Source organism: Emys orbicularis, chromosome 7 (genome assembly GCF_028017835.1).
Source record: "Emys orbicularis isolate rEmyOrb1 chromosome 7, rEmyOrb1.hap1, whole genome shotgun sequence".
NCBI lineage: Eukaryota > Metazoa > Chordata > Testudines > Emydidae > Emys > Emys orbicularis.
In genome coordinates this window covers 19,026,085-19,249,302 of record NC_088689.1, presented here as the reverse complement: position 1 = coordinate 19,249,302, position 223,218 = coordinate 19,026,085, and the positions used below count along the sequence as shown (strand labels likewise).

At 41.2% G+C, this 223,218-nt stretch overlaps 2 protein-coding genes across 2 annotated transcripts; both read right to left on the bottom strand.

Annotated features, from left to right (window-relative positions):
- Nucleotides 1–26,814: 26,814 nt before the first annotated feature.
- BTBD16 (BTB domain containing 16) lies at nt 26,815–70,683 on the bottom strand. Its single transcript, XM_065407589.1, has 17 exons — nt 70,568–70,683; nt 69,837–69,903; nt 67,521–67,680; nt 63,763–63,883; nt 63,573–63,649; nt 63,276–63,419; nt 62,519–62,644; nt 60,556–60,670; nt 53,100–53,169; nt 52,341–52,471; nt 50,163–50,282; nt 35,000–35,091; nt 34,041–34,123; nt 32,825–32,902; nt 31,620–31,718; nt 29,345–29,533; nt 26,815–26,883 (listed from the first exon to the last, which is right to left on the bottom strand). Exons 1-17 carry the CDS (start codon nt 70,681–70,683, stop codon nt 26,815–26,817), a joined length of 1,857 nt encoding a protein of 618 aa, XP_065263661.1.
- Nucleotides 70,684–79,689: 9,006 nt separating this feature from the next.
- On the bottom strand, nt 79,690–143,040 carry TACC2 (transforming acidic coiled-coil containing protein 2). Its single transcript, XM_065407844.1, has 17 exons — nt 142,922–143,040; nt 141,611–141,774; nt 125,954–127,274; nt 118,285–118,345; nt 115,570–115,777; nt 111,167–111,228; nt 110,136–110,251; nt 108,574–108,745; nt 106,965–107,105; nt 105,904–105,993; nt 94,246–94,389; nt 93,159–93,235; nt 89,878–89,921; nt 83,176–83,336; nt 82,434–82,540; nt 80,713–80,833; nt 79,690–79,755 (listed from the first exon to the last, which is right to left on the bottom strand). The coding sequence occupies exons 1-17, from the start codon at nt 143,038–143,040 to the stop codon at nt 79,690–79,692; spliced, it is 3,174 nt and encodes a 1,057-aa protein (XP_065263916.1).
- Nucleotides 143,041–223,218: the final 80,178 nt, after the last annotated feature.

Below are 223,218 nucleotides of genomic sequence, written 5' to 3'. Positions count from 1 at the left end.
AGCACACACACACAAGAAATCACTGGATACTAACACTGGAATAATGGTGACTCTTCATGTGAAGACACATCAGCCATATTACTAGTATTGGATGATGGTATCACAATGCTCAGGTGGTCAGTATTACCAACTTTAGGAGTTCAAAAATCATGAGTCGTATCCCAAAATCATCAGATTGGCTTAAAAATCATGAGATTTTACAGATATTTTTAAAAAAATTATTTGTCTTCTGGTTTATGGGCATTTGGTAACTTTTTTGGGCTTTCCTCTGCAACCATGATGACTATAACCTTTCCTTCTTTAAAATGAAACCTGAGATGGTCATAAATTACCTGATTTCAGGAGCCAGGGCTTTAAGAAAAACATATACTATCACAAGACTCATGATCAAATCATGAGAGTTGGCATCACTCAATATTATAATTAACATTTATGTTGCCAGATCACCTAGAGGCCTCAACAAGGTTGAGGCTCCATTATGATAGACACTGTTCAAATATGTAGTAAATGACAATGCCCACTACAAAAGTTTTACAATCTAAAAAACTGCAGAAATGCTAGTTTCCTGGAGATCTCCCTGCCTCACCATATTAATTCATATGGAGGGAGAGAATTAGGAAATATTGACATGGTTTCAGATCTTACCACAGGTTCTTTCACAGTATGTTTAACAGCAAATTCCAATTGTAATACTTAGCATTAATATAACACTTTTTATCTTTAAAGCATTGCATGATATAAACATCCATTCATCCTCAAGACAATCAGGTGAAGCATCTATGTGCAATAATGGTGTGACACATTAGTGGTGATAAAAATATGCTTCTTAATTCCAGGCCACAGTCACATGATAAAAGGCACCAATAGTTACAGTAAATATATTATTAACCTCATTTTCTAGATGGGGAGCTGAGGCAGAGAATTTTCAGGAGCCAGGGTCAGAGACAAGATCACAGAGTCAATTCAGGTCTGATCCAAAGCCTACTGCAGTCAATGGAAAGACTCTCATTGACTTCAATGGGCTTTGAGTCAGACCTTATCAGAGTCACTGTTAGAATGCAGGAGCTCTTGGCTCTCAGAACTATGCTCAGACCACCATACTTCTTTCCCTGTTTTTGGCAGCCCTGTGATTTGTTCCCTTTTCATCCTGGACTGACATAATCAAATTCAACAAAAATAACAGGAGTACTTGTGGCACCTTAGAGACTAACAAATTTAAATAATCAAATTCAAGTTATTTTGACTTAATAGTCCAGTCATATTTAATAATCCCATTTTACAAAGTAATTTACCATTTACTGTAAAATTACTCTCCCCTAGTACTAAAAAATCTACTAGCAAAAAATATGGAGTGTGGCATACACTATATGAAATTTGGGGTTCCAATCTGGCAATTGATTCCATGTATGCCAACTCCTATGCTTATATGGAACCACTGACTTAAATTACTTCAAAATTGACTACAAATTTACTTCAAAGGAGTCCATCTATATGAAGTCAATTGCAGGATGGGTGCCCATATTATGTGCCTTTGTGAAATCTACTCTAATTTTATATCATATTAATTTACTGGCTACACACTATACAGCATCAGATAGTACAGTCATCCATACAAATACACCTTGTTTCAATAGTCTCTCTGCTATTGTTTTCATTGACAATAAAACTGATTTTTTCCCAGTGTCAATGACTGAAGAGCTCTTATTTTTCATGAATATAATGGGAGGAGCCAGTAATTAAGAAATGAACAGTCTGATCACATGCAAGTGTCTCTCTCTCGCTCTAATACAGAAGGCTTATAAATTCAGACCTTACAACAAAGCTTTTGGAAGCCACTAGACGCCAGTGACCAATAACAGTTTCCAATAATGATGTTTAACTAGTTTTAATGATAATCTGCTTCCGCTCTAAACACAATCATTTCTACTGAAATATTTAATGTAGTCCAAAGTAGTAATAAAGAAAAGCTTTTCCTAGCTTAGAGCAGTGACATCTCTAAAAATAGAATGCATTTGAACTCAGTCCTTGCATGTAAATACATCTTTGTTCCAGGCTGGCATTTAATAACTGTACTTTACAGTGAAACAAAAGCTATAATCAGAGTACAACAATGAAAGCTGAAGTCAGCTCTCTGAACAATGCATTACAATTCCCATGGCAACTTTTTCCTATCAAATCCTTGATAGGTCACACAATTTGCAGCTGTGTGAGCCAGAAGCCTTTCAAAATGAACTCCATTCACAATTATTCATACATTTTAAAATGATTTTTAGTTACCAGTATTTTACTGAAGTTAATATAAGGCAATCAACAGTACAGTAGCAGGGGGGGCGGGAAACAGACCCCCAATTCAGCATCACTTGTGCACACAAAATTGCCTGGGGAATATTGGTCATGCAAAGAGTACGGGATGTGGCCCACAGTTGCACTGTGAGCAGAATGAGGCAGGGGTCCTGTGGAAAAAACAATATGTGACCATGTCACAAAAAAGTGTTTAATTATGCTTATACACAAAGGGACAGAATTAAAATTGCACAAAGAGTCTAAATTCTGGCATTTCTTAACTTTCAACTGCTTGATCTTGCATTCTAAACAACATTCTTTTAACATAGCTCTTTTGTATATACTTTTTTTTTAAAAAGGAAAAGAGTAAAAACAAATTCTGATATGTAAAACTTTAACAATCCCCACTTTATGAATCACCAGTAGAGTCTGAACCCTGAACCTTCAGCACTACAGCAACTGGAGCTACAGGATTCACATTAGCTGGCAGCATGAGAAGACTGTTAACCCCTGGGGATGGGCAGTGTCGGGCTTACAATGGCGCCACTGGCGCCATGGAGCCGGGCCCATGCTCAGAAGGGGGCCCTGGCCTGCTGTGCTTGCACTGTGCCCTAAGACCCCACCAGCCCACTGGCTCCCACCCCCTCCGCTCACCACTTGCTTTTCTCAGCCTGCCCATTGGCCAGCTGAGGGCTCCTCTCCACCCCGTGACCCCACCCATCGGCTTCTCTCTGCCTCCTGGCCGGACCCCAGTGCACCTCTGGCTCCTGGCAGTCTCTGCTTCCCACCACCTGTGAGGCCCCACCTGTCTCCCTGGAGCCGAGCTGCCTGGGACTGGTGCAGAAGCCTGGCAAGTCTCTGCCAGTTGGGGAGGGGGGCGTGGGAACTTGCCTGGGACCCTCCAGGCAAGTGGGTCCTGAGGGAGCCTGGCCGAGGCAGGCCCTGGCTTGGCTGATCACACCACTCCCGAGGGGCCGGAGTGATTCCCTGCTCTGGGACCTGCCCTGACTGCACTGGCGGCTCAGCCCGGCAGACACAGTCGCCTACCAGAGGGCCGGTGAGTGCGGCCGGGAGGCGGGGAGTGGGTCTCTGGAGGGGCTGAAGTGTGGGTGCTGGGCTGTGAGGGGGCGGGGAAGATCTCTCTGTGTTGGGGCACTAGGGAGTGGGGGTTCTGTGTGGAGTACTGGGCAGCTGTGGTGGGGCTGTGGGCAGAGGGGCGCTGGGCAGGGGTGGTGGTGTGCAGAGTGCTGTGCATCTGTGGCAGGGTCTGGGGGGGTTCTGGCCATAGGGAATCAGGGGGGTGTTCCAGTGTTGGGGAGTGGGGATGTGTGGGACAGCATGCGCCCACCCCCGAGGGGAAAGGGCATGCTGGCAGCACAGGGCCGGGCGGACCATTGTGCGTCTGGCAACTGCCGGTTTGTAAATAGTGCCCTCACACTGGGCTGGGTGGAGCGGGGCCACCCCTGCCATGCCATGCCCTTGGACGGCCCCTGGTTCTGGAGATCGCCCCCCATCCCCCCCATGCCATGCTCTATTGCCCCATGGGGGACCACAAATATGTTTGGCACTGGGCCCACAAAAGGTTAATTCTTCCCTGGGATGGGGAAAGGGAAGGGGAAGAAGGGCGAATGGACTACTAGGACTATAGGCTGGGTCTGTGGGCAGCCTAGACCATCTCTTTCTCCACCCTTCCCAGGAGGTGGCAGGATCTCCTTCTACATGTGATGCCCTCAGAGGAGGAGACAGGCCACTGTGGCCGTTTGCGGAGTCCAGGGGCTAGTTAGTGGGGGAACCAGGCCCTGCTCTCCCTTCCTTCCTCATATAGGCTCTCTTCTCCTGGGGTTCCCAATGTAATGCAGGCTGTATCATTTCTTCTTTTTCTTTCTTTTCCTCTTTGAAGTCATTTTGTATTGTAATAATACTTTATTTAAATTTTTCAAACCTTTCTTCAGATAAATTCTGCAGTATTTCTAAGTTTGCTGTAATTCTCTCCATAGCTCTTAGCCATTTTACATTTAGGAAACACATAGGGGTTAGCTAGAGTATTGAAATACATTAATTGGCAGTCGTGTCTACAATGTCTGAATTTATACTAATCTCAAATTGGGAACATAAAAATAGTGGCCTTTTTTGAAAATGTGGGCCTGAGTGAAACCCATGGAAGTAGAATCCCTATAGGATTGGATCAGAAATGTTATAGCTAATTACTCTGGTTTGGAATTTGGCCCATTCAATGCAGAAAAATGAAGTATTCACACAACACCTGATCCTTTGAGCCTCAGAAAACTCACAGATTTTAAAAGGAGTTGGGAGGTATTGAGCCCAGGCTCACAATATTTATGAGTCCTTTTAACTTCACTCTCTTTTTTGCCCTAATGGTTGTGACGGATAAGAAGAGACCAAGAGGAACAAAGGCAAGATTTTCTTCCCCCACAAATTACACACAGTGCAGGTGGGCACAACAGGGTCTCTGCACACTGAACCATTAAAGTATCAATCTTTCCTCTCAAAGACCACCCTCTGTGTATAGAAACTTAAATATAGTCATCTCTAACCCTCTATTTAAAGCAAGTTTTCCTTTCAGTAACAGACTGTTGATTGTTCCAGTTTTCCAGTATTGTACTGTAGGCTACTGGTTCACGATTATTAAAGTTTCAGCTGAACTCACTGAAATATTTTGGCTTATATTAGAGGCCAGTATTTTCATCATTCTTTCCTATGAAGTGTAGAAATTAGCAAGCCAAAAATATATATTGGTGTCAAGGCAAAGATGTAGGGTCATTTTTTTTATACTGAAAGTGAATCTCACACATGGATGCTTGCCCATCCTTCTGCTTCACCAGGTATGTATGCCAACAAAGACTCTTTATTTAGGAAGGGTGGAAACTTTTTTTCTGCTAAGTATCTATCGTTTTCCCACTCTGTACCTCCCAGAACTTTTCTGGGCCAAATTCTGAACTTCCTTATGACATTGACTTCAGTCCAGAATGTGGCTCCGATCCCTGTGTTCTCCAGTGGAATTATAAGACAGGCCCTTATTTTTCTCTACAGATGTTACTATTTATAGCTTTCAAAAGCCGGTACGTATTCCCAGAGTAGTCCTTGAGTTCATGGTAAAATGCTGACAGACCTCTTTTGTAGTCATCCTTTATGCAGAAATTGTTCATGAATCTTGTCATTGCGATGGGAAAGGGAGTCTTTACATATAATCTTATCAAGGTTCCTATTACTAAAAATAAAATCTGTACTTACTAATAATGCTTGCATAGTGACTGTCAAGCCAATGTGCATCTGCAGATGACAGCAAATTGCATGACTGAGAAATAGGTGAATGTGATTGAAGCATGAACATTATAACAGCCCTTCTCGCATGTTTTTCTCTTATTTAGGTTTTTTAAGTTCATGTTTCTGACTTCTTTTGAGTTGCTTTTACACCTTTTTGTAGTCTTTCACTGCTACTTGCCTATTGTTCAGGATGTTCTATTAGTCTTTAAAGTGCCACAATGATGGATGCATAGCAATTCAATACCCATGTATAACGGGTCAGCTTAGCGCAGTTGTTTGTTTGGCTTGGGCGGAGGGTTGCCATGTAATAGCAGGTTTGCCCATTCTATTTTTTTTAAACAATTATGTATCCTTGAGTTATTTCATCATATTTATGTCAGTGCATTTGTGCTTACAGGCTTTCATTCTACACAGAGCGATTCCTTGTAGAGAAGGAATGTTGTCTCTGTAATCCCAGCCCTGTTAACAAGGGAGGGCAAAGTGCCTTAAAGGACCATATTCTGGCTGTTAGTAGTTAGGTTAAAGTACTAGACTTGGGAGAGGAACTGCTGTTCAAGTCCAGGCATGTGTCATTTTCGTGGTATTTTAAATAGGAAGATCTGCTTAACTCTTACCTTTGTGCTTTCTACCATTTCACGAGGACATTGTTAATGAGAGAGGAGAAATGATAGATTTTAAAAACATTTTGTTTAAGGGGCTGATTTTGATCTCATACCTGTTTTACACCTGTGTAATTCCATTTACTGCAATGGAGTGAAATTATTGCTGATTTACAAGTGAGATCATAATCATATCCTATGGGTAAGATTTCGACCTCTGCTACAACCACTTTACACTGCATAAAAGGGCTAAAATGTAAAAGGGCTCCAAAAACCCTGAATCCTCCTGAGAGAAGGGACCCTGTTGCAAAGACTGTTGCAAGACCTCACATGGGGAGGTGGGGATGTGACAATCAGGGTCCCGACACCGCAAAGGGAGAACAGGGAGTTTGAACCCCTAAGAATAAGCATTGAATCAACTGATTGTATACTGTGTGTATAATGTGTTATTGAGTAAGGTCTTTATGAAAGCTTGTAATGTTTTAAACTTAAAAATCACACACACACACATATAAATATATATTCAATCGTTATGAATGTATGTATTTGTGTATAAGAGAACTGTGCTCAAAACTTTGACTCCACCTCATAGCAGGGCAGTGAGTGATCAGACAGGGAGAGACACCCCCCACAAGCCAGATATTTACACAAAACCAAACTCAGGTAATGATCCATTGTACAACACAGGAAAAGACAATGATGGGCCATTAAAGTTAATGGAAAGACACTGAGAGAATTGGGGATTTCCCCACTTTGAGTATCTTTAGAGACTGAAGGAAAAAAAACAACCTACAAACATTTTTAAAATGGAAGGGATTTGAAGTGAAAGGCATCCAGAAACTGAGGGACAGCCTGTAGAGTCGGGAAGCTGTCTGCAAAATTCTAGATCCCTCTGGAAAACTGTTCAAAGGCAATAGGTAACTTGTATTAGGGCTTGTCCACACTTACATTTTATAGCGCTCTAACTTGCTGGCTCAGGGAGGAGAAAAATCACCCCCCTGAGCGCAGCAAGTCCAAGCGCTTTAAAACGCTAGTGTAGACAGGCGCGGCTCCCAGCGCTCGGAGCTAATCCCCTCGTGAGCTCTCCCAGCGCTCACGCACGACCACACTCGCACTTCAAAGCGCTGCCGCGGGAGCATTCCTGTGGCAGCGCTTTGAAGTTTCCAGTGTAGACATACCCTTAGAAAAGGGTGTAAAGCCTGAGTTTGCGTCTTTATGCTTATTTTCTGTGTAACTTGTACACGTTTGCTCTCCCTTACTATTTCATCTTTGAGTCTGTGGGGGTTTTTTGTAAATAAACCTCTTGTTTATTTTTACCCCAAGCAGGTCTCTATTGTGCCAAGTGTGTGGAGTGTGGGGACCAAAGTAAGCTGGTATCAGGGGGGCTGGTTTCACATCTCTGAGGGTGATGAACCAGAGGGGAAAAGTCTGAGTGTCTGGAAGTTAAGAACTCAGGAGGGACAGATTTGGGGAGACTTGGGACTGGAAGGTCTGTTGGCATCACCCTGCAAGTGGTAACTAGGCATGGAGGAAGCCAGGATGAGACCTTGAGCTTGTGGGCAGACTCCTGGTATAACGGATTTGAGCCATGATAGCAGCACAGCATTGTGGTACTCCAAGGTTACAGGGCAAGCAGTGACAGAACCCCTTACTGGTGTGGGTGATCCCCAAATTGTCAGAGGGTGGTGTCCCAGCTGGAAGGGAGGAGTAGGGACAAGGTTACCACATGCAGTGCTCTGGAGAAGCACTACCACAAAGAGGGCAGCGTGAGGAGGCTGTAGTAACTTAGGGCAGGTCTACACTTAAAATGCTGCAGTGGCCCAGCTGCACCAGCGTAGCTGTGCCATTATAATGCTTCAGCGAAGACATGACCTACGCTGACAGGAGGGCTTCTCCCGTTGACATAGGCCTGGTCTACACTACGAGTTTAGTTCGAATTTAGCAGCGTTAAATCGAATTAACCCTGCACCCGTCCACACAATGAAGCCATTTACTTCGACATAAAGGGCTCTTAAAATTGATTTCTGTACTCCTCCCCGACAAGGGGAGTAGCGCCGAAATCGACATTGCCATTTTGAATTAGGGTTAGTGTGGCCGCAATTCGACGGTATTGGCCTCCGGGAGCTATCCCACAGTGCACCATTGTGACCGCTCTGGACAGCAATCTGAACTCGGATGCACTGGCCAGATAGACAGGAAAAGCCCCGCGAACTTTTGAATTTCATTTCCTGTTTGCCCAGCATGGAGCGCTGATCAGCACAGGTGACCATGCAGAGCTCATCAGCACAGCCAGAATCAAAAAAGAGCTCCAGCATGGACCGTATGGGAGATACTGAATCTGATCTCTGTATGGGGAGATGAATCTGTTCTATCAGAACTCCGTTCCAAAAGACGAAATGCCAAAACATTTGAAAAAAATCTCCAAGGCCATGATGGACAGAGGCCACGACAGGGACTCAACACAGTGCTGCGTGAAACTTAAGGAGCTGAGACAAGCGTACCAGAAAGCCAAAGAATCAAATGGACGCTCATGGAGGGAGGAGCAACTGACGACTGTAGCTATCCCACAGTTCCCACACTCTCCGAAAACCATTTGAATTCTGGGTTGAACTCCCAATGCCTGAAGGAAACATTGTCGCGGGTGGTTCAGGGTATATGTCGTAAGGCCCCTATCCTCCCCCCCCCCCCCCATGAAAGCAAAGGGGAAAAAAATCGTTTCTCGCCTTTTTTCACTGTCACCGTATGTCTACTGGATGCTGCTGGCAGACGCGGTGCTGCAGCGCTACACAGCAGCATCCCCTTGCTTTGCCTTGCGGATGGCAGACGGTGCAGTATGACTGGTAACGGTCATAGTCGTCCCGTGGGTGCTCCTGGCTGGCCTTGGTGAGGTCGGTCGGGGGCGCCTGGACAAAAAGGGGAATGACTCCAGGTCATTCTCTTCTTTAAGTTTTGTGTAATGGAGATTCAGTCCTGCCTGGAATATCATGCCAGCTGGAGGTTTCTGCCTCAGGCTGCTCTCCCAGTTGACAGCACCACGCGGTTGCACCTACCCCAGCCTACCCCTTGCTCCCAGGGCTCACAATCAGATACTTAGACCTCTACATTTTGCTGCAAATAAAAAAATTAAGCTGCCGTTTAGAACTGTCCCCCAACATACATATCCTGGGACATTTTGTATTTTACCAGTGTCAACCAAAGGCCCCCACACAAATGGAGATTCAGTTCTGCCTGTGCTTCTATCCTCGTGCTTATCACAGATTCCCATTTTCAGCTACAGGCTGAGCAAGTGCAGAATGGTGGTTCACTCGACTTCGCTGTAAGCCAGCCACCCTCCCCTCCCCTCCCCCCTTTGATCTCTGCTTGCAGAGGCAATAAAGTCAGTGTTGTTTCAAATTCATGCATTCTTTATTACTTCATCACACAAATGGGGGGATAACTGCCAAGGTAGCCCGGGAGGGGTGGGGAAGGAGGGAAGCAATGGGTGGGGTTGTTGTAGGGGCACTCCCTAGAACGGCATGTAGCTCATCATTTCTGCGGGATGTCTGGGGCTCTGACCCAGAGCGGCCGTTTGCCTCTCTGGTTCTTTAGTAGGCTTGCCTGATATTCTAGGCAGGACTGACTCTCCATTAGACAAAACTTAAAGAAGAGAATGACCTGGGGAGTCATTCCCATTTTTGTCCAGGCGCCCTCGACCGACCTCACCGAGGCCGGCCAGGAGCATCCATGACAGCAGCAGACGGTACAGTATGACTGGTAACCATCTTTGCCAACTTGCAAAGCAGCAGACGGTACAGTATGGCTGGTAACCGTCTTTGCTAAATTGCAAAGGCAAGGGGATGCTGCTGTGTAGCGCTGCAGTACCACGTCTGTCAGCAGCATCCAGTAGACATACGGTGACAGTGAAAAAAGGCTGAATGGGCTCCACGGTTGCCGTGCTATGGCGTCTGCCCAGGCAATCCTGGGAAAAGGGCGCGAAATGATTGTCTGCCGTTGCTTTCACGGAGGGAGGATTGACTGACGACATTTACCCATAACTACCCGCAACAAATTTTTGGCCCCATCAGGCATTGGGATCTCAACCCAGAATTCCAATGGGCGGGGGAGACTGCGGGAACTATGGGATAGCTATGGGATAGCTACCCACAGTGCAACGCTCCGGAAGTCGACGCTAGCCTCGGTACATGGACGCACACCATCGAATTAATGTGCTTAGTGTGGCCACATGCACTCGACTTTATACAATTGGTTGCCAAAAATCAAATTCTGTAAATTCGGAGTAAATCCCGTAGTGTAGGCATACCCATAGATACTCCACCTCTGCGAGAGGCAGTAGCTATGTCGACAGCAGAAGCCCTCCCATCAACATAGCAGTGTTTACAATGCAGGTTAGGTCAGTCTAACTGCGTCACTCGGGGTGGGGATTTTTACACCCCTGCGCTACATAGTTATACCAACTAATTTGCTGCTTCAGCCATATATTTCACTTTAATACAATTTGCTCTAAATTAAATTTAAAATTGATATTTTAAAAGTTATGAAAAATCTCCTATAGACCAAAGAGATCCAACATTAACATCACTGGGAAACTCCTTCTCAAATACACTTTAATACACATCCAGTATCTGGGGAATGAAGTGGAAATGTAGAAAATAATCCCCAAATACCATGCTTATTAACCTTTCTAACTCCATTTTCATGATTGGCTAGGTAACTTTATCCCATAGCAGAAGCTGAACAACTTTGCATGTACGTAGAAATAAAGAACTATGAACAAAACATCCCTTCACTGATATTAAGAAATTATTTTGCAGCAGACAAAACATTATTGTTAAAACTAGCCATTATATTACAGTGGAAATTAGGGAAGGAATCAGGCCAATGAATTACTAAGTATACAACAGAGTGCATTCACTGAAATCCTTTGATTCTGGGTCCAATCCTGCAAAGCATTTGGCCCTATTCAACAAAGAATTTAAATACATGCATTACTTTAAGCACAAGAGTATTTCCATTGAAGTCAATGGGGCTACCTAAGTGCTTAAGTTATGTACTGTGCTAAATCAGGGCCTCTATGCCGAGAAAGCCTTCAATGCATGCAGTCAGCTTGTGGAATCAGGATCAGGCCCTGTATGAACTTCTCCTAGATTGTTTTGCTTACTGTTACAATTTATCAGAACTGTTTTCACAAACAAAAGCTTGTTTGCCTTAAAAATCCCCCATCAATTTCCAACGATTTGTTGAAATCTTCAATTCAGATATATTGAAACCTACCTCAAAAATGGCTTGTTATGACCCCTTCACACTTTCCATATAATTACGTCTCCTTGAAAATGCATCCAGCAGCAGTATTTATAGAAAAGAAATTGTTACCAAGTTACTAATTGTTTTTATTGTGTTTAGTTTTGTATTCAATCCTGCTCCCATTGATTCCAGTAGAAATGTTTGGCCATTGATTTCAATGGGAGTAGGTAGGAGCTTGAGCTATTATACGTTTATATTTGCTTTTGCTTATGCTCTTCCAAAAAGCATAAGGGTCATTCTAAAACTGATAGTTAACAGCACTCTTCCTTAGGCTCAAAAGAAGGGGTGTGTTTTTGAAGTAGTAGGACCAGTGTGCTAGTCAGTGCTCTGCAGATGTCTGTGGTTTGAGAGGAGGTGGTATCTCCATACTTGCAACTAAGGTTTCATTATGAAGCTAATTTTGATCCCCTTTGTAACACTCAGAAGAAAAATCCTCATGCAGTCACATTTTTAGACACTGTCAGTACAATGTTATGGCAAAGTATTTGTAATGGCTGTTCCTTGTGACTAATGCTGTATTCTTACTTTAATAGGAAAAGTGAATAACAATAGCAATTTCTAGTAAAATTGTGTATGCATGTAAGCTTGTATTTGAGACCAATCAGTATGTTGTCATTTTCTCACTAGATGCTGATACCAACCTGGGGTTCAGTCAAGGCTCCTTTCCTTTCCTCTTTCCTACTTACAATCTTTTCCCTAGAGGCCATTTGAGTGTCTAGTCTTATTTGAATCTTTTCTTTTGCTTATAGTCAAAAAGAGCCCTTTACATGCTTTATTTCCCCCTGCAAATATTTCTCTTAAAGATATTTTCCTCATTCCTATGTGCACGTAATTTAAACTGAAAAATATCTGGGTCCTTCTCCAGTAACTACCAAACTACATTCCTAGCTTTCTTCCTGTGGTTTGCTTGATACAATATTTATTCTTTTAAAAGAACAAACAAGCTACCCTCTTTTCTGTTTTAGCCAAGAGTCATCCTGGCTAACAGCTGGGAAAATTCTCTTTAAAGACTATTTTTGATACAAAGTTTGAAAATCTTTTCTTGGTCAAGGGTTATGCCCCTCTACTTCCAACATTTGAAAGATGAAGGTTTATTCTCTGCTTGAATGAAGGGCGTATTCTGTGCTGAAATATATGCAAGTTGCCCAGAGATTTTTCAGGTAGTTTTCTTATAATTGTTGCAGCCACTTGCTCAACTTAGAGTGTTGTTTTATCTTTTATTGTTATTACATTCAGCAGTAAAATGTCTAAGTGAAAGTCAACACTTAATGCTTGAATGGTCTTATGGCTAAGATTCAGTCTCGACATGTGGATTAAATTCCTGGCTCTGCCACAGACACCTCATGTGGCCTTGGGCAGGCCACATCACCTATCTGTGCCTCACTTTCATCAGCTGTAAAATGGATTAATGATACATACCTACCTTTGTGAAAGGCGTTGAGATTTACAGATGAAAAAGTGCTATATGATTGCAAAGAATAATTAATAGTGACTACTACAAAAATGAGATTTTCTACTAGAAAAAGAATGTTTATTAAAATGAAATATACAGTATATGATATACACTGCAGTGAAACTGACTCTGAGACTTGGAGTCGTTCTGATATCTTTTTTCACCAGGGAGCCAGGAGGGAGATCCTGATTGAGCATGACAGCTGGAGTGAGATTCCATGTGGCACCAATAAGAGGCATAATACAGAACTCAGAGCCCAGAAGGAGGACAGGTAAGGCAGCTTTTAGCCACGTGTGTGCTCTCTGATCCTGGACTGCTCTGAGGGCTGGAGAGGTCCCCAACCGAACTTACAAAGCTCTGCTACTGCCCCATCCCCAACACACTCTCCTGCCCGCATCCCACCACCGATGCTAGGGCTTGGTAGGGGGTCCTCTGGAGGTAGCCTGTTATCCAAACTTCCCAGCCAGAACTGGGGCTTTTTAGGCTCTTTCACATCACTCTGGCCCTATTACACAGAGTAAAGAGGCTGCAGCGGGGATGAGAATCTTACCTCTGGTTCTTTCACTCTGATTTGTACTCTATATAGAAAGCTGCAAGTCAAGCCATTCCATGATAGTTTTGTCTAACACACACTGTGCATGTAGGCCTATACCTATGAATATAAATAACAGACAGAGCGGAGAGGAGGAAACTGCATATAAGGCATCACTGCATGCTCCAATGCTATAAATTTAAACAATCTATATTCCGAGCAGGAGAAAGCTTTTATGTCACATTTTCTATCCTGGTGACTGCTAGATTGAATGCTGATACTGTATTTGCAGATGGTTTTAGTAAAAATGAAGAGAAACTGTATCCGTTCAACGGTATCAGTTCATCCCAAATTAGGGGTAAAAATCTCATCATGTAAGAAATAATCCAAATTATGGCCATCCTCTTTTTGAGTGGGAGAGGAGTTCTTTAACAAGAAGGGGTGACTTGATGTATGCGGACATGGACAGTAGTGTGACCTGGCATTTCATACAAGTGTCAGCATCTAATATGGCGGGGCGGTGAGATGCCAGTGAAGGCTTAGTCTTGTCATTGTGCACAAATCTGAGGGAACATTATCCTAATTAGAGCTCAAGTGGGAGTCTTTCCATTGATGTTAATGGGAGTTGGGCAGACCCTTGGGCTTTCTTATATGGGCCTGTATTAGTCCTGCTTAAGAAGTGGCACATTAAAGTTTGCAAGTGAAGTGCTAGTTTGGTTTCCTTCACCAGTGTAATCAAGGACTTTGCAGGGGAGGGGAAAAAATCAGCATTTTTGTTTCATTTGGGAAGCAGGGAGTTTTTCTGGTTTAAAATTGGTGAGCCCTGAGAAAGTTGTTAAATTGGATTGTTTTCTGTTGGACTCCCTATTACCCTGAAAAGGGTGGAATTAAATTGTGACCGGGCTGGAGGGCTAAATTAAGGGAGGGTGAACAACCAGAGGCCCAAAGTGGATGTCATCATGAGGTGCTAGCTGGGGCAAGAACTGCTACACCATATCCAGCCATGAGTTGGTGCTCCAGGGGCAACACCACTCTTTTACAAGGTGATATGATGCAATGGTAAAAAAAATGCTGGTGACCAGTTTACCCTAATGCTCCTGGTGCTGTAGCAATAGTGGGAGAATTTCACAAGTAGTTCATTATAGATACAGCCATAGCATAGTCAATTTAGTGATGCTTTTCTGGCTTTTTTATTATTTATTACTCCTATCATTACAGAGCCAACAAAATCCTGGGAGAGGCAGCTGGAGTCTACTGTGACTTGTGTGCCATCACTGATATTTAAATTCTGAATGCAGAATCTGTTTTTCTTCTGAGTGGTGAGGCATGAACCAGAAAAGACACAGCTTAATGTTTAGAGCCCAGGTTGAGTTTACAAGCAGGACAGAAAAAACTAAAAATATGGCATTTTTTCCTAAATAGAACAGGTTTGATCTGGAATTAAGGAAATTAAAAATAACAGTGATATTACAGATTGATTAAGTCACTTTCCAGACTATACCTGCACTTTCAGAAGCTCATTACATTACATTCCTCACTGATCATACAAAAAAATATGGGGCCAGGTCTTAAGCTGATGTAAATCAATGTTGCTCCATTGGTTTTAATGGCACTAAATCAATTTATACAAGATGAGGATGTTGCCTATGATTTGTGGTTTATCAGTACAGGAAGTATATACACCTCTTTGAAGTAAATTACCAGTTATCAAATCTATACAAAACATAGTTATAATAAGATATAATAATGTTACAATGGCTGAGAAACCCTGCTATTCAGAGACTATGAAATTTACAGCTATAGATTATAATACTTCGCATTTAATGCCTTTCATATGAGAACATCAATGCCTTTCATAAGGGGCTCATTCCCTAAAACAAAGCTAAGACCTACTTGTTGTCAGCTTCTTATTCATTATTTTTGTTGTGATAGTGCCTAGGAGCCCCAGTTATGGACCATAGTGCTAGGTACTGTACAAACACAGAACAAAGAGTTGGTTTCTAACCCAAAGACCTTACAATCTAGGCATAAGACAAGAGACAACAGATGGCTACAGATAGATACACAGGGGAACACAAAAAACCAATATACAGGGGAACACAAGAAAACAATAAGACATGATACACAGTGATCTGATCATACCAGCTGCTAACCATTGTTGGTTTTTGTGGGCATCACAGCAAAAGGAGCTTTTCAAGAAGAGACTTGAAGGGGGATAATGAGGTAACTTTGCAGATGTAGCCTTCCCTGGTTACCATTAAATTCTAACTGAATTTTTAGGCAAATATGGATAAGGAAGCATCTTAGAAAGTTACTCACAACAATGAATTAATGTCACATATACATTTTTTAAGGGCTGCTGAGACCAGCTTCATCGCAGGCCTTTGTGGTATATCAAAATGCACCAGGTTTTGTAAGGCAGAAATCTGATTTTGTTGGGGCCTGTTAGAATACCAATTGAAGTTAACAGAGCTTTTTCATTGCCTTCACTGGGCTTTGTATTAATCTCTTGTTCCCCTGGTATCTAGGTCACAACGGTCCCAAAAGTCACAGTAAAATTGACTGTACAGTTTTACTATGCTAAGAGCCTTTACAGATTCCCAGTGTGATTCTGTGGTTGCTGACTGGTCTATAAAAGATATCTTACCTTTTTTTTATAAATGTGATTGAGTGCGGTTCAGACAGGGATAATGAAGAAATGACTGAATCTATCAATCCTATTTTTGTCATGGTGACAGAAAATAGAAATGACTCATGCTTTCACTCATCATTTGGCAGGCTCATCACACTCTGCAGCAAAGTTTAATAGTATTGTGTAGTGGCTTGGGCCAGGTTTCTGACTGGGAATATGGGCTGGGGCAGCTCTGCGGCATCCTGTCTCAGTTTTCTCTTTTGGAATCCTCAATAACCCACAAAAGGCTTTCACAAGTTCAATAACAATAGCCCTTCTTGGGGTCTGGTTTATTAACAACTCATTAACAAATGAGTCTTCTGCCGCTGCCTCAAGTTGGGCACCTCCCTGAGGGTCTTGTCTGTCTTCTGGTTTCCAAGTTGGACACAGTTTTTCAGCCCTTCCCAAGTTTGGTTCAGTCTTTCCCCTTAACCCATCATGGGATCCTTTAGGTCACTCCTGCTCTCTTCTGAGCAGCCACTCACACACCTTACTAGCTGGAGTCTTCCATAGGCCTCTGTCTGCCTTGTGGTCTCCTCTCAAGCCAGCACCCTACTGCTGGACTGCCTTCCTCCAATGATGTGTATCAGGGTGGGGCTAATGGAACAAGGCTGACTGGCACAAGGCCTCTGGTCCTTAAAGGTGCATGCCACCCTGATACAGTTATGCTAATAAATTCATTATTCTGGCTTTAGAGAAGCAGTATGAGACTTAACAATCATCCCAGACTACTAAATAAGGGACTGATTCTACAGTCATTTGACTCAAGAGTTTTGCTAGCATAGGAACTGCAGGATTGAGTCTGTCATAGTATATGGAATTAAATGCCATCTTAAACAGGAAGTGTTTATTAAATAAAACAACTACAAACTCAGACACAATCAGACTTCCCACCCCACTGGAGTTCCAGTTTTGTCTCCCTTGTTTACAGAGGACTACACCCTCAATGCAGCATGCAGAGACAGAGCAGCCGAATAATATTCTACAAATAAGCATATCATTGGAGTGTCTTATGAAAGATTCTGTGGCACTTGGAGGCAGCTGATGAGGAGTGGGTGGCTTTAATCACAGAGGCAGGGTTTCTGGCACTTTGATACGAGCATGGTATTGGAGGCAGTAGGAGGAATGTTCCAGATACTCGAGTCCAAAGACCTTTAGCAACTGAAGCACCTACAGTGCTTGCTTCAGCCGTGGTAAGTCTGGTTAGCTACCAGGGACTGTGTCAAAGAAGTTTGGTATCATGGCATGCTGAAGACTCCATGAAAAACTGCTGTTACAATTATAGTGCAGTTACAGTGCTATGTAATGCAATTCTGGTACAGTTACAGTGCAATGTACAATTATAGTACAATGTTACAGTACAAACAATGTTATAATGCAAATTACTACTACTGAGCATGCAAATTAGATAAGCCATGCTGAAGGTTGGTTAGACTCTGTGCATAAATATATTAAACTTATCAAGCAAAGGCAGTAAATCCAGATGCACATGTGGTTATGCATTTGCACAAGTATTATTGTATGTCATATTTGAAAATATGCATTTCCTGGATAATATTATATAATATGGGCTGTTGATTAATCGCCGTTAACTCATGCAATTAATTTAAAAAAAATTAATCATGATTAATCGCAGTTTTAATTGCACTGTTAAACAATACCAATTGAAATTTATTAAATATTTTGGATACTTTTCTACATTTTCATATATATTGTATTCTGTGTTGTAATTGAAATCAAAGTGTATATTATTTTTATTACAAATATTTGCACTGTAAAAATGATAAATAGTATTTTTCAGTCACCTCATACAAGTACCCTAGTGCAATCTCTTTGTTGTGAAAGTGCAACTTACAAATGTAGATTTTGTTGTTGTTACATAACTGCACTCAAAAACAAAACAATTATCGCAATTAATCACAGTTTTAATCGCACTGTTAAACAATAGAATACCAATTGAAATTTATTAAAAATGTTTTTCTACATTTTCAAATATATTGATTTAAATTACAACACAGAATACAAAGTGTACAGTGCTCACTTTATATTACTTTTGATTACAAATATTTCCATTGTAAAAATGATAAACAAAATAAATAGTATTTTTCAATTCACCTCAAACAAGTACTGTAGTGCAATGTCTTTGTCGTGAAAGTGCAACTTACAAACGTAGATTTTTTTGTTACAGAACTTCACTCAAAAAGAAAACAACGAAAATCTTTAGAGCCTACAAGTCCACTCAGTCCTACTTCTTGTTCAGCCAATCGCTGGGCTTGTCTACACCACGCAGCTTGTAGCAACACAGCCTTGTCACTAAAAATGAGTGTGTGTAAATGCTTTGTCGGTACTTTGTCGGCACTTTTGCAGACAAAATACTTCCAGCCCCATGAGCGGCATTAGCTTTGTTGGCAGGAGAGTGCTCCTGCCAACAAAGCCGCATTCACACTGCCACTTGTGTCGGCAAAACTTTTGTCTTTTGCCGGGGGGGCTTTTTTAAATACCCATGCAAGACAAACTTTTTGTCAACAACTTCACAGTGTAGACGTACCCGCTAAGACAAACAAGTTTGTTTACGTTTACAGGAGATAATGCTGGCCTCTTCTTATTTACAGTGTCACCAGCCACGGTGAGAAAGTGAGAACAGGCGTTCACATGGGATTTTTGAGCTGGCATTGCAAGCTATTTACCTGCCAGATATGCTAAACGTTCGTATGCCCTTTCATGTTTCGGCCACCATTCCAGAGGACATTATGATTCCATGCTGATGATGCTTATTAAAAAAACTAATGCGTTAATTAAATTTGTGACTGAACTCCTTGGGGGAGAATTGTATGTCTCCAGCTCTGTTTTACCCCCATTCTGCCATATATTTCATGTTATAGCCGTCTCAGATGATGACTCAGCACACTGTTGTTCATTTTAAGAACACTTTCACTGCAGGTGTGGAGCATGCTTTCAGAAGTCTTAAAAGAGCAATACTCCGATGAGGAAACTACAGAACCCGAACCACCAAAAAAGAAAATCAACTTTCTGTTGGTGGCATCTGACTCAGATGATGAAAATGAACATACGTCAGTCCGCTCTGCTTTAGATTGTTATCGAGCAGAACCTGTCGTCAGCATGGACGCATGTCCTCTGGAATGGTGGTTGAAGCGTGAAGGGACATATGAAACTTTAGCACATCTGGCATGTAAATATCTTGCGACGCCGGCTACAACAGTGCCATGAGAACACCTGTTCTCACTTTCAGGTGACATTTTGAACAAGAAGCCGGCAGCATTACCTCCTGCAAATATAAACAAACTTGTTTGTCTGAACGATCGGCTGAACAAGAAATAAGACTGAATGGACTTGTAGGCTCTAAAGTTTTACATTGTTTTATTTTTGAATGCAGTTATTTTTTTGTACATAATTCTACATTTGTAAGTTCAACTTTCATGATAAAGAGATTGCACTACAGTACTTGTATTAGGTAAACTGAAAAATACTATTTCTTTTGTTTTTTTTATAGTGCAAATACTTGTAATCAAAAATAAATATAAAGTGAGCACTGTACACTTTGTATTCTATTTTGTAATTGAAATCAATATATTTGAAAATGTAGAACAAATCCAAAAATATTTAAATAAATGGTATTCTATTATTGTTTAACAGTGCAGTTAATCGTGATTATTTTTTTAATTGCATGATTAATCGCAATTAATTTTTTTAATTGCTTGACAGCCCTATATATAATCATACCACAAATTACCCAGGAATTTATAGATATAATCAAATACTTCCCCAAACAACTCCAAGTGAAACTTTACAGCCTCATCCCCCAGGGACCTTCTACACCCTTCCCAAGATACACAAACAAGGGAACCCAGGCAGACCCACCATATTTGGTCATCACATTCTTACTGAAGGAACAGCAAGACTCAGGAAAACTATCCTCAAACCACTCATCACACAAAGGGCCAGCTTCCTCCAGGACACAACCTGCTTCCTCCAAAAACTCTGCAACATTAACAACCTCCCTCTGAACACCATCCTTGCCACAATCATTGTCACCACTCAATGCACCAACATCACTCACAACAACGTCGCCACCTACCTCAAATATCTACAAGACAGTGGACAACATTCAGATATCTATCCCAAACACAATTGCCCAACTCATCCATTTCATCCTCAACCATAGGAATTTTACATTCCACAACAAACACTTTGTCCAAACCATGGGAACAGCCATGGGTACTAGGATGGCCCCCTATATGCCTCCTCATGGGCCGCATTGAGGAAGAATTTCTGGACAAATATACCATGAAACCAATGATATATCTGTAATACATCAATGATATTTTCATCCTCTGAACAGACAACATAAACTCCCTCACAGATTTCCACCAACACTTCAGCAACCACCACCCATCCATCAAACACTCTCTAGAACACTCCCACACCAGCATCAACTTCTTGGACACCATCATTCACGTCAACAATGGAATCCTATAGATAACCATATACAAGAAACCCACTGATCACCACACTTACCTTCACAGATATATTATCCACACCCACACACAGCCATATCACAGAATATGCTCTGAGGTGACAGTCCGGGATACACACCTTAACACACTTAAAACCATCTTCACCAAACAAGGACACTCCACCACAGAAGTAGATTGCACCATGGAACAGGCCACCAAAATACCCCAAGAGAACCTGCTTCAATACAGGAAAAGAAAACCCCTCCAACCCCACACCCCCAGTTGTCACCTTCCACCCACTGGAACCCATATAGGCTATCATTAAACAATTACAACCTATACTTGATGGGGACCACATCCTGAAATAAATATTTCCTTAATCTTCTCTTCTGGTCTTCAAACAACCCCCCAATCTTGTCGAGCTCACTGTCCAAAGTAAACTCTCCACAGACTGGGACACACCAACTCAAAGCAGCACCAGACCTTGCCAGAACGGTTGCAAAACCTGCAGACATATCTCCACTGCTATGATGATCAATATCACCCCCCAATACACCTTTCAAGATCCAAAGGTTCCACACATGCCTAACACAACATGTGGTGTACCTCACCCAGTGCACTAAATGTCCCAGTAACAATTATGTGGGTGAAACCAGATAATCATTACACTTGAATGAACTTACACAGAAAAATGATAAAAGACAAAAACACCATCTCACCCATGGTCAAACACTTTTCACAAAGCAATCACTCCATATGTGACCTCTCTGCCTCGTCCTCAAAGGAAACCTGTACAACAGCTTCAAAAGATGAGCATGGGAGTTTAAATTCATAATTTTACTAGACACTAAAAATCATGGACATAAAGACAATGGGTTTATGGCTTATTACAATAATCTGTATCCCACTGACCACCCTTTTTAGTCCTCTGACTGCCAGATGCTGTGACTGGATGACAGGAGAAGGATCACATGATAATTGCCCTGTTCTGTTCATTCCCTTTAAAGCATCTGACATTGGCCACTGTCAGAAGACAGGATACGGGGCTAGATGGACCACCCGTTTGACCCACTACGCACATTCTTATACTCTTAGGTGTTAACTGGCCACCTCATCTTGAATGGTCTCTTACAATATGTGTTAACTACTTATTCCACCTTGTACTTAGCTGTGACAATCTGAGTACTTCTCCCAGACCTGAAGAAGAGCTCTGAGTAAGCTTGAAAGCTTGTCTCTCTCACCAACAGAAGTTGGTCCAGTAAAAGATATTACCTCACCCACCTCTAAGATGAGTCATGACCTAAAATGGAACAAAGAAGGCATTGAAAGGCAACATTGCAGAACTACAAGGTCTTATTATTAATCATTAATAATAATTTCTTCAATGCCACGAGATAAAGAGAAAAGTTCCTGGCAATAAAAGCTACCAAACTACAAGTAACTGAAATCTCAGCATAACTAAGGGTATGTCTATACTGCAATTAAAAATCTGAAGCTAACTTGAGGTCACAGGCAGTGCTTAATTTGTAATGAAAAAGGTGCCGAGGCTCAAGCAATTAGGTGTCAGAGCACAAGCAATTTTTTTACATTACAATTTTTTATAGCCCCAGAGATGCTTGGGCTCAGCCCTGGCAAGTCCTGGCACAAATTAAGCATTGGTCACAGGGCTTGGGCTGAGGAACTGTTTAACTGCGGTATAGACATTCGGGCTTGAGCTGCAGCCCAAACTTGGGGACTCTCCCACCTCACAGGGTCTTACAGCCCGGGCTCCAGCCCAAGCCCAAACATCTACACCACAATTAAACAGCCCCTTAGCCCAAGCTCCTTAGCTTGAGTCAGCTGGCATGGGCCAGCCACAGGCTTTTAATCGCAGACATACCCTAATGGTGGCAGAATCAGACCCTAGGGTTAAGAAGGCATTACTGTGTCTAGTGAACTATTTAGGTTAATAGGGAAGGAATAACAGAAAAATATTGAAATAGTGACAATGGTTACGAACGTCATAAATACACAGAAGACTTTTTGAGTGTTAGGGAGGTCAAGGGTGTCTGAAGGGAATAAAGAAACTGAGCAGGCAAGTGCAAAGCAGATGGGGGAAGAGACGGGAGTAGCTGAGCAGACGGATGTGGGAAAGATGTAAAAAGAAGAGAGATTAGTGGTGGGGGTGGGCGGGTGAGTATCCAAAAATATAAGAGAAAACAAAAGGAAAGGATTAGGTATCATTTTGGAAGAACGTGATGATGCTGAAATTGTACCTTTGCAAATATATATATGGCAGATTTTTTTTCTTGAAATGATTAAAGACCAAAGTATGTCATCCCTATCTCCCACACACTCAAATGCTTCCCCCCCCCAAGGTCTAGGAAAAGATCAAGAAAACAGCACGTATTTCTTCTGTGTGATTCAAGTTTGTTTTCCTTCACTTGGCTGACGGATATTTTTCCACTAGACTTTGCAAAGACCTGGCTTGGGTGTTCCACTGTTTGTTTACAAATACAAAAATATCTCTGACATCTGTCTGCATTCTCTCAGTAACTACATCATATTTCCTACAATTTCCCACAATCACATGCTGACCCTTGCCATAAACTTAGTATAGTTGCATTTGCTGAAACACCCTTAGCTTTACTTTTCTTTTTAAACATCACAGCTAATGCAAACTGGTGGCTTAACTAACTCAGAGCAGCTAGAATGGATCCCCTAGGGACTGGTCCACTGTCTGGGGATTGGTGGAATACATTACACAGTGGCTCCACTCTATCTGTCTCCTAACAACTCCCCAAGCCTCTCTCCTGCAACATGGGAAGAGCTGAATCCGTGGTGACCTAATAGGGAAGCTTTCAAGTTAATTTTTGCTACTTCAGTAGCACAAAGTGAATTTGGAGGGGAGAGGCTCTGGCCTTGTAATTTTTTTTTAATTAATTGTGGATTTTTTGTAAAGAAATTACAATATTGTCCAGGGTGTTCGCTGGACTCCACTGATATGCACATTCAACCTTAACTCTCCTTTAATGAAGATTTTTGTTTACGAGTATGTGGAAAAAGATCAGCGTGTATGCCCAGCCGTCTCCCAGCTCTCCACATCCCCGCTGCAGACCCTATTTTCCAAATACAAATGCTTCTTGATTTGTATTTTAGCTCATTAGGCAATTCTTTAGGATAAAGGGGAACATAAAGAAACTATAATGGATAAAATACTGGATCACAATGGAAGAAAGCACTTGAGTAACAAGATGATTCATTAAAATGAGCCAATGTTTATATTTCACTATTTGATAACTAAACAAAGATTTATTGTAGAGTTCTTAGAAAAAGTTTAGACCGAAAGACACAGCCATCTGGTAACTGGGTATACTTTTACAGAAGGGACTGCAAAAATATAAGCAACAAGGAGTCTGGTGGCACCTTAAAGACTAACAGATTTATTTGGGCATAAGCTTTTGTGGGTAAAAACCTCACTTCTTCAGATGCATCTGAAGTGAGGTTTTTACCCACGAAAGCTTATGCCCAAATAAATCTGTTAGTCTTTAAGGTGCCACCAGACTCCTTGTTGTTTTTGTAGATACAGACTAACACGGCTACCCCCTGATACTTGACAAAAATATAAGATAGCTGAAATATTTATATATATTTTTTGATTTTGTGTAGGGAGAAAATACAAAAAACAGGCAGTTCCATGTGTATTAGCCAACATAAAATAAACCTCATGCTGTAGAATTGTGGAGATGGTCTTAAAAAGAATGTTTTCCTGCCTCCATAATTGCAAGAAAATTGTATTTTATGTAGTGAAAATCATGAGAGTAAATGTATTTACAGGAATGCAACTCTGACCGGAATTACAAATGAAGTGACTTAATCAGAAATACACAGTGATCTATTCATAGCTGTTTCGAGATGCCAAGAACTTTGCAGATGCCATTGGGTCACATTGTATAAAGAGGCGGATTATAATGGGGACAGTGTGTGTGAGAATCAAACAAAACTCCTCAGAGATGTATTTTCTGACAAATAAGCAACATTATTCTCCCCTGGCATGATTTCATAATTGTTAGCACTCTCTTGTTTTTTTATACAGACTTGGGCTAGTTGTCTGATCACAGGATGGGGCATGAAGGAATCCTTGGGGTAAGATTCTGTGCTGCACCTCTGAGTTGCACAATACAGATCTTGCCTTTTAGGGGGAGAGGGATAAGGTGGCGTTAAGCCACCGTTACCACCCTCCTGATCCTGGGCTTCTCAAAGGCCTGTAGAAGCCCACAGTGTAATTTAGCCCTGGTGCCCTATATAAATGATGGGATCCCTAAGGGTAGCAATGCTGTCTGGATTTTCCACAGCCTTACAACTCTCATAGCTTCTGTTCCAGGGGAATCATCTCCCTGCTGGAAGTGAGGCTTTTAGAGCCCCTCTGGGCCTTTTAGCTAGAGGAAAGAGGCTGGAGCAGGAGTGAGGATCTCATCCATAGTTTTGAATCCCAGTTCAGGTACTGACTACTACTGTGGCTTAGGTACTGTATGTAACATTTTTGCCTGTATTTTATCTATGAATGTGTACAATAATACTGTAACCTGTTTCTGCTACTGGTTCTGTTCCACCAGTGGGATTCAGAGATGGAAGTGCTAGTGTAGAATAGCCACCCGTGTTTTAAGTGCCTTGTCACCTTACCATTCTCAGCTCTATGTGGCACAGTGCTTAAAACACCAGCAGATCTTAGTACCTTGTCTACACTAATGCTCCCATTGTTGTTACTATTGTTGGAGCTGAACTGCTGGTCACCACAGTAGGAAAGGTTAGGAAAAGCTTTGTGGTGTAAACAATGGTTGAGTGAGTCAGTGACAGAGCCAGGAGTAATACCTGAGAGTCAGTAGGTTGAATATGGAGTGACTCCACTGATGTTCATGAGAGCAGAATTGGCTTACTGTCTTCAAGTCCCTGACTTGTTCATGAGACTACAGCACCTGTTGTTTTACTGTATATAAATAACCTGAAAACCAAGTCACTACTGCTACATAAAGCATCTTGAATGTATATTCTCATCAAGAGGTATGTTAAAACAGACTGGTGTGGGAGAGAAGAAAAACTCTCTAATGGACAATGCTGGAAACATCCTATCAAAACATGTAGTTTAGACTCAACTTGTGGATTTAATAAGGTTAGATGAGATCCATTACATTTGATTTTAGCTGACTAAAGACCAAGGTTGAGATTCTGGGCTGCACCTGCCCAGAGGAGGGGGTGGAGTAAGCTTTAAGCCAACCTTGTGACCTGATACCGGGCTGTTTTGGCGGCTGGAAAGGCTCATGACATATCCTAGATTGCTCTGGGTACCTTTCTGAATTCTGGCAGCCGCTCCAGGCTGCTCTACCGCCCACAGTGTGTGCTGCAGCACCCCAGCTCCACCCCAGTCCTGTACAGAGGCTTACAAGGATACAGGGCTTTACGTTGCTCCAGCCAGCCCTTTTACATGGCATAAGGGTGCCAGAGTGGGGATGGGGGGGGGGGGGTGTGATATCCTGGCACTATTGAAGTCAGTGACAAAATTCCCATTGACTTCAACAAAGCCAGGTTTTCAGCCAATATATTGTATTTTGTCCAGTATGAATGGAGTTGGTAAAATGATTGGGTGGTACTCTTATTTCTAGCTCACAAAAGCTAATGAAAACTGTGCACTAGACTGCAAGCAACAACATTGTTGCACCCAGGGATATGACTAAGGATTAGGCGGTGATATAGAGCACAGAAGTGGTATGTAGAAATTGTAGCGATTAATTGGTACTATCTTAGTCTCATTCATGGTTTGCAGAAGCAACAGCTTTTTCATATAGTTGCAGCCAACTTGGAAAGTATTATTCAATAATGGAAAGCTAGAAATACACCATGGAGCTGTGGGAAAACCCAGGTCTGAACACCCCCAAACTTTCTGTTTGAAGTCTAGAGCTAGATTTTGTAATTTGAGTCCATGTCTAATAAAATAGAAATTGCCAATTTGCAGTTATAATTTATGGAGAACAGAAACAGGCAGTTGATTGAATTTAATCCTGAAATGAGCATGACACAAGGAAAGGTTGCAGTTTATTTTCATACTATGACAAATGTGGTTAGTTGGCTAAGCAGCCTGTACCCTTAAAGTACACGATTCGCCTCTGCTGATAATATCAAGTGCTGAAATCAGTTCTTCAGGCGAAAGAAAACTCTAGAGCTTATTTTCTTTTAGCAAATCAAGATGATGGAAAAAGAAGAGCATATGTCACATAGACTGGAATTGATGGTATTCGTGCTTTCAAGACCTACACCCAAAACCAAACCAAAATTAACATTGGAGTATTTATCTAACACCATAATTAGTTAACTACAAAATGACTCATGTTTAGTGCTTGTTTCAGCAGAAAAATTGCAAAACTATTTCTTTGAATTTCTACTGAGGAGGCAGTTTCCCTTTAAATGAGTAAGGGGTAAATCTGGTCACTGTGCTTTCTTGGGAGGGGCAAAGAATGTATTATCTGTACCTGGAATCTGGGTTTTGAAGGCAGAGTGAACAGATACTTTTGTTTTCTGAATAAAAAGCAAAAAGTCATGACATAGAAGCCTGAAGATGAACCTTAAATGTTTTTTAAATGACTTTTTGCTAAAGGGAGCTCTAGAATCTAAACATGGAACAACCTATTCCCATGTTTTCACAGGAACGTGGTATTCTGCACGTGGAGTATAATCTGTACTAATACCAGGGCCGGCACCAGGCACCAGCCGAGCAAGCTCGTGCTTGGGGTGGCAGATTCCAAGGGGCGGCATTCCAGCCGCCCATTTTTTTTTCTTTTTTTTTTTGGTTTGCAGCTCTGGCCGCCCTGTAGGGGGTAGCGGCGTGGAGGAGGGGAGCACCCTGCAGCAAACTCGGCAGGGCAGCCCGCGTCCTTCCCTCCCAGCTGACCGGAGCGGCACAGAGCCCCCCTGGCAGGCAGCACGGCGGGAGGGGCCGCGTGGCGAGTGCCCCGCTGAAGCCCTGGCTGCCCCCCTTCTCTCTCTCCCCCCTGCTCCCTCTCCCTCCCCCCCCGCTAGACCGGGCGCGCACTCCGCTGCACGTCTGCAGCACAGGGAGTCCTCCTGCACCCTGGCTCCGGCCGCCCTGCAGGGTTTTTTTGTTTTGTTTTCTGCTTTGCCGCTCCGGCCACCCAGTGGGTTTTTTGAGTGTGTGTGTGTGTGCGTGTGTGTGTGTGTGTGCTTTGCCGCTCCGGCCGCCCCGCAGGTGTTTTTTTGTGTGTGTGTGTGTGTGCACGCTTTGCCGCTCTGGCCGCCCCGCAGGTTTTTTTGCTTGGGGCGGCAAAAAAGCCAGAGCCGGCCCTGACTAATACCACTATAAATGTATTTGTCTACTTTGTCTAGTGGTTCGTTAACAGGACTAGGAGTCTGAACATGAGGGTTTCATTCGCCTCTGTCGCTAACCACATCTGTGACCTCAAGCAAGTCATTTAAACTGGCTATGCCTCAATCTGTAAAATGAGGTATTAACCTACCTTATAGGGGGGCTGTGGATTAATTAATGTTTATAAAGCATGTTATATAAACACAAAGTACACCTCTACCCCAATATAATGCTGTCCTCGGGAGCCAAAAAATCTTACCGCGTTATAGGTGAAACTGCATTATATCGAACTTGCTTTGATCCGCCGGAGTGTGCAGCCCCGCCCCCCCTGGAGCTCTGCTTTACCGCGTTATAGCTGAATTCGTGTTATATCAGGGTAGAGGTGTATTAGCATAAATTCTGATTTCAGTTACATCCACAACCTGGTTGCTCATGTGTAACACAACATAATTTGGCCAATTTCCTTTTGTGAATGGCTTTGGTTTAACCTGCATTTGAAGTAAGATTAAGGAAAGAAATACACTCACCATTTTAAACATTTGATTCGCATAGACTGTTACTACTGCTTGAGTGATTTATTTTGCTGGGTTAACCAGTTAAAAATTTCCATTAGGCCTCACCTCTGCCTGATGCATTTCACTTCTGAGAGGGGCAGAGCTCCCTCCATTTCCAATCATTTCAGTGGGAGTTGAGGGAAGTCAACACTTCCCAGAATCAGACCCTGGATAAAACCATTTTTTATGGGGCGACTTGAGTTAAGGACTGGATTGCTAGAAATACTGGCATTGATGACCGGAACATTTAAACTTTAAGAAGATTATGCTGATACCATATTAACCAACTGTAGTTTTGCAAATACTATGCAACCATTAGGAAGCCCCAAGTTAGTTAATTGTGTTACCTAGATTGCCAAGGATAAATGGAAAAGGATGAAGAAATAAATATGCCAAAAGGGAACGCAAGTCAGCAGTCTATATGAGGCAACTGTTTAAACAAACTGCTAGACACTGGTGGTGACGTCTAAGAGGTACTTGCAGACAGAACCTTGCGTGTTCCTATCAATGGCAAAGTGTTCCACTTTGGGCACAAATGCCATTATGTTTGTCATCGGTATTTAATAATGTAAAATCAGAATGGGAGGTTTTCCATTGACTGCAATGGACTTTGGATCAGGTCCAGTGTTTCTAAAGCATTTGTCAGCATTTCATATTTTGGAATTCACACACATTTCTATTGGGTTTTTCAGTCTTGTGTATCACTCTGAAATAGTATCATGTCAATGTCTGAGCTTTTTGATTGTGAGGAATGTTTGTTTTACATGGATGCTATATCAACTTTTAGAAATAGCAAGACTACGCATGGCAGAGTTTATATTTTTTAAAAATACTTACTTGGCTTTTGCAGGATGGTTTGGTAACGCCAAACTTTTGGGTAAGTTGATCAGTACTGAATTCCCTCCATTTCCCGTCCATCAGGCACTGTGCTTTTATTTCATATTTAACTTCTCGCTCCTGCCTAAGGCTGACAGGGCTATGTTCAGCAGTAAAAAAAGATAAAGCTGGGTCTGTTTGTTTGACTCTCTGAAAAGACATTACATCCAAGTCAGTTAAAAATCTGAAATATGCAATATAATGGTAATCACATTTGTTTATTAGAGAACCAACTCAAATATACATCCATTCCACTTTTGGGTATTTGAGATTTAAATCTTCAGGATCACAGCAAGTACTCATCTAAGCAGGATCTGACCAGGTCATTACTTGGGAGACCTCCAAGAAGATCTGTTTCTAGAGGCTGAATGGAACTATATTGGTGAGTAAATAGATGACATTCTTCTTCCTGATTCTGTATTGAACAAATGGCCCTCAGGAGATGCTGTCTTCTTGATGAGATGTAAAACCAAGCTCTGGTTATTAATGTTTCTATGACACTTTCAATAGGAGTGGAGAATACCTCATGAGCCAAATTCTTGGTAATTACCCTTGCTTGCCTAAAACTGGTTTAGTAATTTCAAATGGACAAGGCATTCTTCAGTTCTTGACCTGAGGGCCTGTACTCTGTCAGATTCTTATGCACTATTAAACAACTGACATGTTTCAGTGATGACTGAAATGATTTCTCTGTATATAGGACCTGGTACTACAGTCTTTCCTGTGTCTAAACTTCTTTTGAAAACACTAGGAATTTGTCTTGAGTAAGGACTCCTGGTTTGGACCTATAGTTTCTAAAGCGCTTTGTAATCCTTCTGGATGAAAGGCACTCTGGTCCAAACTAAGAGTTGTGTAAATGAATGAGACTTCACTGATGTCAGTGGTGTTTCAGTTACTTATGCCAGGTTTGAGTTTGGTCCTACGAAAAGTCATTAAATTTGCATGCAAAAAAAGAAAATAAACAATGGGCTCAATTCTGTACTATAATTTGGCCCCCTTTGTCTTGGTTTAGTGGCAAAAAGGGATGGGAAAATTGCTGGATCTCCCCAGCTCAAGGAAGTCCCCACCTAGTATAGCACAAGTGTAGCTGTTTCCTTTGTCGCCTGTTCTAGCAGCTCCCAGTATCTGGCTAGAGGAGGAATGGGAGGGGGCACGACCAGAGTGTTACTACATTCACTTCTCAGTGTACCTTTTTCATTTCTAATCACGGGCCTGACCCTGCAAACATAGAACTCCTGTTTACTTTGGTGGGAATTTTATAGGATCATGCCCTATATCACCTGGAAGCAATGGGAGTTTCTCATGCAGAAGACTTGCAGGATTAGGTCCTCTGTACTGCACCCACAATATTTACAAACATCAAACTTAGCAATATGTTCTAGGACTTATTTGAACAGGAAATTGTTACTGACCACGTTAATTTTGCTAAACAAACTAAACCACCACATTGATGATTCAAATCTATAATAAGCCACAAAACATAAAGGGAACCGAGCACTTTAAAATGGCTAGGAGAGAAGTTCTCACTTTGGCATTTAACTGACATTTAATTAAAACCAGACTCTTACAGGGAATGAAGAATTAAAATGGTAACAGGTACACTATGAAACACTTTTCAATCAGCATCTCATTATGCAATTTGCTACCAGTATTAGCGTTTTCCAAAAGACTATGCTGAGCATTACCTGCCCTTTAGGAGAAAAAGGATTAGAATAAAGTACCAGATTATATCCATTCTACTATGCCCTGTTGAAGATACCATACAAAGAACATGTGAGATGACATGTTTTATTAGGCAGGAGACACTGCTGATATTTCATGTAGATTGTCAGCTACTAGTGTTCTCAAAACTGGGCTAGGAAAATCACTTGAGAATAAACTGTTTATGGATTTTCCAGTATTTCCTGATTATTGATTGACACCTTAAAAGAGTGAATATTTTTGTTTGTGGTATTTTAGTATTCCCACTTCTGGTTCTAGTTAAAATCATCATGTGCAGAGACACGTGAATACTGGTAATCATTTTGCAGTCAGAAGGAAGAAAACTCATTAAGATGCTTGTACTATCCCACACCCTCACACTACATTTGTTTGCCTTTATTCTCAACCTTATTACCTTAAAGCAAGGTCAGAATTTACATAATACAACAGAATAAACACATAATAAACAATAAACATAATAATCAGATAAATAATAAACAGAATTCACATAAGGCATGTGGTGCTTTTATCTTACTTGAATGTAAAAGCTGTATGCTGAAGCTTCATGTCTGATTGCTTTTATCTCAAAGAAGAATCCATAAATGGAAATTATTTCTTCATGATATCTTGGCTCCTAAAGGACAATTAAAAAGGAAAAACTCTATCCAAAGTAATCTCAAAAATATGTGGGCAGAAATCACAAATCTATTATTAGGAAAAATCTGTCTCGTTTTGCTTGTCATGTAAAAGAAAAAATACAGTCACTGTGAAATTATATTTAAACTAATGGAAAGCTATAAGGAGCGCGATGAAAATCAAATACGGACATGAAAAATTATAATGGTCTAGGTCCACAAGTGTTGTAAGGGGGAGTTTAAGGCAGGGGAAACTTTTAGGTTCAGGGGAATGTCTCTTGGAAGTTTGGGGTCTGTGTCTTATTGTTCTTTGCTTCTATGTGCTCATCAAATTCAAAGGTGTCTCCAATATGTATGGAGATGGGATACATATTGGGAAGGAGGAGCATTAGGAGTTTAGCCTGGAAGGGTAGAGCAGGAAGGAAGGCCTTCAGTTGTGCCTGATTACATATAATGAGTTGTCTATTCATCCAGAGTGGAATTCACCACAGTGCAGAGGGCCAGCACAAGGCCAATGCATTACTTAAGCCTTACCTAAGCCCTCAGAATTGTAAGTGAGACATTTAACCCCACAAAACAGATGCAGCACAGGCAGTGCCAGTGCAAGCTTCTTCCAGCATGTGTCTCAGTCTGAGAGTGATGTTCAGGTCCATTCAGTCACTGGCTACTTCAGAGACAATTATGACACTAGCCTATTTGGAATTGGACTGCAACTGCTATAAATTAGATAGATAACTGTCAATTTACATAGGGTTTGATCCAATGCCTATTGAAGTCAACTCATTCCCAGCTCACCCTCTGCCCTTTTCAAGGTCCATGAATACAATGAAAAATAGGATTTGGAATTAATATACATATTCTAGCATTTCTACTTTGTCTCATTTATTTAAAATATTTTTCTTTATCCTAACAAAGAAACTAACTAGACTAACAAATGTAGCTCATCTTACTTGATTTGTTTTCCCATTTAAAACAGATTACAGATCTGAAAACAGCTGCCATTTTTACAATAAAAAGTATGTGAGTAAAAATACTGGTATCCACTGAGAAGCACACCAAAGCCTAAAGGCTCCCAACATACAGTTTTGATTTCTTTGTTACATACCTGTTTAAGCAGCAGACCAAATCTCACAGCTTGCATGGAAAAATCTTTCTGCAATGTCATGTCACCACCATTCTCCAGCTGAAGGGAAAGGAAAATATGCCACATTTGATGAAGTCCATTGATTCAATATATTATATAAAAGAAGCACAAAGCTAGGCTCAAAGAACTTATGACTGTTTCTGCTGCTTTCTCAGTGAGGCAATCTTCATAGGAATGAGTATTCTATATATAAATTGACAATGTATGGTAGACTGTACAGTTGTACCACTTCCTAGTGGTTTGGAACAACTAAGCAATTAGTGACACTGAACCCAATTCTCCACTGTTTTGCATCTTATGTAGTCATTTACACCTGTGCCAAGTGGCTGTAAAGTGAGTGTAAATTGTTACCAAATCAGAATAATAGCATTTTACACCTACTACACAGGTATAAAAAACTACACCAGGTGCAAGACAATGGAGAATCAGGACCATAATATAAAAAAGATCTTTTTAATGAAGCCGAGTATATTTATGTTGTGGAAAGTTATGGTAAAATGTTCTGATTCAAGTTTCTATTTCAGTATTTTCTGTTAGAAGTAGCATTAACTCCCCTACACATTTTTCCCTTCTCAGAAAGTATGTGTTTGAGATATGCAGCTGCTGACCTGGGCAGCCAATTGCAACAAAACTCCTAAGGGAGCAGGAATCAGTGCAGACTAGTGGCACATCCTCAGTAATGGTCCAAGTTCTATGCAGCTGTGCTCTGTCTTCCTCTTCCCATTTTGCAAGGCCATTGACTTCAATGGGAGATGTACCTGCTTATACCATGTATGAATTTGTCCCCATCTGCTTATATGGAAAAAAACCCACCAATAGCAAAACAATAGAAGTGTCTAAGAAGTTGTTAATGGAAACAGACTCTCTCAGAAAGCACAACTGGGTGTTTGTGGATGACAGCATAAAAAACATCATATTATCCACTAGCATATCTTAAGCTCAGAAGCAAAGATTGCCAAAGCAAAGCAATTTAACATAGGAAAAATTAGACTACAGGTTTTTTTAAGCCAGGGATCATCTGTTATTCTGTTTGTACATTACCTGGCTGACACAATGAGGCCCATATCCTGACTGGGGCCTTGAGGCACTCCCTCAGAACAAAATATAAGATAACGTCTGAGCTCCAATGAATATATATAAACACTTTCAGTTTTTGAACAATGTAGAAGCCACTCACTGCATGGTAATGGTTGGACAGAATCTGTGTCAGCCATGGCAGCGGGAGGAAGTTAATCTGTCGTAAATCCTCCAGATGCTTACCTTTGGGATTTGGGGGGAAAGTTCGATAAATAAAATTGTATTATTAAAAGGAATTAAAGCAGACATATTACAGAGAACAGTTATGGCAATGTGGGAGGATCCAAACATAGAAGTCCACTAAAAATTCATCACCCAGCCTCACTTCAGACTCCCCACGTAATTCACGGAAGGGTTGTTGTGCAAATCATCCACAAAAGGAGCTAGGGAGTGGCATTCTGGGGATGGTCTCAGTGGTCAGGGTCAGGGTGCACATGTTCGTGTGCAGACTGCCACTTGCATATTAATAACTCCTGCTTGCATCCAATTGTGCATTTTTTTTCATAGCCCTATCCTGTGGTAGGATTAGTTCACCCGGGGTGTATAAGGCTATGAAATTGGCACATATTAACATGGTCAGCTCCAGGGATTTGGGTGCACCTCTAGATAAAATTCAATAAAATGGTACGGAAACAAAAAGGTTAGACTAGATTTGTATAAAATATATACCCCACAGGTAAGTATTGACATTGATTTGGAAGGTTGCTGGGCTCTGAAGATCCCCTATTCACTAGTCCTTCGCCCGTAGGGTGTACATTTCAAGGGCCAATATTTTTCATATATTTCAGAGAAATCTAATTTTAAACACTGAAATATTGATTCCTACAAGTGAACCAAAGTTTTCACTTTTAACTTTCACTACGCATTCTGCGTGTGTGCAAAAGCAGTGTGCCTATGTAAGCTAGATAGACAGTTGCATAATTAGTTGATATGGGCATGCTCACCTGTGTGCATAAATTGGGCTTTTGCACACACTGAATTTTTGTGAGTGTAATTTCAAATGCTAGTTTGAAAGTGTGAGCCAATGCTTCTTAGGTCACAAACACACTATAAACTTACTTGAAGTTATTCCATGTAAACGAAGGGATTGAAAAACAGTTCTATATCTCTGTCCTGCTTCCCTTTCCAGAAAGGAACATCTCTTGGATAAACTAAAAACAAAACGAAGTAGCAGAAAACTTAACTTAACCCAAAATGATTTCATATCCACATTCTAAATTTCGCTATTTAGGTTTGGTTTTGTGTATGTATCTCTCAACATACTGTACTAGCTTTCAGCTGGACTGTATTTGACCCATTCACAAGGCTTCTTTTATAGCACAGGAATTAAAAAGTACTGATTTAATTTCATATCCTGTCACTGTTTTTTTTAAAGTAAAATTGACTTCTTGGAAGTTGTGCTCATGTACTGATGGTAGGATTTGGATACACATGGTCACCAAATTCCACACATTTAAAGTAAAAAATCCAACAACTCACATAGTGAGTCTGCTTTTAAAAATGTGCTTCAAATGACTATTGCCTCTCAAAAGGAGATGAAAACATTATCATGCAAGTTTCTCAGAACTCATTTGGAAACAGGCTGTCACTTACTAAAGGCAGATCAAGGCAGGACCAGCCCGAGACGCTCAGATTATTTTTCCATGAGTCAAGAGTTGCACTCAAAACAAAAATTTCCCTGCCTATACCAAGCCCATGTTGTTGCACTAAGCTCTTACCAGCAACACTGTTGTCAACCTCCTTGCTATAGAAAAAAATGACAAATGGTTTGGACAGTTTTTAAAATTTGATTCAGTCTCTCTCTCTTCTTTATTTATCCCTCATTTCTGAAGCCAGGTGCTCTTAATATCATGAGTTCAGCTGTACAGAGATTGGAAGGTGAGGAAAATGATAACTAATATATGTAAAACTTCTCTAAAAATGACCTAAAATAGCTTGACTGAGCATGTGACCATCACAGATGTGATGAACTGGGAAAGTGGTTGCATTACTTTCTAGGAGTATGTGTGACTTAGTTTCCCTGTTCAGTTATGTATTGTTGCCTGCCCAAATGCAGAGAGTTTAATCAAAGGAGGCCATACATGGGCTGTTGAGGGACCAAGCAGGAGAGGTAAAACAACAATACAGATAAGTCAGCATCATGTACACAACTTCAAAGGAGATAACAATGGCTGGGCCATCAGCTGTGGGGGAGAAGTTACCTAGCCGGCTCTGTCCAGGCTAGGATGTTTTACTCTTCCCAAGGCTTAGCCTGGAATCAAAGGAGACTCAAAAGATCCCAAAACCCTGACTGGCAGAAAGGGAGGGGGGAAATGGTCAGAGATGCTGACCAGGACGCGTCTGTGAAAAAGCTGACAGGCTGGGAGGACTCACTGAGGGTATGTCTACACTGCACATGAAGCCCAGGCTGTGGCTCAGGTTTGAGCCCAAGCCCCGCTTCTGTGTAGGCACAAATCAGTCTGACAGGTCAGCAAGCACTCATGACCTGGGTTCTAGGACCCTGCTTGGGGGGCGTCGCAACCCAACTCCTGTTGTGACCTAAGTGCAAACCCTGTCATTTTGCAATGTGGACGCAGCTCAAGCCACAGCCCCAAGTTAAAAAGTCTGCACAGTGCAACATAGACTTATTAGCATGGCTGTGGGAAGCAATTGTAAAGCTAAGTTTACAATGCAGTGTGGGCACTCACTTGCAGGCTTGGAAACATTGAGTCCACGTGCCTGGGTCCCACAGACCTAGCTTTACAATGCAATGTAGACATACCCTGGAGAGACAGAAGGAGAAGCCTGCAAGCAGTGTAGGCTGTTTCTTGCAACTCAGAGATGGGGAAAAAGACAGACCGGCCTGAGCTACAAATGGAGGTTAAATTTAGATAAGGGAATACCATGGTAGGTTTTTGTTGTTTTAAATCTACTTCTCCAAGCTTTGTGTACCTTTTAGGCCATAAAAATCACACTTTGTTCTGATGAAGCTGTTTCTGACTCACTGCAAACACATACTGTCACAAGCTCCCAGAGAGAAACCATGGTAGGGTCCAACCCCAGTTGGACCTGCTGAATTAGTCACAGTTAGCACTGGGAGCAAGAAGGGTTATAACCTGGAGACACAGACAGAGAGTGGTTGGATTGTAGGATCTTGCCCCAAAGAGAAGTGGCGTCATGGGCCTGCCACTTGAAAGGGGCACACTTGGGGGATGGGAAGAGGGTCTCAGTGGAGCAGCCTACCCAGAGACTGTGACACTATCATTTTTCTTGTTTATGAGCAGCAACATTTGGGAAAACAGCCCAATCCCCATGTAGGGTGACCAAATGTCCCGATTTTATAGGGACAATCCCGATTTTTGGGTCTTTTTCTTATATAGGCACCTATTACCCCCCACCCCCGTCCCAATTTTTCACACTTGCTGTCTGGTCACCCTATCCCCATGATGGCTTTTTTTTTTTTTTTTTTTTTTTGATTGCCCGTAAGATTGCTCTAGGGCACATTCATTACAATATTGAAAGTCACAATTTTCTAAGTGACTTAAAAACTCTGTTTGCAAATGAAACTTCTTGGGGCCAATGCTGGCCCCCGCTGCAGCCCCTATTAACCACTCTGAGGGCACAGAAGGACCATTAATCAGTCTCAAGGGGCTGAGGGAGGATTCCCTCAGCACAGGAGCAGCACAGACCCAACGTAAATGGCCCTGCACTGTCCTCTTCACAACCCCCAGTGTTGTGCTGAGAGCCACAGGAGAGAGAGAGAGATATAATGTCTAACAACTTATGTTATGTAATGATTAATAGGAATTAGGCACTTCAAGATAAATTCCTTGCCAAGCTGGAAGAATACAGTCCTATGCAGACTGTATCCTAAACAAAGCTGCCAAGTGTTCACTAATTTACTCACATCACTTAGATGGTATTTGATAAGACAAAATGCCTTTTCCCCTATGTTTCCTTTTATGAGTTGTTGCAGTTGCAAACAGTGTCCTTCAGACCTGCAGTTGCATTCTTTGCAATGCTGAAGGTTAGACTGCTGAAGCAAATCAACATCTGGCAAGGGGGAAAGGCTCTTTCTTATGTAATTCACATTTCCATAGATTGCTCTCCATTGACATATTTGACAGCAGTCTAACCTTCAGCATTGCAAAGAATGCAACTGCAGGGGAAGGATTCTCCTTTCTGCTATAACTCCTTAAACTGTGTGGCAGCATAAGGGGTCCAGAAAAGCCCTGGATTCCATTTGGGAAGAATAACTGTAGGTTTATTTACTAGGCCTCCTCCACACACCGCAGGGCCAAGAGGAGGTGTGGCCAGGGGTACTGGAACAATTTTTATAGTGGGGGTGCTGAGAGCCATTGAACCAAACTCTAAATCCAGTATATAATGGAAACCACTTCTAGCCAGGTGTGCTGCAGCCTTAGTTCCAGCACCTATGGGCCCGGCGATAAATGCTGCTACATTGATTCTGGCCACTGGCAGTATGGTTTGGGCTGCCTAACCTACTGTGGAGACAAAAGGGGTCAAGCTTAGGGAAAACGAGCAGAAGAATCTGCCAATTAAAGCAAACTCCCTTCCCGCGCCTGGAATGGAACCCAAGATTCCTGAGTCTCACCATTGCTTTGCTGTCAGCAAATATCTATAAAACTCACTGGCAAAGTGTCCTATTCTGCTCTAGTTGTAGTTCATATGCAGGATGACAACCTACTACTGGTATCAGTTACTCCATTAGCTCAAGTAGCAGAGGTCAGTGTGGTAGATCTAAAGGTTCCAACCATGCTGATGAACCATGTGGGGGTCAATATGATGCCACATGATGGAATTTCTGGGGGGATTATCAGGTTGCTTAAAAAAATTATGAAATTACACACAAAAACCTATGTTAAAAGATTGTTAGCATTGCAAAGTGAAGCACTCAAAAGTTAGGAAATGCCAGGATTAAGGTTGCCTGTGCAACCTTAATCTGGCCCCTTGTGAATATGCATTCAGATACAGTCATTAATCACATGATCATATACTTTTTTTTTCTACAGGACTCCTGACTCATTCAGTGCATAGGATGAACCTGCTTTGGAACGAATAATGGTTGTGTAATAAAGGAGACTGTAGGACCCCTTCATCATTGGTTGGAGAAGTTGGATATTGTGTTGTGAATCAGGCAGGGGACTGCAGGAAGAAAAGGGATAATCTCATGCTTAAAGAAGTTGACTGTTGTCCTGGAGAAATGGATGTATCCTACCTCTGTCTAGGCAAGTCGGTTACACCAAACTTTTCACTTTTTTGAGTACCTTACTTGATATTCTAGGACTTGATTTGCAGAAGTCCTGACCACTCACAACGGCAACTGAAGTAAATGGAAGCTATGTTTTGAACATATAAATGGTTATAAAATGCAGAGTAATCTGAAAAGCCCATGAGGAATAAAGCCCATGACGAAGTTAATCATTCTGTTTTCAGCACACGATTTGGATAGTGTGCAGTAAATAAAGCCTGGGGCCACACAGTAAACAATGCAGATAAAGCAAAAAAATTGTATACTTGATCACTAAGAGAGGACCATCCATTCTGTGCATTGAATGAGGCATGGGCCTTGTGGAAAATATAGTATGTGATCTTGTAATTAAAGACTGTCATATTGCATAAGGGGGTGAAATTGAGATGGAAGACAACTTTAATTCTTTCATTTCCTAACTCGAGTGCTTGACTTTAAAACAACATTAAGTACTCCTGGGCTAAGTTCCCTGTACGCTGCGCGGCCATGCAGCAGCCTATTTAGCACCGTGCGGGTGCTAAGGGAACCCGTCTGGGGACCTGCCATGCCTGGGGGAGGGACACCCCTCTCCCCAACCTAGCCCAGCCCCCAACCTGCTGCGGCCGGGTGGCATGGACCCAGCCATGGCCGGGGCGCCCGGACCCAGGGGCGGCTTGGCCCAGCCCAGGCCCAGGCACGGCCAGGGTGGCCCAGCCTGGCCCAGACCCAGGCATGGCTGGGGTGGGGTGGCCCGGCCTGGCCCCAGGCGTGTCAGGGGCCTCACACCCTGGCCTGGACCCCACTGCAACGGGGCACCCCTCCCCCTGCCCGAACTCAGCTCCCCTAACCCCGTAGTGCAGAATTCCCCCAGGAGTAATAAGGTTACAATAGGGGTTTTTTTGTGTGTAATATAATATCTAAAGCATCCAGTGCTGCATTTATAGCAAACCTGCTTATAATCAACAATTGGCTTTACGAAAGGAAACCAAATGTGAAAATTCTGTATTTTTCCCAGTTTTCACAGGGGACAGAAAGTCAGAGTAGAGCAGCAAATGTATATGCGTTTATATATATTACTAATGCTCTGAAAAGGAAGTGGAAGGTCATAAGGCTTTGTTCAGGAGTGAGGCAGAGAAGTCAGATTTCATTTCCTGAAAAATCACTTGCACAAGCTATATATAGTTTTGCTCCTAAAGCATGGTTGAATAGTTTATAATTTTACAGTATATTCTAGAGCTGGGTGAAATATCTGATGCAAAATGTAAAAGATGTAAAATGGGCTTGCTTTTGATTTAATGAAGCTCCCTTACCCACGTAGAGCAGATCCTCAGAGTAGCTGAGCTGTGCTCAGCACAGCATCTGGGGGTGGGGAACAACGGTCATTTAAAGTTACCCCTGCAATCTCCCATTTGAGGGGATGCAGCCTCAGGACTGGTTCTCACTTATGCTGGCTGTTAGTAACACCTAAGCGTCTTGTGCTGTGGGGATAACCCCTAACATGTCCTCCATATTGAGGGGGTGGTGGAGGACCAACTATGCTGCACCCTGGGGAATTCCTGGCTGTCATATTAGGGCACAAAAATTATTGAAATTGGGCACAAAATATTTTGCATTATCTGATTATCAGCAAAATATACACAGTGAATTTGAAATGTGAGTTTTGAACTGGAATTATGCACGTGGCTGAAGTCACAAGGTATTCCTTCTATTTTCTGATTGGCTGAGTCATCCCATGTGCTGAGAAGCCCATTTCGATTTTTCTCAGCAGGAGGGGCTGCAATTTGTGTGTTTTTGACATACTAGTGAGAAAAAACGAGCATGTTTTCCGTAGGCCTGAACAGTGAGGTCACAAAGTCTTGTGGGGCATGTCTGTATCCCAAAACTTCTTCAGTTGGCTGCAGTAGTAGGGAGAAGCTCTGTGCTGTTTCCTGCTGTAACCCTTGGTGGCAGACCACTTATTTCCTCTCCACCAAAGCCCATTGTGGAGTGAGGGGCAGCAGACCTAAGACACAGAAGAGACCCTGCTATCTGCTAAAATCACCAGAGATGGAAGAAGGTAAGAAGGCAACACAAAGTAAGAAAACAGGAGCTGAGTTGTGAAGGGATGGGGGAAGGGTGCTAAAATGCTGGCATAGAATCATAGAAGATTAGGGTTGGAAGAGACCTTAGGAGGTCATCTAGTCCAACCCCCTGCTCAAAGCAGGACTGACCCCAACTAAATCATCCCAGCCAGGGCTTTGTTAAGCCGGGCCTTAACAACCTCTAAGGATGGAGATTCCATGACCTCCCTAGGTAACCCATTCCAGTGCTTCACCACCCTCCTAGTGAAATAGTTTTTCCTAATATCCAACCTAGACCTCCCCCATTGAAACTTGAGACCATTGCTCCTTGTTCTGCTATCTGCCACCACTTTGAACAGCCTAGCTCCATCCTCTTTGGAACCCCCCTTCAGGTAGTTGAAGGCTGCTATCAAATCCCCCCTCACTCTTCTCTTCTGCAGACTAAATAAGCCCAGTTCCCTCAGCCTCTCCTCGTAAGTCATGTGCCCCAGCCCCCTAATCATTTTTGTTGCCCTCCGCTGGACTCTCTCCAATTTGTCCACATCCTTTTTGTAGTGGGGGGACCAAAACTGGATGCAGTACTCCAGATGTGGCCTCACTAGTGCTGAATAGAGGGGAATAATCACTTCCCTCGATCTGCCGGCAATGCTCCTACTAATGCAGCCCAATATGCCGTTAGCCTTCTTGGCAACAAGGGCACACTGCTGACTCATATCCAGCTTCTCGTCCACTGTAATCCCAAAGTCCTTTTCTGCAGAACTGCCGCTTAGCCAGTCAGTCCCCAGCCTGTAGCAGTGTATGGGATTCTTCTATCCTAAGTGCAGGACTCTGCACTTGTCCTTGCTGAACTTCATCAGATTTCTTTTGGCCCAATCCTCCAATTTGTCTAGGTCACTCTGGACCCTATCCCTACCCTCCAGCGTATCTTCCTCTCCCCTCAGCTTAGAGTCATCCGCAGACTTGCTGAGGGTGCAATCCATCCCATCATCCAGATCATTAATGAAAATGTTGAACAAAACCGGCCCCAGGACCGACCCCTGGGGCACTCCGCTTGATATCGGCTGCCAACTAGACATTGAGCCGTTGATCACTACCCATTGAGCCTGACAATCTAGCCAGCTTTCTATCCACCTTATAGTCCATTCATCCAATAAATACTTTTTTAATTTGCTGGCAAGCATACTGTGGGAGACCATATCAAAAGCTTTGTTAAAGTCAAGATATATCACGTCCACCACTTTCCTCATATCCACAGAGCCAGTTATCTCATCATAGAAGGCAATCAGGTTGGTCAGGCATGACTTGCCCTTGGTGAATCCATGTTGACTGTTCCTGATCACCTTCCTCTCCTCCAACTGCTTCAAAATGGATTCCTTGAGGACCTGCTCCATGATTTTTCCGGGGACTGAGGTGAGGCTGACCGGTCTGTAGTTCCCCGGATTCTCCTTCTTCCCTTTTTTAAAGATGGGCACTAAATTTGCCTTTTTCCAATTGTCCAAGTCCTCCCCCAATCGCTAGGTGTTTTCAAAGATAATGACCAATGGCTCTGCAATCACAGCCAACTCCCTCAGCACCCGCAGATGCATTAGATCCGGATCCATGGACTTGTGCATGTCCAGCTTTTCTAAATAGTCCTTAACCTGTTCTTTCACCACTGAGGGCTGTTCACCTCCTCCCCATATTGTGCTGCCCAGTGCAGCAGTCTGGGAGCTGACCTTGTCTGAGAAGACCAAGGCAAAAAAAGCATTGAGAACTTCAGCTTTTTCCACATCATCTGTCACTAGGTTGCCTCCCCCATTCAGTAAGGGTCCCACACTTTCCATGACCACCTTCTTGTTGCTAACATACCTGTAGAAACCCTTCTTGTTACCCTTCACATCTCTTGCTAGCTGCAACTCCAATTGTGCTTTGGCCACCCCTGCATGCTCAAGCAATATTTTTGATACTCCTCCCTAGTCACCTGTTCAAGTTTCTACTTCTTGTAAGCTTCCTTTTTGTGTTTAAGCTCACCGAAGATTTCTCTGTTAAGCCAAGCTGGTCGCCTGCCAGCTTTGCTATTCTTTCTGCACATCAGGATGGTTTGTTCCTACACCATCAATAAGGTTTCTTTAAAATACAGCCAGCTCTCCTGGACTCCTTTCCCCCTCATATTAGCCTCCCAAGGGATCCTGCCCATCAGTTCCCTGAGGGAATCAAAGTCTGCTTTTCTGAAGTCCAAGGTCCATAGTCTGCTGCTCTCCTTTCCTCCTTTTGTCAGGATCCTGAACTCGACCATTTCATGGTCACTGCTGCCCAGGTTGCCACCCACTTCTACTTCTCCTACCAATTCTTCCCTGTTTGTGAGCAGCAGGTCAAGAGGAGCACGGCCCCTAGTTGGTTCTTCCAGCACCTGCACCAGGAAGTTGTCCCCAACACTCTCCAAAAACTTCCTGGATTGTCTGTGCACTGCTGTATTGCTCTCCCAGCAGATGTCAGGGTGATTGAAGTCCCCCATGAGAACCAGGGCCTGTGATCTGGAAACTTCTGTTAGTTGTCTGAAGAAAGCCTCGTCTAACTCATCCTCCTGGCCTGGTGGTCTATAGCAGATGCCCACCACAACATCACCCTTGTTGCTCTCGCCTCTAAACTTAACCCAAAGACACTCAACAGGCTTTTCTCCAGCTTCATACTGGAGCTCTGAGCAATCATACCGTTCCCTTACATACAGTGCAACTCCTCCACCTTTTCTCCCCCGCCTGTCCTTCCTGAACAGTTTATACCCTGCATGACAGTGCTCCAGTCATGTGAGTTACCCCACCAAGTCTCTGTTATTCCAATCACATCATAGTTCCTTGACTGTGCCAGGACTTCCAGTTCTTCCTGCTTGTTTCCCAGACTTCTTGCATTCGTGTACAGGCACCTACGATAACTAGCCGATTGCCTTATTTTCTCAGTATGAATCAGGAGGCCTGTGTGCTAACAATTGGTAAATGGTCAGTGGTGACCACTGTGCATATGTGCAAGTGACCATTGAAACAGCTTTGGGGAGGAAACTTGGGGAGAAAAAAAGTAACTATACAGGTGTAAAATATTTTTTCTTTCTTGCCAACAATGTATAACCAGCTCTGTTCTTGGTTTCAAAAGTATGAAGTGTTGGGTGTACTGGGCTTTTCACATCCTCATATTACAAAGGGAAAAATAAAAACTACCCCAAAGCCTCAAAAGAAAACTAAACCAAATAGTGAAAATTTTCACTAAAAAATGCATGACTTCAGCAGTCTTAATCAATCTTAACTTCCTCTCACGGAGATAAAGCTTGTTCTTTACAGGTGCTCTGATACTATGGTGATGGACATCCCAGAAATATTTTAGATAGATGGATGGGAGTTTTGTCATTCCTTTCAATGGGATCAAGATTGTACCCTTAAGGTTTGATTCTCCACTACATCGTACCATAAATAGGCAGTTGTGCACATGCCTAGTTGCTGTAAAGTGAACATTAAAACTTTCCCCTACTGATGTGAACTAGTTCTACATCTCTAAGGAGAGTCTCCCGTTGTTCAAAGTACTTGCAGTCCCACTTGCTGAGAGCCAAAGCACAAGTTCCAAAAAAGACATGGCCTACCTAAAACTGGGTGTTAGTAGACATAGTTCTTATACTAATTGCACATACCCTATAGCTGACCCCAAGCATTCAAAAATCATGAGTCAGGCCCCCAAACTCTTGAGATTGTCTTCAAAATCAGGAGAGTTAACAAAAATAATTTGGGAGTTCTTTGTATTTACCTTCGGTTTTCTGAGCCTTAGGGTACACTTGGTTCAGGTTTTCAGGCTCTTCTCTGTAATCATGAGGGCTAAAAAACTTAACTTTCTCTCTCTTTTTTTTTTTTTTTTTTTTTAAGAATGAGATTCTCACATCACTTGCCTTTAGGAGCTAGGGCTTTAACCACATATCAAATATTGTGAGATGTACAATAAATTTGTGAGACCTAGCAACAACAGATATATATTGCTAAATCCTGCCCTATGTTGTGTATCCTCTTCCTTCCTTGTCTATGTGCGCAATAGCACAGCAAAGATAAATCCTCTACCCTTCTCTTGAAAACAAAGCTTGCAATTACCAGCGTGGCCTCAGAGGACTGAATCAGAAATTCCAACTGTAATTTAAAAATATATATATATCTTCAAACCCAGTTTATGATGGGAAGTATTATTTCATCTTTTGAACTTATAGGATGACTGGGATAAAAACATTGTTCAAATTTCCCTTTCCTCAAGAGGAAGCATTTTTTAATGACAATTTTAGTTTTTCCTTTTTTGTATGTAAAAACACCCCAAACCACTGTTGCATATAATTTAATTCTGGGAAATTGACTTCTCTCTTTCCCTCCTTACCGCCCACCCCGAGGTGACTGCTGCCATGAGAGAGACTTTTTGGGCTCAGATGTGTCATGCATCCTGCAGTAATTAATAAAATCACTGGCTTTTTCCTAAACATCTGGCAAGGAGTCCTTGCACAGGTTAAGAGCTGTCTACACTTATTCTAGTTCAAAATTAATAAATCTGAAGGATTTAAAAAGCTATCCATCATTTTCTAATTTGTTTTTATTGGCTAAAGTGCTAGAGCGAGTTCTATCCAAACAAATTTGGCGGAAGCATCTGTTTCATAATAGAATAAAATGTCAACATCTCATTTTAGAAAATGACTTTCAAGTGGTGTAGACAACACATTCAGGATTGGATTCTGATCTCACTTTCACTGGCATAAATACAAAGTATGATCCATTGGTTCTATCTATGGAGTTACTCCTGATTTATACGACAGTAAATGAGATTGGCACAAGGCTCTTAGTTTTATCCACTGTGTTGTTTCCCCTACTGTACCTGTTGTGGTGCTCACTGTACCCATAGATTGAACACATGGGGATAGATCCTTAGCTGGTGTAGCAGCATATAAATCAATGGAGGTACACTGATTTACTCTAGATTAAGTGCTAGCTCTTCAAGCCAAAGATGCTTTAATATATGGAGACAGGAATATTCAATATGATGTTTAAACTTTGTTTTGATCATTGTTAAGGCTCTTCTTCAACTGTCCAGTGAGCAGTGCTGCCTCGCCTGTTTTTGTGGTCTCAGTCACACAAACACACCTTCTGTTTCTTTTCCACTACATGCACCTTTAATCCTCTGTTTCCCAACAGGACAGGACATAGCACAGGTATACATCAGCAGGAGCCTTCCATACATCTTCTCTCCTCCACCCAAGCTAACGCTCTGAGCTTCTCCTTACTTCCTATTCCTCCCAATTACATAGGGCTAATCTTCACTGTGGACTAAATCGGTGCCACTGCAGTGGCATCGATTTAGCAGGTCTGGTGAAGACGTGATAAGTCAATGGGAGAGCACTCTCCTGTCAACTTAATTAATCCACCTCAAGGAGAGGCAGAAGCTAAGTCAATGGGAGAGCGTCTCCCATCCACATAGCGCGGTGTATACACCACTTTAAATCGCTTTAAATTTACATAACATAACAAGCGTAACTTACATCGTCGTACAGCATTAGTGTAGACAAGGCCATACGCTCCCCTTTACTGAGCTAATTGTCTCATTAGCCCAGCAGTTACCACCAAGTTACCACTAGAAACAATTGATTGGCTTCAATTAAGTCTGCAGCCTTCTCTGTGCTGCAGCAACTTGAGTGCCCGGGGTGCTACAGCTAGCATAGTACTGTCACAATAATACATGTCGAACATGGGCCTGATTTTAAAACCAGCATTCCATTTTGCACTTGTATCTAATTAAGGGTAGAAATTCATGGATGAAATTAATTGCGGGAGTAAATGATAGTAGTTGGATAAGTACCTCCTGATCTGAATACATATCAGGAGACATCTGAGAGACATCATTTTTTCTTGCAATCAACTCTGCTCGTGATTCTGCAGTTATTTGTGGGTGCAAAATGGGGGTGGGTGGGTCAGTGTTATATATCAGGTCCCAGCCTAACCCGGGCTGCCCTGAACAGATGGGGAACAGTTGTGGAAACTATAATGCTGATCCTGTAAAGAGATGCACATCATAACTTCATAGAGTTCCACTGACTTCAGTGGAAGTTTATATTTACATAGGATGTGGTGAACTGGGACCTATATAAATATGTGCGTAACAATGTCTAGAATATCTGTACCTACCACTATCAATGGAAACTATAATAAAGCACCTTCCAATTACTACAGTAAATACCCCCTAAAAACCATGGCTAATGTGAAAGGTTTTACATATTGCTCTTCTCGTCTGCTATTCTTAGCCTTTTTTTTTTTTTTGGCCCGTGCATGTTTTTCCACTGTCTTGTGATATAAGTCTCCTTGTTGCTTCTTGGTTTTTGACTCCTGTTGTTGCATCAGGGTTTGGTTGCAAAGTCTGGCCACATTTGATCTCCCTGCGATCTGGAACTTGTTTTTTTTATTAGAACCTGACTCTGACAGCCCTTAGTGCCAGTACTGTTGTATGTGCATTATTTGATGTTAAAACTATAATAAATACATCATGTTCTCTCTCAAAATGTCAGATATCAATATGCTATGTCAGATCATAGCATAAAAATCCAAATGCATAAAGAATGCTATGATGAGACAGTGATTTAAATTCAAAATATACATTTAAATCCACTCAGAATACAGTTTGAGCATGAAATTAATCAAATAAATAGGCCTGATAAAATGTAAAATTATGCTCAAAGTAAAACATATGTATATATTAATGTATGTGACATAACAGAGAAAACTCTTAGCTTATTAAAAACTTCAGATTTAGCACCTTGAGTCACTTTAATCATGCATTACCCACTAATTTCTACACAGACACATCTCAGGTCAAACTAGTAAATAATGAAATCATCCACAATTTCAGCTCATTTCCTATCTCTCACTGCAAAAATGTTGATTCCAGGCATGGGAATACAACTCTGAGCCAAAGAGTAATTACTTTATGGTGTTCATGACTCATAGGAAATAATGTCTCATGAGGATCATCTTAAAAAAGAATCCTTAAGTACACTGGTTTTAAACAAGAACACAAGCAAACTAAGGAAAAAGGGTCAGGTTCTGCCCTATGCTTGTGGCCCTCACAGAATCCTCCTGTCCTAGAGGGGTTCACCACCCAGCACTGAATTGACATAATGGCTCTATACCAGACCCCCATGGAGTTTTTGATGCAGGAGGCATATCAAAGGTGGCCCAGGAGATAGGAGAGGAAGGGACATGTAGCTAGAACACACTGTGCTCCAGCTAATGGCCTCTTGAGGGCCAACACAGGCCAGAGCAAGGAGAAGCCCAGTTCAGAATTCAGGAGGCCTTCCCAGACCACTTCCTACCTTGCCCTGTCTTGGACCTTTGCCTCGGTCTCTTACCCGGCTCACAGTCTATCAACTCTGCTCTCTCTATTCCTTTTCCACCAGCTCACTTCAGGGCTTCTTAGCAGGTTCTGCTATCCAGATGGTTCTGCTGGAGGAGTTTTCTCCAAATCCCTCTCATGCACTGCCTGACTCAGTAGGAATCTTCCTGCTCCCTGCAGTCCTCTCCACCAGCAGGCAAAGTCCTAGGCAGACTCACTTCTTCCCTGTTTTTTCCCCAACTGCCTTAAGCTCCCCGTTTCAGACTTACCTTCCTTCAGGGATCCTCTATCTGCCCTTAGTTCAGCTCAGCTCCGTGACTCTGGCCAGCCTTCTCTCACTGAGTGAGAGCCAGGCACCTGCTCTCCTCCCTGGTAAGGGCCCAGCGGAGCCAGGCTCAGCCTTCTTAACTCCTCCCTCCAAACTTGACACCTACTGCTGGTGCAGCGGGGAGAGACTGATTGCGACCACAGGTTCCCCTTAACCTCTTCAGGCCCTGTGTGGGGTTAGTACACATCATCAAACCCTCCCAACAGAAGTGTGTGGCGAAGAGATCTACTGGATAGGACACAGAATGGGGAATCAGGAGATAAGTATATCTCTGTTGCTATCCATGGCTTGTGTGACCACAGGGAAATCTCCCCCTGTATCAGTTTTCTCATTTATAAAATGGGAATAATGCTACTTACCCTTCTATAAAGTGCTTTGAGATCTCTACATGAAAAATGCTAATAATTATACTACATGCTGCCTGCCCTCCCTTGAAAGTCAATCTTTCAAGGGAGGGCACAGCTACTCCTGCTAGCCCCTAACACCAGCAGGGGTGAATCTAGATCCATTAATGATATTCAGTCAAAACACCAATTCAGCAAACCACAATGGTGGAAATAAACAGAGTTCCAATTTAGCTTCTAGCAGCAGAGCCACTGACAGATTGATTTCAACCGATTTAGTTATGTATGTTTACAGCCTGTAAGTAAGTGTCACATCAGGGTTTATTACAATTGAGTTCTGATGGCAAAGAACATAAAAGCCTGGGTACGAGGACCAAAATGTTAATGTGTGGCAGTTCATTCTTTAATACTAACTGCAGACTATTATACTTCATTATGAGTAGGATGTATTTAAAGAACATGTAGAGTGCCAATTACATTCCAATGCATGTTCATAATTACACTGCTTCTGTTTTCTAAATATTATTATTTAGAATTATTACTATTGTAGCATTTATTACTTTTATAGCACCCCAAATATGATTTAAGTTACATTGTAATTAATTTTGGATCTTGAGATAATTTGCCTGTACAAGACTAGTACAGTACCATGTTTGTGATACTATGCCAAGTAAAGTGCATGTATGTACTATAATTACCATATGAGAAACAAAGTTCTATCATTTTTTGCCCCAACATTTAAAGATTAATTGAAAATATGCATTCTGCAATGGATTCTTATTTAAGGACTAATTCCAGGAGGCACAGGAAGTTATATTACAAAGTAATGTTTGTGTTCCACCATAATGTTGATTGAAAGGACTTCGTTTTACTCAGATATTCACTCTGTTACCTGCTAAAGTACATTAGGATTGTTTCATGAGATGGTATTATCTGAACCCTGGGGTTTAGCTGTAGGTAGGTCCAACAAAGAGTTGTTTTCAGGAGGTGGAATTCATTGAATGTAAACAACCTGCCAGGAAGAAATGATATATGAACAACAGGTTGGTATGGATTGCTTGTATTGTCATCTAAGGAAAAGAATAAATGCCAGAGATTACTTAAAATTACAATTGAAGAGCATGAGGAACGGATTTATAGATTAGGTTTCTAGAGATATTTGGAAAATAACAATACTTCACATTTAAACTGAATTTTGCAGCATAAGAATTACTGTAGATCAGTCTAATGACCTATCTGCTCCCAGTATGAGATAGTAGTCAGTGCCCGAAGCATCAAGGTAAGGCATCAGACTTAAATACTTCACTTACTGTTGGATGACATTCAACCTGGTGCAATGGGTCCATTACAGTTAAGCCTAAAGTCATCTTTCACATCTTGTCTACCAGTGGGAGGGGGTCTCCCCTCTAGTTCCATATTGTTAGTGTGAAAGATGGTGATGGGGCCAGGCTGACTGACTGGCCATAATGCCATCAGGCAGAAGGGTTACACTATTCCAGCCTATCAAACTCACACATTTCTCGCAGGCTAAGAAAACAGAATTTGCCCTTAGCATGCTTCCCCTCTGTAAAGCTGACTTCCTCAGGCCATATGAAAGAAAAGTGAATTTCATTCTTTGTGTGACAGTATTATATAATGGAGTAAGGTGATTGTTGGGCAGCGGGGGGGAGGGACAGAGAAAAATTCCTTCCTTATCCCAGTATTCTGAGTTGTCCTTTTTATTCTAGAATTAAATCGCCCTAGAGCACAAGTGGGCACAAAATACCTGAGTTCCAGTTCAATGCACAGCTCAGTCAGACCCGCCTATTAAAATCAAATACCTATCACGTTATACTATTCACAACTGTATCCTTCCAGTTATTAGGAAATTGTTACTTTCCTGAATTATTAAGACATGTTTTCCTCCATGAAAGCAATTAGTTTCTATTTTATGCATAAAGTGCCTGTGCATTAGGGAGGGGCAGGGTGTGGTGGCAGATGATTTGAGCATTAGAAGGAAAAAAGAAATAGCTGGCTTTGTGAGGAGTCATAGCGTGAGAACTACAAAGTAACTTGCCTACTGGGCATAAGAGTATGAGATCTGATAAGGAGGACTGACAACTTGGAAGAGAGTGTAGAGAATGAGCTGCAGTTGTGGTGTGTGTTAGCACCAGAGATGTAGGGAAATATAGGAGAGAGGTCTTGGAAGCTAAAGCGAGACTGGTAAGTATTGTAGGAGGAGTAAGGCTACGTATTCTGTATTTCATACACAGCACTAACTATGCATCTGGAATCCAGGTATTACAGAAAGGAGAGTTCCAAGTTACAGGGAAAGGAGAATCTTTGATTCATCATGCCACTTTCATTATAACATGAACCTAGGGACACCAAGCAGTGGAGTGATATCTTCTCATTTCACATACATAGAGCACCAAACCATCATTAGATATCCTGCGGACAGATACATGCCAGGAGATGGAAAGCTCTTTATCACATAAACCGACACTAATTTGTCCCCTATGATGAGTAGACTATGGCATTATTTGCTTATTTTTAATTGTAAAATCATTAGATTTTATTCCTCACTTCTCTTCATAATAGCAATTACCAGGTGGGATTTTGGTCCAGAGAAACATCACACAAGGGAAATATGCCCATCTACATAAGACAGAGGAGTTCTTAGGAGCAAAGAGTTTAGCACGCCAGACTGTTCATATTCTGAACCTTTTTGCCAATCCACATGTTGTTTTGAAACGAAACTAATATTAACCTCACCAGAAGTTTTCTGTTTTACGGCCATCATAATTTTTTCTCTGACAAACACCACTACATAGCAGATATTATGTGTAACAACACAGTATTTCCAAGCCTGCAAGAATGCTTTTAAATCTGAAGGGAAGTCTTAGTTATCAACTTGAACTGCATGCTCAATAGGTATTTTCCTTTACAGGTTAGGGCAACAAAGTAATATTTATTAGAAAGGTTCACTGAGTACTTGATTCATTGTGGACAGGTATTCATTGTGGGGTGTGCATAGGGAGTAAAGAATATTTGCATGGCCAGAAAGCAATGAACGGCACATCAGTCTGACCTGGGAGATCTGAGCACTTTCTGTAGCAGTTCTTGTGGCAGTTTCCGTAGATGGATCTGAGAACTAAGCTGAGGAACAAGGTTCACCTCTAACCACCTTTCGCAGTCTGTTACCAGTGTTTCCTGTTTGTACTGATTAAGAAACACCAAAAGAGAGAATAGAAAGAAATGTATAAACCCTGGGTACCACCTGGTGGTCAAAACTGGTAGTATTCAAGCTCATACACAGAGCTAACCAAAGGATTGGGATAAAATACAGTTTTTCACTGACATGTTAAATCTTCAACTATACGTCTGTATATCACCATGCATTCAATTAATGTTATCTTACACTTTTTTTTTTACCATATTGCTCATAATTATTAGGATCTGTCCTGTTTCAAATTGTTTTAAAAGTTCAAAAGCCAAAGAAAAATCATCCTTTTGGGAAAAAATTCCATAGCCCAGATCATGTTGTTCATTGGACTATTAAAATATTAATTAGTTGGTGAACTATTCAACATTAACATTTAGATCCAACAACCTAAACTAGGTGTTCTATTTCATATCATAATTCCCACAGACTGTTGATAGCGATGTAATGTATTATACATGTAAATAAATACCCAATATGGTGTTACAAACAAGTCAGCATACCTGAAAGAATTTACTACTAGGAATCTAGAACCTTTAAGACCGTTTGAACTTTCTGTGGAGGTCTGAGATATAACTTGAAGCAACCTTGCTACTCAAGTGAACTTCAATAGCATTTCTAGCTCACCTTGCAAGCAGCACAGTAATAGCTACAGACATTGGCTGAGCAAATTCCACTCTTCATAATAGACACACACCTAGCACAAAGAAATAACTAGTTTTAAAAGCAAAATATAAAATATTACAGCATTAAAAAAACAGGAGAGTATGGTTTACTGGTTAAAGCACTGACCAGGAAAAATACACTCCAGTTACTCCTGATTGGGCCACTAAGTTGGACTGTAACATTAGAGGACTTACTTAACCTTTCTGTGCCTTGGTTTAATCATCTTACCCATCAGTTTATCATACTTTCCTATCATCCTTAACAGAAATAATGTATATGGTAAATTTAAACAGCTCTTTGCAAAACAAGTCAGAACTCGTAATGTAAGACAGACAGGAAGTTGCACACAAGACATGATATGGACAACTGTTCAGGGAAAGGCGAGCTAGGAGAGACCGTTTGTAAAATGAAGGAAGAAAGGATTCTTGGGAAAATTGGCTTAGTGAACTGAAGCGAGAAACTGTTCCAAGCACAGGAAGGGCTGCATGATAGAAGGCACAAGGCCAAGAATGCACTGTCATTTTGGATAGACTGGAATGAGGAGAGGGAAGAGAAGAAAGGAGAAGGTTACAATAGTGAAGACTAGAGGTGAGCAAAGCATTAATAAAGGTTTTTAAGATCGGGGACAGAGAGAAGAGGAGATTTTGGTGAAACTGAGGGGGAAGGAGTGACACAACTTAGCAAGGAAGGGGAGGGATAGCTCAGTGGTTTAAGCATTGGCCTGCTAAACCCAGGGTTGTGAGTTTAATCCTTGAGGGGGGCCACTTAGGGAGCTGGGGTAAAATCAGTACTTGGTCCTGCTAATGAAGGCAGGGGGCTGGACTCGATGACCTTTCAGGGTCCCTTCCAGTTCTATGAGATAGGTATATCTCCATATATTTTTTATTTTAAGGAACTGCACATGGGGAAAGGAAGAGTCAAAGGATGTACTAGAGTTGTGATCTGAGCTACAATGATGATAGTGGAGTCATCAGTTGTTACAGAGAAGGATGCAGAGCAGTGGGTTAAGGAGGAAAAGGGAGAAGTTATTTTGGAAAGACTGAGTTGGAGACATAGTATATAGAATATATGTAAAGTGCTTTAATAAGTACCCATTTTACAAAGTAGTTTTACATGCATAAGACTAAGTCCGGATCCCAATGAAATCACTCTAAAAATTCCAGTTGATTTCTGTGTCACCGGGATTTATATCAGGTAGAAAAATGCATTTGCAGTATATTAATAACCTAAATTGTTCTGTTTGGTTGGGCAATCAGAGTTCATCACTGGTAGTGTGTGTATGTCTCTAAGTATGTCCTCACTGCAAGTGAAGGTTTAGTTTTAATCTAGCTAGCACAGGTAATAATAGCGGACACATGGTGGCATGGGCTTCAGCACTGGCTAGCAATCAGAGTAAAAGCCCCCTGGATATGTATTAATGCAGTTAGTACATGCTGAAGCCCATGCCACATGAGACTGAAGCGAGCACATTTATGCCTATCTATTAAATTGCAGTGACATACGCACACACACTCTACCAGTGATGGACTGTAATTGACCCAACCGAACAGAACACTCAGAATCCAACACTGGTAGTGTGTGAATGTCTCTGCGGATATTATACTAGTGTAAATGGCAGATTCTGTGTAACCTGAAGTCTTTAAATCATGATTTGAGGACTTCAGTAACTGAGTCAGAGGTTATGGGTCTATTACAAGAGTGAGTGGATGAGGATCTGTGGCCTGCAATGTGCAAGAGGTCAGACCAGATGATCATGATGGTCCCTTGTGACCTTAGAGTCTATAAGTCTATGAGGCATATCCGTGCTAGCTTTGATCTAATATGACTTTTACTCTAGTTGCTAGCCTGTGCTAAAGCCCATGCCACCATGTGTACATTACTGTTATTACCTGTGCTAGCTACATTAAAGCTAACATGTGTATGCCTATCCATGCTACAATCACACCTTCACTTGCAGTGAAGACATACCCACAGAGAGGGGCTGTGATTGGTCCAACCAAACACAACAATGAGAGTCCATCACTGGTAGTGTGCGTACATCTCTGAGGATACATCTTCACTGCAAGTGAAGGTGTGATTATAGCACAGGTAGGCATACCCCGCTAGCTGTAATCTAGCTATCCTGGGAAACAATAGTAATGTACATGTGGTCGGGTCTCAGCATGTACTAGCCACTTAAGTACATACCAAGGCTAACATGTAGTATGCCTATCCATGTTACAATCACACCTTCACTTGCAGTATAGACATACCCTGTGTGCTTGTAAGCATATTTTTCTCTCAGAGGAATAACTGATTCTTGTTTTTCACTTGTAAATATTCATCTCAACATAAAAGTGCCTCCAGTATTTCTCCCAATAAGCTTCCCCTTTCTATTTCTTTAGCGAACTTATGGCAGTTATGATCTACATTAATAATCCTAAAAGAAAGATTTCAGAAAGTAGTCACCCCCTCAGCATCTATTTCCGGACTGCCATTTGTGGGTCTGCCTTGTCCCCTCAAGGGATCAAAGCTAAATGCTACTGAATGCTGAAATCAGTGGGACTTTAGGATGCTCAACAATTCATAAAATTGGGCATCAGTTGAGTGACTTTGATATATTATTTTAAATATTAGTGTCCATCATCTCCTTTTTGTTGTACTTCTAGAATTCTGCCTCTAGCTCAGACATCTCAGGGCAAATGTTAGGGTGAACAGAGGTAGAAGAGAGGTATTAATTATCTCCTTTTCGTTTTCGTCTGTGAGAAATAAGGTTATCTATTCATAGCTCCTGAGATCAAGTGCCCTTTGCCAAGAACTTCTCACTTGGCCAACTCAAGAAAAAATATTCAATTGTAAAAACATTTTCCAGTGAAATAACAAACCAATGGATGACTCACTTCATGTCTGTTGGCAGATCAAGGGTGTTGTTTTGTGCTTCCCGTGGGTGACAACCACATATTTTTCCATCCTCTCCCCCTAAGGATGCTCATGCAAGGCCCATGTGCCAAGAGACTAAAAATATAGCCACTGAGAAGTAAAATAAACAGTTTGTAGAAAGTGAAGAATCCCCTAGCTATGACCTGAGCTGCAACAAGAGCTGTACCAGGGGAAAGAATTGTGCCCAGGCCTGGAAGGTGTCCAGTCTGAGAAAAACTTACTGAAGCATCTCTGAGGGTGAGATTATCTGTATTTAGTTTGATTAGGCATAGATTTGCGCATTTTATTTTATTTTGCTTGGTGACTTACTTTGTTCTGTCTGTTACTACTTGGAACCACTTAAATCCTACTGTCTGTATTTAATAAAATCACTTTTTATTTAGTAATTTACTCAGAGTGTGTATTAATACCTGAGGGAGCAAACAACTGTGCATATCTCTCTATCAGTGTTATAGAGGGCGAACAATTTATGAGTTTGCCCTGCATAAGCTTTATGCAGGGTAAAACGGATTTATCTGGGTTTAGACCCCATTAGGAGTTGGGCATCTGAGTGCTAAAGACAAGCACACCTCTGTGAGCTGTTTTCAGGTAAACTTGCAGCTTTGGGACAAGTGATTCAGACCCTGGGTCTGTGTCTGGAGCAGACTGGAGTGTCTCGTTCAGCAAGACAGGGTGCTGGAGTTCTGAGCTGGCAGGGAAAACAGAAGCAGGGGTAGTCTTGGCACATCAGGTGGCAGCTCCCAAGGGGGTTTCTGTGATCCAACCCGTCACCCACAGACAACCCGCCAACCTTAAGCATATTCTCACCAGCAACCACGCACCGCACCATAACAACTCTAACTCAGGAACCAACCCATGCAACAAACCTCGATGCCAACTCTGCCCACATATCTACACCAGCAACACCATCACAGGACCTAACCAGATCAGCTACAACATCACCGGCTCATTCACCTGCATGTCCACCAATGTTATATATGCCATCATGTGCCAGCAATGCCCCTCTGCTATGTACATTGGCCAAACTGGACAGTCACTACGCAAGAGGATAAATGGACACAAGTCAGATATCAGGAATGGCAATATACAAAAACCTGTAGGAGAACACTTCAACCTCCCTGGCCACACAATAGCAGATGTAAAGGTAGCCATCTTACAGCAAAAAAACTTCAGGACCAGACTCCAAAGAGAAACTGCTGAGCTCCAGTTCATTTGCAAATTTGACACCATCAGATCAGGATTAAACAAAGACTGTGAATGGCTATCCAACTACAGAAGCAGTTTCTCCTCCCTTGGTGTTCACACCTCAACTGCTAGCAGAGCACCTCACCCTCCCTGATTGAACTAACCTCGTTATCTCCATACTGATTTATACCTGCCTCTGGAGATTTCCATTACTTGCATCTGAAGAAGTGAGGTTCTTACCCACGAAAGCTTATGCTCCCAATACTTCTGTTAGTCTTAAAGGTGCCACAGGACCCTCTGTTGCAGTTTGTAGAAAGTGGGCTACAAGCAGCGCAAAACACCCTTATGCCAGCAGGCTCATTGGCAACAGTAAACAGCAGTTTTATAGTCTGCTATACAGAAGTGCTAGTGTAATTCAACTAGCATTATAAGTTGAATCTTAAGTAAAACCCATAGGGAAACTAATAGCAAACATACATGCATGATAGCAACGAACTGTGGCCCTGTCTATTCTATGCTAGCTACAACCATGTGTAAATGCTAACATGGACTAGCATGTTTAACCTGAATAGTGTGGACAAGTATAAGAACAGTGTAGCCCAACTGTGCTACAAATATATCATTCTTAGGTAGCCTAGACTACAGTTTTACAAAATGGCTACCACCATTTCAGCTACACACACAAAAAGAAAGACAAGCAAACATGGTTAAATTCTTAATCTAACTATTGGTTGCAAAGAATAAGAATTACAATAAACTGAAGATTTATCTAAGTAATTGGTTACATGATTTAGGGCCTGATGCAGAGTCTATTGAAATCAATAAATCTTTCCACTGATGTCACTGGGCTTTGGATCAGGTCCTTAAAGAACATCTTCCTTTTGGGGGGTAGATACAACTAATAGAAAAGACTGAGGAGAGGCAGGGGATTTTCATTTGTTATTTAAGAAACTTTCACACTGGTCAAGAAGTCTCCAATGTTTGGACACAAGAATATTGGGTTCATGTTAGTCATGGATATGAAGTGCCAAGAGGGAAAAACACTGTTACGGTATTTTTCATGTTTTCTATTAATTTTTTATTCTACTCATTCCTGTGGCAAGGTTTTGATGCTTTACTGATGCAATAGAACCTACTCAGTTGTCACCCTGATATCATCCGTGTAGCTCTTTATTGGGGACTATTGCTAGGGAACAGTTCCAGCACGAAATATTTCAAGGGTTCTGAACAATGAGTGTACGAATGACTGATGCAGCTGTTGCTGCCTGCAAGCCTAGTCTCTCTGGTTGAGAGGTATAAATTGTTTTTTGCTGGCATAAATGCCCTGCTGTGTTATTCTTTGTATGCTGCTTCCCCTGCTATAAACAAGATGATTTTACCTTTCTGGGAGTTTTAATTTGTTGTTTTGCATACTGCTATTTTAAAAGCAATTCATAAACTCATAAGAGTGAGATAGCACAGTGCATGCCCATCAGTCTCTGCTAATCAGAATGCTTACCCTAACCCAGCATTTCTCAAAGGCGGCCACCATGGCTGTATGCAGTCACCAGGGGCTTTTCTTGTGGCCATAGCCTCCTGAGTGGTGATTGGGGTGAGGGGGTGGCGGGAAGCAGTAGCCCCTCCCCTGGGGCCGCCAGCGGGGGTTGGTCCCTGCCTCTTCTGGAGCCACAAACACTGTAAGAGCAGGTGGCCAGTGTGAGTTCCCCATCTTCCTGGGGTGGTGAGGCTTGGGCTTTGGGCTTGAGCCCTGGGGTGGTGGGTGGCAGGCTCTGGCCATGCGGCGGCGGGCTTCATCCCCCAGCCACGGGGCTTTGGGCTCTGGCCCCGGGCTCATTCCCCCCACCTCACCTCCAGGCTCCGCTGCCTCCTCCAGCCCCCAGCCGTGCAGCAGGACCCCAGGATCCAGCCCCAGACTCACCTTCCACCTCGCCCCGAGCCCTGCTACCTCTTCCAGCCCCCAATCCAGTCCCACATTGCCCCTGGCCCTCCTTATCCACCGCCCCATCCAGGGGTTTAATTTGTCCCCCAGCTTGCTGGGGATGAGTAAGTCTGCTGTGAAAAGTGACATTAACACATATACAAATATCACTTTTCACAGTAGCAGACTTACTAGCTAGCAAATTTTTTTTTAAAATCAACCAAAAAAACCAAAACATGCAAAGCACATTATTTGTGTTTTTATTCTGTTTAGGTCCAGTAAAGATTAGAGATGACTGTACATTATTTTTATAATTGAGTCTGCAAAAAACCCCTACATAATTAAATTACAATGATTTGGACCTGGATACATGCATATGTATTTGTTTTTCCTGAAATTAATTATTTTAGGAAAAATTGCCAGAGTGGCCACCAGCAAGAGTTGGTGGCTGCACTTTGAGGCCGCCAAAAAATGTGTTGTGAGAACCCCTGCTAGCACATTTCTGATTCTACTGACATGTGCCAATTACAGTTACAGCAAGAGGATTTATTTGCTGTATTTTATTGTTAAGCCACTACACGGCCAAAGTTCTTCCCTACACATTGAGAAGAGTCTAGGACTTGACCCTCTAGTGGAGCAAAGAGTTATATTAGAAATAAAGCTCACAGGTTTTTAAATGCAAGGTACATAGGTACAGGTGAATAAACGGATTATGAGAGAACTAAAGCAATATGGTAGAATAGGAGCACTAAATATATTTGGGGGAGTTTTCTCTCTTTATCAAAGTGCAAAAGGGAAGATAGCTGAGCTGAGTGTGATGAACTCCCTCAGAGACTCTGGTGCTTCTTGGGGTTTTCAGGAGGAAGAGGACACAGAACACAATGTGACATCTAATGAGATGCTGTGAACTACCTGCCCTGACAAAGAGCTGCCAGCCACTGTATACAGAAGAGTTCTCAATAGCTATAGGATCAGCTGTTCTACACTTAATCTATCACAGCTATCCATGTACTAATCCAGCCATGTCAGAAAGAAGTGGCCATTTATTTTCTCTTTATAAAATTACCAAATATTTAGGGCTAGCCAAGCATTCCTCTTCTGCTCCCAAGATTCAGCCACTTTCTGATGCAGATTTGTGTACATTTGTGTATGTTAACAGTCTGGTAGCAAGGCTGCTGGGAGAGTGTATATTATAGGTGTTGTGTTGCAAATAACCCATGTGCTACAGGCAGCAGATGCAATGATCCTATAAATCACAATCATCTAGGGCAACTATGCCTAGAACCCTAATCCTTCAGTTCCAAAAGCACAGGCCTCTTCCACTTGACGTAAAGAAAAAAAAAATCACACAGCATCACACAACCAGCATCTTAAAGTGGCACAAAGTTTACTTACTTCTGGAAGAGACTAGGGAACTGCAGCACTGATGCAGCTGCCAGGACTCCCAAAACATCACCCTCTTCCACCTCTGGTTCAGTACTGTATAAATTCTTGAGTGCTATAGCAAAGGCTTCACAATGCAATATACAAAGAAACAAACAAAAAAACCTTCAGCATTAGGTTGTGCTTTCCCTTAAAATGGGTTGGCTGCAGCACAAAGTATACGGAGCATCTCCTGTTCAGCGTTGATAGTAAATTATTAGCTGAGACCACATGGTGGGGGAAAGTCCTAGTGTAGACAAAGCCTTACTGTTAGCTTCATGCTCCGTTCAGTTAATGCTCAGAGACTAACCCTGGGCTTGCAAACACAACCTAAGAATCTGGCAGTGCCCAGAAGACACCCCCTGAATGGTGAAAAGTCCCAGAAACACCAGTGTCGAGACCATTAGAGGAAGATACTGAAAAAAAGTCCTTTGAATTTTTCAGCAAATAAATGTCATAATCCGGCTGCCCTTCCTGAGAGGGGTGTTTTGCATGGTTTCCTCACATGACTGCAAATAAGTGAGATCTAGGCTATAATATAAGAATAGGCTGCCCTATGATAAAATTAACTCCTGTGCATTGGGCTAGTACAAACCTATGTCCTGCTTAAATGGCATTTAAGTGGTGGATTGTCCCTATGCTGGCCCTCTGCACAGGGGTGAGTTTGACTGCTAGCATATAAAATGCCACTCCCACTCCATGGCTCAACAGGGAGGATGTCTGATCTGACTGGCAGGGGATAGACAAGCCCTGGGGTCCTGAAAGGAGGAGGAGAAGGGGCTGCTCCAGAGTCTCTCCCCCCCCCCCCCCGCAACCAGAATGCACATGGAGATTGTGTCTGGGCAGGGAGTGGAGCAAGGGAGGCACAGAGATTTCTCCACCTCTCCCAGTCACATATTGGCTAGATGGAGGGTGGGAAGTGAAGAGTTGGTTGTCTCTCCTAGCCTACACTTCATTTGCTCTATATGAAGTCCACAGGACATATAGCAGCAATTCTGCTATGGTTGCTGCCCTGTCCTCTCTGCCCTATAATGGAGGTGTAGTTTGAACTGCATTTCCAAGATGTAGGCTGACTGATCACCAGGTTTAGGATTGGGCAGGAGTTTTCCCCTCAGGGTATGATGGGCAAAGGTGCAGATGAGGTTTTTTTTGCCTTCCTTGCAGCTTCCCAGAGGCCTGGTTTTAGGTTAATAAGGGGTAAGGACTGGAATTTAGAAGTTGTGTATGTATAAATGGAGTTTGTAGTTGTGTTGCAACTTGTGGCCAGTATACAGTGTAAGTAAGAGGCTCAAAGGGGCCAGTTCCCAGAGGTAAACAGGAGTGAGAGAGCCAGAATATGGTTGATGAACACTATTCGCCTCAAGGCAGAATGGGAGACTGTACGTCTTCTTATACTGAGGTCACTTCATGTGCATCCTCATTCCTGCTCATGGGAGGAGGGGTGAGAGGATTTTGAGGTGGGCAGAATCCCAGCAGTTAGTCTGAAGGGGACCAACCTTGAATTTTGGTTAATTGAAATTAGGCCATTTAACACTCTACTGGACCCAAGTAACTGCCTGGCATGTGCGGGAGGGAGGTTAGCCCATCCCTGTTCCCTGTTCCCCCATTAAAGTTAAAATTGATAAAGGTGTTTTCTGCCACTTTAAATTCTATCCCTGTGTCTGCGTTCCATTCTCATATGTGTCCTGATCAATGGGCCAAATGTCAGCATCAGAAATCTCCCTAAAAACAAACATTATAACAAAATAACAAATGCTTCTTTATATTGACATTTCAGAAGTGTCCGAATAATAAATCTGTCTAGGTTTTATTTTTGTCCCCCATAGAGCACAAAGACTTAATTTGATGTAGGAATGTCGTGGATGCAGTGAAATATCCAGTTTGCATTTGTGGTGATAGTCACTATCTAAAAGACAATTTGCCATCTCTACATTACCAATTCTAGTGACTTCTGGGTCCTGAACATCCAATGAAATGGTGATCTTTTTCATTTTTGACTTCTCTTTGCCAAGTGCCTTAGTTTTCTGAGCAGCCGGGTTGGACTGTTTATTGTGTTTGCCCTCTGCCAAGAAACAAGTTTGGATATACATGAAGATTTCATACGAGACTTGTGGTATTGTATTCACAGTACACATTCCAGAATACTTTGCTACTCAACTCACTTTGGCAGCCAATAAATAATTCATGCTTAGGTGTAATACACAAAGAATGAGACATTTCCTCCCCAGCAGAACTGGCACCCTTCTTTGGCAATCTCAACAGAGAAGCCACCAGAACATGGAAACTGAGCTGTCTTCCTGGCAGTTTGGCAGTAGTCCTTCCAAAATCAGGTTAAGGAGGTATTGGCCATAAGCTGTACAATGTTTCCATTGATTTCAGTGGACTATGGGTTAGGTCCCATGTTCTTATTGCCAGGCAGAACAGACTAGGAAAAGCTATCATGAGTCTGTGTCCATTCATTTCTCTCCTGTAGAGAAATTAACCCAGAAGTCCAACCCCTAAGGAGCACTCAGAAGTCAGGACAGATCCATGTAACAAACTGTATTGACTGATAACTGGACATTCTCCTTGAAAGAACCAAACCTTAATTATAGGAGATTAAAACCAACTTGATTTCCTATTAATCTTCTCCTCTCCGAGACGACAACACCACAAGACTTCTCAATTTTTTCATTAGGCACTACTAAGAATACCTTTTTTGCTTTTGTGCTGGCTTTCCAAATCATTTATGTTCATTGGCTCTACTGCAGAAATTAAAAGCTGTGACAGCGTCTTGGATTTAAATAAATAGATACGATGAAGCTCCCATAAGAAGCCCAGGCACTCCAAGGCCACATCTAAAGAGACAGAATAGTTGGGTAATTAGAACACTTGGGTTAAAATTCAGATTCTGATCCCAGTTACACCAGTGAGAATGTGGAGTAACTCCATGGAGCATTTTGTATTCAGATCATTATTTCTGTGACAGTATTCATCTGAGATGACCTCACCTGGTTCCATATCTTCTGTCATCTTCTGCGTGTGGGAAAAGATGACTTCATTTGTGTAGGCTTGATTGGAGTGTACCCTCAAAGAAGAGAAGTTGAGGCAAAACCAACATTAAATACATTTATACTTATTCATCCTCTTAATTGTTTTTTTGTGTGGCTAGAATAAAAAGATGTAAGAAACATTTGTTACCTCTCCAGCTCATTGCCCTTCTGAGATTGTGGCAATAAAGATGACGAATGGCCTTGTGTTTCAAATTCTAGATTCGATGTCTGAATCTTTGGTTCATCAGACAGGGAGACAGGTTTGTCAGCTGAAGAATTAAGGAAAGCACATTTCCTTATTATTGACTCAATGTATGTTGGTTAGGAAAATCCCAGGCAATGTCAGTTTAGCAAAACAATACTTTTTTTTCACTCAGGAAAAATAGTTGGATTGATCACGTTGTCATTTAAGAACTCAAAGGGTTGAGTTCTTGATTCACAATTACAGGCTCTTTACAATTTTCACATCATTCACAGAGGAAAATAATACTTTACTATATTGTCAGAATTCAAATACAACGTGATTAGGGCTCCTACGTGCTATGGTAATACAAATAATAAATAATAAAATACAGAAAAATAAAGAGCACCTATCTGCAGTAAAGCAAGAAAAGACTGACAGAGGGAGTTCTTGGGGTGAGGATGGCTAAGGCACGAGTATGGGTAGTTGAGTTCAATTCCCAGCTCTGCTATACATGTCCTTGGCTGATCTTAGGCAAATCACTTAGGCCTTGATTCAGCAAAGCATTTAAAACCCATCTTAATTTTAAGCCCAGGATTAAAGCCCATTGACTTCAATGGGATTTAAAAATGTATCTAAAGTGAAGGACATGCATAAGTGCATTGTTAAATAGGACTTTGCATTGCCTAAGAGCTTTGCCAAACTGGAGTGTAAATCTATTCTTGCCTCAGTTTCCCCATAATGAAATGGGAATAGTGATCTAATTAACTGGTCATAGGGCACAGTTGTAAAACTGAAAAAAAAATCTGTGGAAAAAAAACCCCATAAAAAATCTTGTGTTTTTCATTAGAAATTCAAACGTTTTGAAATTTCCCAACCAGCTCTAGTAGGTATACAGGTTTCAGAGTAGCAGCCGTGTTAGTCTGTATCCGCAAAAAGAACAGGAGTACTTGTGGCACCTTAGAGACTAACAAATTTATTTGAGCATAAGCTTTCGTGGGCTACAGTCCACTTCTTCGGATGCATAGAATGGAACATATATTGAGGAGGTATATATACACATACAGAGAGCATGAAAAGGTGGGAGTTGTCTTACCAACTCTGAGAGGCCCAAGTTGGTAAGACAACTCCCACCTTTTCATGCTCTCTGTATGTGTATATATATATCTCCTCAATATATGTTCCATTCTATGCATCCGAAGAAGTGGGCTGTAGCCCGCGAAAGCTTATGCTCAAATAAATTTGTTAGTCTCTAAGGTGCCACAAGTACTCCTGTTCTTTTTAGTAGGTATACAGTTGCCCTCTGCTGGATAGAATCAGAACTGCTAATAACTCTAACAGCTGTCAGAGTTTCTTTTATCTCAGAAGCCTGGAGCCTGTGATTATGGGGCAGGAAGATGAGCGTTCTATTCCTGTTTCCACTGTATAGTTCCAATTAGTGATACTGTGAAGGAGAGTGGCAACTGTGAAGTTTTAGGCAGCTGCAGCTTTGCCACCAGTCTTGCTCAACCTCAAAGGTGTATTGTGTGGCTAAGTTCATTGCTATGTAAAGCATTGTACAATGCAAAGTACTATTTACCACTGTATTTTTAGATAACTAAATCCTCTCTGCGTTGAATGACTTATAGCTGAAAACCCATGTCTCTGATGCGAATTGTACCTGTAGTTTTAGTTTTGCCAGGGATTAGGCCTTTTTGTGGACCTACGGGTTAATAGAGGCTTCACCTAAATGCACTGATAATCTTTTAGGAAAGGACCCTTAAAAGATTTGTTCAAACACATGGCAATGTGATGAAAGACAGCTGTGACTAGGGTTGGTATAGTGGTTCAGATGCCAACACAGATCTCCATCTCACAAAAAAAAAAAAAATTCACCCAGAACTGGAACCTCTATGAGGTTCTGAGGTGCTCAGCCAACGCACCACCCAAAGCTCCCTCTTGACTGGGGGTCCACTCCCTTGTTCTGCAGCAGCAAAACCAGAAATGCTTTGCTGGGCTCTTTTGCTGCTGTCGAGTCTGTGAATGCTCCCGAAGGCCGTTGTTAGATCTGTCCACCATCTCATGTCTTTGCTCCTAAATATTTTAATGTTTAAAGGGACAGCAGCAGCATTTCTCTGTCTTATTGCCAACGCCACAGATTCAAAAATCAAGTCCGTTCCAAAAAGAATGACTGGCTTTTTTTTAAGAAAGATTTTTAAAAAATAAATAAATTTGGGGGTTTTTTCCCTTTGATTTCTGGTTTTTACAGTACACTAGGTCACATTTTCAAGCTCTTCCTTGCAACCACAAGAGTTAGAAACTTATTTTTTTTAATAATAATAAATAGAGATATCCTGTCTCCTAGAACTGGAAGGGACCTTGAAAGGTCATTGAGTCCAGCCCCCTGCCTTCATTAGCAGGACCAAGTACTAATTTTGCCCCAGATCCCTAAGTGGCCCCCTCAAGGATTGAACTCACAACTCTAGGTTTAGCAGGCCAATGCTCAAACTACTGAGCTATCCTATACAGTAGCACCTTACTTAATGGTGTAATTATGTTCCTGAAAAATGTGACTTTAAGTGAAATGATGTTAAGCAAATCCAATTTCCCCATAAGAATTAATGTAAATAGGGGGGGGTTAGGTTCAAGGGAAATTTTTTTCACCAGACAAAAGACTATATTATATATATATGTATACACAGTATAAGTTTTAAACAAACAATTTAATACTGTTCACAGCAATGTTGATTGTGAAGCTTGGTTGAGATGGTGAAGTCAGAGGGTGGAATATTTCCCAGGGAATGCCTTACTGCTAGATGATGAACTAGAACTCAGCTGAGCCCGCAATGGTTAACACACTGTTGTTAATGTAGCCTCACACTCTACAAGGCAGCACAAATGGAGGGAGGGGAGACAGCATGGCAGGGGGAGACAGAGACACACACCCTGTGTGTGTGAGAGAGATGTGCATTGCCCCTTTAAGTACGCTGACCCCACTCTAAGTACATTGCCTTTTTAAGTAGATCAGGATGTTGAGACAGCAGCTGCCTGCAAGCTCCCTCCGTCCTGAGCCCTCCCTGCTCTATAGAGATGGGGTAAGCAGATGGCAGGAGCACCTGATATTAGTCCCTCTCTCTCCCCTCCCTCCCTCCCTCCCTCCCTCGGCCGCACAGCAAGGAGGAGGCTCCCGGGAGCAGCTCCAAGGCAGAGGGATGGAGAAGCACATGGTAGTGAGGGGAGGGACAGCTGAACTGCCTGCAATTGATAACCTGCTGGGCAGCTGCCACACAGGAAACAGAATGGGAGGGTAAGCAAGCCATCTGCCTCCAGAAGAACAAGCCCTACAGAGATTGGGGAGGGAAATGTGCACCAGCTGGTATGTCAAAGACATTATGCCTATTGCGCAGCTCTAGCAGTAGGTTTACTGGCCAATCCTGAACATCCAAAGAAGGAGAAGGGATCTATTGGCTGGTTCCAAACATCTAGCAGGGGAAGTAACAGCCATCTACTCATCCCTAGAATAACAGACTAGATCTGAAGGTGGTGGTTGGTCAGATGGATTTTCCCCAAGTAGCAAGGGGCACCCAGTTGCCGTGGGTTTTAGATGGGAGGGGGGGGACGACTCTAAGTTTAAATCCAAACTTACCCAAAGTTCAGGAGTGTTTGGAGTGGAGATTTTCTTGTGGGTGCATTTCTACTTAAAATGTATGAGAAATAGCAAATCATGCTTTCTGCTGTCTCCCTACCTGTCATTATCCTCTTCAGGGTCTGGTTGAGGCAGACTCTGAAAGCCTTATTGGCTTGTGCAGTTCCTAAGAGATCACAGCTTAGGCCGTAAGGGAACTGCCAGCGATTGGTGAATCCAGCTTGTATGCGGAAGTAACGTTGTCTCAAGGGCAATGGAGCCTTAAACAAACATATTGATAAATCTTTGTAATATGTGTTTCTCAGGGTCTGGGTTTCTACACCAAGAGTGTTCTTGGAGCACAGAAGTGAGCACTCTATCAAGTCAAATCTACAATGTGTACACCAGTCATCACTTCTCAGAATGGAGGTGGGTGAAAACCAGAATTATGTAGCAACTCCTCTTCCCTGACCTACAGGTTTGGGAGATCTGATCAGATAGGACCCACATATACCACACTAGTCTTGGTTTTACTAAGCCAATACCCATCTGAAAAAGTTATGCAAAATACAAAGCACGCCAGGTATTGCCCACCTTACTTAAGAGTCTTTCTCTGACTTCTAAACTCAGTACTTATCCCAATCAAAATTCCACTACGGGCATTGACATTCACTTGGCTTCATATCAAAATCATGAAAAAATGCATATTTCATTTAGTTACTGTGTGAAACAATAAATTGGCCATGGGACACTGGTAATGTATGTGAATCTTTTGATATGCTTAGGCTGAATTCTGAGTTTATAACAAAACCTGAAACTAGAGGCCTTTTCAACGTCATAACAGAAATTTACCATTGCTCCAGTTACTGCCACACTTATATACTTGCACCATTCTACTATCCTGCTTTCTCGGAGGTAAACAGGAATTTTATACAAGTATGATAGAAAGAGCAAAATATTGGTGAGAAGCGTTGATTGGGTCTGAAAAGAAAATTTTGCCCTTAGTACAAACATGTATATGCTTATATGAGAATTATTCCAAGATTTTCTCTAAGATGGCTGTGCCTTTTTCAATGTTTGATTTATGCTGTTTAGAGGTGTATTTATTTAACTGTTAGTGATCATAATGAAATAATTTGGTAGGCTGGTAAATTATTTTGTACATCACTGGATGGAAGGTTGGATTTGTGGGCACTTGAGGGTGCATTGGGCCCACAAGCAGACAGTGGAGTGACAGGTGGGTTGCAGCTGGGCTTCGGGGACAAAGCTGTCTGTCTTTGATGGTATGGAAAGAGGAACATGTTGTGGGGGATACTTACATCCATCGAATGTACTGATTATTCCTTTAGAGAAGAATGATCTTTCTTGAGGCTTGCACCGGGGTGAATTTGAGAGTCAGGGTTTAGCAGGAATGTCGGTTGGATGTGGGCCAGTGGTGTCAGATATAAAGGGGGTTTGGTTTGAAATGCTTGCAAGGCAGCTAGGACAGGGAGCTGCCAAGTCTGCTTACATGGATCAAGACTGGAGAAGTGAACCAGGACATTGCTACAGTCTTACTGGACACAGGTGATGCAATCGTTGCATGCAGGAAAATCAGGTACAATGGTCTTGAGCACTACAGGGAAACTGGGCACATTTATCAAACACTGGGGCCAATTTGTGGTTAGGAGAACTTAGAGATTGGATTGATGGAAGGCAGCTACCAGGCACTGGGTTGAGGAATACGCCAAGCTAATTGCTGGCATCCCAATGACTGTGCAGGTGAGATACTCAAGGGTGTTCCCAGAGACAAGCATGGATGAGAGACCCTGGAGATGACCGGTGGACTCTGTTAGCCTGGAGGAAGAAAGAGAGCCCTTAAGTTTTCATAGACTGAGGTGCTGTCATTCCTCCTCACAGAGAGGATCCAAAGGTGGGCTGAATTGTAGGGGTTGGGTAGAATATATATTTAGTAAGAGGCCATTTAAAAGGTCATAGGGTAGTTTAGACCTCCCTATTGAAGTTAAAGCATAATAAAATGGTGGCTTTCTGCATTAAAACCCACCCATGCACCATTTCTGCATCTGCACATCAATGGCACTTTGAATCTCATCATTAACTTCACAACCCCAAAAAGCTGGAGTGACATTTGCAGTCTCTGCCACCTAATTATCCTGCGTCACAATGGATTTGCCTTTAAGAACTGAATTCAATTACTACAGTTCTAGGGTGTCTACTAGTTGTTTTCAGGAGTATGTGTAACTCCCATTAGCATTACTGGTAGTTATCCTCATATGTATGCTATCAATGAGAGAATAGATCACAGTCTACAGTGCTTATAGCTACTAAAATCAATAATTGTCATATGTTTGGGAGTGACAGTTTAGAGATTCTTATGCTATTTAGAAGTTTTAACTCTAATAAGACACAGGCATCAATCTGAAGATATTATACCTACCTTGGGTATTTTCTTTTCACTTGGGGAAAGTCCTCCCGGGGCTGCAAAAGGGGCTGAGAGCAAATAGCTGAGACGTAAAGGAACACGGTTAAAATGTCAAGAAAATGCATTCTCTGCAAAGGTTCTGCTCATGTCAGTAAAGCATGAGACCAAAACTACATTTTAAAAATTCATACAGTTCCTCCCATTCTCTCTACTAGAAAAGGATCAAATTCTACCCTTTGATTTGGGTGCACAATTCCCAGTGAAGTTAATGGGAAATGCACTGCCATTTTCTGAAGACAGAATTTGACCATTTTGCATTTAAAATCCATGGGCCCTGGAGTGCTCAGCACCTTCAAAAGTCAGATCGTAGAGGTCTCAAATTGAAGCACAACGAATTAGTGAGCACATTTGAAAAGCCGGCCTTAACCTTGTGCCTTGGTTTCCACATCTATACAATGGGGATATTTTCCTCTCATGGGGGTTTTTTGAGGCTAAATTCAGTAATGGCTGCAGAGCCCTAGGAGCACCGTGGGTAGGAGGACAATGCAAGTATGTGAGGCATCAGAAGGGAGTTTTCCTGCAGCATGCATGGATCAGCTGCATAGTGTTACAGGAATCATTGTTAAAAACAAAAGTCAATTCTGTGAGATGGGACTTGGTCTCTATTATTAGACAAGGAATCATCATTCAGCAGGAAATCTCACTGCTCCTTTCAAATATATCTGAAAACATTAACTCATACTTACCAATCTGCTGGTTTAGTATCTAGTGAAGGAATCTTGGGAACAAAAGTAGTCAGCTGTGCCAACTCTAGTGATTTCCGAATGGAGACTAAACCAGCAGTAGTCTTTAAGTTAGCCATGATGAATGCTGTTAATAATGGTAAAGTTTCTTATGTATTGCTGGTCTTAAACACAGCTGGGTAGGGTTGGGGACTAGCTGCAGAAGGCTCACAGCCCCCTTCCCCTGTCATCCACTGCCTTGGATTTCTTCTAGACAGGCTACTGCATCATGTTTCCATGGAAGACACGAGACACAGTCTGTATGGGGACACAAGGGACCATTCTGGTGGTCATCAGATGCAGACAGTTTGTTACTATGACAAGTTCTTCCTATTATGACATCATGAAATCCTTGAAGAAATGATGTATAAAGCATCCTGCAGCTACATTGTAGTAGAAAACCCCCATCTGATGATTCCCCATTGACAACTAGTATTTGAGGTGTCATTTAGCCAGTTCTTAATCCATTTAACATGTGGTTTTTTTATATTATATAGACTCAACTTTTAAAATCAAATTGCCTTATAAAAGTCGATGTATAGCACCTCAATGCAATTATCTTTTATCAATCAAACTTGTAATCTCAAAGAATGCAATCAGGTTTGACAAGACTGTTTTCCATAAAACTGTGCCGAGTGGCATTAATTATATTCCTACCCTTTACTTCCTTATTAATTGAATCATTTCTCAACTTTTCCATTATTTTGTCTGGGACTGATAGTTACGTGTACCTGTGCATTGCATCAGAAGAACCATGCTAGCTACATCCATGTGTAAATGCTATTACAGGTCTGTTGCATCTTACGCGCATTTAACATGCGCGATTTCAGCTTTACGCGGTTGGCAAAAACAAAAAACAAAACAAAAAAAAGAGAAAAATAACAATTTAAATACTGTTCCTGTAGTGCGGGCGATTCTGCCTGCCATTACACTCAATGTAATTTTGACTATACGCGATTTTCGCTTTACGCGCTGACTGCGGAACGTAACCCCAGCGTAAGATGCGACAGACCTGTACAGCTAACATAGCTCTAGCATAGTTACTGTGAATAGTGTGGACAGAAATAAGAACCAGGGTGGCTCAGCTGTGCTACAGACTAATCCTCCCTCGATAGCCTGAAGTACATTTTTACAAAATGGCCCATACACTAGTATTATGGATCACAACTGGGAAGCAGCACGTCTATGTCATGTAAAGTTGCTGGATGGGTTGTCAACTGTAGGGCCTGAACCTAAAACCCTATGGATCGAAAAGTATAACTCTCTACTGCATGAACAAAAAGACCGAGTTCTTAGCTTAAAGCCAGTAGCACAGTCCAAAGCCGTTATGTAGTCCAGCAACTAAAAGAGACAAAGAGGCAGCATGGGTTACACACACACACGTTTTTATTTCATTCGCTACCAAACAATGGTTTGAAATTGAATCTTCATGTGGAAAATGTTCACGTAAAAGAAATTGAACTGCAGTATACGTTCCGTTCCCAAATCCCTGCCTGGCAATTTAGATATGCACCATCATTAACATCCACAGTCTATTTTTAAGTACTCCCCTTTAATATAGATATTAAAAGTCAGAAGTCTCCACAGTTTCTTATTCCACATCAAGAACTAGAGACTAATCCTGAAGCTTGCTTGCAGTTGCAGGAAAATTTAGGGATGAAGCAAAGTCAATATAGATGTATAAATTCATAAAGGTGTGTTTGTCCCACAGATTAGACCACAATTTTAAGCCTTTTTTAAAAATAACACACATTTTAGAAAGACTTAATAGTAATAGATATTTCCTGATTTACCTTTTTCAAATTTTTATTTGGATTGAAATGTTCTACTGCAGCCTTGAATCAAAAGATTTCAGTATTGAGCCAGTCTGAGTGCCTGAAACTTTTTAGAAAATGACTGTAATCAAAGGGAAACTAACTTACAGAGAAAGGGAGTGAAAGCTGTAGGGTTTGTCTGTTAAGCAAGGATTTGATTGGGGTTTGCCATTCTTACAGATGGTTACATTCTGGGAATCCGTGTCCCAGAAACACCATTCCAGAGTATGGGTTCTTTTCACTGGGAGGTGGACATAACCTGCCCACCTACTCCTCCCCTACTCACTGTGTTCTGAATGGAGATCAATTTTATATGGATTTTGGGACTCTTCTTCCCACCACCAACTCAGTCAATGTTTATATCTAAAATCTGTTTAAGACGTCTCCTCACTCCACAGACATCATCCATCATTTATTTATTTATTTATATAGATTGTCCATTTAATCACAACAGAGTTTCACCATCTATGAAGAGACTGGGAGAATGAGGAAGCCCAGTCTCTGCTTCTTGTGACCAAAGGAGATGAACAAAGGAGATCTGGGGTATGTCTACACTGCAAAAATAAATAAATAAAAAAATAAAAAAATAAAAAAGACCTGCAGCATCAAGTCTGAGTCTGGGTCAACTGACTAAAAATAGTAGTGTAGATATTTGGGCTCTGGCTGTAGCCCATGGTCTGAAACCTGGTGAGGGGGGTGGATCTCAGAGCCCACGCTCCAGCCCAACGCTGAATGTCTACACTGCTATTTTTAGCCCCATAGTATGAGCCCCGCAAGATGAAGTCTGATGACTTGAACTCTGAAACTCACTGCCATGGGTCTTTTTCACAGTGTAGACGAACCCTCAGTTCCATTTTGGTCTACTAATATAACAGGTAGAGATAAATGAGTGAGTCCACATGAACCCACCTAGCCACTCCCACCTCCCAGGGAGGAGCCATAGATCTCCAAGGTAATGAAGGTCAGAGGCTAAGAGTAAAAACAAACCAAATTATTGTTCCAACTGATCCACTGATTCCATCTTTGGACTCTCACTGCCCGGAAAGCAAGAATCGATTCCCATAATCAGCCCCCATCCCATTCATCCCCATGGCCTTTCAACATTTTGGGAGGAAGAATTAGCATCCCCAACAGTCAGAAATGGGTAGACAAACTTGACCCTAGCTGAGGAAAAAACTGGATGAAGTCCCTTATGTTTTACTTTCCATAGGGCCCCCAGAAATAGCCTAAGACCAGCCCAGCACATAGAAGTTTTAGAATACTTCCCTGCCCATTCCCCCCCATTTTCTCTGGATGGCAAATATTGACTTCTAGTGTCTGGTCTCACTGTGTTCTGAATGGAGATCAATTTTATATGGATTTTGGGACTCTTCTTCCCACCACCAACTCAGTCAATGTTTATATCTAAAATCTGTTTAAGACGTCTCCTCACTCCACAGACATCATCCATCATTTATTTATTTATTTATATAGATACACAGGTTTAACATATATATTTAATTTCCAGTATTACAAAATATTAAGTGTTACATGTATATAAAGGAAAATATGGTCCTTTAATGCTGAATAGTAGCAACTGAAGGAACTATCAGGTAGATCCAGCTTGGTTAAAGGGCCTTCTCCAAATGCTAGCTTCAGCTGTGGGGTGAAAGGCAGCATGTATCTGAAGAATTAACAATCTCCCCTTTGTCCTCTTTTGTGCAATTTTTACAACTAACCAATACATTTTTTCCCCTTTACCATATTCAAAGAATATATCCTGTTAAGCAATGTAATCAGTAGGGATTCTCTCAAGACATCTTAGCAGAGGAAGTGATTGGCAATCCCAATTTAAAGATGCAGTTTTGTTAACTAGGAAACATTATTAGACACTGCACAAATGTTATTCTCTCATTAAAGTAAAAGTATGTAGTGTATAAAGACATTACTTCTGACTATAGCTTCACTACTACAGAACTATCCCAAAATAAAGACAATAAATATTTAGCAGAATATAACAGTTTCAAGGAGCTGGATCAAAGTAATTCAAGCTAACAATAACATAAAAAACCCCCCTGCTGATTTGCTAAATACCCTTTTATACATATTAGATTACGTTTGTGTGAATAGTCTTAGTAAATACTCTCAGCTGAGTTCCTTTGTGTTGCTGCAATCTTATTATTATTTCATATTTCTATTACTGTAGCTTCCAGAAGCCCTAGTCATGGAGCAGGAGTCCATTGCGCAAGGTGCTGTAAAAACACAGAACACTGTCTCCGCACCAAAGAGCTTACAATCTAAGTATAAGACAAAAAACAACAGATAGGATACCGACAGATGGGAGAGTACAAGGAAACAATTAGGTAACATTGGTCAGCATGATCAGCAATACTTTCAAAGCAGATCAGAGTTACACTGTATCCTGAAGGTATAGCAGTGTCAGCAATTTTATGTAAAGCAGCAATTACGTCAAATGGATTTTACAGTCATCCTAAATAAAACGAAGGGAGTTTTGTAGATGTCTGCAGACGCCTAATAAATAAAGTATTGTCTTGCAATGATTTTCAACAAATTTCTGAACAAACAAAACTGGAAATCTAGTGAATTTTAAATTTTATTAAAACAACAAGGAGTCTGGTGGCACCTTAAAGACTAACAGATTTATTTGGGCATAAGCTTTCGTGGGTAAAAAACCTCACTTCTTCAGATGAGGTTTTTACCCACGAAAGCTTATGCCCAAATAAATCTGTTAGTCTTTAAGGTGCCACCAGACTCCTTGTTGTTTTTGTAGATACAGACTAACACGGCTACCCCCTGATACTTAAATTTTATTGTGAGTACAGTTGCAATTTGTCTTGTGAGTTCCAGAAACACAAAGACCAATTTTTTTCAATGATTTTGTAAAGTTAGATCTCTAAATCCATATTAAAAATATACCCTTGTTTAACTATAGCTATTGGACTTGAAACAGGAATTAACTCAGCAAAGTCCTATGGCCTGTGTTATGCAGATGGTCAGACCAGAAGATTACAATGGTCCCTTCTGGCCTTTAAAAGCTATGAATATTAAGCACCTACATAAGTAGGTTGATATTCAGAGGTGCCGTGCATCTGCTACTTCCGTATAAATTAACGGCAGCCATGGTGCTCAGTACCTCTGCAAGTCACACCACTAATATTAGGAGCTCACGTTTGAAATTTTTGGTCCGTATGTATAACAACTGATACTATCAGAAATACTATGAGGGCCTGATCATTTTCCCACAGCAGACAATGGCAACAAGGTTGGACTGTCATTGCTCACTCTCAACTTTGAGAGAAATGACACTGATCTACTATGCTATGAGAATATTTGATGAAAGTACTAATAAGGAAGCATATTATAAAAATATTATATTATTAAAATGTACACAGGATGGATAGATTAGATATTTAGGTTGCTATGGCGCACGCAATAGTTGAACTACTACTACTGCCTGCTGTTTATATAGTGCCTTTCATCTTGAAGGATCCCAAAGTGCTTTATGCTTTACTGTACAAGCAAACTAACACACAAATTATTATAGTCTTGCTCCTGTTCCCATTGAAGCCAATGAGAGGAGAATCAGGCTCTATATACAGGGATCACTCCACACACTATTAAAATACATACATTTAGGACAGGAAGCAAAGAATACTATATCCAATTAAAATCGCAGAGGCCATTTAGATAAGCAGCATGTCATTACTCAAGATATAATTTGGCTAGGATACTGGGATTAACTCCACTATCCTTAAATCTAGTGATAGAGTAAGTTGATCTTTTGGAAAGAAGCCCACCAGTTGAAAACCATTTTGCAGATTAGTTTTTGCTGTTTCATAGCAAGGTTCTCAGATTGTAACCTTGGTCTACAGAAAATATCCGTAATGTAGAATCTTTACATACATTGTCCCCCCCGCCCCGACTTTGTTTTGAATGATTAATGTTAGCGATGATGAACATTCTTTGAAGGATTGTTAGATACATTATAGTTGATTAGATTTTTCAATTACTTCTTTTTGAACATTTCAGTTTGTTTTTTAATTTACTTATGCCAACAATTCAAAAGCATGTCAAACAAGTAAATCTGTCTTTACCATGCTACAAGGCTGCTACTTGCAGCTAAGGTGGTGGTTGTTTTTTTTCCTAGGTATAATATCACATTCATGTATAAAAGTTCTGTAATAATGTGTATGGTTCCATTGGAACATTATATATTATCCCTAGAAGCTCCTTAGGCTAAAGAGGGGGCAGGAGAGGGAGGTTGCTTACACTGTGACTTAATCTTTATCCGCCACTGTACATTTCCCCTGAGCCTCCATCTTTTCATGCCAGACTTAACTACTCCCTTTCAGATATTTCTAACCTCCACTAATTGTTGTATTATATGTGAGCAACATTCTTAGGCCTGGTTAGTCATTTATTCTAAAAAGGCAGCCTTGTAGCGTTGCTTTACTGGGGTTTTGTTGCGTTTTTCACTTCAAGTTAAACAGCAGATGCCACAACACTGCAGAGACAAGGAGCGATAAGTGGCTTAAGGAGATGGTGTTTCTTGAACCCAGGCTTTTGGCATTACAGTTGTTTGAATAACAACAGTGAACGCTCACTCCAGGTGCTTTGGATCCATCCCTTCTTGCCCGTTCACAGAATGATTTGAATGAACAGGACTTCATAACACCACCTACAACAGAGCCACATTTAATCCAAAACGTATCAAGAGGTTCAAGTTTGCCTACTTGTTTCACTGTCTTAGTAACATGAATCTAAACATCCAGTGATCAAACATAATGAAGAGATAAGCATCATAAGAAGCAATCATTCTGATGCTATGGCATTCTTCTAAGTATGAGTTTATAAGCATAAATTAATTAATTCCAACACTTGTTATTTTATCTCATCTACAATACTGCACATCTACATGGTGCATTATTATACAGCATTAATAAGAAGAATTTAATAGCTACCTATATTACTATTTGTCACATTTCTGCTAATCCATACATGATAAGAATTAAGATTTATTAACAGAACTTAAAAAAAAAGAACTTGTTTAACTACTTATATTTTCTCATCATCTCACGACTAGCCTCTTCTACCGAATTGGTAATTTAATTCTCACAGGTATCTCTTGACAGAAATTAATACATTTGATACTTTTTTATTACAATTTTGTAACTACTTACTTGCTTGTCCTCTGATGACTGCACATGCATCTGAGAGCCCTGGACATTGCTGAGTGCCTTGTCTGTTACATTCTTCATCACTAGAACCGGCACAAGTATAACATTGCAGTGCTTCACCTGCCATTAAGAAAAATTACTTTATATAGGTATCGCTCCTGAGCTTCTTAAGATATTTTAAAAGCAACTGTTCAATTTCTTGGTTTTATTTCTATCTGAAGCAAACACTGAAAATGGCTAATTTAGTTACACTGAACTTTTAACTTACAGTGTGTCTAAGGATTTTTCAAAATCCAGTTAAGTTTTATTTCTCAGATTTGGATCTCGAGGTTGCTTTTAAAGGCATACAATCCATACATTGCTTTGGTTTTGGTATTTTGCACGTAATAAGACATCTAAGATTATTTAACGTACTGTAATTGGCATCACACCTTTTTGTACAGTTAGGAAACGAATTCCACTAAAACTAACCGAAAGTATAACATGTATTTTTTTCATCGCTGTCTTCTTCAGTTTACAGTACTGTGAATAGAATACACACCCCAGATCTATACACCTACCTGTCACTATGATACCAGGGCTAATTTTCTCCCAAAGTATCCATTCATTTGAAATATTAAGACTCATTCCTCCCAGTGCTGATCCATAGTATAAACTGTACGGTAGTTTTAAAGGTAAGCATGAATTTGATAAGCACTTTAAACAACTGAATTAAAACGTGCAAAAACAAGGTGCTCTCGCTGTCCACTGGGAAACATGCATTAAAAATCTATTAGTATAAAGATTGTATTTTACAAGAATTGTGTTAGATAAAATTCTGCTCTGTTATCCACATAAACAAACTAATTTTATAGCACACAAAACCAATGGAAAACCAAGACTGGAAAAGATTAATGACAAAGATGCTGCACTCTTTGCATGTGTCTGATATCAGAGACCATAAACAGAATTGACTGAAATTACTTACTTTTGATTACAAAAAGCAAGCTGAGAAGAACCAGGCTGAAGATTGTCTTCATCATGGATATCCAAGAGATGTACCATTAGACAAAGAAAGCAGTTTGTCTGTCATTAAAGTCCTAATGCTTGTCTTACATACCTAATCCTCTATAGAGGATGACTTAGAGGATGAAGAGGTGTGCAGAATGCTACTTATCTGGCTTATTCTGGTTATACTTCTAACCAGATGTACTTGTCCATTTCCATAGGGCAAATTCTTAAAGTAATATCAGGAAGAAAATGTATTCACTACTTACCCTAAATATACTTAAGAGAAGCCATCTCATAAAAATGGATCCTGCAACATGTTACTCATATGAGTAGTCCCATTACACACCTGTGAAGGTGCTTTGCTGGGTCAGGATCGGAGTGCTCAGCACCTTGTAGGATTACGGCCATGTGAACATGTCTATCGGACTCAAATCTGCAAATACTTATGTACCTGAGTAACTTTACTCTTGTGAGCAGTCCCATTAAATACAATGGCACTGCTCATGTGAGTAAAGTTACTCATATGTATATTACTTGAGCAGAAATGGCATTTCCCCTTACCACGTTTCTGGCATTACATGTAGAGAAAGCACCAAGTAAATAAAATCATGCTTATTTTCAAGTTTCAACGAAAAAATTTATTTACAATAGAGAATTTTATTTGAGACATGCATTTTTTTTCATTTTTCATTTTATTTTACAAATCAGCAAATGCAGATCAAGTTTACACTCCTTAAGGCAAGAGTCCCCATGCAAGTAATACATGTTTATATTAAATCCAAAAGACATCCAACATGGGAACTCATGTACGAAGGGAAGGCTAGGATAAGCAACTTGTAATTTATTAGAGAACTTGACCATCTCCCTGATACAGGAACTTTGAGATCAACTTGCTATGAAATATACTATGAAAATGCAAATGATAGCAAGAAATTCTGATAGTCATCTTAGTACTGCATACAATTAAATCAACTTTATTTAGAAAGAAAATACAGTAGTGCATACGAAAAAGTGAAAATACAACCTGTCCACATCAATATATGGACATCAGTGTGCCAATGGTCATATTGCACTCAATATTGAAGTCCAGAAATTTGGTTAAAAGTTAGCTTTTCCCCATTTTGGCAATCAGTTCATCACAAATCTTCGTTAATTCTTCTATCTCTTTATTCTAAAAAACAAACAAAACAAATTAATAGTGCAAAAATATCTTTTAAAATATAAACATTTAAACAAATATAAACATAAGGCATCTTTTGCATTTATTATTATGTGATTTTAGGAAAAAAATCTTTTTCACCACAAATAACAAAAGAAAGATAGAAATGGATAGTACTGCAATCAATGCAGCAGTGTCAATTAGCGGGTCTGGTGAAGACATGCTAAATCGATGGGAGAATGCTCTCACATCCATTTGTATACTCCAGCTCCCTGAGAAGCGTAAGGGAAGTCCTCGGGAGAGTGTCTCCCGTCGACACAGCGCAGTGAAGATACTGCAGTAAATGGATCTTACTACGTCGACTTCAGTTACGTTATTCATGTAACTGAAGTAGCGTAACATAGATTGATTTACTGTGGTAGTGTAGACCAGCCTTCGGCCTCTGTTACCTCCCTATCCCCATATGGTCTGGCAACACTGCCAAAGCACGGTTCTTCTCTGAAAAGTAGCTAGGGGTCCTAGCTGACAGACAGCTAATAACTGTGACGCTGCTAGTTCTGTAAATCCCAATAAATATGCGTGACTTAAAAAAAAAGATAAAAGCTGGTGCAAGTACATGATTTAAAAACAAAGGAAATGACAAACAAATAAAAGAATCAACATTCTAAAAATTAACCACAATTCCTGTGCACTAAAAAACCTTTCAGTGAAACGGAAACAGATATAGCTTAATCAAAGACTAACAGGAAAACAATTTGTAAGTCAGCATATAACACAAGGCATGCATGTATGATACACACAATTTTCTTTCTCTGATTTAGCCTGCAAATGATGATGATCATCATCATGATGGGATCATTCTGTGATTCTAAATTTGGTCAGACAGGTTAACTGCATTACTTTAGAGCAACTGATGCTGGCAAACTGCCTCACTGTAACTGAGTTTTAGTACAGAAATGCTTAAATTACCTTTTGTTCCAGTGTTCTTTCCAATGCATCCACTTTCAGCTGCTCTTTACGGAGACTGGCCTGATACGCTGCTTGTTCTTGTTGAGCCTTGCCTCGGACTTGTGCAATTTCAGCATTGGCTCTACAGAAATACAGGGTGCTCTGGTGAATGTTAATTCTTGCAAAGGAAAGGACTAAGGCTAACAACAACTAAAATAGATGTGGCGGATGAATGTGGATGGGCCGTTGCTGGGCCCCACTTTGAATGTGCCCTTGAAACTTTACAGCCACCTTTCACTGAGATAATAAGATATTTCTGTTTCATTACTCCGGGCCTCCCTTGAATAGAGACTGTGAAGCTCTTTTTATCAACTGTTTCATCCTGAGTTAACTGTTCTAATGCCACAAAACTGATTTCACTTGAAGCTCTTTATAAGCCTCTGACCATGACCACCTCTGATTTCCATGGACTAGATGAAGCTGGGAGAGCATTGGAGAAGTGAACCCAAATGTCACTTCATTTTTAACATAGGTCAATTTGGGTGTTAACATGTCACTTCATTTTTAACATAGGTCAATTTGGGTGTTAACATTTTGGAAATATCTCTTGTGTGTCTTAGTTCAGATAATTATCATAAGACTTAAACATAAGTGGGCACTAGGAACTTGGCTACACTTGCGAGTTACAGTGCATTAAAGGAGCCCCGGGTGCCCTAGCTCACTACCCGTCCACACTGGCAAGGCACGTAAAGCGCTCTGACTCCACGGCTAGAGCGCTCCTGGTACTCCATCTCAGCGAGTAGAATAACGTTTGATGCACCCCCGCTGGAGTGCCCCGGCGTCAGTGTGAATGAGGTGTTGCATCACTGCGCTCTGATCAGCCTCCGGAAACGTCCCATAATCCCCTTAAGTCAAGTGGCCACTCTTGTCATTGTTTTGAATATGCCCTTTGAAAGCTCTGTTTGACAGCCAGCATGCTTATCTGCTCCGAGACAAAGCAACCATACTGTGGAATGCTGGGGGGGAGGGGGGGAAGGTCTGCTGCTGTCTGAATTTACAAGACAGCATGCTGACATGCTCTCAGCCCCCCAAAAACCCACTCTCTCTCCCCTGACATACACACAACACACTCCCTGTCACACTCACCCCACCCCCCTCATTTGAAAAGCACGTTGCAGTCACTTGCATGCTGGGATAGCTCCCACAATGCACTGCTCTCTGTGGTCGTTGCAAGAGCTGCTAATGTGGCCATGCCAGTGCGCTGTCAGCTGTCAGTGTGGACAGACTACAGCGCTTTCCCTACTGCGCTCTATGAAGGCTGGTTTAACTCAAAGCGCTCTACATCTGCAAGTGTAGCCATGCCCTTACTTGATCTTACCAAACTAGCAAAGAAACCCTCTGAAGCTGTCTGTCTTAGGAGGAGGCCCTTCATGTAGTCCATTTCATAGAGCACCATTGTAGTTTACCAACTAGTTTTGCCTTGTTCTCGGTGATCAGTTAGTATAGTGTTGGTGATTAGTGCTCACTTGTGGCCATGGATTTGCCCCCCTCCTCACAGAAAAATAAATAAAGAAAAGCTATTGGTGATTTATTAGCCCAGGCCCTCCCCATCTCAGATGAACATGTACTCAGTAAGGTAAAATATAGGCATACAGTGCTGCAAGTCATAAAATATTAGGCCTGTCTATTGAGGATGTTCCTATAATCTAAACACCTGAAAAGGTAAACACTCAAGCAATTACCTGTCCAGTTTTTCTTCAGCATGAACTTTGAGTGCTTGGTACCTCTGCTCCTCTTTCTTTACTCGTGATAAATACTCCTGGGCACATTTCTTTAACACTTCTTCATTCTTAAATGAGCAGATTGAAGTGTCAATGGCATATCAGTAAACAAGGTGACAGTTTTCAGTCTGTGCTGGTGAAATTACAGGATTTAAACTCCTGTAGCAATATATTGCTACACACACACACACGTCATCTGAGGCAATATTTTATGAGCCAAAAGGTTACAATACTGCACTTCGTATGTTGTACTTGAGTGAAATTATTTGTTTTACAGGTTTGGGACCCCCACTGCCCTGTACAAACTTATAAGAAGACATGGTCCTCAATCAGAAGAACTTATAGGTGGAATGCCAACAATGCTAGCTATGTGTAAGCCATCTCTTAATAAATAGATAATTCAAATCACCATGAACACAATATATAGTGCAGTTGCTGTGTAGCATATACAAAGTTGTTCTTCAATAATACTTTAATACTTCTGGAGCTATTCCCTCATAATCAAGCATAAACACATACATACATACATACATCTCCCCGCCCCCCGCATTACAATCTAATGTCAATTTGTAACTTGGACAAAAGACGCAAAACAATGACCGTAGCTAAAAGTAAGTAATATTTGTATATACCTACAAGAGAGTTTCTTTAGTTTTTTGGAAGGTGGAGAGTTTAAACTGCACTATCTTTAACTTTGACTTACTTTCCGAAATCCCTCCAGAACCTCTTTCATTTTTTCGTATCTCCTAAAAAGGTCTGCCAGTGATTTCTCCACAGAGTTCAGGTCTGCCAAAGCTTGTTCCTTCTCCACTATTAGCTGCTGGACAGTATGATGGGAGACAGATTTCTCTCTCTGTTCATCCTCTGTAAAAAAGCAAGAGTATAGAATGGGTTATGTTAAGAACACTGAATGACTATCACCTGTAGCTTTTATGATACTCTGCTGTATAGCTTGTATTAATAGTGAAGTGTTTGTATTGGATCCAGAAAAGGCATTATACAGAGGCATAATCCTATGCTCAGTATAATTTCTCTAGTTACAGTAGATTTTATTTTTTGATGTGAGAAACAAATGTGATCATATCTTGACGCTGATGATTTATATAACTTTGAACTCAGTTCATTAAAGAAAGAGAGGTTGGATTCTCCCTTTTTGCACCAAAGAGGAGCTAACCGTAAGTAAGTTAAATTTCTGCACAATATTGATATGTGGCATACATTTTTTGTAATGCTCAATCTCAATGCCTCCTGGCATAGTGATTAATCCAATACAAACTGCTGGCTTCATTTAATTACTCTTGAGAAATTAGGCCTTCAGTTTATGTAGAATTGAGATATGATTTTGCTGTGTATTGTAGGCCAATGCAAGTCAGGAAACTTGGCACCAGATTTATATTTTCTAAGTTCAGCTCTATGATAAACATAGGAGTCAAGTACAACAGCATCTTTTTTGATCTTCTCATCTCTGTAACTTCAAAACCAGGAATGAAGTCAGGGAAGAGCCTGATTCTATACAAAATATTCCACCACTCTTTTCTCCAGGTGATGACTCAAGAGATAAACTGGCACCTCTTCGCAAATATAGAAAGGAAGCTCTGATATTCTGTTTATTAAAATGCTTCACTTTTCATACCACAAGCTATGATTCCAACGTTCCATATTTCAAAGTCCATTATGAATAGTTACACATTGTAAAGAAAACACAACTGTGAAAGATAATTTTATACTGTTTTCTTAAATCTGTTATGGAAGTTTAGATGAGGTAACAAGTTCTCTTGCAACTTTCCAACGTGTTTTTTACACAAACCATTTAGCCCTATTGTGTTCTGGAACAGAATTCAATTTTTAATTTAAATTGAGGCTGTAGTTTGAAATTAACTTTTTGAAGTGCAGTTCAACTCGGAAACGTGACGACATAGAAATGGCACTCTCATACTCAGATCATCTGCTCCTCCTGGGTATTCAGAGGTTTCTACTGCTTATTTTGTTAGCCCTGCTGAGCCAATGCAGTTGAGAGAAAATGAGCTGGTTTTCCATCTTGTCCATCAACTGAAAATGGTTTTCAAAGTTCCAATCAGTACATTTGTGCAAACTCACTGACAGCACTGGCATTAAACAAGTGTGGCTGAGGGCATAATTTGGCCTGCAAACTTTTTTTTATTACGGGTGATGTATGAGATGCAAAACCAGAGTGGTTCTCATGGTGAGTGAGCTAGCGTGGGAACTAAAATAACATTCTTTCACTTGTAAACTGTACACATCTGATAAGGAGAAACCATTGAGAAACACTAAACTCCACAATACCATGTCACTTTTCAGAGTTTCCCTTTAATAATATTTTAGAAAACACGGTTAAGAAATTCTAAGTACTTGTTTCAACTGTGATCTCTAAAAGAAATGCTGTGAATATCTATAGACACAAGGGAATAAAGGGAGAACCATTTCCATTTTTCATCCCTCATTTATCTTCCTAGTCTTCTCAGGGGTCTTCTGCTGAAGTCCCATCATAATGATAGTTTTTATTTCTGTTTTGTTTTTTTAAGGATCACATGCCACTTAAGGCCCTGATCCTGAAACAGATTTGCAGGTACAGGCCCATTTTCCTGCACCAAATCTCACCTCCTTATGATTCCATGCGGGAATAAGTGTCCATATGTGTGGGACTGTTTGCAGGATCGAACCCTTAATGTACACTCAAGAAAACAAAATTTTGCCTTTTTCAGTGTCAGCAATTACACTGAATTGCTGACACTGAAATACATAATCCCTATGATATTTCAGTGACTTCCTTCTCCTTCTGTTTCTAGGGCAATCTGCACTGTAAAGAATTCACCACAAAATCCTAGTTAGACAATTATAAATATTTATAGACAAGCTTATATAATTCCTTAATTAAAATGGCTTCCACATCACTTGAACATACTGTTCACAATTCACAAATAAGAAAATCCTCCTTTATACTTAAAAATGATATTTTTATTGAAAGAACCAGAGAAAAACAGATACTAGCAAAAGAAAGATATTACCCAATATCTTTCAAACCTATTTTCAATCTGTTAATATTTGCATTATTTAATGGGGATGAGGCAAATACAAAGAATAAAAGCAAAAAAAAAAAAAAAAAAAAGCAATATGTCAAAGTTGGTGAAAAGCATTACTTACCAGGTTTGCCTGTTTATTTGTTTTGCAAGCAAATAGCAAGAAGCAAAAAAAATGGAAGCAAAATAGAAAATCAGGGAATTTGTTAGGAAAGCAGAAATAAATTAATGCTCAACAACCTGTAATGCAGAAAGCATAACATTCTTTTGTTTTTATAATGAGATTTTAAAAAAACATCTTTTAACTTTGAAATATATGAATATGTTTTTGGAGAGAAAAATTACAAATACATTTCCATTGCAATGGTGAAAAGTAACCACAAAATGGACCTTTCGGGAAAAAAAATATAGATGAATATGATGCTCACGAAAGCAAAGGACCATTGGTGAAATGCATCCTTCTACAAAGGGCCAGGACAAGTTACCACATAAGTATTGCCGAGTGGTGAATTTTATAATGGAGAATTGACTTGAGCCCAACACAGTGAAAACAAGGGCAGTGTAAGCTTTCTTACACAGTTCAGCTGATGCACCCCCATTCCTGATCTGCAACACTATTACTAGTCCACTCTATGAGCCTCTCATGAACAGAGCATGCTAAGAGTGTGTGTATGTGTGTGTGCGTGCACGCGCATGTATACAAACATGCAATAGATGCTGAGGCAAACTGGAATTAATTTAATGAAAAAGGAAGCAAAGACATAAATGCAAAAAGCACTAGTTGGGTATGGAGCTATGTATTGACAGCTACAGTGCTCTCACCCACACAATACAGATGACGGAATGGAACTTCTTGGATGAGTTAAATAGAGCAATATTTGTCCCTACATGTATAAACTAGCAAATTTAGGATCTGCTCCCGTTGATGTCAATGGTAAAATCCCCATTAATGGGTTATATATAGAGACAAGACATTCTAGAAAAGCTCTATTAGGACCTATTGACCTAATTGAATATTCCTTCAAAGGGATTAGAGAAATAGGTTCAGTTGTAATTAAGTCGACTTCTAGTAGATGGCTTTATAAAGAGATCAGAAGGGTTCAGTCATAAATAGAAACAATTCAGGTGAGTGTACTCATGTTGAAGTACACTATTTTCCTTATTTTGTTTTATCATTAAGGCAGCATTGCTTGCAACAACAATGCACACCTGGCTTTTCACGAGTACAGGTATAGTATATTGCCAATCAGCTTTTTTTCTACACGCTAAATGACCCTATTCCTTATTCAATTACGTGAGCTCATCTTTATCCAAAATTAATAACATAATTTAGAGCCATGCTTCTAAATACCTGCTACAGATCCTGTTTTGACACAATTAGACACCATTTAACAAGCATCATCAACTTGTATGAATTCAAAGTATAAGGATCTTACTGTTTGCTCTGTGATCAGAGACCAGAAATTTTAATTATTCTTCATTTGTTGGAAATAATGATAAAGAAAACAGCTGCAGTTCCTTAGAATTTACTCCACGGTGACACTATTTCACTGACAGCAATTTGCATTCACCAAACATTACATGATATAAAATTGATAGTGTGTCAGTGAAAGGAGCTCAGGCCTCCTAGTCATGGGTGCCTTAACAGGCTAGTTATAAAATAAATAGATAGGAGCAGCTTTGACTGAGATGTACAGCTATTAAATTATATTTTATTTATAAATTTCAAACACTGAATGCTCACCTTCAGGCAAAGGCTAAACGTGCTAACAACATAGTAAGCTGCAATCTGAAAAATTGTGTGTGCAGTTTAAAGTAAGTCATCTGTAATGGGCACCCATTTGCTACGACCTACAGCGTCCCTTTTTTATAAAATTCCTGTGCTGTACATTCTTGCATCATTAATTTATATAATAATAATAATATAATTGTTATTATTATTACCACCATGCTGCTAGGAGCCATAGTCACAGACCAAGGTCCCTTTGTACAGCTCCAAGCACTAACTGAACAAAAATTATGTCACACTGAAATTACTGTGTAAGTGGAAATAAGTAGTCCCCTCCAACAGGTAGAAAATAAAGTGCTCTAAATAGCTTAAAAGTAGAACTTGAAATATTAGTCACTGAAAAAGAATATTTTGATGGTTAACTATTCAAACTGGCTTGGAAGAAAAGGACAGCTGTAGTATCTGACCAAATGTATGGCCAGGTGAGATTGAAGAACTTTCTAAGTTCCTGTTGTGGCAGTTCATTTCTGTGTGGAGGCTGAATACAGACTTAAGTACTGGAACGTAAAAAATGGAAATATATCCTCAGTCTCCCTGGCTATGTGCTGCAAAACCCTAAAAAGAAGACCTGTCTGGGATACTGGATGAAAACATTTGACACAGGGAAAAGCCAACTCAGTCCTGGGATATATGACTCTTGGACATGAAACACAGGAAGCAATTTCAGATTGTATAAGAAATCAGCAAAGTCACATTCTGAAGACTCTAGGGCCTGATTCTCCACAGCACTGAGCCAGTTTTATGCTGTTGCATCTCTACCAACTTCACTGGAGACACACCAGCATAAATCTAGTGTAAAATAGTGAAGAATTCAGCCCAATGTGTTTTCTGCTATTATAAAATGTGCATTACAAATGGCAGGGCACCAGGTAAAGACAATCCAAATTAAATGGGGATTTAAAGCACTTAAATTCGAAAGGGTAAGAGAAGTTAGGTCAGCATTCCCTGAAGAGGAGTTTAAGACCTTATTCTGAAGTCACTTATGCAATGCTTATTTACATTTTTCACATGAATGGCGAGAGACGCACAATGCTGCAGTGAATGAAATCAGTGATCTGCAGGGGAGGGAATGTATCTCCCTAAGGTTCTACTATTTACATGAAAAGAAGTTGAGATCTGTCGGTGCAAAAATAGTCAAATTATTAATCATTATTATTATTGTTGTTATTTTGCTTTGGGCAAAAACAAGCAAGTCTGTTATAATTCACTGGTTTAAATGAAATATGTTTAACTCATGTTCTGAGCTTCTTACTCACTTACTCCTTCCACAACATCCAGCCCATAGATCTATGCAGTATATGTGGGGAAGTGCCAACATTATGAACATATTACTCTAATTTTAGCGATATTAATGTAGAAGAAATGATAAAAATAACCAAAACATTTGGTGTCATGCAGTACGATACATAAAAAATGGAAAGTGCCAGTTTCAACAGAGGGTAATGCAATGACATTTATAAGTGTCAATGATAATACTCTAGTAGATGTTATGAAAACTTTTCTCATTATCAGTCTATTTGTAAGATAGAGGCACATACACATTACATGCCACACATATAGAGCTTTACTGGGTACTTCCCATGACCATTCTCTGCTATAAATAATGTTATATTGTAAAGAACAGCAGAAATCCTCTGAGCACATTACAATACAACTGCTTTCCCCTCTCTTTGATGAAGTCATTAGTCTGAGCTGACCTCCCTTCTGAAGCTCACATTCCAAAAGAAATAGATATAAGTTTATCTCCGATTGGCCTACCTTTCCTGGCCCTCGGAGACAAAGCTCCAAATGAAGCATCCTGCTGGACACAACACTAGCCACTCTGCCCCGCCTCGCAAGCTGAGAACCTTCTATAACAAGAAAGCCAGAATCTGAAGATAATAAGGGTTAGGAGGTCCTCCAAAGAAGGCTTTTTAAAACAGGGCCTTTTGAGCTAGGCCTAAAATGCCAGCAGAGTCCAGGAGTCTTGCAATTTCTGTTTTTGAGAAACTTTGTAAGTAATCTTTTATTTGCAAGACATTTTGTGAATAGATATTTCCCAGCTTTTCTAGGGGTAGATCCTCTCATAATTTATATTTCAAAAGCCCCTTAACTTCAGTAAGTCACTCAGGGTTTGGCCCCTAGTGATCTCTGATCTGGGAGTGGAGTTAATTCACGTTTTTGCTGGGATAAATGTACCTACAAAAAATGGCCTCTGCTGTGTGAAGAACCAAGTTTTGGTACTGGTAGTTAAGAAAAAAGTTGTATGTCTGATAAGAGTAAGTTAAATGACACAAATGCCTTTCTGCGAGAGATATTCTTGAATCTCAGCCAAAATAGTTGGGCATTCTGGACATGTTTTCTATGGAATAGCTTGCTTTTGGTGAGAAATCTGGGACAATCTTGAACGCTTCAGATTATAGTTTCTGCTTAAACTAGCAGCACATAATTCTACCCTCAGATGTATACACAATTCCCATGAATGTCAATAGGAGTTCAACAGGTGTATCCAAGGTCAGAATTAGGCCTCCAGCCATAAACATATTTCTGTGCTCTCTTCAGAGTCTACAAAAGCATATTTCATAGCAGTAACACCTACCTATCATCTGAGCAATCGTCTTCTCATATTCTGAAACTATTTTCCTATAAAAGAAATGAAAAGAAAAGCTGTGTTTGCAAATGTTATAGTTGCTAATTGCTTACTTGAATAACAAGGCTATTAAATAGCTGCACTTATATCATGGCAAAATGCAATACAGATCCACTTCACGCACACTTAGAAGCCATATAATCTCTTGTACTATTTTGTTTGAGGCTCTTGCATTATTATTGACTCTATGAAACAAAAATAACCGAGCAATAAATTCAATACAACCAAGCAGTTCAAATGCTGATTCTAATTTTTTAATTTGCCATTTGAATATAAAAGGAAGAGAGGAGAATTTGATTTTGTACAGCATCTTCTATTCACAATAATCCTAAAGTACTTTACCAACCATGAATTATATCAAGGGTCATATTTTCATTTAGGATCTGGAGCCATGGGCAGTTTGATTAATGTCGGGGCGGGGGGGGGAGGGGGGAGGAAGGGAAACGGGACACAATTTTCTTCCTTTTTTTCCTCTCTCTCTTTTGATTGGCTTGTGTTTATTTTTACTTTAAACTTCACAGGAAAGTTAGGTTGGTTAGGAAAAAGTTGAGAGGCCCTCATTTTAAAGATAGCTACCCAATCCTACACACGTCAAATACAAAGTAAGGGACATTCATTCAGTTCTTAAGACTGAAAAAATCTCACAAAATAGCCAATCATGCAGCACATGATTGCCCTAATTTTGTGCAATTTCTGTAAAACAACCAGCAAAATGATACTTTTATGCTTAGTCCATATTTTAAATAATACAGTCACATCCTGCTTTGAATTTTCTTCTTGAAAAGAGGTTAACCAAAATAAGCAGATTAAAAGTGATTTGAAAAGCTGATCCATTCCTTCCCAAAGCCAAATCAAGCTAATGAAATGAGACTAGCCATCGCTGTTCTTTGAATGATGAGCCACATTTGACTGTCTATCAAAACAAAATAACCATGTGTTTAGTTCACCTGAAATGCGTATTCAAAATATCCCTTCTACATTTTTTTGTTTGTGTTCTGTAAAGTTTATTTTAATTGCTGCATTTTGGGAAAGTGTATTGCAAATAGGGTTGTGTTCTGGGGTGGGAGAAAGCTCAAGTCCAGAAGTTGATAATAAATGGGGAAGTGATGGGATAACCCCCCAAAATACAAATGAGTTATTTATAATATACAAAGTGAAACCCAAGTTAAAAGTGACTCCAGCAATTAATGTAAAGTCCACCCTTAATGAACACTGTACTTAGTCTCATTGGCCCAATGTTGCCCCTATTAGCCCCAGTCCTGTCGAGGGGTCAGAAAAGCATGACCCTTACTCAGCTGGGAAGTCATGTTGACCTCAGTGAGACTCCACATTCAAATAATGATCCAGGTTTGTAGAGCTCTTTGCAGGACTGGAACCAGGAAATGCACCGTCACGTGCTGTGCTATTTGTGGAAAAGTAGGGCAGAGCTTTGGCAAGAACTGCACAGCTCTGTAGCATCCACCTGGGGATTTGCTCAGAGTTGCTGAGGCTGCTCTCAAAGCATGAATTTTGCTGTAAAAAGGCAATTTAAATTCAAAAACAAAGTTAGCTGTAGGGATTTTCCGTTGAAAGGAAGGGCTCTATAAGCATCCACAGAAGAGTTCAATAGCTACAGTAGGAAAAATTTTAGAGACACATCATGTCTTTAACAGCTCTGTTTATCCTAGGAAGTTACATGGTGTTAGAACAGGAACCTGAGGAGTTATGGCATCAAACTTGTTGTTAAACACTATGTGCTAACACAATGTAATTTCCCAGTCTAGACTAGCCCATACAAGTTAGAAATAGAAAGACAGGAGACCATCCTGTCCATTTCTTTGCCACTGTAGGACTGTTTGCTACAGCAAATGTTCTAGTGTTTTGCCCTGTCTAGATTTAAAAGTTCAAGGTGAACCTTGTGAGACTATTTCACGACCTCAGAAGATCTAATGTCAAAAAAACATTTTCCTAATATTCAGTCCACATTTTGCAGTACACAATTAGCTCTCCAATTCTATCCACTATTATGTTATTATCCTTGATCCAGGCATACAACCCTCCTTGATAGCAGCAGGAGTTGTACATATAGATCAGCATTTGAAATGACCCTTACATTTTGGCTTTAAAATGCTTGTTTAAGCAATGTCTTTGCAAGAAAAGTTTTTAAGAACCCCCCTCCCCCCTCCTGTAAAGCCTCAGATGTGGTTGTGGTAGTTTGCTCCTTAGAGGAGTGACTAAAAAAATAGGCCTGAAATAGGGCTCTTATTTACAAGATAAACATTTAAAAATACATGAAAAAAATTAAAAACCTTAAAGACCCTCTATAATATCTGTTATCAGGTTTCTTTTCCTATTAATCATATTCTCAGGCCCAGTTTGGTGAGACAGACCAGCTCATCCTGTGTCTCACTTGGTCATGTACAACCTATTTATGCAATGATACCAATAATAAGGAAAACAGTCATTTGGTACACATCTGGTACCAAGACCAAAATTTCAGCAAAGGGGAAAAACAATACTGATCCTTTGAGCAATACCACTCAATATATCAAAATACAGTGTCTTTCAGAGAGAAGCTACAGTTCACCATCACCCTTTGGAATGGTAGAAATAGACCCAAAAAACAAAATCAAGCTGATCTTCCTTCTATGTACAACTTTAAAATGACCTCAAGAGTTGGGTGAATACTGCCAAAAACTTCTTTGCCAATAGTCACTTGGATGTGTAAATGAATCTGCTTTGCCTGTACTGTTCGTGCTCTTTTTGTGTTCACCTTCTGCAAACATTCATGCAATTGAATTTTACTGACACAAATGTTATTAAATTTACCGGTGTGACTATTCCTACAAAAAGTGCAGGTGCATACATTCAGCCAGAGAACAGAAACAATACCATGTTATCTATCTGACTAATGACAACTAAACAACATAGCCTGAACAGGGGAAAGTTTACCCCTGGGCAGAGAACCAGCCTAAGATCAAATGCACCAACTCCTCTTAACTCTCACTATTTTGAGGATTTTATGCGGTTAAAGTGGTGATTTGGCCTTATGTTTATCTGAACAGTGGTAAATTTCACCAGTAGTGAATAGCAAAAACTAGCAGAAAATGATTTAGGATCAATCCAAAGTGTGTAGTCCAGAAAAAATACTGAAAAATTTCTAATAACTAGTACATTTGTGCAAATCCCAGTTTGTTTGTGGATATTCATAAGCAGAAAGATTAATTTAATCTTATCAATGACTGCCTCACCTCATCTCCATCACTTCCCTTCGGCTTTCTTCATATTTGTCTTTCCACTCAGATACTTCTCTTTCTTTGGCCACAGTCTATACAGAGGAAGGGAAACAGGTTGTAAGAAAATTAGGTAAATCCAAGGAATTCATTAAGACAGCTAGGTAGCTATATACTAGAACTAAATTATATTTTAATGGGTTATACAACTGCTTTTTAAATTTAATATTCAATGCTGATACTAGAGAAAGGCCTGCGCTGCAGATTTCATATCTAGATTTGGATCCAAATCTATACACCCCCAAGGAATTTTTCCATTTCAAAACATAAGGCCTGCATTCAGACGTGTGTATGTGGAACCCAACTCAAACTTCCCCAAACTTTTTTGAGAGGTGGTAAATCCTGTGTTTAAATTTATGCTCCTCCCTAATTACACGTAGATACTTTTACAGAGCTATTCTATTCCTCTGTAGAAGGAGTGTCCTTATATCGGATTCCACAAGGGACCAAATCTTTAAATTCTTGAGTAATGCTTCAGGATCTGTCCTGAAGGAACATTCTACTCTCGTGCATGTATGTCTGAACTGAGTAACCATGGAATCATAATATCCATAACCTACATTCCTCCTTGTCCCTCCCCCTCCTGGTATATGTTATATCCACACAGTCTGTGCTTTTCTAACATTAGATTGTATCATCTTTTCAGGCAGGGACCAGTCTTTCATATTTTCTGTGAAGCACCATGAGGCACTATAAAATAATAAAAAGTAGAAGCCTTATAACATTTGTTTTAAAAAGATAAACCAATATTCCATTGCTCAAGTTGTATAGGTAACTGCACGGTGTTATGTAAAATAAATAATACACATTTTCCATATACTGGGTCTGATTCTCATCTACACCAAGCAAATAAAACCTACTTCCATTTTAAGTCCCTTTTACACTGCCAGAGCAGTGTAAAGGGGCCTTACTGTATATAAGAACCAGGCCCACAGTTTTCAGTACAGACTATGTCTAGTTCAGGTGAATTGCTTTTGAGAAAACTAGGAAGAAGTAAACTACCAACAGAAGAAACTTCTTATTTCCAGAGACTATAAAAAGTTACCTCCTGTCTGGCAATTCGTAGTGCAGAATCCAAATCATCTTGCTGGTAGAGCAGATCTGTGGTATTTTCTGCCTCAGAAGTGCTGATTCGGGAGTATAGAGTACTTTTAGAGATGGAAACATCTGCTGGGATAGCAGGCTCTTTCTGTATTTAAAAAAAGAAAAAGAAATTTACCATTGATTATGGATTTACTAATAGTTCAGCTGGCCTTTTAATGGGAAAAATGAAACAATGAGGAAATGTGACCTTACAATGAATGGAAAACATTAGAGTGCCAATCTGTTAATATTTACCACTTCGTTCTTATACAGAAAACAATAAAGATAATGCTGGGAAATCTAAAATTTTGAAGCCATGAGTTAGATCTTCTCAAAACTATTCTATACCTGAAAAAAATGAAATATCCAACAGTAAGAACATTTGAGTGAAGAAAACAAGAAAAAACTAGAAGCAGTCATCACTGAAGGGGAATCAGTTTCAGTAAAACAATATTTAAAATGTCAGAAAAAGGTAAGCTAACAGATATTATACCTCATACTAGTTCTGACCAGCCAATGTACTCTATCTACTGTAAATCATATTTTTTAGATGGTATTAGGGTACTTCAATATAGGTGGGTGCTACTGCTCCACCTGTATAAAATGTGTGAGTGCTATATGAGAAGATTAATAAATTAAGTTGAGTTTTATTTCTAAAGGGCCAGTCTTACTCATCCTACTTGCATGATTCAGATCCAGTCAACAGGACCACTTGAGTGAGTAAGGCAAACACAGTTTGGCCCAAAGGTGCAAATAAAATGAGAAATGGGGAAAATATTTAAAAACCAGCTAAGCAAAATTTATATGCATTATCTTGCAAATAATATAATAAGCCTAAACAATGCAAGATACAAGACATTCAGGGCTAGCCACAGAAAAAAATGAGAAAGATTAAAAAAGAGAATTAGGAGGGTGCTAAAAAATAAATAATCACTCTTTTAAGAAACAACAAGGAGTCTGGTGGCACCTTAAAGACTAACAGATTTATTTGGGCATAAGCTTTCGTGGGTAAAAACCTCACTTCTTCGGATGCATCCGAAGAAGTGAGGTTTTTACCCACGAAAGCTTATGCCCAAATAAATCTGTTAGTCTTTAAGGTGCCACCAGACTCCTTGTTGTTTTTGTAGATACAGACTAACACGGCTACCCCCTGATACTTGACACCATGTTTTAAGAAAAACATGTGGAGGGTGAAAATTGCACAAGAACGGTGTCATATGTGGAACAAGAGGACGGTGAAAGCGTATTTTTTTGGACTCAGAGAAGATTACAGAAATGGGGTTCAATGTTCACAAGCACTCACATGGCCCACATTACTGTACTATCTCAGCATCACACCAACATTAATTAGTGTAGCCTCACAATACCTTAGTAAGGGAAGGAAGTACTATCACCTTCACTTTACAGATGGGGCAATGAGGCACTAGAGATTGATGGCCAGGTTCTCCATTACTATGTATCTCAGCTAGTCATTTACACTAGTGCAAAGTCAGTATAAACAACCATTCAGACATACTAATGTACATGACTACATAAAGTGCAGGGTAATGGAAAATCAGGCCCTACAGGACTTGTGCAAGGTCACATGGGAAGCCCATGGCAATGCTGCACATTGAGCCCAAGTCTCCTGATTCCCAGTCCATTGTTTTAACTAAAATGTAATACCCTTGTTTAAAAGGGTAAAACCCTTATTTAGAAAGGTCCAGGAAACTAAAGACCTACAAGTTCTAACAAGTCTCAAATATGCATATGAAAAATGTTTTAGCTTTGTTCAAATCTAATTTAATGGGTAGCTGGGTTTAAATTACCTTTAAGCACTATTAAAAAAACAAACAAACCAAGAACCCTCCTCCCCCCTCCCGTCTCCTGTAGCAAGTGGATGGGACTTTGCAGTAAAGGGAACTCCAGTAAGATATACAAAATCCGTAAGAAAAAAGAGAACTGATGCTCATAAGAATTTTTTTGAGCTGTCACATATAATACTAGGAATAACAGGACAAACTTCTGTTAAAGAAAGGTCAAGTCTCAAGGAACTTTAGCTTAACTCTTTACTCACAGGACAGCTAACATAGTAAGTAAAAAACTAAAGGTGGCAATAGAAGCAACTTGCTTTATCTAGTATGGAGCCATGCAGACCAAACAAAGTTTAATGGATAGGACTGAAGATGTTGACATTCAGTTAGTAGTATACATGCAAGTACCTACAAAAACACTGCATGTGACAGCCTTTGGATTCTGTGCCTTGAATTTGGCTTCTTTAGGATTTGCCTTTACTGTTATGACTTTGTTTCAGGTATTAATAGTGCTTTTGGGGTTTGTTAGTATTTCATTGTTTATATCAAAGTTGTATTTGATCCTATATGTTCAAAGCAAAGTACAAATATCAGGCCAGATCCTGCTTACTTTATCCAATAAATTAAATGGCTCACTAAAGTTAGCAGTATTTGGCCTATTATCTAATCCTCAAAACATCCCTGTCAAACAGGGGAGTATTATTCTGATATTTACCAATTAGGACACAGGGAGAGATTAAATAACTTGCCCAAAGACACCTAGTGAGTCTACAGGACCGTCAGGATTAGAACTCAGAACTTTCCAATTTCTAGCCCTGTGCTAATCCCACCATCCCATGCTGACTTGGCATCATGTGTTAGTTCATCCATAAATTTATGAAGCTGTTTCCTCACTTTAAAATTTTATATTGAATAATTCAAATATAATCTGTTTCTAAGTGTATATCTCTCTCTCTATTACGGTTGTTTCATTTTTAATATTAGAACATACAGTTTATCATTTTCTTTTATTTATATAAATTTACAGACATTTCTATGGTGCTTATTACAGTTGTTTTCTATTTATTAGGGTCAGGTGAAAAATTTACAGCAAATAAAGAGTTCAATAATTTTTTCTTATATTACTGTTCCAGAATGATCCCAAAGCAGAATGCAATTTTCTCTTATTATTCTAAATTATTTGCTGTGTTGTGTCCACTAGTAATATCGGCTCTGTACCTCCTTTGTTGCAAGTACTGAAACTCAAACTGCATTAGACTAGATTTGACACAAGTGATATGGCATGTCCCTGTTCTGACTGGATGAGTGTACTCTTACTATCATGTTTCTGCTCTGAATATTCATTTTTCTGAGTTTTAAGTTTGTTTTCCATGATTATATAATATTTGTCCAGATTCATTCTCCCAGCAAACATTTCCAGCAGTTAACTTGTTTGCCAGAAGATTAATGGAAAGCAAAATCAACAAGTTACAGAAATACACTAAAAAATTATTTAAGAAACTGAATGAACATCTGAACAATCTTTTACCCAGCTCTGCTATTCATAGGGTGAAGGATAGCTCAGTGGTTTGAGCATTGGCCTGCTAAACCCAAGGGTGTGAGTTCAATCCTTGAGGGGGCCATTTAGGGATCTAGGGCAAAAATCTGTTTGGGGATTGGTCCTGTTTTTTGAACAGGGGTTTGGACTAGATGACCTTCTGAGGTCTCTTCCAACCCTGATATTCTATGATAGTGGTATCATGTATTATGTTCATCAACACTAACAGCATACACATTACAATGGAAACATTCTCAGGGAGAGAGAATTTACAGCCAACTGGTCAGTAATGTTTATGACCAGCATATAGGAGCCAGGGAGGAAGGGAAACAAGTCACATTAACAAAACTAAAAGCTACAATTAGAAAGGAACAAGGAGTTACAGCATTAACATTTCTAACAATCGAACACTGCTTTTCTTTGTTGAAAAGCAGTATTTCATATGGTAACGTCCACCTTTGCTTTATATGTTCTTGATGCACTTGACAGCTTTGTCAAAGAGAGAAAACAATATTAAATTGCAGAAACTCAGACTTCAGATCAACAATTTCCCCAGATGCTCAGCTACAGTCTTGGATATCTGAAAAAATCCATGAAGGGATTGTCTTGTTTCACAGAAACTCAATTTTAGTCAGTGGAATTCACCCTTTAGGGCAGAAAGTCCCCTGAAGAACAGGTGGAATTAAAGAACCAGGACTGTACTTGAACTGCAGCAAAATAACATATCCCAAACCACCATAGTGATATCACACTTAAATAGAATGCAATGATAAGGGATGTAACTTATTGCTCAAATGGCTCATTTGCTCTTAGAAACAAACATATTGATGATAATTGAATGTTTTTTCAAGGTTCTCTTAAACCACAGCAGTCCAGATAAAGAAGAAAAATGTCTTATGCCACATTTGTACTAAGTACTGTATTATCAATGAGCTTCTGCAGTACAAAAAGCTTGCAGCACTTCACTCAGCTCAAGTAGTTCCCCTCCACAGAGATTATCAACCTCATCTGACATGCACAGTATTTCAAATTCTGATACATCATCATTTGACATCAACTCATCTCTATTGGTCAAACTTTTAAAACAAGTCCTTCCATGTAAACAAAAATGCCACAACGCACAAGAATTTGGGTACAGAATATGTAGTCATTAATAACTATTCCTCTCTGATGATCCATCTGTTATTCTCTTCTCCGATCCATATTACAAATCTCCATTTCACATTATGTGCTACATTTGCATGCCTTTCCTACTGAACGATATTTCAGATGTCAGATCACTCCCATGACACACTCTCCCTCTTGCTCACGCCCCATATATAATAATCAACTCTGCGTCCAGTACATAATCCCCAAGTTGCATTCTGGAGTATATATGTTTTACATCTGAACTAACTCCGAATATTTAGATATAAATCTGTTTTCACAGTAAAGTATTCTTTCCTCCTCCTTCCAGATGAGCACTTTAGTAAAATTATTTTACTTAATTAAGTGTAAATATATCTATACACATTCCTTATATACAGGCAGGGTGTCCCTGCATGGTATTTTAAAGCTCAGCTTTGAATTTATGCTATTTTAGGACCAGATTCCATTGCTGGTGTGATACAAAGCAGCCAAAGCACCGGGTTAGAATCTGGTCCATGATTTTTATTTTTTGGAAGCCTATTGTACCCTCATTGCACTTTTAGTAACATTGATGAGATATTCACATGCACACACAGATTCATATATAGTTTTTCTACTAAGGGACTTCCATTCTATTCAAAAGGAGGGAAATATTTTTCTAAATCTACTAGTTACTTTATGTGTACTGATGGAATTCTGACCCTATGTTTCACTTCTGTCCACACTGAAATATAGAATGAAGTAGTCTATGAAATACCCAGCTTTAAAGTTCACACATCCTCTATATGTAATAATTTAGTCCCTTTGACATTAGTCTTGATTCACAGTTACTGGAATAGTGTCAGTAGTTCTAAAGAGCTCTGAAATCACAAAGCAATAAGTTACATTATATCACTTGCAGCTGAAATGATAAGGGAAAGTATGTAATGTTCAAATTCTAGGGCCTGTTCCTCTCTCCATAATGTTCACAGCAATCAATCCTGTTGATATCAACACCACATACTGAGGAAAGAAAATCTCTACAAGCTTTATGGTGTGACTGAGATATGAGCCTGCTTTTGTACAGACATAGTAAAGGGGGACTTGTCAAATAATTATTCTATAAGATTACGATTAACAAAGAGGTATCTTCTCTTCCTTTGTTCTCAATTCCTCTTCTTGCGTATCACTGTCCTATAAGAAAAGAGGGGTGCAAAATCCCAGGTAGTTACTTTATAGGCCTTTCTGAGTTCCCATGCCACATTGTGTGCTGAACAAGCTATTTTAAAATATGTATATATGTGACAGTTTGTACAGTAAAACTATAGGGCCCAGTATTGTGGATTCAGCATCTAAGAATCAACACAAAAAAGCCAGGCAAAGTGAGTTTAATTAGGACAACTAGCTAAGGGATTTACAAACTATCACATTTCACACACGAAGATCAGCCAGTAGGAGTATCGTATTGACTGGCATGGCTGCCCTCGCTCCTTTTTTTAAAGCTTAAGGGGTCACTGAACTCTTACTTTTGATATTTGGGAACCAAACACATTCCTTTTCCTCCGGCCACCTTTCCTGCACTGGGATTGCAAGCATGCAAAATAACAGAAAATGAGAAGAGGCACATGACCAATTCCAATATAATTATCAAATGCTAAATCAAATCCAGTTGATTCACTGGTCTTAACAATAACACCAGCATACGTTCTAAGCCAGGGGTGGGCAAACTTTTTGGACCGAGGACCACATCGGGGAATAGAAATTGTATGGAGGGCCTTGAATGCTCACAAAATTGAGGTTAGAGTGCAAGGGGTGTGTGTGGGCTCTTGGGTGGGGCTGGGGATGAGGAGTTTGGGGTGTAGGAGGGTGCTCTGGGCTGGGACCGAGGGGTTCGGAGGGCAGGAGGGGGATCAGGGCTGGGGCAGGGGGTTGGGGCGTGTGGAGAGGCTCAGTGGTGTGGCCCCCGACCCAGCGCCCCCCAGAGCGGGGCCGAGCCGCGTGATGCGGCCCCGACCCAGCGCCCCGGCCGGAGTGGAGCCAAGCCACGTGGTGCGGCCCCGACCCAGCACCCCAGCCGGAGTGGGGCCGAGCCGCTTGGTGCGGCGCAGGGGCCGGCTTAAAATGGCTCGCGGGCCGGATCCAGCCCGTAGGCCGTAGTTTGCCCACTCCTGTTCTAAGCACTATACTGTAGCCCATATTCTGAAATAAATAATGATACCTCTCAATATAAAATAGTTACTTAAGTAAAGTACATTTCAGAAGTTCTGGTTTCATATTATAGATATATATTTTACACACTCACACACATGCAAAAAATAAAAATTCTTCAGTGACCCCAGTCATTCAATAGTTATGATAAAATCTACCATTTATGGCTAAGTTCAATATTATTGGGGGGAAAAAGATTTGTTTTATCTCCTCATCAAACACAAACACAAGAGAGAAATTAAAGACAACTTTGGACTTGAATGTATACAGGGTAGCAGTTGGTCTCCAGTACACCCTATATCTGGAGTGCAAAGGACAGCTTTAATGGTCCATGCCCTTTTTCATCTCTAACTCCTATGAGCTCTTCACACTTCTTTAGTCTTAAAAAATGTACGTAAGCTACAAGAGGATCTATGTGACTATGTCAAGATTCTTTTCCTTTCCCTTCTCAACACTGGGGATAAGTGCTCAAGTAGCCCAGGAGTTCACTTGTTTCCATTCTCTCCAAAGCAAAAATACATGATGAGCAAAGGAGGAGGGTGAGGAGACTCTCTCTATGCCTCCCCTTCCCCCGCCCCTAGCAGAATGCTTTGTGGAAGTTGTGGCAGAGAGTGGTTGGCCAATCCACTGGGACTTCAGCACAGCTGGAATTATGGGGCTACTACCCAAGGAAAATGAGCCCAGGCAAAGAGATGGCAATTTGGGAGGAGCAGGGAGAAAACTGCTATGCTATTTATTTTTCAGCTCTCTGAGCCTCAGACATAGGATGACAGAGATGCATGACTCTTCAAATACAGTACACTATACTGAGTACAGTACTCAACGATTCAATAGCTCAAGTACTTGTGCAATGGTGTGGAGTTCTTCTACCAGTGGGTTTCATATGCCCCTCTGAACTGAAATCCAGGAGATCGGACTAATTGATCATGATAAATATATGGGTCAGCCATGGCTGCGTTGTCTGTAAAGGAACACAACTGTTGAAAACTCCCATTAAAAAGGAAGTCTAAACATTGGAATTGCATCAGTGAATGGATGAATTTGCTGTTAAGCGAGAGAAAGAAAAAAAAGAGACTGGGAAAGAGAGTATCAATCTTCAGATGCAGGGGACTTTGTCTCTCTCAGCCCAAACCAGTGGATGGGGACAGCAGGTTTGTGAGGACATTGATAACCAGCCTTGACTAAAGCCCCAGAACTTTATTGTTATGTTTTCCTGAGGTAATGGTTAGAAAGCCTTAGCTGTGGTAGCAGGCACACGCACCTACTTTTGATGCAGATGGGGTGGGGGACAAAACAACTGCCAAGATAATGAAAAATGTCTGAGAAAGGGGGAAGAGGAGGAGATATTTCAAAATGCTTCATCTGTAACACTGCAAATGGTCACTGTTGTTTCTTACACTCTGTTAGATGCGTCATTGATATATTTATCAAATTATGCTTTTGCCAATATTTTCCACTGGATTTGAGTAAATGTGTAAAAAGGTGAAAAGCCAATGAACACATAATCCAATCTGCAGTTTAGAAACTTTTAACTACTGTAAAAACTCTTGGGAGTTAGCCATCTAGATCAGGTGGCCTTTCCACTAGTGGGCTCATACGCCCATGTATTTAGGGCCCTAATCTTGTAAACTTCTACTCCTACCCATAGTTCCACTGGACCCGAAAATTATCCTGCCTACCGGAATTATCCTATTAAACCTATTTAGGAGTGACTGTTACTAGTCCCTGGAATATTATCTTGCAAACCAATTTCATACAGCACCTAAAATGTTGCAAAATAGTGTAACAGATACCTTTTTGGATTTAAATTTTCCTTTTTAACAGCTGAGAAAATGACAATTTGACCAATAAAACTACAGTATTCACATAAAATAATACTGTCAGTACTATGAATTCAGCACCTAACAACAGTACCAGCACCACTAATAAGGTAAAAAGTTAATTAGGGTAATTACAAGCACAGGGATTTATAAATCACTGACCCTTACACAGAAGGATTAGATTCTGCAGGGGAATTAATGTTACATGTGGGTCACTGAAATCTTAGTGTAAGTAACTGGGAAGCAAATACATTTCCTTTGTTGAGCATCTCTTCTAGAATTCAAATATGTAATTAGGAATGTGACCTGATACACCTTGATTTACCAACTACACTAATCCCAGATCACAAAAGAATTCAAAGTAAACAAAGATATGCATGGGCACTGAAATGAAATGGAAGAAATTACTATAATCTTGACATAGAAGTATCCATTTAGCTGAACTGAGGTCTGGCTTTCCTTTTGCAGCAATATTTTCACACTCACAAATGTACTTTGGGAAAAAAGTAGAATAATCACACCTTTTAACTACGTGATTTATGCTTCCACTCAGGTTTAACTGTGGGCCCAAAAATGTGGGCCCAAATTTTGCAAGCACAACTGTGTCAGAAAAAGGAAAGTTCTTGTCTGAAAACTTACCCCTTAAAAGTTTTGCTACCTCTGTCCTCTCAAAACAATTATGTATATTGCTTCTCTTTCTGCCAACACCCTTTTTCCATTGGTTTCTCTAATTTACACAGGAGAAGTACTTATTTCAACTTCATAGATTTACATGTTACCTCAGCAATTCTTGAGCGGCTGACACAGACTTTTCCTGAGACCTGTCCTGCCTACACAAAAAATGGGAGTTGGACACACAAGTTTGTTCAACAGTCCTAGACTGTTCAGCCAATCAGTGTTCAGCCATCTTAGCATGTGCAGGCTGAAGCCACGTTTCCTAGTAAAAGTTCTTTTTCTTTGACTGTTTTCACTCTCATTTTTCAGTTGTATCTGAGAAGACTCCGTCTGCATTGTTTCCATCTTTGGAGACTGAAGAAAAAGGGCCCTATCCTGCTGAAGTCACTAACAAAACTCACACTGATTTCAGGAGGTCAGGACCGGACCCAACGTCTACTCTCACAAAAGCCCCTCTTCATCTGAATGAAAAAGACTAATTCCTACTGCCCAGTAATATTATGATTCAAGTGTTATCATTTTTAGATTAGTACTTAATGCTTGAGTTTCTGATTTAGATGTAACTTAACCACTGTGAAAGGTAGTTTTGTTTTTATTAAAAAGGTGTTGCAAGGTTTTATATCTATATGCACAACAGTTATAAATATATTGATACCACATTAAGAAAATAATCAGTGCCTTTCAGAAAGTGTTCCTGCCAGCCACTATCCTGTCAATCCTCAGTAGCCTCTGGATTTAAGTCACTGCAGTCATCTGGTGTATCCTATTATACCTAATCTACATTGAGTCCATCAGTCACTATAAGACACTCAGTGTTAGTCACAAGGGTTATCATCATGGGCTAATTTGATATTAGCAACATCCACTTAAAGACTAAAGTTAACCAAGGACAAAAGTCCTTCCCAACCTACCATGACATCGGTATCATTCAGCTAAAGACATCACTATGCTTTAGTTATAGATGCATATATAAAAAAACCAACACATTTTTCAGAATTTCAGATCAGTAAGACTAATCGCAAGTACTTTACTCCCACCGGGAAAATGCCATTTATCATTTCAACCCTTCCTATTTATTCCATCTGTTTCTAATTAGAAAGTTGGGCCCAAACCTGCTATCATTCAAGTCAACAGTGAAGTTTCCCACCGGCTTCACTAAAAACAGGAGCCCACATACTTAGAAACATTCATATTTCCACAGGGAATTAATTACTATCATTTTATACCATTCACTACACTAAATGAAATAGCCATTAGTCACTTAGACAGTTGCATCACAGGCCACTATTTACCAACATAAGCTAAACGGCTCAAAATTATTCTAATTGGCCATCAGTTAATCCATAAAAGTACAGTACACTATCAAAAGAGACTCACTTTTATGAACCAACTAGCTTATGATTGGTTAAAGCACAGATCAAGTCTAATCTCTGAGCCAGTCAAAATGCAGTTATGGTGCAGCGCACAGCTGCCACTTAAATATTAAAAGAATTAGTTGGGGCCCCCCAATGACTTATTTATTAATCATTTAGTGGAAGAAAATAAAGGACACTGGAGAATGACAAGGCAGAATAACGTTCTCCTGATATGGAAATAAATGTCTCATGTCAGCAGGACACTGTTGTCCTGTCAGCATTCCATTCAGTTGATACCATTTTCGAAGTATACCACCAAGGTAAAACTCGTGGGGCTGTGGTGAGCTTTTTATTAAAAGCACCATAAGGGTTTTCCTAGATTGGTGCAATGTTTTGTACTAAACATCAAAGATACTACATCAGAGATAACATTTCAGTCTAGTTTCAAACACAGGGGAGACCACATGCATCACTGGAGCAGTGTCACTCTGATGATGCATCACACTGACATGGCACTAGCCAGCATGCTGTAGAAGTATCAATACAGAAAATTTTTAGATCTTAATGAATAAAGAGAATTTATGCAGGGGAGGTTCTTTCCCTTAAGAGCCTTTAAGGTCATTCAGAATCATTTGAATCCCGTTCTTCAGAAACCTGAAGTGTGGGTAGATTGAACTTTTCAAGTTTTAGGGTCATTAGATCTCATGCGTAAATGACCTGTAGAAGGCAAAATGGACCACTAGACAGAATTTGTAATACTCTATTCAAAAGCTTTCTTATTTTTTTGCCAACAAACACTTTAGACCAAATCCTGATCTCAAATAAAAAACCACATGGTCATCTAAAAGGCAGATTTTGGCTGTCCCCTGTTTTATATGACTGCCTTTTGCCTCCAGATCTTCAGTTAACTTTGGAAGTAGAATTGTTCTGCGAGTGGAGCAGGTGACAGCATTTTTGTGTAGAGTAAGGCTATCAGCATGCTCTTTGGTGTCATATGTACTGAGGTGCACACAGCTTCAAACGTCACTCAGAGACTCACTTAGTTACCTTGTTGTTAAAGAAAAAGCAGCACTCTGGTTCTTAATCTGTGCACACACACACATATTGCAGGCATAAAACAGATACCTCGGTATCTAAGGAGCAGAAAGAAGACAGGGTAATCTGTCTGGCTAGCGTCAATGCTTCTATCCTCATTGCAGCAAACTCTAACTCCTCCTGTCAGATGGTTTTAAGCAATCCACAGAAAAAAAATGAATTAAGAACATGATGTAAATGTTTTACACACAGAGAGAATGAATGCTGTATTTTAATGTATCATGATAACAATTTTTGGATAACACACATTCAGTGTTCCTTTCATGATTAAAACATCAGCAGAACACAAAAACAAGTTTTTAGGTAGTTTTGAGATAGCTATATATAGAAACTCTTTCACTAGGGACTAAGTGTTAACAACTTTTTGGGTGGGATAAATGTTTTCCAATTATGTTGCCCAATAAGACAAAATTATTTTTGTCATGTTAATTGATTTTCCCTTTCATTTATTCACTGTATTTATGATTGCTGACATTTTTTATTCAACATTACTCAGCAGTGTTGAAATCATACATGTAAACCTACTTTCCAGAGAGATTTCCTTTTGTTAGAGGAAGCCAAGTCAATTACAGGTTAAACACAATCACAAAAACAACACCTGATTCTCATTTTACTTGGTTTTAGCACCAATGTAACTCCACTGACATTACTGGGGTTACTCTGAATTTAGCCTGGTGTACCTGAGAGCAGAATTAGGCCCTACATCTCTGAAACTGTCTCTGCGTTCACTAGCTCACCAAAGTAAAGTGTATTCAGTCAAGTTAATTCTCCACATTTAAGATTGAACACAGGGCTCAGAAAAAGAGTTTTATTTGATAATATGTTGTACTACAACAAAGTTAGTGAGATTATCTAATTGAGACTGTTCAGCAGTGTTAGAACACAAGAGTTAAAGAAACTAACTTATTTGTTCTGAGAGTTAAGTCCAAATCTCACTATCTCTTAAAAGTTTCTGAAAGGCAAAAGGAACTTTGAAGAGGGCTGAATTTTTCTTTAACTTTTTTCTTTTTTAAGATAGTGAAATGTGTTCTCTACTGGTGTTTAGACAAACTTAAGAAAGGAACACTGGTATTTACATTTCTGCTACAAACCTGAAGTTTCTGAGCAAATACGGGGGGGTTCTTTTCTGCTAAGTCAGGTTCTAGATATTCAAGCTGATCACATATTGATGTTTGATGCGATATCCTATTGAGAAGAGCATCAGCAGAGACAAAGGAGTCCTCAGGAGTTGTCTGAAGGGTAAGGAGGATATAGAACAAATATAGAAACAGAGGCTGCCAAAGTGGCTCAGGCTGAAAACCGTATATTTGCTTCAAACGTTTGTTTGCTGCCTTCAGTAACATTGTCTTTCTGGCACACATGCATAGCCAATCAGAAATAAATATAATGAAAGTTGGTTATAAATTAAAAATTTGAGAGTGAAATAAATGATGGTTAAAGCCTCTAAAGCAATGGTTCTCAAACTGTAGTCCATGGACCACTTTTAGGTACTTCTATGACAACTGTCAGTCAGTCTTCTGTCAGCCAGTTGCCATGTTGTGTTTGTCTTAAAGCAGGGGTCGGCAACCTTTCAAAAGTGGTGTGCTGAGTCTTCATTTATTCACTCTAATTTAAGGTTTCGCGTGCCAGTAATACATTTTAATGTTTTTAGAAGGTCTCTTTCTATAAGTCTATAATATATAACTAATCTATTGTTGTATGTAAAGTAAATAAGGTTTTTAAAATGTTTAAGAAGCTTCATTTAAAATTAAATTAAAATGCAGAGCCCCCCGGACCGGTGGCCAGGACCTGGGCAGTGTGAGTGCCACTGAAAATCAGCTCGCGTGCCGCCTTCGGCACGTGTGCCATAGGTTGCCTACTCCTGTCTTAAAGCAATGAAACTTCCTGTAAATTGTAGCTCAGTCCAGGGTTCTCATAGGAGTTTCAGAGGTTTCTTTGACCAATTCAACTAAAACGATCCCCAAACAACTTTTTGCACTCACTACAATGTGTCTTTTTGTTCCTTTGGGGTTAACTTAAATTTGCAGGTGCTATCAAGGTTAGAAAGGTCTCAAACACACAGGAGGTCAGAATCACAGTGTTCACCTGTTGAGATTAGAGCAATGGAAGCTCCACTCAATGAGCAGAGTCTTCAGGCTAATAAATGTGAAATCCTCTGCTCAAGGACAGGATATCAAAAACACAGATACACAATGTACAGAGATGTAACTAAGCAGCCATGCCTGCTGCATTTATAAAGTAGGTGTATTTTAACTTTGTCTCCTTAATACTGTCGTTCTTCCTTATGTGACCAAGTGCTGCGAGGCCGGTTGTTAAATTGGGGTTTGCTTGGGAAAGCTGGGGGTCCTTCAGAGAATCTATCCACAATATTCAAAATTTTGAGAACCAGTGCTCTAAAGTCTAGAAGCAGCTACGGCCTTGGAAGTAAGACTCAAAGTCTTTACGCTGAGTCCACTGGGAACTGGATTGAGTTCAAAAGTGCAGATTTCTAACAAAGTCTCTCACTTCCAGTACTGCATAACATCAAAACAGTTGGCAATTTATCAGAAAATGAGAAATATCTGTTCATCATCTATTAATGCTAAAACTCATAATAACAGATATGCTACAATCACAAAGCAATTGTGCATATTTTCATACAAAATCCCAGAGAAAACACTGGCAGAGCCTATATATCTACGTGTCTTATACATTACTTACTATTTCAATGGTGTCTGAAGCTGTTCCTAAACTCATGGGCTCCAGTTCTTTCTGTTTTGATTTGTCAGTCAACTGTAAGTGCAGATCTTGGCTGGCGGTTAGAACCCGGGAACCTGGGTGTTGTATTTTCATTCCAGAGGATAGCTGGGCTTCACTTTCCTCGAAACTTGACCTGGGATCAGATAGATAGTGTATATGTTTTCAGATTAGGCTAGGAGCCCAGTCTCTACTAAAAACACAGCAAATCCTCTTCAGTTAAACTGTCACATTCTCATCTTCACAAAGGCTTGATAAATTAGGATAATTGACATAAGGTTGAATTATAGCAATATATCTTGCAAGATTTTGAGAAATGTTTTCAAAGTAGTACCCTGGATAAACCCTGTACTACTGGATTAGATCAGTGAGAAAATGTACAGCCTATACATCACTTTGCCCTTATTTCTCACTTCTACATAAATCTCTATCAAATGACAATTTTTGTTCCGTAGCAGCAGTGTAATCCCCCTGGACAATGCCATTTCTAAAAATAAACAAAAACCCTTAAGATATATCATTTAAAAATGGATTAATTGTTCAGAAAAACAAGTTTAGGAATGCCAAATGAAGAGTTACAATAATAGGGACATACTGTATATACTGAAATGAAACTGCCCTTAATATTGAAGAAAAAACTGTAAGTAGTGAACCATAATCTACACTGAAGACACGGCATAGTCTTTACTGCAGACTTTAAAGTAATCATCAAGACTACGCAACAGAAATATAAGTCCTGATTCTCCACTCCATTACTCCACTGACTGGTGTAACAAGGGACAGTTGGACTCAGTGTTCCCTCAAATTTTTTATATCCATGTGTGGAATGAATTTTGTTATGTGCACCAATATGGAGGTGATGTGTGGCAGGGGTGGGGCCAAGGGGTTTGGAGTGTTGGAGGGGGCTCAGGGATGGAGCAGGGGGTTGGGGTGTGGGGGTGGTGAGGGCTCCAGCTGGGGGTGCGGGCTCTGGGGTGGGGCCGGGGATCAGGAGTTTGGGGTGCAGGCTGCCCAAGGGCTGGGGCGGAGGACTCCCCTCAGCCCTCTCTCCGCCGGCAGCAGCTCCAGGCCAGAGGCCCTACTACCTGCCAGCAGCAGCTCCGAGGCAGAGGCGCTTCTTCCGGCTGGCAGCAGCTCTGGGGAGAGGTGCCTCTCCCCGCTAGCAGAAGCTCCAGGGCCGGGGGAGAGGCCTGTGGCAGCCCTGCACACCCCAACTTGCTCCCCTCCCCACCCACTCCCTACCTCTCTCCTCTCCAGGCCCCTGTGGCTGTGCGCCTGCGCAGAACTTTATAGCCTGCTGCGTGGCCGTGGAGCTTAGGGGAAATTTAGGTGGGACTCTATACATTTAATAGATATAGATCTGTGTTTTAAAAGAAAACAGAGAAAAACTAAAGCACACAACAAAAGCACTGTCTGACTGGAAATAATTTTACTGTTATCCTTTTCCTAACAGTCCTTTTATTATTAAATGGTTTTTGTTTGTTGTTTGGTGGGGGGGGGGGGTTGTTTTTTTTGCAGTGATGTACCCTGAACATGGAGTTGTAGAATCAGATAGTCTGACTGGAGGAGATTTGACTGGACTTTCCTGCTGTGCATCAAATACAAGGTACAAAGATTGTTTCTTCGGGGTGCTGCCATCCTGCTGTCAAAAGAAAAGGAAATAATTATCAACCAACTTTCCATTCTCCGTTAAGGTTAATTCATTGCCTCAAGTGACCCAGTGACTGAGAAATTCCATTTCTCTTTTAGAGCTGATAACCTATGTTCTGCAGCATAGCACTCCCTATGGTGCTAAGACATAGTGGATGTAATAAAAGCCACTGACCACAGCACAGACTGTGCAGTTCACAATTTGTATTAGTTCCTCCACTGTCATTTGGGATTAATTAGAATTCAGGTACTATCTAAGTTCTGCACCTGTTCTTTTTGAATGGATTATATGGCATTCGCTGACAAAGTGTTATCAAAAATTTAATTGGAACCTTCTTTATCTCATCAGATTGAACACTCAAGAGTCTCCACATTAACAGACTGTTTCATTCTTATAAGCACTGTGGGAAATTCAGACATCTGAAGCTTATTAATACTATCTAATTAATCAAGTGAATACAAGTTAGGCAAAAAATGTTGATGTTATAACTTTATTCCCATATTTTAGAGTAAGTCTTTATTTTGAAGAGAGTGCTCATCATTTCTTTTCATAAAAGTTTTAGCCATGGTTTTGGAGAGAAAGATTTCCATACACTGTTTGGTAACCCAACGTATAGTGCTCTGCACCTGCTATGGCTTGAAGGATTGAATACCTTTACATCTCCAAGAAGTGAAACTAAACCTCAACATTAAAAAGATGAAATAACTTCTATAAGGATAGGAACAATAAAGCATGTGCAATTTCCCTGACTACGCTGACTAGAAAAAACCGTGTTTACAATCTACTGCAGATGTACAGCGAATTCACTGTGTAGCAGGGAACTATCCATACAGTATTATCATAGCAATACATAATGACTATCACGTGTAAATAAATGTAAATGAAAATTTGAGAGTGAAAACTTACCGGCAAGGAGGAGCCTATTTTCTCCATGTATTCTATTTCATATGAGTTGCCATATTCCAGGTCTGTAACAGAAACAAAGAGAAATGTTCCCATGCATGGGGGGGAAATATAATTTTTGCATGTGTGAATAAAATCTTGGCAACTCGTTGCTAATTGTCACTCAGGGTCTGCAGCATTACTATTGATGCTTTTTCTAATAGGCCCTACAAACAAAATACACAGAGACAACTGTGCCTTGATTTTGAGCTGTCAATCAACTGAAGCCCCATGACGTATCCAAAGGCAGAATTTGGTGCAAGTCCTTTTGAATCAATTTTCCTGTAAAACTCCAGGTTAATCTTTGTTCAGGATTCCATTACAGACCTCAGTGGCTTTACTAAAATTGCAGAACCCTGTGAAACAAGCCAGTACATGGTATCTGAAGTGCCGTGTCACATTACAACTCTTGTTGATGTAGTCTTGATAGCTATTTCTTCCTTTGAAAGAAGGAAGATTTTGCAAGATGACAAGTAATCAAATGATTCCACTCATAGTAAAACCATGCCGATTTTAATCAGGAACTATTATGATCTTATTACTTGAGATTAAAAAATGGATAAGCTATCCATATGCTCATTTGGTGACAGATAGCACAGTAGCATAGATACACTTATTTTCAAATTTTAGTTACAAGGGACAGTTCAAGGCATGAGTATTTACAGAGAAGCCCGGCCCTAACCTCTAAAAAACCTTTTGTTGCACTACTATTTCAAATCCCTTAATTATTCAATGAGAATTAACAAGCACTTCTTGCAAATCCTGGTCACTCGACAGTGAGCTGATATAGACACATACACAGGCAAAGAAACTGCTGACAGAACAGAAGATAAATGCAACAAATACAGGGTATAGGGACTGATCATGCAAATAAATAGAGTCCTTACATGAGTAGTCTCATTAAAGGCAATAGGACAAAGGGATAGGTACAACAGATGTATCTCAGATTTTGCATCTAAATCCAGTCACCACTGATGTTCAGAGAAACATTCTAACACAATGGTGAGTTTGTTTCCTGAAGATACAAATTAAGGATTTCTGTTAAATAATATTCTTGTCTCAAAATTGTTTATTTTTATTCAGTTCTGTATTTTGTTATGTTCCACACAATAAGTCGGTTTTCTTCCTAATTCAGGAAATCACGGAATCAATGCTTAATTCCATTTCTGTATAGTAAACAACAAGTGTCTTGGATTTAAGCATGTGCTTAAATACACTTCCTGAACTGGGATGACATCCTGAATAAGAGCCTATGTCAGGTAAGTATTTTTAAAATAAATTAGGCTGTTTTCCCCCAAGACTAGTGTAAATGTCTTAATTGTTTTGAAAAGTGAAACTCTCACTATGAAAACAATATTAGAGGGTATTTGTGCAGAAATTCAGATGATAAAAAATGCCCACAAATATTGTGAACTTCTCTTCCAGTTAAAAGTCTCTCTGGGTGTAAATAGCATGTTTTTGAAAATCCATGCATTTCACAGGCCATCCATTTAAGAAAAATAGCTGCAAAATAGCAATAGGTGAAGTTTAGGATATTGTATCCATTAATTTTTTTGCTGAAGGGAATCCTGCTATAGCAGGTTTAGTCAGAGGCGTAGTGAGCGCCCTCCGTACCCTCCGACCGGAGGGGGCCCCGCAAGGAAGGGGGCCCCTAAAAGTGGCAAAATAAATACCGCATTCCAGTTTCTGCATTGTAAGGGGCCCCGCCCGGACATATGTTCGGAGGGGGCCACCGTTCGGAGGGGGCCACGTTCTTTGTTGCTACGGCCCTGGGTTTAGTAAATTCAGACGCTTGGCATCCCATGGTCTATTTTTAATGGTAACAGGAATTCAAATGGGAGGAAAAGCCTACCATATGAACTACATGCTTCTTTCTAGCTAGAGCAAAAAAACAAACAACACACAAATAATGACATTAAGAGTAAAATGAAAAAAAATAGAACCCGAGGAAGAAGTTCAGGAGGAACTATTAACTGCAAGGCAAAACAACATCAAATGCTTTGAAATGCCTTTCTCCATTTGTTATAACTTTGTATATTACAGTGAAGTCTTACAAACTGGTTCTTAAACACTGGGAAACAATCTGTTACAATATATACAAATGCTCTTTACAGCCAGGAGACATACTGTCAGTGTCCTCTGCTGGCACTGATAATAACAACTCTACATCTGTTTAATCCCCACTCTTGCAGCTGTAATCCATAGCGTTTGATTTTTAGATTGATAGATATTTAACCCTATTTGACACAAAAGACAGTTTGTGGATTGAGGTACATCAACTAGAAACAAAACAAATAACGTGGTTCATTAAAGATTATTCTTTTGTCTCACTGCTCTCAGTGGTTTCAAACACATAATTATTGTGGATGGCAACATGGAGGGCAACTCCAGTGTATTAACAAAGTGCCAAAGTGATATGAATGAGTCTGAGTACTATGTATTGTTTGACTGCAGAGATCCATCCATCCATCCATGATAGCTCAGTGCTAAACCCAGGGTTGTGAGTTCAATCCTTGAGGGGGCCACTTAAGGATCTGGGGTAGGGTGACCAGACAGCAAGTGTGAAAAATCGGGACAGGGGGTGTGGGGTAATAGGAGCCTATATAAGAAAAAGACCCCAAAATCGGGACTGTCCCTATAAAATTGGGACATCTGGTCACCCTAATCTGGGGCAAAATCAGTACTTGGTCCTGCCTAGAGAAGGCAGGGGGCTGGACTCAATGACCTTTCAGGGTCCCTTCCAGCTCTATGAGATAGATAGGTATAGATATATCTCCATATGTTTAAAGGTAGCTCTTGGTTACAGGAGGACAGTCACAACAGTATCAAGAGTGGTATAAACTGCTGTATTAAGAAACATCTCTTGAATTACTTAGATTTCTCAAAGCAGCATGAACAGAACAGTCAATGGAAATCATGATTATTTTAAATGATCTCAAAAGAGGAAGCATTGTTGATTATAATTAACATGTAATCTGAAAGTCTGGACATACCACCCAGCATACTTCCAAAGCATTTAATTAGGAATTCTGTTCACTTTCTGTTACCAGTCTGAGAGCTGAAATGATGGTTTTAGTGCATCCATACATTATGTTGTTTGTTCAAAAAATCATTTTTTCTTTAAGGAGGAAACATTAACATCACACAATGCAGTCATAAATAGATGCATTTAGTTATAATTTAACAACAAAAATGAATGGATTATTCAGATTGAACCATCTGAACAGGATATCCAACAGATCCCATGAAAGCCCCGGATCCTGCATACACTTATGCATGTGCATTTGAGTGTTCACATGAGCAGTCCCATTAAAGTGAGCAGAATTACTCACATGCATCAGGTTAAACTCATAGATAAACTGTTTGCAGGATTGGGCCTAAGAGCCTAAATCCTGCAGTCTATAATCATGCAAAACTCCACAGATTTTGCCTTAAATTGTTCAATGATATTTTAACAGTACATTGGGCATGTGGGCAGAAAAGATCAGGTAATGATAATGGAAATAGAGCCAACAAGATCAAAAAGGATCGTAAGATTTTGAAGTAGTAAGTCCCCCAACCATAAACTTGAAGTTGGAAATTGGTTAGTATTTATTTATACATTCATTTATCAGATGTACCCTTAGGGTAAAACCTGCAAAGACTTACTCCTTCATGTAGTCTGAAGGAAGGCATGACTACACATGCAAGTGAGAAATACTTAAGTGGGCTAGGTTCTGATACTTTCACAGTTCATAAATAATAATAAATAATAATAATAATATAAAATAACCTAACAATCTTGCAATTATTTGCCTCATAAAAAAAGACAGACATCCTTCAGGACATGGAAATGGGGATGAATACTGTGCCTGTGAAAGATAATGGTCATACATCACTTGATATTGTGGGGTTTTATATATTTCTTATGCTTGAAGAAAGCTGGAGCCTAAGAGTTAGGAGAGGTGATATGTAGTCAACAGACTGATGACCAGATCCGAAGCTGGGACCTTCAGTACTGAAGCACAAATCTCCATCACCTGAGTTAAAGTACTAGAGGCCCAGCAAAACCAAAGGAAAGCCTTCCACTGATTTCAGTAGCCTTTGGATTGGGTCCTAAATCCATTAGCTGGGAGGAACAGCAGGCCACCGATCCCTTTGATTTAGGCACAGCAGGGAACATGTCACATGCTCTGAACAGTAGATTATACTTACAATTAAGTGTACTGAAAAAGAAAAATTTAGTCATCTATTGCTCTGAAGTGCTGCCCCTGTCCTATCTGCAGCTGAAAATAAGAGTGTTTCCAGTCTCTTTCAGTTTCCTCTCTTTGTCTTTTCCTTGATAAAGAAAACATTGACTGGAGCTGAATGGTCATTTATAAGCTTACCCTCTGTAGGGGAGCTGAACTTGGTCTCATTTACAAATGTAGATAGATCGGATGGTTGTGGGTAATCCTGTTTATCTGTATCCAGGTCCACAGTCATGCAAGTCCATTTCTGACTGGTTACGGAAGAAGCCAGTTTTTCCTCATCTGTCGCATGAACCACGGTGGATATAACTGGGGGTGTTTCTGGAGTAGGCAGTGGAGTGGAATCCTGCACAGAACAAATGTTAACTGAATCTATTATCTTTCATTACTTTGTTGAGCCATCAGTTAGAAATATTTGTCTGAATTCTTTTTTCCATCTTTCTCCCCACCCCCCTTTTGCTGTTTTAATTCCATGCTACTTACTACAGCTCCATATAAAATACTTGAGGAAAGAGACCCAGCTCATAGCTGTAGCATTTGGAATTACACCAGGAATAACTTGTCTCAATAATTAGACTCTCTTTATCCGTACAATGAAACCCTTTTATAATGAACACGGATACAGTAACTCCTCGCTTAACTTTGTAGTTATGTTCCTGAAAAATGCGACTTTAAGCGAAACAACGTTAAGCAAATCCAACTTCCCCATAAGAATTAATGTAAATAGAGGGGGGTTAGGCTCCAGGGAAATTTTTTTCACCAGACAAAAAACTATATATTATATAGATATACACACTATACATTTTAAACAAACAATGTAATACTGTTCACAGCTATGATGATTGTGAAGCTTGGTTGAGATGGTGAAGTTAGAGGGTGAAAGAGGGAGGGATATTTCCCAGGGAATGCCTTGCTGCTAAATGATGAACTAGCACTCGGCTGAGCCCTCAAAGGTTAACACGTTGTTAATGTAGCCTCTCACACAAGGCAGCCCGAACACGAGGGAGGGGAGATAGCATAGCAGACAGAGACAGACACACACCTTGTGTGTGGGGGAGAGAGAGAGAGATGCACACTGCCCCTTTAAGTAAGCTGACCCACTCTTAAGTGCATTGTCTTTTTAAGTGGATCAGGAAGTTGAGACAGCAGCTGCTGCCCCAAGCTTTCTCTGTCTCTCTCGGTGTCCCCTCCCTGCTCTATATGGAGAAGGGGTAAGTGGGGTGCAGGAGCAGGGGGTAGGGAGACACCCTGACATTAGCCCCCCTCGCCCTTTTCCCTCCCTGCACAGCAAGCAGGAGTCTCTGGGAGCAGCTCCAAGGCAGAGGGCAGGAGCAGCACATGGCAGTGGGGGGAGCGACAGCTGAACTGCCGATTGATAGCCTGCAATTGATAGCCTGCTGGGCGGCTGCAGCACAGGGAATTTAGGGGAGCGGGGAGATGATGGGGGGCTGCTGGTCCACCCTGGTTACAAGCCCCCACCAGCTAGCTGCAGAGGGCTGCTCTTCCTGCAAGCAGTGGACAAAGCAGGCGGCTGCCAAACGACGTTAGAAGGGAGCATTGCACAACTTTAAACGAGCATGTTCCCTAATTGATCAGCAATGTAACAACGAAACAACGTTAACCAGGACAACTTCAAGTGAGGAGTTACTGTATTGCAAAGCTGTGTTGATGAGGTAGAATGAAAATCCTGACTTAAGTGTACTGAAATGTGCCAACTGCAATTCAGTTGAGGTGGGGAGGGAATTGAGGGGAAAGACTTCAGCATACAAGGGATCCACAGATTTTCTTTGCTGTCTTTACTGAACATTTTTTTCATGCTATCTTTTCCATGGCATCATTTACGGTGTATGTGTAAGTTTCTAGATTCTGATGATGCAAGTAAAAAAGATGAGGTTATTTGGAGTTGATGGTCATGCATATGAGCTCAGAGATTTTCAGGAGTTAAGACAGAAATATTTGTGGTTGGAGATCAGTACATGACGTAAGTGGCACACAAAATGCATAGTCTCCTAGGAATTCAAGTGTGATGGCCAGGGCAATTGACTTTTAGGGATTGTCTGTATGGTGAGTTAGTGCACGGGAAGCCAGGGCTGTCTACAGTGCACTAGCTTGCTGCTGGACAAAGCTTCCATACTAAATGTTTTGTAATGTGCTTTGAAGTACTGCTGTTTGAAACACTACACTCACCATGTAGATTAGCCCTGACACTTCCCTTATGGTAATGATCTCACATAACACAAACATGGACCTCAAAGGTCATGAATCCTCCCCCTGTCTCGACAATGTCAGCCAGCTTAAAGGGAAGGTTAGGATACAGAACGTGGGGGGTAGACAATGGCATGAAAAGAAATGTCCCAGATTAAAGTAGTGAGCCAAAGGCTATCTCATACATGGCGCAGCCTTTGTTAACTCCTCCGCGCAAGAAAAGCCACCCACCAGTGTTTTAAGATGAAAAATATTATTTCTGTTCACATACTCTGCAGAGTAACACGCTTGCATTATTTATACTTTTCTTTCAGCATATCATTTTTATTTGTTTTTGTTATTTTACAGTTATCTGGTCTAATAGGTTAGATGAATTCTTCTGAGTGCTAATATCCTAAATATATTTGTTCATTACTATACTTATAAGATAGGACTTCCCAAAGAGTATTTCTGAACAGTCCAACTGGAATTCCTAGGACAAATACCCGGTCTAACTGGCATTGTACAAATTAATCTTAAAACGAGAGAAAAAAAATTAATAAACCTTACCAATGCTTACAACTATTCAAATATAACAATGTTACATCAATTTACTTTCCTTCTACAAGCAAAACTAATGACCTATGTCAAAACAACATAGCACTTTACCTGAGAGGGCGCATCCGAGAGGGGAGATCTTTTTGGTGACTTTTTCACCCTAAATGTATCACTAAAAACAAAGTTAAAACAGTAAATATGGCATGCAAAAGAGAATCAGCAGCATATAACATTTAGCAATACAGAGCTAAAGAAAATACTACCTCCTCTATAAGCCCTCCTGCTTTAAAACATCTTCCATTACAAAGCAATACCACTGAAAAACATGCTTTAAGTATTGCTTTTTATCATGCACTTTGGTACAGGACTTCGTTCCCTAAACCAGTAAGATAAACTAAGTAAGGGAGTTGAACAGCAGGATTGCCATGTGTCTAAATTCATTCAAAAAGACTATTCAAGTCAAATATTGATAGGGAATGAGGATTACCCAGTGGTTAGGGCACTAGGATAGGACTTGGGAGACCCTGGTTCAAAAATCCCCAGCCCCATCACAGACTTTCCTCTGTGACCTTGAGGAAGTCACCTAGCCTCTTTGTGTCTCAGTTCACCAGCTGTAAAACGGGGATAATAGTACTTTCCTATCTCACAGGGTTATTGTGAGAATAAATACATTGAAGATTGGGGGTTCAAATACTACGGCAAAAGGGACCGTATATGCACATAAGACAGATAAGAGATTAATTTCCTTGCCACATGTCAACAGGTTTTTGATGAACTGCATATGAAGGTTTGTGGCAGGATATGCACATTGCGCCTAAGATTTCAGGACCAGATAATCGCATTAAGTTCACAGTGATGGGAAAGGAAATCCCACAAACTTGGACTTTCATGGTAAAGATGAATATATTTACTCACATGGCAATACTGCTTCAGGCTCTTCTAAATCCCAGAACATAAACTGTCAATACAACTGTTTTAACTAGGGTTGTCGATTAATCGCAGATAACTCTCACGATTAACTCAAAAAAATTAATCACGATTAAAAAAATTAATTGCAATTAATTGCAGTTTTAATTGCACTGTTGAACAACAGAATACCAATTGAAATTTATTAAATATTTTGGATGTTTTTCTACATTTTCAAATATATTGATTTAAATTACAACACAGAATACAAAGTGTACAGTGCTCACTTTATATTACTTTTGATTACAAATATTTCCATTGTAAAAATGATAAACAAAAGAAATAGTATTTTTCAATTCACCTCATACAAGTACTGTAGTGCAATGTCTTTGTTGTGAAAGTGCAACTTACAAATGTAGTTTTTTTCGTTACAGAACTTCACTCAAAAACAAAACAATGTAAATCTTTAGCGCCTACAAGTCCACTCAGTCCTACTTCTTGTTCAGCCAATCGCTAAGAAAAACAAGTTTGTTTACATTTACGGGAGATAATGCTGCCTGTTTCTTATTTACAGTGAAAGTGAGAACAGGCGTTAGCATGGCATTTTTGTAGCCAGCATTGCAAGGTATTTACGTGCCAGATATGCTAAACATTCATATGCCTCATCATGCTTCGACCACCATTCCAGAGGACATGCTTCCATGCTGACAATGCTTGTTTAAAAAAATGCATTAATTATATTTGTAACTGAACTCCTTGGAGGAGAACTGTATGTCTCCTGCTCCATGGTTTTACCCGCATTGTGCCATATATTTTGTGTTCTAGTAATCTAGGATGATGACCCAGCATATGTTGTTTGATTTAAGAACACTTTCACTGCAGATTTGACAAAACACAAAGAAGGTTTCAATATCAGATTTCTAAAGATAGCTACAGCACGAAGGTTTAAGACTCTGAAGTGCCTTCCAAAATCTGAGAGGGACGAGGTGTGGAGCATGCTTTCAAAAGTCTTAAAAGAGCAACTTTCTGATGCAGAAACTACAGAACCCGAACCACCAAAAAAGAAAACCAACCTTCTGTTGGTGGCATCTGACTCAGATTAAGAAAATGAACATGTGTGGGTCTGCACTGCTTTGGATCGTTATCAAGCAGAATCCGTCATCAGCATGGACATGTCCTTTGAAATGTTGGTTGAAGCATGAAGGGACATAAAAATCTTTAGCACATCTAGCACTTAAATATCTTGCGACGCCAGCTACAACAGTGCCATGAGAACACTTTCAGGTAACATTGTAAACAAGAAGCAGGCAGCATTATCTCTTGCAAATGTAAACAAACTTGTTTGTCTGAGCAATTGGCTGAACAAAAAGTAGGAATGAGTGGATCTTAGGCTCTAAAGTTTTACATTGTTTTATTTTTTAATGCAACTATTTTTTGTACATAATTCTACATTTGTAAGATCAACTTTCATGATAAAAAGATTGCACTACAGTATTTGTATTAGGTGAATTGAAAAAATACTATTTCTTTTGTTTTTTACAGTGCAAATATTTGTAATAAAAAATAAATATAAAGTGAGCACTGTACACTTTGTATTCTGTGTTGTAACTGAAATCAATATATTTGAAAAATGTAGAAAACATCCAAAAATCTTTAAATAAATGGCATTCTATTATTGTTTAACAGCGCAATTAATCGTGCGATTAATCGCGATTAATTTTTTTAATCGCTTGACAGCCCTAATTTTAACTCTTCAAAGCATGGTGTTTTCCAGTCAAAGACGTGGAAAGGAGAATACCCACACATGATCATGTACACATCTACCCTGATATAACGCTGTCCTCGGGAGCCAAAAAATCTTACCGCTTTATAGGTGAAACCACGTTATATGGAACTTGCTTTGATCCACCGGAGCGCGCAGCCCCCCCCTCCCCCCGGAGCGCTGCTTTACCGCGTTATATCCGAATTCGTGTTATATCGGGGTAGAGGTGTATATATATGTAAGGTACGCTGCCTTTATGTGTGTTCGCCATTTCCAAAAGGTTAAAAATTCCCTAACGAGAACATTCCCAGATTGATGCAAGATCTACCAGTGCTCCAGACCTGACCTAACTAGCTTTTGATATTAGGTGGAAGAGGCAGGGGAACAGCCTGCACAATTTCACGCCGAGTTACTCAATAAAGCCTTTGTGGTTGAAGTTAGATGCAGTGGTGAAAATTATAGCTCTGCTCTGATCAATGACTTGCAAGGCAACAAAAGGAGTTTACAATGAAGCGTTTCAAATGATAGAGAATAAGTCAATACTTCACCTATAAACATACATGACCAAAAAAATTGGCCATCTGTTTGCTGGTATAAGTATTCTAGACTGGCTGTTAATTACTAAGTCTGATAATATAAATAATGAGAATAATTGTTTTCTTTAAAAAGTACTTATAAACATTAGATAGTGTTTAAGAAAGAATGGCTGTACAGTGTTGTATAATGCAATATTCTATTAATCAAGCTAATAAGAAAGTGTTAATGCTTTAGCTGAGGCAGGGCCGGCTCCAGGCACCAGGCAACCAAGCACATGCTTGGGGCGGCACCTGGTAAGGGGCGGCCAATCTTGGGGTGGCGGGGGGCGGCGCGGCGCGGCATTCCACGGGGGGCGCTCCGGCGGCGCGGCATTCCGCAGGGGGGCGCTCCGGCGGCGCGGCGCTTGGGGGGGTTTCCGGCGGCGCAGCGCTCGGCGGGGGGGGGGGCGGCACGGGGCGCGGCGCTGGGGGGGGGGGGTTCCGACAGCGCAGCGCTCGGCGGGGGGGGGGGCTTGGGGGCAGCGCTTTTTTTCCCTGCCTGGGGCAGCAAAAAAGTTAGAGCCGGCCCTGAGCTGAGGGCATCAAATATATACAGTTTTAAAAAACCAATCCTTCTAGACAGGCAACCAGACACTGACATAATAGCTTCCCTCAAGCTTATTCACAGCCAGGCAATTTCACTTAAAATAACTTTTACATAAGCCAGTAAAAATAACACCGTAAAGCTCCATGCCCAATAATTCTTGATCATGCTGCAAAATAAAGTAAAATAAAAATGTTTAAAAAGCCCATAAACCATTAACAAAGTATACGGCACTTTCACCATAACAGGCCCGTTAGATTAAATTTACTTACAACAGAGAACATACAGACATCACATCTTCTACCATCCTAAGACAAATAAGACAAAGAAAAGAGAGACAGACAGAAGGAACTGACAAAAAGGATAAATCTGCAGACACACTCTGTTAATGTGTTAGAGCAAAATCACCATACATTTTTGATATCCTAGGAAGTCTGCACAACCTTAAAACATTTTTTAATGGGAAGGGGTGGAGAAGAGAGGTGATAATTCCTAAACCAGTTTATGTTCTTAAATTCCATATAATTTTCTGACATGTTTTCACCGCATAAAAACCATTTTTTCATAGCAGAGGCCTACCAGTTTAATTGCTGTCAATGCTTTACACATTCTTGCCTTTCCTGAGGTAGCCATCTGCTTTCTTTTCAAGATAGAGTACTAGTTAATATACAGTATATAAAAAAAAGTTCCCAAGGAAATTAGTAGCAATTAAGTTTAAAGAAACAGGAGAACACTAGGTTCTTTTATGACTATTGATCTATCAGTAGAAGGCAGCAGAAAAAGTTCCTGGTCTGTCTATTTCAAATTACTTCCACACTCTAAGAAAGAAAGGGAAATTTCTTTAAGTTTTTGTATTTTTGGCTCTTAATGAAATGACAGTTTGAGTATTGACAGTTCAAAGTGAATGCTCTGGAAATTGGGACAGTTCTATTTCAATAACCAGGGCTAGAAAAAGTCTTCATCCGCTTCCATGCTTGTCAGCTTTAATGCCATATTTTTAAGCAGGATGATCTTGAAAGCTGGCACCTTCCATATCTAAACACAGTCTTTTGAAAGGGTCTGGATGCTTCCCAACCATCAATACAGGGGAGAGTTGAGGTTCAGATCTAAACGGGCCACCCATTCTTTATTCATAACTAGCGAGCATTGAGGGAGCAGCTGCTGCTCTTTGTTCAGTATCATCTCAGCAAAATGATCTGTCTCAGAACAACAGTTAAATATTTAGAGACATGACTGGAATGCAATTTGAGTTGAGCTGAAATCCATTCCCAAGTCTGTTCTTTTAATAGAGTGGTGAGTGAGTTTAGAATGTTTACACTTTTACTCCAGGATGATGTAGTGCCGCTAATGTGCGCTGTAGAATCAAGCGCACTGTAGTGTTAGTGATGCTTAAGCTAGTGACTCACTCCTAGGCATCCTACAGGTCTAGCCTGGAAATCACCATGCTCCCCTCTGCTAGAAAACACAATAAGCAATACATTTTCAAAGCAGTCTGCAGGGATTTCTCCCTGCAACTCTCAATGTTAACAAAGACTCTTGGCGTTGAAAAACTAACCCTTAAGCTAGTTTTTAAAAATAAATAAATAAAATCTTAGGATATTACAGTATCAGTTTAAACTGAGCCAAGTGATTCCTGAAATGAAGATCAGCAAGATAAATCACCATTTAAGGTCCTTCACTTTAATAGCTTCCTTTCTTCTTCTAGGAGCTCCCCTGAAGTATTTGTGACTGGGCTCCCCAAATGGTGGTTCTCCTGCAGTGGATCCCATTGAGCAATCTCATGCCATGGACTCTTATGTGGGGAGGGGACAGACTGGGGCACAGACACAGTGTTGCCCATTTCACCCCCCAACAAGCCCTGCAGTAAATCCCCTATAAGAATATTATAGCTGTAGGCTGCATTCTCATTATCATGCAGCTCTGCGCACTGGGGACAACCACTTACATGGATTCCAGACGCTGCTAAGGGCAGGTGACTCCATGAAAGCACAGCTCAGCAAAGGCAGCTGTGTTGCCTGGAGTCAGGGAAGAGTAACAGAGGGCAGATAAGCCTTGTGCCTCCCGCAGACCTGAGATATTTGGGAGGGGGTAAACCCCTATCCCCAGTGAAAGACTACAGAAAAAATTCTGCAGAAGGAACTTCATGGAGTGCTCTCACTAGCTCCTGTAAGTTTTTCCAGGCGATGGGGCAACCTGGATCAGTGTGTTCCATCACAAACCTCTGTTCTCAATGATTAAATAACGCAAGGCCTGTCCTGCAATTTACAATACATGGGCTTGCACACTGACTTTAGTGGCGCTCCATCTAGGCACAGGGGACCTCTTCCTGGTAGTAAATTGCTGGACTAAGGCCTTGAATATTAAAATCCCCTCTAGAATGAAATTCAAATCTCACACACACAGATGCACTTTTTAGTCTTGTTATTTTTGTTCAAACTTGAATATGTTATTCTTGGAGAATTCTTTAGGTTTTAGGAATATTGAGGAAACTATCCTCTCTCAGTAGACATTTTAAAATTTCTCTGGCACCTACTCTGAACTCCAGGCATTTCCCAAAATTTAAAACACATCATCAGAAAATCTGGCATCTCCCTCAAAAAAACTGAAGTCATTCTGCCCAACCGTATCATATCCTATAACATCCATTCAAGTAATTCAAAAATGACTTCTACTTCAAAACGCAAAACATCCCAAACCACATACAAACCTAAATCTGGCAAATGCCTGGAGTTAGAAGCCCAACTCGTGCCAGGAAATAAAAAGCATAATTGGACATTCTCCATCCTTCATTTCATAGCATTATGGAGTTTACTTTTTTGTTTTACAATGTTTGCCTTATCTTTAGCTCTTCGGTCTTTTGTTAGTTTTAGTGACAAACTTAAATTTTAAGATGTAGTATGTTATCTTTAATTAGCAGACACTATTAAGTTATAAAGGGACTTTCAGAGAGACCTTATTAGATATGTTCTCTGTTTATCTGAAATGTAAAATCCTGTGAATAAAATCTGTGGTAACTAATTCAAAGAAAATTATGTCTGAGGGGATAAGATAGCAGAAGTGCGCATCAGCAAGTTAACTACGTGGGAATCAGTACCACTGGATACCGAGTTTTATTAACCAACCAACCAATCAAATGTAGCAGCTAGAACCATTTCTCCCACAACTTGGCCTATGGGCATAGAAATAGGAGATAAACCAAGGTTTTTTTTGATCATCCTGTGAATCCTGAAACTACTTTTATAGAAAAATGTTTTCAAAGGTTATAGCCTCACATTAAAAAAATATGAAGAAAAAAAACAGGAATTCAAACTAGTAAAAATAAGACAGTTTTCCACTTCTCATACATATACATAAAAAAAATACTGGATGAAAACATGGCCCTACTTAGTTTTGCCACTGATTTCATTCACTATATCCCACAAATCCTAACTCACACGAGTACTCTTCATTTAGGTGAGCAGTCCCATTAGCTTCAATAGGGGTTTGTGTGTGTAAGGACTACTCGCACAAGTAAGGGTTCACAGGATCAGCCTTGCATTAGCAATAGGCCAGGGAATTATTTTTTCCCATTGCTGAACTCACTGCACAACGAGTAAGCTAACATTGAAAATGTGGCACAAAAATTGCTAAAGGCCCAATCCTAGTCTCACTGAAATCAATGGGCATTCAGGCACTGACGTCAGTGGGAGTAGGACTGGGCCCTTAAACTTCCAACATCCAAATATTAATCCAGTGACCTGGTCTGGGTTGGTTTCTCTGGGTTTTTACTACAGGTTATATGGTGATGGGAGCAACATGGCATTGATGATGTACAGGAAAGCCTATGCCTACCGTGGTAAGCCATAAACATATATCCGGTTGTCTAGTATCACATTCATCAGCACCATGTTTCTTACCTTACTGAAACCCATGAATTATAAAACTATCGTAATTATGGTGGGGTGCAAGGAGGAGCACTTCATAATCCAGAAACATCTCTACACTTTAACTTACGTTTTTAGTGGTGTCTTCTTCTTTTTTGCAGGTTTATTTAGGTTGTCTCCTTCAGTTCCATTTGTTTCATTGCCATTGGCTGGTATCTCAAAGGAGGCTGGAGATTTAGAAGGTGAGCTGGTGATCTTCGAAGATAGCCTGAAAGCATCAATTGAGTCCTCGCAGGTATCTGGATCAAAACTGTACGTTTGTTGAGGCAATTTGGGAGATTCTTGCATTTTTGTAGTGGAAGAAAATGGGTTAAAGTTGGGATCATCCCACTTGTCAATATCAAAAGTATAAGAGCCTTTTGAAATCGGGATATCATTTGGATCAGTGAGTGACTTGGTTGGTGTGGTGGGAGCATTGTCAAGCTTTTCCACTGTCTTTTTAGTCTTTGGCCTTCTTAGTGGCATTTTGGCACCAGATTTTTTACCTGCTTTTTTGGGTGGGGGAGTGCTTTCTTGATGGTCCTCTCTGCTGCCCTTTTCCTCAGAATAATCAAACTCTAGTCTCACAGCTAGACCTTTGACTGGAGGATCCTCTTGTCCTCCAGTGTCAGATGGAGTCACCTCCACGGCCTCTGGTGCCGTTGTAAGAGGTTGGGGTTTTTTACTGGCAGGTGGAGAGGTTTGCACTTTGCTTTCTCCAGTACTAAATGTACTAATCTCTTCAAAGTTCTCTCGATCAAAGGGATAGGAAGCTTCAGGCACAGCAGGGGCCTCCTGTTTCTCCGTAGAGATTTGGGAAGGTTCAGTACATTCAGGTTTAATTGATTCAACCTTTACCTCAGACACCAGTTTTTCTTCACTTGGGACAGAAGCTTGTTGGCTAATGTCAGATGGTTCTTGTTGCGTTTCATTCACTGGTGGAGAGTCTGCAGATTTTTTTGCGGATTGCTTCTTCTTTAAGGAAGGTGGCCTGGGTTTCTTTGTTCGCTTAAGGGTACTAGAAGCACTACTTGAACCAGTATTGAACACGTCTGCTGTTGGAATTACTGTCTCATTATTGCCAAGATAGGAAACGCCATCAAAATCACTAGCTTGCAAACTAAGAGACCGAGACAAAGTAGATCTGGAAATTGGGACAGAATCTGTGGATTTTCTTCGAACATTCACTTTAGGGTCCCGATTCTTAGCTTCTGGAGTGCTAGGTTCTAAGGTATGGAAAGAATCTACCAACTCAATGTTATCAAAGTCTAAGTTGTAAGTCCCACTGCTGGCTATAGGCTTATCCTCATCAAAGACAGTAGAAAATGAATGGGAGGGAGGACGGAATGGGCTTTCTTCAATTGATTCACTATGTGATGCATCAATTATGGACACAGTATCAGAACAGAATCCTATGGGAACAAACAGAAAAGTCAGTGAATGAAACACATCAGTCATTAAGCCCCAAATGCTTTTCTGTTTAAGTGTTTTATTACTTTTTATCTAACAAATATACCAAAAATGGAACAAAACAAAAAAATACAAGTGAGACAAATGGACTAAATCCTAAATGAAAAACTATATGTACACCAGGGCATATTTAACTCTTGGTATAAATGCAGAAGAACATTTGAACAGCTCTTTTTTTCCCCCTTGTAGTTTGATGACAATACATTATATACACTTGTAAAGGTTTACATGGAGTATTTTTAGTTGCTATTTCAGAGCTAGTTAAGGAGACAGAGATGGAAATCGAGTTAGTAGAATATGCTAAAATACTCTAAATACTGGGTGATCTGACCATCAAATACTGGTTCACGCACATTCCCCTTAGGATAATGGTTTAATACGTGGCATTTACAGAATTGTATCAAAACATACTCTTTTTACAGTTGCTGGTACTGCAGTCCTCTAATTTGACTGAAGCTTCAGTGACTTGCGTATTTTTCTCCCAGTTTAATGTCCCCACATTCCATCTTGACCGTCCTTCCAGTGCAAGAGAAGACTGGGTGTGGCTTTCTTTCCAAGGTTTATCAATACTACTCTTGTTTTGGCCGGAGTGGGGGAGGGGGGGAGAGGGAGGAGTAGGAGAGTCAAAATTCAGAGTTGAGTTGATAACTCCATTTTTATATGTCTTTACGTATGAGGTACTGAGAATTTCAATTAAAAAAATCAAAATAAAATAGGGAAAGCAGGCAAAGAGAAAGCAGACTGTACAAACATTTCTGAAATTGAACTTTTCCATTGGAAACTGCCTCACTTTACTATATTTTTTATCATTAGTGGAAAAAAACCCTATTTGTTAAAGTTCTACAACCAGAATTCTCTCTCTTATCATAGAATATCAGGGTTGGAAGGGACCTCAAGAGGTCATCTAGTCCAACCCCCTGCTCAAAGCAGGACCAATTCCCAACTAAATCATCCCAGCCAGGGCTTTGTCAAGCCGGGCCTTAAAAACCTCCAAGGAAGGAGACTCCACCACCTCCCTAGGTAACGCATTCCAGTGCTTCACCACCCTCCTAGTGAAATAGTGTTTCCTAATATCCAACCTGGACCTCCCCCACTGCAACTTGAGACCATTGCTCCTTGTTCTGTCATCTGCCACCACTGAGAACAGCCGAGCTCCATCCTCTTTGGAACCCCCCTTCAGGTAGTTGAAGGCTGCTATCAAATCCCCCCTCATTCTTCTCTTCTGGAGACTAAACAATCCCAGTTCCCTCAGCCTCTCCTCATAAGTCATGTGCTCCAGACCCCTAATCATTTTTGTTGCCCTCCGCTGGACTCTTTCCAATTTTTCCACATCCTTCTTGTAGTGTGGGGCCCAAAATTGGACACAGTATTCCAGATGAGGCCTCACCAATGTCGAATAAAGGGGAACGATCACGTTCCTCGATCTGCTGGCAATGCCCCTACTTATACAGCCCAAAATGCCGTTAGCCTTCTTGGCAACAAGAGCACACTGTTGACTCATATCCAGCTTCTCGTCCACTGTGACCCCTAGGTCCTTTTCTGCAGAACTGCTACCTAGCCATTCGGTCCCTAGTCTGTAGCAGTGCATGGGATTCTTCCGTCCTAAGTGCAGGACTCTGCACTTATCCTTGTTGAACCTCATCAGGTTTTTTTTGGCCCAATCCTCTAATTTGTCTAGGTCCCTCTGTATCCGATCCCTACCCTCTAGTGTATCTACCACGCCTCCTAGTTTAGTGTCATCTGCAAACTTGCTGAGAGTGCAGTCCACACCATCCTCCAGATCATTAATAAAGATATTAAACAAAACCGGCCCCAGGACCGACCCTTGGGGCACTCCGCTTGAAACCGGCTGCCAACTAGACATGGAGCCATTGATCACTACCCGTTGAGCCCGACGATCTAGCCAGCTTTCTATCCACCTTACAGTCCATTCATCCAGCCCATATTTCTTTAACTTGGCGGCAAGAATACTGTGGGAGACTGTATCAAAAGCTTGCTAAAGTCAAGGAATAACACATCCACTGCTTTCCCCTCATCCACAGAGCCAGTTATCTCATCATAGAAGGCAATTAGGTTAGTCAGGCACGACTTCCCTTTGGTGAATCCATGCTGACTGTTCCTGATCACTTTCCTCTCCTCTAAGTGTTTCATAATTGATTCCTTGAGGACCTGTTCCATGATTTTTCCAGGGACTGAGGTGAGGCTGACTGGCCTGTAGTTCCCCGGATCCTCCTTCTTCCCTTTTTTAAAGATGGGCACTACATTAGCCTTTTTCCAGTCATCCGGGACCTCCCCCGATCGCCATGAGTTTTCAAAAATAATGGCTAATGGCTCTGCAATCTCATCCGCCAACTCCTTTAGCACTCTCGGATGCAGCGCATCCGGCCCCATGGACTTGTGCACGTCCAGTTTTTCTAAATAGTCCCGAACCACTTCTTTCTCCACATAGGGGCTGGTCACCTTCTCCCCATATTGTGCTGCCCAGTGCAGCAGTCTGGGAGCTGACCTTGTTCGTGAAGACAGAGGCAAAAAAAGCATTGAGTACATTAGCTTTTTCCACATCCTCGGTCACTAGGTTGCCTCCCTCATTCAGTAAGGGGCCCACACTTTCCTTGACTTTCTTCTTGTTGCTAACATACCTGAAGAAACCTTTCTTGTTACTCTTAACATCTCTTGCTAGCTGCAACTCCAAGTGTGATTTGGCCTTCCTGATTTCATTCCTGCATGCCTGAGCAATAGTTTTATACTCCTCCCTGGTCATTTGTCCAATCTTCCACTTCTTGTAAGCTTCTTTTTTGCGTTTAAGATCAGCAAGGATTTCACTGTTTAGCCAAGCTGGTCGCCTGCCATATTTACTATTCTTTCTACACATTGGGATGGTTTGTTCCTGCAACCGCAATAAGGATTCTTTAAAATACAGCCAGCTCTCCTGGACCCCTTTGCCCTTCATGTTATTCTCCCAGGGGATCCTGCCCATCTGTTCCCTGAGGGAGTCAAAGTCTGCTTTTCTGAAGTCCAGGGTCCGTATTCTGCTGCTCTCCTTTCTTCCTTGTGTCAGGATCCTGAACTCGACCATCTCATGGTCACTGCCTCCCAGGTTCCCATCCACTTTTGCTTCCCCTACTAATTCTTCCCTGTTTGTGAGCAGCAGGTCAAGAAAAGCTCTGCCCCTAGTTGGTTCCTCCAGCACTTGCACCAGGAAATTGTCCCCTACACTTTCCAAAAACTTCCTGGATTGTCTGTGCACCGCTGTATTGCTCTCCCAGCAGATATCAGGGTGATTAAAGTCTCCCATGAGAACCAGGGCCTGCGATCTAGCAACTTCTGCTAGTTGCCAGAAGAAAGCCTCATCCACCTCATCCCCCTGGTCTGGTGGTCTATAGCAGACTCCAACCACGACATCACCCTTGTTGCTCACACTTCTCAACTTTATCCAGAGACTCTCAGGTTTTTCTGCAGTTTCATACCGGAGCTCTGAGCAGTCATACTCCTCTCTTACATACAACGCAACTCCCCCACCTTTTCTGCCCTGCCTGTCCTTCCTGAACAGTTTATATCCATCCATGACAGTACTCCAGTCATGTGAGTTATCCCACATGATTAAAGCGTATAGATCTGTTCATGACAAGGTCTTCCAAAGAGGTTAACAGAAGCCCCATGACTTGGGACATTTAAAACTAAGCTGTTAAAGCAGAAGCAAATATATTTTAGGACACAGGCAGAGAAGGAAATGGATTAACTGACCTTGTGACAGAGATGGCAGTTTCCTGCCATATGCTGGAAAATCTTATTGAATCAAGTTAAAGTATCTTAGCCTCTCATTGTATTAAAATGGAAATGTGTTATTGTGGGATTGTATGTAACTTGTTTAGGAGACCTGACTAATAGAAATCTTGGGAAGTGTTATGTGCTTAGGCACACTCTTTTAAACAATGGACTAAGACAAGAATGAACTGTTAATTGAGTAGACTTCCTAGGAAATATTTGGGAAGAGAGGAATACAAATGACCCATCTCCAGATCCATCCTTTTGAAGCTATGCCTTGAGCAGAACCCATTGTCTGGCTGATTACCTATTCACAGCCTCTTCAAAGACCCGAACTGGAAAAAGGGGTGACTCTGCATGGGAGGGGTTTAAAGGACTGACTGTTCACCAGCCAGAGTCATTATTGTAGTCAGGGGGTGATCTCTGGTAAGCTTATTAGCATGCATGTAGATTCTTTTATTGTTTTTTATACGGTTTCTCTGTAATGCTTTCACCTTAAAAACAAATGTGCTTGCTTAGAAAGAGCTGTGCAGTAGCTCATAGGCGCCAACTTTCTCCGGCGCCGGTGGGTGCCCGCGCCCCCGCCCCTTTCCCCGCCCCGACTCCACCCCATCCACAAAGTGCCCGCCCTAACTCCGCCCCCTCGCCCCCATTGGATCCCTTCCCCAAATCCCCGCTCTGGCCCCGCCTCTTCCCCCAGCGCGCTGTGTTCCCCCTCCTCCCCCCTCCCTCCCTGCCCCGCGAATCAGCTGTTTTGCGACGCAAGCACTTGGGGGGGGGGAAGCGGGACGCGGCGGGACACGGCGGCGCGCTCGCGGCGGAGGCAGAGGTGAACTGGAGCAGGGGGGTGGGGCGGGGCCACGGGGAGCTGCCGGTGGGTGCTGAGCACCCACCAATTTTTTCCGTGGGTGCTCCAGCCCCGGAGCACCCACGGAGTCGGCACCTATGCAGTAGCTTCATTGTGGCAATTACACTGTTTGCCATTTCTGAGGAGAAAAGCAAAGCAGGCTTGTTTAGGCAGCATGACTTTGCTGGGGAATTCAGATCATAGGCTGGGAGTGGTACAGCCTGGAAATATCCCAGTCAGGAGGGAGAGAAATGTGTGTCTCTGCCCAAGAGAGGCAACAGATGGGGAGGCAGAAGTCTAAAAGGGGTGCCCTGGCTGTATAGAGGGAGATTACAGACGCAGTTGCCCTGAACTGTGACAAACCCATTAGATCTTTTCCCTTCTCTAATCTCATCCTTCTCTAATCTCAGTTATGTGGATTACAAAAAAATTCTGCAAATCCTGATCATCACATGCTGTCATCACAGTGCCAGAAGATAAATATCATGGTATGGATTCTCTTCTAGGCCAAGATCTGCTTAATGTAGAGTCCTCAGGGTTGTGGCAGGGAACAGGATATGGCTCTTCAGTTCTGACTTTCACTGTGGTTTCAGAGCAGTCTCTAGAGTCTAGCTTACTCTAAATATAACCAACTGTGTATGGTCCCTAAGAGACCATCCATGAGTTGAGAATTGGTAGAGCCCTTACACTGAGGTGGGGGTGGTTGGCACAGGATCCAGCTTTGATTTTCACCGTCCCTCAGCAGGAGGAATTCTCAGAAGGCCAGATTTCAGCCCCTGTGTGTAAGACCCTGGGGTCATGTCATAACACCAGCTTAGCAATGCCTTCACTGCATGGATGAAGCTCAGGTGGCTGGAGAGGGCTGGTATTCTGGGGATGCAGCTAGTCATTTTCTCTCTGTACTATAGGGACAGGCTCCCAGAGCAGGGGCTCTTCTTGGCTGTCCCCTTGCAGACAGCCCACCCCTGCCACTGTACTCCAAAACCAGAATCCCGAGCCATAGGTTCACAGGGATTTGCATTATACCATAAAAATGTAATATACACACACCACCATACTGTATTGTGATGTTTGCATCTATCAAATTCTAACCTGCCATTTTGGGTGAAGTCCGACAAAGTGGATTTCAGCCGGTTGATATATAAAAATGTGTCCATGCCTATTTAGCAAGCAGATGCCCATTTGCCAACTTATGGAAATGCCTCTTATAAGACGTTTAATTTTTGCCTAGTTAAAATTTTTTCTGCATCTATTCTGGTCTCAATAAAACAAAACAAAGTTAGAAAATTAAGACACCAGAATTTGTGAAGATGATCAGAAATAGTGCCGGTCTTATTTTCTCTTGGTTTATAAGTTGGCTATAGATTCTGGAAATGGATATTTTGCCAGGGCTGTGTCATTAGTGGGATCCATGAGTCTTTCTTCATCTAATACTGACTTAACTCTTCCCCAAATACCTTAATGATATGTACCATCCCTAAGAATCATTAATGAGTAACAAATGCATTCCCATTTTCTCTTGAAACAGAAAAGGAAGTCCTTTAAATTCAGATTTCAGGCGCAAGTACTTTGCAGACCAAATTCATGGTTAACACACTTCTGATGACTGCATTGGTCTGGCCTTATTACCTTCCAATTATTCTGCTCTGCTTGTGTTCAGTAAAGTTCTAGCTACAGGCAGAGACCACAGAGCATTCACAGTTGGTTTAAATACTAGAGCAAGGCATGTGGTCATCTGATTATAGCTACTGGTTTAGGGGGAAAAAACGTTTCTTAAAAAGACATTTTACGGCTTATTTGCCAAGGTGTTTTAAATTATGCTGAAACAAAGACTAGTAGTAAAGTGGAAGGCTACAAAATAAGCACTCACAGTAACTGAATGAATATTTGCTGGTTACCATCCTTTCACTTGTATTAGAATCAAATATATTTATCTATGAATAGTAACCTATCAAATAAGATTGTATTCGGATTTTCTTCAAAGACAGCACTGCAGTCTTTCAGGTTAAAAGCACTAAGGAGTTATAGAATAGTGCAGGATCTGGTAACATTCATATTTCCTTTAAGTTTGTCTAGGTACTCATACGTCCTCCATCACCATAACAAATTTAAGCAGTGTGCCCATATGATATATAACTTATCAGATATTACTGTGTTTGACTATCTGTTCTTTTTTTTTTCAGTCATTAATAATGACAGAATGTTAAACAACAGTTTGTTACCTTTTTTGTTGTCTGGACCTGACATTCATTAATTATTTCCTTATACTACACAAGTCATTTCAAAAGTGTGGCTAGCATATACATTAGAGTTGTCACAGTCACTTCATTGTGATAAAGACTCACTAATAGAGCTAGTTGGAAAATTTTAGAACAGTTTTCTGTTGGAAAATGCGGTTGCGTCAAAATCGGGACAGAACCAAAATTCTGAAATCTTGAAATTCTCCATGAAATTACATTTCTTTTTCCTGCACAGTTCTGCCCATTAATACTTTGTGTTAAGGTAGCACGGATGAAAGAGAAACACAAAGAATCTATACTTACTTCTATTATTTAAGTCCTTACTGCTATACTTTACTACTAGATCCTGTGGATAGAAAGCATTTCCTCTTTGCTTCAGCGGCAATTAGAGGTATCTGTGTGAGGATTTTGCCAGGAATATTATTTATGAAGATAAAGAGCTAGCAACTTTGAAGATAGCAGACACTTCCTAAATCAGCACCTTCAGATCAACCCCTACATCTTCAGATTTTTTCATTGGAATTCTAGCTACACAATTCCATGTTTCTCTTTGAAAATTTAGTGACTTGTGTGAATTTAAAAATGTTTTTTTCTTTAAAATGAATGCTAATCAGGTGGCACTATTTTAAGAGTGTGTATTTTTTTCTTACTCCAAAAGGGTTGTGTTTGGGTTCAGTCGTGCTGAGCTGGTGTTCGCTTTTCACACTATGAGATCATTTTTTGACACTGATCAGTGTACTGCTAAGGAGACACCAGAAGTGTCACAAAACTCCAGTATTAGTCTAATCTGTACACTTTACAAGGGAATGGAGTGGAAGATAGCTAAATGCAATTAATAATAATAAACGACTGAATAGCTCTAATATATCAGTCCAAGATGTAGGTCAGTGTGAAAGCAAAAGGAATTCCAACAAGGAGTCTTCAAAAATTGTGTTAATAATAATAAATAACATAGTAATATTCATAACAAAGGCTTTCATTATGTCAGGCATCAAAAGGACTGAGGCCCCTTTGTGCTGGGTATTGTACAAACATATATAAAAAGATTTCTGCCCTGGAGGGCTTACAGTCTAAAAGACAGAAACAAATAATGGATTTGGGATGGGAATATATCATAAAGCAAATTAATATGGCGAGGAAAAAGCCTGAGTAGTTATATTATTTGCTTTTGTTGGTCGTTAATTTCTTTAAGGATTTAAGTTCTCCTGCAGCCAGCTATAGGTAATAAAGAACAAACTGTCTAAGAAAGCTGCAATACTTTCCAACAGTTTGAAATAAAACAATGTTGAAATTCTGCTGACAGCTCCACATATAATGCAGAAGCTGATTCCTGCCTATTATGTTGCTTTCCATACCCCCTTCCCTCCCACAACACGCTCCTGATCCAGTCCTTTACTTATTCCTGGAGTCTAGTGCTCTGCAGTGTACATTTTAGATTAGCACTGTCAATTTTTGTTATTATTTTCTGAATACATCCAAAATATGGGCTTGTGGTAGAAATTACTTGTTACGTTGCTGTAGGACTCCTGCTACGTTACATCATCAATGTCTTCTGATGATAGAACTGCAGCGGAGGGAGACTTGAATTGTACTTAATGTTGTGAGACAATGCAGCTTTATTACTACAAAGAGCTTTTTAGACCATGCTCTTTTGACATTAGAAGTGCATCAACAGAGCAGTGAATTTTGCCCTTTCACATCAAAGTGATCTAAACAAAAGGGTACTACTACGCACAACATTTTATCACAAAGGCTGCAGTTTGTTCATTAAAGAACGCATTATGTAACACACGTATTATGCAGTCATAAGAAGGTGAAATACGCTCCTGTGCAGAGGGCCAGCACGAAGTCTAATGTACCACTTAAATCTCACTTTTGGCCCTATTTTGAGGACTTACGTGGTCAATAGGCTTTGTGCTGGCCCACTGTACAGGGGTGAAATTCACCTGCACATTGTTATAAATTGTGCATAACAATGGATGGATGTTAGATACTAAGCTGTACTCAGTGGATAACTGATTACATAAACCACAAAAGTGCAGCTCAGGTGGCTTATGAATAGAGGTAGAGCCCAGGAAGGCAATTCCAGCCTTTTATTCACTATGATGCAGGGCCCAATCCTCCATTCCTTACTCAAGCAAAAGTCTCTGACCTAATGGGAGTTTTGCCTGAGGAAGGCACGAAGAATCAGATCCACTATGTCTAAGTCACATCTAAGGACATACAAAAAGTATGAAGAATTTATGTTGATGTAAACTAAAGAAGCACAGCAAGTAATGGATTAGAGCAGTGGTTCTCAATCAGGGGTTCATGGTTCCCTGGCGGCGGCTGTGAGACAGTGTCGGGGGTCCACGAAGTAGGGCTGGCATTAGATTGACTTGGGCCCAGGACAGAAAGTTTGGAGGCGGGAGTTGCGGGGCTAGAGCCCAGAGCCCCAGCACCCTGTGGGACAGAAGCCCCAAGCCAACCCCGCCCTGCAGCTGAAGCCTAAAGCCCCCAGCTCTGCAGGGCTAAAGCCCCAAGCCAGTCACCCATGGGGCAGAAGCCCCTAGACCCACCACCCCATGGGGCAGAAGCCTCAAGGCCCCCTGGACCAGCAGCTGAAACATGAAGCCTGGAAGCTCCCCTGCCCCCTGCGGCGGAAGCCTGAAGCGCCCTCCACTAGGCCCTGGAGTTTTATAGTATGGTGGGGGGGACTCAGAAAGAAAAAAGTTGAGAACCCATATATTAGAGAACATTATTAATTCTGACTGTTGGAGATCACACAATGGCCCACTGCATAGGGTACTGAACTGGAAACTCATAAACCCTGGGTTCTGGTCCCTACTCTCCCACAGGCTGCAGTGTGCTCTTAGGCAAGTTGCTTCACCGCTCTGTGCCTCAGTTTCCCCTCCCACCTTTTGTCTGCTTAAATTATAAGCTCTTTGGGACTGTCTCTTCTGCATGTCTGTAGAGTGCCTAGTACAATGGGAGCTGATCTCAGCTGGAGACTCTAGGCACTAGTGTAATATGAAAAATAAATAATGAGTGGATGACAGTAAATGTGTATGCTGATTTTACACTTCTACGGATGCTCTTACGTGAGAGCATGACAACAGTGTTTAATGTTTGACATTTTAATCTATAGCTTATTATCTGACAAATAGATGAGGATAGAAGGGTATTACAAAGAACTGAAATGTTTGCACAAATGGTAGAGGAAAGTTATTTTCCTCCACTGATATCAGTAAGAATGAATTACTGCTTAATGTTCTGTGGTTAATTACAGAGAGAACTCAACCATCATTTATGCAGCATTTTATAAATCAATTAGGTGTTGATGACATTTTAAACCATGAAAGTAAAGCTCCATTGGTCTGCAATAACAAGCGCAGCTATCCTAATTTACTTATATTTGTAAATAATAATAAAGATCTGAACTGTAACTGGCATGAATTTTCTGTGCCACATAGAAGTGAGGGGCTTATTAGCATAAATACCTCTGTTATAATATATTAGAGATGGATGGAAGAGGCAGTGTTCAAGTCCAGACTGAAGTTTGGAGTTGGGGTTCAAAAGAAATTCTGGGTAGAAGTTGATCTTTGACACACCTTTCTTCCTCTCCACTCCTTGCACCCTGCCTGGTGGGCTTGGGGAAAAACTGCAGCCAGGAACCAGTCAGGGATGCCAGCCAGTAGAACAGCTGCAGAAGCAGCCAAAGTAGGGACTTTTCAATGTTCAGACAACTTTCTGAACTTTTGACTGGGCTTGTGCTGATTGGCTGTTTGCTCCAACCCTCCCTCACAGTCTCCTCCTCCTTCTCACCACACCTGCCCCATGACCCTGTTCTCCCCTTGTCCTGTCCCCCTTATCCTTTTTCCCTTCCATGTCCCTGCTTCCTTCCCTTTTCTTTCCATTTATCTGGTCGCCTCCAAACTAAACCCATGCCTTCGAAAAAAACATGGAACTAACATGACATTTGCTACCATCGCTTTGCTGCTTGTGTGTTATACCCTTTTCCCTGCCTCTTTGGGGGCAGGGTCTGTGCTATTACTGTGTTTGTACAGTGCCTAGCACAATGAGGCCCTGTTCTTGGTTGCTCCTTAAGCACTACCATAATGAATAATAAATAATAATAATAATAATAAATCCACTGTTGTTCCAAAATGCTGTAAATCTCATAAAACCCAGGTAGTCTCATGAGGTTATTTGCCACTGTGGGCAGAAGTCTCATGAGAACAGCTAATCTTGCATCCAAACCAGGTCTCCGAGCAGTTAGGCAACATGGTTGTAATCTCTTCTCTTGTGCATCTCCCACTAGTGCACCCACATGTGAACAGGGGATACTCCACATAGCCCACCCTGCTAGCTGCTTAAGAGGAGGATAAGCAGAATAGGAGACAAAGCCAAGCTGCTACCATACTGAGTAGGTGTCCTGCCCATGCTCAGCCCAGCGTCTGAAGAGCTGGTAGTGGGAAGGATCCTGGAACCCTGTTTCCTCATTCACAAGTCAGAGGAGACCCAATCTCCCACCCAGCTCACATGGAGATCGTGGAGACCTCCAGAAGTCAGAGGAAAACTGTGCACCTAAAGAACTGATATCTAGCCTTAAGTTTTAACTACATTTTACTTTCAGAACCTTTATTAAACTTACACTGGAGTTAAATACATTAAAAACTCTCATCATGTCTCCTCAGCACTGGGGTCCAGCTGTTGTGCTAATCATATCATGAAGCATAATTACAATCGTCTGCATACATTATTAATGTCAGGCCTATCTGGAATCATGTGTTCCAAACCTACCATTCTCCCCCCGGCCTCCGGAAGACAAAGCTGCCTGGTCTCTAAATTGGAACACAGATTTTATGTTATTTTCTCAGTTGCAGTTTGCCAGGCCCTGCAGGTGCCCTTATTCCTCTTTTACTGAAATGGCACCAATGTGACCTTTGTTTCCCAGATTTATGCTACCAAGTAGGAGCTGTACTTCAGCTCCATGGAAGCCCTGTGTAAGGGACTGACTGTGTGTGTGTGAGAGAGAGTATAACCTATGAGGCAAGTTAACACTAAGATAACAGATTTTTAAAAAGAACAGGAGTACTTGTGGCACCTTAGAGACTAACAAATTTATTTGAGCATAAGCTTTCGTGGACTACAGCCCACTTCATCGGATGCATAGAATGGAACATATAACAAGAGTATATATATATACATACATACAGAGAAGATGCCATACCAGCTCTAAGAGGCTAATTAATTAAGATGACCTATTATCAGCAGGAAAAAAACTTTTGTAGTGATAATCAAGATGGTCAATTACAGTTTCTGGTATGGCATCTTCTCTGTATGTATATATATACTCTTGTTATATGTTCCATTCTATGCATCCGATGAAGTGGGCTGTAGCCCACGAAAGCTTATGCTCAAATAAATCTGTTAGTCTCTAAGGTGCCGCAAGTACTCCTGTTCTTTTTACGGATACAGACTAACACGGCTGCTACTCTGAGATTTTTAAAAGTGGCTTTTAAACATTTCACTATTCACATTGAAATAAGTGTCCAATTAACCAAGTAACAGGGACGCTAACTGATGTCTCCTAATAGATTTTAAAAGGAAACATATGCTTTTGCATTTCACTCCTACACTTGAATTTTTCTTGCAGCAAGCCACTGTGCTGAATAACTGCATTTTACTAACTTTTGAAATGCTGTGTACTGCTCTGTTAGTTTGTTGTAACTTGTCTGTTGCAGGCAAGTTTTACCTACAAATGAAATACTGGCATCAAAATAGAACAGCTAGAATCAATAGCCTTTAACACATTGCAGTTTACAATGGTTACAAATGGATACATTCAATCTCCCATCTTTTCTTAGTAATATCCTAAATGAGGGAAAAGGGAGGAAGGGGAGAAGAGAAACACATGGGCAGGAAAGTACATGTGTGATCAAGGATTCTGAGTAAATGTGAATCTATTGTAGTAATTAAAGACCACACTCCAAGCCTGCTTAGCATATCTGCTCCTTTACTCTCTCTGCATTTAAATTCCTTTTGCAATTAGGGAAATTACATTTGTAAAAACTGATAAAGAATAAGGAAAACTGGGAAAAGGAAGATCTGAGGATGAAAATGAAGAGGTACTAGGAGACAGAGTATTTCTTCTTATCATGTCTTTTTAGTTTTTTGGCATTTGTATCCTGGACATTTCTTCTGCTAATTATAATTTCAATCAAAACTCCCACGTTTGAGAATTTTAAGTCCAGAAATTCTGAAGGAAGACTAACTAGCTGGAGACATGTCTGGAACGTATCTTTTGTCCAAAGGACCCCCCCCCCCCCAAGAGATTGACAGACTTTACAGACTACTCACAACTTACTGATATCACTTTACCCATCTTCTGTGGTAAAAGCTGGCAGTTTTAGAACAGCACACAGCAACCCTATGCATCCATTCAGATGGAGAGAACCTTGTTCTAATGAAATACATGGGAATTTTGGGTAGACAAAGTGAAAGTGTTTTACTGGAATTTAACCAAGATATTGAGCTAACTGCTCATCTCTTGCAAAAAGTGTGATGAGGCATTTAATGACCATAAATAGTCACATTGCCTGTTTTGCAGTTCAGCTGAAAGTCACATTGAGCTCCTTGCTAATAGAAACAGCTTCTACTCTCACATCTTCCATTACTTAACTCAGCAAACAAAGGAAATTAGGGTTTTTTAGACAGAATTTCTTTACATAAAATACGATATTCATGTTTTAAGGAAAATATCTGTTTCATTGCCGTGTTACATACTAATTATATACATACTGCTATATTGCTACATGGCTTTATAGAATTAGTCTTAACTTCCTATTAACACATCTTGAACTTCTCAGAATATATCATCATCTGGTCATCACTTGCCATTTCAGGTGAAATGAGATCCGAAAATACCCTCCTATTAACTGAGATTATTAATTATACCTGATTATACAGCTATGTGTGTTTAGTCATCTGACTAGTTTCATACAGTTCTGAAAACATCAGGAATAAGGAAATTGATTTCATATGAAAGAAATGCACCCAAGGGAGTTTTTCCTTGTTTCACAAATCATATTATGGGCCTGATTCATCTCTACTTACTCCATAACAGAGTGGAGAATCAGGCTATATTTTTTAAACAAAGATGATGGTGCCAAAACATTACTAAAGTTGTATCAGGAGATGAATGTGTTGATTGATAATACAAAAAAAAAAAAAAGACTGCTGATGATAGTATTTAATATGTAATTGTCATTATCAAACTATGATATATATATTTTTTTCAGTAGGAAGAGGGCACAGCATATACTAACTAATCTTCCAGCCATCCTTTTATTAGCACCCTTTCTTTACTGGGATTAACACTGATGTCCCCTTACAGTCACATCTTCCTGAGTGATCCAGCCCACTCATTATATATATTCATTACCTGTGTCTTCCAAGGGCAGCTGTGGCCTTATTTCCTGTTCAACTGTGTCTACTGCTGCTGCTTCTACCACCGCTACTTCCAGTGGTGGCTGCGGTAGTGCAGGTGGAGCCTTTACAGGAGTGGTGGATTCTGGTGTCTCAAATGCTTCTTCAGAGTCTGAACTCCTGAGGAAAATACAAAACAGGAGTTTCTTTAACAACCTGGGCTAGTGAGCAAAGTGAGCTTTCGTGTGTGGAAGGAACAAATCAGACTTTGAAATGCAGGGTTTTCTGAGTGGAGGAAGCAAACCTCAGCTGTCAGGCTATCTCTGCATTTCTCAAAGGTGGACTACGATGGATTAATTTCACACGTGATTTCTAGAGCACGAATATCATGGCCGCAGGTTTTCTCCGAAGAAATCTTTATGCTACTTAAGATTTCTCTGTCACAAAGTGAACATGCGCTCAAAAAGTAAATGCTTCCTGAGAAGCCTGCTGTGCAGTGCAAAGGAGACTCCAGTATGAAAGCCAAAAACAATGCAACCTTTTTTATGAATTTCTGGAACTTTTCTTGTCACAGGCATAGACAAACCAACACAGAAAGACAAAAAAGGAGCTTCTCAGGAGAGTTTCATAGCTGTTTATTAAAGGCTACGGCTCTAAAATAATCAAGCCTTATATTGCTGTGTGTGTTCTGACAAGCTAGAGAGCACACACTAGAATAACTGATGGATAAGTCTCAACAGCAAGCCTCTGGCCAGCCCAGCCTCTCAGAAATGTTACGTTTCATCACGGCTGTATTTTTACATAGCATTTTCGGCAATGATAAGTGACAAGGCTGGAAAATGCATAGACTCCTGTGTGCTATCAGTAATATATTTCCACCACTGCATTATCACATACACATAAAAAAAAATAGAAGGATCACAATGGGCGCAAGCACGTAAAAGAGGTGCACAATGGAGACAACCAAATGAAATGCAAGCTTGAAAGGAAACAACTATACGAAAGGATGCACTAAGTTAGCCTAAAAATCAAATGAAGATCTACACTGCACAAGGACATAACATGTTGCTCTACGGGGAGAACCACTTTAGGAAACTGTCCTTCTAGAACTGAAAGCTATGCACTTGATGTACTTTTAAACAAACAAAACAAACTATATTTTAACATTTTTAAAACAATTTTTGCGAGCCAAGAATGCAATAACAGTATTGTCTTGTTAATTACTTCGCAAGCATTTCTGCTGGTCAGATGCAGTTTTTCCCCACTGGGTCTGTAATACAATGAATTGAATGGTGTGACAGTTTCCTGAAAGACAGGACTGACTTGCCTATTTCCAGTGATTCTCTGCATGGCTAGGAGACTGTAGTCTCCACTGCTTCTCACAGCTGTCCACATCCAGCGCGCCCACTGTATTGGGGACAAAATTTGCCATGAAGTGAAAGCCATTTCATCCGTGGAAGTACTCTACAAGCCGTCCTGACACAGTATGTAGAATCAAGGACTTCTCTGACTTCATTAAAGTTAAAAGAAAACTCTGTACTGCCAAGCAATAAATTCTGTTTGGGTTCTCAAGGCTTTTAGATTATCTGAAGCAGCTCCATGTCAGATAAAGTGCAAGTGGTGGATTTGCATTCTATTACATTCGCTTAAATCTCTCAGCATGAAGCCTGTGTGGGCTATAGCAGAAAAGACTCTGTCGTTGTTCCTGAAAGCTCAAGTGGTTAGATGGACCGGATTCTCTCCGGTTAGCTCTGCAGAATTCCAATGAGAACTCAGTCTTCCTAGTTATATTGTCACAGCACACGCATCTACTTGGACCCTACCATTAGCTCTGGAGCTAACGGATTACCACTACACCGCTGCAAAGCAGAAGGATTTCTGCTAAGTATTATTCTGTATGGGGTTTTTTCTGGCTAGGTCTATTGTGCATAAAGTTATCTCCTGCCTGTGGAACTTCACAAAGACTAAAGTGTCTGTCTATCAGTTACTACTACTGCATCAACTTCCCCAAATGCATTCTTTGCTTCAGAACTCAAACCATATTTGTTCAGCAGCCTACACAGCTGAGTGAGCTTATTAGGAGGTGAATTGTAGTTTTTTAAATTATATTCCTTCAAAGATGCAGCATCTCTCAAGTTCACAATATTTTAAGATCAAGAATCATTGCAAACAAAGAACTTCTGTAAACAAAAAGAAAGCCTTACTTACAATGAGTATCTAGCTGAACAAACACAGTCCTTTCCCTTTTCCTGACAATTGCAGAAACCTTTAACCTCACTTTGTCTTTGAAACTATCTGGGGAAAGCAATTTGGTTACTGTTTGATGTTTTCCTAACTGAGAAAAATAATTTTATTTTAACTAAAAAATAAAATGAGAAAGTTACCATGTATATGAAAAGGACTGAAAAATAGCACAAATCAAACAGCTTTTTACATAATTCGATCATGTTTTATGCATAAAGAAAGAATACATGTCCTTTCCTCCTTTTAAATATATGAATATAGTGTGATATTATATTGGGCAAGTATACTGTAGTCCTAAAATAGTAATAGCTGCATATATATGTAGAAAACAATATATTGTTTTATATATATAATATGTAGCATGTGTATTAATTGGGTATGTACATATAAAATACTGTATTACATATAGTGTGAGGAAAACGTTTATTCAAACTTATTCAAGTCTATTCAAACTGTAATTCATGTATAAAAACTGGCTCAATGACACATTCAAATTTCTATCATTATGTATGTGCTACTACAAGGCTGCTGTTGTTTGTTTCCCTTTACAGCTTAACTTACTCTGCTTCTTCCTTGGGTGAAGGGCACACAACCCATGGTCACCTGCTGGAAGTATCCAGAGGAAACTCCCTGAGTTCAAACCAAGCCTCCTGGATAAGAAAGAACGGAGCCCTATGTTTCTACCCTTGATGTCTACAAAGATATCCTTACAAATGTGAACTCATGTTCTGCTGTCATCCTGAATCTGCAGACAGGCAGCTCTAGTGCCTGTGTTGCAGCTCATAACTGTCCTAAGCAGCAGCAGATTGAAAATGAGAAGACAGATTCTGGGCTCTTTCACTGCTGCTAATAGTCTCAAGCCAGTAAGCAACAATAAAACCAATAAGAATCATATCAACTTCATTCTGAAGCAGAGCTGGGAAATGGAGCTCAGAGGAGGATCCAAGAAACATAGAGCTCTAGAGAAGGATCTAACACCACAGAATACCCTGCCACAACTAACAAGTTGTGGGAGAGGTAGAGCTGTGTGCGCGCACACACACACCTACCTTATAGCAACTAGTAGGTGTGCGAAGTGGTAATGGGGAGAGGGAAAAATCTACACTTCCTTCCAATAGCCAAAAAGATGTAGGGGTCTTTAAACTCTGATATAAACGATGGAGCCCAAGATAAGGTCCCCAAATGACCCCTTGATAGGAATCCTAGCCCCTTTCCCAGAACTGGATTTTGAAGAAAGGATGGTTATTTCCATCAGGTTGGGTCCCCCTCATTTTTCCTAGTGACCTCTAGCTAATAAGTTTAGTCATCTGGCCACTAGTTGCCTGGTAAATTTTTCAACCAGTATTTCATCTGCCAATACTTTTTTGCTTTTTATTAAGTAATATTAGTGCAATATTCATAAATGTCTTTACTATCCTAAATACAAGAAAAACATAGTAAATAACTAGATAATGCTGCTGCAGTATTTGAGATATAAAAGACAGCACTGGGAAGTTTTTAAGGATGATCAGTGTCACACAGCCATGTCAGTAGTTCCTAGGCCCCTGCTTTACCATACTTCCTTTGGAAATATTAATCCAGAAATGCTAATTGATACAGCAAACTAGTACAAAACAGCTAACATTTGAGAGATGTGACACAAAGGAAGTTTCCTCTTGAAACAAAGAATAAACAGCATCACTTTGCCAATATTATCTGTTCTAAATGGAATTAGGATGCTAGGAATATAATAATATCACAACGGAACCCAGGATGAGTTATGAAATTTAAGTCTTTCACACATGAACAATCACCTGCACATTAAACTTTTGTTGTTTAGGCTAGAAGCAGATTCTTACATAACCAAATCCCTCTATTTAAAAAATATGAGCACATGCATATGTATAGTAGAGGTTACATTATCACCTTCCTCCCTTTGTGACCAGTTTGTTTTATAAAGAGTATAAGGAAAGACTAGTAAAGATTTTGTAAGCAGGATTACAGTGAATATCTATGCTTCAACAGTTTCCTCTAGAATTTGTCTGTAAAACGTATTGTTAGCATCTTCAGAGAAAAGAAGAAAGTGCATTCCTTTCCCTCCCCCCCGCCCTTTGAACTGACATTATGAAATATAAAGTAGGATTATAAAGAATAATACATTTAAACTTATTATTTTGATTGGTTTATTGAATGTCTTCTAGAAGTGGCAAGGAAGGCAACAAATATTTACCAAAGATTCCTGGAAGTCTGCTACAGTATAACCTCAGAGTTAGGAACACCATGGGAACGGAGGTTGTTCGTAACTCTGAAATGTTAGTAAACTCTGAACAAAACATTATGTTCTTTCAACAGTTTACAGCTGAACATTGACTTACTACAGCTTTGAAACTTTACTATGCAGAAGAAAAAAATGCTGCTTTTAACCATCTTAATTTAAATGAAACAAGCACAGGAACAGTTTCCTTACCTCGTCAAATCTTTTTTTAAAACGTTCCTTTTTTTTTTAGTAGTTAACATTTAACACAGTACTGTACTGCATTTGCTTCTTTTTTGGGGTCTCTGCTGCTGCTGGATTGCATACTTCCAGTTTCAAATGAGGTGTGTGGTTGACCAGTCAGTTCATAACTCTGGTGTTCATAACTCTGACGTTCTACTGTACTTTGTTTTCAGTGATCACTGGTTGAAGGGATTTTAAAAAAACATGGCAAGTGATCAAAACTTACCAGACTTGTAAACTAGTCAGTAGGTAAATTTGTTTGATTAATGTGCTTAACATCAAAGGGAAAAAAGTATCCTTGACAAGTAATCAAATGAAGAAAATGGTTAAGAGATATAAAAGTAGGTCTTTTCCATCTCTAACTTCTATGATTGTTTATTTCTGCACATACCTTGACAACCAACAGACGATGAAAATCAGTTGAGTTAGAAAGATAATAAAGAAAAAAAGAAAATACAGATGGGCAGAAGCTTGAATTGGACTATAGAATGATTAGCTGTGTATACAAGACTCCAGAGTGCAGAGAGGGTCTTGTTGGTAGCAGGGTATAATGAATGCGACTAGAAAGAGGGAGATGAAAGAATCTTTCTCCAAAGTTACTGTTGTGACAGACCCAGACCAGTGGGGTACAGGAGTCTGGTAGAGGGCAAATATACTGGTCACTGGATGAGTAGTTTTCTGTTCCCTGAGTGACCAGAGCAGGGGCTGCACTAGAGTAATCAGGAACGTGCTAGAACCAGTTAAGGCAGGCAGGCTAATTAGGACATCTGGAGCCAATTAAGAAGAAACTGCTAGAATCAATTAAGGCAGGCTAATCAGGGCACCTGGGCTTTAAAAAGGAGCTCACTTCAGTTTGTGGTGTGAGTGTGAGGAGCTGGAAGCAAGAGGTGTAAGGAGCTGAGAGTGAGAGGGTGTGCTGCTGGGGGACTGAGGAGCACAAGCATTATCAGACACCAGGAGGAAGGTCCTGTGATGAGACTAAGGAAGGTGTTTGGAGGAGGCCATGGGGAAGTAGCCCAGGGAGTTGTAGCTGTCATGCAGCTGTTACAGGAGGCACTATAGACAGCTGCAGTCCATAGGGCCCTGGGCTGGAACCCGGAGTAGAGGGCGGGCCCGGGTTCCCCCCAAATCTCCCATTTGACCTGGACTGTGGGTTCTTCCAGAGGGGAAGGTCTCTGGGCTGTTCCCCAACCCACATGGTGAATCTCTGAGGCAAGAAAATCCGCCAATAAGCGCAGGACCCACCAAGACAGAGGAGGAACTTTGTCACACTGTATAAACAGCAAAAGCACTGTACATAAAGCATTTTTGGACTACGGGAAGAGGCAGGAAATGCAAGAATAATACTGAATCAACACAATTCTGGCATGGTATGAGAACACTTGTGAGAATTCAATGTTCCCACTCCAATGGGGAAACCTTGGGATTTTGCCCAGTTACACAAATCTCAGGAGGAAATAATAAAGGAAATGACTTGGGATGACTTCTCTTCCTCAGCTTTGTCCTCACAGAAACCCCATCCTCATTAGATACTTTTTACTCCACTAATGCAACTGAAGGGTACACATTAAAACAAATCCTCACTGTATTTCAGTCTGAAGAATAAATTCACTGACACTACAGCTGGACAGAATTCAGTAATTGCGAATGGGATCTCTCCATTCTGATCTCTTCCTACTCATGCCACTTCACCCTGTTAAAGTGCTGCAATCACTGAAGTGAAGTGATCCCAGTCATCACTTTGAGACTAGGCTCACTATAAAACCTGTTACAAAGCTGACAGGATTTCCTCAGCTTTATCAAGAGTCCTGTATTTATTTCATGCTCTTGTTATAATTATTACCCAACAATAAGAAAACAGTGCAACTGTGCATGCAGGCTTCATCTAGCAAGAAGAAGAAAAATGGATATATTTTACTGAACCTACACTAGGCAAAAGACCAAGGGGGTTAGCACAAGCTCTGTAAAAGGTGGTATAAATAAAGTACATCGTCCCAATGTTGAGCACAATGGTCCAGATTTGGAACCAATGTAGGTGAATGCAGCTTTATTAATCTCTGTGGAAGTTTCTTCCAATGTAATCAACTTTATATTTGTTTCTGTTCTTAGCATACAAAAGAAAATTCCTACACAGCTACCCAAAAGCCATGGAGCATTCTGCTGTGCTAGCTACTGTGGCACTTAATCGGGTGGTGCATACTTGCATGACATTTTTGAGGGAGAGGGTTCTGAAACCGTTACCAACAGCCAGGGCTCACTGGAGTGAAGAAGTGGCCTTGCCATGCCCCCTCTTCTGGGAATGCTCCCTGTACTGGGGCCTGGGAATGGAGCTAAAGGGAATCCTCAAGTAGCCAGTTAAGCCTACTTTTAGGCTGCTTTTGCTACCAGAGCTAGAGAGAGCAGCGGGAACAAGTTGGTTTGCTCTACTTAGAATTTCTGAAGTTGCAAGAAACTCTTGCCAATGGACTCTGCAGATCTTCTGCAGGCATTTACTTTGGAATGAATTGCTCTTAAAGATAAATGCAAAGTATTTCACTTAGGAAGGAAAAATCAAAGGCACAACTACAAAATGGGGAATAACTGGGTAGGTGATAGTACAGTATTGCTGAAAAGGATCTGGGGTTATAGTTGATCACAAATCGAATTTGAGTGAACAATGTGATGCAGTTGCAAAACTGGCTAATATTCTGGGGTGTATTAATAGGAGTGGCATATGTACGACGCATGAGGTAAGTGCCCCATTCTATTTGGCACTGGTGAGGCCTCATCTGGAGTATTGTGTCCAATTCTGGCTGCCACACATTAGGAAAGATGGGACAAATTGGAGAGAACCCAGAGTAGAGCAACAAAAATGGTAAAAGATTTAGAAAACCTGACCGAGGAGGAAAGGTTAAAAAAACTGGGCATGTTTAGTCTTGAGAGAACTGACTGAAGGGGGATCTGATAACAGCCTTCAAGTAATAAAGAGAACAGTGATCAATTGTTCTCCATGTCCACTTAAGAAAAAATTGGCTTAATTTGCAGCAAGGGAGATTTAAAAAGTTTTCCTAATATCCAACCTAACTATAAGGCTAGTTAAGCTCTGGAATAGCTTCCAAGGGAGACTGTGGAATCCCCATCCTTGGAGGTTTTTAAGAACAGGTTGTCAGGGATGGATTAGGTTTACTGGGTCCTGCTTCAGTACAGGGGGTGGACTTGATGACCTCTCAAGGTCCCTTCCCAACATTGATTCTACAATTCTATGATTCTACAATTCAATGATTCTACAATTCTTATCTGCATTTGTAGATTTCCATGACTCTGCTCCACAAAGGCACAAGTGAAATACAAATAATAAGCTACTAATACCTGTGGTGAAAAAATGCAAATAGTGGCCATGAGTTTTTTTCACTGTTATAAACAGATAATCTGTTATTTTACATTTAGTATAAATTATATTGCAGTTACAGAATTTTAATCTGCATAAGTGCAGTGTATTTATTTATGATCTGACCGTATGAACTCAGTCTTCACTTTCATGGTTCAGAATTACCAAAGATGACCTAAACTCTAAATATTGTTTGGAAAATTAAGTTAACTGTTTAGGGTAGCTGGTATTTACTGACCACAGTGTATGTTCCATAAGAGGACTGAGTGGGGAAAATATTTCACAATTATGGCTGAAGATGATTTATTATTTCTAGTACCAGACCTGGGAAACATTTTACAATACAAAATAATTGTTAAATCATATTTAATTATCTTATTGTATAATATTTGCCTACTTAGTGAGTTCCAATTAAACAAGCTAATATGGGACTCTAAGTTAAATTAGCCACTTTAATACTGTGATTGTTAGCTGTATCCATGTATTTTTATATAATCGCTTTTAATATACATCAGTGGTCATGCTCAAAAATGTTGTAATATATTTGTATAGGGACCCCTAGGTAATAGTGGAAATGCTGAGGTAAAGTAATCTAATTATCTAAGGCAACTGATACCATTAGATGTTATAGTGATGAGTGGTATAGAAAACCCTAAAGAGAAATATGCACAAGTTAAGTATGACGATTGTAGGATTCATTATCTGCAATTGTTTCCCCTGCCCCTCCCTCAATCTACATTCTGTATGCAATCAAAATGGCGAAATCCTCAGACACAGTGCAGTAGTGAAACAGCCAACATAGTGAACCTTTTCCCATTCATGGTGAAGAACAGGAACAGTGACCTTAGTCTGACCTATAGAAGCTGGGTCAGCAACTTATCAGGTGCCATTTAAAGCCATCTGCCCTGCTCACTCCATTTCTTCCCATGAGGGAGCATTTTCAGTACAGGACTTTGCCGTTATCCTCAGTCAGAAGATGGGGGAGGTGCATACATGTCACTTATGTGTCACTGGAATCCATTTACAAGATCGTTCCTTAGGGGCACATTTTTGACTATTAACTATTAATGGACTGCTATCACACAGTTGTAAGGAGTTTCAGTGACAAGATCATCTATCCTATGATTTAATAAATCCATGTTCAGTCCATACTGGGAGGAGGCAAACTGCAAAGCCCATCACAATGTCTAGACAATGGTGGTAACAAAGGAGTACTGAAGAGGGAATAGCTGAGCTGAAGGCAAAATTACAAATCTGATTCCAATCTCATTGACACTGGTGTAACGCCACTGTCTTAAGTAGAACACTATTAATGGTTTGCACAGGTATAAGATCAGAATCAGGACTTAACTAATGGCTGTTTTTATACAAAAAGTCACCATTTTTAATAGTAGCTGGAATGCCGGAGGGTTGTGTGTGTGTTTGCAGGAGGGTGGGGTGGATATTATTCTGTGAAGGATTCTGGAGTCTGTGAGATGTGGAATGCCCTCAGTTTCCACTGAAGCCAATGGGGAAATGACAGTGCTCAGGGCCTTGCAGGATTGGGCTCTTTGTAAATAACTATGATTTCCAGGGGAAATAATGTGGGTGTTTAGGGGTACCAGCCAGGAGAGAAGTATTTAAAAGCCAGTGTGTGCCTGACATGCCTCTAAACAATGGGATATTTGAAGGTTTCTTTCTTACCCAGTTTAATGCCAAAAAGCAGCAGAGGATTATTATTTTTTAAATGTGCACTCATAAAATAAATTCTGTTCATCTGAAAGGTAGCCTATATTAGTGCAATGCAATTATACAAGTAGTAGTATTGGCATTAATGTGTGCAGCAAGCAGGGTGGGAATTGGTGTCTAGAGAAGGATTTCAAGATTATTTCAGCATAAATATACCTATAGGACTCAGGGAAAACATGGCTTCCCAGAAAATAATCAATATTACATTGGAGCTGATGCTTCCCAGCCCATAAATGATGGTTCATGACAAGCACAAGGTTTAACTCAAAGACATAAAGCAGCAAGATAATTCTGCATAATGTGAACTAGAAGCAGGGATTGTTTTCCTGTTTTGGACAACCCCCCCCCCCCCCCCAAAAGTACCCTCTGGGCCTGATTATGCCCTCAGCTATACCAGTGTAAATCAGGAATAATTCCATTGGAATATTAATAGGAGTTACACCACTATAAATCCAGTGTGATGAGTAAATCTGCCCAATGACATACTTGTACTAATGTAACACTAATTATGTGGTTTACACGCTATCAGAAGACCAGTGAATTTTCAGTTTGTAATCTCTGGACAGTTTAGCAGCTAGAACAAGGTGGTGGATTTTCTTTAAGTGATACTTAGATGCTGTGGACTATATTTTCAAAGTATTGTTTGGGCTTTTAGCTGTGGCAAATCCTTAATGGGAGTTGTCTCTAAAATACCGGAATTCACTTTGAAAATGCCTCTTTAAACAGATTACAAAGGGAAAACTATAAATCAAAAACCACCACCCACTCTATGTAAAAATGTCTGATTTTGCATGGGCTGACTATTCTGGGAGTCAGGTTGTTTATCTGATAATGTAACTGAGAAGAATTAAAGGGAAATGAATAGAAAAAAAACAAAGACTTCTGATTTCCCCCCTCTTTTTACCTTCTGTTGTTAAAAGAAACCTCATTATTACAACTAAATAAGATTGGATAAAAATGAAATTATTTTTCTACTTTTTTTTCTACTTGACTTTGTGAATTTGACTGGAGTTGTGTTTAAGTCAGCTTCACTCTTTCCCCAATAAAGGTCAGATCCCACCTATGTGCATCTTTCACACAGCAACAGAGAAGAGAAAAACATCATAAAATATAGAAAACCATAACTGAAAAATCACAAAAAACTGGCAAGGAGACGCAGGCACAAGATGTGCGGAAGTAACCAAAACTACTTTTAACTCAATTTTGAAACTGACTAGAGTTCAAATTCCCTGTATTGGTTTAATTCAAGAGAGCCCAAACTGCACATTAAAAATCTCCTTTTAAATGTTATAATTTTTCCTGAGAGCTAACAGCTCTAACTGGGTTTGCTTTTCAGCACTAGCAATATAAACAGGGCCGACGAAAGTGGGGGGAAGCCGGTACAAATTACCGTGGCCCGGCGGTCCGGAAGGGGGCCCGGCTTCCTCCCCCCCCTCGTCGGCTCTGTTTAGCCGGTCCGCCCTTGCTGGGGGGCCCGAAAAAATTCCGGGCCCGGCTCCCCCTCCCCCCGTCTCGTCGGCCCTGTTTAGCCGGTCCGCCCTTGCTGGGGGGCCTGAAAAAAAATTTTCACCGGGGCCCGAACCCGCTCTCGGCGGCCCTGAATATAAATGAATGATGAAGTTAATCCCATCTCGCTCGCTCGCTCTCATAAGCCTGTTTGTCCTCTTTCTTTACCCCAGGTTTATTCCGGATAATCACATATATGGTACAGAGACAGGACACAAAGAACAGACCCAATATGTATAATTTTCTATTCTCAAGTCTCTTCTTAGCCCATGTTTCTTTTTCAATGGAAATCACTTAATCAACAGACAATCATCTTGACAGCATCACAACAAGAACTTCATCTGTGTACCTCTAACTAACCAGGTCACTGTTCTATATGCAGTACAAATGCAGAAGTCTCTTAAGAGATGGGAAGAAACAACAAAGACATATTTAGGATATCCCAATATTCAGTGCTAGAAAACACTTACCAGGAAGATAGTTAAAATTATCTAACAGTTGTAATCCAAATTACTAATGCACCTTATTCATGGTTCTGTGGTTCACAGTGCTATTTGATCAGACTGATGGCATTCAAATTAACATCAGCTGTTAAAGGCAGAAGTATTTCCTACCCAGGACAGGCATCTTTCATTTGCCACTTAGTGCCAAGTACTAAAATCTTAATGGAGGAAACAAAAGCCTGTTAAATATACCTTTGGTAGGCAAGCCAGGTGGCTCCATTCTTAATGCTTTACAATATCATGCAAAGACTGCAAAGGAAAATCACCAACACCACATTTGAAACCAGAGCTATAAGTTTTGGTTACTTCATTCATCAGAACTTCCCCTTAAATCCTGCTAGGGACCGGCCCTCTGTAGCCCACAGATTAGCTCAACCACAGAGTTCAGAAGACAACAGCAGAAAACCCATCTCTGCAAGTTGTGGAAATGGATCTACGACTCTTTTAACCTCTGGGAGAACCCCTGGCTATGGTAGTACTGAAGATTCATGAAAGAGCATTAGTCTGTAAAGCAGAGAGAAACTGTTCCCTTTTCATTCTGGCGAAAACGTTATACTGGTTTTACTGTGGCTCCTTCCAGGGAGGGGGCAAAGGATTAAATTTGCCATTTGACAAATGCAGTACAGGGAAGAGGAGAAGTTCCTAACACCTCTTCCCCAAGCCAAATTCTTCCTGGCTTATTCTTGTGCAACCCCTCTGAATTCACTGAATGCATGGGAATTAGAGCAGGGCAGAGTTTGGCCCTCCATGAACAGATTTCCACTAATCTTTACTCCTCCATGGTCAACGTATAGAAAAGTGAATGAAAGACAACACTACCAGCGAGCACAAGGGGGCAAAGGAGTGACACAGCCTCATCAACTAAAAAGACAACCATTGTACATGCTAATTATGTCAGAGAACAATTGCTCCCTTAGGCCTGGTGTACACTGGGGGGGAAATCAACCTAAGACAGGGGTCCCCAACGCGGTGCCCGCAGGTGCCATGGCATCCGCCGGGGCGTCTAAGTGCACCCGTGTACTGGCTGGCGGATGAGCACAAAATTTCAGCGGCATTTCGGCGGCGACGCCTCTGGATGACGCCGCTTGTCAGCAGCATTTCGGCGGATGCTCGTCCGCTGCCACGGTCCTCCGTGGCTCGTCGTCTGGCGGGTAGTGTAGGCGTACCCTTAGTTATTTTCCTTCTTGAAACAGAGGCTAGACTGCACACTTCAGGTGAAATCCTGGCTGATTGAAGTCAGTGGAAGATTTGACTTCAATGGAGCCATGACTTCATGTTACAGACCATATGCTGCTCCAATTATCTCAATACAATGAAATAGCATCTCAATAAGCACTGAGAGAAAGCCGTGCCACATTAGGTGCCTTCTCAGCACAATGGTGTGCTGGTAAAAGTGGGAGGTGATTTAGGATGACACCTAATTGACTTGCATCATACCTCTATCTCCCAAGAACATGGAGAGATAAAATACACATTTTTTTGTTTCTTCCCTAGTCCCATCAGTATTCTGAAGTGATGGCCCTGCACTTTGGAAGTTAAAATATGAGGCTCTCAGATTCTTTCCCTGAAAGATTAAAAAAAAAAAAAAAATCCGTTCCCAACACACCACTGAAATCTCTTAAATTAAAGCAAGAAACAGATAGCAGGCTCAATAAATGTAACTTTATATACCAAAGCAGATGAAAACTCAGAAGCAGAGGTTTCCTTTCCTAATTATTTCTGCATTTCAAATAAAAGCTGATCTATATTTAACACGAGGAATAATGTCACAGTGTGCAGAAAAAAAATTCCCACATTCAGAGAAGTCTGCAAACCTGAATATTTATTTTAATTTCAGAACCTTCCCTCTTTTGAGACACAGAAACTTTAAATGAAAAAGGCTGGGATTTTTTTCAAACTTCATTTTTCACACCAAGGAAACTAAGGCCCTAATTCTGCAGCTTGCAAAGCTGGAAGGTGCTGAACAGCCTCAACTCCTCTGTTGGCTGGATGGATGGCAGCTATATGGAACAATTAAGATGGATAAAGTTCTACTGCTAAAATTGACTATAAAAATGGTGATGCTAAGTTCAATATTTACTGACTCTAAATGATTTTCCAAATAAAAAGTGTTCAGTTTACAAATTAAAACGTCTGTCTGACGGGCAAACTCTACCTGGGCTTCAAGAGCTTCCATCTTGCACATTATCCCCATTTAATAGGATATGCAGGCCATACTAGGCCCTCTGTGGCTCCTGTGCAACCTCATACAATTCAAGTATCTTTGCACAGGTTTGACCAATTGGAATGTAGTAAACAATTCTTTTGATGACACAAGAAATACAGAATCCAGCTAGTTTTCTCTTTGTTTTGTTGGCTCTGCAGGGCTACAAGGAGTATAAAGCAGTATTACTTATTTTGCCAATAAAAAGCAGCCATCTCACTCTAAATACACATATATCCATTAAGTGGGACATACTACTTTTCCTCCTTCCCCTCATTTTTCACAAAAGCACTTAATGCTTCTTCAGACAGGCGGAAGACCTAAAGGATTCCCTAGGCAAAATATAAAAACGCCTCACAGAGGCATTCTAACATTGGAGGTACAGCTTACATAAGATTTAGTAATATCATTTCCATATTTTTATTAAACCAAATTGTGGTGTCAATTAAGCCCTGTGCAGCCCGAGTTGAAGAATTTGCCCCATTGTCTTTGAGGGGAGGTACATTATATAGCTAATTCCTTGGCACTCTTTTGTAACAAAATAAATAAGTTAGGGAATGCTATAAAGCCAATTAGTAAATGCAAAAACTCTATACTGAGATAAGGTCTCAGAAAAAGGAAAGTTATGTATTTATGGATAGAGCTATTTTGCATGTACCATACAAGTATTACGAAAAATGAAAATATCCCCAGGCATTAATATTTCAAGACACACTGTTTGAAAACATGACTAATATAAATTTAACAAGCAATAACTTCACCTCCAAATTAGTTTTCATAAATTTAAAGAAAAACCAAAACTTTTAAATGGGTGAACTATTTAACTTTAAATAATGGCTACAATGTATGTGCAGAAATGCCTTTTTATACAGATTTTTACTACCAATACTAGTATACATTTTACAAATTACCTATATGAATAGTTACAGAACAGATATAACGGTTCCAAAGGAGCCATTATGGTCCATATCAGGACAAGCACAATATAGGCAATTGTAAAAATACATTTTATGTGACACAGAACTGTATTATGTGCCTTGGAAACAAAGGATGAGTGCTCAAATTTTGTTCATGTCCATGTACACCCCCTAAAAACTTTTGGCTAACTTTTTTGGTTTTGATTTTCTGCACATTTGACCAGACTGCTGTTAGTGACGCATACGGGCTTGATACAATGCCCTCTGAAGTCAATAACAACACTTCAACTGGACTTCAAAGGGCATTGGATCAGGCCATTAAGAGTTCAGACCACGGTTGCTAGGATAGAAGATGGGAAGTTTGATGGCAGAAATCACATGGCATTTCTCCTTTTTCCTTGACTAGATGAACCATTCTCATTAATGCATGCAGGTAACCCCAACTAAGTAGAGAGACCACTTGGACTGAATGTATTCCCTTGCAGGATAGACAGAATGGTCAACAAAGGCTGGATCAGAAATTAAATTTATGCTGCACTACCTCTTACTACAACCATGCAGGATGGACAACCTATCAATCTGGATCACTACCAATTTTGGTTAAATAGCAGAAAACAAAAACCTTTAACACTATTAGTATAAACAAGTTTTATATAAAAATGCCTGCACTTTTGCCAGAATCAGTTCATAAAAATCCTTCCTCATACTATTAAAAATATTTTACCAGAACAACTAAATTAGCTAGAGTAATTCATTTCCTTTAAACCTGTGAGAAGGCAAAGCTACATTTAAATAGAGTATTTAAAAAAAATAAGAAAATGAAATGGTCAACGATGCCTGTGTTTATGTACATACAAACATAAAACATCCAATTAGCTAACCACAGCTCTTAACACAAATCTGACAGCCACTCATGTTTGAGCCTTTCTAGGCAACCAAGATACCAAAAAAAGACTACACACAATGGAAAGGAATACTGAACAACAACCTGCAGGGGCACCAAAGCTTTGGCCTAATACCAACGATCTGTAGCGTTAAGTTCCTTTTCTTGGGTTCTGATCCAGCTCCCACTGATGTCAATGGGAGTTTCACCACTGATTTCAGTCAGAGTTGGCTCAAGTCTCAGTCATTTTCTCCTTGGATTGGCAGGGGGTGAAAATTTCATAGAGACAGCTCTTGATGGGAGGAAGTAACATTGTCAACCCTTTGGCTAATCAAGGAATGGGCTGATGGGTTCTGAATGAATCTTACCCAGTCCCCTCTGGCTACAAGGATGGTGTCTATAATGAGCCTTAAAGCAAGATGTATTTAGTGCAGGGGAAAATCTTGGAATTTGATAAGGAGCCAAGGATCAATGGGATGAAAATGGATAAATATTCACTACCAGTTCTACTTTGCTAACATTATGAAGAGTTTGAAAAGTTAGTAATATTATTAAACACTATAATATAAATAATGTAACAGTTGGCAGCTGGATATGATTTTTATCCTCAAAGTTTCCCTTAGTGAGTCACAGGTTAGGCAGGAAAAAATAATCTCACTGCCACACATTTTATGTGTGTGTATAACACAAGTATTCACACACCCAAATACAGCATACAAATATTAACCTACACTCATTTCCTCTTATTTCAATCAAGTCCATACCCATTATTGTGACCAGGGACGGCTCTAGCTTTTTTGCCGCCCCAAGCACGGCAGGCAGGCTGCCCACGGCGGCTTGCCTGTGGGAGGTCCCGGTCCCGCGGATTTGGCGGCATGCCTGCGGGAGGTCCCCAGTCCCACAGCTTTGGCGTACCCGCCGCCGAATTGCCGCTGAATCCGCGGGACCGGCAGACCTCCCGCAGGCAAGCCGCCAAAGGCTGCCTGACTGCCGCCCTCGCAGGGACCGGCAGGGCGCCCCCCCGCGGCTTGCCACCCCAGGCACACGCTTGGAGCGCTGGTGCCTGGAGCAGCCTCTGATTGTGACTGAAACAAGCACTTGATTTTGCTATCCATATGACCACCAGGGTGCATAATGCAGTTTGTACAGCACATGGCAGAGCTTATAATGTCAATAACCAGGTCTGAATTACACAACTTTTCTTATCATGCACTTCCCTTGGACTCTTTCCTTTTATCCCATTCAGAACTATGACCTTCCTTACTAAAAGTCAACTGTTTACTGCCAATGACAGAGTTACCAATAATCCCAGGCTAAAGCAAAGAAAACTGATCAAAATGAAGGGTAGAAGTTCTATTATTTTTTGATTTGATTAAAGATTAATTTGATTAAACCTTCAGGAGCCAAATTAATAGAGGTTCACATAGGCCAGTGAGTAAAATATGTGGGAAGACAATTTTTTTAAAAACCTAGCATCCTTTCTGACAAGTGTAAGTTGTGCTTTCAACTGATTGTATGTGCATGTAGTACATCAAAACCTGTCCAAAATCTATGCTTGTTAAGCAATTTGTCTTTAAGAGATTTTTCCCAAGTATCCCAGAACCTAATTCTCCTCTTATGCTGATTTTTTTAATCAGTGTAACTCCACTGACTTCAGTAGTGACTCCTGACTTTACACTGTTGTAATCTAGAGGAGAATAAGGCGCAGAAAGTACAATTCTCATGGCCAACTCCATTAAGAACCAATCCTTGTTGGATCACAGAAGGGTTGCTTAAGGTACAGAGAAACTTAACCAGACAGCTTATCATCTGATTTACCTGTGTCAATCAGATATTTAGCTATCCAAAGTGCCAGTATTGGCATCCACAATTTGTTTGCAGGTGCAAAGTTATATGGGTGCAATTTTGCAGGAGCCAAATGCACCCACAAAAAGGGAGGCTGATCAGAAGCCTAGCAGCAAATGCAATTCAGGTACAGATATGCTCAACTTCATACCATAGCAGGTCTCCACAAGACAGAGCAACTAGATGCACATTTTGTCAATATAGGCCCACACATATTCATTGTTTTTCATAGCATGCAGTTTGGATCTTTTAGGAAATACTATATTTTCTTAATTCAATATTCTTTATTATTCATGTGCTACAAGACCATCAGCATCTTTCACTAACTATTCTCAAATACATCACCAGCTGTCTACTGACTTATGAACGGAAGGTTACGTCAATGGTTCATACTAGGCACAAAGAGGTTACATTGAAACTCCATAGCAATTCTTTTAAAGATAAAGGATCTAGAATATTATTTCTGTACACAAACATTGCTGAAAGATGTGACAGTTAGTGCATTTGACTTTCACTGTCCATAAGACAAGAACTAGTACTGTTTGATTAATGTGTTTTCAGGCTGTGATGTAACGAATTCTTAAAAGGCTCTGAAAATTATAAATGAAACAATGCACTATCCATATTGCCTGATAATGTGAGTCAATGTTAAAAAATAGATATAGTGGTGTGTGTAGATGAAAACATAAATTTAAACAGGTTTTAAAGATAATGAAGCATCACTTCATTCCAATTTAGCATTAAAACAGATGCTTAATATCAGAAGATTAGCAATACATAAAACAGGACTATATGGAAAATATCTGCACTGGTGTATCGGTGCTAAGAACAAAGGCTGCGGAAACCCATTTAGGCCAGTATCTTATGAATGTAATAACATAATATTAAGCAAAGCTCTCTGCAGGGTACACTGGAATCTTACAATAGGAGCTGTATGGCCTTATGATCAGGGTTAAAAACCAGTTACTGTACTATTACTCCCCATTGACTCTGAAGACATTCTTATAAGAAACACAAAATGTTTAAGCACCCTCAGAATGTAAGATTTACATTAGGAAAAAGATGCTGCATTTAAAAAATAAGTAAATAAAAATGAGCTAAATTAGGTCAGTTTTAGACACCTGCCTTTGTAATGACATACATACATTTTGGTGAGCTTAATGTATCTTCCTGATGCTAAGTTAATTTCTGAACATGTTAATTAAATATGGTCTGAATAACTGAAACAATAAAAGACATGGCAAGTCTAATAAAAATCCATTGGAGAATAAAGGCCACTTCCTTATACACTAGCATGGTGGTTTACAGGGAAAAAAAACAAAAAAACCCACTCACAGAATGCTGGCTTGTGAACTGATAAATCCACAAATAATAAATGATAAATTCCAGTTTACAAATGGTAAATGACTTTGTTGTTAGTGTATTTGATATACTCTTCTGAAAACAAAATGGTACAGTGTTCTAAATGAGCAGTAATTGTTCGCTTTTTCCTTTTGCAAACAAGTCTACCATTCATGATTGCCCTTCAGTGAGAAGAGATCTAAGGACACCTTGTTATTATGTTTCATCACAGGAAATAACATTAAGAAGACATAGGTTGATGTTGATAAGGGTGATGTAAACTGAAAAAAAATCAAAATCAAAAACGTCTGTATGGAAAGGAAAGCAGCTCTGGAAAACAGTGAGATGCAACTACATGCTGTGCATTTTAAACAGAAACACAGAGGTGATTTTAGCTGGAAATTGTCATTGTGTTTGATTGATTATGCATCCACACCATATAAAGGACAAACATATGGTATACAGCTACGACCTTACATAAATGAATTGAGACAGTGAGTCAACCCAGAATGCCTATGTGCTATGAAAGTATTAAAGAAATAGCAATTGTCAAAACATAGCAAAACTTTAATCCTATCTTCAATTGAACACAATTAATATTAACAAAGGCCTCTCAGTACACCATGTATGTAAAGTGCAGAAAGGTGGAAGGCCTGGAAATACAAAAAAGAAGGGAGCAAAGGTATTCTACACTTACATTGCCTCTGAAGGTTCCCGATTCAGGCTACTTATCTGTGCCTGCTGCAGAGACTGCGACCCTCCCATCCTCAGCGTGCCTTGAGCTGAAGCTAGCTGCAAGCAAGGCCAGCTTCCTTGTTAATTCCAGCAGCAAAAAGCCCTGAGAGGTCTGACTGTCGTGGCTGCAATACTGCAGTGCAGATGGAAACAGCTGCTTGCATCAGTGGCAGCAATAGCAGAGGCACTTGAGCAGCAGCTTCTCTTCTCTGAACTGTTGCCAGGGGGTTATTTTTATTATTATTTTTTTCCTGTCCAGATGAATATTATTTTAAAAATATAATAAAATCCCAGCCAGTCTGTCAGGCACTGATGTTACCAACCATTAGTCATAAATCGTTCTATCAGCTACAATGCAGCACCTCTATAAACAGAACCACTGGCTATTGAGACGGACTTAAAAAAAATGAAGACCCTCCCCTTACGCACACATTGTCAGCTACTGTGGCTCCCCAAGGACCTACAGGCAGGACCATTATATTTTGTTGACTCAGCTGATTTGAAATGCAAATTGATTTTGTACTAATCCTGTGCCTGCATTTCCTTTTAATAGTACGCACATTGTATATTTCACAATGATTACAAAAGAGAGAATTAATGTATATTATTATTATTATTATTAAAACAAAAGAGCTCATCCCTCTGGCAAAAATGGAATCTTCCATCAGGGAAATAGGGAGAATGCCATGAAGAGCCAAGGTAAACAAGGCAATGTGTGGGCATACCGGGGAGCAGTTTGATCCAAAGATATTGTTACAGTTAACCATTTTGCTTCTGTGTGTGTGAATCTTCTTGCTAAATGATAAGCCGGGGAACCTTGGGAGTGATGCTGTTCATAGGCTGTGTGAGCTAGGGATATTTAAGATAAAAAACAGCATTTCAAAATCAATGGAGAAGTTTGTCTTTCTCTTACTGAAAAGGTTTCAGTGTTTCAGGAATATCTTGTGTAAATTGCATCTGCTGGAAGGCCTAGGCACCACCACTCTCTCCACATTTCCATATTTGGCAACCACATGGAGGCTCCATAAACAAATTACACTTCATATTTCCCAGAGATCAAAATGTCAGCAGCAGTACTATCTACATTCAGGATCACTCTACTAACTCCACTAACTCCAGTGACTCTCATGCTTTGAAGCGACATAGTTAACTTCAGTTAACTGGAAGAAAGTCAAGAGATTAGACATTAAAATAGAAATATTAAATCATTCTAACTGTAAAGTGTGTAGCAGTGTATTTCTTTCAGATGTCAATAAAGACGCCCCCATCTCTCCATGTACACACAGCTTAAATAGCTTTTGTGCTGTATGTTCTGCTTTCAAAAAGTAGACTCCTTTAGGGCTCGTCTACCCTACAAAAATAATCCAGGGCTGACAAGTGCTGAATGTAGTTTAGCCACAAGCATAGACAAGGACAAAGCATATTTCACACCATTTCATTAACCGTGGTTAAAACTGATCCTGACTAGGGACTTTGGACAGTACCACAATAAGAATAATTAATAACAGTTGGCAATTATTTATTATAGCACTTTTCATCTTCATAAAGATTGCTTAATTCATCTTCACAACACTACCAGCAAAACATATATGAGATTCACCTCATTTTATAGATGGAAAAACATTGGGACACCAGAGTTTGTCTCCAAATTGCCAAAACGGCCTCTAATTTTGGGTGCCTCCAGTTTTGGGTGGAAGTGAGTCACCAGAAATTAAGAATCCACTTTTCAAAATTTGACCCTAATTTACTGGCCCAAAGAGACAGAGATCATATCAATATCAAAGCCAGAAATTTTTTTTTTAGGAATTCTTGACTTCCAGTCCCAGTGCCCAGACCACTGGACCAATTAGGATACCATAAACCAGGAGTGGCCAAACTTACTGACCCTCCGAGCCATATACAATAATCTTCAGAAGTTTGAGAGCCGCAAGACATGCACAACCTGCCCTGCAGGGCGGCGCATGCTGGGATGCAGGGCTTCTGTCCCGATGCCCGCCCCCCCGAGGCTAAAGCCTTTAGACCATCCTTCCTGCAGGGCAGAAGCCCCTAGTCCCACCCCCCCGCTGCCGCAGGGCAGAAGCCCTGATCTGCCCTTTGCCCTATCTTGTAGGCACAGAACGGGGGGGGGGCGCGCTCCAGGAGCCACACTTTAACTGTAAAAGAGCCGCAGGTAGCTCCTGAACCACAGTTCGGCCACGCCTGCCATAGTTACAACTCTGTAAAACAGATCATAAAACCAGTCAAGTGTTACTATTTTGTTAATTGTTTCACATTTTTGCATGCTCAGCATGTTAGGCACAAAAACTGAGCTACATTCATGCCTGGTATAACTGCACTAGCTTCAATGGAGGTATACCAGGCTAAGTGTAGACTACCGTGTTTATATAAGCTGAAAGATTGTATGAAAATCCTTGCGAAAGTCAATTCAGCCTAATAAAAACATGACTCAGTTGTATTAATATTTAACAGCAATGTCACATATATAGCTATCAAATCAGGAGTGTTACTAACAATATAAAATGTGGAGTTTCAAGAGGGCATTGAAAATAATTTACTTTAGCAATAAATGTGAAAATATTAACATGACTCTAGTGTCTATCTAACACAGGAAGCAGTAACAGCCAGGAAGCTAGAATTGTGCTTCTGTTTTGGGGAAATTCCGTCATGTTGAGGCTGTCACTCAATGTCAGTGTTATGTGCTATTTTAATACTGAGTTACTGGTTAACGCTTATTTCAATGTCATACGAACTTCCCACTGTGTTTATTTTTTATAGACGAGAGGAAGGCAGACAAGAGTTTATCGTACTTACTTTTAGAAAAATCCAAGTGGGGAAAAAAGCAACTGGGTTATCAGTTATGCTCTGAGAAGCAAAAGGGATAATGGAAGTATGTGTTCTATTAAGAGTAACACTAACAGTGCTTGCTAATGAACAACAGAAAACTAGTTAAATGGGCATTTAAGACGTGTTTTCTGGTTATATCAAGTTTCAGGTGCATCAACATCATCATATAGTATCTTGCTATGTTTAAGTTTTTCAAAGGTTACAAAAGCACTACAAAAATTAACAAAATGTGTAGGGTCAAATACTGCACCATGCAACCCAGGGCAGGAAGTGATTGCAGGGTCAAGAGAACAGAATATTTATCCCACCCCAATCACACCTACATAACAGCAGGACAAAATTCCCCATTAGCACTCATGAGAGCTGGATAACACACTCATCACAGAGGCTCAGGAGCTGCAAACTTTGAAGAATGCCATGACTCTGGCCTATCTGCACATATGCTATGCTTGGCACAACACTTTAGTGGGGTTGCACTCTTTCAGGAGCAGCAGTAAGGTGCATTGCAGAACACAACCTGCCCTAAGCCTCTGTCGCTGCACCAACAGCATGGCTACGAGACCCACCATGAAGACAGTTCCCCTTCTCCAAAACTATTCCTACTTATAGACAGTACGGGATTTTTCCCTTAGCTCGAAGAAATAATCGTTTTCTAAGCAATTTGCACACAGCTGTAAAAACAGGAATACAGAGTAAAAGTAGGGAGGTGAGTGTACCACTGGAATGCTGAGGCCAGTTCTGATGTCCATACTTTAAAAAGGAAGCTGAAAAACTGGAGAGCGTTTAGAGAATAGCTACAAGAGCAGATGTCAAGTCCATAGGTGCCTATGTGTGAGAGGGAGCCCAGCCTGGTAGGTCAGAGAGCTCAGTGGTACCCCAGTTCCAGGTGGCACCCCGGGGGTGAGTTAAGAATGTGAGTTAAGAAGCACAATGTGAGTTAAGAAGCACAAACTACATGAAGAACAGGAGTACTTGTGGCACCTTAGAGACTAACAAATTTATTAGAGCATAAGCTTTCGTGGGCTACAGCCCACTTCTTCCAAGCTACATGCTATCAAAGGGAAGGTTAAAAGGTGATTTGATCGTAGTCTTTTAGGCACTTATGCAAGGAGAATTTATCTGACCTTTAAATCTAATAGATGAAATCATGACAAGATCCAGTGGTGGTAACTAAAATCAGAAAAGAATATATAAGCTTTTTTTTTTTCTTTGAAAGGTGAACACTATGCTCATAGAAGATTGATAGACCAGGAAATGGAAGTCCTGTGTCCACAAAATAGGTACACTACAAGCAGCAGCAATGCAAGGTTTGTCCATATAGCCTCCCCACTGATCTACCAGGAACAAGTCAATGGGAGAATTAAGAACTCCCTATTTACTCCCTGGCCTCAGCTCATCTGCTGGTACTGCCAACAGAAATGACAATCAGTGCTGGATGTGATGGGTTGCCCCCAGAGTGCCAGCTGGAACTGGGGTACCACTGAGCCCTCTGGCCCACCAGCCTGGGCTCCCTCTCATTCTGTGTTGCTGTGACAAGCTGCAAAGCCCTCCAAGCTTGCATTTTCACCAGCATTCACACAGATAGGGACACAGTATCCAGCTGCATTTACAGCTACTGATAAATAAAGAAATGTGGTGTTGGGACATGGAGGAACGTATGCCCTGTCCGCATACACTAGGCTGTCAATAAAGTTCATCCGTCTTGCCAATGAAAGTCAAAGTAGAAGAACTTTATTGATACCTGTGTCCATCAACAAGAACTGCGTTTGGGGGTGAACAGCACGAAGAGGAGCGCTCCTGCTAGCTCCTGCTAACCACCAGCCTAGGACCCCAGAGCAGTACCGTCCTGCCCTGGTCAAATCTGGCCAGTATATGGGTTTAACACCCGGTCTGCCTCTCCCTCAATGTGAAGAGGACCATGCACACTTGTGGTAACCAAGCTGAGATTTTCCCCAGACACCTTAGTCAAACACAGATTGGTTTGGATTAAAGCACAAAATAAGTTTATTAACTACAAAAGACAGATTTTAAGTGATTATAAGTGATAGCAAAGAGATCAAAGCAGATTACCTAGTAAATAAACAAAACCACAAACTGAACTTAACATACTAGATAGGTAGGACATGAATTAGAAAATTCTCACCCTGAGCGATAAACAGGCTGGCAGATTCTTAAGGCACAAGCTGCCTTTGCTTTGCAGCTTGGGTTTCCCAGGTTTTCATTCACAGGCTAGAAATCCCTTTAGCCTGGGACCATCACTTCCCCCAGTTCAGTCTTTTTTCCTCAGGTGTTTCCAGGTGTGTGGTTGTAGGGAGAGGGTGGTACCATCATGATGTCATTTCCCCCTTTTATATCTTCTTCCCACTTGCTGGAAAGCTCTTTTGCTGTGACCTGGGTCAAACAGTTCCCATTGTGTAGTGCTATCTCTGAGAGGTTTTTATTGTACACAGTTCCTGGGGTGGTAATCCTGCTTGCATGCATTTCCTCAATAAGCCATTAACATTGTTTGGCCTTTTTATTGTTGTACCTGAAAGGCTGCTTGTGGGTATTTTCAACCTCACAATATGTTTCAGTAATACATACATAGCCAAACTTCACATACGATGACAGCACATACAATCCAATGAGATATTAATGTCTAGCAGTTCAAGCCTTTTAGAATGATACCTCACAAGGCACACTTTGTGCAAAACATATCCTAATTATATGACAGTGGTGAATAAGGGGATGCCAGGGTGTCACACTGGGTTTTTATGATACAGGGACTAGACTGAGACCACAACTCATTTTGCAAGGACTTGACAGTAACCTCAGATACACAGACATGCCTCATGATGTCCTTTATAAAACATGATCACACAGAAGTGATGGTTTCCAGGCACATAGTGGCACCGATATTGGCCCACGCAGTTCAAAGTCATTCAAAGACTCTAACGTCACAAGGGACCATCATGACCATCTAGTCTGACCTCCTGCACATTGCAGGCCACAGAACCTCGCCCACCCACTCCTGTAATAGACTCAAAATCTCTGGCTGAGTTACTGAAGTCCTCAAATCATGATTTAAAGACTTCAAGTTACGGAGAATCCGCCATTTACACTAGTTTAAACCTGCAAGTAACCATGCCCCATGCTGCAGAGGAAGGCGAAAAAAACCCAGGTTCTCTGCCAATCTGACTCTGTGGAAAATTCCTTCCCGACCCCAAATATGGCAATCAGTTGGATCCTGAGCATGTGGGCAAGACCCACCGGACAGGCATCTGGGAAAGAATTCTTTGTAGTAACTCAGAACCCTCCCCACCTGGTGTCCCATCACCAGCCGTAGCATTCACAGATCAGCTATATGTCATTGTAGGCAGTCCCATCATACCATCCCCTCTATAAACTAATCAAGCTCAGTCTTGAAGCCAGTTAGGTTTTTTGCCCCCCACTGCTCCCTTGGAAAGCTGTTCCAGAACTTCACTCCTCTGATGGTTAGAAACCTTCGTCTAATTTCAAGCCTAAACTTGTTGATGGCCAGTTTATATCCATTTGTTCTTGTGTCCACATTGGCACTTAACTTATATAACTCCCCTCCCTTCCTGCGATTTATCCCTCTGATGTATTTATAGAAAGCAATCATATTGCCCCTCAGCCTTCTTTTGGCTAGGCTAAACAAGCCAAAGTCTTTGAGCCTCCTCTCATAAGGTAAGTTTTGCATTATTCTGATAATCCTAGTAGCCCTTCTCTGCACCTGTTCCAGTTTGAATTCATCTTGCTTAAACATGGGAGACCAGAATTGCACACAATATTCCGGATGAGGTCTCACCAGTGCCTTGTGTAATGGAACTAATGCTTCCCTATCTCTACTGGAAAACACTTGCCTGATGCATCCTAGGACTGCATTTGCCTTTTTCACAACCACATCACATTGGCAGCTCATAGTCATCCTGTGATCAACCAATACACCCAGGTCTTTCTCTGTTGCTTCCAACTGATAAGTTCCCAGTTTATAGCAAAAATTCTTGTTGTTAGTCCTAAGTGCATGACCCTGCACTTGCACTATTAAATTTCATCCTATTTCTATTACTCCAGTTTTCAAGGTCATCTAGATCTTCTTGTATGATATATCTAGTCCTTATCTGTATTGGAAATTCCTCCCAATTTTGTGCCATCCACAAATTTTATTAGCACACTCCTACTTTTTGTGCTAACATCATTAATAAACATATTAAATAAGTTTGGCCCCAGGACTGATCCCTGAGGAACTCCATTAGTAACCTCCCTCCAGCCTGACCCGTTGTAATCTCCCCTTTAACCAATTCCTTATCCACCTTTCAGTTTCTCTCACTAACCCCCATCTTCTCCAATTTAATTAATAATTTCCCATTTGGAACTGTATCAAATGCCTTACTGAAATCCACGTAAATTAGATCTACTGCATTTCCTTTGTCTAAAAAAATCAATTATCTTCTCAAAGAAGGAGATCAGGTTGGTCTGGCATGATCCACCTTTTGCAAAACCATGTTGTATTTTATCCCAATTACCGTTAACCTCTATGTCCTTAACTACTTTCTTTTTTAAAATTTGCTCCAAGACCTTGCATACAATTGAGGACAAAACTAACAGGCTTGCAGTTTCCTAGAACACATTTTTTCCTTTTCTTAAAAATAGGAACTTTATTAGCAATTCTCCCGTCATAGGGTATGGCCTTGCTATTGGGTTTGCAATTTCATGTGCCAGTTCCTTTAACATTCTTGGATGGAGATTATCCGGGTCCCCCAGTTTAGTCCCATTAAGCCAGCGGCGGGCAAACTACAGCCCGCGGGCCACATTCGGCCCGCCGGACTGACCTGCCCGGCCCCCGAGCTCCTGGCCCGGGAGGCTAGCCTCCGGCCCCTCCCTTGCTGTCCCTCCACCCCCGCAGCCTCAGTTCGCTATGCCGCTGGCGCAATGATCTGGGCGGCAGTGCAGCTGCAGAGCCTGGCCTGACCCGGTGCTCTGTGCTGCATGGTGGTGGCGGCATGGCCTGGCTCCAGCCGGGCGGGGTGGCTGTAGCGCCGCCAGCCACCAATGCTCCAGGCAGCACGGTAAGGGGGCAGGGAGCGGGGGGGTTGGATAGAGGGCAGGGGAGTTCAGAGTGGTGGTCAGGGGGTGGGGGGGTGGATGGGGTCGGGGGGGCCTGGGGGTTGAATGGGGGCAGGGGTCCCGGGGGGAGCAGTTAGGAAGGGGGGGGTTGGATGGGGGGCAGGGGGCAGTTACAGGCAGGAGTTCCGGGGGCAGTCAGAGGATAGGGAGAAGGGGTGGTTGGATGGGACAGGAGTCCCAGGGGGCAGTCAGGAATGAGAGGAGGGGTTGGATGGGGCGGCATGGGTCCGGGGGCGGTCAGGGGACAGGGAGCAGGCGTGTGTGGATAGGGCAGGGGTCCCCGGGGGGCTGTCAGGGAACAGGGGGTGTTGGATGGGGCAGGAGTCTCGGGAGGGGGGGGCAGATAGGAGGTGGGGGCCGGGCCACGCCACCCTCCCCTAACCGGCCCTCCATACAATTTACGAAACCCGATGCGGCCCTCAGGCCAAAAAGTTTCCCCGCCCCTGCATTAAGCAGTTGGAATTTGACTTCCACCTCAGATGTGGTAATTTCTACTTCCATATCCTCATTCCCATTAGTGACCCTGCCACTACTCGATTAGCTCTTCATTACCTTTATTACAAACTGAGGCAAAGTATTTGTTTAGGTGTTGGGCCATGCCTAGATTATCTTTAATCTCCACCCCATCCTCAGTGCTTAGTGGCCGCACTTCTTTCCTTGTTTTCTTTTTATTTATATAGCTATTGAACCTTTTAGTATTGGTTTTAATATCCTTTGCAGGGTCCATCTCTGTTTGGCTTTTGGCAGTTCCCACTTTATCCATACACTTTCTAACTTCCAAGTTAGTCTTAAAGGTGCCACAGGACCCTCTGTTGCTTTTAACTTCCAAGAGGTAGCTTTCCTTCCTGTTCCATCCCATCTTCCATTCCCGGGAACCCAATTTTGTTGTCACAAAAGAAAAATGTTGGGATACCAACATAGGGGCAGAACAGCTTCCTCTGTGTAGGAGCCCCAGACCCATCTGCCCCCTGGTCCGTTTCCTCCTACTGTGCTAAACAAAGGGAGAGCAGCAGTGATAGGTAGTAGAGTCAAGCTTGAACCCTCTCAATTACTTTCCTGCATTCCTGCAGGTAACGCCAGGAAGATCCCATGTTCAGCTTTTGTAGGGAGAAAAACGGGCCCCGCATAGTCCCCTCTATGCTTGCTTGCTGTTACCATGTGAACGAAGGCTTCAGGAGAACTACGTTAACCTGGGCCAGATGCCACCCACTCACACTGCTCCTCTCCAATCCTGCTAGAGCAGCATCAGCCCCAGTTTGAGCCTACTGTACCCAGAGGTCCAAAACTCTGTCCTTACACCAGTGTAAATCTGAACTAATTCCTTGAGTTGGAAGGATTTACACCAGTGCAGAATATTTGGGCCAGTTTTTTTAAATGGGGACATTATTAGTAGGATTTAGCCCCACTAATTCCTGAATTACCAGCCACGCCTGTAAAGGAGTTATCGCAAACAAATGGCAATTTCCATATGTGCATTCTACATTCATTTAAGAAAATTAAATAGAAGAGGCGAAGACTTGGTTCATGTCCCATGAATAGACGGGGAGCACAAAGAGAAAGTTTAGAGAAAGTGTTTCTAATACAATGCTGAGTCCTAGACAGCTCTGGCAAACCACCACCACAGAAAGGAGACAGACTGGGAATTAGTCAAGCAAAAAGGTTAACGAAAAGCAAGCAATATCCATCTGTTCTCACTTCAGAGTTTGCACTGTGGATTAAAGAAATATTAGGGTGTGACACCGGCAGACCTGGTTCCAACTTATGCCAAGGCCCCTATGCCTCAGCTGAACATCGACAAATGCGTAGCAGGAAACCAGTCTGGCTCACCTGTGTGTTAATGTTGTTAAAACAGGTTTTCGGTTTATGAAAATATGTTTAGTGTTTATACTTTATGAAATGCATGTATATTGCTACATGCATTAATCTCACTGTAGCTCATGTTATAAGGTAATAATTAAGTGTTTTCTCTGAAACCAGTCAGGAGAGAAGCATTACCAAGTGTGAAATACTAATTTACCCCAGGAGGTATTATTTCCTGCCCAAAAAAGGAAGGCCCATAGACCCCAGACAAACCATGTGGAATGGCAGAGGACAAAAGACTTTGTTGACTGCTCCCTCTACACCTGTGGAGAGGAGACGTATATGAAGACTCATCATCAGCTTGAACGTTGGTGGAAGGGAATAAAAATCCCTGATCAGAAGAAGCTGTATCACTATGCTGCTTGGACTTTGGGAGGGTAACATTTCTAAGAATAAGCTAGGGGTCCCCAGCTGCTTAGTTCGGGTTAGCTCTAGAGAACATATAGAGCTTGCCATTACAGCAGCTTCTATTACCTTTTGGAAACTAACACTAACTCATTGGTGCGTATAGGTTTGCCTGCTTTAAGCTTGTAAATAACTCTCACTTCCTTCTTTTAATTAATAACTAATACATTTATTATTGGATTAGCTAGAAGCATTATCTTTGGTGTAAGATCTAAAGTGCAATTGACTGGGAGTGACTGGTCCTTTGGAACTGAGAGTAACCTGAATATTGTTGTGATTTTTGGTGTAAGTGATCATCTGTCTCAAAGACAAGTGTGCCTAGGTGGCAAGATAGAACGGAGTACCCAAGGGCAATGTCTGTGACTCCATGTTAAGGCTGTTGCGGTGCTTGAGGGGTTCATACTTGATACTTGGTTGGTGAAATCTAAGTGTAGTACTCACAACCAGCCTGGGGTTTGTGTCCTGCTTCTTAACGGTCTGCCTGGAGGTTGGTACTCACCCTCTTGAGCCACTCCAGACAGCTTGGCACAGGAAAATTCACTTTTCTAACATCCCAGATATAGAAAAGCTTACCTTAAAAATGCTAACAGTTAGAAAACCAGATGGAACAAAAACTAACACTGGTAAGACATTAATCAGATGTCACCAAAATTGTGGCACCTATGTTCAAGAGACTTGGTGTCATATAAGAAGTGTCTAATAACAGCCATCAAGCATGTCTTTGATCTATGATCTATAGGTCAAACACAGGCCTGGTTAAACTTAGGCCTGGTCTACACTACGAGTTTAGGTCGACTTTAGCCGCGTTAAATCGAATTAAGCCTGGACACGTTCACACGACGAAGCCCTTTCTTTCGACTTAAAGGGCCCTTTAAACCGGTTTCTTTACTCCACCTCCGACGAGGGGATTAGCGATAAAATCGGCCTTAGGGGGTCGGAATTGGGGTAGTGTGGACGGAATTCGATGTTATTGGCCTCCGGGAGCTATCCCACAGTGCTTCATTGTGACTGCTCTGGACAGCACTCTCAACTCAGATGCACTGGCCAGGTAGACAGGAAAAGCCCCGCGAACGTTTGAATTTCATTTCCTGTTTGCTCAGCGTGGAGAGCACAGGTGACCACGCAGAGCTCATCAGCACAGGTAACCATGATGGAGTCCCAGGATCGCAAAAGAGCTCCAGCATGGACAGAACGGGAGGTACGGGATCTGCTCGCCATATGGGGAGATGAATCACTGCTGGCTGAACTCGGAAGCAGTAAACGAAATGGCAAAATATTAGAAAAGGTCTCCAAGGCCATGAAGGACAGAGGCCATAACAGGGACGCACAGCAGTGCCGCGTGAAAATTAAGGAGCTAAGGCAAGCCTACCACAAAGCCAGAGAAGCAAACGGAAGGTCCGGGGCAGAGCCGCAAACATGCCGCTTCTACGCGGAGCTGCATGCCATTATAGGGGGTGCAGCCACCACTACCCCAACCGTGTGCTATGACTCCCTCACTGGAGAAACACACAGGGAAGAGGGTTCGGGGTACGAGGAAGATGACGATCAAGAAAATGTAGATAGCTCACAGCCGCAAGGAAGCGGAGAAACCGGTTTCCCCAACAGCCAGGATATGTTTATCACCCTGGACCTGGAACCAGTAACCCCCGAACTCACCCAAGGCGTGCTCCCAGACCCTGAGGGCACACAGGGGACCTCTGGTGAGTGTACCTTTGTAAATATTACACATGGTTTAAAAGCAAGCGTGTTTAATGATTAATGATTAATTTGCCCTGGCAATCGTGGCCAGTACAGCTACTGGAAAAGTCTGTTAACGTGTATGGGGATGGAGCGGAAATCTTCCAGGGACATCTCCAGAAAACTCTCCTGGATGTACTCCCAAAGCCTTTGCAAAAGGTTTCTGGGGAGGGCTGCCTTATCCCGTCCGCCATGGTAGGACACTTTACCACGCCAGGCCAGTAGCACGTAGTCTGGAATCATTGCATAACAAAGCACGGCAGCGTATGGTCCCGGTGTTTGCTGGCATGCAGACAACATCCATTCCTTATCGCTCTTTGTTATCCTCAGGAGAGTGATATCATTCACGGTCACCTGGTTGAAATGGGGCAATTTTATTAAGGGGACATTCAGAGGTGCCCCTTCCTGCTCTGCTGAACAGAAATATTCCCGGCTGTTAGCCACGCGGTGGGGGGGAGGGGTGAAGTGATCATCCCAGAGAATTGGGTGTGTGGGGGAGGGGAGTTAGTTGGGTTTGTGCTGCATGTTAACCCTGAAACCGCAGCCCCTCCTTTTACATTGCAAACCCATTTTAAATGGCCAACCCAACGGGTGCTTGGTATGGGAAATGAGAGCACTACTGTTTGAAACCATTCCCACATGTTAAGAAGGTTAAAAAAGCCAAAAGACTGTGTCTTACCATGGCTGCCTGCAAGCTGAAATCTGTGGCCTGGCACTGCGTGAGTGATCTCTCACACCAAACCGGCAGGCCCTCAATATAAGAGGAAAAATGCAACCTTGTAACGAAAGCACATGTGCTGTGTAATGTGAACAGCAAAATTTAACGTGAAAGAGTGTACCCATTGTTCTCTAAAATGTGTCTTTTTTAACCACCTCTCCCTTCTCCTCCACCAGCTGCAAATGTTTCTCCTTCTCAGAGGCTAGTGAAGATTAGAAAGAGAAAACGTAGGACGCGTGACGACATGTTCACAGAGCTACAGATGTCCTCCCACACTGACAGAGCACAGCAGAATGCGTGGAGGCAGTCAATGACTGATTACAGAAAAGCACAATATGAACGAGAGGAGAGGTGGCGTGCTGAATCGCGGGATGAACAGAGCAAGTTGCGGGCTGAAGATGATAGGTGGCGTCAGCTTGCAGACAGAAGGCAAGAGTCGATGCTCCGGCTGCTGGAGCATCAAACTGATATGCTCCAGCGTATGGTTGAGCTGCAGGAAAGGCAGCAGGAGCAGAGACCGCTGCTACAGCCCCTGTGTAACCAACAGCCCTCCTCCCCAAGTTCCATAGCCTCCTCACCCAGACGCCCAAGAACACGGTGGGGGGGCCTCCGGCCACCCAGTCACTCCACCCCAGATGATTGCCCTAGCATCAGAAGGCTGGCCTTCAATAAGAGTTAAAGTTTTAAACTGCAGTGTGTCCTTTTCCTTCCCTCCTCCCCCACCCATCCCGGGCTACCTTTGCAATTATCCCCCTAGTTGTGTGATGAATTAATAAAGAATGCATGAATGTGAAGTAACAATGACTTTATTGCCTCTGCAAGTGGTGCTCGAAGGGGGAAGGGGAGGGTGGGGTGGTTGGCTTACAGGGAAGTAGAGTGAACCGGGTGGGGGGGGGGCGGAGGGTTCATCAAGGAGAAACAAACAGAAGTTTCACACCGTAGCCTGGCCAGTCACAAAACTCGTTTTCAAAGCTTCTCTGATGCGCACCACGCCATGCTGTGCTCCTCTAACCGCCCTGGTGTCTGGCTGCGCGTAATCAGCGGCCAGGCGATTTGCCTCAACCTCCCACCCCGCCATAAATGTCTCCCCCTTACTCTCACAGATATTGTGGAGCGCACAGCAAGCAGCAATAACAATGGGGATATTCTTTTCACTAAGGTCTGAGCGAGTCAGTAAGCTGCGCCAGCGCGCTTTTAAACATCCAAATGCACATTCCACCACCATTCGGCACTTGCTCAGCCTGTAGTTGAACAGGTCCTGACTCCTGTCCAGGCTGCCTGTGTACGGCTTCATGAGCCATGGCATTAAGGGGTAGGCTGGGTCCCCAAGGATCACGATAGGCATTTCAACATCCCCAACGGTTATTTTCTGGTCCGGGAAGAAAGTCCCTTCCTCCAGCTTTCGAAACAGAGCAGAGTGCCTGAAGACGCAAGCATCATGTACCTTTCCCGGCCATCCCACGTTGATGTTGGTGAAACATCCCTTGTGATCCACCAGGGCTTGCAGCAGCATTGAAAAGTACCCCTTGCGGTTTATGTACTCGGTGGCTTGGTGCTCCGGTGCCAAGATAGGGATATGGGTTCCGTCTATGGCCCCACCACAGTTTGGGAATCCCATTGCAGCAAAGCCATCCACTATGGCCTGCACGTTTCCCAGAGTCACTACCCTTGATATCACCAGGTCTTTCATTGCCCTGGCAACTTGGATCACAGCAGCCCCCACAGTAGATTTGCCCACTCCAAATTAATTCCCGACTGACCGGTAGCTGTCTGGCGTTGCAAGCTTCCACAGGGCTATCGCCACTCGCTTCTCAACTGTGAGGGCTGCTCTCATCCTGGTATTCTGGCGCTTCAGGGCAGGGGAAAGCAAGTCACAAAGTTCCATGAAAGTGCCCTTACGCATGCGAAAGTTTCGCAGCCACTGGGAATCGTCCCACACCTGCAGCACGATGCGGTCCCACCAGTCTGTGCTTGTTTCCCGGGCCCAGAATCGGCGTTCCATCAACCTGCCCCAGTAACACCATGATTTCCACATTGCTGGGGCCTGTGCCTTGTGAGAGGTCTATGTCCATGTCAATTTCCTCATCACTCTCATCGCCGCGCTGCAATCGCCTCCTCGGCTGGTCCTGGTTTTGCTTTGGCATGTTCTGGCTCTGCATATACTCCAGGACAATGCGCGTGCTGTTCATAGTGCTCATAATTGCCGCGGTGATCTGAGCGGGCTCCATGATCCCAGTGCTAGCTATGGCGTCTGGTCTGAAAAAAGGTGCGAAACTAGTATCTGACGGACCAGGGGAGGGAGGGAGGGAGGGAGGGGCGAGTGACTACATGGCGTACAGGTACAGGGAATTAAAATCAACAAAGGTGGCTGTGCATCAGGGAGAAACACAAACAACTGTCACACAGAATAGCCCCCCCCAAAGATTGAACTCAAAAGCCTGGGTTTAGCAGGCCGTTGATTTGACGGAGGGAGGGGGAAGCAAATGAATACAGAACAAATCTATTTTTTACATCTTAAGACGACGGTGCAGCATGACTGATAGCCCTCAGCATCTTCTGGGTGCTTGGCAGCAAATACTGGGCGCTTGGCAGTTAGTGTACTAAGACTGATAGCCACATTTTTCCTGTATGATGACGATGGCCTTCAGGCCTATTGCACGATCTGCTGCTCAGGGAAGACTCTGCTAATGTGCGATGGGCGCTTGGCAGAAAATGGCATACTACGACTGATAGCCATCATCGTCATTGTGAAGGCAGCAGAATATGACTGGGGGGATGCGGGACTGGGGGACATACGGAGTTCCAGCCACTGCTGTACGATGACGACGGTTACCAGTCGTAATACACCATCTACTGCCAAAAGGCAAAAGGCAAGGGGCTGGTGCAATGCAGCCCTACGGCTGCCAGCCCCACGGCTGCCAGCACCCAGATCGCCGATGAAGGCTACCAGTCATGCTGCACCGTCTACCGCCAAAAGGCAGTTAGCTGCTGCTGCTGTGTAGCAATGCAGTCCCACGTCTGCCGGCACCCAGATGACATATGGTGACGGTGAGCTGAGCTGAGCGGGCTCCATGTTTGCCGTGGTATGTTGTCTGCACAGGTAACCCAGGTAAAAAGGCGCAAATCTGTTGTCTGGCGTTGCTCTGTCGGAGGGGGAGGGGCCTGACGACATGTACCCAGAACCCCCCGCGACACTGTTTTGCATCATTCGGGCATTGGGATCTCAACCCAGAATTCCAATGGGCGGTGGAGACTGCGGGAACTGTGGGATAGCTACCCATAGTGCAATGCTCCGAAAGTCGACGCTAGCCTCGGTACTGTGGACGCGGTCCGCCGACTAGAGCACTTAGAGCATTTTATGTGGGGACACACACAATCGGCTGTATACAACCGATTTCTATAAAACCGGCTTCTATTAATTCGACCTAATTTCGTAGTGTAGACATACCCTGAGGGAGTGTACTAATCACCTTTCATTCAGGCTAAATAAAAAGAACAACTGAATGTCCCTTAGTGTTGTGACAGCTGAAACAAGAGGGAGCCTCTGCCCAAGGCAATGAGCCACATTGCAAGGCTGATCAAAAATTAAACCATGTGGGCCAAGGGGAACTGATTCTCTGGGATGACTTCAAATACAGGCACTAGGGGGATTGATTGGTTGCAGCTGTGTTTGTCTGCCTGTGAGAAAGGCAGAAAGTCATCAGAGAGCAAGAGAAGCAGTGGTGGGTGTGGTCCTGAGAGAAAGATGAAAGACAACTTTTTGGGGGAACAGTATTCACTAGAAAGGTGGACTTGGATTTCTGAACAAGGAAATTGCCTCCTGTTTGTTCCTACTGTGTTCAGGGAAACAGGACTTTGTAAATAAACAGGATTGCAACAAAGAAATACCTGACTTATATCATCTTTCATCTCAGAACAGAAACAACCCTGCAAGGCCCCAAATATTGGCTAACTACTTGGGACAAAAAGGGAAAATAGTACTGTTTTAGATTATGCTCCCCACACTGGGTGGTGTGGACCAGCCGATAGGATTGAACAGTTTAAACCATAATGAAAGAACTCCCACATCTTTGCAGAAATACTGTACAAAAGATCAAACAGGCTGCAGATTATAGTTAATGAGGATAACAAATGCAACTAGATGAAACACAAAGTTACAAATTCAGATCTTTGATTGGCATCACAGAAGCACAAATAACTTGAGGCTTGAAATGACATCAGAATACTAACACTGATATACAGTTGACTCATCCATCTATATTAGTACTCTGGGAATAATGATGTAAACATTATAAGCTCTGTCACATTTTGTAAAGCAGAATATTTTGTTTGAATTCCCTGTTGTGTGAAAATTATGGAACCCTGTATAAGCAGGAGCAACCCCAAATGAAGTCAGTGGCGCATCACCTCTTATGCCAGTGGTGAATTCAATCTGATTATGCTGCAATGAAAAGAGAGTAAAGTGTCTCTGGCACAATGGGCCAGTTGATTTGGTTATTAACCAAAGGTTGGTTGCTCTAAAGCAGTTGGGGATATAACCATTTCCAATTTAGATCCAAACTACAGAATTGGAAAGGGTCCACCAGCACGGTAAAATTGCAGGGTTGGAATCTTAGGTTGTGAACTCTTCATGTGTGGTTGTACAGCACAATGGGGCCCTAATCCTGTTTGGGATGTCTATGCATGACCACCACCCAATGACATAGGATGGTCATACTAATTGTCAAAATTACCAGTTAACTTAAAGATATGTGACATAAAGCATTATAATTATGCTGCGTATCATTCCTCTAGATTAATGCAATATGCATAGTTGGATCATCTGTATTGGTACTCATTTAATTCATTAAAAATAGAGTATATCAGGATTTTTAATTTAATAGGATTAACAGGTTCAACATATTTTCCCCTGGTCAATTCAAAGAAAAAATATTTAAGTACATAAAAAGGATACAATGAGAATGGCCATTGCGACTCACAAAAAAAGGAAGTCTGACTGATTAAAATACATTTCTAAAAATGCATCTATTGATCACTGTTTGCCAAGTTTAGTTGATAAGGGCTCTGCTGAATCTAAATTGAATACGAGATCAATAGCATTAAAAATTATGAAAGAACTAGCATACCAATATAGGCTTTGAAACATCTTGTGTCTGGAACCCACTGTAAAGCTAACAAAAAGGCATGCAAATGAGGTCTTCTGGGACTCCAGCTCTAGCTGGTGTCTTTTAGATGAGCTAGCAATTAATTATGACTGATAAAATGATAGCTGCACATGTTAAAGGCAAAAGGATATTTTAGGGAGGAAATAAAGTAAATCTACAGGGTGGTAAAACACTGTGGGCCTGATCATCCCCTTCTACAGGGAACACCTCAGGATGGGAACTTTCCAATTCACTGTGCAGAATCCTAGAATGTAGTTTCACCAAAGGAACAAGGGATATGACTTTCCAATCATGTGGAAACCCTGAAGATTTATGCTGTCATTGGCTCCCCACCTGCTCCTTTGCCTTCCTCTCCAACTGGGATAAAGAGTGCTGAGTACAAGTTAGTGTTGCAATGAGCATGCAATCCAGCTGGAATTTCTTTTAAATCATGCTACTGTATGTCACCAACTGTGATCAGAGGTGCTGGAATAATTTGTATAGTCGGGGTGCTGAGAGCAATTGAACCAAACTGTAAACCCTTTATATGATGGAACCCACTTCAAGCCAGGGGGTGTGGCAGCACCCCCAGCACTCCTACTTCCAGCCTCTATGACTGTGAGTCTTTAAAGTGAACCACATCTCAGTTCAGGTTTCTTTCCAAGCATTTTGCACATCTCTAGGTCTAAGGTTCCATCAGATGGAGCCAAGAGCACTGTGGAGATGGACAGCTTGAGTAGCAGTGGTATTCTCCTCAGGGAGCCCTCCCCAGGTGGGTCCTTTCAGGAGAGCGGGATTCTGAAGGAGCCCTACTCTGAATGAAGAATTAAATAATGAAGCAGGATGAGGGGAGCAGACCAATATGGTATTTTGATTGGTGTGACTCACTGTCATGACTGGGGGTAGGAGAAGAACTATGAAGGTCGGGAACAACTTTTTTTTCTCTACAAAAAATTGGCTTCTGACAAAAACAAAACTTGTGGGGGAAGTGTTTGCTTTATTTTTCATGGGAAACTAAAGCTGAAATTTGGCTAACTGAAACATCTTGGGATTTGGGGCTGAACATTTTTCCATTTTCAGCTTTTGGGTGAAAACTCCAAATCTTCCACGGAAAGTGTTGATGAAAACATTAAATTTTTTTTCTTATGGTTCATTTTCGTCAACATTTTTGGCAGGAAAATAAAATTTCTGAGCAGCTTATTTCAATCCTTTCTAATAGTGCTGTAAAAATCCATTCCTTACATTTAAATCTGAGTGAAATAGTTAAATTCTTATACAAGTCAGCGGATTAGGTCCACAGGCAAACATCTAGAGAATCTCCTTTGAAATCACACAAGTTTCTCTGGATTTACACCAGCATAGCCAAAATCAAAATATGTCTCTGGGAATATAACAACAATACTAAAACTAATCTTCTCAAGAAGAGATAACTAAGACCTCTTTCTGGGTTCACCAATACAATTTGTTCCAGCTAAGGTACACTTTAAAGATGGATAACACCAGAAGCACTTTTTTTTGGTTGATTTATTCACACAGTATTTTAAGCCCCATGGGCAGATAGCAATTAGACATTCCCCCCTCATGGAGAAATTTATTTGTCAAGAATAATATATTTAAATCAGGGCAATGCTTCTGTGTTAGTCTCTGCAAACTTTAGCCCTATCACATTACTATTAATAAGTTTCAGTCCCCATAATCAGTAGATTTACTAGGCCAGAATTCTAGAAAATAGCATGAAAACATATGTATTCACTTGTTTGCCTGATTTGTGCATGCAGTGTTTGCAATGTGCATGCAGTTGTGCCAGTTTCAAAAATACCACATGTAACTGCTCACATACAATAGTGTACAACAAATGTGAAAATTATGTATTCATTTGCTGTGACATTACAAAATGGTGTCATTTAGATTTTTTAAAATTTGTATTATATTATTTTATTTACTTTAACATTAATTATAAATGCAATTAACAACATGCCTCGCTCTATTAGCATTATACCGGCTTCATAACGTGAATTGATATAATTCACTTTAAAGGAGGAATAGTGAAACTGACTGTATACAAATTACTGACAAATGCCCCAAACCAAACAAATTGGTAAAACGACATACAGATTATTTTCTCGTAATCTCAGTTGTAGTACCTACAGTACATAAAAAACTCAGACTGTGATTTTAATTAGACGATGCATCTAATACATAATGCAAAATATACATTTTTATTTTGTTTCTCTATATATATTCAAGTGTCTTTAAGGACTTGAAAAAAGGCCCACAAAAATCAAGCACATTTAGCACAAATGACAAATTTTCCTCGCAGAGGCTGAGATTCCAAACCTGCATTGACACTGACAAAATTGATCCCCTTAATTTTTCAGTGTTGGAATCTGAAATGCAGAAAAGACTCGGATGTTTGTCAGCTAAGCCTGCACTACGTCTGGCTAGATGAAATGGTGGCAAAATGCTTGTGTCTTGCATTCAATAGATCTTCCACTGTTGCAAGTACTGGCGTAGCTGCACTGGTAGTGAATTACTCAATGCAAACAAGGACTCACAGTCTGTTCTACAGTATTTGTAAGGCTATTGATTTCAGTGACAGATAAGAGCACGCTGATAGAGCAGGATGACAGGGTAGACTCCACCATGCAGATCTAGGGGAAGAATTTTGCACCGAGGTTCAAACATCACCCATAATTCTATTGCTCTAGAGTAACCAATCTGTGGTCACCTAGCAGTTCATGGGCCAAATCCATATTTGAGCAAAAAAACACCCCACAAACAACAAATCTCCGGTGGAAGTCTACCTACATAATGGTTCAGTAAACACTGAGGATTTGGGTCAGTGGACGTTTTACCTGAGCAAAATCTAACCAGGAACTTGGGAATTTGGCCTCCCAGATTCTTGCTATATTACACAGCATGGCCACTTACAAGTTCCCAGCCGCAGTGGGGTTATAACTTAAATCCTCCTGCTCCAAAAGCACAAGTTCCCTACCTAGCTAAAGGAGAATATGGATCAGTTATTTCTGATTCCGTCTGACAGAGGACAGTGGTATACCTACTACCCATCACATTACAGTACCCAGGTATTTTCTGGATCTCCAAATAGTAGGTGATCCTACACAGATCCCAATTCTACATTGAGTTTTGGATTGGCAGACTTCTGCAGCCCACTCCACAGAGGCCAACTGGAATTCACCCAAACTTCTCATTAAAGGATTGTTCATGTACACATCACATATAGTAAATGCAGCAACACTTAAGAACAGAGTAAGCCAGATGTAGAGTGTCCACCTTATTTCTTTATTGCCATGGTTTTTGTGAGTTAAGGCTGATGATTAATATTGTTTGACCATTCTTTGTGGATGGATTAATTAGTGTAATGACAGATTAATTTTCACACTGCTGAATGTGTGTTAAAAGCAAAGACATACCACATACTGCCTGAGGGGATCTGTAAAATACACAGTAATAACTAGGAAACAGAGGGCTACTGCTCACCCTTTTGTCCATGGCTGCATACTGATAAAAGGGTTTAACACTGAGATCAGAGTTACACACACTCACTAAATACTGCTTCTTTCCAACTATAAAAATACATCTAATATATACCCCAAATAGCACACGTCTGAAAAAAATGGTGGGAAAATGCTGCTGAATTTCAAGTTGCAAATAAGAACCATCTAAAATTCCACACATTACATTTTATGAACAATAGCTACAAAAATCCTGCTCTCTGGAATCAATTTTTATTTTATAGTAGGGGTTGTTTCACATCCTCCAACACAGGGCTCAAGATATCCTCCGACAAGGATCAATTCTTTAGGTCCATCTCACACACCCATGTACCCCTGCCTGACTTCAATGAAAGTTCCATGCACAGAATGCCTGCAGAATCTGTCCCCTAGCCCTAAGAACCCCCACTATTTCCCAGTCCTCACACAAAGCGCCAGTTAGACACTGCATTTTGTCTATAAGCTTTCTGGTGGAATACTAGACAGGGCACACTGTCGGATTTGTCAGTGTTACTCCATAATTGGCAGGAGAAGTATCTATTTAGCAACACCAGCCATCCTGCTACCTGGAGCTGAGTAAGTTCTGCACACATCACTCATTGTTCTTATTAGCCCAGTAAGCAAGTGACCAGAAACAGGACCCAAAAGCTCTTTTTTTTTTTTTAAAAGGGGGGGTTATTTGTAAAAGGGATTAGAAAAAAGAGAAGGGAGAAGGACTGAGGTTCATCGTTGTCCATTTGCAAAAATTGCTGACTGGTCATATGGAATGCACTCAACTGATCTCAGTCCCTCAGTACCTGGAAAAATCATGGAGCAGGTCCTTAAGGAATCAATTCTGAAGCACTTAAGAGGAGAGGAAAGTGATCAGGAACAGTCAGCATGGATTCACCAAGGGCAAGTCATGCCTGACTAACCTAATTGCCTTCTATGACGAGATAACTGGCTCTGTGGATGAGGGGAAAGCAGTGGACGTGTTATTCCTTGACTTTAGCAAAGCTTTTGATACGATCTCCCACAATATTCTTGCCAGCAAGTTAAAGAAGTATGGGCTGGATGAATGGACTATAAGGTGGATAGAAAGCTGGCTAGATCGTTGGGTTCAACGGGTAGTCATCAATGGCTCCATGTCTAGTTGGTAGCCGATATCAAGCAGAGTGCCCTAAGGGTCGGTCCTGGGGGCAGTTTTATATCTTCATTAATGATCTGGAGGATGGCATGGACTGCACCCTCAACAAGTTTGCAGATGACACTAAACTGGAGGGAGTGGTAGATACACTGGAGGGTAGGGATAGGATACAGAGGTACCTAGACAAATTAGAGGATTGGGCCAAAAGAAATCTGATGAGGTTCAACAAGGACAAGTGCAGAGTCCTGCACTTAGGACGGAAAAATCCCATTCACTGCTACACACTAGGGACCGAATGGCTAGGCAGCAGTTCTGCAGAAAAGGACCTATGGCTTACAGTGGACAAGAATATGAATATATGGAGATACACCTATCTCATAGAGCTGGAAGGGACCCTGAAAGGTCATCAAGTCCAGCCCCCTGCCTTCACTAGCAGGACCAAGTACTGATTTTGCCCCAGATACCTAAGTGGCCCCCTCAAGGATTGAACTACTCACAACCCTGGGTTTAGCAGGCCATTGCTCAAACCACTGAGCTTACTAAAATCAATGACAACTCTCCACTGTCTTCAACAGGCGCAGGATTGGGTCCACAGTGAGAATACCTTCCACACAGCTCATTGGCCCCTTATTGTTTCCCCTTTTGTCATCTCTAAGGGGAAAAAGAGTCATTCAAATTAAGATACTAACATATGTAACATGAGTATCTCGGATGAGTGTATTTCGCATATCGAACCATCATCACAGCCCTCAGGATCAACTTTTGCTTATTTAAACAAAGATAAAATTGGATTATGCACGCAAATCTCTCCCTGATTTTAGTAGGAGATTTACCTGCACATGAAAAATGGGATCAGGCAATCACTGGGTACATACTTGTGTTTTGTTTGCAAGCAATGTATTTAGTTACATGACTATGGTCAAATTTAGCTTTGTAGGTCTCCTGCAAAATATTTTTAGGTCTTCTTTTCCAATCTTTACAGATCTATTTTGTGCTTCTGTAACACTGACAGACCCTGGGCATCAGCAGGTGGGACTGAACCTGGGACCTCTGGATCTTAGTGCAGGAGCCTCTACCACATGAGCTAAAAGCCATATGACTCTTATCTAAGGCTGTAGAGTAAACTCATTAATCTCTCTCTCTCTAAGTGGTCTCAGAGCCACTAGATAAGACAGAACACCACATCCAGGAGATGTGTGGGATACATATTTCCCCTAGCTGAGGAAACGTGTCCCAAGCTCCAGAGACTTCCCAGTTGAAATCCCAGATGAGTCCCCACTTGTACGGCAGGCGGGATCGAATCTGGGATCTCTGGAGCTTAGTGCATGAACCTCTCTACTGCATGAGCTAAAAGCCAACTGGCCCTTCACTACAGATAGCTCTATCACTCAACACCACATCCAGGAGGTGTGTGGGTTACACTTCTATATCAGCAGTGTCATTAAAACCCTTTCGCATGTTTTCTATCTAATGTAATAATACTTAGTACTTGCCTAATGGCCTGGATGTTCACCCCACACCATACTGTTATGCAGATAAAGAGGAATTAAAACATTGTTTTTGTAGGAAACATTTATACAGACTTTGGCCCCAATTCTGGAAACACTAAATGCATATGCTTAACTGTAGTTTATGCATATGATTATGCTTACTGGGTGGTTCATGGGACTAAAGTTAAGCACATACATAAGCATTTGTTTTCCTCACTAAGAATCAATTTGGTTATAGAAGAAACAGTGGGCTAGATCTGTCCCTTTCATTTTGCTCTGGTGGTGCAACAGGGACAGACAGCTCGCTTAAGCACTGGGATAGGAAGTCAGCTACACTACAGCCATTCTGGACCAGCAGAACAATGCCATGGAAGCTGGGCAGTTACTAATGGCAAAAGTGAGAGCAGGTCTGAAGCAACTCTAACTTGGATCAGAGACCAAACATCTCCAGCTGCTTCCAGGATCATGTGGTGGTTATAGAAGGGTCAGTACAGAAATCCACCTATGTTCCTGCCCCATTCAGGTGCCCTGAGCACAGCTCTGAGGATCTGGTCCTATCACGGATATGATTTAAAACATTTCAGAACTGAAGACGACTGCATTGGTTGGTTGGTTTTCTGCAACACACAAGATATGAAGTTACTCTTGTAGACGTTATTGATGCTGAAAATTCAACTGCTGCATGGAGACTGACAGAACTATATGAATGACAAATTACTTACTCTTGATAGCGTTATCCCAGATCTTGGATTAAGTTAGGAGGTGTTTGCAATACATCTAATAATATTACCATCATAATCAAAGAGGAGGTTGAAATGCCTTAGGGCTCCATCTTGCAGAATGTATTGGAATGGCAATGGTTTATAGGTTATCACCTTGTTCCAGCCACCAGCCAGAAATGTGTCAAAGTGAAACATGACCTAATTTTTATGCAGTTATTTTATATGGCTGATTTGACAGGACTTAACACACATGCACTACCTCACATTTTTCTGTGAATCATAGAGTATTTACACCAGGGGCTTGATTACAATGGCAAATAGTAATTTAGACAGTAATATATTTATTTTGCATGAGGTTGTAAGAATTGTATTTTATTTCTTTCGCATCGTAGAACAGCCCCATGGCAAATAGTGCAATTCTCACCTCAACTCGCAAGCACAACTTCCATTAACATTAGTGGAAATTCTCCTCTCACACTCCAGTGAGAACGCACACCTACATTTGTTTTTAAATCAGAGAAGATGTTAAGATCACTTTCTGCCAGGTCCAAATGTGATACTTGGCAACATATATTTGAGATTCCACATTGCTGACTGGACTTCAATTGTGTTTTATGCAACTCTACTAATATAAATTAGCCAGCTGATTATTTATAATGGAATATAAACACATACAATTGTTGTCAAAATGCATATTTTATATTATTAATGGGATAATTATTTGAGGCGTTATCAGAGTTGAATGAAAGATCGCTTGCTTGCTTTTTAGGTTTCCTTTCTCTGCAACACCTGCTCTTCCCTACACATGTAGCTTTGTATCCTGAGTTTCTCTTTGAGTTGGGAGCTGTGATGAACTCAAAAATTTAAAGTGAAGCCACTATATTTGCCTGATTTGGGATATATAATAAGCAATCATCTGATTTGTACATGGCATGCCACTATGATCCAAACTATAGTCCACATTCAGTTGAAACTCAACCCAGGCTTGCCATAAAGTTAAAAATGCAGTGAGCTTCTCTGAAAAATAGCCCATGTTTCTGGTTTGTAATTAAACCTGAAGCTAGGTGAGTTTTGCTCAGTTTAAGGCTTGACTGAAAATTTCACTCAGCTCCTCATGACCTCACTGGAGTCTAGGGCAGTACAAAACAAACTAATAGTTAAAACTATTCCGTTACGCTGGCTCCTTAAGACAGCACAAAATACAGGAATTCTCCTCCTGTGGAAAGTTCCTTCTGACCTTAAGGGTACATCTACACTGCAATAAAGCCCCCTGGCACTGAGTCTCAGAGCCTGGGTCAATTGACATTGGGGTTCAGGCTGGAGTCCAGGCTCCGAGACTCTTCCCCCTCAGAGTCTCAGAACCTGAGTTCTAGCCCAAGCACAAACATCTACACTGCAGTTTTTAGCCCCACACGCCAAGCCTGAGTCAACTGACCTGATCCAGCCGTGGCCATGCCACTGGTCTTTTATTGCAGTGCAGACATACCCTGAGAGCCTATGTAAGTCAACAGCTTTCAAAGAGATGCCAAGATTTATACACAATATTTTTAGTTAAAAAGTTTATCCACCTAATATGGAAATAGCTTTATTTTATAGAAAACTAGTGTGGCATCCTCCACTCAGACAATTCTCCGCAAAGTTCACAGATCTCTGCACTCCTGCTGGCTATGCTATTTCATTTAAGAACCTTTTTCTTTCTTTCCCTCAACTTTCGGAGGTTTGTGTCTTAAGAGGTTCAAAAGAAAAAAAGTGGTCCAATACAGTATCATGGTGGATCATCATTAAAGAGAAGGCCCATCCTACCCATATGCTACTGCAGGTCGAATCTTCACGTTCAGATCAATGGACACAGTTTAAGACAAATAGCAGAAATGATCATTCACACACACACATAAATGGAACAAACACACCTTAAAAAAAAAACTAAAGGGGAAAATCACAGCAATAGGAACAATCATCACCCATCACTGCTCAAGTGCAGCAATGTCAACTTTACACCAGGAGCAGACAACTAGCTTCAAACACTAAGGGTATGTCTACACTGGCAAGTTTCTGCGCAACAAGTTATACCACTTTTATTAAAATGCCGGAATTAAACCGCTGTTACGTGTCCACACTGTGCTACTTGTGACGCTGGAGCGCATCCACATTAGCAGCTCTTGCAATGGCAAAGAGAGCGGTGCATTGTGGGAGCTATCCCACTGTGCAACTGGCCGCAGGGTGCTTTGGGAAGGGTTCGCAATGCCTCATGGGGCAGGCACAGCGTCACATGATTCAGGTTTCCCAATCCCATTGTTCCATGGGCATCCTACTACATTGCCAGCTGCTTGTCAACTGAAGTGGGGAGGAGGGAGAGAGTGTGACAGGGAGTGTGTGTGCATATGGAGTGGGGGAGAGAGAGAGAGTGTCTTGGGGGACAGTGAGTGTGTCAGCAGGCTGTCTTGTAAGTTCAGACAGTGGCAGGAAGCAACCAGTCCTAAGGCAGGGGGAGGGAAACCCCTACATCAGCCCCCACCTTCCTCCCTGGGCTCTCTGCACAGCAATCTCTCTCTCAGACACACATGCACACAGACACCTGCTTCTGTGTTCAACAGCACCAGCATTCCACATTAATGGTTTGCTTTGTGTCCTGGAGCAGATCAGCACAGCTCGCAAGGGCTGTCAGAAACGGAGCTTTGAAAGGGGAGGGGCGCATGTCTCCTGGGCAGCCGAGTTCAAAACCATGAGCAGAGTGGTCACTTGAGGCATTATGGGACAGCTCCGGAGGCCAATTACAGCACAGAAAGCAATCAAGTGTCTACCCTGGCAATAGAGCGCTGGAGCCTCTGCGCAAATAGCCTTAGGACTCTCGTCGAAGTGGGTTTTCTGTGCCCAAAGTGGCTTGGCAGCGTGTACACGTCTGCAGTTTGAGCGCAAAAAGCTGCTATATTGCGCAGACACTTGCCAGCGTAGATAAGCCCTAATGCATCGCTGAAGACAGTTGACTGACACATGCTACATGTCCCAGAATATTAGTACTGTGAATGGTGTTTGCTATACTGTGGCATACACACTGGTTCCTGTCCCTATTTCATTCATCAGCGAGGTGTGAATATTGCAGTGATAATGCGCAGTCATTTTCATCTGTGATTCAGAGAATTTTCCTGCTGAGAGCTGCATCTTTTGACATTTCTGTATACTGATGTATGTGGTTTCTCATAATTCATATGGTACTCATCACAAACTGCCAATCTAAATCTGTGGGTGGAGGAAGATATTCTCCAGGGTGTGTCCACTTTATATTCTCAGTTGTGTTGTGGTTTTTCCATTAACAGATGTCCTAATATGAGCATGCCTTCACTCCCACACTGCTGTTGCACGTCTCTTGATTGGTGTTACTTAGTGCACCTAACACGGATATCCAAGGGCATGTCTCATATTTATTAGAGTTGAGGTGGGAGGATTCAGCTTATAGATGGTCTGAGACAAAAATGCCACAGACCGTCTGTCAAATACTAGTGCATAGTTTATGCAAATCTCTTTGGTCAGCTTGGGAACATTTAAGGAGGACTATGTTCACCTGGAAATGGGGATAAACTGACATTTCTTCCATGAAACTAATATCAGGGGTTTCTCCTATGTGTAGAGCTAAATTCCTCCTTCGCTGACAATAGCTGTAGTATTGTGACCCTATGCACCCCTGTATTTACACACTCCTGCAATAACACCTCTCAAGACATATTTTGTACAGGTATCACATGAAAGCTAATAACACCAGTTAAGATCATCGTAAAATACATGTGCTAATGTTATATATGAAGTTAGGAATTCGCTCTGTATGATGTTACTCTGTTTCAACCAGTCACTTCTGAGGAGTGAGTAAGCAGGTTTTTTCCAGACAGAAGGTGCCTCCATCCAAGTGCAATCACAGACAATTGGCAGTCACAATCAAGTGGTCATTCATTGGCCTATCAGAGGCTGCAGGGACAGATCAATTTGCACTGTAGAAAGCACCAGCGAAGAAGCCATCGAACCTTCTCCATTAGACTCCATGGTATCTTCCCTCACAGCAGGACCACTGAACTTTGAGAAGGCTACATTTCAAAAGTTCACTGGACTATAAAAGAGAGGGGCAAAGAACCCCAAGTGATCCTTCCCTAAGAAGGCAAAGGACCCAAGCACTTTGGACTCTGTGGGCGATCCTGATCAACGGGTGGTCAGCCATCTTGCTGGGAGGATGCATGGTCAGAATTTCACCTTGATCCAAGACTGTAGTCTTGTTAAGTCTTAGTCACTAGAAAGCATTTTTCACTTGTATTTGGTTGTAACCATTGCTGGCTTCATCCCTTATACTTGTACTCACTTAAAACCTCTCTTTTTGGATTAAATAAATTTGTTTTTTTTTTAAATCACAAGTCAAACACAGTACTGGGTTTATTTAAAGTGATTTAAAGTAACTCCGGGTAAAGCAATAAGTTGCCATGTTTTTCTCTCTTTAAAAGAGCAATGGATCTTATTACTCCTCTGACTGTTCCAGGAGGGGGCTCGACAATTCAGGGTAGATGGTTTGGGGGGAAATCAGCACTAGGGTGGGGGTGAGGGTCACTTGGCTAGTAGTAACCAAGGCTGGTGTCGGAGTGTGACTGTGGTGTGACAAGCAGGCTGAGTTGGAGTCTGAGTTGCTGAACCAGGGTTGCTCAACACAAAGTCACTCAGTGCACGCTTGTATCCTGGCTAGGAACATCCAGACAGGGAGGACCAGCAGCAGAGCATTTTAAGGCATTCAGGGTTACAGGACAAGCAGTGACATAACCTCTCACTGAACTGAATTACACCCCAGATCCTGACTGGTATATCTTACTAGTTCATGCCGGATGATACTGAGCACAACCTGGACCTGAACATACACAGTTCATCAGAAAAGCAATTCCTGAATCCAACTTCAAAATGCAAAATCTGGCTTAGTAACTCAATTCACTAACACTAGATATAAAAGGATATGGAACATCAGAACCACCACCACTGACGCAATCCAAGCTCCCTCTCCTGGCCTTTGTGAATAGTGCATATCTGAGCAAAACAAGATAGTTGAGTACCTCTTTCCAAAAGACACTCATATCTGGACAAACATGTCAAAATTATTGCATATATTCTGAAGCAGGGAACACCCAAGACAGAAGTTGGATAAAACACATCATTACACAATACCTCTTTATTTCCTTTGTCAATCCCTCACTGTCTTGAGCAAGTGATCCTACATCATCAGCTGGTGTAGGAGCCAAGGATGCATCCTCAGGAACAGATGTAACAGGGTTCTCAACTTCTTTGCAGCTACCAGGCTGGGAAGTGCTGCAAAACAATTCAATTATTATAAATAACAACCTCTGCAAAATGTAATCAATGCCAAGAAGTTTTCAACAACATTTGCAAATTACCCTTGAGACAGTAGCTTACTGTCAGACTGATTTGTTATGAGTCTGCCATGTTTTCTTTTCCCACATATAGAGCCCAGAATAAATAAATAGCTAATAGCTACTATCTATCTACTTGGCAGTTCTGCTGTGTAGTGTCTTTATGCAATGATCTCAAATCACTTTGCAAACCATAATTAATCCCCACAACACCCCCAAGAGGTTGAGAGCTTAGCAGTTTGTCATTTCCAATCCTAAAAAACAATAGTAAAGTTTTCTTTCTTGAAACTTTCAATATGCTGCAGAACTAAATGAATTTTCATTATAAAAACATTAGGGTTAGAGATTTGCGGTATTGTTTTAATACCAAGCAACTGCCACCATATTGCTAAGTTTCACAGTGCTGAGTTTAGAATACATATGAGATTTCAGTTCATTAATTTCAAAATAGGTAAAATATATTTTTAAAAAAGCCAACAGGGGTGTATCAATGATGATGGTAATGGCAAGAAAGTCAGTTTGGTAACGGAGTGCCCTCTCCTGACTATATCAGGAAAATACTGGTGATAAGTCACAGCTGCAATTTTGTCAGGGTGTTTTTGTTTTTGTTTTTTAAATGATGAGCCACAGGATAGTGTACAGTGAAAAGGACAATGGACATTTAAGAACAGCAGAAACAGGCATGACACCAGAGACAAAACATTACTGTTGCCTTTATTCCATTTTCGAGCAATCAGAACAGGAATGTGGCGTTACAACAGTGAACACCTTTGAAAATAAGTGTTGCAATAATGGAGCCAATCTTTGTCCAGCTCCATTTGGACAATTTTTCAAAATGGTCTTTTTTTTTTTTTTAATCTACGGTGGGGAGGAAGGGAGCCTTGCATTTAAACCATGAAAGAATGAAGCTTTCGACTGGGATATTTTCAAATACTCGGTCCAATATGTAATGCCTCCAGAAATAGGCTTTCACCCACTGCACAGTCAACACATGCATTTGCATCCAAAAAGAATGTACGCAAAGGTGACTGGAATGCTGATAGGTAGCCCTCTGTGGATACAAAATTTGTATCCGCATCTGATCCTCAAACATGGTCTGCGGATATCTGCGTCCCTGGATATAAAGCATGTATCTGCAGATATGCAGGGCTCTTGATATAAAATTTGGATCTGCATCCATCCATGATCCGCAAACATGATCCGCAGAGATCTGCATCTGCGGATACCCACAGATATAAAGCAGATATCCAGAGATTTGCAGGGCTCTACTGATATGTGGGAGACAGCCTTCCTCCTCAACTAGAACAACCTCCACGAAACCCCACCTGGCAACAGATGTCTCAACTTACAAAACTCAGGAAGGGACGAGCAGAGCATGTGCAAAACCCGCACAGCAGGTTCTGTTAACGAGAGAGAAGACTACGATTTAGCAGACAAATGCATCTGCAGCGTCATAAAAACAAAACCATTAACCAAATGCAAAAATTAAAAAGAATGCTGTCGGGCTTTATAAAATGAACAGCAATACAACCAGCCAGAACATGCTGCTGTAAAATAAATAAAAATCCCCTGCCCTCTTTCCTCATAGGCTTCCTTTCTGCTACATGCTGTGCTGTCCTAACCCATCCTGTCTCTCCAGAACAGGCTCCCTTCCATCTGTTAATAATTTTAACCATTTAGTAACTACACTCTTTCTGCCTTTGTCTGCAAATGATTATACTAATGCAGAAAAACTAAACTCCAGAAGATTTTTTTTTAAAGTAATTATGGTTCCTGTAGGAAAACATCCAGTGTAAGACAACAACTATTGGTACAGATCAAACCAGACCAGGTTATAGTTAAGTGACAGAAACCAGGTAAAAAGCTATGGGCAACAACACAGATCATTTCACACTATTCTCTTTAGGTAAGCAGATCTTGCTTTTGTGGCTTATAGGACTCTCTAGTCTCCTGACATGCGTGCATGTGTGTATATGTCTTAAAGTAGTGGGATCTGCAGTCACTTTGATCTCTTCTGGGAGTAAGTTTCACATTTTGAAGAAACAAGCTATTTCCTTTTTCATTTACTATTTTTCCCTTAGCTAAAAATTGCCTTTGTCCTTATATAGTAATAATGTCAAATATATACAGCATTTGTATGACTATATAGGGTCACACCAAAACTAGAAGAAAATACTAAAAGCAAAAAATAAACTGCCAAAAATAAGTGAGCATCGAACATCTGCTAGGAGTGTAAACAGAGCATCACAAAAGGAAACAAATGCACAAGGAGGCTAGTCAAGACAGGAACACACCAAATATACATAAGATTTATGGGGTGTTTTTTAATACATGTACACCCTCCAAAATACTGCAAGAATATTCTGAAATAAAGGCACACCAGTGAACTGCTTACAACACTACTCTCTCTCTCTCTTTTTCTCACACACACACACACACACACACACACACACACACACACACACACACACACACACACTTTTTGATTCTCTCCCACCAACATTCCTTCAAGTCTGCACATAAAAGGGAAACATTTGCCATGGAAACGTATTTTGTCTACTGTCATTTCTAATGCGTGTTTCAAAATGAAACTAGCCGCCAGAACTGACTTTTTAATAGGGATGGTTTACTTTGTATGGGCTATAACATAAGCCATGTTGATAAAAACAATTTTCAAACACTTCACATTTAGAGAGCACTTTGCATTTTTCAAAATGTTATATAAAACATGACTAAATTCCCACAATGACCGTGTGGGGCTGGTAACTGGGCTCTGTTTCTTGGTTGTGCAAATGATGCCAGAGTGATTTCGATACAGACAAAATAATCACTCGGAACGTGGAAGTGGGATGAAGTGCTGCTAGCATGGGCGTGCAATTCATTGCTTGTGTAACTTGTTGAACCACCCATAGTTGGGTTCGGGCCAGAGGGAATGTGGTCTGTGCAAAGTGAGACCTGTCTGCCATTACTAGCTGCTGCACTCGTGCAGCAATGATGTCAGGGTGACTGAACTCAGGGTCTGTCTACACTGCAGCTGGGAGCGAGCCTCCCAGCCTAGGTAAACAGACTTGTGCTACCTCCACTCAAATTACCAAGCTAAACACAACAGTGTGGACACTGCGGCATGGGCAGCGGCTCGGATGAGCCATGGGAGCTTGGACCCTGGAAGTCGGGCAGTCTTGGACTCGGGTGGCTAGCCTGAGCTGTCACTCGTGCTGCAATATCCACACTGCTGCATTTAGCAAGTTAACCTGAGTGAAGCTGGAGCTAGTGCGAGTCTGCCTACCCCGGCGGCTGGGTGGCTCACGCCCAGCTGCAGTACAGACATACCTTCAGCATCCAAAGTAAAGCAGGTTCCCCCAACCCTCCAGTTTGACCAGGGTGCAACTCTGACTTTCAGGCAGCATCTGCACCAGCTCACAACACCAAATTTGCAGTGCCGACGTTAGAACTCAACAGTCATTACTGAAACATGATTCAGTATGAAACTGTTTTATTCTCAAAGCAAATTGGCAGCATGCCCAGTAGGCCTAGCTAAAACACCACCAGAGACACCAGCTGTCCACTGTAGCTCCCCGAGCTTTTTAAACTCCTGCCTCCACAATCATTAACCTACTGAGCCGAGCTCGTCAGAAAACAAACATTTTTCAAACTCTGGGGTTTTTTTTGTAAAAAAAATTAATTTTGAACAAAACTTCCTGACAGCCTCTATTGCTAGATTCCCCTGTTCCTGCACAGCTTGCAGTGAGGAACAATCCCCAAGAGGCCTTTGCTGTGCGGGCATATTATGCAGTTAGGCCATGCCCACTTCCCTATATAACAGTGCTGCCCTTAGTATATTTTAATACCACCACCACAGATGAACGTCACTCACATATCACGCCCTCGCAGTTGCCTGATTCACATGCAGAGTCAGTTTCCACACCAGGAACTCAATTTGACACAACATCCCTGACTAACATCCCTATTTCGCAGATGAGAAAACTGAGGTAGAGAGATTAATTGATTTTTTCTGAGGCCTCACAGCGAGTCATAGCCTGGCTTAGAGCAACCAATTTCCTAGCTCCCATAGTTGAGCTCCACCAATCTCACTTGCCTTTTAATATTTTTAAATACTTACTGTGGATTTTGTATCCATTATTCTCCCTTTGCTCAGCTTGAGCAACTGGGCTGGCTGCTGGGAAACGCCAAGAGGGAAGGAACTTTCCTCCTCAAGCTGTGAAGCAACAGTGATGTAGGTCTGCAGCTGCCACGCCAATTTAATGGCTAGGGCAGCAGCTCTCTTTCATAGGTAGAAAAGACTAGAGGATCTTCATAGCATCAAATCCCTTGGTCTGTCTCTCTGGGCTCTATACCATACTAGGGACGTCCCTGACCTCCCCAGCCCGCTCCACAGCCTCTCCAAATTCTTTCCTTCCCTATGCACAATGGCACTGTTGCTACAAAGACCTTTTGCACTTCACAGCGGGGGGAAGGTTTGCCCTTGGATTAGTAAATACAGCCAAACTATTTTCTCGTGCAGCATGTTTACGTGGACTGGGCGGGGGGAAGAAGGGCTGTTTTATGTCTGAAATGGAAATGGCTTGGCAGAACAGTTGGTGAACTCATTACCTATTTAGTGTTAAGACACTACTCTATGGGTCTGGTAAATAAAACCCACTTACATGGACCAGACCATGTGGTGCGCTCTCTGATCAATATGTTATCACTGGAGGAGAGTGGGGAAGAACGCTGCCCTCAAGGACCAAAACAAAGATATAATTTCTTGACTGGACAGATGGAGGGACAGTATCTGATCTCATATTACACACTGCCATCTGGAAGACATTAAGCACAAACTGACCCCTACTTTATATGCCTCATTATTTTTCCTGTCAAAGTGCACTCTATCTGAATTCTAAGACATCCCTTATGGGTAAACATACACATGGAAGCAAAAGCAACTATATATAAGTAACCCAAAAAGGTGCTTTGTAATTTGATTTGATTGCCGCTAAAGTGGAATAGCACTGAGCCATCTGTCTTGCAATACACTAAGTTTTGAACAGAATAATGAGGGATAGGAGGCAGACACTGTGTGTATGTGCACTGAAAAAAAACTTTTCAAAGTAATATCAAAAAGCAACTGTGGAATAATTATATACAAAATGCTGTAAAAGCAACAGCAGTAACGTGGCTTTGTTAGGCTAAATAAGCAAGCATAAATTATGCATAACAGAGGGTGTTGGAAGGTGAGACACCACTAAACGATAAATGTAACAAACATTTTGCTCCATTGTTTTAAACATCCTCCTTGGTCAAGAAGCACCTGATTCTGATCTTATTTACACCAGTTTTAAATCCAGAGTAATCCTGATAACTTTAATTATATTGTTTGTTTTATACCAGTATGAGATTTTTACGGCCTTACTTTTGTTTGTTTGGAATGGGAGTTTAAGAAGTGAGCTCGAGCCACACTGAGCTTGAACACTCTTCTTCCAGGAGGTGTAGAGGTGACGTTCACAGAAGTTATAGCAGATCTATCGCCATGACACTGCCAAGTGCCCAGGCAAGACAAATACATTGTTAGCAAATAGCAGGGAATGAAAACAACAAGGAGTCTGGTGGCACCTTAAAGACTAACAAATTTATTTGGGCATAAGCTTTCGTGGATAAAAAACCTCACTTCTTCTGATCCAGGGAATGAAAGTTGCCAAGAATAACAGGCACACAGGTACAAAGAAGATAACTTGGCTTTGATGTCTAAACTCATCATTGTTCTTATTTTCTCTTCTTATCAATCAATCTCAACAAGAACCAACCTGTGCAGTGATTTTTTAAGAACATTGAGTTTAATAAAGTTCTCTGGTTACAGGTTCACTCTAATTGCTCAGTGTATTACTCACTTGCCTTTTTATGCACTTTGACAATGGATTGAAGGGATTTCTAGTTTCATGCTAAATACTTCTATCTCCAATTGCCATTTTGTTACCTCCTGCAACAATGTGTGGTGAATCACTGCTGATATCCTTGCACCTTCCACAGTGACATTATACAGAGCTCCAGTCTAGCCCAGAGTAAACTGATCCCTACACACTGTATTCCTCAGCAGAAAATTTGCACTGCTACCCAGCATAGATTGGGGCAATCACAAATAATTATAGTATTAAGCAATAATACTCCTATTAAATCACATTAACATGAAAAAGTCTGTGGCAGTAACTTCTGGGAAGAAATGAGAAAAATCAATCTAACATCAAAAAATGGTACCTCCCCCCATGTCAAAATCTTATTAAACCATTTCTTCTATTTGATACAACTAACCTTAAACTTAGCATCCATGGGAGGAAGACAGACATACCTCTGACTTATAGGAGTTCATGAGGTTTTCAGGAAGCTAATAATGAAGATACCACAGGAGATTGCTCTTCCTGAATGTTTCTAAAATAATAGCTAGTTGGCACTGTACATCTGTCTGACTGTCTCTGTAAGAGCACAAACTAAACATCCACCCAAAGGCAGCATTTATAGATGCTGCTGAAACTGATGTTGTAACCCTTTCTTATTCCTCTGCTGTCAGAAAGAAGCTCATAGCTTCAACTCATTAACAGTTTATTCTCTTTCTAACAGGCTCATCATTATGGTAGAAATTCAGAATTATAATGATGAGGAAGCCTACATCAGTGTAAACAGTAACCAATTACATTTGTAAAGGAGCCATCGATGAAATCTGCATATTAATTAAAACCTTGCAGTGACAGCAGGAAGAAATCACTAACTTCTCATCCTTATCTCCCCAAAAACATATGCTAATTACCCTTAAGTTGTTAGGAAGAGTTTTGTTTAACTTGCCTCTTTTCGACCTCAATTCTCCCTATTGTGAATTAAAGTAATATAGTATTTGAAATAGCAGAGGGAAAAAAAGACGGGTTAAAATTTTAAAATGTCAATGTGATTTAGGAGCCTAACCCCTAGTCTACACTAAAGGCAAGGCAAGCGTGGGAGTCCCGGGGGGGGGGGGGGCTGTCTGGGGGCGGGGGTGTGAATAGGGGTCAGGGGACAGGGAACAAGGGGGATTGGATAGGCATGCTTTTAGTCCCATTTTCAAAATTATTAGGCAGTTAGGAGCCTAAAATTCATTGGCAGTATATTCCTTAGGGCCTAAGTCACTTTTGAAAATGACTTAGATGTTTAAGAAAATTTAACCCTAAAACTAAATCTACTGTTGAAAGTTTAAAACATGAACTCCTATGCCTCAGCCCCTCCTTTCTTGAAAGTTCAACTGAAAACAATATAGGTAAGAGCAACAGTAATCTGCTCACATCACTAAAAAAGTAGCATATAATAAAAACTGGAATTTCCAATCCACTCCAGATAACTAACTTTGTTAATATCAGCATCATTCCAGCAAAGAATCTGGCAAATTTAAATATTATGAGAAAAGGTCTAAACATGAAGGGCCAACTCACCTTGTGCTGAGAAAAAGGTGTAAGTTAATAAAGGTCTAAATTGCATCTGTCTGTGCCACCAGCCTTTGCTGTGCTCCAGGGGGACTCACTCGCCCAGGGGAGGGATATGCTACCTTTCCTTGCAGATTCTATTTGAGGGGGCAGCTTTAAATTCTGGCATAGATTCTACAGACGCTTCAGTGCCAGACTGCCAAGAAGAGGCACTGAAACAGCATATCATCTGGATGCACTAGACATACCCCTATCCCAAAACCAGTGGCTAGTACCCTCCATGACACAAGGAAGTTTTCAGTTGCTTTTCATCACCACGACTGTAATGAGACCCTTACTGTACCTTGCTGCAGTCAACTCAGCAGCACCCAGAGCAGCAACATTTTCACAAGGCAGAGAATCAGCTAACAGTTGTTTGGAAGAATCAGAGGAAGAAGCCAATTTTATGACATCACCTAGCACAGGAGAACTGTATAAAAAAAAAAGAGAGAGATATGGGAAAATGGCACAGTTTGAGGTCTTTGTAGAATTACAATTGCTTTTAATCCCTACATCTGGAGACATTGTTTAGCATAGGTAGTCTATAGCAACCTTACGTATATGTTTCCATGTGCATTACCTAATGCAGGGAAAGAGCTTTTTTAAAATCACGGATGTGCATGGCTCAACTGTCTAGTCTTTGTGTGTGCACATGCCTGTTTGAAGTCAACAGGACTTTGGCCTGCATAAAGACTGCCTTATTGCATAATAGTGAGACAATGTCAGTTTTGCTTACAATGCATGGGAAAATAAACTAGTGTTTGACAATAGAAATAGCAAGATTTCCTTATGCTGAGATTCAGAAGAACTTCTTTCAAACCAACAAGGCAGAGCTGCATACGCAAGGGCGAGGAGTGGCTGGGATGTAGTGGGAGCACTAGGAGAAACTGAGTCAGCCAGAATTCCTCCTGGAGCTCCCAGTGGGTGAACACTGTAGCAGCAGCTCCAGCCATCCTTGCAATGGGTACAAAGCCCACTCTCTCCCCACACTGCTACCAGTTCCATTAGCTGCCGGAGGGAGAGCAACTCTGGTCACTTCACACTTTATTTTCTGGTCACCTCAGGACTGTGCCTGGCTACAACAAAGGGGCACAGAACATGGGAGGGTTCCTTCTGCCATTGTCCCACATCCTCTTGCATATCACAGAATCATACAAATGTAGGGCTGGGCTGGAAGGTACCTCTAGAGGTCGTCTAGTCGCACTGAGGCAGGACCAAGTATACCTATATATACACCGAGTATATCCATGCACAGCAGGACACAATCTGGATCTAAAATCTTATTAATACTGTCTGGTGTGTAAGTGCTGAGCAGATGGATCAAAGTAATGTTAAGTACCAAACACATTATCAAATCCATAAGGAAAGAGTCTTCTCTGAGGAAGTTATTTCTGTGAAGTCACCAGAGTCACTGTACCACACAAACCACAAGAGAGCAACGCCTTCGGAATTTATTGTGGAGTCCTTTTGTCAAATTTGCCCAGATCCTCAAAAGGTATTTAGGCACCTAACTTCCATTGAAATCAATAGGAGTTACAGTAAATATCAGTGAGGATCTGAGCCATAAAGACCCAAACCTTGGGAGATGCCAAGTAGCTCCAACACCCATTGAAGTCAATGGGAATTGCAGATGCTCAGTAATACTTAGTAAACTGAGGACTCCAGTTCCACATTTGGGCATTGAGAATTGATCCTGAACAAGAGTGCCTAAGGCTGTGTCTACACTACAGACCTTACAGTGGCACAGCTGTACCGCAGCAGCTGCACTGCTGTAAGGTGCCCGTGTAGCCGCTCTGTGCCAACAGGAGAGAGCTCTCCTGTGGGCATAATTAAGCCACCCCCAACGAGCGGCGGTAGCTATGTCAGCAGGAGAGCATTTCCTGCCAACACAGCACTGTCCACACTGGCGCTTTTGTCGGTGAAAGTTATGTCCGTCACGGGAGTGTTTTCTTCACACCCCCGACTGACAAAAAAATTTCCGACAAAAGTGCGAGTGTAGACATAGCCTAAGTTTCAAGTTGGGCTCCCTATTTCTGACCCAGTTCTGCTCTCTGAAATATGCCCATATTACTCCCATTGATATCAAGTGAATGGAAGCTTCGAGCATGCGGACTCAGCCAGAACCTGATGCTAGGAAAAGGGTATGAACCTACATGTAATAGCTGAAAGATGACCATGTGGACAGATATAATTCCAAATGCTAATATTTCACACCAAAAACAAACAAACTTGACAAATGTTTTACCAGTAGACTGTTCCTTCCATAGATAAGCTGAGATCTAGCTGCTAAACGAGATACTGTACAGTAGTACAGTTTAGTTTAAAAGGACACAACAAGGAGTTAAACTGCACTGTAATGATGCAATATTATATTGGCACTGTCTAAAAGTTACCATCTGAACATATCATTTTTTTCATATATTTTTAACCAAAATGTAAAGTAACAGACTCATATGAGAAAAATAATTGGTAAAACTTTTTTTTAAAAGTGTAGGATGTCCTTACAATTGTGTCCCTTACTGAGCTAGTGTTTTCTTCTACTTTTCATTTCCTATTGTACTTATGGTCACATTCTGAACCCATTCATGTTGGTGTAAACAGAGAACCCCCAATAACTTCAGTGGAGTCTTCCTCAACTTACACCAATGCCAAGGAGAGCAGAACTGACCCATTGTGCTGAACTAAATTTCAAAATGACAACTTACCACATTTGCCTGTTTTTGAAAGGTGTAATATTACTTTTATGCAACTATTGGTAGAAAGCTAGATGAACAAAGGTCCTCATTATCCCAGGTTAACATCACCTCAGGGATCAGCTCTTGAAAGGAAATGTTTTGCCAAGATGTTGTAGATTCCAAAGTTTTCTAGTTTGGTTGGTAGAAGGGAGTGTCTTTGCCTTTATTGAAAAAGGGGATATATCTTTTTTATTAATAAAATGGATATTGACCTTGAGTGTCATCTCTGCAGTTGGTCATAGGCCATTTCTTACATCGGTGTTGTACACATTTTTAAAAACTGAGCCCCATCCAGAAAAGTGAAACCAGCTGCACCTCTGCTACAAGCCTGCTAAGTGCTGGGCTATTAAAGGACTAAACATCTTAAATTACATCTCTATGTCCCCCAGTTAGTTCAAGGGGTCCCATTCTTACACTAGCTTGGAAAATGCTGGTGCAGAGCTTCTTAATATGATGATACTTCCTCTCCTTTCTTACATGCTTTTATGTGCCATAGTATAGTTAACATTGTTGACATTTGAAGAATCATCATTGGTATCCATGTTAGCACCTACTGAAGTGAATGTCATCAGACCTCTTTTAGGCTCTTTGCAAACTCAGGCAGATGTGTCTTCATTCATTATACTTGCCTTACATTTTAAAGATTTGCTTTGGCAATGGTAACAGGGGTTTGTTTATTTTTCAAATGAAAGCTGAACCTCTGGAGAACAACTGGAAGGTCTGTGTGTGGTTCCCCCATCCAACCTCACCACCTCATCTTTTGCACAATCCCAAGGTGGAGCATCTTCCCTTTTGGGAAACACTCCCTTCAAAGGGGAAGAAGTTGGTGGATTTTAAGTATTCACTAAGTGTGCAAGTTTAACTAATTAGCTCACCTTTGTACACTGCTTTGTGGTATAAAGAGCTAGGTAAGTGCTGAGTATTATAATAATTATTGACAACACAGTCACTAATAGTCTTCTGTTGGTACATAGAAAAGTACAGCACAGGTCATGGCTCTGAAAGCTTTCTCACATTGTCATGCTGATGTACCTTAATCTTCCATAACCTGGAGGGACCAACTGTAGAGGTAAGAAGCAGATTACATTTCCATTCTCATTCAGTCATTTGCATCTCTTTGATTCTGACAACAACAACAGACACCTATCCCCCTAGGAACAGGAGACCAAGGGCTTGACTGCACTGGCACTTTACAGTGCTGCAACTTTCTCTGCCAGGGGGTGTGAAAAAACACCCCCCTGAGCGCTGCAAGTTTCAGCGCTGCAAAGTGCCAGTGTAGACAGTGCACCAACTCTGGGAGCCACGCTCCCAGCGCTGGGAGCTATTCCCCTCGTGGAGGTGGGGGTTTTTTAGAGCGATCTCTCTCCTAGCGCTGTGCCGCAACTACACAAGCTACGTTAAAGCGTTGCCGCAGTGAAGACGTGCCCCAAGTCTTTTCACACAGGTCACAAACTGTACAGCTTGAAACCCCTTTTGAAACAGAAAAGATGGTAGTGAAGCAGTTTATTACAAAGCCACTCTACTGGACACCGGTCTAATAATAAAGGGAACCCAAAAAAGCCTTCCATCTAGTTCCACAACAGAAATTCTTTTAAATCAGAGCCATATTAGCCTAATGCACCCCTTTCAGATTACCACCACCACGAGTCCCTCACACTACTAAGAAGTCTTTCAGGACAACTTTATCTCAGCATAAACTCTGCACAGGGTGATCAATAAGGCCTCTTTCCATTCTATTGACTGAGTTCTGGGTCGAGTGGAATCTACTAAAGAGATCTACTAAAAATTACTTCCAAATTCTGCTTATGGCTAGCATGACTGAAATATTTTTCAAAGGAAAAATACTTCACAGTTTAACAACCAGCTGCTTAATAACAGCTGCAGCTAGCACACTATAAATTCAGTCAAAAGACCAAAGGGCTCAGTTTGCAATCAGTATGTCACCCGGCTAAATCTTCTATCAACAAGTGTCCTTGGTCTCTAGTGTTTCACAGTTTTAATCTTAAGGTATCTGCTTGGCCTTGAGGAGATGCATTTTCAAATCATTGCTGGGGAGGCACATACATAAAGTCACTAATGAGTCTCTCAGATGAAGTTTGCCCCAAATTCCTGATGTGCATTAAATATAAATGAATCGCGAATAACGGCATGCGTCCGTGATATTTCTTCTATTTGAGAGACTCAAGTCCTGCTTTAATAAAAAAAAATGCAGCTGATTTTGACACAGGTAAATTTTTATTTTTTAAATAAGTAAAAGCAAGGTTTAAGTGGTTTGCTGACACATGTGACAATGAGTGCTAGCAGGGATGAGCTGACTCATCAGGGATGAGTATAGCTTTGCTTACAAAATTAGGGCTAAATATTGTCTTGGATCCATGTACAGGTCTCCCATTGTTATCCACAATATCTGTACCCTAAACCAGGGGTGCCCAACCTATGGCCTGTGGGCCGCACATGACCCACCAGAGCATTTCATAAGGTCCAGGGTCTGCTTCAAGAAAATACACTAATAGATGATTCATAAGCATTTTGTCGTGATGTTTACATCATTTTAGTTTACACAAGTGTGTAAATAGACAATACCGTACCTAGAAACAACCTATCTAAATAAATATGAAACAAGCTGAACTTAAAATATGTCAATACAGGTGACTTTAAATCCTATTAAAATATGTAGCATCTGTTTGGCCCACACTAGGTTGTGCTTTGGTTTATGTGGCCCTCCTGTGTAATAAGGTTGGGCATCACTGCCCTAAACGACAATTTTACACTCAAGTTTTTAAAAATCTTGAAGTCAGGAGGTTATGGGGAGAAGGGGAGAGAATCCTCCAGGCTGATAAATACTTTCCCCTTTATTCCTTCCTGTTCATGTTCTTTCAGTTCAGAAGGGTTGGCTACGGCGCCCTTTGCAGTCTGTCAATAACAGGCTCAGGTTTGCTCTGACAAAACCAGTAAGTGTCCAAGTCCTGCTATCCTCCAGTTATCTGCATATCCCATTGCTGCTCTTAATATCATGCAGCCCTGTGTGACTGCCTGTTTTTCACATATGGTAAATCCAGCCCTGCTTGAAGTGATTAAGGAAAATGCTGAAGAGTAACACAAAATACTTATAAAGGGAGGACTGAGCAGTGTTTGTGTTGTTGGCCCAGCATATTTTTAGAGAAGAGGTATAGGAAGGAAATGTTGTCTAGTGGTTAGAACAGGGGCTGGGATACAAGACTCCTTGAGTTAATAGTAATACCATATATATAACCCAGGACTGATATTAGGCCAATCAGTCTCTCTGAGCCTCAGCTTACCTGTGTACAAAATATGTGCAACAGTACTCACCAAGGCTGTTGTGAGGGTTAATGATATAATGTCTGTAAGTGTCTTATTAGTATACCACATATTAGCAATATTTTATAATGGGAAGAGGTCCAGTAGCCCATCTAAGTTAGTCCAACTATCTGCCTAGATTGCTTAATGTTCCTTTTGTTTCAATAAGTGCTTGGCTCAGGCCTTCTAGGATAGGTGCAGAGTTTTAGCTTCTCTTGCTTTCTTTGGAAGTTTACTCCACAAATTAGTTACCCTTGATGATATCAAGATTGAATTGAGGGCAGAACAGCGAGATAAGCTGCTGTAATTACTCTGCACACCCCTAAATACTTTTATTCTTTAAAAAGGAAAATTACATTTTATGATCTCTGAGATTCCTATAAAGATTATTCAACAGGCTTAGGAGGGAACAAGCCATTTCTGTGCTGGTGTCAGAAGGAGACAGTATCTCACTCTGATAAACAAATCAAAAGTGTTAACTCAACAGCAGTGAAGGACAAATAACATTCTCCTTCCTCTATAATACCTTCTTCAAGGACATTTAGGAGAGGTCTCTTAAGTGTTATAGCAGAAGGACAGCAACTACTAAAGGTTAGTTTTCCTTAGTAGAGTCATGTTTTTGTAACAAATGCTGAAGTTTAGAGCATGGCTTATATTTCCTAATTAACTAAAATGAAGCCAATGTAACTTTTAATTATTCAAAGTTTTAACAAATACGCTGTCATTTAGAACAGCTAACAAATATTTATTGGTGCTTCAAATGTAACAGAAGAATCTCCCATCAGATCCTGCATGTATCTCCCTTCACACAGTACTGGTAGTGCTTAAAAACCTCAACCAGTTTGGGTCGCATTGTGCTAGATGCTGTAAAAACAGACAACACATAACAGATGAATGGGACAAATAAGAGGGTCAGGGTGGGGCAGGGCAGATGGGGTGTTGGAATTATTAATAATGTTTGAAAATATGAATACGGGAAAGTCCTAACACCAATTTAGCCATTTTTTTATTACATTCAAAGGCCAAAAGGTACTTTATGCAGTTGCGCTAAACATGCCCCAAAAGCCTACATAATAAGCAATTTACTACATTCAAACAGTAACAAAACATTTATAAGCATTTAATTAAGACACTTACAAATGGGCTAAACCCAGGGATGCTTAGACCCATATTAGCTGGCTCCAACGTGGTCAGGCAGGTATTAGCAACGAACCATTTAAGTGTTTACTTTTTTATACCCTTTAATAAACAAGTGATGTCATTGCCAATTACTGACTTCAGCTAAAAACCAATTTGCTTATTCACCCTTATTTCCAGTCTTAATTCAGATAAAATGTACAACCTCCTTTCTTCCAAGGCCTTTCCTCCCCCCCTTCTTGCTGTCCAACAGTTTTCCCATTGCACTTGGGTTCACACAGGCTGTAACACTGGTGTGTGGGTTGGGGAAGAGCCGTGTTGGCTTATTTTAAGACAAATTTTCTTTCTTTGATTTAACCATCTGCAGTCACCTCAAAGGCCTTCTTTTTAGAAACTTCCCCTTATCTCATTAGTTATTCTTTGAACCAAACATTTGCCATACTTTTTTCCGTTTGGCTTTATAACTCATTATTTTTTAAGGCCTTCCTTCTACAGTACTTGCTAGTCCAGGCCTTTCTTTACAACACAAATACATTTCCTTAACCAAACTTAAGTTAACTAATTCTTTAATTTTATACTTATCCTATATGGGTAACAAATATAATATGTTGTTCCGCCAAATATAACAATATCCTGGACAAATCTTACTGAGTTTAATACCTTGGGGTCCATTGTATTAAATATCCAATTGTTTATGAGTTATTGTGAGATTGTATGTATCTTTAGGACAAGGGGGTATGCTAATATGATTCTTCCAGTTATCATCCCTTTGAAGCCACTCCCTGGAGAGGGGTTCAGTTATACTAGTTCAAACTGAATTCTCCAGGGACTAACAGACAAAGAAAGGGTTTTTGGACAAATAGCCTGGTTTTAAACAGGCTCAGGGGTTTTATTCCAATCCAGAAAACGGACTTCTTAGGGAAGGGTTGGAAGACAGACACTGACCAGAGCCCATGTGGAGATGGGTGTGTGAGAGAAATCTCTAGTAAACTTAGTAGAACACATGTAGGTTCTTTCATTGTTTTTAATATATATTTTTCTGTAGCATTTTTACCTTATGGATAAAATATGCTTGCTTGGAAGAACTGTGTGATGACAGCGCTGTAGCAATTACACCATGTCAGGTCTCTGAGGAGAGGAGAGAAGTGAAGCAGGCCTGCTTAGGCAGACTGTCTTTTGCTGGAAATAATACAGTGAAGGCAGGGAACTGTGCAGCCTGGAAATATCCCAGTCAGACGGGACAGAGATGTGGGTCTCCACCCAAGAAAGGCAACAGCTGGGGAGCCGGAAGTCTAGGAATAGGTGCCCTTGCTGAACCACTAAGGAAAAGTACAGGTGCAGTTGCCCTAAACTGTGCCAGCTGTCCATAACATTCCTTCTCTAACTATTCTTTTCTCTACCATTCACCAGAAGCCATAATTCTTGCCAGGATATGAATACTGGCTTCTGTGGAAATAATTCTGATGTCACAAATTTATGATGCCTTCATATGAGGAATAAGCAGCCAGAGCAGAGAAATTCTTCAGAAACAAAGATCCTCAACCAGAATGTCATGGACGCTAGGTGAATGTGCAGAAGAGAATGGATAGGCAGCAAGAACCCTCTACCCAGTGCTTACAGCTCCGCACAGTGACTGGGCACAATTGCTGTATGCGCAAGAGCACAATTAGTGTCACCTGTAGCATTAGCTATCCCAAAGGAAGTCAGGTGGTGGGAGGGATAAGCAGCAAAGTTGGCCTGGCTCAAAGGGCAGCACAAACTATAACTTCCAAATGGTTGGCATAGTAGCTGGACTCCTCAGAAGCTCTTTAAGAAAAGCCTGCCTGAAACACTAGGCTTCCTGAAATCCCTCCTGGAATACAGCTCCACCCTGCTTCCACCCAACATAGTGGCTTCAAGGCACAAGGTAATCCTCTCTGTGTGCAAAATATCCTTGGTGACAAAGAATGGAAGGAAGATAAATGCAACAGTTGTATTGAATAGAAGCTGAATTGTTTCTAAGTAGAATCTTTTCAAATGATTTCCTCAAGGGAGATACCCATCTTCTAGAGACAACCCCAACTGAACTTATGTTGCATTTTGCAGTCCCTGCCAGTAATCACAAAATACCACATACTAACTGGAAGACAATGGCATCCCAGTCTCAGCCAATCAGAGCACCCAATAGCAAAGAGTAATTTTCTGAAGTGTTACTTTTCTGGCAGTATTTATGGAAATGCTGACATGATGAAGAAGTTCCCTCAGCAGGTAGTGATGTTAAGTCATAAATTACTTTAGGGCCTGGAATCCCTCTCAAATATTCCTTCCAAGCACATACCATTTTGGAAGTCCCTTCGTTTTTCTCTACCTCTATACTCAATTTACCATATTAATGTGAAAAAACACAATCAATCATTAAGATAGAAGAGAAAGTCTAATTGTATGGAACGTTATATTAGTATGATCAAGTTAAAAACTACAATTCAAGGTGGCATACCATAGTCAGTATGTACTTATAGTTTAAAAAAGCCTGTAAAGTAAATGTACTGAAAGAGCATCATAGATTAAAATACTTTTTGCTATGCCATCTGTAAATAGCAGTAAAAAGTTGCATGAAATATTACAAATGTAAATAATTGCACAAGATAAATAAGCATAATGCATTTGCTACATTACTGCCACAATAACTGTCAAATGTTACAGTCATTGTATTTCAGCTTTTTAGGACAGAGTACTCAGTCACGCTGTGATGTAATTTTTATAGAATTTAAAAGTCTCCAATTTATGAATAGTAAACTTGAGTCAGAAGTTTCATTGTGCAATATAACTAACCCGTAAGTCTCCATTGAACTGCTAAACACATGCTGATAGGAGAGTCTGAAAGGAATCCAACCACATTCTATGGCAATAGCCACAAAATCCAAGTCTTTTCAGCTACTTTGCGATAATGATAGTTAATCCCCATCTAATTCAAGACTCTTAAAAAGCTCAATATAGAGTTATATGAAAAGACAACATTCCACTCAATATGAAAACTGAAGACACGTTACTCTTCAAACGTGAATGGAGAACAGCGTGGAAGCAGCAAAAAAAGTGTGACATCTTTTATAAAGAGAAATAGAGTTTCCATGGCAGGACAGAAACAAACTACTTTTCATTTTTAATCCCCAAATGCTTTTTTTTTAAAGTTATTTTAAAAACCAATCCATACAGGAGTTTAGTTGCATAACCATTTTTCTCAAACAATTCACACTTACCAGTGTCAAGAAATAATAGGCAGCTCTGCCATTCCAAATCATCCTCAGCTCAAAAATACAAAACAAAACAAAAACACGCCCACCAATTTAGCACAGATTCCTTTCCGAGAGCAATTTCTAAACTTCCATCCTTTCAGTCCAGACTTCAAAATCAGACTTGAACGGGACGATTGACTTAACTATATCCACTGCTGAATCCACTGAAAGTAAAAACTTATCCCAGTCAGCCAAAGAAATATTCCAGAAACCTGTGTTTGGTGCTGCATTTCCAAAGTGTTTCTCTTCTGAATGGAAGGCTGTTTGAAAGTTGAAACACACAAAAGGCCAATGACTATAAAACTGGAGCCGTCTGACAAAGGCTCCTCCCATGAGGCTCCCCAAGGAAAGGCCAGTATCTAACAAACATGCAATTGCTCCAAAGGCATCTGATCCTGCTTGGGTCAAAGGAATGCAGGGCTGCGTTACTGTGGCACGCCTCTGCATTTCTGGACATTTACACCATGCTTGAGAGCAAAGGATCTAATCGATCATTAAGCAAACTGCTCCTGAATTTGTAGGAATTTTGAGCTTGCTCTTTCTTACACACACACACACACACACACACACAGACTGTCGCTCTCTCTCTCTCTCTCTCTCTCTCTCACACACACACACACACACACACACACACACACACAGAGTAAGCCAGTGAGACTGACACGTGGTTTTCATTCTTTTCTCCTCAGTCTGTTACAAAGTTTCTTCCAAGACTTTTTGAGTCATGACAAGCTGATAGCTGTTTTGAGTTTTCACAACACTTTCCACTCTGTATGACACTAAAGACTTGTACAAATTAAATGATTACAAAATAAACAACAATCCATGCAGCCAAGCCACACAACTTGATATTTAATTTTTAAAGACACTTCGTGGAACTCTTGATTGTTGATGTTGGCAGAGTGCTTGGCCTAACTTGAAAGACGAACTTTCCAAAGTTCCAAGATGCAGGCAAGGATCTGCCTAGTTTTACTAGCTATTATTGAAGCCTTACTTGTTTAGAGTTGTAAACTTAAATCCAGACCCTTTAAGTGTGTCGTTAAATTCCAGAAACATATGCTATAGCCCTGTAGCACAATGAAGCGGAAAGGGTTAGCTGCATCCCTAATTAATCCCTTCAATTTTCTCTTGATGTAGGTCACCACAACATAAATATGTCCCTGTGAATATGGAATTATATCCTTATTTTCCATTGATTTTTACAGTTCTGTGGCCGCGGTGTATATACAAGTTGCCAGCAACCAAGGGGTTAATCACCAGGCTATTTTATACGTAAGTCTAGTTTATATAATAGAAGATTTAATAGATTCACTGCTCACCAAATGTTGAGTCCAGGTAGTTGATATAAATGCTTAACTATAGAGGTTCAATTCAGCAAAGTTAAGACTCTGCATGGCTATGGCTGTAGAAGCCTGCAGACTCCCACAGCTCAATTGTGGGACAGGCTAATCCTTATTCAAGTGACAAAACTGACTTATTTCCTCAGCTTCAGAACTTGATCTCTCAGAACTTTGCCCAGCTCTTGGTCTTGCACAGAACTTAACAGTACTGCACGCCTCCTGTTTATGCTCATATGGATCAAGATGGCTACAAGTAATGATGTCAGCTGGACCGCTCTGAGCATGAAGCAAGCAGAGCTGAGCATTTAGAAAAGTCACTAATATTTTCATTAATTCTGACTTGCTTTTCTGTCCAGCCATTTTCACACCCCTCCTCGTTCAATTTTCCCATAAAGCATTTGCCAAACAATTAGCAGTAAATTAAGAAAAAGCAAAATCATTAATAAAAAAACCCCAAAAAAACGAGGAGTCCTTGTGGCACCTGAGAGACTACATCTGATGAAGTGGGTTCTAGCCCACGAAAGCTTATGCCCAAATAAATTTGTTAGTCTCTAAGGTGCCACAAGGACTTCTCGGGTTTTTTTGTTTGTTTTTGGCTGATACAGACTAACACAGCTACCACTGAAACCAATAAAAAAAGGGTTAAGCTTGACAAATAAATTGGTTTGCTACAGATAGCTCACTCAGCTCCAGTACTGAGAATCGGCATCAGTACTGACAGCAAGAACTGAGATCCGGAGCAGAGGTAATATTACAAGCAGCTGCTAGAGAGGATGATTCTCTCTCACCTCCCTTCTTCCCCCTCCCCAAACCTGAGCAGCAGGAAACCAGGAATGGAAAAAGAAGAGTTAATGGGATTTTCCTGGTGCAGATAGGGGCTCCCAGCTATCCTCTGGTGCAGGGGGAGGAAACAGAACAACTCCACTTTCATCTGGAATCCATTTTAAAAATAGCTTTTGCAGGTACACTAGCCCTAGAGGACAGAAGAAAAAAGGGAAGAAACTGAGTTGCATTAAAGGCTCCTCTCTCCCAACAACCCTTGATCTTGGCAAACATCCATAGCCAAAGCTTATCTAAGTTCTTGCTGATAGGGCCAGTTCTAACATTTTTTACCAGGACTGAAACACATGTTGCCACCAACTCCCTGCCACCAAAAATATTACTGACTCAAGTCCTATCTTTCCAACCACTGAAACGAATAAACCACTGACTGACTCTTGAACACCATGCTCACACCCAACTCTGTATTAATGTGAATGAACAACACCGTCTCAGACGACAACAATAAACTGAGTAACCATGGGGAGGGGTCATGAGATGACTTTTTGGCTCAATTAATCCATCCCCTCCCTGTTTATCCACTCATCTCTTATCGCATCTCTAATCCCAACTTCTTCATTCATCCAATGCCATTAAACTTGACGCCTCCCCCCACCCCTTCCATTGGCTGCTTCTCCAGCAATTTATTCAATTTCTTCCCCAATGCTCCTCCTGCTGGACATGGAGTTGTTACATAATAATCCAAGAACACTGATAATTTTATGGATACTGTATGTGACCTGATTAGTAAAATGAAGTTACTGTACAGTGTGTTATTAGACATCCCTGTGTGAACATACTGATCTAGCTTAACAGGAGACTGATGGAAAATGACCAGGGAAGGAATAAGCAATCTCCCAATAAATACTTTGGGGCAACTACAAGACAGCAGCCTGCATCCAGGCTCCAACTGGAAGTTACACAGCTGCTTTGGTAGGAGTCTAGAGATCAGAAGGATATTAAACAGTTAAAAGGACTCTCCGGAGAGAGCGTGTTGAGTGTGCTCTTCCTGGTGAGAGCGACTGACCTGGACGACAGAAACACAGGTCCTGCCAGGGTAGCTGAAAGAAGTTGGAGTCTTTCCCCAGCTTCCGGGGAATGGTAAGACTTAGGGAAGGACCGGCAAGCATATAGGGTGTTTATTGTTTTAAGATCAGTTTTTCTCTTAAACGCTTTGGTTCTAAATAATGTAATTCTTGGTTTTAATAGTCTGTCACTATGAACCACTGGACAAAGCTGCTGAAGAGGAGAGAACTGCAGTGCTGAATTTAAGTTAGGCCTGCTGAGGTGATTACAGTTAGTACCTGAGGTCTGCAGCCGAAGGCCCAGTCTGAGAATGGGAGAATCATGTGATTCCACCCCCAACAGAAGTGATGGCTCAAGGCCCAGGACCTGAGTGAGACTTCTCTCCAGGAGGCCTGGAGGAGTCAGAGATGGTCAGCCCTTATGCACGAGGTATCCTCCCTCAAGTGAACCACAAGGCCACTACCTTTCTCCCCCTTAACATCACTTCTCACCAAAAAGCCCCCAAATATTTGCTGGGACACCTACAAGAAATTAGACAAATTGAGGATCATTGATATTTATAGGGGGAAAGCCCAAGAAGGGATTGTATGTTTTTATCCCTTCTCCGCAGCCTTCATTTATTAAATGGCTTAGATTTAGCTCTCTTCTGGCTAGAGACTGTGTCTTATGTTTGGACAGTGCATAGCATTTTCTGTGTACTACTATAACAAATCATCAGGGATGGTCTAGACAGTATTTGGTCCTGCCATGCGGGCAGGGGACTGGACTCGATGACCTCTCGAGGTCCCTTCCAGTTCTAGAATCTATGAATCTATGAATCATTATCGTAACAACAGTTTACATAGGTGTGTGTTGGGAGGGTGGAGGTATGTATCTTTAAATCCTGACCCCCTAACTCCCAGCTGCAAAAGCAGACCCCGCTGCTGGAGAATTGGGAGGCAGCTTGTTGTGTGTGCATTCTGATGAGTTTTAGCACTTTGGTCCCAATCCTGCAATCAACAGTATACATTTGGGCTCAGCACACCTGGTACATTACAGGATTGGGGCCAAACATAACCTGTTGCAAACATTCTCCTTTGAGAGATAGGGAAGTTTATCATTAGCCCCTACCAAGAGGTGAGACTCCTTGTAGCCTGAGTGGCGCACTGCACTCAGAACCCGTCCCACCCCCACCCGAGGTTTTTTCAATCAATTACCAGACTTAGGTTGGTTCAAAAACCTGCACCCCCATCATGGGGTCTGATTTATTCAGTTTTCTAGGAAGGGTGACTTACTTTGTTAGTTGCCCCAGGACACCCATCTTTGGGTCCCTATAAAAGTCCTGCTCAGCTCTTCATCCCGGTTCAGGAGACACGCCTCCCAACCCCCTTCCTGGAGCTGGAATTATGCTTCAAATTCTTACTCCCTCAAAACAGGAGTCCCCCAGCTCTCCTCCTTTGAGCCAGGTCATGAGTTAACCGGTCTCCCTGTCTCTCTTTGAAACAGAGTCCGTCCCCTCCCGCCCCTCCTCCTGGAACACGGTATATATACACATCAACGAAACAGACACTCTGTCTTCTCTCAGGAGCCCTAGCCCTCTTCCTGGACCCGGGTAATTCAGACAGTTATTTCCTCTCAATAGACAAAAGTCTCAGCTCTCCTCCATGGTGCTGGGTTATAATGTAGGGCCTGAGTCAGCTTCTCCCTCGCTTGGCCCATTTCCCCTTAATTAATCCTCAGGCTAGAAGTATCCATCAGGCAGCATTCTGCTATTGATGGTGTCTGCGCTGCTATGAGGGAGGAGACAGTTGGGTCCCCTACTCCCAGCTCACCCTCAATTGGTTGGGTGGGAGGGGAGCCTTGCCCCCACCCTCTCTACAAGGCTCCTGGCCCCAGGGCCCTTAAAGATACAGTGATGGGATTTTCTCTCAAGCAATAATTATTCCTGGGACCACTTCCTCCCTCTCTCTCAAAATATTGGCTCTTTCAAACCTTAAAGGGCCAAGCCATGTGACAGGTGGGCTGACTAGTAGCAATCACTACCCTTGAGAGGGCAGACTCCTCATCACAGTCCTATTTTACAAATATGGAAACTGAGGCACAGAGAGCTTAAAGGCCAACACTTTCAACCTGGGTATCCAAAGTTAAGCACCAAGTCTTTAATTCTGGATTCAAATGCCTAACTTTAGGTGCCCACGTTTGAAAACTCTGTGCTATGTGACATGACAAAGGCCACAGAGGGAGTCACTATCACAGCAGGGATCTGTCCCATTTAATCCGTGAGACCATGCTACTGAAGCTGCCCCTCCTTGTGGCTAGAGGAGCTGCCTCAGTGCAGGCAGACATCTGGCTGGGAGCTAACAGTGGCCCTAGCACCATTAGTGGTAGCCGGGCCAGCACTGCCCTCTTCAGCTGTGAACTTAATCTGAGGTTTTTCAACACACTATGGCAGTATAGCCAGCCTCATGTTTTCAAAAAACTCATGAGTCACACCTCAAAATGTTCCCCCCCCCCCTAAATAAAAAAGTTGTCTATGTCCCTCTTTACTGGGTACATAATACAAACACCCAGAGACCTTTTCTGCAGAATGGAACCTTATATTTACACTGTTTCCTGTACACGAATACAGCCTCATGAGAACTATTTGTGGTGGCTGAACATTAGAGCTGTGCAAATCTCAGCAGTTTTGTTTCTTAAGACTTTGAGAGAACCTCTCTTTCAAGTTAAGTTTTGCATAGGGGTCTGAACCTCCGGAATATCACTGAGTCTCAGGTTTGAGCAAACCATATTCAAATTTGGAACCACCAAATTTTTCCTGGTCTGGGGTCAGAATGACGGGAAACCAAAAACTTTTGCATAGTTTCCAGTTGAAAACAAAAATTGGCCCAAGCTATCTTGAAAATCAGCCCAAGTTTGCTGAAAGTTTTGTAAAGCTCAGTGATCAATCTCTTTGGCAACCCCAGCTGTTATTTGTGAAAACAAACAAACAAAGGAAGCAAACAAACAACTAGGGGGACTTTGTGGAGAGGAACCCTACTGCAGAAGATTCACATATCACTGTAGCATTTTCAAAAAATTTAATCAAATAGTTACACAATTATTGTAGGTTGCCACAGTAATCAGTTTAATATTTTGCATGAATGAGAGGAGGAATGAAGCTATCATAGTGAATTAACACCAATCTATTTTGAAACAGACAAATCGTAAAACTACCCTAATTGTTAGAAAACGACCAATTGTATGCACACTTGGGAAGACAGGACTAGAAGTGATTGAGTCCAGACCCTTGCTATGGCAGGCAAGCCTGTGTATAATCAATTTTGCCCTCCCTTTGAAAAACAAATCCAGTTTTCAGTGAGCGCTGAGTTATTCTTAGCTTTGATGCATCTATCAGCAAGAAGTGAATAACAATGTTATCATAATAACAAATTCCAAAGGCTTCACGTAAGCTCATAAAATCAAAAGGGTTTTACTGATTACATTGTTTTATCTTTCATTTGCCAAGTTAGCTGTGAAAAACAATGGGGTTCAAAGGAGTAAGGGCAGGTTGGTGACCTTCAGGTGCCTACGAACAGGAGCATAAAAGCAAGCATGTTGCCCTTCCCTGAGCTTTGCATGGGCTCAGTAAGTATAGAGCACATCATCTACAGAACAGGAACCTATACTTTCTAGGAACACTGGTCACAGATTGCATCTGTCCACAACATCAGAATAAATGAGTGCATGTGTGGATGAAAAAGAGTGGCTAGTTATGGGCCAGATTGGCAACCGATTTAGGTCCTGTCCAATTTACAGATCTCCTACCTCCTTCATTTGCTACTGGGGCAGTTGAGAGAATCTGAAGGGCTCAAGCTAAGAGCTTCCCAGTTTAAACACGAAGGGAATGTTAGGCAGGGTGTACCCCGTAAAGAACACTTGATTCTGCAATGCATCCCCCCTGCTGGTCTTTAGAGTGTGTCTACCCTGCAATAAAAAAACCTCACTGCACCGAGTCTCAGAGCCCTGGTCAGCTGACTCCGGCTTGTGTGGCTAAAAACTGCAGTGTAGAAATCTAGGCTCAGGCTGGAGTCTGGGCTTTGTTACCCACCATGAGGTTGTTACCCACCATGAAGTTTTAGAGCCTGGACTCTATTTAGCCCTGGTGCACGAGCCCCGCAAGCCTGTGTCAGCTGACACAGGCCAGCTGTGGCCATGCCACAGGTCTTTTATTGCAGCATAGACATGCCTTTCGAGGCCAAGTGCCAAATTTTCTGTTGGTATCACTGCATTGGAGCAGAGAATCTGGACTAATGTTTCAGAGTAGTAGCCGTCTTAGTCTGTATCCGCAAAAAGAACAGGAGTACTTGTGGCACCTTAGAGACTAACAAATTTATTTGAGCATAAGCTTTCGTGGGCTTCAGCCCACTTCATCGGATGCATAGTTTGTTAACTTTCAGACTAATGTTTGTTGACTTTCAGGCTATGCTGTGAAGACCTATTTTCCCAGGCTCTCTCCACTGGGACTTATCAGGTGGTGGTGAAGGGATATGAAAGAATTTAAAGTAGAAACATTCTAGAGACCAGAGTCTTACTGAACTCTTTACTAAAAGAAGACCAGGACTGAAGGGGGTCTGGTGGAGAGAGTCCTAAAGAAATGTGAGATTGAGCTTATAAAAGAGGAGAGACCCCGATATGTTTGAAACACATTCAGTGATTAGCCCTTCACTAAATTAGGTCCTGATCTTGGAGGGCACTCAGCATCTTCTAGGAGTGTACTCTTAGAGAGTTCACAGCAAAGACACCTATGACTGTAGTGGCTAAAGTCTCAGCAAACTGACAGGACCTTCTGTCCAAGGTGAGGGGAGGGGACACCCCTTGTGGCAAGGTTGGAAAGACTTCAGCCTACTAGGGCCGCAGGAAACTGATGGGTGACCCCTGGTATGTTTGGTGCGTGTTTAAAGCTGTTTATTAGGTTTTCTCTGGCATGCTTTTACCTTAAGAATAAATGTTCTTGCTTAGAAAGAGCTGTGTGGTAACTTGTAACTGCAGGCAATACACTGCTCATAGCCCTTGCACAGAAAGCAATACACTGGCAGACTGGCTTCCTGAGGAATCACAATGTAAGACAGAACTGTGCAGCCTCAAAACCCCTGGTCAGGAGGGAGCAGGACAAGGGCCTCTGCTCAGAGACAGATGATGGCTAGAGAGCTAAGACCTGACTGGGCACTCCTGGAGTGGACCATGGAGGGGCAAAACAGGTACAATTAACCCGAACCTGTGACAATAAGTATGTAATACAGACAGACTGATCCAGAACTTTTCATGCAGATATACAGCACCAGCAGCAAGCACTACCTGAATGCTAAAGTTTGCTAATTTTGCATAAGTCCCAGATGCTATTAACTAGGCACACTTTGGCTTCCAAGCACCTAGGACAATACCTATTTTGTCTGACGAAGTGGGTATTCACCCACGAAAGGTCATGCTCCAATACTTCTGTTAGTCTATAAGGTGCCACAGGACTCTTTTTGTCGCTTTTTACAGATCCAGACTAACACGGCTCCCCTCTGATACTCTAAGCATTCACTTACCCTTGAAATTACAAGTGTACTGCCAATTGTGGTCACTGATATTTAGATATGGGCATTGAGCCATTTGCCTGGCCAAATCTATACGCCCAGCTCATTTGAATCTCACTCTGAACATAATACACACGTTTGACCTTTTCCATACAAAACAGTGTCCGACCCATAGGAATTGTCAGGAAGGATAGAGCCTATGACCTTGGTTAAGAGTCAGGAACAGAGAAAGGAAAGAGAAGGAGGGAGTAGTTGCAGAGCATAGTCAGAGTGAAAATGGAAAGCAAAGGAAGAGGGAAACACTGGGAATTCTGGATCTTAGAACATCTCTGAAGAGGAGTCTTTGTTGGGGGGGCACCAGCAAGATGCAAGTGTGCCAAGATGCAGAAAAAAATGGAACAAAGCCACAACCCAAAGTCACAGAGAAAATGACTGTGTCTATAACTGCTTTTCTCTGAATTGCCCACCACAGGGTTCAGGGCTGGGACTAATCCCTCTTTACATATTCCGTTAGTAACAGGGAAAATAGACCTAATTGCAAGGTGTCGAAATTTGCAAAGAGTGTACAAAGAGAGCAGCAAGAGCTGACATATGGAGAATATAAGGAGGTTACAATGTTGAAACATACATCTGGGGAGAACTACCAGGAACATAAAAGAATCAAAAGTGTTTTAGATAAATGAGAAAGAAAGAAAAGAAGAAGGAAATTAAGAAGTCATGGTGCGTTGACTACTCATACATTGAAAATATCACAAAGCAATACTGCATTTCCTTAACAGAATGCTTACATTTTATTAAACAGAAATAATGTTTCTCTAGAGACATTAAGGGACCTTTTAACTTTAAAAGCATATGCAGTATCCAAGTCAATTTCAGTACCTATGTTAAGAGTATATTTCTCAAAAATATACTTGAGTGTAATTGAAAAATAGCAAGGAGCACCTGCAGCTGGCAGGGGATGGATTAGTAAATGAATATTTAGTTCTTTGCTTTCATGCACTTATCTCCTTTAGTTCATAAACAGATTAACTGAGGTAAAATGTTTAACCAGAATGCTATGATGGGTCTGGTTCTCCATTACTGTGCACTTTGTGTAGCCAATGTAGTGATATCACAGGAGTTATATTTGGGTAAGGACTACAGGACCAGTTCCCTTGTGATTAGAAAGGTAACACTTTACTAATGGCTATTCCTATGAGGGAGAACGAGATTGATGGACTGGAAAACAGAGAGAAAGAATATGGATGCTAGAGTGCCAGGAAGAAAGGCAAATAGACAAAAAAAAGTCTGATGAAATCAGATACCCTTTGTTTTATGTGAAAGTCAGCTTCAGCTATTTTTTGTTCTCTGTGTTGTAATCCTGAGATGTATGCAATATCTGAAGAAGGTAAAAAATACAAAATAGTGAATTCTGAAGTGGGGAACGGGGTGGGGGGCAAGGGGAAGCTGCATAATCACAGTTTAGATATAAAATTAATTTTAACGCAATGATTCTGTTTTCAAATACCACAGGACTCAAATAGGCATAAAGTTCCAGCAATCAGAACCTACTTGAGTGCACAATCTGTGAAAGAGCTATGCATTCCATACCTCACTCAGAAAGACTGTTAAAATATTTAATACTGTATTTACTATGCAGAGGGGGGGAAAAGATCAAGTCAGTATTTACTAAGGAGTCAACATTCTTTTCAGACATCTTACTAATCTTGCCAATTTCCAACTGCAAGAATAGTGCATGAAAGAAAATTAAAAAAACATGTCTAGGCCAATTTTACTTATAGGATTACTGTCTGGCCTACGTAAATAGAATAAAGAGGGTTTTTCAACTTACTGCTCTGACATAAAGTGCTCTGATTTATTTGGCATGTAACAATATTGTTTAGCTTTATAAATGACATAGCTTAATACAGGTATAAAAGAGAATGAAAACCAATGTAAATATTGGAGGGAACAGGGTCTGCACCATTATTGCATGAGCTTCAATAGGCATTGAGTGCAATTTTCAAAAGCACCTAAGAGATTTAGAGTAGGGCTGGCTAGAAAACAAGAATTTCATTTTGCAAAAAATGTTGAGGTTTTGACTTGTCTTTTCATTCCGACATGGAACGAAAGCAAGAAGAAAGAGTGACACCCACCCCAGAATAGCCAATAGCCCTGGGGTGTGGGAGACCCAAGTTCAAGTCCCTGCTCTGGTTCCTTCTTTCCCTTCCTCCCCCCCCAAGAAATTCTTTCTGCTACCCGAGAAATCTTCCTTTCACAAGTTTCAGTTTCAATGAATTAGCGTGTTTGGTCAAAAAACAAGCAAAACATTTTCTCGAAAAATTCCCAACCTGCTCTATTTAGGAGTACAAGTACCACTGTAAAATGTCTTTCAGAACTCCCAAGGTACTCAAGGGCAGCAGGCATGTTGCTAATGCCACTTAAAGAATTGCAGCACACTCTATCATTCAACACAAGCCAGCTCTGCTGCCGGGTTCAGAGGGGGGCCATAGCTTCATCTTTGGGGTAACTGCGCTCAGAAGAGATTGTGCAATCATATCTGCAGTTGTGGCCGGCTTTGTGGCTCTTTACACCCTTCTCCCCCTTGCATACCTACACAGGCTAGCCCCAGTTTAGTAAACTGAGCATCTCCAATCCTCTGAAATGTCTGGAAGTCCATTAATAAATTGGATACTTTGCCAAATCAACTAATCTATTCCTAGGACCTAAAAGCAGCACATCTGGGAATGACATCACAGCATTTAATCATTAAACCTCCCAGGGTACTTTTTCAAGATTGGATATTTGTTCTGGTGTCCCAGCCAAATTCCAATACAGTTACAGAAATGTATCTAAAAATGCCCATACCACTTTCAATTGGATACAGAATTTTCTTCATATCTCATTCTAAATGGTTATGGTGCACTGCTCAATAACGGCCTTATTCCTCTGCAGAGATGGAGGCGTATCAGTGGTAGGTGCAATGATTCCTAAATATAAATAGGGCCTCTGTTATTCAGCTGCACTTGTACAGGAAGTGCCTGTATAGGGAACCTCTTCTCTCAGCATACCTATGCAGCAACAAAAGAACAGGATGCCATTCTGGTACTCTCTTGAGCAAAAAAAGGCCCCATCTAATGAAAGTGCTATCACTCCATAGTTCTGAAGATCTGTGGTCTGCAGTTTGGGGGCACGTTCAGGTCTTTTCTACATATACCTTCTTTTCTCCCCCTAGTAATGAACACATGCAGGAGGAAAGTAGTGGGTGATGGAGTGGCCATCTGCTAAGCACCAAGTGATCTGAGCAGTACTGCCAACCCCAGGCATTCCAAACTCCAAAATCATGGGACTGGCTTGGGATTTTGAAAATAATAAAATTTGGGTTATTTTTGTTTGGCTCCTGGTTTTTGAGCCTTTGGAGTGATATTATTGAGCTATTCTCTGCAGCCACAAGGGCAGGAAATTAACTTTTTTCCCCCCTTCCATTTAATCATCATGAGACTCCAGGAACTGGGGCTTTAAAATAAACCCACAAATGTTATGAGACATCCAAACAATGGTAAGAATTGGCAATACTGCAGGAACCAGTAAAGGAAGTTTGATGCCCCTGGAGAAGAGGAAGGAGAGGATAGTCTCCCTCTCCTTCTCCTGAAGCTTCTGTAGTCACCAACAGCTTGGCCTGCATCAGAGACTGGCCAACACAACCCTCCTGTTTCTACTAGTAGCACTTTGCTCCACCTTCCCCAGAAGCACAAGAAATTCTGGCATAACCCACTCTCCTGAAAATAATCCCCCCACCCCATGCTGGACATTAGAGAGGAAGGCACTAGGGCTGGAATATCCCTTTTGCCCAGGCAAGGTCTCAGCATAGGTTGGAACTCTTCCTGGTTGTTAAAGGGGCACTGTTTGGAGCTCCCACTTGTACCACCACCACAGAAGCAACCACCTAGCCCCTGCTCGAACAAGAAAGTAGAGAAAGGACCTGAAAATTAAGAATTCCATCTTCTAAGAAGGAGCTTAAATAAACAACAATAATTCTACCTAACACAACTGAAATTTCATTATAAGGTATCTTGGAATGGACTAGGGTTGAAAACCACCCCTTACATAACACAAGACACATCATTTTTCTTTTCCTAACAAAACACCTATTTCCACTCAAATACCCTGCTTTGGGATTTTTCATGACTGGAATCTCCTCTTCCCTACCGCAGATAAACATCGCAGGCCCAAATTCATGTGCCATTTTCTCATGTCTGCAAATTTTACCCTGGATATTTACTATAGCAAAGGGACAAATGGATACCACTTTTTTGAGGCAGAAGATCCTGTCACTGGGATATATGGGACAGAGTATGAAACTAAACAAAGGACGTTTTAGGCTGCATATCTGGGAATATTTGCTAACAATGAGACCCACTGGATTGTGGAACAATCTGCCAAGGAATGTGAAGGAAGCCCCTGTTCTTGAGTTATCTAAAAATGGACTGGTCATTACTCTGAAACAACAGGGGATAAACTAGCTGGCTCAATAGATTTTTCTAGCTCTATTTTTTTTTTATAATTGCATATTCTTATAAGAAACAAGACTAAACAAAGGCAGGGTCTCCTCTCTTTACCTTTGGAAGTCCTTGTTGTGTGAAATCTACACACAGAGAGATTTCAAATTGCTCTGCACACCGTATAGCATATGTACTGACAGTCATATAGATATAAAAGTTACATTTGTGCTTACAGAAGTAGCAGCTGCTTGTTGGTACAAAATACTCATACTGAAAAAACAGGTGACAATGAATTCAAGCGTATGCAAGTATTAAGCAAATAACTTATGAATTGCCAACAGCTGTTCCAAAGACCTCACCCTGTTTGCCACAGGTATTAATTTAAAGAATGATACCCACCCTCATTTAAACACGTACACACTCTTTCTTGGCTTCTGAGCTATTCTAGACCAGGCAGACAGTTCGTATGGTAAATTTGAAAACGACTACACTATGAATCCTCCATCCTTTTTAAAAACAGACAGACACACAAAGGAAAACAAGCTCAAGAGAGATTATGAAACTTGGTGTCTAATTTTATCCGATCAGTTTACAAACAGATTTCAAAGGAGACCAAAAGAAAAGAAATTTTGTTGTTAAACTTTATCACAGTTTG

Coding starts and splice junctions, on each gene's coding strand:
- BTBD16 (XM_065407589.1), bottom strand. CDS start 70,683: ATGGCTAACTTAAAGACTACTGCTGGTTTAGTCTCCATTCGGAAATCA. Junction 69,904..70,567: donor GATACTAAACCAGCAGATTG/GTAAGTATGAGT, acceptor TTTACGTCTCAG/CTATTTGCTCTCAGCCCCTT. Junction 52,472..53,099: donor ATTACTGTGCTGCTTGCAAG/GTGAGCTAGAAA, acceptor TTTCTTAATCAG/TACAAACAGGAAACACTGGT.
- TACC2 (XM_065407844.1), bottom strand. CDS start 143,040: ATGGCTTTCACTTCATGGCAAATTTTGTCCCCAATACAGTGGGCGCGC. Junction 111,229..115,569: donor GTTCAGCTCCCCTACAGAGG/GTAAGCTTATAA, acceptor TTTCTGTTACAG/ACCTGGAATATGGCAACTCA. Junction 110,252..111,166: donor AAATAGGCTCCTCCTTGCCG/GTAAGTTTTCAC, acceptor TTCTTTTGACAG/CAGGATGGCAGCACCCCGAA.